We start from the raw sequence: 276365 nt of genomic DNA, 5'->3' as shown, positions 1-276365 counted from the left end.
CATTTAAGATGACAGAATATCCAACCATGAGAAGGAGTACTGGACTACACATACCAGTGTTAAATACTAACATATCACCAAAATATATAAATTGGTGATCATGAATGTGATTGAACATTTCTAAGGCTAGGTTCACATATGTTCTGCACCACCCACACAGAAGAATGTGGACCCGTGGGTGCCATTAATTCTAGCTTCGAGGTTCTCATGCGGACTGCATTTTCAGAAGAAGTGCAGGGACTTCTTCCCTGCATGTCCCGGGGCATGGAAGTCCATTCAAATTAATGGGCTCTCCTGCCTGTGCAAAACACAGACTGCAGGAACGCACATATGTGAACCAGGGCTAAACGATATCACCAGCATCTCCATACTCAATACTCAATTACTAAAATTGGAGAGTTCAAAATCTGGTACAACTCTGCATAGAAACCAATCATTTTCCAGATTTTATTGCCAAAGCTTAATTGAACAAGCTGAAGTTAGAAGCTGATTGGCTACCATGCACATCTACACCAGATTCTGAGTGCACCAGTTTTAGAAAATCTCCTCCTATTGTTCTGAACCAAGATGGACTGGAGACTAGTAACTGTTGAGGTCTCATATAAAATAATCACATGGTAAGAGGGTCTGCTGACATATTGACCAGTTACTGTGTCAAAATAAATATCTTGTCCATCAAAGCATTGCAAATGACTCTGACTCTGCATAAGTGCACATGGACTACAATATGTCACCCACTTAACATAAAGGAAAATGCTCCCCTGGCAGCTGTCCAGTGTTGCTTGGAAAATGTTTTATAAAAAAATAAATAAATAAAACCAGCCCCTACAAAAGAAGACTATCCATATTACCTTGATCCCTCCATGCTGCATTTTCTTCTGTTTAGTAAAACCGCTTTTAACAGGCTTTCTGTACTGTCTGCAGCTTAAGTCTCAGTAAAATAAACCCACAATTTCTATATTGTAAACCAATGTGAAATAACTGAGGGAAGTAGTGGCATGCTGCTACATATTACATTATATTATGGCAGGTTTGCAATAGTTCTCTGCACTTCCTGGCCATTACACAAAAAATGTGAAAACGTTTTTGTTAAAATGAGTTAGGTAATATTTCTACATTGAATATCCTTACACTTCCTTGGCATATTTTTTGTTTGCTGTCTGTGTCCCTCCATAGTGAAGGGAAGCCCCATTTAAAGATTACAGATCACTTCTTGGCTTGATGGCCACTGCAAAGTTTTGGATTTCCTATTATTTTATGCCCCGGTCACAGCAGTCACTAGAAAAAGATGGGAAATCCCCCCAGTTGAAAGACAGGAAGCTTTCTAAGAAATGATTTCTATTCACGTTTGAGAGTTTACTTTCATTTCCTGTAAAAACTGATAAAGGTTTACATCCTTTCCTACTCCCATACATAGTCCTCAGAACATCTGTGTACTGGACACTTCCAAGGTTGCCATGTTGCATAGAATTTTACAGTAAATTAGCACTGCCGATTGGAAATTTTTAATAACAATAAATTGAAATGTGACTCGTTTTGCAATTGTATATGCTATATTATTTTTTTTTTTGCAATATTTTTTCTAATGAAATTGGAGTTACCCTTTAAGCAATAGAGACTGGCCCATGGCTCACCCCAGTTTGCGGATTGGCCAGTGAAGGAGCAGCAGCAACCTCATGAAATATGTTATCTTTGAACTGTTCCATACTGTAAGCATACTCAAAATGCTAGATGGACAGCAGCATTCAACAGAGCCTGTCTGCTTCAGAATGTAGGCCGCTTTTTCACAGTATGATTTTTGACAGTGCATGGACTTACAAAACTAATAAAATTAACCAGTGTGTAGTGACTAGGTTGTTGGGTATGACAGCTCAAGAGTACCTAGTTTAGTTGTTAAACTTTGTGCAATAGCTCGCACCCATCAATACTAATACAACCTAAACACTTAAAACAGTTTCTGAATTAGCAGATCGCATTAGTCACGTTGAATATTGATAGGGCAGATTTTGTAGCAGATTAATATATGCTGCTCAAAAAAATTAAAGGAACACTTTGAAAACACATCAGATCTCAATGGGGAAAAATTTTATGCTGGATATCTATACTGATATGGACTGGGTAATGTGTTAGGAATGTAAGGATGCCCCATCGTTTGATTGAAATGAAAATTATCAACCTACAGAGGACTGAATTCAAAGACACCCTGAAAATCAAAGTGAAAAAATGATGCAGCAGGCTAGTCCATTTTGCTGAAATTTCATTGCAGCAACTCAAAATGGTATTCAGTAGTTTGTATGGCCCCCACGTGCTTGTATGCATGCCTGACAACATTGGGGCATGCTCCTAATGAGATGAGGGATGGTGTCCTGTGGTATTTCCTCCCAGATCTGGACCAGGGCATCATTGAGCTCCTGGACAGTCTGAGGTTCAACTTGGTGGTGTTGGATGGACCAAAACATCATATCTCAGAAGTGTTCTATTGGATTTACAGTTGCAAGAAAATGTATGTGAACCCCTTGGGATTACGTGGAGTTTTGCATGAATTGGGCATAAAATGTGCTCTGAATGTCATCTAAGTCACAACAATAGAAGAACACAGTCTGCTGAACATAATACTACACAAACATTAGATGATGCCATGGTTTAATTGCACATAACATGTAAACATTCACAGTGCAGGGAGGAAAACGTATGTGAACCTTTGGACTTAATAACTGGTTGACCCTCCTTTGGCAGCAATAACCTCAACCAAACGTTTCCTGTAGTTGCAGGAAAACGAAACTGTTTCAGTGTAGCAATATTCTTGGGTCTGGTGTGAATCGCTCTCTTAAGGTCATGCCACAGCATTTCAATCGGGTTGAGGTCAGGACTCTGACTGGGCCACTCCAGAAGGCGTATTCTGTGCTGTTGCAGCCATTGCTTTGTTGAATTACTTGTATGCTTTGCATCATTGTCCTGTTGCATCACCCATCCTCTGCGGAGCTTCAGTTGGCGGACAGATGGTCGTACGTTTTCCTGCAAAATGTCTTGATAAACTCTGGAATTCATTTTCCCATCAATGACAACAATCCGTCCAGGCCCTGAGGCAGCAAAGCAGCCCCAAACCATGATGCTCCCTCCGCCATGTTTTACAGTGGGGATGAGGTTTTGATGTTGGTGTGCTGTGCCTTTTTTTCTCCACACATAGTGTTGTGTGTTCTTCCCAAACAACTCAATCTTGGTTTCATCTGTCCACAGTATATTTTGCCAGTAGTGCTGTGGAACATCCAGGTGCTCTTTTGCAGACTTCAAACGTGCTGCAATATTCTTTTTGGACAGCAATGGCTTCCTCCGTGGTGTCCTCCCATGTACTCCATTCTTGTTTAATGTTTTCCTTATTGTAGATGTGTCAACAAAAATGTTAGCATGTGCCAGAGATTTCTGTAGGTCTTTAGCTGACACTCTGGGATTCTTCTTTACCTCATGCAGCATTTTGTGCTGTGCTCTTGCAGTCATTTTTACAGGACAACCACGCCTAGGGAGAGTAGCAACAGTGCTAAACTTTCTCCATTTGTAGACAGTCTGTCTTACCATGGATACATGAACATCAAGGCTTTTGGAGATACTTTTGTAACCCTTTCCAGCTTCATGCAAGTCAACAATTCTTGATCGTAGGTCTTCTGAGAGCTCTTTTCTGCGAGGCATGGTTCACATCAGACAGTGCTTCTTGAAACCAGTAAACCCAAAATAGGTGTGTGTTTTTTAAGGGCAGGACAGCTGTCAGCAACACATCCAATATCATCACACTGATTGGAGTCAAGGTTGGCTCACTCCTGGCTCCAATTAGCTCTGGGAGAAGTCATTAAGCTAGGGCCTCACATACTTTTTCCTCCCTGCACTGTGAATGTTTACATGTTATGTGCAATTAAACCATGGCAACATCTAATGTTTGTGTAGTATTATGTTCAGTAGACTGTGTTCTTCTATTGTTGTGACTTAGATGACGTTCTGAGCACATTTTATGCCCAATTCATGCAAAACTCCACGTAATCCCAAGGGGTTCACATACTTTTTCTTGCAACTGTAGGTCAGGAGAGCATGGGGGCCATTCAATGGTATCAATTCCTTCATCCTCCAAGAACTGCCAGCATGCTCTCGCCACATGAAGCCAGGCATTGTCGTGCACCAGGAGGAACCCAGGACCCACAGCACCAGCGTAGAGTCTGACAATGTGTCCAATGATTTCATACCTAATGGGAGTAATGGTGCCAATGTCTTGCCTGTAGAGATCTGTGCATCCCTCCATGGACATGCCTCCCCAGACCATCACTGACCCACTATCAAAACGGTTGTGCTGAACCATCTTACGAGCAGCATAACGTTCTCCGCAGCTTCTCCAGACCCTTTCACGTTGGTCACATGTGCTCAGGGTGAACCTGCTCTCTTGAAAAGCACAGGGCGCCAGTGGCAGACCTGCCAATTCTGGTGTTCAATGGCAAATGCCTATCGAGCTGTATGGTGAGAACAGGGCCCATTAGAGCACGTCAGGCCCTCAGGCCACCCTCATGAAGTCTCTTTCTGATTGTTTGGTCATAGACATTCACACCAGCGGCCTGCTGGAAGTCATTTTGTAGGTCTCTGGCAGTGCTCATCCTGTTCCTCCTTGCACAAAGGAGCAGGTACTTGCTGATGAGCCCTGTCCAGCTCTCCTAGAGTAACTGCCTGTCTCCTGGAATCTTCTCTATGCTGTTGAGACTGTACTGGGAGACACAGCAAACCTTCTGGTAATGACACGTATTGATGTGCCATCCTGGAGGAGTTGGACTGCCTGTGCAACCTCTGTAGGGTCCAGGTATCGCCTCATGCTACCAGTAGTGATACTGACCCTAGCCAAATGCAAAACTAGTGAAAAACAGTCAGAAAAGATGAGTAGGAAGAAAAATGTGGCCTCCACCTGTAAAACTATTCCTGTTTTGGGGGTCTCCTCATTGTTGCCCATCTAGTGCACCTGTTGTTAATTTAATTAACACCAAAGCAGCTGAAACTGATTAACAACCCCCCTATGCTACTTAATTCACCAGATCAATATCCTAGGAGTTTAATTGACTTGATACTATACTCTGTGTTCCTTTAATTTTTTTTGAGTAATGTAATTGTAGATGTGCCACAATGAGCCTGACATCTAACGGCAATCTATCTGTCTGATACGTTTATGAGCAACAATACAGTTTTGGCTCCATGCATGCTAGCATTTTTTTAAGCTCCTAGAAGCTGTTATTAGCATTTTTCTGCTCCTAGAAGCTAAAGAGTGTTTGCCTATGCGTTCATGCACACTTTTTTAGGCTAGCAGTGTTTTTTGAGCTTTAGCATCTATGAGCAGAAAAAAAATTGTTTTTGTAGAGATTTTGGAGCGTATTTCCAGCACAGAAAAACGCTAAATGCTCCTAAACACTCCCAAATGCTCCTAAAATACCCATAACAGTTTTTTTTCTACATGTACTATAAAAACAATAATAAAACACTAACGCTTCTAAAATGCTACTAAATCACTACTAAAATGCTACTAACAATGCTATTACTAGTGGTTTTTAACAAGTGTTTTCCAGCATTTGTTGAGCCTAAAAAACACTAGTGTGCATGGAGCCTTATGCTTACAAAAATATACATTTTCTGTAAAGCTTTACAGATTGGATAATTTTTCTGATGTCCAAAATATTTTCTCTTTGTTTTTTGCTGGGCAGGAATTGTGTATGCATCCCTTTTTTCTGCTTTGATGCATATCACTGATAAAATCACAAATGAACTGTATTTGTATTAGTATACTTCACTTCATACTCTGGTGGTGCAAGGCATGGTGTAATGCCTCCAAAACCTAAGCTTAAGGTGGGATAGTGAGACAGTTTATGCCAAGGAAAATGGTTCAACTACTTTGTGTAGCCAGGTGCTTGGCTGAGAATGAGAGTAAGAGAAACACTGGCTGCAGCTGCTCTCTTTAGCTGCTACCCAGGGGTGCTGAATGGGTTAACAGCTATTTCAGCAGGGAACTACTGAGCAGGAAGAAGTCAATAGAGTGAGTCAAGCAGCGCTGCACTGTGGGAACTGTAGTCCTAAGGAGAGAATCTGCTGCGTAATCAAGAGCTTTTGAACAACATTGTTCAGGGAGAGATTGCTAGGACAAGGAAAAAGAACTTAATTTTCTCCGGTTGTACAGGACACATCTTCCTCTTGCCGTGACGGAGACCAGAGAGTACACATCACTGTCCAGTGTGCATCACCACTGTTGCATATTGGTGGCCTGAGTGGGATCTGGAGTGCTGAGTTTGGGGGTACCAACAAAGTCATCTGGTTGCAAATAGTAGACAAACTATTGTGTGTGACTGGATGGTGGCATGCAGTATCACTGGGACTGGTGAGTTGCTGCTGTGGTAATTTACTATCTGCTGCTAGAGAGACTGAGCCCTTTAGAAACTGACCATACAACCAGCTAGTAGCCTTACTACTGCCTGCAGGCTTGACTAGGACTATTTTCATGTGCACTAATAGTACAACTGGGCCCCAACACTAACTTGCTGATTCAAAGTTACCATCGCATAGTGATTATACTGTCTAGTGGACTGTGTCCAAACCTGCTATCTGTGTGTTCATTTATGCTCAAATCACCAATTATTCTAGCCCATACTAATTGAGTTAATTTACTATTAAGCAGTCTTGTGTCTATTTCCTGATGCTAATTAACAGCTGAGTTAAAGATATCTATACTCATGTTCTTATGAGTGCTTGCAGTAACATATAACCAGGTGTGTCAGAAATGTTGAGGTTGTTCGAGGTGCAGAACAGAGAACCCAAATTACCAAGCAGCTCCGGGGGGGCAGCGTTACATCTGCATCAACACACCTTAAAACGGGAACACTAGTTGGATGGGAGCAGACATTTTTATTTGGACACCCAACTCTCTATGCTCTGCAAGTAGCGTAGTTCTGGGTATTATAGGAATATATTATCTCTGAGACAATGCTAGTCAAATATTATCTCTGAGACAATGCTGCCAAACATTCTGGAATAGCCACACAGATAGTTGGAAAACCTGGGGGGCGGAATGTAGGTGATGGAGAAATTGCATATTACATATTTCCTTATTAATGTTGGCCTCACAAATATCTAATAACCTTAAATGACTTCAGGCCATAGGAATTTCATTGTAAACTGACCATATGGACAAGCCAGCCCACTAATCTCTTTTCAGGAATGCGTGATTACAAACTGACCAAGTCCTTACAAGATCATAAAGTTGCTTATGAGGGGAGTTAGATGTGGGCTGTCCATAGTCTATATACTACAGTTGTAGCTTGAAACATTCAGTCTCGACCCAGAGCTTGCAATCATGCATGCATCTGTGATTACCTCTGCCATGCTGCACACACAGATGGGACTCTGTGGTGAAACAGCATCTTCAGTTAAGTATGCTTGTTATGTTTTCTTTATCTGTATCTGCTGTTACTTTTAATAAATGTTATACTTAAAAGCTTTTGTGTGATCTCTCTCTGCACATATCGAATACAACCCTAAAAAAAGTAACAATACACATGGTACCCAAAGTGAGGTTTGATCTGCGTAAACTAGAGATACAAATAATGATGCAGAATTGTGCTAGATTGTTTCTCCTGAGTTTAATGTTGTGTTTTTGTTTTGTAAGCCATAGTACATTCAGAAAGCGTAGAAAATGTATAAAATACTTAGCTGGCTTTATTGAGATGCCTGCAGGTGATCAGGTGCGAGCCCATTCCTGTGTTGGGTGGAATTCCATTGAGCTCACAATCTTTACCAATCGGTGAAGATATTGTTTTAGTTTGATAGATTGAGTGAGAGACTGATGGTTGTTTATAAGGAAGCTTTAATCTGTGATAGTAAAAGAATTGGACTCTGGACTGTAAGCAAGTTTCAGAACTATTTTGCTTTTTTAGGTTTGGAAACAATGAGCTGGTGCTCAGATTTTGATTGCTGCAGTAATGTAAGAGATGTTTGAATGTCTGAATCTGAATGTGTTTTGCATGTAGCTAGCTAATGTTGAGGACATGGTACTTGTATGAAGACATGATGAATGCATGTTGTTTTGTCTAAGGTAAATGTGACAATGTTGTCTGAATTAAGATAGAAAGGTAATGCTAAGTATGACTGATTTGTAAAATACGTTTTGCTACTTATGTTTGAGGGTCTATGTAAGAAAGTAATCAAACTAAGGCGAAAGTTATGTAAAGTTGTATATGAGAAAAGTGAGAGCTTTTGAAATAATTTGTAGCAGAGATGGCTGAAGGTTTGGGATGTCTGTGTGTATGTGATCCCTCCATTGCTCCTCGATGGACAATTGACATATCATGTTGTGAAAGCAGTTTCCAGCTCTCCCCTCAACCCCCCTAATAGAAAGTCTGTCTATGATGACTAGTATAACATGTTATGTTAAAATGTGGGTGATATGCAAGGCAAAGGGAAATGTTTAATTATGTTGCATAAATGACATCATAGTTGAAATTGTTAGTCTTTATTATGTAACTCTAGGATTATTTGAAACAAAAAAAAGAAAATGGCTGATTGTGGTCGACACCATTTTGCTGATTGTGGCCAACACCCTTTAAATTCCTAAAAGCAGCCATGATTTTTATAATTATTTAACTGTTTACCTCTCTATGCTAGCCTACTGGACGTGGAAAGGGAGAAGGATCCACCCACCAATAAAACCTTGTTGTAGTTTTTTAATGGCACTCATTTGCACAAGTTAGACGACTAGTAAAGTGCCTTTAACTTGTTATATTTGTGACCAAAACCATTGTACGCCCCTTGAGGGTTAGGGACTGATGTGAATGTGCAATATATGTATGTAAAGAGCTGCATAAATTGATGGCGCTATATAAGTAACTGAAATAAATAAATAAATACAAAGGATGCAATTTATCCTTAAGGATGAGTTGTTCTTGTATATACACACTGTTATATCTGACACTCAAAGATCCTATGGTCACCACTAGAGATGAGCGAATCGAAATAGGCGAAGTGGAATTCGTTTCGAATATTAGGAAAATTTCGATTCGCGCCGAATCGAAATTTTTCCTAAAATGGCGGCGACATGTGCGGCGACGGAGCGGGGATGTCTGGGAAGGCGCGCAGACAAGGCGCGCTGACCCATAATGCATTCATTCATGACACGTGATCGCATTAGCCAATCAGCAGCCAGCCAGCCAGCACTGTGTAATGGTCGAGCTATAAATGGCGGCCATTTTAGAAATTCTCCATTTGCCTCCAGTCATTCAACAGAGGCAGACCTGGCTATATTCAGGGAGAGAGTTAGGGACAGAGAAACGTTACTTAGGGACACAGAAACGTTAGTTAGGGCCACAGAATCGTTACTTAGGGCCAGAGAAACGTTACTTAGGGCCACAGAAACGTTACTTAGGGCCACAGAATCGTTAGTTAGGGCCACAGAAACGTTACTTAGGGCCACAGAATTGTTACTTAGGGACAGACACAGAATTGTTACTGAGGGACACAGATTTGATACTGAGGGCCACAGAATCGTTACTTAGGGCCACAGAAACGTTACTTAGGGCCACAGAAACGTTACTTAGGGCCACAGAATTGTTACTTAGGGACAGACACAGAATTGTTATTGAGGGACACAGAATTGTTACTGAGGGCCACAGAACCGTTACTTAGGGCCACAGAAACGTTACTTAGGGCCACAGAATTGTTACTTAGGGACAGACACAGAATTGTTACTGAGGGACACAGATTTGTTACTGAGGGCCACAGAAACGTTACTTAGGGCCACAGAAATGTTACTTAGGGCCACAGAATCGTTACTTAGGGCCACAGAAACGTTACTTAGGGACACAGAATTGTTACTCAGGGACAGACAGAATTGTTACTGAGGGATACAGAATTGTTACTGAGGGCCACAGAATCGTTACTTAGGGCCACAGAAACGTTACTTAGGGCCACAGAAACGTTACTTAGGGCCACAGAATTGTTACTTAGGGACAGACACAGAATTGTTATTGAGGGACACAGAATTGTTACTGAGGGCCACAGAACCGTTACTTAGGGCCACAGAAACGTTACTTAGGGCCACAGAATTGTTAGTTAGGGCCACAGAAACGTTACTTAGGGCCACAGAATTGTTACTTAGGGACAGACACAGAATTGTTACTGAGGGACACAGATTTGTTACTGAGGGCCACAGAATCGTTACTTAGGGCCACAGAAACGTTACTTAGGGCCACAGAAACGTTACTTAGGGCCACAGAATTGTTACTTAGGGACAGACACAGAATTGTTATTGAGGGACACAGAATTGTTACTGAGGGCCACAGAACCGTTACTTAGGGCCACAGAAACTTTACTTAGGGCCACAGAATTGTTACTTAGGGACAGACACAGAATTGTTACTGAGGGACACAGATTTGTTACTGAGGGCCACAGAATTGTTACTTAGGGCCACAGAAACGTTACTTAGGGACACAGAATTGTTACTCAGGGACAGACAGAATTGTTACTGAGGGATACAGAATTGTTACTGAGGGCCACAGAATCGTTACTTAGGGCCACAGAAACGTTACTTAGGGCCACAGAATTGTTACTTAGGGACAGACACAGAATTGTTACTGAGGGACACAGATTTGTTACTGAGGGCCACAGAATCGTTACTTAGGGCCACAGAAACGTTACTTAGGGCCACAGAATTGTTACTTAGGGCCAGAGAATTGTTACTTAGGGACAGACACAGAATTGTTATTGAGGGACACAGAATTGTTACTGAGGGCCACAGAACCGTTACTTAGGGCCACAGAAACGTTACTTAGGGCCACAGAATTGTTACTTAGGGACAGACACAGAATTGTTACTGAGGGACACAGATTTGTTACTGAGGGCCACAGAAACGTTACTTAGGGCCACAGAGTCGTTACTTAGAGCCACAGAAACGTTACTTAGGGCCACAGAATTGTTACTTAGGGACAGACACAGAATTGTTATTGAGGGACACAGAATTGTTACTGAGGGCCACAGAACCGTTACTTAGGGCCACAGAAACGTTACTTAGGGCCACAGAATTGTTACTTAGGGACAGACACAGAATTGTTACTGAGGGACACAGATTTGTTACTGAGGGCCACAGAAACGTTACTTAGGGCCACAGAATTGTTACTTAGGGCCACAGAATCGTTACTTAGGGCCACAGAAACGTTACTTAGGGCCACGGAAACGTTACTTAGGGCCACAGAATTGTTACTTAGGGACAGACACAGAATTGTTACTGAGGGACACAGAATTGTTACTGAGGGCCACAGAACCGTTACTTAGGGCCACAGAAACGTTACTTAGGGACACAGAATTGTTACTCAGGGACAGACACAGAATTGTTACTGAGGGATACAGAATTGTTACTGAGGGACACAGAACCGTTACTTAGGGCCACAGAAACGTTACTTAGGGCCACAGAAACGTTACTTAGGGCCACAGAATTGTTACTTAGGGACAGACACAGAATTGTTACTGAGGGACACAGATTTGTTACTGAGGGCCACAGAAACGTTACTTAGGGCCACAGAAACGTTACTTAGGGCCACAGAAACGTTACTTAGGGCCACAGAAACTTTACTTAGGGCCACAGAATTGTTACTTAGGGACAGACACAGAATTGTTACTGAGGGACACAGAATTGTTACTGAGGGACACAGAATTGTTACTGAGGGACACAGAATTGTTACTGAGGGCCACAGAACCGTTACTTAGAGCCACAGAAACGTTACTTAGGGACACAGAATTGTTACTCAGGGACAGACACAGAATTGTTATTGAGGGACACAGAATTGTTACTGAGGGCCACAGAACCGTTACTTAGGGCCACAGAAACTTTACTTAGGGCCACAGAATTGTTACTTAGGGACAGACACAGAATTGTTACTCAGGGACACAGATTTGTTACTGAGGGCCACAGAAACGTTACTTAGGGCCACAGAAACGTTACTTAGGGCCACAGAATTGTTACTTAGGGCCACAGAAACGTTACTTAGGGCCACAGAATTGTTACTCAGGGACAGACAGAATTGTTACTGAGGGATACAGAATTGTTACTGAGGGCCACAGAATCGTTACTTAGGGCCACAGAAACGTTACTTAGGGCCACAGAATTGTTACTTAGGGACAGACACAGAATTGTTACTGAGGGACACAGATTTGTTACTGAGGGCCACAGAATCGTTACTTAGGGCCACAGAAACGTTACTTAGGGCCACAGAATTGTTACTTAGGGACAGACACAGAATTGTTATTGAGGGACACAGAATTGTTACTGAGGGCCACAGAACCGTTACTTAGGGCCACAGAAACGTTACTTAGGGCCACAGAATTGTTACTTAGGGACAGACACAGAATTGTTACTGAGGGACACAGATTTGTTACTGAGGGCCACAGAAACGTTACTTAGGGCCACAGAAACGTTACTTAGGGCCACAGAATCGTTACTTAGAGCCACAGAAACGTTACTTAGGGCCACAGAATTGTTACTTAGGGACAGACACAGAATTGTTATTGAGGGACACAGAATTGTTACTGAGGGCCACAGAACCGTTACTTAGGGCCACAGAAACGTTACTTAGGGCCATAGAATTGTTACTTAGGGACAGACAGAATTGTTACTGAGGAACACAGATTTGTTACTGAGGGCCACAGAAACGTTACTTAGGGCCACAGAATTGTTACTTAGGGCCACAGAATCGTTAGGGCCACAGAAACGTTACTTAGGGCCACAGAAACGTTACTTAGGGCCACAGAATTGTTACTTAGGGACAGACACAGAATTGTTACTGAGGGACACAGAATTGTTACTGAGGGCCACAGAACCGTTACTTAGGGCCACAGAAACGTTACTTAGGGACACAGAATTGTTACTCAGGGACAGACACAGAATTGTTACTGAGGGATACAGAATTGTTACTGAGGGACACAGAACCGTTACTTAGGGCCACAGAAACGTTACTTAGGGCCACAGAAACGTTACTTAGGGCCACAGAATTGTTACTTAGGGACAGACACAGAATTGTTACTGAGGGACACAGATTTGTTACTGAGGGCCACAGAAACGTTACTTAGGGCCACAGAAACGTTACTTAGGGCCACAGAAACTTTACTTAGGGCCACAGAATTGTTACTTAGGGACAGACACAGAATTGTTACTGAGGGACACAGAATTGTTACTGAGGGACACAGAATTGTTACTGAGGGCCACAGAACCGTTACTTAGAGCCACAGAAACGTTACTTAGGGACACAGAATTGTTACTCAGGGACAGACACAGAATTGTTACTGAGGGATACAGAATTGTTACTGAGGGACACAGAACCGTTACTTAGGGCCACAGAAACGTTACTTAGGGCCACAGAAACGTTACTTAGGGCTACAGAAACGTTACTTAGGGCCACAGAAACGTTACTTAGGGCTACAGAAACGTTACTTAGGGCCACAGAATCGTTACTTAGGGCCACAGAATCGTTACTTAGGGACACAGAAACGTTACTTAGGGCCACAGAAACTTTACTTAGGGCCACAGAATTGTTACTTAGGGACAGACACAGAATTGTTACTGAGGGACACAGAATTGTTACTGAGGGCCACAGAACCGTTACTTAGGGCCACAGAAACGTTACTTAGGGCCACAGAATTGTTACTCAGGGACAGACACAGAAGTGTTACTGAGGGATACAGAATTGTTACTGAGGGACACAGAAACGTTACTTAGGGCCACAGAAACGTTACTTAGGGCCACAGAAACGTTACTTAGGGCCACAGAATTGTTACTTAGGGACAGACACAGAATTGTTACTGAGGGACACAGAATTGTTACTGAGGGCCACAGAACCGTTACTTAGGGCCACAGAAACGTTACTTAGGGACACAGAATTGTTACTCAGGGACAGACACAGAATTGTTACTGAGGGATACAGAATTGTTACTTAGGGACACAGAAACGTTACTTAGGGCCACAGAAACTATACTTAGGGCCACAGAATTGTTACTTAGGGACAGACACAGAATTGTTACTGAGGGACACAGAATTGTTACTGAGGGCCACAGAACCGTTACTTAGGGCCACAGAAACGTTACTTAGGGCCACAGAATTGTTACTCAGGGACAGACACAGAATTGTTACTGAGGGATACAGAATTGTTACTGAGGGACACAGAAACGTTACTTAGGGCCACAGAAACGTTACTTAGGGCCACAGAAACGTTACTTAGGGCCACAGAATTGTTACTTAGGGACAGACACAGAATTGTTACTGAGGGAAACAGAATTGTTACTGAGGGCCACAGAACCGTTACTTAGGGCCACAGAAACGTTACTTAGGGACACAGAATTGTTACTCAGGGACAGATACAGAATTGTTACTGAGGGATACAGAATTGTTACTGAGGGACACAGAACCGTTACTTAGGGCCACAGAAACGTTACTTAGGGCCACAGAAACGTTACTTAGGGCCACAGAAACGTTACTTAGGGCCACAGAAACGTTACTTAGGGCTACAGAAATGTTACTTAGGGCCACAGAATCGTTACTTAGGGCCACAGAATCGTTACTTAGGGACACAGAAACGTTACTTAGGGCCACAGAAACTTTACTTAGGGCCACAGAATTGTTACTTAGGGACAGACACAGAATTGTTATTGAGGGACACAGAATTGTTACTGAGGGCCACAGAACCGTTACTTAGGGCCACAGAAACGTTACTTAGGGCCACAGAATTGTTACTCAGGGACAGACACAGAATTGTTACTGAGGGATACCAAATTGTTACTGAGGGCCAAAGAACCGTTACTTAGGGCCACAGAATCGTTACTTAGGGCCACAGAAACGTTACTTAGGGCTACAGAAACGTTACTTAGGGCCACAGAAACGTTACTTAGGGCTACAGAAATGTTACTTAGGGCCACAGAATCGTTACTTAGGGCCACAGAATCGTTACTTAGAGACACAGAAACGTTACTTAGGGCCACAGAAACGTTACTTAGGGCCACAGAATTGTTACTTAGGGACAGACACAGAATTGTTACTGAGGGACACAGATTTGTTACTGAGGGCCACAGAATCGTTACTTAGGGCCACAGAAACGTTACTTAGGGCCACAGAAACGTTACTTAGGGCCACAGAATTGTTACTTAGGGACAGACACAGAATTGTTATTGAGGGACACAGAATTGTTACTGAGGGCCACAGAACCGTTACTTAGGGCCACAGAAACGTTACTTAGGGCCACAGAATTGTTACTTAGGGACAGACACAGAATTGTTACTGAGGGACACAGATTTGTTACTGAGGGCCACAGAAACGTTACTTAGGGCCACAGAAACGTTACTTAGGGCCACAGAATCGTTACTTAGAGCCACAGAAACGTTACTTAGGGCCACAGAATTGTTACTTAGGGACAGACACAGAATTGTTATTGAGGGACACAGAATTGTTACTGAGGGCCACAGAACCGTTACTTAGGGCCACAGAAACGTTACTTAGGGCCACAGAATTGTTACTTAGGGACAGACACAGAATTGTTACTGAGGGACACAGATTTGTTACTGAGGGCCACAGAAACGTTACTTAGGGCCACAGAATTGTTACTTAGGGCCACAGAATCGTTACTTAGGGCCACAGAAACGTTACTTAGGGCCACAGAAACGTTACTTAGGGCCACAGAATTGTTACTTAGGGACAGACACAGAATTGTTACTGAGGGACACAGAATTGTTACTGAGGGCCACAGAACCGTTACTTAGGGCCACAGAAACGTTACTTAGGGACACAGAATTGTTACTCAGGGACAGACACAGAATTGTTACTGAGGGATACAGAATTGTTACTGAGGGACACAGAACCGTTACTTAGGGCCACAGAAACGTTACTTAGGGCCACAGAAACGTTACTTAGGGCCACAGAATTGTTACTTAGGGACAGACACAGAATTGTTACTGAGGGACACAGATTTGTTACTGAGGGCCACAGAAACGTTACTTAGGGCCACAGAAACGTTACTTAGGGCCACAGAAACGTTACTTAGGGCCACAGAATTGTTACTTAGGGACAGACAAAGAATTGTTACTGAGGGACACAGAATTGTTACTGAGGGACACAGAATTGTTACTGAGGGCCACAGAACCGTTACTTAGAGCCACAGAAACGTTACTTAGGGACACAGAATTGTTACTCAGGGACAGACACAGAATTGTTACTGAGGGATACAGAATTGTTACTGAGGGACACAGAACCGTTACTTAGGGCCACAGAAACGTTACTTAGGGCCACAGAAATGTTACTTAGGGCTACAGAAACGTTACTTAGGGCCACAGAAATGTTACTTGGGGCTACAGAAACGTTACTTAGGGCCACAGAATCGTTACTTAGGGCCACAGAATCGTTACTTAGGGACACAGAAACGTTACTTAGGGCCACAGAAACTTTACTTAGGGCCACAGAATTGTTACTTAGGGACAGACACAGAATTGTTACTGAGGGACACAGAATTGTTACTGAGGGCCACAGAACCGTTACTTAGGGCCACAGAAACGTTACTTAGGGCCACAGAATTGTTACTCAGGGACAGACACAGAATTGTTACTGAGGGATACAGAATTGTTACTGAGGGACACAGAAACGTTACTTAGGGCCACAGAAACGTTACTTAGGGCCACAGAAACGTTACTTAGGGCCACAGAATTGTTACTTAGGGACAGACACAGAATTGTTACTGAGGGACACAGAATTGTTACTGAGGGCCACAGAACCGTTACTTAGGGCCACAGAAACGTTACTTAGGGACACAGAATTGTTACTCAGGGACAGACACAGAATTGTTACTGAGGGATACAGAATTGTTACTTAGGGACACAGAAACATTACTTAGGGCCACAGAAACTTTACTTAGGGCCACAGAATTGTTACTTAGGGACAGACACAGAATTGTTACTGAGGGACACAGAATTGTTACTGAGGGCCACAGAACCGTTACTTAGGGCCACAGAAACGTTACTTAGGGCCACAGAATTGTTACTCAGGGACAGACACAGAATTGTTACTGAGGGATACAGAATTGTTACTGAGGGACACAGAAACGTTACTTAGGGCCACAGAAACGTTACTTAGGGCCACAGAAACGTTACTTAGGGCCACAGAATTGTTACTTAGGGACAGACACAGAATTGTTACTGAGGGAAATAGAATTGTTACTGAGGGCCACAGAACCGTTACTTAGGGCCACAGAAACGTTACTTAGGGACACAGAATTGTTACTCAGGGACAGACACAGAATTGTTACTGAGGGATACAGAATTGTTACTGAGGGACACAGAACCGTTACTTAGGGCCACAGAAACGTTACTTAGGGCCACAGAAACGTTACTTAGGGCTACAGAAACGTTACTTAGGGCCACAGAAACGTTACTTAGGGCTACAGAAATGTTACTTAGGGCCACAGAATCGTTACTTAGGGCCACAGAATCGTTACTTAGGGACACAGAAACGTTACTTAGGGCCACAGAAACTTTACTTAGGGCCACAGAATTGTTACTTAGGGACAGACACAGAATTGTTATTGAGGGACACAGAATTGTTACTGAGGGCCACAGAACCGTTACTTAGGGCCACAGAAACGTTACTTAGGGCCACAGAATTGTTACTCAGGGACAGACACAGAATTGTTACTGAGGGATACCGAATTGTTACTGAGGGACAAAGAACCGTTACTTAGGGCCACAGAAATGTTACTTAGGGCCACAGAAACGTTACTTAGGGCTACAGAAATGTTACTTAGGGCCACAGAAATGTTACTTAGGGCTACAGAAACGTTACTTAGGGCCACAGAATTGTTACTTAGGGCCACAGAATCGTTACTTAGGGACACAGAAACGTTATTTAGGGACACAGAAACGTTACTTAGGGAAACAGAATTGTTACTCAGGGACAGACACAGAATTGTTACTGAGGGCAACAGAATTGTTACTGAGGGCCACAGAACTGTTACTGAGGGCCACAGAACTGTTACTTAGGGCCACAGAATCGTTACTTAGGGCCACAGAAACGTTACTTAGGGCCACAGAAACGTTACTTAGGGACACAGAATTGTTACTCAGGGACAGACACAGAATTGTTACTGAGGGACACAGATTTGTTACTGAGGGCCACAGAACCGTTACTTAGGGCCACAGAAACATTACTCAGGGACACAGAATTGTTACTGAGGGACACAGAATTGTTACTGACGGCCACAGAACTGTTACTTAGGGCCACAGAAACGTTACTCAGGGACACAGAATTGTTACTCAGGGACAGACACAGAATTGTTACTCAGGGACACAGAATCGTTTAATTAAAGATTATGTCAGACAACATGCAGAGGAGTGGCAGAGGAGGCAATGTTTTAGGAGCGAGCAGACGTGGCAGCAGAGGAAGGGGTCGAGGCAGCACTATTCGCAGCCAGAGGCCAGTGCTCCCGGTGTCATCCAGCGGTCGTGTCTCCACCGACAACCCTGCCGTCATCGATTGGTTGGCTCGGTCGTCTTCCTCTTCCCAGGTCACCTCTGACACCTACAGCCAACGGTCGGTGGGTACGTCAGACACAACCGTTAGTTGGCATGGCCCGGGAGCAAGCCCACTGAAATCACGTGTCCTCTACCTGCCCCTGTCCTTTGGTGTTCCCTCACCAAGCGAAGTATCGCATGCTGTGGGCTCAGCCCCACTGTACAGTGAGGAAGAGCTAACAGAGGGCGGTCAGGAACGGGGGGAGACATCCGCCTCTTCAGCAGCCAGGCGAAGAAGTAGTGGCGAGGAGAGTGGCTCGGTAGCCGGTCTAGAGACAGGTCTGTCTCCTGACCCACACGCAGCCGAGGGGGCTAGTAGTGAGGCGGAGACCCTAATTGATGATGATGAGGCTGATCGCACTTGGCAGCCTCGTCGTCATCAGGCTATTGCTTCCGCATCATCAGGAGAAGAGGGTGGCAGCTTGGCAGCGAGCAAAACAGTCGGTGGGTTGCCCAGGAGGCAGCAGGGTCGCAGCAGTGTCAGTGGAGGCAAACGGCCACGGAGTACAGCACCAGCTCCACTGCAGCCTACCACCACGGCCAGTAGTGGTGCCGGTGTGCACGGAGGAAGCAGCAGTCAGCCAGTGAGGAGTATCGGGGGCAAAGTTTCCTACTCGGCGGTGTGGCAATTTTTCGTCAAGCCGCCCGAGGAAGTAAACGTAGACGTATGTCGACTATGTGGCCAGAAAGTCAAGCGTGGTCAGGGGGCCCATGTTGGGACTACATGTTGTCAAGCGGTTCCTAAAATCCACCATCCCACTGCAAGACATCCTTAAAATGTCACGTAAACTTTGCATGCATTTCAGCCATTCCTACACCGCAAAGCACACCCTCCTTGAGCTGCAGCGGCAGAACGGAATTCCACAGCATCGCCTGATCTGCGACGTTGCAACAAGGTGGAATTCAACCCTACACATGTTAGACCGCCTTTACGAACAGCGAAAGGCCATCACCGATTTCCTGATGTTACAAGCGGATAAAGGCACTCCCCTGTGTAACTTCGATGTCAGCCATTGGCAGCTCATGCGTGACACCTGCCGCTTGCTCAGGCCCTTTGAGGAGGCCACGCTATTCGTGAGTCGGCAGGACTATGGGATGAACGACGTCATTCCTCTGTTGCACGTCCTGGAACAAATGCTGTTAACAATGGCTGGTCAGGGTGCGGTAGACGTGGCGCACAGATCTCAACGCCACATGACCCCTGTGGGGGCAGGACAGGAAGAAGAGGAGGAGGTAGAGGAGGACATTTGTGCTCAGGAATTATTGAGTGAAATGGGTGGTTTTTCCACTCAGTGGACAGGAGTGGAGGAGCAGGAGCATCTGGTAGAGGAGGAGGAGGAGGAGACAGAGGACCCAGACGCACCGTGGCAATATGCTGTGGAGATGGAGGCAGGGAGTCCCTCGCATTCCTTGGCACAAATGGCCCATAGCATGCTCGGTTGCTTGCGTAGCGACAGCTGAATAATAACCATCAGACAGAGGGATGACTTTTGGCTGTCCACCTTGTTGGACCCTCGCTAGCGTTCAAAAATGGTGGCCTTTTTCACACCTGCTGAGAGGGAGGCCAAAATAACGTACTATAAAAACCACCTATGTAGTCAGTTGGTCTCTGCCTTTGTGCGCCAACGTCCATCCTCAGACACCGTGGGCCCTGTGCGCTCGCGTTCCGCTGCCATGGCAGCAGGGGAGGGGTGGGGTGGTAGGAGCAGTGGCAGCTCCACCAGCAGCGGCTGCCTCAGTCTGCAGTCGATGATGAGTAGCTTTCTTCACCAGCGCAGTGAGGAAACTACTAACCAGCCGCAGCAGCATCAGGTGGACCTGGAGCAGGACCTCAAACAACAGGCTTGGGCCTACTTGGACAGCACCCTGCCAACCGAGGTAGACAATCCCCTTGACTACTGGGCAACGAAACTTGACCTTTGGCCCCAACTAGCTGAATTTGCCCTTGAAAGGCTGTCATGCCCGGCCAGTAGCGTGGCATCGGAGCGCGTGTTTAGTGCGGCAGGAGGTATTGTAACTCCGCGGAGGACACGACTGTCCACCCAAAGTGTGGAGAGACTCACATTTGTGAAAATGAATCAGGCGTGGATTAGTCTGGATTTCAAACCACCAGTTCCTGACACAACTGACTAAATCCGCCATGAATCATGCCCCAAACATGTGCCACTTTCAGGTCTCCTCACACTGCTGTTGTGTTCCATTTTTTGTCATAGGGTGCTGGCAGATTACGGGCCTCCCATAGCTGCTGCCAGGCCCCTAATCTGCCATGGGCCCCTATACCGCCTCCTCATGCTGCTGCCAAGTCCAGAGTCTCTCATGGGTCCCTGTACGGCCTCCCATTGCTGCTGTCTCCATCGCCACACTCTGCCATGTGCCACTTTCAGGTCTCCTCACACACTGCTGGTGTGTTCAATTTTTTGACATAGGGTGCTGGCAGATTACGGGCCTCCCATAGCTGCTGCCAGGCCCCTAATCTGCCATGGGCCCCTGTACTGCCTCCTCATGCTGCTGCCAGGTCCACAGTGTCTCATGCCATGTGCCACTTTCAGGTCTCCTCACACTGCTGTTGTGTTCCATTTTTTGTCATAGGGTGCTGGCAGATTACGGGCCTCCCATTGCTGCTGCCAGGCCCGTAATCTGCCATGGGCCCCTGTACCGCCTCCTCATGCTGCTGCCAGGTCCAGAGTCTCTCATGGGTCCCTGTATGGCCTCCCATTGCTGCTGTCTCCATCGCCACACTCTGCCATGTGCCACTTTCAGGTCTCCTCACACTGCTGGTGTGTTCAATTTTTTGTCATAGGGTGCTGGCAGATTACGGGCCTCCCATAGCTGCTGCCAGGCCCCTAATCTGCCATGGGCCCCTGTACCGCCTCCTCATGCTGCTGCCAGGTCCACAGTCTCTCATGCCATGTGCCACTTTCAGGTCTCCTCACACTGCTGGTGTGTTCAATTTTTTGTCATAGGGTGCTGGCAGATTACGGGCCTCCCATAGCTGCTGCCAGGCCCGTAATCTGCCATGGGCCCCTGTACCGCCTCCTCATGCTGCTGCCAGGTCCAGAGTCTCTCATGGGTCCCTGTACGGCCTCCCATTGCTGCTGTCTCCATCGCCACACTCTGCCATGTGCCACTTTCAGGTCTCCTCACACACTGCTGGTGTGTTCAATTTTTTGTCATAGGGTGCTGGCAGATTACGGGCCTCCCATAGCTGCTGCCAGGCCCCTAATCTGCCATGGGCCCCTGTACCGCCTCCTCATGCTTCTGCCAGGTCCAGAGTCTCTCATGGGTCCCTGTACGGCCTCCCATTGCTGCTGTCTCCATCGCCACACTCTGCCATGTGCCACTTTCAGGTCTCCTCACACACTGCTGGTGTGTTCAATTTATTGACATAGGGTGCTGGCAGATTACGGGCCTCCCATAGCTGCTGCCAGGCCCATAATCTGCCATGGGCCCCTGTACCGCCTCCTCATGCTGCTGCCAGGTCCACAGTGTCTCATGCCATATGCCACTTTCAGGTCTCCTCACACTGCTGGTGTGTTCAATTTTTTGACATAGGGTGCTGGCAGATTACGGGCCTCCCATAGCTGCTGCCAGGCCCCTAATCTGCCATGGGCCCCTGTACCGCCTCCTCATGCTGCTGCCAGGTCCACAGTCTCTCATGCCATGTGCCACTTTCAGGTCTCCTCACACTGCTGGTGTGTTAAATTTTTTGTCATAGGGTGCTGGCAGATTACGGGCCTCCCATAGCTGCTGCCAGGCCCCTAATCTGCCATGGGCCCCTATACCGCCTCCTAATGCTGCTGCCAGGTCCAGAGTGTCTCATGGGTCCCTGTACGGCCTCCCATTGCTGCTGTCTCCATCGCCACACTCTGCCATGTGCCACTTTCAGGTCTCCTCACACACTGCTGGTGTGTTCAATTTTTTGACATAGGGTGCTGGCAGATTACGGGCCTCCCATAGCTGCTGCCAGGCCCCTAATCTGCCATGGGCCCCTGTACCGCCTCCTCATGCTTCTGCCAGGTCCAGAGTCTCTCATGGGTCCCTGTACGGCCTCCCATTGCTGCTGTCTCCATCGCCACACTCTGCCATGTGCCACTTTCAGGTCTCCTCACACACTGCTGGTGTGTTCAATTTTTTGACATAGGGTGCTGGCAGATTACGGGCCTCCCATAGCTGCTGCCAGGCCCCTAATCTGCCATGGGCCCCTGTACCGCCTCCTCATGCTGCTGCCAGGTCCACAGTGTCTCATGCCATGTGCCACTTTCAGGTCTCCTCACACTGCTGGTGTGTTCAATTTTTTGACATAGGGTGCTGGCAGATTACGGGCCTCCCATAGCTGCTGCCAGGCCCCTAATCTGCCATGGGCCCCTGTACCGCCTCCTCATGCTGCTGCCAGGTCCACAGTCTCTCATGCCATGTGCCACTTTCAGGTCTCCTCACACTGCTGGTGTGTTAAATTTTTTGTCATAGGGTGCTGGCAGATTACGGGCCTCCCATAGCTGCTGCCAGGCCCCTAATCTGCCATGGGCCCCTATACCGCCTCCTAATGCTGCTGCCAGGTCCAGAGTGTCTCATGGGTCCCTGTACGGCCTCCCATTGCTGCTGTCTCCATCGCCACACTCTGCCATGTGCCACTTTCAGGTCTCCTCACACACTGCTGGTGTGTTCAATTTTTTGACATAGGGTGCTGGCAGATTACGGGCCTCCCATAGCTGCTGCCAGGCCCCTAATCTGCCATGGGCCCCTGTACCGCCTCCTCATGCTGCTGCCAGGTCCACAGTCTCTCATGCCATGTGCCACTTTCAGGTCTCCTCACACTGCTGGTGTGTTCAATTTTTTGTCATAGGGTGCTGGCAGATTACGGGCCTCCCATAGCTGCTGCCAGGCCCCTAATCTGCCATGGGCCCCTATACCGCCTCCTCATGCTGCTGCCAAGTCCAGAGTCTCTCATGGGTCCCTGTACGGCCTCCCATTGCTGCTGTCTCCATCACCACACTCTGCCATGTGCCACTTTCAGATCTCTTCACACTGCTGGTGTGTTACATTTTTTGTCATAGGGTGCTGGCAGATTACGGGCCTCCCATTGCTGCTGCCAGGCCCGTAATCTGCCATGGGCCCCCGTACCGACTCCTCATGCTGTGACGTTGCAACAAGGTGGAATTCAACCCTACATATGTTAGACCGCCTTTACGAACAGCAAAAGGCCATCACAGATTTCCTGATGTTACAAGCGGATAAAGGTACTCCCCTGTGTAACTTAGATGTCAGCCATTGGCAGCTCATGCGTGACACTTGCGCTTGCTTAGGCCCTTTGAGGAGGCCACGCTATTCGTGAGTTGGCAGGACTATGGGATGAACGACGTCATTCCTCTGTTGCACGTCCTGGAACAAATGCTGTTAACAATGGCTGGTCAGGGTGCGGTAGACGTGGCGCACAGATCTCAACGCCACATGACCCCTGTGGGGGCAGGACAGGAAGAAGAGGAGGAGGTAGAGGAGGACATTGGTGCTCAGGAATTATTGAGTGAAATGGGTGGTTTTTCCACTCAGCGGACAGGAGTGGAGGAGCAGGAGCATCTGGTAGAGGAGGAGGAGGAGGAGACAGAGGACCCAGACGCACCGTGGCAGTATGCTGTGGAGATGGAGGCAGGGAGTCCCTCGCATTCCTTGGCACAAATGGCCCATAGCATGCTCGGTTGCTTGCGTAGCGACAGCCGAATAATAACCATCAGACAGAGGGATGACTTTTGGCTGTCCACCTTGTTGGACCCTCGCTAGCGTTCAAAAATGGTGGCCTTTTTCACACCTGCTGAGAGGGAGGCCAAAATAACGTACTATAAAAACCACCTATGTAGTCAGCTGGTCTCTGCCTTTCTGCGCCAACGTCCATCCTCAGACACTGTGGGCCCTGTGCGCTCGCGTTCCGCTGCCATGGCAGCAGGGGAGGGGTGGGGTGGTAGGAGCAGTGGCAGCTCCACCAGCAGTGGCTGCCTCAGTCTGCAGTCGATGATGAGTAGCTTTCTTCACCAGCGCAGTGAGGAAACTACTAACCAGCCGCAGCAGCAGCAGCAGCATCAGGTGGACCTGGAGCAGGACCTCAAACAACAGGCTTAGGCCTACTTGGACAGCACCCTGCCAACCGAGGTAGACAATCCCCTTGACTACTGGGCAACGAAACTTGACCTTTGGCCCCAACTAGCTGAATTTGCCCTTGAAAGGCTGTCATGCCTGGCCAGTAGCGTGGCATCGGAGCGCGTGTTTAGTGCGGCAGGAGGTATTGTAACTTCTGCCATGTGCCACTTTCAGGTCTCCTCACACTGCTGGTGGTTTCCATTTTTGTCATAGGGTGCTGTATGGCCTCCCATTGCTGCTGCCTCCACCGCCACACTGTGGCTCCACACTCTGGTTTTGGCCCCGTGACTGCCCAAATGAGTGAAGTGTGTGGTGATTCTAAGATTGACGGCACTCATCTGCATGTCATACTGACTGTCAGTATTATTTCTCTTCCCCAGCAGACTCCAAGGGCATTTAAATTAAAGGTACAGTGTTCTGCACTAATATAAAGGCTCTCTGAAACCTAGAAACACCCTTTTATAAGTTAAATTCGCAGCGAATATATTCGACTCGAATCGAAATTTTTCCACGAATTCGCCGAATCAGTCGAATCGAATTTTTGAATACTTCGCTCATCTCTAGTCACCACATTTGATACACTTGTGTAACACCCTCCTAGTTACACTAAGTGGAGTTAGATCCCTAATGGTTAGACAGGAGCAGGGGCGGACTGACAATTCGAGCACCGGGGTCAGTAGGGGCCCCATGAGATGCCCCTGGTACCTTTCATAGGCTTTTTTGGGTGTAGTTTGAGTGTGGGCAAGGACACAGGGGCCCCATGATCCCCTATTGCCCAGGGGCCCCATGAGTTGTCAGTCCGCCCCTGGACAAAGAGCTGAATAGCAGCTCAGATGCAATAGCCAGAGGGGTCAAATTGGGGTCAGGGCTGAGAGACTCTTCAGGCAAGACCTTCTGGAATTTCCCACCACTCTGTGGCTTTCGGAGGAGGGCCTTGGAGGCAGTGGGAAGATCTGAGGAGTGGTTGGCTGCACTTTTGAGGGACCAATCCCTAATAGGAGGCTTGGCAAGGGGCTGGACTCCTTTAAGAGGTGTTAGAGTCTGCTCAGTAGCAGAAGTTGGAGTGTGATGGTGGGAGAGGAGTGTTGAGTCAGGAAAATGTGTGGCTGGAGGAAGAAGGATGCTAGGAGGCCTCCTGGGATGGGGCCCGATTGCGAGCCTGGAGCCGGAAAGGAGGATCCCTCAGGACTCACTAGTCCACCTGTGTAGCAAGGAAGGAGCAGCCCAGCTCATAGGCCTGGTAGCAGTAGCCATTTCACAAGCTGTACAGGAGAGGATCTGAGTGAGTACACCTACACCCCCTTTGCAGATAGGGGAAACCAGATTAGCTATCTGCTAGTGACTGTGTACCTTTCTTAAGAGAACAGGAGCCAAATCCCCTGCTCAGGAAGAAAACCTTCAGATTGCTTGAGAGGAGTTCATCCAGAGTCTGGAGTAATACAACTGGAGCTGCTGGCTAGCACTCCAACAAAGACTGTGTCAGAGAGAAGAAGCTGTGAATAGTTCAGGAAGCTGCCCTCAGATTTCAGTTCCCTTGGGCATCCTATACACCCCATATACCCTATCCAAGTTTAATCCCCTCAATAAAACAAGAAAACCAATGCTCAAGGCCTCTGTCTGTGGATGAAAGCTATGTGGAAAATGCTAAATGACTGGCTGTGCAGGACTATAGGGGGACCCAAAATTTAACAGCAACCCCTAAGGGGGTAGTGCTACTCTTAGTTGAGTTTTTCTTTTAGTTTGCTTGGTAAAACATAATGAAATAGGTTCCCAGGTTTTTCCTCAACCCCTCTCCGATTGCTTGGGATTAAAACTTGCATGCAGAGTGTGATAACACATATGTATGGGTAATATGTACACACATACTGGGGTTGGTGTAGACAAGAGCCAGTTAGTCTGCCAGAATGTCTTTAGTGTTAGGTCACTAGGGATCATGGATTTACCTGTTCAGAAATCTATAATGGGCTATATGGACATTGTTTTCAGTTATGGAGTGTTGGACTGACAGTCTTGGTAACACCTGCCTTGACATCAACCAGAAGCATGCTGGAGAAAGGAGACAAACAGCTGCAACTCTCTATAAAGACTTTGCCACTTATCAGCAGCTGAACCAAACAGTTCCACTTGCTATGATGATCAAGTACCTGAACTGTTCTATCTTTTCTGATGGTCAAGTACCTGAACTTTCTGTACAAATAAGCAAAAGTTCCATCTACCATGGTAGTCAAGTGTCTGCACATCTGATTTGTGAACTGTAATAGTCCGGAGGATAAAATGGACTTTGTACTCTACAGTTTTTTGAATTCTACAGCATTACAATTGCTGTGCTGCAGCTGCGATCTGATCATCAGATGGCTAAGATTCTGCTGTCCAGATATGGAGGAATGACAAGCTTCTACGTTTCTAAAGTCTTGGAAAGGAAAGTCTGATGTTCATATCTACTCCTGTTCTTTCGAATTCTTGAAAGTAAAAGTTTGGTGTTCTTTCATTAGTCCAACATGTTTTTTTTTTTAAATACTTTTTATGTTTTCCAGCCCTAACATAGCCAAATGAGATTTCATGCGTATGTATATTAGATAGGGAAAGTAGGTACCTACACTCTAGATAGATATACTTTAGATCACCTGTTTTTCATCTAAGGTAAACTGGCGGGGGGGTTGTAGGAGAATACATTAATTATTCTTTTTGTTTACAATTATCAGGTGCTTTCCTTCCAAATCTGATATGTTGCCTTTATGTACAGTTGGAGGTATTACTGTACAATATTTGCAGGCCAGGGGTTGGAGTGATGGGGAAAGTGCATATTACATATTTCCTTATTAATGACGGCCTTACAAATATCTTATTACCTTAAATGACTTTAAGTGAGTGAGGATTTTCACTCTAGAACAGGAAGTGTATTGCTAGCTGTATCACCAAAGGAAAAATCCTGAAAAATAAACTTAATGTAGGCACTAGTTTTGGCCTTGGGTTCAGTCCCATGTGGCCATATTAGGTGCAAACCTAATGTCACAGGCAGGGAATCTCCTGTCTACAGCTACTTGGCCAAGCAATGACAGCTAACTTCTGAGTTTGCACCAAATATGGTTGAAACCAAATTCAAGGTTATCTCTAGCAGCCACCACATCTAAGGACCAGTAAGTTGCCACATATTAAATATCTGTTTTATCGTTAAAAACTATTTTAAGGATAAATTGCACACTGTCTTAAAATATATGTGAACCATCAACCTTGTATAACAGCCCATTCAGTTACAATATAAATGAAAGACAAAGTGATCACACACCCTCTGTTCTCAGCTGCATAAGTATCCCAGAGAGCTGGGGAAAGAGAATCAGCAGCACATTGGTCTTCCCAGTGAATGGCTTTGTGGGGGCAGAACAAGTCCGATCATTGAAGAAGAGCAGGCTGAGTTCTCAGCACAGTTAGAGAGCTGACTATGCTGTGTGATCATGCCTAGTGTGGTCAGTTTTAATAGGAAAGTGCAGGAACTGACAGGAAAACCAGGGAATTCATACAAAGGAAGCAATACAAAGAGAACAGGATGCATTTTCATTCAAGTACACGTTACAGCAGGCACATATCAGGAATATGAAACACTAAGTTTATATATTCTTTTAATAGGAAAAAGATGAGGTGGGTTTGTGCACATGGCAGTCAATGAGGACAGATTATATACCATCATAAGCATCACTATAACTGTTGTTCATTTAAAAAACTGAACACAAACAAAGCTTTCATCCTTCAAAAAAAATAATCAAATACTGAAATAAGCACCTTAGTCAAATTCATTGTAATAATCAGTTACATAAACAGCCATATGCACTTATGTCCCTGAACTGATTCTAGGCATACGCCTTGCTTAATGTATTAACAGGCTTTCTCAAGCTTTAAAGGAGCCATAAAGATTTATGGCAGAAACATTGCACCACACATTGTAAGGTCCCGTTTTCTCCTAAGACTGTCCTAATTTTCAGAATTCTTTTCAGCACATCAAAGAACTTCAGCTGGCTTGATAAAAAGCAATACAAGATTTCAGGCAATGACTGTAGGTATGTTTCATTAAACATACAATAGTTAGGAGAATACTAGAAAGCTTACCTTCTCCGATGCATTGGTATGAAACTGTATAGATATTTGGTTCAAGACAACTTTTTTTTTCAGTGGAAATAAACACGTCATCGCCTTTCCTTCCTGCTCAGCCAGTGCGACCCTGGGGGACCTCATTAGCTGCACTCATAATGAAGTCACAACAAGCAATAAGGAGTCTTATCACATAGAAAACTATCAGCACAACCGTAGAAATGGCAACAGTTTTGCTGATTTTCAGAGTCAAGTAAAAATCAATGCTCTACAGCTAATCCCTCAAAACACAGTCTCTGTATTAATGTAAATGTCTTATGTTTGTGTAAATAATGAGCCCAGGCAAAAACCACAGCTTTGTGTACTGGCAGTTACCCTATATACTAACACACGGAAAGTTTTGTTCAAACCAAGACCACATAAGACGAGTTGTTTCTTAATCTCCCTAGCGGTATGGTTATGTCAATATTTCTGTGCTCAAAGTGGTACATTTTTTTGCATGGAAATATGTCGTTTTTTATTGTAAATTCTTAGGAATAACTCACTGAAATCTGTCCGAACAAGAGTCTAGTAAACATCCCAGGTATGTTAAAATTTGAAACACGAAATCATAAATTATAATTTAATAAATAATCATAAAAAATAATAATATAATAATAATAAATTTAATTTAATAATATAATCAAACTAAAAACACTGAAATTTGAAATATGTAGTAAAGGGTATTTAGTGAGTGCTACCTTAAAACAAAAATGAAAGTATATATATATATATATATATATATATATATATACACAACAATGTTAATAAGCTGCTGATACACCGAAAAAGGTAACCAAGAAAAACCTCCAATAATACATGTATATCCAGATAAAATGGTGCAGCGCTAAATGATAATACTCATATAGAGATCACAATTCCAGGTGAGTGGACGTCCTGATCCGGGAGTGATAATTGGGGCAAACCACACAAATGGGTGAAAAACGCACTCTCCAGATGTGTGTTTAAGATACGCAATATATAATCCTGCGTCACCAGGCCATAGATCGGTCATCAGATCTCGGATCGGGTTACCCACAGATCACCATCCAGGTTCCACAGAAACAAGGTCACCAGAAACCGCTACCAGGTATCATCACCACCAGGGTCATGATTCCTCCAGATAGGCACTGCGAATGATAGCACTCACACAGAGTGCCCAATAAGAGACCACATAGCGTGATACTGCTTAAGGTACCTTTATTCAAGGATGGTGGGTGAATATCTTTTTATGTACTATACACCCACCAATAAAGGTACCTTAAGCAGTATCACGCTATGTGGTCTCTTATTGGGCACTCTGTGTGAGTGCTATCATTTGCAGTGCCCATCTGGAGGAATCATGACCCTGGTGGTGATACCTGGTAGCGCTTTCTGGTGACCTTGTTTCTGTGGAACCTGGATGGTGATCTGTGGGTAACCCAATCCGAGATCTGATGACCGATCTATGGCCTGGTGACGCAGGATTATATATTGCGTATCTTAAACGCACATCTGGTGAGTGAGTTTTTCACCCATTTGTGTGGTTTGCACCAATTATCACTTCCGGATCAGGACGTCCACTCACCTGGAATTGTGATCTCTATATGATCCACATCATCACATTGAACTACTTTAAATATTCAATGGTCACCTTCAGAGTGACATCACGTATTTGCATAAGTTTGAAATAGCATATATTGTGTGTAATAATCGTGTATTATCATTTAGCGCTGCACCATTTTATCTGGATATACATGAAATTTGAAATATAGCACCAAGTTCACACATCACTGATCTTAGTCGCAAAATCGTTTTCAGTGTCTGATGACGAAATTCCCCATGAATCATTATCACTCAATTCTGCAAGTGGTTCTCATTTACTATCGCTGTTCTCTAGCTGGTCTAAAACCACTTTTGACCTAAAGGGACGCCTTTTGGACGCCATGGACGTTTCTCAGTTTCCAGGCAGAAAGAACAGTAAAAATGCAGGCAGGGCACAGGACAAAGCAGTAGGGATAAAATGTATGTGAATTGCTTTGATACAGTAATGTTTTACTATGTGATTTTAGTGTATTGAGTGAATGTCACTTTTTAAAAATTTTAAATTTCCCTCCAGTTACGTCCCCGTATGTCCCGACGTCGCAGGAAATGGAACCCGGAAGACAGATGCCGGCATCGGCCGGAGATGGCCGGGGACGCTGCAGGAGGGACATCGATCCTGGAGCAACACTGCAGGGTATTCCCGAGTGTAGCTGGGGGTTACTGCTTGTGGTGCTGAAACTTTACCCCGAGCTACACTCGAGAATACCTCCAGGGAGGTTAAAGGACACAAAATCAGATATGATATATTTATTAAATTTTTTCCACATCTGGTACCACATTGTAAATTAAACATTTTTTCTACCTATGCTGATGATGGAGTTCACTAGTTTTAGTAGATCAAGCAGATTGTTGTTCATTATACACTGCTCAAAAAAATTAAAGGAACACTTTTTAATTAGAGTATAGCATCAAGTCAACTAAACTTCTGGGATATTGACTTGGCCAGTTAAGTAGCAGAGGGGGTGTCAGGAAAGGGCTCACCACTGGTGGTGCTGTGGCTCACCTGCTCTGTGGGCTGCAGTACCTGCTCCTACCAGAGAGTGCCGTCCAGCAGTTAGGATCTCACCTCCTGCAATCAAGCTACCACCTGAGGCTGATTGCAGGAGGTGTATTTAAACAGCAACCAGGCCTGCGATCAGTGCCTTGGTGTTTTCCTTGTGCTCCTGTTACCTGCTCTGTGTCCCTGCTTCCCATGGTTGATCTCCCGTGTATGACCCCAGCTGGCCTGACTACTCTTGTTGCTGTTTGTGTTTGTATTGTGTGTAGGGTTTGTATTGAGTTGTTGTTGTTTGTACTGTGCGTTGTTACTGTGTCTCACAATAAATGGTATTTTCATTACTCCTGAAGCCTGGTGTTCCCTACGTTAGTCCACACATCTCTGGTCATAGCCAGTTTTCTGACATAACACCAAGGCCAATCCTGACCAGAAGTGGCTGCACAGGGAAGCCATCTTGGCTTGTTGTTTGTGAAGGATGCATCCTGAGGAGGTTGTGTACTTGTCTCTGCTAGCAATAGAAGACAGAGAATACTGCTATAAGATTCTGAAGGAGTGGGCCAGGGATCAGCTGCTACAGTGCATGCAGGTTGCTCATTCTCTAGTAGATCAGGGTATGGTGTTTTCTGAGGTGCAGCCATTGATTCAGGCTTGTGCTGAATTGGCTCTGTCCAGTACCCCTGTAACCAGGGATGACTTTTCTCCGCCATTCAGTACAGATCAAGTAGAGTCAATGGTATGGTTGTTGGAGGATGATCCGGATTATTTCTTTGAGCATTATTCAGCATGTTCACAACATGTGCTTGTTGATTGTATAAACACAGTGCAGTCTTTGGTCAGACAGGCTAGGTGTAAGCTGAGCTTTGTTCAACCAGTACTACAGACATGGTCAGATTTTTTACACCCAGCCTCAGTCAGCTTGCAAGAACTCAGTCCCGCTTCTAATCCATTTTCTCAAAGCTCTATTCCTGCATTCCTGACAGCACCCCCAGTTACAGCCCTGTATACCCTGCTATCAACCACATGTCAGTACGCTGTTCCCACTCGCTTCACCTACCCTGCCTTTAACCCCGTCAAGAAGTCCTCTGTAGCAACTGCTCCCTTCTCTGTTCCATCCTTCACCTCTTCTCTGTCTTCAGCTGCTCCCTCCGTTTACAGCCCCGCATTCACTTGCAGTGCTCCAGTATCCAAACCCAAGAAGAAGTGAAAATTCTTTCCAACCAGTACCATCCAGCCAGTATCCAAATCGGCCAACCTGGTGTCTGAGAACCTGCCTTCTGTTATCCAGGCTGATGCCTTGATGTCCGTTATCCAGCCTGATGCCTTGATGTCTGCTATCCAGCCCAGAGGACCCGGTGCCCGCTGCCCAGCCTGAGGACCCGGTGCCTGCTGCCCAGCCTAAGGACCCGGTGCCCGCTGTCCAGCCTGAGGACCCGGTGCCCGCTGTCCAGCCTGGGGAACCGATAACTGCCATCCGGCCTGAGGACCCATTGCCCAGCCTGATGACCCGGTGCCCACTGCCCAGCCTGATGACCCGGTGCCCGCTGTCGAGCCTGACGACCTGGTGCCCGCTATCCAGCCTGACGACCTGGTGCCCACTGCCCAGCCTGAGGAACCGATCACTGCCATCTGGCCTGATGACCCGGTGCCCACTGCTCAGCCTGATGACCCGGTGCCCGCTGCCCAGCCTGATGACCCGGTGCTCTCTATCCAGCCTGATGACCCGGTTCCTGCTATCCAGCCTGATGACCCGGTGCCTGCTATCCAGCCTGATGACCCGGTGCCTGCTGTCCAGCCTGATGACCCGGTGCCTGCTTTCCAGCCTGATGACCCAGTGCCTGTTGTCCAGCCTGATGACTCGGTGCTCTATATCCAGCCTGATGGCCTGGTGTCGAGCCAGATGACCTGGTGCCTGATGACCCAGTGCCCACTATCCAGCCTGATGATCCTATCCTGCCAGATGACCCGGTGCCCGCTGTCGGGCCAGATGACCCGGTGCCCGCTGTCGGGCCAGATGACCTGGTGCCCACTGTCCTGCCAGATGACCCGTGCCCGCTATCCAGCTTGATGATCCTATCCTGCCAGATGACCCAGTGCCCACTGTCGAGCCAGATGACCCAGTGCCCGCTGTTGAGCCAGATGACCCGGTGCCCATTATCCAGCCTGATGATCCTATCCTGCCAGATGACCCGGTGCCCGCTGTCCTGCCAGAAGACCCGGTGCCCACTGTCCTGCCAGATGACCTGGTGCCCGCTGTCCTGCCAGATGACCCGGTGCCCGCTGTCCTGCCAGATGACCCGGTGCCTGTTGACCCGGTGCCCGCTATTCAGCCTGATGATCCTATCCTGCCAGATGACCCGGTGCCCGCTGTCGAGCCACATAACCCGGTGCCCGCTGTTGAGCCAGATGACCCGGTGCCTGCTGTCGAGCCTGATGACCCGGTGCTCTCTATCCAGCCTGATGGCCCGGTGTCGAGCCAGATGACCCAGTGCCTGATGAACCAGTGCCCGCTATCCAGCCTGATGATCCTATCCTGTCAGATGACCCGGTGCCCGCTGTCGGGCCAGATGACCTGGTGCCCACTGTCCTGCCAGATGACCCGTGCCCGCTATCCAGCTTGATGATCCTATTCTGCCAGATGACCCGGTGCCCACTGTCGAGCCAGATGACCCGGTGCCCACTGTCGAGCCAGATGACCCGGTGCCCATTATCCAGCCTGATGATCCTATCCTGCCAGATGACCCGGTGCCCGCTGTCCTGCCATAAGACCCGGTGCCCGCTGTCCTGTCAGATGACCTGGTGCCCACTGTCCAGCCTGACGACCCGGTGCCCGATATCCAGCCTGACGACCCGGTGCCCACTGCCCAGCCTGAGGAACCGATCACTGCCATCTGGCCTGATGATCTGGTACCCGCTGCCCAGCCTGATGACCCGGTGCTCTCTATCCAGCCTGATGACCCGGTGCCTGCTATCCAGCCTGATGACCCGGTGCCTTCTATCCAGCCTAATGACCCGATGCCTGCTGTCCAGCCTGATGACCCGGTGCCTGCTGTCCAGCCTGATGACTCGGTGCCTGTTGTCCAGCCTGATGACCCGGTGCTCTATATCCAGCCTGATGGCCTGGTGTCGAGCCAGATGACCCGGTGCCTGATGACCCAGTGCCCACTATCCAGCCTGATGATCCTATCCTGCCAGATGACCCGGTGCCCGCTGTCGGGCCAGATGACCCGGTGCCCGCTGTCGGGCCAGATGACCTGGTGCCCACTGTCCTGTCAGATGACCCGTGCCCGCTATCCAGCTTGATGATCCTATCCTGCCAGATGACCCGGTGCCCGCTGTCGAGCCAGATGACCCGGTGCCCGCTGTTGAGCCAGATGACCCGGTGCCCATTATCCAGCCTGATGATCCTATCCTGCCAGATGACCCGGTGCCTGCTGTCCTGCCAGAAGACCCGGTGCCCACTGTCCTGCCAGATGACCTGGTGCCCGCTGTCCTGCCAGATGACCCGGTGCCCGCTGTCCTGCCAGATGACCCGGTGCCTGTTGACCCGGTGCCCGCTATTCAGTCTGATGATCCTATCCTGCCAGATGACCCGGTGCCCGCTGTCGAGCCACATAACCCGGTGCCCGCTGTCGAGCCAGATGACCCGGTGCCTGCTGTCGAGCCTGATGACCCGGTGCTCTCTATCCAGCCTGATGGCCCGGTGTCGAGCCAGATGACCCGGTGCCTGATGACCCAGTGCCCGCTATCCAGCCTGATGATCCTATCCTGTCAGATGACCCGGTGCCCGCTGTCGGGCCAGATGACCGGTGCCCGCTGTCGAGCCAGATGACCCGATGCCCACTGTCGAGCCAGATGACCCGGTGCCCATTATCCAGCCTGATGATCCTATCCTGCCAGATGACCCGGTGCTCGCTGTCCTGCCATAAGACCCGGTGCCCACTGTCCTGCCAGATGACCCGGTGCCTGTTGACCCGGTGCCCACTATTCAGCCTGATGATCCTATCCTGCCAGATGACCCAGTGCCCACTGTCAAGACAGATGACCCGGTGCCCGCTTTCGAGCCACATAACCCGGTGCCCGCTGCCCCGCCGGATGACCCGATGCCCGCTGCCCCGCCGGATGAACCGGTGCCTGCTGCCCAGCCTGATTTGCCAGCCCCTGATGTCCAGCTAAGCTGGCCGATACCTGATTTCCAGCCTGCTTCTGGAGATCCTGTGTCCTGCAGCCTGCCTTCCTGTGTTCTCATGCATGGAGATGGGTCTGTGGGAAACCAGCCAGTCGCTTGGCTCTGACAATGGGATGTCCAGCCAGTTGCCTGGCCCGGGCGGTTGAACATTTTGCCTGTTGAGGACTGTTTGGAGCGTCCTGAGGCTGCTCCTTAAAGGGGGGGGGGGGGTACTGTCAGGAAAGGGCTCACCACTGGTGGTGCTGTGGCTCACCTGCTCTGTGGGCTGCAGTACCAGCTCCTACCAGAGAGTGCCGTTCAGCAGCCAGGATCTCACCTCCTGCAATCAAGCTATCACCTGAGGCTGATTGCAGGAGGTGTATTTAAACAGCAACCAGGCCTGCGATCAGTGCCTTGGTGTTTTCCTTGTGCCCCTGTTACCTGCTTCCTGCTAAACCTGCTACCTGCTCTGTGTCCCGGCTTCCCCTGCTTCCCATGGTTGATCTCCCGTGTATGACCCCGGCTGGCCTGACTACTCTTGTTGCTGTTTGTGTTTGTATTGGGTGTAGGGTTTGTATTGAGTTGTTGTTTGCACTGTGCGTTGTTACTGTGTCTCACAATAAATGGTATTTTCATTACTCCTGAAGCCTGGTGTTCCCTATGTTAGTCCACACGTCTCTGGTCATAGCCAGTTTTCTGACAGGGGGTTGTTAATCAGTTTCAGCTGCTTTGGTGTTAAAGAAATTAACAACAGGTGCAGTAGATTGGCAATAATGAGATGACCCCCAAAAAATGAATACAGGTGGAGGCCACTGACATTTTTTTTTCCTACTCATCTTTTCTGACTATTTTTTTCACTAGTTTTGCATTTGGCTAGGGTCAGTGTCACTACTGGTAGCATGAGGCAATACCTGGACCTTACAGAGGTTGCACAGACAGGTCACCTCCTCAATACGTGCCATTGCCAGAAGGTTTGCTGTGTCTCCCAGCACAATCTCAAGAGCATGGAGGAGATTCCAGGAGACAGGCAGTTGCGCTAGGAGAGTTGGACAGGGCTGTAGAAGGTCCTTAACCCATCAGCAGGACCGGTATCTGCTTCTTTGTGCATGGAGGAACAGGATGAACATCAGCAGTCCTAGCAACCAATCATGTGCTTGTAAACCCCCCCGCCCCCACGCCCTGACATCCAGAGAAGGTGCAGGGCAAGGACGGAACCTCCTTCAGACCTACCCAGACATCACTGTAGGATTGAACCTGGCTCTACACAGACTTTTTAGGCTGACCAGGGACTCAGGTGAATATTCTGCTGCCTGTAAATGTGTCTTCTCACCTCACCCCCCCCCCCCCCCCACCACCACCTCAACTAACCCACATACTGCCTCACTTACCCCCATACCTCCTCACGTCCCTCCATACCGTCTCATTTCCCCAGATACCGCCCCCCTATCCTACCTCACCTACCCCATACCACCTCACCTACCCACCATCACTACTGCCTCACCTCGACCCCTATAGTGCCTCGCTTACCTCCCATACTACTACTGCCCCACCTACCTACAGTAGACAGAGAAAGAGAAAGGAGAAAAACAGGAGACAGAGAGAGAAAGAAAGTAGAGAATAAAAGAAGGGGAGAGAGGATACACACGGATGGTGAGGAATACAGAGGAGGAGAGGGCAAGAGGAGAAGGGGCAGACCCAGCTTTCTCTCTCCTCACCCCTGTGGTGGGGGTGAAACTGTCAGCACTGGGGACAGAATATGCTGACAGATCCCCCGCAGTGCTGAAGGAGATGGGGGGGAGCATGCAGGAGATGGATAGGAGAGGCGGCTAGGCAGAACATAGAGGAACTGAGAAATACACGGTCCTTTATGTGCTGCTCGGCCACCTCTCCTATCCAGGCGGCCTCGGCCCACCAGGCAAATGCCTGGTCTGCCCTATGGCCAGTCTGGGCCTGCTTCCCCCCATACTGCCTCACCTACACTGCCTCACTTACCTCTCGCCACCACTACCTCACCTCCCCCTCATACCACCACACCTCCCCCCTATACCGCCTCACCTACCCCCCCATATCGCTTTACCTCCGTCTATACTGCCACACCTCCTCCCCATACCCCATTGCCTCCTCAAATACCGCACAGCACAGCCATCCAAAGCAGTGTGCTTACAGTGAAGCACACAGACACCGCCCCATAGTAAAACACACCCAACACACAGTTAACCCTTTGCCTCTCATGTTAACCCCTTCCTGCCCAGTGCCACTAGTACAGTGCCAGTTTTTTTTTAGCACTGATTGCTGTATTGGTGTCACTGGGGATGTCAGTGACACCAAGTCAGTTCCCCCCAGTGTCAGAATGTCCGCCACAGTCCCGTTATAAGTAGCTGATCACCGCCATTACTAGTAAAAATAAAAAAATTTGGAAAAATCCCAGTATATATACCGCCATTTGTGAAAGCTATAACTTTTTAGTAAACCAATTAATTAACATGTATTGGGATTTTTTTTAGCAAAGACATGTAGAAGAATACATTTTGGCGTACATTTATGTTTAATAGCAAAAAGGTCAAAAATATTGGTTTTTTTTCTCAAAATTGTCAGGTTTTTTTTTTATAGTGAAAAATATAAAAAACACACAATTGATCACATACCACCAAAAGAAAGCTCAATTCATGGGAAAAAAGGACGTAAATTTCATTTGGGTGCAGCAATGCATGACTGCGCAATTTTCAGTTAAAGTAACGTAGCGCTGTAACACAAAAAATGGCCTGGTCAGGAAGGGGAGTAAATTCTCAGGAGGACAAGTGGTATTTCTGCCTAACCAAAACTATTCTAAAAAATGCCCCCCCCCCCCACATACACACACACTTACTACTGACCCCTGAACTCAGTGTCCATCTAAGCCACGGCCAATGTTCAGCATAATGAGAACCACCGCGGTATGCTGCACAAGGCCGCACTTTCTTTTTTACAGCCAGGAGACTTGTGATTTTGCACACAGGCCCACGGCTTTCAGAAAACACCCCTGTAGCAAACCTTACTGAGCAGTGCAAGAGGCACCATCTTGTGTTGCTTGTACCAGATCAACATGTAAGCAGTAAGGCCTTTTACCTTCCCCCATGAGTGGGGGGGGGAGGCTTGTAGCATTGGAAGGACTTTATGCATTTTCTGGGACTGTTGTATTCCCCTGTTTTGGCTGCCAGACTCTAGGACACACCTCCTGTGACCTTCTCATGTCTCTCCTCTCATGCCACATCTCTCTGAGCTATGCTGGACTATTTGTAATTAAAGCTGTGAGTCGCCACCTTGAAGCTTGGATTAGCTTGGAAGTATTTTAATATCTCTGCTTCTATGGATTCACTAAGCAGTTCAAAGGAGTTCCTGTTGTGGACTCCTCCTTCTCCTAACATCTATATGGCAAAATTGCCTGGCAATGAAACTTGTGCCCAAGGGGAAAAAGCAGGATCTGTTAAAAAAAATGGTTTGCATTTTCTCAATGAATACAAGGCATTTACTGACTGGATGAGGCAGAGAATGTGACATCACTGCCCCTGCCTGCCCCAAGCTCATCCCAAACAAACTATTTTAAGTGAAAGTAAACATGGAGTTAGACTTTATTGGTTTGTTTATTCTACTTTATGGAGAATCCAAGAGGGGAGTGTAATGCCATGTTTTGCTTTTGTAGCAGTTGGAAGGAATGGCTAATGCTGGTAGGGATATCTCATAATTGGCATCTTTGCTAGATAAAACTAATCTGTATTTGATTTAACTGCCAATTACCATAGCAAATATCAGTCATGGATGGTGACGGTCTTAAAGTTAATCATAAACACAACAGCTTAGAAATGTTTTCATCTAGCTGAAACCATACAAAATAGCAAATTTGACATCTGATAAGTGCACATTATAGTTTATCTTATACTGACTGTCTTATAAATGCAATGTCATGTCTTGTTGATGACAATCAGTCTTCCTTCCTTAAAAAAGTACAGGATGCTGAATATAAATTGCACTATATTTTTATGTTTTTTATATGAATTCAATAGATTTGAGAATGTTTTCAATACATAATGCACAGTGTACAGTAACCGTAAGCAGACTTTCCTACACAGCCAGGATAACCAAGGAGTGGCTCCATAAGAAGCATATCAAGGTTCTGGAGTGGCCTAGCCAGTTTCCAGACCTAAATCCAATAGAACATCTTTGGAGGGAGCTGAAACTCCGTGTTGCTCAGTGACAGCCCTGAAACCTGACAGATCTAGAGGAGATCTGTGTAGAGAAGTGGGCCAAAATCCCTGTTGCAGTGTGTGCAAACCTGGTCAAGAACTACAGGAAACGTTTGACCTCTGTAATTGCAAACAAAGGCTTCTGTACCAAATATTAACACTGATTTTCTCAAGTGTTCAAATACTTATGTTCAGCAGTGCAAGACAAAATCTTTAAAAAATCATACAATGTGATTTCCTGAATTTTTTTTTTTATTCTGTCTCTCAGAGTGGGAACGCACCTACAATGTGAATTTCAGACCCCTCCATAATTTGGAGAACTTGCAGAATCGCAGGGTGTTCAAATACTTCTGTTCCTCACTGTATATGGACATTATTGTACCTTCATTCTGTGTTTTGGATCCATAGTGTTCTACTTTTCTGCAACCTGAGCCCCTCAAAACAGTACACACTAATTTTGGGGATTCCATATCAATACACTATCAAAGAAAAGATATGCATCCAGACTTGTTCAGCAATCCAGAGCTAATTACTCTAAATTATCACCAAATATAGTCAACAATCTCACCATTATCCCAGACTTTGTGTTTACATTAACACAGAGCAGGAAAATTGTCATATAGTGAGTGGTGGTTCTTAATAGTAATTCAGTACTACTGTAATGTACCCCAGTACTCATTTGCAAAAAATCAGAGGTGAAAGGGAGCGTTTGTCCCTCAACATTGCTATAAGACCAAGTTCACCTTTAAGGCATTCCCAAGCATGTCATTTAAAGGATTTGTGTATTTTCAATGTTGCCCTTTAAGCTGCATAAAAAGACCTTGTCCTTACTGTGTATTGTCATCTCTGCCTTCTAACCAGCTCAGGACAACCCTTTGCAAATCCTTCAGAAAATAACACAAAGCCCCCTCTTCCTTACCTCTGTATTCTTTTCTCTGTTTCACTCAGGACAAGTAGAATTAAAGGCTACCTCTACCTTTTGCAACATGTTACATATTACATCAACCCTCACCCCGACACCCCCTCTGTGACAGCGAGCTGGGGGTTCTTCCTTGTGAATCAATAAACTATAAGTCCTTTCTGTCATGGAGGAGATGGATTTGTAGTTCTCAATGGACTATGAGTGTGTTGGTCAGTGAACTTGTAGTCCATTGATACTTCCTGCAGCTCAGTAGCTGAAAGCTCATACTGAGTCATTGCACCTGCAATTCACTGATCATGGGTGCAAAACTTTACAGGCTCTTGTGTAAAAAATAATAAATTGTCACATACCTTTGTTGATGGCCAGATTGATGAGAGGGCGTCCCTTGCAGCTTTGGTCCAAGCAATGTGGTGACAGAGGTACAAGGCCTAAAGAAGCACCAGTAGCTTTACTGCAGGTGAATGCCATGGTCAGGGACGTAGTCAAGGTGAGCCAGGGTCATACACGGTGAGACAGCAGCATGGTCAGGAAGCAGGCCAAGATCAGTACCAGGGAAGTAAGAGCAAGGTTCAAATAGCAAGCTGAGGTCAGCACCAGGAGATCAGGCAGAGAATAGGCAGAGGCAATCCGAGGTCAGAATCCAGAATCCACAGAGTAAGGTCTGGAACAAACTGGATGAGCAACGGAAGATCAGTCAGCAAAAGCAGGAACACAGAAACATGGATCATTGGTTGCTGAAGAACATCCAGCAATTAGCACACAGCAGGATCTCCTTTAAACAGGCATCTTGGCGCCAATGCGGAAGGATGTGCGCAATGATGCGCCTACATGTCAGTGCACGCTGGATAATAGCCCAAGCTCATCTGTGTGCTGGTGCATGTGCATGAGCATTAGCTGCACGAAAATGAGCAATAGCTGTATTCGTTTCCTGACATAAATGCACAGATTTTTTTACCTGCAAAAACTACTGACATGAGTTCACCATTACCTGAAGACTGGTGCCAGTAGGGAATATATAAATTCTGGAAGTATGGCCTTTCATTTAACAGGTGACTGCAGAGAGTATTCACCAATATAGTGAGTTAAATAAGTCAATCTCTGCTTAAACAGCTGATCCTGAGCCTTCAATTTTGCAGAGAGAGAAATCAAGAGTGTATACTGATTCTAGAGCCTTGCCAACCTTATCCTGGTGTGATTTCCAGGGAAAGTAGTCAAAATTCGTAATAAATAATAGGCAGCACTCCAAAAAGCTAGCTTTTCAAATTTCCTATATTTATGAGAGGAAGCATCATATAAAGACATAACAATAAATTGCAGTACATTCACAAGATCCCCCCACAGTTCCCTTATCTAGACAAAAGCAAACTGTCAGCTACAAGCATCATATACATTTTCATTAGAACAGGGAGGAGATCCAGGCACAAAGTACAGCAAGTAACAAGCATCAATACACACAGAGATACCAGACAAAAACTTCAGCTGTCATGCGTACACCCAGGATCAGGTGGAGGTGGGAATCACATTTCGGAGTAAGGACCTCTTTCTCAAAGTGAGATCCACCTGTCTGCATATGGCAACTAAACCATTTAAATGTGCTAAAATGGCTTTAAAGTTCCTTAGCCCCACCTCTTCTCCCAGGTTGGAGTGATATCATATCCAGAACAGGAACTCGCAGGTTGATGACATCACAAATCTTTAGTAATATCTCATCTAGATTATGCAGTTCAGTTTTTGGCACCAGTTCACAAAAAAAGGTACTGGAGAACTGGAGAAAGTGCAGAAAAGGGCAGCCAGACTGATAAGTGTTATGGAGGAGCTCAGCTATGAGGAAAGATTACCCGAGGAACTGAATTTATTCTGTCTTGAGAGGAGGAGATTAAGGGGATATTATCAACATGCATAAATACATCAGTGGTTCATATAGTAGACTTGGTGTAGAGTTATTCACTTTAAGGTCACAGAGGACAAGGGGCACTCTTTACATCAGGAAAAAGAGATTTAACCTTCAAATACAGAAAAAGGCTTCTTCACAATAAGAGCTGTGAAAATGTGCAATAGACTTCCTCAAGAGCTGGTTCTGGCCAGCTCAGTTGATAAAAAAATTATTCTTTCCTAAATGTAGAAAATATAACCGGATACTAATATTTATGGGTAGTTGATCCAGGGAATATCTGATTGCCTCTTAGGGGATCATGAGGGATTTTTTTTTCTTTCTGGAGCAATTTGGATCATGCTCATTGGAGGTTTTGTCTTCCTCTGGATCAACTGTGGGTTTAGGATTGTGTATATGAAGGTTTTCTGTGTGTGTGTTTTTGTGGGTTGAACTGGACTTGTGCCTATGTACGAGGGGCGTGCAAATCAAACCAGGACTAATTAATTTAACAAGTATAAAAAGGGATGCTAGCATGGTGGTAATACACGCTACATGGTACTACACACAGTAGTAAGTGGCAAGTGTCTCCTATTACTTATAGGCGGCGCACATGTCATGGGCCAGTCCAGAGGCTGTTAATTACTTGCCAACCACAGATAGCTGAATGATGGCTACACTGCGGCCGGCCAGTTCTGGGAGGGCGTCATATGACGTCCTCCCAGAACGTGCTCTCCTGCGTGCCCCCGGGGGTGCGCACTTGGCAGCTGATCACGTGATGTGGTAAAAGGCCAATCACAGCGGCCTTTTACCACGTGATCAGCTGTGTCCAATGACACGCTGATCATCGGGAAATGCAATTGCCGGTTCTCGGCTGCACTTTCCTCACTATGTCAGACCGCGAGGAAAGTACTGCCGAGAACCTGCAGCTGTCAGAGCAGGATCAGCACCGATTATCAGGGCACGGATCATCAGTGCCCTGATGATCGGTGCCCAGCAGTGCCACCCACCAGTTCCGCCCACCTGTGCCCAGCAGTGCCACCCAGAAGTGCCACCTACCTGTGCCCAGAAGTGCCACCTACCTGTGCCCACCAATGCCACCCACCTGTGCCCACCAGTGCCACCCACCTGTGTCCACCAGTGACCATCAATGCAGTGCTGCCAGTCAGTGCCACCAGTCAGTGCCCAGCAGTTGTGCCAGTCAATGCCTAGCAGTGCCGTCAGTCAGTGCCCAGCAGTGATGCCAGTCAGTGCCATCTATCAGTGCTGTCTATCAGAAACCATCATCAGTGCCGCCTATCAGTGCCACCTATCAGTGCCGCCTATCCGTGCCGCCTATTCGTGCCACCTATCCGTGCCACCTCATTAGTGCTGCCTATCAGTGCCCATCAGTGCTGCCTCTTCAACGCACATCAGTGAAGGAGAAAAATTACCTGTTTGAAAATTTTTATAATAGAAACAAAGAAAAATCATTTTTTTTCACATTTTTTGCAATTTTTTTGTTTATAGCACAAAAAGTAAAGCTCCCAATGGCGATTAAATACCACCGAAAGAAAGCTCTATTTGTCAGAAAAAAATTATAAAAATTTCATATGGGTACAGTGTTGCATGACCGCGCAATTGTCAATCAAAGTGTGAAAGCGCTGAAAGCTGAAAATTGGCCTGGTAAAGAAGGGGGTATAAGTGCCCGGTAGGCAAGTGGTTAATCAAGATGGCAGACAACAGTGTTATTGTGTGTTTGGAACAGTGTGTGGTGATGAAGTTTCTTGAATGAAGGTGTAAAGCCCACGGATATCTACAGAAGACATCAAGCACAGTGATTATGACAGTAAGACATTTGATTGGTGTAAACACTTTGAAAATGGCCGTACATCTGTCAGTGATGATCCTAGCCGTGGTGGTTCCTAGCCCAAAGTAGTCATTCCTGTGAACATTCAGTGCGTGAAACGTCTGATCCTAGATAATCAGAGCAAAACTTGTCATGAAATTGGACCCTTTAAAGAGTTCCTCGGAGGTCAGCATTTCAGCACTAATGACGATGAGAAGCAGGCTATCCTAGGATGGTTCAGGCGTACTGACAAATCTTTCTATGTTGATGCTTACTAGGCATTAATTAAATGCTGGGATAAATGTTTAGATGTAGCAGGGGAGTATGTCATTCCTTGAAATTTTTTCATATATTATATATACTCAAAAGTCCCGGTTTGACGTGAATGCCCCTCGTAACTTCTATTTCACAGCCTCTCAGATGCAGCTTTCAAGCCTCCATAGATATAATCAAACAGGGGAGGGGGGGCAGTCCCATACCAAACATTTGTATAAACAACAGTAAAGTATGTAAGCAAATCTATGTACCGATGTTGTGATCTAAGTGTACATTATCCTATTTTGGTTTTACTAATGAAGTAGTCCAAATTCACCATCAAAAATTCAGCAAAATTGCTTAGAAGATGTTGAAACAGTTCAGAGGGTCATTGCTCCTCTAAACCAGGGGTCTCTTAAAATAAAGGGTCAGTTAACTGCCTTTCAAACTTTGGAGGGGCTATCCCACTATCAGTGGGAGTAAACAATGTGGATTTGTTACAAAAAATGTTGTAAGTTAACTGGGAAATCCTTGTGGGAGGCATATGACCCCTTGTTATAAGTTATGGATGTGTAATTGTTTGACTCTTCTTCAGCTTGGTCCTTCTATGCCTCCTGTGATCACTTTTTGGACCTGAAACCTCTGCCATCAATTGTACAATCATCTTTACACTTGTTTTTGAGACATTTTGGGTAAGCTTGGCAGACAAAAGGTAGAAGATAAAAAATTTAAAAAACTACATGTATTAGCATGTTTATTGCTTTGATTATATACGTATGTCTTGTTATTTCTTTGTATACTTCTGTATGTAGCTCTGGAATAAGCAGTGTGCCAAAGGGTGGAACATCATCACAAGGGGGCAGTTGGAGCTGAGACCGTTGGAGTTGCCCCGGCCGGGATACCTAAATGCTATTGTGACCTATCTCAAGTGCACAGTGGAGAATTGCCCCAGCTGACAAAGAAACGCTTTCTCCGACGGGAAGGAGCACTATTTGTAAACAAAACAGTTCTCCCTGTCAGCTCATGCACACAGACACAGCACTATGTAAAACAGCACACAGTTAACTGTTTGATAGCCCCAAATGTTAACCCTTTCCTGCCCAGTGTCATTAGTACAGTGTCAATGGTTTTTTTTTAGTACTGATCACTGTATTGGTGTCACTGGGGATGTCAGTGACACCAAGTCAGTTCTGCTATAAGTCGGTGATCGACGCCATTACTAGTAAAAATTAAAAAATCCCATTATATATACTGCCATTTGTAAATGCTATAATTTTCACATAAACCAATTAATTTACACGTATTGGGATTTTTTTTTAGCAAAGACGTAGCAGAAGACATTTTGGCCTAAATTTATGATGAAATTAGATTTTTTTACTGGACATGTTTAATAGCAAAAAGTCAAAAATATAGTTTTTTCTCACAATTGTCGGTCTTTATTTTTATAGTGCAAAAAATTAAAAATGCATAGGCGATCAAATACCACCGAAAGAAAGCTCAGTTCATGGGAAAAAAACTTAAATTTCATTTGGGTGCAGCGTTGCATGACTGTGCAATTGCCAGTTAAATGCCTTGGTCAGAAAGGGGGGTAAATCCTCAGGAGGACAAGTGGTTAAAAAAACAAAACAAAAACCAAAAACAAAACTGGGGCACTTAGAGTGCATTTATCCCAGTGCTTTAGGGTGCTCAGGAAGGACAGATGCAGCATCCAGCCCCACTGCAAGCAGCCTTTCAAAGTCTATGGTAGGCTTTGGCTGGATAGGGCTAATTGCTGTACCAAGTGGTACAAAGAGAAGACCTGTACCATTCCTTACCATTGTGCAAACAGGGTACAATGCTGGTACCATTCTGTAAAGAGTTCAGCTCTGTCCAGATGCAAATATATTCCCCCTTTATGAGTTTGCTTATCTCATGGACCCCTTGACATGTAGATAATATATCATGTGTGCAGTATACTTCAGCGCAATTAATCATAACCTTTTTATCTCACACCATATGATATATTGCTGCTGACACCATATGCGTTCCCACATATACTACAGTTGAATCTAAGTGAAGTGCCGCACACTGTGATGCTCCTGCGATGCAAATAATAAACAGTATTACCATCCACTATTTTATATACGTTATATTGCCAATATGTGAAGTCCAACATAAAAAAAACTGTGCTTGTAAATAATATATAAAAATCCTTCTTATTACATGTGGTGATCCTCCACTCCACTACTGTGTGCTGTGTGCTCAGCTGGCTCGTTGTGTTTGTCGGTGCGGTGGAATAGGGGGGTCTCCTCAGTACACCCCTAATCCAGAGACCTGTTGGAGCAGAATCCCACCAGCCCTGACCTGCAGAGGAATTTGGATGTTGGTTTGAGTGGTTTTTGACCTGTTATTTATAGGTCAACATTTTGAGATTATTATTATTATTATTATTACACAGTATTTATATAGCGCCAACAGTTCGCTGTACATTACAATGGGAGACAATACACGAGACAGTACAATAACAATACAATGCGATACACAAGGGGTTTGAGGGCCCTGCTCCTTAGAGCTTACAATCTAGGAGGGAGGGGATAGTGGTACGGGAGGGATAGCTGTGGGGGATGGAGTGGTAGGAAGAGTGGAGGAGATCGGCAATTAGCTGAGGGTCGGGTAGGCTTCCCTGAAGAGTTGGGTTTTCAGGGTGCACCTAAAGGAGAGGAGAGTAGGTGAAAGTCTGATGGATTGGGGTAGGGAGTTCCAGAGGATGGGGGAAGCCCTGGAGAAGTACTGGTGGCAGGCATGGGAACTAGAGAGAAGGAGGTCTTGTGAGGAGCAGAGAGTACGTTTTGGGTGGTATTTGGATATCAGGTCGGTGATGTAGTTTAGGGCAGTGTTATGGACAGCTTTGTATGTCAGTGTTAGCATTTTGAATTTGATCCGTTGGGCAATCGGAAGCCAGTGGAGGGATTGGCAGAGGGTGGTGGCAGATACGGAGCGGTTGGTAAGGTGGATGAGTCTGGACGCAGTATTCAGGATCGACTGAAGCGGGGATAGCCTGTGGTGAGGTAGGCCGGGGAGGAGGGAGTTACAGTAGTCAAGTCGTGATATGATAACGGAGTGAATGAGTTGCTTAGTAGTTTCCAGGGTTAGGAACGGACATATTTTGGAGATGTTGCAGAGGTGGAGTCTACATGAGTTTGTCAGCGATTGGACCTGGGGCTGGAAGGACAGATTGGAGTCTAGGATGACACCAAGTACTCTGGCTTGCGGGGTGGAACTGATGGTGGCATTGTTGGTGATAATGGAGAAGTCGGGGGGGGGGGCATGGGCAGTGGGGAAAACTAGGAGCTCAGTTTTGGAAAGGTTCAGTTTGAGGAAGTGGAGTGACATCCAATCCGATATGTCGTTCAGTAGGCTAGTGATTCAGGCGGAGACTGAAGGGGTGAGGCGAGGGGTAGAGAGATAGATTTGTGTGTCATCAGCATAGAAATGGTAGTTGAAGCCGTGAGAGTGTATCAGTTGGCCAAGGGAGGAGGTGTAGATGGAGAAAAGAAGGGGCCCGAGGACAGAGCCTTGAGGGACTCCAACAGAGAAGGGGAGTGATGGGGAGGTGGCAGCGTTATAGGTAACACTGAAGGAGCGTTGGGATAGATAGGAGGAGAGCCAGGAGAGAGCAGAGTCTCTGAGGCCAAGAGAGTGTAGTTTTTTGAGGAGGAGGGGGTGGTCGACTATGTCGAAAGCCGCAGAGAGGTCGAGGAGTAGGAGCACTGAATAGTGGCCATTAGCTTTGGCGGTTAGCAGGTCGTTGGTGAGTTTGAGTAGGGCGGTTTCGGTGGAGTGTAGGGGACGGAAGCTAGACTGTAGGGGATCAAGGAGGTTGTTGTCATTGAGGTGGGAGCTTAGGCGATTATAGACTAAGCGCTCAAGGAGTTTGGATGTAAATGGCAGCAGGGAGATGGGTGTAAGGTTGTTCAGGTCGGTGGGATCCAGGGAGGGTTTTTTAAGTATGGGAGTGATGTGTGTGTGCTTCAGAGGGGAGGGGAATGCACCAGTAGAGAGGGAGAGATTAAAGATGTGGGTGAGGAAGCATAAGATGGAGGAAGAGGGAGATCGTAGGAGTTGTGAGGGGACAGGGTCGAGGGGGCAGGTGGTGAGGTGGGCTTCTGAGAAGACCTTAGTGACCTCTTCAGTGGTAGCAAGGTTGAAGGAGTGGAGTGTTGAGGGGGGTTCAGTGTGAGGGATGTTAGGTGGGGTGGAGGTCTGGACAGTGGTGAGGTCAAGGGAGAGGGGTGTTGAGGGGGTTTCCGTGTGAGGGGTGCTAGGTGGGGTGGAAGTCTGAACAGCGGCGATGTCCCTACGAATTGCGTCAATCTTGTTTTTGAAGTGATTGGCAATCTCGTGGGCGGTGAGTGAGGTAATGGGTGGAGGTGGGGGCGGAGAGAGTAGAGAGTTGAAAGTAGAGAAGAGCTGGCGAGGACTGGAGGAGAGGGTATTGATGAGGGTTACAAAGTAGGCTTGCTTGGCAGCGTGGAGGGAGGACGTGTAGGTGAGGAAGGCAGATTTATATCGGGTGAACGTTTGTTGGGATCTGGGAGATGATTTACTATGTCATCTTAGGTAAAAGTAATCCAGGGTCAACCACAGAAGCCTGTTGTTAAAACGTAGATATATCATATGTGATTCCAGAGGATGAATCTGGATTGATGTAAACCAGGGATTGGACGCTCGAGAGTGCAGGAAGCTATACCTACCCAGGTTAAAGGGAAAAAGCACTATTTGGCCTGAATAGAGTATATATGTAAGGGCTCATGTACACGGGGCATTTGGAAAACTCTTCTGAACGATGGAAACCGACTGCTGGAAAACGTAGGTTAAAAACGCCAGTTTAACTGCGTTTGCATACAGCGTTTATGCACGTTTATGTGCGTTTGCGTTTAGAAGCGTTTTTAAAAGATAACCTCAGGAGACCTTCCCAAATGCCCAGAATGCACTGAAAAATAGTAAAAAATGAACTATTTCAGATATTTTGAGAGGAATGGATAGATCAGAAGCAGAGAGAGCAGTATCTGTTGAGATTACCTGTCTTTTCTGGTTGTATTCACTATGGATCCCATCATGAGCATAATTCAGCACGTTCTACCATTTTTCCGTCACAAGAAACCTGGAACTGACTGCGCTGGTGTACTAGTTCCTTTTGAATATATGGAAAATGCTTTGCATGCATTTCTGATGATGAAAAAAGGCTCTGGAGAGCATCTGGACATGGAACAGTTAAAAAACGCTTCTAAACGCAAACGCTTATAAACGCAGTTAACCATGTTTACAAGCATTTACAAGTGTTTGGCGTTTGAAACACCAGTAAAATCTACTCCTGAATGCAAGTTTGGTGCGTTCAAAAAAAAAACTGTAAACTCAACTGCCTGTAAACGACTGTAAACGACTATGTGTACATGGAAACATAGGAAAACATTAGGGAGAGTTCAGGGGCTGCTGAAAAAGACGCTGAACAGCTCCTGAATGTCAGTTTATCAGCTGCATTATACATGAGCCCCAAGTCGGTGGAGGAACGCACACATGAGGGTGTTCATGAACACACAGTAGTGGAGTGGAGGATCACCACAAATAATGAGAAGGATCTTTCTATATTATTTACAAGGCCAATTTTTTTGATGTTGGACTTCACATAATGGCTATACAACGTTACATAATATATATATATATATATATATATATATAGTGTATGGTAATACTGTTTATTATTTGCATCGCGGGGGCATCACCACTTCATTTAGATTAGACAATATATATATGCATCCTTTAATTGCAAAACTGTTATCTATGCAATCTCTTGTGGTTTTTAAATAACTAAATTACTTCCCAAAACCTGTTACTTCTTTACTTTCTCAAATATCACGCTAATATTTGGACTTCATTATAAAAGGCAACAGTGCAATCTATATCATTACCTAGATCAGAGTTACCTATATTATTGATTAAACCCTATGCACTACTAGGTAATATGTCATTCCTTACAGGACCTCTGGGACAATTACACTTTCATGTACTTGATTAAATGGATGTCATTCCAATACAGGAGAGAGGTGAATAGGTGAGTTTGTTGTGCTTGCTATGGAGAAGGAGGTTCCCAGGGAGACACTCAAACAAGCCATCTGTGCTTTGAAACAGCTAATATTAATGTCTGTTTCTTTCAGCCTTGGATTTATAATCTGAAACAATGTAACTATAATTTAAGCAATTTACTATTACATTTTGTTGTACAATGTTTATTTTTGCACTGTTGGCAGTTAGTATGATATTGTCTATAACTATGTGCTCAGATGACTGATTACATGATTACATTTTAAAGTAAATAGTAAAAAAACAAAAACCTCACAAAACTATTGAGGCGTATTTATGAAGATGTGAATGTGACATTCACCAAATATTCACTGGTGGTAAATCAATCATTGCCATTCAAAACACATGCACCAGGAAGATTCACCAGCTGCAAATATCAGATTCACTGCTTTATACATATGTACCATGTGGCAAGTCAACATATACATAGGCAAGGACACATGTTTAAAGTATAAGTTTATCTTTGGTAACATGTTACATGTCACACCCGTATTCAGGGTGTAACATGTTAATAAAGAGTACTTGCCTGTGCCCCTACGATCCCCTGCTGTGACAGCGGGCAGGGTATCTTCTAACCGCACCTGCTCTTAATTTAAAAGCGCAGGGCTCTACCCACATGGCCGCATCATTCATCCACAGCAATCTGTGGAGGAATGAACTACAAGTACTGTCTATCACTGCGGCAGATGGCTTGTAGGTTTCAATAGTTTTGAAGATGCAGGGGAGCACTCTCGTAGTTCATTGATCTTTCTAATCTCCAGTAACTACCTGCCCATATGTGAGGTACAGGCAGACAGCTATCCTGAGATTCTGCAGGAGACTGACAACACGATCTGCTGATAATGGATGCAATGGTCTACAGGCTCCAAAAAAAATAATAAATGCACATTTTTACCTGCAAATGTATTACTTTTTTTAAGTGAACTTATCCTTTAAAGCCGAACTCCATCTTTTGTTCCACTTAAGGGCTCGTTCACACTTGACTTTATTTCTAACTCTTGCCAAATGCCCCTATAGCGTTTGACAGGCGTTAGACAGGCATTCACGAAGCGTTTTTAATGCTCCTGAAACACTCCCCAAATGCTCCCCAAACACCCTATGCGCAAACGCCTATAATGAAGTTAAATGGTATTAACGCTCCGGAACTGCCTTGCAACTGCACAGCAAATGCTTGGCAGGCGTTTGCAGAGTGGCACCATAGACTTGAATGGGAGGCTTTAACTCCTCCTGACTGGACATGAGGCGTCAATTTTGCCACGTCGCTAACGCTTCAGTGTGAACAGCACTGTGTGCTGCCATGTGCAGAATTTTAATAGGCATTTAAGAAGCGTTAAAAACGCTTCCCAAACGCCTGTCTGATGCCTGCTGACAAAGCTAATATGAACTAAGCCTTACATAGTTGGCTTGGTTCAAACAAACTATATCAATCACTAACATCTGAGGTTGCTGCATGTGCGGTATACACTGTGTAGCGGAGGCTACATACACTATACAGTACTATGTTCCAGTTGGAGCCGAGACACAATAGAGTCTGCTGGAGTGGCAACCAGCCATTCAAAGAAAGAGATGTACTCTATCAATGAATACAAAGCTTGCTCTGATTGGCTGAGTCAGGGATTGTGACATCATGAGCCCATCTCTCTGGCTCAACTAATCAGAGGAAGCGTTGTGTATTTTTTCACGGGTCTGAGAAAGAAAGGTCTCAGTTTGGACCAGGACACAGTGTTATATGCTGTATGTAGCCTCCACTACATACAGTTTATACAGCACATGCAGTGGCCTCAGATGTTAGTGAGGGACATACTGTAGATTGTTGGGCCAGCTTGGCCCAAATTAACTATGTAAAGGGGGCAAAAGATGAAGTTCAGCTTTAAGGAAGTAGTAAACCGCATAAAAAAACACCCCCTGCAAGACAATGGCATAATGTGCTAGCATGCATTGCACACGGTGCGGACTGACCATTTGGAAACTAGGGCTCTGCCCGAGGGCCCGGGGTCAGTAGGGGGTCCCATGAGATGCCGCTGGTACCTTTTTCATAGGCTTTTTTGAGTTTGGGCAAGGACACAGGGGCCCCATGATCCCCTATCGCCTGGGGGCCCCATGAGTTGTCAGTCCGCCCCTGCTTGCACACTATTATTATTATTATACAGGATTTATATAGCGCCAATAGTTTGCTCAGCGCTTTACGATATAACGGGAGACAATACAGCAACAGTACAGTTCAATACAAGAGGGTTAGAAGTGTCCTGCTCCATGGAGCTTACAATCTAAGAGGGAGGGGCTAGTGGTACAAAAGGTAATAACTGTGGGGGATAGACTGGTAGAAGGAATAGAAGATTCCATTATTAGCTGAGGGCAGGATAGGCTTCTCTTTTCAGAGATTGCCTAAACGTGGGAAGAGTAGGCAATAGTCTGATAAATTGGGGTAGAGATCAAGAGGATGGGGGAAGCTCTGAAGAAGTCCTGGAGATGAGAATGGGAGGAGGAGACAAGGGAGCTAGAGAGCAGGAGGTTGTGCGAGGAGCGAAGAGTACAGTTTGGGTGATATTTTGGATACAAGATCGGTGATGTAATTATGTGAAAATTACCTTAAAACAAAGCCCTCCAGCAGCGTGCTGTCACCAATGTTAAGGCTTCCATCTTAACCCAGTTTTCCATCCGGGTTCGCAAGCTCCGGCCATCTGATTGGCTGAGCTGTGATGACATCACTCTGCGCACGTGAGTCGCGTGCTATGGCACACAGCTCTGAAGGAACGGCAGGGGTATACCGTTCCTTCAGAGCACATGTGCCAACTAAAAATAAAAACCAATATCTCCTAAATGGTACACGTTTAGGAGATATTCATTTTACCGAAAGGTAAGCTTTATTATAAGCTTTCCTGTAGGTAAAAATGAACAAAGTGGGTTTACTACAACTTTAAACCCCAAAACAGAAGTGTAATATATTGCAGTTTACCAATCGTCAAATGTGATGGCTGCTTTAATTCTATTTATTCTTAAGGTTTTTTTCCCTTTATTTTCACTTGGTGATCCTGCCAGTAACACAATTCCAGTCTTAGGGTGTCTTCACTGGAAGAGCAACAAAGGCACCCTTGGACAGCAACATTGGCACTTTTTAAGCAGTTACAGCAACAGTTTTGTGCCTTTCAGGGTAAAGTACATAAATTGATAAAACACTGACCATTGGAAGCAATGCTGTCAGGGTTGAAGGATAATTTCACAGTTCATAACATATTACATGTTACACCCATATTCATGTAAGATGTTACATGTTATGATCAGACCGGCCCCCGCTCCCCCGCTTTTACAACTAGCAGGTGATCTTCTCCACCCTCCGCCTCCCCGGCTGCATCACTTACTCACTGTGTTCTGTGAATGAGAAACTACAAGTCCCGACAGCTTTAGAGGCTCTTGGCCTGTAGTTCTCAATGAACTACAACGTTGCTGTGGAGTACCATGGTAGTTCATTGAGTCTTCCTGTTAGTATATCTGCTTGCATGCACCAGGGGCGGACTGACTATTTGGAAACTCGGCACTGCCTGAGGGCCCGGGGTCAGTAGGGGGCCCCATGAGATGCCCCTGGTACCTTTTTCATAGGCTTTTTTGAGTTTGGGCAAGGGCACAGGGGCCCCCCTGATCCCCTATTGCCCGGGGGCCCCATGAGTTGCCAGTCTGCCCCTGGCATGTACATCCCGTATGGGCAAACAGATATACTGACAGATCTGCAGGAGACCTGCATGGCACCAGGATGATCACTGGTGCAATGGTTTACAGGCTCCTACAACCAAAAATAATAAATGCACATTTTTTGTGGGGGAGTCCAGATGCAACTGCAGAAGGAATAAAACAAGAGTGCGCTGGCCTAGAGCATTATCCCACATAACTGTTTATTAAAACATGGATAAAATATTATACTCACAAAAGTGGTGACAGATCACATATAGATAGTTAGAAGATGCATTAATCCACAAGGAGCCCAAGACCCTGATGTCAATGGAATGCCATCTAGGGACCAGATCCTCTTCCTTTGTGTCTGCCCCCATGGGGGCAGGCGTGTGGGCTTGTTCCTGAGCTGGACTGTGTGCGTCTTTAGACACACACAGCCCAGCTCGGCCCCACCCTCCTTCTTCCTCCTTGCAGGATTTCCAAGAACCAATGGCCCCACTATTGCTTCTGTGCCTGAGAAGAGAGAAAGAGTGCAGTGCTGCTGCAGATGGACACAGTGCTGTCTTGAAAGGGGAGTCAGGTAAGTACACACGGATGGGTCTGACAGGAGCTGATACTGGAAGGTTTTTTACCTTAATGAAGAGAATGCATCAAGATAGTTCTTTAGAACTACTTTAACCACTTGCCTACCGGGCACTTATACCCCCTTCCTGCCCAAGCCAATTTTCAGCTTTATCCTTTTTATAATTTTTTCACACAAATAGAGATTTCTTTTGGTGGTATTTAATCACTGCTGGGGTTTTTATGTTTTGCACTGTAAATGAAAAAATAGCAAAGAATTTGAAAATATAAAGTTTTTCTTTGTTTCTATTATATAATTTTGCAAACAAATAGTTTTTCTCCTTCACTGATGTGCTTTGATGAGGCAGCACTGATAGGCAGCACTGATTGGCGACACTGCTGGGCACTAATGGGTGGCACTGCTGGGCACTGTTGGTCATCAGGAGGAGCGTTCTGGGAGGACGTCCATGGATGCCCTCCCAGAACTGGACAACTGCGCTGTATCTGTCTTTCGGTTATAGCACAATTGGGAAGCGGTAAACAACCAGTGATAGGTGAGGAGGGGAAAGAGAACAACTCACTGCTACATAACGTATAGCGACAGGCACTCTGCCTGTCTCTGTGTGCCAACTTACATTTTGTCTTAAAATGTTACTAAACCTAGGCCCCTGCATTCACTATATCTGGTCTCCCACAGTACACAGAACATGGAAATGAAATTATTCTAGTAAATCTAAACTGCTAAATACCTTTTCTCGTCAGCAGTGTATAGCAGTCTTGTGACTTCTAACAGTGTCCAGCAGAGCACTGGTTACAGCTTGTAGGAGAAGTTTTCATTCTGCTCTGACTGTCTTATGAGGCTGCATAACCCCGGACCCTCTGTCTGGATAGCATTGATTGGCCCTGTGCTGATCACATGCACTCTCCCAAGAAATAAAAAACTCTAGCAATACACACCAAACTGAGCATGTGCAGCTTGCCCCCAAGGCTCTATTCTATCAGCAGATGGATTGGGGATCAGAGAAGACAGGATCAAACAGCCTTTTTACACAATGTGGAGAATTAACCCCTTTAGGTTCCACAGTGAGTATAACAACCATGCTTTACTGCATTTACAGACTGGTTTTACTGTTGTGGGTTTAGTAACACTTTAATTACCTCCAGTGTTTTTATCAGTGAAATAGGTGATTTTTTAACTTGATGTATCCATAGCACCACTTAGCAGATCAGTAAAACAGCCAAAATCGGCGACAGGGTTTTTTTAATCCAAGGCAGGGCCTTTTAAAGGGGAAAAGTGGGGCAAATGCTTTATTGAATGCCTGTGTGTCACTCTGCCAGGTATTTATTTATTTCAGGTACTTGTGTAGCGCCGTCAATTTACACAGCACTTTACATACAGTCCGGTCCATAAATATTGGGACATCGACACAATTCTAACATTTTTGGCTCTATACACCACCACAATGGATTACAAGTAGGAGATACAAGTGTTTGCATATGTGCCTCCCACTTGTTAAGGGACCAAAAGTAATGGGACAGAATAATAATCCTAAATCAAACTTTCACTTTTTAATACTTGGTTGCAAATCCTTTGCAGTCAATTACAGCCTGGAGTCTGGAACGCATAGAGATTACCAGACGCTGGGTTTCATCCCTGGTGATGCTCTGCCAGGCCTCTACTGCAACTGTCTTCAGTTCCCGCTTGCTCTTGGGGCATTTTCCCTTCAGTTTTGTCTTCAGCAAGTGAAATGCATGCTCAATCGGATTCAGGTCAGGTGATTGACTTGGCCATTGCAGAACATTCCACTTCTTTCCCTTAAAAAACTCTTTGGTTGCTTTTGCAGTATGCTTTGGATCATTGTCCATCTGCACTGTGAAGCGGTGTCCAATGAGTTCTGAAGCATTTGGCTGAATATGAGCAGATAATATTGCCCGAAACACTTCAGAATTCATCCTGCTGCTTCTTTCAGCAGTCACATCATCAATAAATACAAGAGAACCAGTTCCATTGGCAGCCATACATGCCCACGCCATGACACTACCACCACCATGCTTCACTGATTAGGTGGTATGCTTAGGATCATGAGCAGTTCCTTTCCTTCTCCATACTCTTCTCTTCCCATCACTCTGGTACAAGTTGATCTTGGTCTCATCTGTCCATAGGATGTTGTTCCAGAACTGTGAAGGCTTTTTTAGATGTCGTTTGACAAACTCTAATCTGGCCTTCCTGTTTTTGAGGCTCACCAATGGTTTACATCTTGTGGTGAACCCTCTGTATTCACTCTGGTGAAGTCTTCTCTTGATTGGTGACTTTGACACACATACACCTACCTCCTGGAGAGTGTTCTTGATCTGGCCAACTGTTGTGAAGGGTGTTTTCTTCACCAGGGAAAGAATTCTTTGGTCATCCACCACAGTTGTTTTCCGTGGTCTTCCGGGTCTTTTGGTGTTGCTGAGCTCACCGGTGCATTCCTTCTTTTTAAGAATGTTCCAAACAGTTGTTTTGGCCACGCCTAATGTTTTTGCTATCTCTCTGATGGGTTTGTTTTGTTTTTTCAGCCTAATGATGGCTTGCTTCACTGATAGTGACAGCTCTTTGGATCTCATCTTGAGAGTTCACAGCAACAGATTCCAAATGCAAATAGCACACTTGAAATGAACTCTGGACCTTTTATCTGCTCATTGTAATTGGGATAATGAGGGAATAACACACACCTGGCCATGGAACAGCTGAGAAGCCAATTGTCCCATTACTTTTGGTCCCTTAACAAGTGGGAGGCACATATGAAAACTGTTGTAATTCCTACACCGTTCACCTGATTTGGATGTAAATACCCTCAAATTAAAGCTGACAGTCTGCAGTTAAAGCACATCTTGTTCCTTTCATTTCAAATCCATTGTGGTGGTGTATAGAGCCAACAATGTTAGAATTGTGTCGATGTCCCAATATTTATGGACCTGACTGTATATATTCGACATTCACATTGGACCCTAACCCTCAAGGGGCGTACAATCTAAGGTCCCTAACTCACATTCACATACTAGGACCAATTTAGACAGGAACCAATTCACCTAGTAGCATGTCTTTGGAGTGTGTGAGGAAACCCACGCAGGCACAGGGAGAACATGCAAACTCAAAGCAGGTGGCACTGTGCTTCGGATTCAAACCAACAACCCTAGTACTGCCAGGCGGAAGTGATAACCATTTAGCCACTGTGACATGAGGTGATCAAATACCATCAAAATAAAGCTCTATTTGTGTGGGGAAAGGACATAAATTTCATTTGGGCGTTGCATGACTGTGCAATTGTCAAAGTAATGCAGCGCCACAAAAAAAAATGGCCTGGTCAGGAAAGGGGGGGGGGGGGGTAAAAAAAAGTGGTTAAAGAATTATCAGCCCTTTCTCAAGTGCAATTCCATGAACGTGAGCCCATTACAATAGGAACTACTGTCTCAGTTGGGGGCACCATCTATCAGGTGGGAGTGGCCGTCCACTTACTGCTCGCACTTCGGGGAAGACTAGCAAGACAATGCGCACAGCATCATGGGAGAGCTCATAGTCAACACAAGGGACAGCCCATCACCCACATTAGTGACAACACACTGCTGAGAGGTGAAGGAAGACTTCCACAACTGAACACCCTCCTCCCTGCCTCAGCTAGTCACAGGACAACGCCGCATAGAGGATGTCACGTGACGGGTGAGGGACGCTTTGGGCGTGGCTCCCTGCGCGTCTGTGGCAACCGGCGGTAGGCGGGGCGGCCAGTGTTCTCGAGCTGCCGGTGTGTGCGCGCGCAGGGTGGTCGGTGAGTGGTCGCTGCAGGAAAGATGGACGATTTTCAGACGGCAGAAGAGGTGAGAGGGATCCCGGGGAGGTAGTGTGTAGTCTGGGGGGAATGAAAGGCACCTTGTGTAACTTCTCCATGTGTATCCCTCCTCCCCCCCCAGGCCTGTATGTGTGACCCCCTGACAGCAGAGCTGACAGCCCCTTCCTCAGCCATTGTCTCCCATCACTGTACATGTGGCAGCGTCAGGTCACATTGCCGCAGGATCCGGCACTGCAGAATCTTCTGTGTAGTGTGCTCCTTCTGTGGGACTGATTCATGAAGCCTGCAACAAAGACAGAGCACAGCTCTTCTCCAGAAGAACTTTTATTAGCTGCTTGACTTATCAACAAACATGGCTCACATCAAAGCCGATTTTGAAATGGTGCGACTTACAGCGAAGTCGCACCATTTCAAAATCAGGTGACCTGCCGATTTCATGGTGATTTGTAAGACATCTGAGACAGATGTCTATGCAAATCGCAGCAAAAGTAGTGCATGCACTACTTTAGAAATTGGTGCGACTTCGACTAAGTTGGAACCGCGCCGATATGACCGCTGTAATAGCGGACAATAGGGTGTGACGATTTGCAAGTCACACCCGATGTGACTGGGGGCTTAGGGTGGAGTATAGATCTGGGGTACACAAGTGTTAGGGATGAGCTCAGGTGTGCTTGGATTTAAGTCTGAATCCATCTGAGCGATCTCGCCAGGAAGCCGTCACTGTATTGGGCCAATCATAAGCGGCTGAGGCATTCCTTGCCCATATACACTTTCCTTGTATACGTGGGGCAGAGAATGCCCCGGCTGCTTATGATTGGCCTCACATATACATGCATTGGGGGCAATGTGCCCTCTTGGGTGTCACATTGGGGGCAGTAGCTCTGTCCCAATTGAAAGTAATCATGCAGCCAGCACAGAGATGCCCAGCACACTTATGTAGATTAAAAAAAACACCAATTCTCCTGTGCTTGAGAGTGTGCCCAAAGATGACAGCTACATTCACATCCTGGCTTTCTTGGATAGCTCTTGCCGTGCTGCTCTCATAAGATTGGGGAAGTCTGGGAACACTGTAACCATAAAACAAAACCGAGGTCACACTAGCCTAGTGCATTATCCTTAACCACTTGCCGTCTGCCCTATAGCTGGGAGGACCTTCTGTGCAAAATCACATATATAAACATGGTTTTGCACTTCCACCACTGGGAGGTGCACGTCTACCACAGGAGCACTGCTGTGATTGGACACATCAGAAGCCGATCAACAGGTGCCAGCCAATGGATAAGCGCCGGCACCTGTTGATCGTAGAGGAGACTGACATAACACAGCTCTCCTAATGTAAACAAGGCAAAGCTGTGTTATGTCAACGGGAATCTGCTAGATTTTATTCAGGGATTAAAATCTAGCAGATTGCCTAGTAAAAACAGCACACACAGCGCACAGAAACACTGGCTAGGCACACAAATATCCCTGTAGTCACCCTAGATGTTTAACCCCTCCCAGCCAGTGTCAATAATACAGTGACTGTATATTTTTAGCACTGATCACTGTATTAGTGTCACTGGTTCCCACACAGTGTCAGACAGTCCATTGCAATATCGCAGTCTCACTATAAGTCGCTGATCGCCACCATTACTAGTCTAAAAAAATAAATTACAGTGTATATATACCTCCATTTGTAGATGCTATAATTTTGCTCAGGCCAATCAATATACACTTATTGGGATTTTGTTTACTAAAAGTATGTAGCAGAATACATTTTGGTCTAAATTTATGAAGAAATCTTTTTGAAATTTTTCTATTGGATATGTTTTATAGCAGAAAGTAAAAAATATTGTTTTTTGGGTTTTTTTTTAAATGTTGGCATTTTTTCATTTATAGCACAAAAAATAGGAATCCCAGAAGTGATCAAATACCACTAAAAGAAAGCTCTATTTGTGGTGGGAAAAATTACACAAATTTAATTCATGTACAGCATTGCATGACTGCGCAATTGTCAGTTAAAGTAACGCAGTGTCGTATCGCAAAAAATGGCCTGGTCATGAAGGGGGGTAAATCTTCCGGAGGTCAAGTGGTTAAAACATACTTTTATTTATATAAAAGTGGTAAGTATTATACTCACAAATTGGCAAATACATCAAAAGCTCATCATATAGAAACAGCACAGTCCGGTCCACGATTTGTCATATCACGACAGGGCAATAGGACATCCAACCGGCCAACGTGTTTCGAAGGACTAGCCTCTTCCTCAGAGCCAACAAGACTGTTTCCTGCAACCTCACTGAAATAATATTATTTAATATTATAATTGTATTATTATATAAACACCCGTGGTTGCAGGATAGAAAATCACATAGTCTATGACTGGCTTAAGACCTATGGCCAGTAGGCATAGGAGGGCTACCTCTCATCTTTTTCTTCAGTTGGTATTTGCATATTCTGTGACCTTTGGATTTGGAGCTTCCTGGAAACTCCTGAAGATGTTGATAGATACATACACCTGAGGGTACCCATTATTTCTTTAGACTTCCACTTTACCTGCTGGTGGGGATGGCATGGGTTACATTTATGTGCAGTAACCAAATGAAACCAGTAAGGCCCCTTTTACACGGGTGTCATCCGTTCTGTCACTTTTTTTTGTTGAGAAAAAAACTGATGAAAACAGATTCAGATTATATCAGTTAACATCAGTTTGCACATCCATCTTCAATTCAATTTAAATCAATGTACCTCTGTCTACATCCGTTTTTGCATCCTTGTTTTAGTTGTTGCAGAAACCAAACAGAAGAGACAACAAAACATTTCTTACCTAAAAACAAACATAAATGGGATGCATATAAACAGATGGCATCCGTTTACATACATTTACATCTGTTCTGTTTCAGCCGATCTGGGCATTGGCTGTATGGGCCCCTTTCATGAGGGGAGGGCTCCACCTGCGATCTGCTTGCTCAGCAGGGGATCTGTCCTCTGATGCTGGCTGAGCAGGCTGACTACAGGTCCGTGCATTAGCATAGTGGAGCTAGACACAACCTGCTCTCCTCTATGGGTGGTAGGATGTAACGGACCTCCTGTTCTTTTACACCTGACTGCCATCCCATCCTGTCTGCCCAGACGGATTATAACGGATCCCCGTCAGTTTGTTTTTATCGAATCCGACTGGATGTGAGCGGGTGTAAACATACACATGTCCATTTACACCCGTCGCTCCATAGAGGAAAATGGAGAGTCCTATTGGGCCCACCTGAAAAACGGACAGGCGGACCTGATTGAAATGTTTGTGTGAAATGGGCCTTCTGCTTTAAAAAATAACTGAACAGACGCAGATGTAAATGTATGATCATCCACCTACATTTGTTTGGCCATAAATATGAATTGCTGTTTGTTTTTGATCCATCAATAGACAGATGAAAAACCGACAGATGGAACACTTGTATGGAAGAAGTCTAAGAGTTGCATCTTCTGCAATCAGACCACTGCAAAATGGATTCTCTTTTGTTTCCCCTACAGTGGTAGTAAACACTCAATGTTTATTTTTACCTACAGGTGAACTTATAATAACACTTACCTGTAGGTAAAGGAATATCTTCTAAACGTACACCGTTTATGAGATATTCTAGCGGGCAGTAGCCAATAAGTCACCAGAGCATGCACTCTCAAGGAACGGCATACTCGTGTCATTCCTTCAGAGCTGTGTGCTGTGGCTGAGACTCCTGCGCGCATGTGTGGGAGTGACGTCATCACAGTTTAGTCATTCAAGCAGCCGCAGCCCACAATCCCAGAATGAAGATCGGGTGAGAATGGAAGCCTCTGCAACTGTGACAGTGCGCTGCTGGAGGGCTTCGTTTTAAGGCAAGTCCTTCATAATGTGCTAGTATGCAATGCTATGCCTTTGCCTTGCAGGTGGAAACTTTTTTTATTTTTTCAAAGAGTTTACTACCGCTTTAACAAATATCTACAGTTTAGTTATTTTACTGATAATCTATACCAGGGGTAGGCAACCTTTGAGAAGTGAAGATCTACCTGAACAACATGAAAGAGGTCACTGAGGTTCAGCGCCATTTTTTTTTTTCAAGAAATAATTAGCAAGGCCTAACTAACTAGTAAGGAAAACCTAAAATGATATAATAAAACAAATGTTACGGTAAAAATATAAACTTACCCTACCTTACAAGTGGACAGTGTCAGTAGGGCAGTGAACGGTGTGTGGAAAGTGTCAGCAGTTTTTTTTTTTTCTTTCAAGGAACAAGGACAGGAGGAGCAGTGGGGAGGTATTTACTGGAACCGATCCCCTGGATTTTCCTCCTGCAGCAACTGTATGTTGGTGGGAGGGAGAAGTGGAGAAGCTGGCTTTCAGCTGCTGTAAGAGGAAAATACAGGGGATTGTTAGAAGACAAAAAAAAATGATTTCCCAGCAAGTGATTGAAGATTCAGTTTTTACCAAGCACCCCCCTCCTTCCCCCAGTCCCCAAGGTGGCTGCCCTAAGCAGTTTTATGCTGGTGCCAGCCCTGCCCATAGGAGTGTCCTCTGCCCCCTTCAAATCTTCCACTCCCCCACAGTAGTGACCTCTCCCCCCCCCCCCCCCCTCATAGCGGTGTCCTCTACTGCCCTTCTAAAGGAGGTCAGCTGTGGCAGTCTGTCTTTCTGTTCACACGCGTTTCCTTTAAGGCTGGGTTCAGCCTTGTTCTCTGTAAAAACACTTCTTACTATGCGTTACAATAATGTACAATGTGCGTTCCTGTGCCATTCGTTTTGTACTGCTCTCTAACGAAACTAGGAGGTACACTACAGTGATCTGTGCACTGCATTGGAAAAATGCTGCAGGTGAGTTACAGGATGGGTTTGGAGCAGTATTCAAACTGAATGGGCTGCTTTACTGCAATGTACATTCAGCTTTTGAACTATAAGAACACCTGCGCTAGGAGAAATCTGGAGGCTGGAATTGCCAAGAATAGTAGTTGCCTAACTTATTGTCTTACTGGCTTCAATGCATTCAAGTTAAAAAGTCAGAACATCTAACATGCATGCTTGTTCCAAGTGTGTGCCTCTGAAAGTACTGAAGCTGTTGGACTAGCAAGACAGCCAGGAAACTAGTATTTTAAAACAAAGTCAGCTCTGGCAGTCTCCATATTCTTTCAGCACCGGTTTTTCTATCCCTTCATGACCAGAGGTCATTAAAGTCTAGACACTGAGACCAAATTTAGCAGTGCCCATGGGTTCCTATCTCTTCGCTGTGATTGATACACAGAACATTATAGGAATGTACCTGTTAAACAGTGGAAGGCACAAAAGTGCCTTATCATTGTGATAAATATGGAGAGAAGCCCCAAGAGTTAGGAAGTCTGCATTTTACACCTCATCAGGCATAACTGCAGGATTGCTTATGTTGAAAGCAGGAATCTTCAAACTATCGTAACAAAGGGCCAGTTTAGAAGGTCAGACTGTGGCCATTGGGAGCAGAAAATGCTCCAATGGATATGACCCTGAGCACATGCACTCAACCTCTTTGGTTGACCATGGCAAGGCCTGTTCTGAGTGGGACCTGCCCTGTTAAACTGCTGTATGAGCTCAGCTCAGTTTCAGGATCTTGGCAATTTTCTTATAACCTAGGCCATCTTTATGTAGAGCAACAATTCTTTCTTTCAGATCCTCAGAGAGTTCTTTGCCATGAGGTGCCATGTTGAACTTCCAGTGACCAGTATGAGAGAGTGAGAGCGATAACACCAAATTTAACACACCTGCTCCCCATTCACACCTGAGACCTTGTAACACTAACAAGTCACTTGGGAGGGAAAATGGCTAATTGGGCCCAATTTGAACATTTTCACTTAGGGGTGTACTTGCTTTTGTTGCCAGCGGTTTAGATATTAATGGCTGTGTGTTGCTATTTTGAGGGGGCAGAAAATTTGCACTGTTATATAAGCTGTACACTCACTATTTTATATTATAGCAAAGTGTCATTTCTTCAGTGTTGTCACATGAAAAGATATAATATATTTACAAAAATGTGAGGGGTGAGATACTATATATATATATTTTTAAGCAGAGACCCTGGAGAATAAAATGATGGGTGTTGCAATTTTTTATTTTCTTTGGAATACATACCTTAATTAGTTTTAATGCACAAAAACACAAAATAATACCCAATTGTTTGGTACAATATAAAGGTGCATCTCAGTAAATTAGAATATCATCAAAAAGTTCATTTATTTCAGTAATTCAATTCAAAAAGTGAAACTCGTATATTATATAGATTCATTACACACAGAGTGATATATTTCCAATACCGATACCTGGTTTAATGATCATGGTATCACTGTGCTTTATTGGCCAGCAAATGCGCCTGACCTACACCCCATAGAGAATCTGTGGGGTATTATCAAGAGGAAGATGAGACACAAGACCCAACAATGCAGATGAGCTTAAGGCCACCATCAAAGCAACCTGGGCTTCCATAACACCTCAGCAGTGCCAAAGGCTGATCGCCTCCATGCCACGCCGCATTGATGCAATAATTCATGCAAAAGGAGCCCCAACCAAGTATTGAGTGTATACTATACTGTACATGGACATTCTTTTCAGTAAGCCATCATTTCTATATTAAAAAGTCTTTTTTTTTTTTTTTTAATTGGTTTTATGTAATATTCTAATTTTCTGAGATACTGAATTCTGGGTTTTCATTAGCTGTAAGCCATAATCATCAAAATTAACAGAAACAAAATGCTTGAAATATATCACTCTGTGTGTCATGAATATATATATATTATTATTATTATACAGTATTTATAAAGCGCCAATAGTTCGCTCAGCGCTGTACATTACAAAGGGGGACAGAACATGTGACAGAACAACAACAATACAATGCAAAACATGAGGGGATCGAGGGCCCTGCACTTTCGAGCTTACAATCTAGGAGATATATATATATATATATATACACAGTCAGGTCCATAAATATTGGGACATCTACACAATTCTAACATTTTTGGCTCTATACACCACCACAATGGATTTGAAATGAAACAAACAAGATGTGCTTTAACTGCAGACTGTCAGCTTTAATTTGAGGGTATTTACATCCAAATCAGGTGAACGGTGTAGGAATTACAACAGTTTGCATCTGTGCCTCTCACTTGTTAAGGGACCAAAAGTAATGGAACAATTGGCTTCTCAGCTGTTCCATGGCCAGGTGTGTGTTATTCCCTCATTTTCCCAATTACAATGAGCAGATAAATGCTATTTGCATTTGGAATCTGTTGCTGTCAACTCTCAAGATGCGATCCAAAGAGCTGCCACTATCAGTGAAGCAAGCCATCTTTAGGCTGAAAAAACAAAACAAACCCATCAGAGAGATAGCAAAAACATTAGGCGTGGCCAAAACAACTGTTTGGAACATCCTTAAAAAGAAGGAATGCACCGGTGAGCTCAGCAACACCAAAAAACCCGGAAGACCATGGAAAACAACTGTGGTGGATGACCGAAGAATACTTTCCCTGGTGAAGAAAACACCCTTCACAACAGTTGGCCAGATCAAGAACACTCTCCAGGAGGTAGGTGTATGTGTGTCAAAGTTAACAATCTAGAGAAGACTTCACCAGAGTGAATACAGAGGGTTCACCACAAGATGTAAACCATTGGTGAGCCTCAAAAACAGGAAGGTCAGATTAGAGTTTGCCAAACGACATCTAAAAAAGCCTTCACAGTTCTGGAACAACATCCTATGGACAGATGAGACCAAGATCAACTTGTACCAGAGTGATTGGAAGAGAAGAGTATGGAGAAGGAAAGGAACTGCTCATGATCCTAAGCATACCACCTCATCAGTGAAGCATGGTGGTGGTAGTGTCATGGCGTGGGCATGTATGGCTACCAATGGAACTGGTTCTCTTGTATTTATTGATGATGTGGCTGCTGACAAAAGCAGAAGGATGAATTCTGAAGTGTTTTGGGCAATATTATCTGCTCATATTCAGCCAAATGCTTCAGAACTCATTGGACGCCGCTTCACAGTGCAGATAGTCAATGACCCAAAGCATACTGCAAAAGCAACCAAAGAGTTTTTTAAGGGAAAGAAGTGGAATGTTATGCAATGGCCAAGTCAATCACCCGACCTGAATCCGATTGAGCATGCATTTCACTTGCTGAAGACAAAACTGAAGGGAAAATGCCCCAAGAACAAGCAGGAACTGAAGACAGTTGCAGTAGAGGCCTGGCAGAGCATCACCAGGGATGACACCCAGCGTCTGGTGATGTCTATGCGTTCCAGAATTCAGGCTGTAATTGACTGCAAAGGATTTGAAACCAAGTATTAAAAAGTGAAAGTTTGATTTATGATTATTATTCTGCCCCATTACTTTTGGTCCCTTAACAAGTGGGAGGCACATATGCAAACTGTTGTAATTCCTACATCGTTCTCCTGATTTGGATGTAAATACACTCAAATTAAAGCTGACAGTCTGCATTTAAAGCACATCTTGTTCGTTTCATTTCAAATCCATTGTGGTGGTGTATAGAGCCAAAAATGTTAGAATTGTGTCGATGTCCATTATTTATGGACCTGACTGTGTATATGTATATATATATGTATATATATATATATATATATATATATATGTATATATGTGTATATATATATATATATATATATATGTATATATGTGTATATATATATATATATATATATATGTATATGTATATATATATATATATATATATATATATATAGGGGCAAAAAAGTATTTAGTCAGCCACCAATTGTGCAAGTTCTCCCACTTAAAAAGATGAGAGAGGCCTGTAATTGGCATCATAGGTAGACCTCAACTATGAGAGACAAAATGAGAAAAAAAATCCAGACAATCACATTGGCTGATTTGGAAATAATTTATTTGCAAATTATGGTGGAAAATAAGTATTTGGTCAATATCAAAAGTTCATCTCAATACTTTGTTATATATCCTTTTGCTGGCAATGACAGAGTTCAAACGTTTCCTGTAAGTCTTCACAAGTTTGGCACACACTGTTGCTGGTATGTTGGCCCATTCCTCCATGCAGATCTCCTCTAGAGCAGTGATGTTTTGGGGCTGTCGCTGGGCAACACGGACTTTCAACTCCCTCCAAAGGTTTTCTATGGGGTTGAGATCTGGAGACTGGCTAGGCCACTCCAGGACCTTGAAATGCTTCTTACAAAGCCACTTCTTCGTTGCCCGGGCGGTATGTTTGGGATCATTGTCATGTTGGAAGACCCAGCCACGTTTTATCTTCAATGCCCTTGCTGATGGAAGGAGGTTTACACTCAAAATCTCACGATACATGTCCCCATTCATTCTGTCCTGTACATGGATCAGTCGTCCTGGTCCCTTTGCGGAGAAACCGCCCCAAAGCATGATGTTGCCACCCCCATGCTTCACAGTAGGTATGGTGTTCTCTGGATGCAACGCAGCATTCTCTCTCCTCCAAACAGGACGAGTTGTGTTTCTACCAAACAGTTCTATTTTGGTTTCATCTGACCATATGACATTCTCCCAATCCTCTTCTGGATCAGCCAGATGCTCTCTAGCAAACTTTAGACAGGCCGGACATGTACTGGCTTAAGCAGGGGGACACGTCTGGCACTGCAGGATCTGAGTCCCTGGCGGCATAGTGTGTTACTGACGGTAGCCTCTGATACGTTGGTCCCAGCTCTCTGCAGATCATTCACTAGGTCCCCCCGTGTGGTCCTGGGATTTTTGCTCACCGTTCTTGTGATCATTTTGACCCCATGGGGTGAGATCTTGCATGGAGCCCCAGATCGAGGGAAATTATCAGTGGTCTTGTATGTCTTCCATTTTCTAATTATTGCTCCCACAGTTGATTTGTTCCCACCAAGCTGCTTGCCTATTGCAGATTCAGTCTTCCCAGCCTGGTGCAGGTCTACAATTTTGTTTCTGGTGTCCTTCGACAGCTCTTTGGTCTTCACCATAGTAGAGATTGGAGTGTGACTGTTTGAGGTTGTGGACAAGTGTCTTTTATACTGATAACAAGTTCAAACAGGTGCCATTGATACAGGTAATGCGTGCAGGACAGAGGAGCCTCTTAAAGAAGAAGGTACAGGTCTGTGAGAGCCAGAAATCTTGCTTGTTTGTAGGTGACCAAATACTTATTTTCCACCATAATTTGCAAATAAATTCTTTCCACATCAGCCAATGTGATTGTCTGGATTTTTTTTCTCATTTTGTCTCTCATAGTTGAGGTCTACCTATTATGCTAATTACAGGCCTCTCTCATCTTTTTAAGTGGGAGAACTTGCACAATTGGTGGCTGACTAAATACTTTTGCCCCACTGTGTGTGTGTGTATGTGTGTATATATATATATATATATATATATATATATGCAGCACAGTGGCTAGATGGTTAGCACTTCTGCCTGTCATTACTAGAGTTGTGGGTTTGAATCCCAACCAAAGCACCACCTGCCTGGTGTTTGCCTGTGCCTACGTGGGTTTCCTCCCACACTCCAAAGACAAGCTGGTAGGGTTATTAGATCTTGTCTAAATTGGCCCTAGTAGGTGTATGTATGAATGTGAGTTAGGGACCTTAGATTGTACGCTCCTTGAGGGTTAGGGACTGATGTGAATGTACAATATATATGTAAAGCGCTGCGTAAATTGACGGCGTTATATAAGTAATAAATAAAAAAATATATATATAATATGAATTGAATTGCTGAAATAAATTTACCTTTTTGATCTAATTTATTGAGATGCACCTGTAAAAGATGTTACTCTGAGTATATAGATATCTAACTTGTCTTGCTGTAAAATTGCATACGCCTGTGGAATGGCGCAAATGATAGTTAAAAATCTCTTTAGGCAACAATTTAAACCACTTTACAGGTTATCAGTTTAGAGTTACACAGGAGGTGTGATACTAGAATTTTTGCTCTCGATACAATGTTTGTACTGATACCTCATGTAGTGTGATCACTGTTCACAAATGCACGTAGGACCTATGTGCACTTTCGCCTTTGCGCACAAGCACGGGGTGCTTTAAAAACATTTTTTATTATTGTTTTATTTTTTACACTATCTCTTTTTTTATTGACTTTATTGGTATCACAATGGATGAACAACTTTCTTTGTGATAGCATAGGTCATGACAGGTCCTCTTTACTGAGACATCTGAGACCTCTCCTCTGACCTGAAAAGCATCTGATCAAACTGAGATCCGTTTGATCAGATGCTTTCACAGGCTAATAACGACAAAACCACTTGTTGCTTCCGGATTCTTAGGCCATGGGGATAATCAGGGAAGTTCCGGTCTTTGGTCATCTCTATGGTAAGCTAACTGAACCTCTGGCTTCAGTCCCAGGCTCTCCCACACCAGCTGAAAAAAAAAAGTAGATACCAAGGTCCAGGCTGCAGCTGCAGCCATGGCCCCAGTATAACCACTTCAATCCAAGGACATATAGGTATGTCCTATGAGTGGGAAGCGGTTAAATCTGAGAATTTATTTCACTTTAAAGCCAAACTCCAGTATATAGAAAAACAAGACAAGTTGGGGAAAAAAAATTAAAGCATTAGATGCATTTTAATAAAGCAGCACTCGGTAGAATGCCAGCACTTTATACGCACCATAATACACACTGTGGTATGAAGATCTCCTTTCACTTGCTGTTGTCTCTAGGACAGGGAGTAAAGAGAAATCTTTTTATTGGGAGACCCGAAAATGCCAGATTTTAATTATTCCCTGTATCCAGAACGCATAAAGGAATTGTTTCCTAGGCAATTGTTCCTGAATGCATAGGTCTACTCCATCCATGTGCAATTTTGAATTTGGAATTGTGATCGTATCCTACATTTTTTTTTTTTTTTTTTTTTTAAACGTTACAATACCTCTTCTTTATTTAAGAAAAAATATTTAACTTTAGTGTCCCATTAGTGAATAGGGAAGTTTGCCCATGTGAAAAAATATCAAACTAGGCTTGGCCAACTGTAGTTAGAAAGTATAAGCAGGAAGGTTTTATTAAAAAGCAGGGTACCATTTTTAAAATAAGCAGCAACTGAAATAATAATCATAATATACAATTATTAAATCATTTAAATCAGTGTAAGGGCTGTTAATAGGTCATTCCTCAAAATCCTCACAAGCATGGTTGTAACTATGGTTACTCCTTTCACTGCATTGTACTAATTAGCATCACAACTTGTACCTTGACAACAAATGTCGTACTATAATGGGGATTGTATTTATGTATTTATGGCCATTTCAAACAGAACTTCACCCTCTCCGTCAACACTGCTGCTAGTAGTTGTAAATAGGAAAGTATATCAGATTTACTTGCTTTAAACTTTTTTTTTTTTTTTACATTTCTTCATTTACTTCCATGCCTAGGCAAATGTCATACATCCCAGGAGCCTTCAGGAAGGTAGGAGGTGTTTTTGGTTTTTTTTAGCTAAACACCTTCCTGCCTACATTCATGAACTAAGGACAGATAAATACCAGGAAGTAAATGCTATACATGCATGCTCTTAGTCATGATGGCCATGGCCAGAAATGCTAGGGGGTGTTTTTCAAAGTGAGAAATAAAGCATGGAGACATAGGTGAATGGGGGAGTTTGCTTTGGATATTAAAAATGAATTAAACGGTGTTTTTTGTTTGTGCTCAGATGCAGTGAAGTTCCACTTTAAATAAGAAAAGCAGTGGTTTTTTTTTTTTGCGTTCCTACAGAATGAGCTTCGTGGGTGTGCTTTTTTCTGCCTGCATTATTTGTGGGGGTTTCTTTTTACCTACTGCTTGGTGGGTGTTACCTGCACCGTTACCTGCTTGTATGAAAAACATCCAAGAACACCCCCTCTGCTAGCTTCCTCTCCTAGCAGTGTACATACACAGCTACCTCACGCTAGTAACTGGTGGACTGGTTTTATTTCCATGTGGGCACACTTCTTTTTGGAGCTTTGCATATACAGGTGAAACTCAAAAAATTTGAATATCGTGCAAAAGTTCACTTATTTCAGTAATGCAACTTAAAAGGTGAAACTAATATATGAGATAGACTCATTACATGCAAAGCAAGATAGTTCAAGCCGAGATTTGTGATAATTGTGATGATTATGGCTTACAGCTCATGAAAACCCCAAATCCACAATCTCAGAAAATTAGAATATTGTGAAAAGGTGCAATATTCTAGGCTCAAAGTGTCCCACTCTAATCAGCTAATTAAGCCATAACACCTGCAAAGGGTTCCTGAGCCTTTAAATGGTCTCTCAGTCTGGTTCAGTAGGAATCACAATCATGGGAAAGACTGACCTGACAGTTGTGCGGAAAACCATCATTGACACCCTCCATAAGGAGGGAAAGCCTCAAAAGGTAATTGCAAAAGAAGTTGGATGTTCCCAAAGTGCTGTATCAAAGCACATTAATAGAAGGTTATGTGGAAGGGAAAAGCGTGGAAGAAAAAGGTGCACAAGCAGCAGGGATGACAGCAGCCTGGAGAGGATTGTCAGGAAAAGGCCATTCAAAAGTGTTGGGGACTTTCACAAGGAGTGGACTGAGCCTGGAGTCAGTGCATCAAGAGCCACCACACACAAACGGATCCTGGACATGGGCTTCAAATGTCGTATTCCTCTTGTCAAGCTGCTCCTGAACAACAAACAACGTCAGAAGCGTATTACCTGGGCTAAAGAAAACCGGACCTGGACTGTTGCTCAGTGGTCCAAAGTCCTCTTTTCTGATGAGAGCAACTTTGGGTCCTTGGTTTCCAAATGAGATGCAAGAGTATGGAGGAAGAATGGAGAGGCACACACTGCAAGATGCTTGAAGTCCAGTGTGAAGTTTCCACAGTCTGTGTTGATTTGGGGAGCCATGTCATCTGCTGGTGTCGGTCCACTGTGCTTCATTAAGTCCAGGGTCAACGCAGCCGTCTGCCAGGAGATTTTGGAGCACTTCATGCTTCATTCCGCAGACGAGCTTTATGGGGATGCCGACTTCATTTTCCAGCAGGTCTTGGCACCTGCCCACACTGCCAAAAGCACCAAAACCTGGTTCAATGACCGTGGGATTACTGTGCTTGATTGGCCAGCAAACTCACCTGACCTGAACCCCAAAGAGAATCTATGGGGCATTGCTAAGAAAAAGATGAGACATGAGACCGAACAATGCAGAAGAGCTGTAGGCCTCTATTGAAGCATCCTGGTCTTCCATAACACCTCAGCAGTGCCACAGGCTGATAGCTTCCATGCCACGCTGCATTGAGGCAGTAATTGCTGCAAAAGGGGCCCAAACCAAGTACTGAGTACATATGCATGCTTATACTTTTCAGAGGTCTGATATTGTTCTATGTACAATCCTTGTTTTATTGATTGCATGTAATATTCTAATTTTCTGAGATTGTGGATTTGGGGTTTTCATGAGCTGTAAGCCATAATCATCACAATTATGACAAATCACGGCTTGAACTATCTTGCTTTGCATGTATTAGTTTCACCTTTTAAGTTGCATTACTGAAATAAATTAACTTTTGCACGATATTCAAATTTTTCGAGTTTCACCTGTATGTTCTAATACTTTTTATACCTATTATGCATTTGACAGCTGCAGGGTGCTGCTGCAGATCATACTTGTGGGAGATGATTTTTGGCTGAGGCATATAGCTTGGGTTTTCCTGAACTGTGAAGTAACTACTGATTTACAACCGAGCCATTCATATGGCTAATTGAACACTATCAGACTTGAAAGAGAAGTATGGACTTTATTTCCCCATTTATACACTGACATTTTTTTCCCTTACTCTTTTCTGGCTGTTTTTAACTAGTTTTGCATTTGGCTAGGGTCAGTGTCACTACTGGTAGCATGAGACAATACCTGGACCCTACAGAGGTTGCATAGGCAGTCCAACTCCTCCAAGATGGCACATCAATACGTGCCATTGCCAGAAGGTTTCCTGTGTCTCCCTGCACAGTCTCAAGAGCATGGAGGAGATTCCAGGAGACAGGCAGTTACTCTAGGAGAGCTGGACAGGGCCGTAGAAAGTCCTTAACCCATCAGCAGGACTGGTATCTGCTCCTTTGTGTAAGGAGGAACAGGATGAGCACTACCAGAGCTACACAAAATGACCTCCAGCAGGCCACTGGTGTTAATGGCTCTGACGAAACAGGAACAGACTTCCTGAGGGTGGCCTGAGGGCCAATCATCCTCTAGTGGACCCTATGCTCACTGCCGACACCATAGAGCTCAATTGGCATTTGCCATTGAATAACGAGAATGGAAGGTCCACCACTGACGCCCTGTGCTTTTCACAGATGAGAGCAGGTTCACCCTGAGCATATATAACAGACGTGAAAGGGTCTAGAGAAGCCATGGACAACGTTATACTGCCTGTAACATCGTTCAGCATGGCCATTTTGGTGGTGGGTCAGTGATGGTCTCGGTAGGCATATCCATGGATGGATGCACAGACCTCTACAGGCTAGAAAATTTCACCCTGACTGCCATTTGGTATCCAGATGAAATCCTTGGACCCATTGTGAGACTGTATGCTGGCGCAGTGGGTCCTGGGTTCCTCCTTGTGCAGGACAATGCCGGTCTCGTGGCAAGAGTATGCAGTTCCTGGAGGATAAAGAAATTGATACCATTGAATGGCCCCCATGCTTGCCTGACCTAAATCCAATAGAACACCTCTGGGATATCATGTTTTGGTTCATCCAATACCGCCAGGTTGTACCTCAGACTGTCCAGGCACTCAGTGATGCCCTGGTCCAGATCTGGGAGGAAATACCCCAGGACACCATCTGTCGTCTCATCACGACGCTGTCAGGCATGCATACAAGCACGTGGGGGCCATACAAACTACTGAGTACCATTTTTAGTTGCTGCAGCAAAATGGACTAGCCTGGTGCATCATTTTTTCACTTTGATTTTAGGGGTGTCTTTGAACTCAGTCCTCTGTAGGTTGATAATTATAATTTCCATCAAACGATGGGGCACCCTTACGTTCCTAACACATTACCCAGTCCATATCAATATAGATATCCAGCATGATATTTTTCACCATTGAGATCAGATGTGTTTTAAAGTGTTCCTTCAATTCCTTAACAACCGATCACCCATTCAGCTGTTAGCGGGGTTCCCGCAAAACAGTTGTCGGCAAGTATCCATAATTGGTATCGGCGAGTATATTAAAAAAAAAAAAGTATTGCTACTCATACTAGCTGTTAAAAAAATTAATATGGTATCTGTGCATCCCTAATAGACTTGGAAATAATACTGAACCTTCATACCGTGTGTAAGACAGAACAGCTACTTGCTCCCATCTTGATGTCAGCCTTACCTATCTCATATATAGGTGTGCTCAATAAAGTCATCAGTGATATTTGTTCAAATGAGATTCCAAATATAGGTTTATGGGTGACCCATGAGAAGAAAGGGAAAAAGAAAGTTATTTTTCACTAGTGTGGCTTTTAGGATTTTTTTTTCTTCTCTGGGTAAATGGCTCTTTTACATCTCCTCTTTTTCACCCAAAGCACTTTCATGTTTTATCCTTGTGATTGGTATAGATCCCTTTTGGCTCATCCTCTCTGTCATATGCCAGGTAAGCCCAGTTGGATGTGAGTTTGCCCCTGGGTTGTGTCTGCATCTGGGTCTGGGGTGGACGAGCATTGTGTTGGCAGCATTATTTCTGCAACAATCTGTATTCAACTATTATTTATATTTTGTTGATCTACTATGCAAGCACAGCATGGACTATGTAATATGACAGCATGTTGATACTATATGGGTACACTTCATACTCCTGCTTTTTCCCCTGCAGTAGGAGGTTTCCCAAAACACGTTGGGTTTTGTCCTGATTTTACTAAAATCTAAGATATATATATATATATATATATATATATATATATATATATATATGTTTTAATACCTTCTATCCATGTGTATGTGGCAATATTGATACAGTATTTTGTATATGTAATCTATTTGTATACTCTGTGGATATTTTGTAATAAACCTGGCACAATAGCTTTTATTGAAATATACACGATTGTCATATCTGTCTCAAAAGGGGGTTTTGTATGATTTGTTTCAGGTAGGCATCTACAGCACACCTAAACGTTTATCACAGAAGCTTTTGGCATGACTTAAAATTTCATAAATCAATGGTTGTGGGAGAAAGTGGGCACCACAAAGGCCTGTTTATAAAATTGGGTAACAAAATATGAGTTGTTGGTCATATTGAACTGTATGTTGCTGTATTGTCTCCCGTTATATTGTAAAGCGCTGAGCAAACTTGGCACTTTATAAATCCTGTATAATAATAATAATGCCTAATTATGTTTTATACTTCATTTTTGTGGCCAATAACTCTGCATTTGTTCCCCAGGTTTGATGATAGCTGAATAAATGCTCCAGATTGTCTGTCTATATTATCAAATGTAATTTTCCTTTTCTTTTTTTTTTCCTTTTCAGTCATCATTTGTTGTAGATGAAGTAAGCAACATAATCAAAGAGGTAAGAGTAGTAGTATTAAAAAAAAAAAAAAAAAAAATGTAGCATTTGTTTTTCTTTTGGAAAGGTAAAAGGCTGTGCATATGCATTTTATTCAAAATAAATAAAGGTGCAGCTCTAAACCATAAATGGATCAATATCATGTATATAAACGTATGAATGCACAAATCACATGATAGGTGGTTAATAAAGTGACAAAGTGCAAATATAAAACATACGCATCAAGGTGCTAATAAAGTGACAATCGTGAGCACTTGATAGAGCTGAATGTCTAATTCAAATAATCATGGGAACGTCCATAAAGTGCTACTCGTGAGGATCCTTCCAAAAGGATCACAGGTAAGTGCTCCATATATTATCCAGGTGGTGTGCCGTGAATATGTTAAGATTACGCACTCACCAGATGCGTAATCATAGTACGCATTTGTATATATAATTTTGTCTGCAGGAGGTCCCCTTAAGGATGTAAACAGCCTGGTCTGATCAGAGTGTGATATCCCCTTCCCCTGGGTAGTCTGCAGCACCTCAAGCTGTCCTCCAGAATGGGCTCGAAAGAGTTGAGGTTCTGGATAGGGGACATGCGATATTATTACAAGCACCAAGTGCAGAGGAAATGTCTGGCGGCGGCCGCGAATGGCGTGGAGCAGAGAGAGAGCGGAGTCCGGCGAGCTGGACAGAGTTGCTGTCCTGGGACGATAGGAGCTCACGAGAGATACCAGTGGAGTCACCTGCGCAGGAAAAGCTGACGTTAAAGGCCTCCTTCACCAATTTCTCACTAGGCCTACCAGAGCCTAAGCCTGGTGAAGGAGGCTCAGGCTCTGGTAGGCCTAGTGAGAAGTTGGTGAAGGAGGCCTTTAAACGTCTCTCGTTAGCTCCTATCATCCTGGGACAGCAACTCCGTCCAGCCCGCCGGAATCTGCTCCACACCATTCGCGGCCGCCGCCAGACATTTCCTCTGCACTTGGTGCTTGTAATAATATCGCATGTCCTCTATCCAGAACCTCAACTCTTTTAAGCCCATTCTGGAGGACAGCTTGAGGTGCTGCAGACTACCCAGGTGAAGGGGATATCTCTCTCTGACCAGACCAGGCTGTTTACATCCTTAAGGGGACCTCTGGCAGACAACATTATATATACAAATGCGTACTATGATTACGCATCTGGTGAGTGCGTAATCTTAACATATTCACGGCACACCACCTGGATAATATACGGAGCACTTACCTGTTATCATTTTTGGATTGATCCTCACGAGTAGCACTTTATGGACATTCCCATGATTATTTGAATTTGACATTCAGCACTATAAAGTGCTCACGATTGTCATTTTATTAGCACCTTGATGTGTATGTTTTATATTTGCACTTTGTCACTTTATTAACCACCTATCATGTGATTTGTGCATTCATACGTTTATGTACATGATATTGATCCATTTATGGTTTAGCGCTGCACCTTTATTTTGATTATCTTGGAGGTTGTTTTTGGTTGCCTTTTTGGTGCATTAGCTGCTTTAGCGCTCACTTGTTCTTCTTTACATTTTATTGACTTAAAGTTTTTTTTAAACAATTTCTTATTGAAAAAGTAAGCGTATTAGATGCATAATTCCATTATTTAAAAAAATATATATTTTTATGGTTTTGTGACTTTCCTTTCATGTTGTTGTGTGTTTGTTTTTATTTCAGTCAATAGAAAGTGCTATTGGTGGTAATGCTTATCAGCACAACAAAGTCAACCAGTGGACAACAAATGTGGTGGAGCAAACACTGAGCCAACTGACAAAACTTGGCAAACCATTCAAGTACATTGGTATGTGTCTTTTTATCTGTGTTTATTAAAGGACAACTTCTCATATTTTTTTTTTCTTATGCATGATGGAGCCCATAGACTATTGCATTGTTATTATTATAAGTATTTATATAGTGCCAACAATGTATGTAACAATTTTACATATATATTGTACATTCACATCACTATTTGCCCTCAAGGAGCTTACAATCTAAGTTCCCTAACTCACATTCATACATAGACATATTAGGGCCAATTTTGACAGGAGCGAGTAAACCTACCAGCATGTCTTTTGGAGTGTGGAGTACCCGGAGAAAACCCACATAGACACATGGAGAACATGCATGAATTGAGTGTATGTAGTTTTACTGTAGTTTAACCGCTTAAGGACCGTCCTATAGCAGATATACTGCTACAGGGCGGCCCCTGTGCGCAAAATCACGTATATAAATGTAATTTTGGATTTGCAGGTAGGGGGCGCACGCCCTACCCACGCCGCCATTCGCGGCCTCGGATGTCAATCACTGAGTCCCGCCCGGTGATTACCGGCGATCACCAACAGGGAGGAGGGCTGCTTTGTTTACCAACAGTCTTCTTCCCTGTCAGTTTTGGCACACTGCTCTGGACGGCTGCACAGCCATCCAGAGCAGTGTGCTTTTAGTAAAGAACACCGCTTCCGCCCCCTAGTAAAACACTCCAATCACACAGTTAACCCTTTGATTGCCCCTCATGTTAACCCATTCCTGCTCAGTGCCATTTAGTACAGTGTCAGTGCTTTTTTTTTTTTTTTTTTTTTTTTAGCACTGATCACTGTAGTGGTGTCACTGGGGGGAATGTCAGTGACACCAAGTCAGTCCCCCCCCAGTGTCAGAATGCCCGCCACAGTCCTGCCAAAAGTCGCTGATCACCACCATTATTAGTATTTAAAAAAAAAATTCCAGTATCTATACCGCCATTTGTAAACGCTGTAACTTTCATGTAAACCAATTAATTTACACGTATTGGGATTTTTTTTTAGCAAAGACATGTACCAGAATATATTTTGGCCTAAATTTATGACGAAATTAGATTTTAAAATTTTTTTACTGGACATGTTTAATAGCAAAAAGTCCAAAATATTGTCCAAAAAGAACGTAAATTTAATTTGGGTGCAGTGTTGCATGACCGCGCAATTGTCAGTTAAAGTAACGCAGCATCGTAACGCAAACCACTTCCTGACCGCCCTATAGCAGAAATACTGTTACAGGGCGGCACGGGTGCGCAAAATCACATATATATACATACATGATTCGCGCTCCTGTAGTTTTCATGCCCCTCCCAGATAGCGTCAGATTTCCCGTCAGTACACCAGTAACCACATTTAACCCCTTGATTGCCAGGAACATGCTCATACACAATAAACCTCCATTGCTAGTATAGTGTGTGAACGGATCAATATCTTTGATCAGATCAGCACTATACCAGCGTTCACATTAGTATAGTGTCCTCAAAAACACATTGTTAGCAGGTTCAGCCCCGGCACCTAACAACACCTGCGTTTAGCCCCTATCTTACCCCCTCCACCCCTTTTCTCCCCCAGCAAGTGCAGTGTCACTAGGTCACTGTCACTTGATACATTGCACACAAAACCGCAGTGTTCGCAGAATCAGGCCTGATCTCTGCTAACTCTTGCCGGTACATTTTGATGACTCTCATATGCAGCAGAGTGCCAGTACTAGTGCAGCTTTACCTTTTTGGTGAACTGGCCAGCACCAGCGGCCTAGTACATTCTGGTCTTTCACATACCAGCAGCGCAGTATCACTTGGTGATGTGGCGTGTCCCATAAGTGCAGTACAAGCTGGTGCGGTGGCAAGCACAAGAATTTGCACACAGGCCCGTAGAGCCCTTAGTATCCTTCCGGATGTGCTTGCAAATCCTGATTGGCAGGCCACAAATTCTGCAGCACCCATACTTCTCCCATTCACTGCCCAACCCGGAATTCAGGTGGAAACAGCAAATTTAAACTACTCCCCTTGATTTTTTGGAGCTGTTTTTCATGGAAGATCTGTATGCATTGATTGTGGACCAAAGCAATGGGTTTCATCCCTGGTGATGCTCTGCCAGGCCTCTACTGCAACTGTCTTCAGTTCCTGCTTGTTCTTGGGGCATTTTCCCTTCAGTTTTGTCTTCAGCAAGTGAAATGCATGCGCACTCGGATTCAGGTCAGGTGATTGACTTGGCCATTGCATAACATTCCACTTCTTTCCCTTAAAAAACTCTTTGGTTGCTTTTGCAGTATGCTTTGGGTCATTGTCCATCTGCACTGTGAAGCGCCGTGCAATGAGGTCTGAAGCATTTGGCTGAATATGAGCAGATAATATTGCCTGAAACACTTCAGATTTCATCCTGCTGCTTTTGTCAGCAGTCACATCATCAATAAATACAAGAGAACCAGTTCCATTGGCAGCCATACATGCCCACGCCATGACACTACCACCACCATGCTTCACTGATGAGGTGGTATGCTTAGGATCATGAGCAGTTCCTTTCCTTCTCCATACTCTTCTCTTCCCATCACTCTGGTACAAGTTGATCTTGGTCTCATCTGTCCATAGGATGTTGTTCCAGAACTGTGAAGGCTTTTTTAGATGTCGTTTGGCAAATTCTAATCTGGCCTTCCTGTTTTTGAGGCTCACCAATGGTTTACATCTTGTGGTGAACGCTCTGTATTCACTCTGGTGAAGTCTTCTTGATTGTTGACTTTGACACACATACACCTACCTCCTGGAGAGTGTTCTTGATCTGGCCAACTGTTGTGAAGGGTGTTTTCTTCACCAGGGAAAGAATTCTTCGGTCATCCACCACAGCTGTTTTCCGTGGTCTTCCGGGTCTTTTGGTGTTGCTGAGCTCACCGGTGCATTCCTACTTTTTAAGAATGTTCCAAACAGTTGTTCTGGCCACGCCTAATGTTTTTGCTATCTCTCTGATGGGTTTGTTTTGTTTTTTCAGCCTTATGATGGCTTGCTTCACTGATAGGGACAGAATTGTTAGAATTGTGTCGATGTCCCAATATTTATGGACCTGACTGTAGATACCCAACATGCCAAACCTTAAATTTGTGTGTACCTATGAAGTGACTAATGCAGGACCCTGCATCCACTATATCTGATCTCTCTGATCTGACTTCAGCTGAGCACTGGTTAAAGCTTATAGGAGCAGATTTCTTTCTGCTCTAGGAGGATGCAAAACCCCTGAACCCTGTTTGGACAGTGCTGATTGGCCCTGTGCTGATCACATGCAAAGAAAAAAAAAAAACCCTCTCTAGCAATACACACTAAACTGAGCATGTGCAGAAGGGCTATAGGTTCAGTCTGTCTTATCAGCGTGGACATTTGAACAAGAGGAGGAGCAGAGAAGTCAGGATCCAACAGCCTTTTTTACACAGTGCAGAGGATTAACCCCTTAGGTTCCACAGTGAGTATAGCAAGCATTCTTTACTGCATATACAGACTGTTGTGTTTTTAGTGACACTTTAACTTTTGTTTTTTATTCATCACATAGGAGACTCAAGGTCCCCTATGTGATGAGTTTTAGGTGACAGGTTCTCGTTATTGGGCTCCACTCAAGCAATACATTGCTTCTCGGCTGTGCTAGCCTGGAGTAACCCAGAAGTGACTTCACACACGCCGCCTTCCAGGTCACAGAAAGGAGGGGAGCAGAGTGGATGTTTATCCGGGCTCCTCTCTCCCCTCCATTCGCTGTCACCCGCCATGGTGCTCCCCAGGTCCTCAGATGGGCAAGCAGGGCCCTGATACATGGCAGGAGCGCTCACAGGGGCACACCGGTACTGGGGGCTGTGGAAGCAATCAGGTGGCAGCGGAGCAGCCGAACTGCTTCCACCTAACAGGCAGGAGTCTGTCTGTCAGTTTTATACACCAGCCCGGTGGCTGGTCCATATGATGTATGGACCTGGCAGCAAAACAGTTAATGAAAAAAATGTAAGTTAAAAAAAAAAATTCAAGCGCCCCCCTCTCCCCCTGCTCACATGCAAATTCACACTTAGGTCCCGCACGCATAGGTAATCAATGCAAACATCATAGTGAGAGCCGTGATCCTAGTGGCAAAGCTCACATTTAACTCTAAACGGGTAGCCTGCAAAGTGTTGCCTATGGACAATTTTAGGTACTGAAGTTTGTCACCGTTTCACAGGTGTGCACAGCTTTGAATGTTGACATGTTTGGGATTTTATTTACTTTCCACAACATAATCTTTTATATTTTTCAAAACAGTTTGGTATTATATTTTGTGCATTAAAATTCATTAAAATTTATTTTTTTTCCTGAAAATTTGCATTTAAAAAATGGCTGCACAAATATGGTGCGACATAGAATTTGCATTTTATTTTACAGGGCCTCTGCTTCCAGAAAATATATGATGTTTGGGGGTTTTAAAGGATAATTTCACCTTTGGGAACATGTTACATGTTCCACCTGTTTTTAGGGTGGAACATGTAACATGTTCCCATAGCTGCAGCCTCCCCCCCTCCCTTTTTTCAGATAGTATGGGGAGAAGTTTCCCCATACTATTTGTCAGATTTTAAAACAGTGCGACCATGTGGGACTCATTCACAGAGTTCTTTGAATGAGTGCCTACAGGTCCCGGCAGCCTTAGCGGCTGTCTGCTTCCTGTCAGAATATCTGCTTGCTCGTACATCCATCGTACAGCAAGCAGATATTCTGACAGCTCTGCAGGAGACCTGCTTGGCATCAGCGATCTACTGATGGCTGGTGTGATGCTTTCCAGGCTCCTGCAGACAAAATAATAAATGTACATTTTCTACTTGCACAAAAATGTGTATTTATATTTTTTGTCAAAATCAGTTTTTTTAAAAAAAATTACTTAAAAGGGTAAGTTCACCTTTTAACATGTGAAATATCAAAATTTGGCCTGTGCAGCAAGTGGTTAAAAACACACCTTTACTAACTTGTCTAATCATTTCTTTGTGTTGGACTTGCAGAAAAAAAAAATGCGAAGCAATTAAAACAATGTCTTTGCACACTTCTGTCTTTTTAAATATGCGCAGGCATTTTAAAGTGAACCTAATTTGGCCTAAAACGTGTCTAAAGTAACAGCAGTGCTGAAGTGAAGGCATCTTGTGGTACTTACACGTGTCTATGTTGGTTTTCAAAGCGATCCCTCCATGGAGCCAGGTTAAATGTCAACTTCCTCTGACTTCCTTTTAACCACTTCCAGTCCAGACACTTTTACCACCTTCCTGTACAGGCCAATTTTCAGTTTTCAGTGCTATCACACTTTGAATGACAATTGCGCGGTCATGCAACACTGTACCCATATACATTTTTTAGCATTTTTTTTGAGACAGATAAAACTTTATTTTGGTGGTGTTTATTCACCACTGGGATTCTAATTTTTTTTGCTATGTAAATTAAAAAGTCCAAAAATTTTGAAAAAAAGTGTTTCTTATAAAATTTTGCAAATAAATAGTATTTCATCATAAATCTTGGCCAAAATGTATTGTGTTATATTTTTAGTAAAATCAAAAAACCCCAAATTTAGTTTATAACCAAAAATTATAATTTTTAAACTTTTGTTTTATATTTTTTATTTTTATTTTTTTACATATCATGGTGACCCTGTACTACTTGTGGGGGGTGATGATTTTTTTTTTTTTTACACTAATTGCTTTTACACCCATAAAGGATGTAAAAGCAATCATTTCTCCTTCTCTCTAGCTGCATTCTTGCAGCCATTGAGAACTACTGAGTGAGCTGTGATTGGTCACAGCGTGTCACATGGTACAAGGCTGTTGTGAATAGCCTTTTACCATGTGACCTCTGTGATCATTCACAGATTTCACACGTAGTAAGCAAGGATGTCACAAGTACTTGCTTACTACTCTGCATATGATCACTGATTGGCCAATCAGTGATCACATGATCGGGACCTCGTACAGAGGTCCCGTCCGACGATCGGTGTTCCACTGTGTCCGGAGGACACAGCGGGCACCGGATCGCGGTGCTGCGCAGTCCCAGGGAGCGTGCACAAGCAGGGTGCGGGGAGGCCGTTTATAAATGGCCACCCGATCCTGCACTACCACCGTCTGGCCGTTTATATACAATGGCAGGACGGGAGGTGGTTAAATTGAACAACCATTTGGCTAATCATGTTAAGTCCTGGACATTTTTACAGCGGCTGTTATTGGCTTTTGAAGTTTTTTTTTACAGCCAGTAAACTCCCCAGCATGTTATTTTATGTGTCCATGCACACATAGACTGTAATCAGCATTTCTTGGCAGATGCATCTTTTGGCTGAAAAAAAAAAAAACACAGAACTAGTGGGTTTCTAGAGGAGTTTTTAGCTGTAAAAGCGCTCTAATGCGGTAAATCGCAGCAAACCGGCATTTTTAGGATGTTTTTTTTTTTTGTTTGTTTTTTTTTTAGCAAGAAAGTTTTTCCGTTTTTTTTTTTTGGGTAAAAAAAACACTAAAAACACAAACGTGACAACGCTAAAAAACTCCAGTTTTTAATGTGACTTTACACAGCTAACATTACTAGCATTATTAAAACGCCCAGTGTGCATGGAGCCTAAATGTTTGGAATTCTTCCTCTTTTTCATCAGTAGTGGGCTGTCTTCAATTCTGCAGAGAGCAGCACTCACATTTTGATGTCAATGCACCTCACTGCCCTATTGTGCTGTGAATTGGGACTGACGTAATGACACAACCCTAGCTGGGCTCACATTAATGGATGCATGCACTGAGAAACATCAAGTTGAAGTTGATGATTCCTAAATAAAACAAACAGGAAAAATGTCAGTATGATTGAAAACCTTATAAAAGCATAGTCATAAAGACCCTGAATGAATTAGTAAATTCATATACAGTATACATAAACATTCATTGCTCAGAATATTGGCAAGATGCCCTCCTAAATAATTTATGTATTGTAATCCTTAAATCCCTGAAGTAATTAATATGTTTTTGTATAGATCTGTTTAAATTTTATCCAGGTTATATCTTGATCACATATGTTCAGGTAATATTTAAATAGCTTATTTTGCTGTAAACGCTTGTGAGAGTGTGATAGTATCCTCTGGAAAGGAGCTCTAGGGCTAATTCATGAGCATAATTTACTGTGCTTTGCAGGAGGGACTGCAGGTCTCAGTATTTATTTCTAATAGTGCAAATTATGACTAGCTCTTGTAAATATAATTAAAAATGATAAAAAAAAGTATATATTTTCTACAATTATTGTTTCTCTGTAAATAATTGATCCACTGAATTCATTTTATTGACAGTTACTTGCGTAATCATGCAGAAGAATGGTGCAGGACTTCACACAGCAAGCTCTTGTTTCTGGGACAACTCCACAGATGGTAAGGATTTTTTCTTTTTTGAGGGCTCCTTTACACTAAGTGCTGCGTGGATCCACATTGATTAATGCATTCTCAAAACAAGGACACTAAAACAATTGATGTTTATATGCCCCATTCACACCACACTAGTGCACTTAGTGTGCATTAAAGAAAAATGCAGGCACGCTACATTTTTTTTTCAGTGGAACTCATAAAAACACATGCCAGCACATGAGGCTTATTAAAATACAAAAACTTAGGTTAGTATTTTTTCCCTTGATCTGCCCTGTACCTAAAAACACATCAGTGTGCAGTAAAATAAAAAAAAAACCCATGTTATGCATTATCTGTTCATTTTTATTTGCATTGTGTTTTGAACGAGCCTTGAATCCTGTACAAACTCCCCTTGTTCTTTACTCTTGTGTAAAAGTCCAGTGGTTGGTAATGTCTGCTTGTATTTTAGTCCGTAAATAAGACTTACTCAGTTCAGATTCATTATGGTGTATGTATATGAATGTTTGAATTCACTCTAGACCCTGCTGCACAGAATCGGCTAAATCTACTATGTCCATGTTGTAGCAACATATTTTTTTATAGGTTGTTGGGCTGTAAAAAAAAAAACAAAAAAGAAAAAACCCCAAAACATTTATAAAGATTATCACAAATGTTGTGGGGAGTAGATAAGGCTACATTCACATGGGTTCATATCTGCAGTTGGTTTGTCAGCTAAATGCTGTTTCTGGATGGATGCACCAACCCCCTGTGCTTTGACTGCATGCAAACGAGCTAATTTAGCTCCAAGCAGTATGTGCCAAAACTGCAGAAATGCCAATTCCGGATGCACACTGTGTCCAGAGTCAGTCAGAGGCTCTCTTAACATGTAACGTCTCGGATGAGTGGTTACATGGAAACAGCTGCCACTGGTTGTACACAGTATGCACAAGGCCGTAAGGCAGTTTTGGATGATTCCCATCATCTTCTGGTCCTCAAACGTATGATTCTGTGATGCACATCACTGGATGGATTCAGGGATTCTTCTAAAAATCACTGTCTGTGACCACATTTTGCTTGCCATCCATCCAAAAATGCAACTTAAAGGGCTGCTACAAAAAGAATTTGCCATATCTGAACACGATCCAGAAATCGCACCATCTTCATTTGGCTAAAGCTCATTTGAAACGGTCTGTTGCAAAGTGGAAAACTGAGATTCTTTTTGGCAACCATGGGCGCCGTGTCCTCTGGACTACAGAGGAGAAGGACCTTCCAGCTTATTATCAGCATTTAGTTCAAAAGCCTGCCTCTCTGATGGTATAGATGCGCATTAGTGAGTATGGAATGGGCAGCTTGTACATCTGGAAAGGCACCATCAGTGCCGAAAGATATATCCGGGTTTTAGAACAGCATATTCTCCCATCCAGTCAATGTCTTTTTCAGGAAAGGCCCTGCATATATCAGCAGGGCAATGCTAAACTGCTTAGTGCATCTGACAACAGCATGGCTTCGTAGTAGAAGAGAACTGGTGATTAAGTGGCTTGCCTGCAATGCACACTTTTCACCAATTGAAAATATTTGGCACATCTTGAAACAAAAAATACAACAAAGATGACCCTGGACTCTTTAGCAGTTAGAATCCTATATCAAACAAAAATAGGACAACATTCCTCTCCCAAAACCTCCTCTGGTGCCACGTTTACAGAGTTTTGTTAAAAGAAGAGGGGATGCTACATGTCCCAATTTTTTGAGACCTGTTGCTGACAATAATTTCAAAATTTACCTTTTTTTTTCTTAAAATGGTCCGTTTTCTCAGTTTAAACATCTGATATGTTTTCTATTGTGAATAAAATATGGGTTTTTGAGGCTTGCAAATCAATGCATTCTGTTTTTATGTAGATTTTACACAGTGCCCCAACTTCTTTGGAATTGGAGTTGTATCATGCTTGCATGACTTTACATTTAAACAATGGAAATATTCCAGTATTCTGGAAGTTCCTTCAATATCTCCAGAACATTTTTCATCATGGATTTTTGAGGCATGTTTAAAATGCTGATTTTTTTTTTCAGCATCTCTGTAGTCATTATTGCTATGTCGTAAACAGAATGCATGCATAGCCGTTTGTAATAAATATGTTAACCGTATGAGATACTCATGTAACTTCACCTTTTTCCTGTTTTCTCTCTGCAGGAAGCTGCACTGTAAGATGGGAGAACAAGACTATGTACTGTATAGTCAGTGCCTTTGGACTTGCAATATAGTTTTTTTTTTTTTCTTTGCTGCTCAGAATGACTTTCTGTTCTATCATTATACCTTATCATTCTTTTGTACACGCCTTTCAGCACCTCAAGTTGAATACTTTTCTTTGTAATTTACCTCAGAAAAATCTCCTGCACTACATAAGTGGTAACACAGTCTTCTTCTTTTGCAAGCTTTTGAGCCTATATATAATTCAAGGTGCTGTAACCTGCAAGTGCCACTATAAAACTTACTCTTCAGTTAGCACGTTTGATACACTGATCTCTTTTCATATTTTAACAGGAACTAAATAAATTATTGTTGGAAACATTTTATATTTTTTCTTTTTGTTTTTCTTTGCCACTTTTGCTTGCAGTAAAGTTGCAGTAGTCATGTTTTGCTTTTTTTTTTTTTTTTTTTTGTCTGTTCAAAAGACATGTCTTAATTACCATTTTTTATAATTGCTGTGCAAAATTTAAGTACAGTAACAGTTTACTGTAAATCCTTGCAATCTCTTTGAAATAAGATACTGTACTACAGGTACTATTGGGGCAAATGAGATAAAAGTCCATTTGCCAGACCTGAGTGTCATCAAGTAATTTTACTTTCTTCTACTACTAATCTATCGTTTTTAGGAGGGGTCTTCCTTTCTGCAAAATATTTTCCACTTGGGCACATAAAGGGAAAATTGATCATAATTTGTAAAACTTTTCATTCCGACTGATGTGTCTTAGGCTTGGTTCACACTGTGCGTTCTGGTTGTGGGTGTGGGAATCGCATTGGTTCCCACAACCACCCGCAGCCGGATTGCACTGCTCTTAGGAGGAACGCGGGGCTGCCATTCACACCTACACATCTCAGCCCGCAATGCAATTGCTGGTACCAGAAGCGCAGGGAAAACGCACAGTCATAAAGACCATGCGGTTTCCCTGGGGCCATGTTTTCAAAAAGTTGCATGCACCCTTTTTTTCTTTTTTTTTTGTGCGGAACCGCTCAAATGAATGGGGTGCCATTCCCGAGCAAACGTGGAAAGCACAGAATGCAATAGTGTGAGCCAGGGCTTAAAGTCAGACAGAGTATTTGGCACAGCTATAGTTTGTGGCGAGACAGTTAATATTCACTCAGACAAAGCAAAGCTGTATTTAATGCTGCCTTACTCAGCAGCACATGCCCACCCTCCTTTGCTCCACTGTCATGCCATGTAGACGCTGAAAGCAAATACCTGGTACTGCTGAGTACTCTCTGTCTGGAGTGAAGTGAAGCTTACACAGGGCTTCCTTTCCTTGCTTGTAGTGACTCAATGGAGCAGTAAGGGAACAAATAAAGAGTAAAGTAAAACCTGTTACTTTTTGTCTCATAAGTAAACCACAGGTTCAATTTGAACCTGTTTTCTTAATGAATTTTAAAGTAACATAAAAAAAGATAAATGGGCATATTTAAAGGATAAGTTCACCTTTAAATTAAAATAAGAATTGCACATTTTTTTGAAAGTAAAAAAATGTGCATTTACTATTATTTATTTTGTAGGAGCCTGGAAAGCATTGTACTGTGATCAGCAGTTTGTGGCTGCAATCCAGGGCTTCTGCAGATTGACAATGTAAGCTGTCTGCTCATACTGCATATGGGCAGGCAGTTACACAATGACCGGAAGAATCAATGAGCTACCTAGACTGCTAATCAGCGCCCTGGTATTTCATTAAGAACTACAAGCCAACAGCCGCAAAGGCTGTTAATACCTGTGGCTCATTCACTCAGAACTCTGAATGAATGACATAACTGTGTGGGCTAAGCCCCGCACGGCAGCACTCTTTTCAAAAAGTGACAGCAGGTGCGGGGAGAAGATCCCCGTCCTGCTATCAAAGGGAGTCACGATCAGGAAGCGGCTGCAGGAATGGGAACATGTTACATTTTCCACCCTAAAAACAGATGGAATATGTAACATGTTCCCAAAGGTGAACTTCTCCTTTGAGGCACTTATAGATGGCCTTTTAAGGTGTCACCTGAGCCCTGCCTACATTGGGCTGTTGCCTCTGTTTTCTGAATAGGTCGTGTTCTTATACTGATGCTTTATTCCACCTAGGCAATATAGCCAAGCACACTGCGTAACCATTTTTTCAAATGGTGACATACATGGCTCAAATTTTGGTCAGTTCATACTGAATTAACTTAAATTTGAGCTGTAGGTGCCCCTGCTGGCACCTCCCAGGTCAACAAATAGTAGATTGTTCAGAAGCTGAGTGGCAAATTGTCAGCTGAACTTGCATAGCTCCTGGAGCTGACTGAGAGAATACAATAGTCAGCAGAGGAAATGTGTACATTAATGCTGTTTAGCAGGCTTAATGACAAAAACAGGTATATGGCCAGGTTTAGCATTCAAAGAGCCTGTAAGTACTGGAAGGATTGGGTAGCCATCTACATGTGCCCTTAATAGTTTTATGCAAACTCAGTGCTTATTAGCATAGTGCAGTGACAAATCTAATTTCAGAATTTTAAAGAAGTACGAACAATGAAAGGTTTGGTTTCTATAGTTTACTAATTCGGTATTGCATAAAAACCTATATTGCAGAACAGGCTGAAGGACCTTGTGTCTCAGGCACAAAATAGAAATCTGTTAAAGTGACGGATGAGATGTGACCAGATTACTGAAGAAGATAAAACCATCTTTGTGGATTTCAGTTGTCAAGTGGTGCATTTTATCAATATTGACCTGAGTGGAACTTTAGCAAATACGTGAAAAATCCACCTTTTAGTTTCAATAGATTTTTTTTTTTTTGTAGAAATAGTTTATATACAAGTGGTGTTTAATACAGTAAGTGCCAAAGGTACATAGAGATATCCAAATGTGGGTCACGTAAAAACAAAAGTGATTGTAAATGTTGGTGCTATCTAAAAGCCTTATAACTGACAATATGAAAAAGCATTAAGCAATTTTATTGTGACATAAACACAGGTAATAAGTTGGAAGCATCCAGTAGTCATGGTTTGCAGTTTATACAACTATAATTGAGGCTAGAGAAGATTAGTATGTAATATAAAGTTTATTATGGTTTCCAGAGCTCCTACCTCTCGGTTTTGCATTTGGGGTATAAGGGTTAATGTCACCATAAAGAAATGAGGGGGGGGGATGAAAGAAGAGTTAATGATGAAAGACAAAAGGAAGGGTGATCAACTTTCATTTTTTTCCTCTGGCATGTGGAAAACTGGAAGCTGACTTCTGAGCAGGGACCACCATCAGAGGTCATATAATTGTACTTTTGTATTGTATGATGTTGTTCTACTGATTTTGGGAGTTAGAAATATCACAGTTATTGAAGCACTGTATACAAGTTATTACAACATTATACAACAAGTTGTATTTTTTTCACCTACAAACGCATCATTTGGAAGTTTTAAATCACTCTACAAATAGCATGCGTGTCCACTCTTCTGTCAAATTTATTTGATGGTTCTAGCATGTAGCATTTGTTTTTTCTGTAGCTGTACGTGACTGAAACCTGACGACCATTTATTGCATTGTTATGCAATTTAGAAATACGGAAGCATTGGGAGATCACTGTATCACCGATCACCATAATAATATACTGGCATGCGTTCGACAAAGTGCATGTTGCAACACTATAGATTGGCCAAGGGCTTTCCCTTTTTATTACACTTACACACAAATGCTGCAGCTCACGGAAAATGCAAAATGTGTTTTTTTTAATCAACTAATATTGGTTTTAAAAGAAAAATGCATGCACAGCAATAGTGAAAACCACCTAACAACTTGCTAAACACTTAAAAGAATTTCACTTGTATGCCAAAGTTGAAAATAAAAGTTTTTGTTGCTTTATCAAAAACAGAACATAATTTTTTTGTTATACATGCTGTTTACTTTTGTTTTCAGTTGTAGCTTTGTTTAATCTTGGGCTAGACCCTCTTATATGACAGTCTCAAATTGTAAGACCTGCTGGCTTATTTTAATAAAGTTGTGTAGTGTGACGCTGGCCATAGATGGATTGTTTTTTTTTGTTTTTTTTTTTTCATCCAGCCAGCGGGATGAAAGGGGAAAAAAATGGATTATTCCATCCACATGAGCAACTCTCTCTGCTATCCGAATACACTGACCAGTGGCTGCAGCTGCTGAGCAACAAACGTTTTCTGGCTTTTCCATTCAACAGAAGTGGATCTAATGAGCAACTTCTGTCAAACAAAGGTGACCATACATATAACGAAATATGGCTTGTGTCTGCTCAGTTTCAATGTAGCTATGGCCAGCTTAAGATTCTACAGTAGCCAGTTGCAAAGCAGTAAGTGGCAAGAGATAATACAGGTGCATCTCAATAAATTATAATATCATCAAAAATGTATTTATTTCAGTAATTCAATTCAAAAAGTGAAACTCCTATAGATTCATTACACATAGAGTGATATATTCCATGCATTTATTTCTTTTAATTTTGATGATTATAGCTTACAGCTAATGAAACCCCAAAATTCAGTAACTCGAAAAATTAGAATATTACATCAGACCAAAAAAAAAAGATTTAAAATACAGAAATACTGGCTTGCTGAAAAGTATGTCCATGTATAGTATGCACTCAATACTTGGTCGGGGCTCCTTTTGCATTAATTACTGTATCAATGAGGCGTGGCATGGAGGCAATCAGCCTTCGGTACTGTTGAGGTGTTATGTAAGCCCAGGTTGCTCTGATAGCGGCCTTCAGCTTGTTTGCATTGTTGGGTCTGGTGTCTCTCATCTTGACTGCTGTAGAACTTCCAGGTAGAGGGCTGTGCTGACTTTGGACTTGGGGGGGGGGGGGGGGGGAGAGACCAACACAGGCAGATGACATGGCTCCCCAAATCATCACTGACTATGGAAACTTCACACTGAACCTCATTCTGTGCCTCTCCACTCCTCCTCCAAATTCTGGGACCTTGATTTTTAAATGAAATGCAAAATTTACTTTCATCCAAAAAAGGGACTTGGGACCACTGAGCAACAGTCCAGTCCTTTTTCTCCTTCGCCCAGGTAAGATGCTTCTGGTGTTATCTCTGGATCAGGAGTGGCTTGACACAAGGAATGTGACAGTTGTAGCCCATGTCCTGGAAACGTCTGTGTGTGGTGGCTCTTGAAGCACTGGCACCAGCTGTAGTCCACTCCTTGTAAATCTCCCCCACATTCTTGAATGGCCTTTGCTTCACAATCCTCTCAAGGATGCGGTTATCCCTGTTGCTTGTGCACCTTTTTCTACCACACTTTTTCCTTCCACTCAGCTTTCCTTTAATATGCTTGGATACAGCACTCTGTGAACAGCTGGCTTCTTTAGCAATGGCATTGTGTGACTTACCCCCCTTGTGGAGGGTGTCAATGACTGTCTTCAACAACTGTCAAGTCAGCAGTCTTCCCCATGATTGTGTAACTTACTGAACCAGACTGAGAGACCATTTAAAGGGTCAGGAAACTTTTACAGGTGTTTTGAGTTAATTAGCTGATTAGAGTGTGTCACCATAAGTCTACAATATTGAACTTTTTCACAATATTATAATTTTTCTGAGATACTGAATTTTGGGTTTTCACTAGCTGTAAGCCATAATTCTCAATTAAAAGAAAGAGAAATGCTTGAAATTTTGTATATCACTCTGTGTAATGAATCTTTGAGTTTCACTTTTTGAATTGAACTACTGAAATAAATTAACTTTTTGATGATATTCTAATTTATTGAGATACACCTGTATATGTTTTCTTAGTTTCACTGATGGCATAAAGACGACTCCTTTATAAGGCAGTCCCCTTTTCGGACTAAAGTAAATTTTGCATTTCATTTGGAAATCCAGGTCCCAGAGTCTGGAGGAAGAGTGGAGAGGCACTGAATTCAAGTTGCATGAGGTCCAGTATGAAGTTTCGACAGTCAGTGATGATTTGGGGTGCTGGTGTTGGTCATTTTTTTTTTTACCCAATTTCAAAGACAGGGCAGTCATCTACCAGGAAATTCCAGAGCACTTTGTGCTTCCCTCTGCTGACCAGCTTTATGGATAAGTAAATTTCATTTTCCAGCAGGACCTGGCCCCTGCCCACACTGCCAAAAGTACCAATACCTGGTTAAACGATCATGGTATCACTGTGCTTGATTGGCCAGCAAACTCACCTGACCTAAACCCCATAGAGAATCTGTGGGGTATTGTCAAGGAGCCTTGACCAAGTATTGAGTGCATACTATACTGTACATGGACATACTTTTCAGAAAGCCAACATTTCTGTATTAATTTTTTTTTTTATTGGTCTTACGTAATTTTCTGAATTACTGAATTGTGGGTTTTCACTAGCTGTAAGCTATAATCATCAAAATGAAAAGAAAGAAATGCTTGGAATATATCACTCTGTGTGTAATGAATCCTATATGAGTTTCACTTTTTGCATTGAACTACTGAAATATATTAACTTTTTGATGATATTCTAATTTATTGAGATGCACCTGACTAGGTTTTCTCTTAGTTTCATTGATGGCATAAAGATGATTCCTTTATAAAGCAGTTTTTCCTTCAACAAGTTTGTAGTTGAGCGTTATGGATAGTTGGCCATGCTACAGTACACATTCATCAGCTTTCTGACTCCTGAAGCAGTAAGGACAAAGACCTGAAATTCAGCATCGACCTAGTTTTCGTTTGTTGTATATTATATGGTGACCAATTTCTGGAATTTACATGTTTAGAGTGGTGCCATAAATCCTAAAAAGTACATATGTGCTTTGCTCACACTGGGCAAAGAAACTGGTTCACCCTTCCGACTGACCTTAAAAATGTTGGTACTTACCTTATCAGTACTTTCCTACAGCCCCCCAACACACTAGCAATACTTTTTACTTCTGAGTATAAGACAAGTTCTCTTAAAGGCTAAGTCCACCTTTAAAAAAAAAAAGAAAAAGCATTGCACCCCTGGATCACTGAATCGATGCAATGCCAGGCTGCTGCAGAGACTTCCTACTGCTTCCTGTGACTAGCAAGGTACGGCTGTCACAATCGCAAGATCGCCCCCACCAAGATGCGACAATCCCACGATTGTGACCACCCAGGGGCGGACTGACAACTCATAGGGCCCCTGGGCAATAGGGGGATCATGGGGCCCCTGTGTCCATGCCCAAACTCAAAAAGGCCTATGAAAAAGGTACCAGGGGCATCTCATGGGGCCCCCTACTGACCCCGGGGCCCTCGGGCAGTTTCCAAATGGTCAGTCCGCCCCTGCGACCACCAATATGTCACAATCGCAGCGTCAGACCCCAGACCTTCTCACCCAAACTCGTGACCGAAGGACTAGCCAATCTAAAACCGTGATGTGACGGGCGTAACAATGCCTCACCCAGCTGCACCCTGCACAATGATTTTCCAGCTAACGGACCACAATCGATGTACCGGCAGCCTGGGCGATTGTTACTGGGTCAGGTTAATTACGCAATTAACCCTTCACACTGCCACCACCTCCTTTTTGCACAGAGAAAGAGGAAACTCAGCCTTATCAGCTATAACACTATAATGATTGAAATAATCGACTGCATAACACGGTCATAACACAGGCCTGTTATACAGAGGCTTAAACAAACAGTAGCGTTCTTTTTAGAGGCAGGGATTCGTAAATTGCAATACAGAGCTATAGAAACAGTTCAACACTTTCTGAAAGAAAGATTTATTACTAAAAGGTCAAACGGGTGCAATAAAAATATTTACAGAAAAAAGATGTAACTAAGATATATATATATATATATATATATATATATAAATATACAGAGAATAGCAGCACAGCAAAGAGATAACAGAGAGAGGTTAAAGAGTTAAGGTACAGTGGGGATCGAAAGTTTGGGCACCCCAGCTAAAAATTTGTATTAATGTGCATAAAGAAGCCAAGGAAAGATGGAAAAATCTCCAAAAGTCATCAAATTACAGATTAGACATTCTTATAATATGTCAATAAAAGTTAGATTTTATTTCCATCATTTACACTTTCAAAATAACAGAAAACAAAAAAATGGCGTCTGCAAAAGTTTGGGCACCCTGCAGAATTTATAGCATGCACTGCCCCCTTTGCAAAGCTGAGACCTGCCAGTGTCATGGATTGTTCTCAATCATCGTCTGGGAAGACCAGATGATGTCAATCTCAAAGGTTTTAAATGCCCAGACTCATCTGACCTTGCCCCAACAATCAGCACCATGGGTTCTTCTAAGCAGTTGTCTAGAAAACTGAAACTGAAAATAGTTGAAAGCTGGAGAAGGCTATAAGAAGATAGCAAAGCGTTTTCAGTTGTCAATATCCTCTGTTCGGAATGTAATTAAGAAATAGCAGTCATCAGGAACAGCGGAAGTTAAAGTAAGATCTGGAAGACCAAGAAAAATATCAGACAGAACAGCTCGCAGGATTGTGAGAAAAACAATTCAAAACCCACGTTTGACTGCACGATCCCTCCAGAAAGATCTGGCAGACACTGGAGTTGTGGTACACTATTCCACTATAAAGAGATACTTGTACAAATATGGTCTTCATGGAAGAGTCATCAGAAGAAAACCTCTTCTACGTCCTCAACACAAAAATCATCGTTTGAACTTTGCAAATGAACATATAGACAAGCCTGATGCATTTTGGAAACAAGTTCTGTGGACCGATGAGGTTAAAATTTAACTTTTTGGCAGGAATGAGCAAAGGTACGTTTGGAGAAGAAGGGGCACAGAATTTAATGAAAAGAACCTCTGTCCAACTGTTAAGCATGGGGTTGGATCAATCATGCTTTGCTGTTGTGTTGCAGCCAGTGGCACAGGGAACATCTCACGAGTAGAAGGAAAAATGGATTCAATAAAATTTCAGCAAATTTTGAATGGTAACTTGATGCCATCTGTGAAAAAGCTGAAGTTAAAGAGAGGATGGCTTCTACAAATGGATAATGATCCTAAACACACCTCGAAATCCACGGGGGATTACATCAAGAGGCGTAAACTGAAGGTTTTGCCATGGCCTTCACAATCTCCTGACCTCAACATAATTGAAAATCTATGGATAGACCTTAAAAGAGCAGTGCGTGACAGACAGCCCAGAAATCTCAAAGAACTGGAAGACTTTTGTAAGGAAGAATGGGCAAAGATACCTCAAACAAGAATTGAAAGACTCTTGGCTGGCTATAAAAAGCATTTACAAGCTGTGATACTTGCCAAAGGGGGCAGTACAAGATATTAACTCTGCAGGGTGCCCAAACTTTTGCAGACGACATTTTTTTGTTTTGTGTTATTTTGAAAGTGTAAATGATGGAAATAAAATCTAACTTTTGTTGACATATTATAAGAATGTCTAATCTGTAATTTGATGCCTTTTGGAGATTTTTCCATCTTTCCTTGGCTTCTTTATGCACATTAATACAAATTTTTAGCTGGGGTGCCCAAACTTTCGATCCCGACTGTACTTGCCATTAAGCCTTGGATGTAAGCAGATCAGGTTTCTGAGCAGAAGGGACACGGGTCTCCCCCAGGTAGTATTGATGTTAAAATGGGAGACGTCTTCAACGTCTCTCCTAGGCCTGACAGCCTATATTTGTAGTTCCCCTGCAGGGGGTGTCTCTGACGCCATGGACCAATACCCCGTGTAGGCATGGAGGTCTGGGTGTCGACCTAAACTAGAGCCAAAATCTTGTGTAGTTCATATCTGGGCTCATAACTTTTCCTATGCACAATTGACATTCCACCCGCAGGTAGATTATTATGCAGACAAGTCTGAGGATTGATTAGAGATGAAATATGTAATTCTATACTAAACGGTTCTCGAGATCTATTTTTCTGCTTTCCTATGTGTCCGAGACAAGGTGAGTGACCCATCAAACTGTTCGGCTCCTCTTAGCCAATCTGACGGTATGTCTCGTTTTTATGTAAGTTTCTCATATTCCAAGATATAGGAAATAGGGGAAAAATGGACCTTTTAAAAATGTTATCTGGTTTGTGCTTCTTGGGAATGCCTTGAACTCCTGGGAAGACTCTGTTATCTTTTTACGAGGTGTGAAATGGTACAGCTTTCCGAGACAGCTAGGCACCTAGCTCAGAGATGCCTTGGCCTGCCAGTTACCCACAACCAGCACACACGCACACGCTGGCCAAATATCTCCTCTCGGAGGGGGAGGGGGAGGGAAGAATAAGGGAGAAATGGATACTCTTAACAAAATGGAGTCTGCGTCTTTCACTGTGTGTTGCGCACGTTTGCGACAATGGCTTTAAGTTGGAGCACTGGAAGAAGTGTCAATGGTCTATGAGTGGGGTCTGTGGTGGCAGATTGGACTTGTAGTTCATTCACAGATTCCTGAGAATGCATGAGGCAGCTGTATGGGTGGAGCTCTGCACAGATGCACCTATTTCAACAGAGACCGTGGCTGCAGGGGAGAAGAACCACTTGCATGCTGTCACAGGTTGGTGGGGGGTTCTCCTTGGCACCATGTTGGACCCGAAGTTAAAGTGTAACATAACATGGTGTAAAATATGGGGTTAGCCTTTAACCTCCTTGGCGGTATTCCCGAGTGTAGCTCGGGGTAACATTTCAGTACCAAAAGCGGTAACCCCGAGCTACACTCGGGAATACCATGCGGCACTGCTCCGGCATTTGTGCTTCACTTACCTTACCCTGCGCTCCCGCGATGTGTCCCCTGCAGCGTCCCCAGCCATCTCCTCCGGCCGATGCCGGCATCCGGCTTCTGTGTCCTGTCCCTGTGACGTCGGGACGTACGGGCGCTGGCGGCGGCGGGAAATTTAAAAATTTTAAAAAATGTCATTTTTTTTTTTTTACATTTTACATAGTAAAACATTGCTGTCTCAACCAATTTCACATACATTTTGTCCCGAGTGCTTTGTCCAGCGCCCTGCCTGCATTTTGTCTGTTCTTTCTGCCTGGAAACTGAGAAATGTCCATGGCGTCCAAAAAGTGTCCCTTTAGGTCAAAAGCGGTTTTATACCAGCTAGAGAACAGCGATAGTAAATCAGAACCACTTGCAGAATTGAGTGATAATGATTCGTGGGGAAATTCATCATCAGACACTGAAAACGATTCTGCGACTGAGCTCAGTGATGTGCGAACTTGGCGCTATATTTCAAATTTCAGTGTTTTTGGTTTGATTATATTATTGAATTAAATTTTTTATTATTTTTATATTATTTTTATGATTATTTATTAAATTATAATTTATGATTTTGTGTTTCAAATTTTATCATACCTGGGATGTTTACTAGACTCTTGTTTGGACAGATTTCAGTGAGTTATTCCTAAAAATTACAGGCCTACAATTAAAAAAATACATATTTCCATGCAAAAAAATGGTACCGCTTTCAGCACCAAAAATCTGAAATAATCATACCGCCAGGGAGGTTAAAGGGCTTTTTACGTTTTTTTTTGTTTTCCTTTCCAAGTAGAGCTTTGCTTACAATTTTTAACTCCTATTAAATGTACACTGAAAGCAGGATGAGAATATCAGTTTGTGAAAAATCAGGCCAATCTGTGATCCTTCTGGTCATTTGTTTGCTCTCTATGGTGGCTCTCCCGCCCACAACTGCAGTCACTATGAAATATCTGCTGTAGTTTTGTCAGGGAGAGGTCATGTTCCTGCAGACCTGCTTTGGATTTTTTACATCAGGGCCACATTTCTTTCCAAACCTTTTCTGGTAGCGGAGGACAGAGGCAGATGGCAATACTCCCAATACAAGTCTGTATCATGTACTGACTTGGTTTGGCTGTTTTACCTACACTTTGAAAATACATAGTTGGACAGTAATTGCAGTGCATGACGTAAGTGTTCTGTTGTTTTGATTACACCATATTGAAAAAAAGTTTCTTTGCTGCATAGATATTACCTTGCCATAATCTGAAATATGGCCCATTAACTAAAGCAGGTCAAGTGCTCCAGACCTAACACCCTGAGATTGATTTACCAAAGGAAAATAGATTGTGCACTTTGCAAGTGCAGTTGCACTCTACAAGGGAATCTGCTCCAGAGCTTAGTAAATGAGGGGAAGCTCTGCTGACTTTTATCATCCAATCATGTACAAGCAAAATGTTTTTTTTCAATTTACCTTGCATGTGATTGTGTATTCTTTGCAAAGTGAAGATTCACCTTATTTACTAAACTCTGGAACAATTTCCCTTAGAGAGTGCACCTGCAAAGTGCACAGTCCATTTGTCTTTAGTAAATCAACTCCCTTGATTAGTAGCTGGGAGGACACCTGCATATCCTCAAATTAGGAGTGATTCTTTATAATCTTTAGTTGACGAATCTCCGTATGCAATAGCATCTTATAAGAAAAGAATATTTTGATTGCCCCTCAAAAGCAAAGGAGGAATAGTTCTAAAACCTGGTTGTGACCAGCAACTGGAAAGGTGCCATATTTATCTACTATAAACCCTGTGGTACTTTGATAATAAGTTTTCCTGGGTCTCCTCATGATGGCATACATCGAGTCAGCTCTGCCCCTCTGGCCGCAGGAGGACCACCTTAGTAACAAATAAAAATAATTTGTCCCTTACCCAGCGTTCTTTTTGCCATCCTTGCTCCAAATCCAACTAATTTGCCTTTACTTCTATCTGCCGTTTTTCCCACTCTGGTTTGGCCTCTCCAGGTGGCAGACATTTATGTGATTTGGTAAACCATATTAGAAGTACCCGAGGGTTCCGGGTCCTAAGGTAGGGTGGTATAAATTACTCTGGGAAGGAAGAGCTCTCAAGAGAGATTACAGAGTTATGTGCCTCCTCTCTCTTCTTCCATGTTGTTCCTCCAGCCTGCTGCAGTCCGTGAAGCTTCTGTCAGGGCAGGAGCCGGGGAACGGACAGGCAGGCCTAACAATGTAACGCACTGGCTGACGACAACCACCACCCACAGACCGAAGTCCCTCAGGGCGCGGAGTCTAAGTCCCAGGCTGCCCTTCACCAGGGCCCCTGATGGTGGGGATGGACTTGACGCAGCCAGGAACCAGGTCGCGGCCCCCGAGACACCTCAGCTGCGGTAATGGCCGCCGCCAATGGCGTGTAGCTGGTGGAAGAAACAAAAGAGTAGTCAGACAAGCCGGGGTCAACAACAACAGGACAAAACAGTACAGGACAGCAGACGAGAATCACAGGTCACAAGCCGGGTTCAGCAACAGAGGGTCAGATCAAAGGAGAATACAAAGAATAGTCAAGTCACAAGCCGAATCAGAATACCAGGAGAGTCACGAGAGTCAGAACAGAGTAATAGTAACACAAAGACACAAGTGCAAAGAGCATGTGCGGACCACAGGCTTATATGTCATCAGCCACGCCCCTCTGGGGGGTGGACCTCGGAGACCTGAAGGCATAAAAAGGATTCCCATCATGCACAGCAGAATCCAAGATGGACGCCAGCACATGGAGTAACATAACCTCAGGGAAAAGGTAGGACCTTGACAGTACCTCCTCCTCAAGGGCCCCTCCCCCTCCGCGGCTCAACAAAAGGTTTCTGAGGAAAGCGGGTATGAAAAGCGCGGAGGAGGGCAGGAGCATGGACATCCGCGGAAGGAACCCAGGAACGCTCCTCAGGACCATAATCGCGCCAATGAACCAGGAACTGTAATCGACCGCGCACCAATCGAGAGTCAAGGATCCGGCTCACCTCATACTCCTCATGACCGTCAACCCGGACAGGACGGGGCCGAGGCAGAGAGGTAGTGAAGCAATTGCAGATCAGAGGTTTCAACAGGGAAACATGAAAGATATTGGAGATCCGCATCCCAGACGGAAGGGCAAGGGCATAGGCCACCGGATTCACTTTGCGGAGAATGCGGAAAGGACCGACAAAACGGGGAGCTAGTTTGGGTGTGGGCACCCGAAGATTGAGGTTGCGAGTAGACAACCACACCCGATCGCCGACCTGGTATGAAGGAGCGGGCAACCGTCTGCGATCAGCCTGGAACTTTTGGCGCTGAGCTGAGTCCCTCAAGACCCATGAAGGGCGACATCCCGGAGGAGGAGTTGACCGCCAAGTTCCTTGCAAACTCTGCCCAAGGCAGGAGATCGGCCCAATCGTCCTGATGGTCTGAAATATAACATCGAAGGAATTGTTCTAAGGCCTGATTGGAACGCTCCGCAGCCCCATTGGACTGCGGGTGGTAGGCTGAGGAAAAGCAGAGACTAATACCCAACTGGGAGCAGAAGGCGTGCCAGAATCTGGACACGAACTGACTCCCGCGGTCCGAGACAATCACCTTAGGCAACCCATGCAGGCGAAAAATCTCCCTGGAAAAGACCGTGGCCAGTTCTTGCGCTGTTGGTAATTTCCTGAGTGGAATGCAATGGCACATCTTGGAAAACCGATCGACGATCATGAGGATGACCGTATGACCCCGAGACACCGGGAGGTCTACAATAAAGTCCATACCTAGGTGTGACCAAGGACGCTCCCCATTGGGAATGGGTTGCAGAAGACCCAAAGGGAGATGCCGTGGAGACTTATTCTGGGCACAGATCGAACATGCCGCTACATAAGAGGCAATGTCGGCACGGAGGGTTGGCCACCAGAATAAGCGAGAGACGACCCAACCCAGCTGGTTCTTCCCCGGATGCCCGGCAGTTTTGGCGTTATGGTAGGTACGCAGCAGGCGGGTGCGCAATCCCTCGGGTACAAAACATCTACCCTCCGGCTTCCCAGGGGGAGCATCAGATTGAGCCGCCAAAATCTGCTCCCCAAGAGGAGAGGTCAGACTGGTGCGAATGGCAGCCAGGATCTGATCTGGAGGAATAACCGAGATTGGCTCAGAGTCTTCCCTGGACAACTCAGAGTATTGCCGTGATAACGCATCAGCCCTGACATTCTTGGAACCAGGCAAATATGAAACTACATAGTTGAAGCGTGACAAGAACAGAGCCCATCTGGCCTGGCGGGGTGTCAATCTTTTGGCCTCCGAAAGATAAGTCAGGTTCTTATGATCGGTAAGAATGAGGACCGGAACCGCGGAGCCCTCGAGCAGGTGCCTCCATTCCTTGAGAGCCAGAATGATTGCCAACAACTCCCTATCTCCAATCTGGTAGTTGCACTCTGCAGAGGAAAGCTTCCTGGAGTAGAACCCACAGGGAAGTAGGGGTCAATCGGGCGACCGACGTTGAGACAGGAGAGCGCCTACTCCCGTCTCGGATGCATCAACCTCAAGGACGAAGGGCAATCCAGGATTGGGATGAGACAGTATCGGAGCCGACGCGAAGGCGGATTTCAGAGCCTCGAACGCTACGATGGCCTCGGGTGGCCACTCGTGAGGATTACTGCCCTTCTTGGTTAGGTCTGAGAGAGGCTTTGCCAGCGTGGAGAAGTTCCGGATGAACTTCCGATAGTAGTTGGCAAAACCCAAAAAGCGCTGAATGGGCCGAAGACCATTGGGACGAGGCCACTGCAGAACCGCCGAAACCGTCTGAGGGTCCATGGAGAATCCCTCTGCAGAAATGATGTAGCCTAAAAAGGCAACTTGGGATCGATGGAATTCGCACTTCTCAAGTTTACAAAAAATTTCGTTCTCACGTAAACGTTGCAGCACCTGCTTGACATCCTGGATATGGGACTCCATGGAAGCAGAGTAAACCAGGATGTCATCCAAGTAAACTACCACGCACTGCTGCAACAAGTCACGAAGGACATCATTTATAAATTCCTGAAAAACTGCGGGCGCGTTACACAACCCGAAGGGCATCACCAGGTATTCGTAGTGACCGGTTCTGGTGTTAAACGCGGTCTTCCACTCATCCCCCTGTTTGATCCGTACGAGGTTGTACGCCGCCCTAAGGTCAAGTTTGGTAAAGACTGTTGCCCCCTTAAGGCGGTCGAATAACTCAGTAATCAAGGGAATCGGGTAGGCATTCTTAGTGGTGATTCGATTAAGACAAGGCCTCAATTCACCACCCCTCCTCTTTACAAAGAAAAAGCCCGCTCCTGCTGGGGAAGTAGACTTACGAATGTGCCCCCGGGAAAGCGCATCCGCAACGTATTCCTCCATGGCCTTATTCTCCGCAACCGAGAGAGGATACACCCTGCCACGCGGAGGAGTGGCACTGGGTTGCAAGGATATGGCGCAGTCGTAAGGACGATGAGCAGGTAAGGCACCAGCGCGTACCTTATCAAACACGTCCTGGTACTCCCCATAATCAGAGGGCAACGCAGAGTCCGAGGAGGCACACAACACCTTAACCGGCCCACGGATGCACCCGGCCCCACACTGTGGAGACCACGAGAGAATCTCGGCTGTTTGCCAATTGAAGGTTGGATTGTGCATCTGGAGCCAGGGATACCCCAAAACCACTGAATAGTGCGGAGAAGAAATCACCTGGAAACAGGCCAACTCCTTGTGAACAGCCCCAATAGCTACTTCCACTGGCACAGTCTCGTGGGTAACCTGCGGTGGTTGCAGGGGCCTGCCATCTATCGCCTCGAGAACCAATGGGGTAACTCGAGCCTGCAGGGGAATGGAGTGCTGGGCAGCAAACCAGCTGTCCATAAACAACCCGCTGGCCCCAGAATCTACCAACGCCTGGGCCGTCACCGAGCCCTCCGCCCAAGAGAGGACAACGGTGATCAGTGGCTTATCTCTGCGGAACGCCGGGGACGAGGAGACTCCACCCAAGATCTGTCCCCGACAGGATCTCAGGTGCGAGCGTTTCCCGGACGGACTGGACAGGACTGCCGAAAGTGCCCACCAAGACCACAGTACAGGCAGCGACCCTCCCGACGCCGAGCGGCCCGCTCCCCCTCGGAAAGGTGAGCAAACCTCAGCTGCATGGGCTCACCACCAGACAATCCATCCCCAGGAGGCGTGGGAGGAGAGGGAGGAACGGGTGGGACAGAAAACGAAGGTGCCAGTCGATTGGAAGGCCTCCGCAGGCGTTCCTTGAGTGAAGGCCTCTCCCTGAGCCTGGTGTCAATCAGGATCAGGAAAGAGATGAGCTCCTCCAACACCACAGGCAGTTCCTTAGCTGCAATCTCGTCCTTCAGTGTGTCAGAAAGACCATGGGAAAACGCAGCCACCAGAGCCTCATTGTTCCAACCGACCTCTGCCGCCAGGGTACGAAACTCTATGGCGTACTCGGCCACGGTCCGTGAACCCTGATGCATGGTCATGAGCAGCTTGGCCGCCGAGGCGGAACGAGCCGGTACATCGAATACCCTACGGAAGGCATCGACAAAACCGGAAAAATCTTGAATCACCGGGTCGTTCCTCTCCCATAAGGGATTTGCCCAGGCCAAGGCCTTGTCTGAGAGTAGTGAAATTAGGAACCCAACCTTTGACCTCTCAGACGGGAAGGCGTGGGGTATTAATTCAAAATAAATACCCACCTGGTTGAGGAACCCACGACACTGACTCGGCTCACCCCCAAAGCGCTGTGGAAGAGGGGCAGAGCCAGTCATACCTCTGGGTGCCGCTGATGCAGCCACCGAGGTGGTGGACACAATAGGTGGAGAAGCAGCGGGAGAGACCACCGGAGTGACTACCGGCCTAATAGCACCAGGAGCAAGGTGTGCAGTGCGTGCAAGCAGAGTTTGCAACGCCTGAGCGAACTGATCCAACAGATGATCCTGTTGATCGAGTCTGGCGACTAGCGTTGGGAGCGAAGGCGTGCCTGCACCGTCAGGGTTCATGGCACTTGTGTAATGTCAGGGCAGGAGCCGGGGAACGGACAGGCAGGCCTAACAATGTAACGCACTGGCTGACGACAACCACCACCCACAGACCGAAGTCCCTCAGGGCGCGGAGTCTAAGTCCCAGGCTGCCCTTCACCAGGGCCCCTGATGGTGGGGATGGACTTGACGCAGCCAGGAACCAGGTCGCGGCCCCCGAGACACCTCAGCTGCGGTAATGGCCGCCGCCAATGGCGTGTAGCTGGTGGAAGAAACAAAAGAGTAGTCAGACAAGCCGGGGTCAACAACAACAGGACAAAACAGTACAGGACAGCAGACGAGAATCACAGGTCACAAGCCGGGTTCAGCAACAGAGGGTCAGATCAAAGGAGAATACAAAGAATAGTCAAGTCACAAGCCGAATCAGAATACCAGGAGAGTCACGAGAGTCAGAACAGAGTAATAGTAACACAAAGACACAAGTGCAAAGAGCATGTGCGGACCACAGGCTTATATGTCATCAGCCACGCCCCTCTGGGGGGTGGACCTCGGAGACCTGAAGGCATAAAAAGGATTCCCATCATGCACAGCAGAATCCAAGATGGACGCCAGCACATGGAGTAACATAACCTCAGGGAAAAGGTAGGACCTTGACAGCTTCCTAGGGCTCAAGTGCACTTCTCAGCTCTCTTATGCCTCCCCTTCTGGGTTTGAGGCCTGAGGCATGATGTCAGGGATCACGGCCCATGGAGCCGCGATCGCGGCTCCGTCCCTCGCGCATGCGCGGTGGCGGCAGATCGCGCCGGGACACAGGCACCAGGGCCCGGCGAGCCGCGGCTGACAGGACGCCGCGCATGCGCAGTAGGAGCCGCGGGCGCGCCTCAGGCGTCCAATGACAGCCGGGGGCGCGTCCTAGCCGGCCAATGACAGTGCAGGGCGCACTATTTAAAGATGCCCTGCACTGTCACAAGTTGCCGCAAGGTTTTCCTGTGATCCTGAAGTTCCTGTACCTGCCTGAGACCCTGATTGACCCTGACTACGCTGCCTGCCCCTGTGATTGACCCGGATTGACCCTGACTATTCTGCCTGCCCCTGCGTTTTGACCTGGATTGACCCTGACTATTCTGCCTGCTCCTGCGTTTGACCCGGATTGCCCTGACCATTCTACGGATTGATACCCCCTGCTGACCCTGCGTGTGACCCGACTACTCTTGGCCTACCGATTCTGTACCCCGCTTACCCTCACGGGCTCACGATCAGTTGTTACCCTGCTAGGGCCGTTAGCCACTTCACATCTGGCTCTCCCGGTACCTGTCCCCAAAGGTCTCCTCGGCCACTGGGGGGCCTGCTCGGAGGTCGTGACCTGGCCCGGGACTGTTTTAAGTCCATCCCCACCATCAGGGGCCCTGGTGAAAGCACAGCCCGGGCTTAGACCCCACGCTCTGAGTAGGTCCGCCAGTTGGCAGCCTGAGGCACCACCGGCGGATCATAACAGTACCTTGCGGCCATGACAGAGCCAGGAAGTGTACCGGCGTCCCTAGAGGATATTTGTCAGCACCTGGCAACCTTGACCCAAGCTTTCCAGAACTTCCACAGTCGCTGCGCCCGACTGGAGGACCGCATGGATTCATTAGCTCCCCTGACTCCCCCTGCTCAGAGTCCTCCACCTGCAGAACCTCCCGCTAACCCGGGATCCGGAGCGGTTGCCACACCCCTAGCTCCCGAACCCCGCGTTCCCCTGCCAGAGCGATTCCGTGGTGACCGGAACCGCTTCCGAGCCTTCCGAAGTGCGTGTACCCTGTACTTTGACTTACAGCCCCGCACGTTCACCACCGAGTCCATCAAGGTGGGGTTTATAGTCTCTCTCCTGCAGGATGAGCCCCAGGATTGGGCTCATCGTCTGATGGAGGGGCACGACCCACATCTTGACTCCGTGACCGAGTTCTTTCGGGCCATGGCCGTCTTGTATGACGACCCTCAGCGGGCTGCATCCGCAGAGACTACCCTATACTCACTGCGGCAGGGCCGCCGGGCAGCCGAGGAATATGCGGCCGACTTTAGACGTTGCATGGGAGACACCAGATGGAACGATGCGGCCTTATGTCACCAGTTCCGCATCGGGCTGTCTGAGTCTCTCAAAGACGAACTCGCACGAGTAGGTCTACCTGACACCCTGGAAAAACTGATCGAATTGGCCATACAAATTGACCGTAGACTAAGGGAACGTCGGCTGGAAAGGAGCAGCCAGGGTCAAAGGGTGGCATGGATTCCGTCCAGAGATACAGCTCCAACCCCAGGGAACCATCCGCGAAGCACGGAAACAGGGGACAACCCGGAACCCATGCAACTGGGATTGGCCCGTTCCCACTTATCGGTCGAGGAACGTCAGAGGAGACTATCACGGAACCTATGTCTGTACTGCGGGGAAGCTGGTCATCAGGTGCGCTCGTGTCCTGCTAAAATGAGTAAGTCCACGCCCGTTTCTCTTACTTTACCTGCAGGAAGGGATGATCAGTCGAGTTACCTGGCCATTCCTGTGTCTTTGCAGCTCCCCGGAGGAACATTGTCGGTGACCGCAATCGTTGACTCAGGAGCCTGTAGTTGCTTCATCGACCTGACCTTTGCCCACCGGCAAAAGATCCCACTCCAGACCAAAGAAAGGGGGTTCAACATCTTCTTGGCAGATGGGTCCCGTATAAAATCAGGGGTGGTGGACCAGGAGACACCACCCATTTTCACCACAATGGCAGACCATCACCAGGAGTTCCTCCGCCTGGATGCCATCGCATCCCCCCTTTTTCCAGTCATTCTGGGGCTCCCTTGGCTGAGGGCCCATAACCCCCAGATTGACTGGGAAAGGGGGACAATTCAATTCCGCTCCCCTTATTGTTTGAGTCACTGCCACGTCACAGGACCCATGGTGCCCCGGTTCCTCCTGTGCTTGGATGGCGACACCAATCTATCCCAGGTTATTCCTCCGGCCTACCACGACTTCTTAGACGTCTTTAGTAAGCGAGGAGCAGATGTTCTCCCTCCGCACCGTTCCTACGACTGCCCCATAGACCTCCTACCCGGATCTGAAATCTCATTCGGCCGTATCTTCCCCTTGTCCGAAACAGAATCGGGTGTGCTGAGGGATTATATTGACGAAAACCTACGGAAGGGATTTATTCGTCCATCCACATCCCCAGCCGGGGCCGGATTATTCTTCGTAGAGAAGAAAGACAAATCGTTACGGCCTTGCATTGACTACCGTGACCTGAACAAAATAACAGTAAAAAATCGTTATCCTTTGCCCCTAGTCCCCGAGCTCCTCCAGAGATTGAGATCCGCAACGATATTTACTAAATTAGACCTGCGGGGGGCCTATAACCTAGTCCGTATCAGGGAAGGGGATGAGTGGAAGACGGCATTCCGTACGAGATTCGGCCACTATGAATATTTGGTGATGCCGTTCGGGCTCTGTAATGCTCCGGCGACCTTTCAGCACTTTATCAACGATGTTTTTCGTGATTTTCTCGACATTTTCGTGGTGGTCTACTTGGATGACATCCTAATTTTTTCCCCCTCACGGGAGGTTCATCGGGGTCACGTAATACGGGTACTAGAACGGTTGCGTCTACACGGGCTATACGCGAAGGCAGAAAAATGCTGTTTTGAACAGCACGAGATAACGTTCTTGGGACTGGTTCTCTCTTCCGCGGGGGTCGCGATGGATCCCCAGAAGGTCACGGCGATCTTGGATTGGCCAATACCCGCCGACAAAAAAGGGGTACAGCGCTTCATTGGGTTCTCTAACTTTTACAGGAAGTTTATTAGGAACTTCTCCGGTCTGGTCTCCCCAATCACACAACTGACGAAACTAGGGGTCCGCTTTAAGTGGACTCCCGAAGCGCAGACGGCATTTGAAAGACTCAAAGAATTGTTCACCTCTGCTCCCATTCTCTGCCATCCAGATTCTTCCCTCCCATATGTTTTGGAAGTGGACGCCTCCGAAAATGCGGTAGGAGCGGTGTTATCCCAAAGGAATGGTACCAAGGAACTACTGCACCCCGTGGCGTTCTTCTCCAGGAAGTTGACACCAGCGGAACGTAACTATGACATTGGAGATCGGGAGCTTCTGGCCATAAAAACTGCTCTTGAAGAATGGAGGTATTTATTGGAGGGAGCCACGCACCCAATTCTAATATTCACAGATCACAAAAACCTTGAATATTTAAGAACGGCGAAACGACTGAGACCTCGCCAAGCAAGATGGGCCCTTTTCTTTTCTCGATTCTCATTCCATATAACGTACCGACCCGGGTCTAAGAACACTAAACCAGACGCTCTGTCCCGCATGTTCGAGGACCCCGACGACGCTGTGCTGCCGGACACCATCTTGCCTTCTGGGAGTTTCCTCGCTCTACAAACGGAACTTCGCTCCCGGCTTCTCGATGCTTCCGTAGGATTACCAGTTCCGTCTGGGTCACCCCTCCAGAGCCAGGGGGGGCTGTTTTGGAAGGAAAACCGGATCATGGTCCCAGAAGAAGTGCGAACCTTGGTCCTGGGGCACTGCCACGACCATCCAATGGCGGGCCACTTCGGGGTAACGAAAACTCTGGATCTATTACGGCGCTCGTTCTGGTGGCCAGACATGATCAAGGATTGTGAGCATTACGTCCGAACTTGTCCCACCTGTCAAAGGAACAAGCCCTCCAGAACTAGGGCATGGGGACTGTTACGTCCATTGCCCATACCCAAGCGGTCCTGGCAGATGATAGCCATGGATTTCGTGGTCGAACTTCCGCCATCCCAGGGCTACACTGCAATAATGGTGGTCGTCGACCGCTTTTCAAAGATGGCACATTTCGTGCCCTTGGAGAAGACCCCATCAGCACCAGAAACGGCACGGATCTTCATCAAGGAAGTGGTGAGGCTTCATGGGGTTCCCGAAGATATAGTGTCCGATCGGGGGGTCCAATTCACCTCCAGATTCTGGAAAGCCTTATGTAAATCGCTGGGAATCAAGCTATCGCTTTCATCCGCCTACCATCCACAGACCAACGGCCAAACTGAGAGGACCAACCAGACGATGGAACAATACTTGCGGTGCTACACGTCTTACCTCCAGGATGACTGGCTGTCGTTGCTGCCTTCCGCGGAATTCTCGTACAATAACTCGAGTCATTCAGCTACGGGTCAATCCCCGTTCTATGCCAATTACGGGTATCATCCCACATTCCTCCCTGACCTTATGCCTGAGAATCCGGTACCGGCATCTCAAGACATCTTGGAATTCCTTTCAGTCAATAACAAGACAATTCAGGAAGCCATCGCTAAAGCCCAAGAGGACAGTAAACGAGCATTCGACGGTAAGAGAAGAGGAGAATTACTGCTTCGACCAGGAGATCGGGTTTGGCTAGCAACAACCAATTTGAAGATGCTGTGCCCTTCAAGGAAGCTGGGACCCAAGTACATTGGCCCGTTTCCTGTAAAACGAGTCATCAACAGGGTGGCCTACGAGCTCGAGCTTCCGCAGACACTCAGGATACATCCTGTGTTCCATGTGTCCCTCCTGAAGCCATCTAGACCGGATCCCTTCCCGGACCGTGAATCTAGACCTCCCGAGGCAGTCACCATAGGTGACCAGGAGGAATATGAAGTGGAGACTGTCCTCAGTTGCCGAAGGAGGGGAGGCCAGACGCAGTTCCTGATAAAATGGAAGGGGTATGGTCCTGAGGAGAACTCATGGGAACCCGCCCGGAACGTTCACGCGCCCAGGCTCATCCGGGAGTTTTTTCGTGCTCACCCGCGGTGGAGAGATCAGTGGGGCTCCCGGAGGGTGCCCATTGGGGGGGGGCAATGTCAGGGATCACGGCCCATGGAGCCGCGATCGCGGCTCCGTCCCTCGCGCATGCGCGGTGGCGGCAGATCGCGCCGGGACACAGGCACCAGGGCCCGGCGAGCCGCGGCTGACAGGACGCCGCGCATGCGCAGTAGGAGCCGCGGGCGCGCCTCAGGCGTCCAATGACAGCCGGGGGCGCGTCCTAGCCGGCCAATGACAGTGCAGGGCGCACTATTTAAAGATGCCCTGCACTGTCACAAGTTGCCGCAAGGTCTTCCTGTGATCCTGAAGTTCCTGTACCTGCCTGAGACCCTGATTGACCCTGACTACGCTGCCTGCCCCTGTGATTGACCCGGATTGACCCTGACTATTCTGCCTGCCCCTGCGTTTTGACCTGGATTGACCCTGACTATTCTGCCTGCTCCTGCGTTTGACCCGGATTGCCCTGACCATTCTACGGATTGATACCCCCTGCTGACCCTGCGTGTGACCCGACTACTCTTGGCCTACCGATTCTGTACCCCGCTTACCCTCACGGGCTCACGATCAGTTGTTACCCTGCTAGGGCCGTTAGCCACTTCACATCTGGCTCTCCCGGTACCTGTCCCCAAAGGTCTCCTCGGCCACTGGGGGGCCTGCTCGGAGGTCGTGACCTGGCCCGGGACTGTTTTAAGTCCATCCCCACCATCAGGGGCCCTGGTGAAAGCACAGCCCGGGCTTAGACCCCACGCTCTGAGTAGGTCCGCCAGTTGGCAGCCTGAGGCACCACCGGCGGATCATAACACATGATTACCGCGGTGCGTATGTGCAGGCAGCAGCTCCTGTCAGGGTTTGGATCTTACTGGAGAGGGGTGGGGCTGATGTATGACATTGCCTGGGAAGATTCAAAAGCCACCCACTTGTGAAGCAATGGCAGACCTAGCTGGCTTACTTGCTTCCCTGGTCTCCATGTACATGTATCTATACATGTACAGTTAGGTCCATATATACAGTCAGGTCCATAAATATTGGGACATCGACACAATTCTAACATTTTTGGCTCTATACACCACCACAATGGATTTGAAATGAAACGAACAAGATGTGTTTTAACTGAAGACTGTCAGCTTTAATTTGAGGGTATTTACATCCAAATCAGGTGAACAGTGTAGGAATTACAACAGTTTGCATATGTGCCTCCCACTTGTTAAGGGACCAAAATTAATGGGACAATTGGCTTCTCAGCTATTCCATGGCCAGGTGTGTGGACCTTTTATCTGCTCATTGTAATTGGGATAATGAGGGAATAACAGAGTTCATTTCAAGTGTGCTATTTGCATTTGCATTTGGAATCTGTTGCTGTTAAAGAGTTTTTTAAGAGAAAGAAGTGGAATTTTATGCAATGGCCAAGTCAATCACCTGACCTGAATCCGATTGAGCATGCATTTCACTTGCTGAAGACAAAACTGAAGGGAAAATGCCCCAAGAACAAGCAGGAACTGAAGACAGTTGCAGTAGAGGCCTGGCAGAGCATCACCAGGGATGAAACCCAACGTAATTACCTTTGGTCCCTTGAAAAAGGTGGCTGGCTACTCTTAAGAGCTGTAATTCCTAAATCCTTCCTCCAATTTGGATGTACATTCCCTCAAATTAAACCTGAGAGTGTGCACTTCCAGCCCATATGCATTATATAACTGTAGTTTGACTATGTTATGGTAAATACCTGACAAAAACTAAAATTGTGCCTGTGCCCAAATGTATATAGACCTAACCTTATGTATGTATCTACAGGTATGTTTGGCCAGGAGCTCCCCCTGGTGGTTCCCTTTGGAAGTACAACTGTAAAACATTTTTTTTTCTGTTTACTGTATTATCTCTTTTTCTTTTCAGTATGAGCTCTCCTTGTCCCTCTTCAGAAGCAGCAAAAATACAGTAGAGGTACAACGGACTGGCTTTTTTTATTTAACTTTTTATTTTTAAATTTTCTTATTTTATTAAAAAAAAGGTCAAAAATAAAAGACGGGACCAAGATAAAACAGTGCATTATTGGCTTTCTCTTGTTTTTCAGAAATAAAAGTCCTGAGAGAAAGCACAAGAAGAAATCCACATCAGAGAGGACAGGAAGTCCCTCTGCTCATAATGGAATGGGTACTGATTGCCCTTCGGATGGCGTTTGCTTGGTTTGTGGAGCTGCATTTATGGGAAAATTGCTATGTGCAGCCTGCCTGAAGGAGACAGCAAGAGATAAGGAAGCAAAATCTAGAGAAGTTAAGGCCTACATTGACCAAGTTATCATGGATGGTATACAAACGTTTCTACAGACCTTACTAGCAGCGAAAAGGTGTAAAACTCAGGGTGGTCTTCGATGAATTTCCTGGCCCTTCTACAAGGATGTTTCAGGAGGAAGATTCTTTGCAGGAAGGTTCAGAGGAGGCTGTCCTTCACTCCTTTGACTTTTCTTTAGTCTCTCCTTTTGTAGAGGCAGTACCAAAAGCGGTCCAGTAGGAAGATCCAATGCTTCCCAAAAAGGTGAAATAGTACTTCCCTAACCTTAAAACAGAAGTTCCATCTTTACCTTTGATGGAGAAAATTAGAGATCTGGTTCAAAAAGAATGGGAAATTCCTGATAAAAGATTATCAGTAAAAAATCATTTGGCTAAGATCTATCCCTTTCGGTCTTCAGATGCGCAGCTATGGGAAACTTTGCCCAGAGTGGACGCAGCCCTCCAGAGGTTAGCAAGACATCTGACTCTGCCCATGGAGAATGTGGTTGCTTTTAAGGACCCATGGACCGCAAGATAGATGGAGACCTCAAGATAATGTATGTAGCTGCAGGCTTACCCTGTCGCCCTGAAATAGCCCTAACTTCCATCTCCAAGGCCTTAAAATCCTGGACAGAAAATGTGCAGCAAGTGGTTAAATCAGGAGCAGACACTAAAACAATGATCATGGTGTTGGATGAGATTAAATTGACCTCCAATTTTGTTTTTTGGCTGAATCCTTGTAGATATGGTCCAACTCTCAGCCAGAATGTTGGCGCACTCGGTAACATCAAAACGAACCTTGTGGCTTATAAATTGGGCTGCAGACTCTTTCTCTAAACAAGTCCTTTGTTTGGTTCCGTTTAGTGGCAAAAGCTTGTTTGGGAAGTCGCTTGCAGAAGCCATGAGTTGAGTCACTGCGGGTAAGTTGGGTTTCATTCTCCAAGATAAACAGAGATGGCAGCAACAGCCTTTTTGTCCTTACAGAAAGTTTAGAGAAGCATTTTGTGACTCCAGAGCCTTTAGGGAACACAACTTTTCTCGGTCCCAATTGAAATGTACACAGTCTTCTATTTTTGCTGAAAGGCAAGAGCTTCACAGACAGTCAAGCCTGCAGGAAAATCATTGTGAAGAGACAACCACCCAATCACCCCTAGTAGGTGCCAGGCTGTCTCAGTTTCCAGACATTTTGGTGAAGGAAGTTTCACACACTTGGGTGATTTTGACCATAAAAAGAGGCTACAGAATAGTTTTCCTCTTCTCTGCATCAAGATCACATTATAGAGACCTTGGTGCCCAAGGACCCAGAGAAGAAGAGGGTTCTAGAATCTTATGTGAGAGAGGTTTGGGAAGAAAAGGCCATTACACTGGTAACACTAGGAGAAAAAGCCACGGGTTCCTATTCGAAGATATTTCTGGTGAAGAAAGCCTCGGGAGGTTACAGACCAGTTGTTGATCTGAAAAATGTAAACAAATGTATCAACATCAGTCATTTTCATATGGAATCTTTGCAAACAATAATGACTATAGTAAAGGACGACTGGATGATTTCAATAAATCTTTCCAACGCCTATCTCCATGTTCCTATAACTGCCAGTCATCAGAACTTTCTGTGGTTTGTGAGTTCCAGTTAGCATTACCAATTTACCCATCTCCCATTCGGCTTATCCACAGCCCCTCACACTTTTTCAAAGATCTTTCTGTCCGTGATAGCCTGACTGCATCTACTCCATGTTAGAGCATACTGTTATCTGGACAATGTCCTCGTCCTGTCAAGGTCTCTGCAGGGCCACAGAAGACAGGAACTCTTGTGTTACAGAACTTGGCGAGATTTGGCTGGTTGGTCAACTACCAGAAAAGCCAACTGTTTCCTTGGCAGCCAATGGAATACTTGGGCATCATCTACGACACAGTCAGAGAGGTTTTTCTACCTCAACAGAAAATCGCACAATCCAGGACCTTACCAGGATGTTCATCGAAGGAGCACTGCATGGTATTTCTGGGTATGATGATGGCTGCTGCCCCAGTGGTCCCATGGGCCCTATGGCATAATAGATGTCTTTAGGTCTGTTTTCTTCAGCAGTGGGACCAATCGTTCCTGGATCAGGGGATTCTAATTCCCCACCTTCTTCACCAAGATCTGGCCTGGAGGTCACAAGAGAAGTTGACCTAGGGAGCACCTCTCACCCCTGGAGATTGGACTACTGTTACTTCGGATGCCAGTCTCCTGGGGTGGGGGGCGCATTTCCTGGGATATCAAGTGCAGGGGCAATGTCCCTTCTTCCTTAATTCAACTTGCTGGAACTCATGCCGGCATCTCAGGTACTAATATTCTCAAGCTTCTGAACAGGGCCTGTGTCAAACTCCTAATTTTGCCATGAAGACCAGCCATGCCCTCCTCGCAGGCTTCAGCAAAGCCATGCTGTAGAGCACCCAGCATCTACTGGGGCTTCAGAAGTGGAGTCCTGGCAACAGCAGGCTACTTTGCAGCAAGGTAATTTAACCCCTTCTGCTCTCCCAATTCCTGCCTGTTTATCCCAGCTGCCTTTGTTCTCTGAGGGTTCCCTTCCTCTACTTGATTCCCTGGTGCCTTCCTTTTCCAAAATAGCAGAGGAAGTGGTTTCTCAGAATTTTATGTCTACCCCCTCTGTTCCCCCTTCACAGGTGTGGGCTTCCGTTGGTAATGTTTCTATTCCATTGGTGTTTCCTAGTTCTCACTTGTTAACTAACATTTCTTCTTTTCTTTTTCTTTTGATTTAATGAATCACTCTGTTCCTGAAACTTCGGTTAGAGAAGTATTACCCTGTAAAATATAACTGGCCTCATGCCTTTTTTATTTTTTCCAGCGTTATGGGTGAGAAATTTCTTGAACACTGTAATGGTATCTTTCAGCACTTAGAAATCATCCTGGAAGCTTATAAAAATTCTAGAGGCTTAGGTTGGTTCTCTTATGATGAATATTTTTGGCAGAAGTTGGCTGTTAACCAGAACCTTAAAGTGGGAATGAAGTATGTTGGCTTCTGGCTTAACTTAAATGTTCCCCAGAAGCCTTTTCCTTCTGACTGATTGCCTTCTACTACTAACACAATCCCCTTACTGGAAAGGGTCCTTATTATGCTCTTAATTAGGGCCAGTGTAAGTGGAATGCATCTTGTCGCTACAAGCATGAATGCTGCTTTAGTTCTGGCCCTTGTCCCTTGTTTAGAAGTTTTAAAAAAACCACTTCTAACACTATGCGGAAAGATATTTTACCCAAAGGTCTGCACTCCTGTGAGGTTGGAAAAAATGCTGTATTGGTTGTTAATTTTCCCAGACAAGTAAAAGGCCAACATATTATTAAAGGATTTACTCATGGTCTTCCTTTACCAGAATTTTCTGGTACTCATTTTTCTTTGGTATTTGTCAAGAAATTTAGTGACATATTCAGGGAAAAAATATTAAAGGGTTGAAGGAAGGACAAGTGGTCAGTCCCTTCCTTTCTATACCTTTTGGTAATTTCTGTGTCTCTCCTTTAGGTATTGTACCCAAAAAAGAACCCAACTCATTTAGATTAATACACCATTTATCTTTTCCCAAAGGAAATTCCTTGAATGATGACATTGATGCTTCTCTCTCCTCAGTCTCCTATTTGACCTTTGAGGATGCCATCCATATTATAAAGAATGTTGGTAAAGGTGCTCTTCTTTCTAAGGCGGATATTAAATCTGCTTTTAGATTAAATATAACAAAACAGTGTAGCGCTATAGATAAATATATAATATAAAATGATAGAGTGAGTATATCCAAACCCCCCCCCCCCCCCGTGCACACAGGGGGTAAAATATATAAAGTGCAATACGTTAATTCCCTATGGGAGTAGATTAGTGCAGATGTGACCAGTGTCCTATCTGGCACTCGTGAATGACACTCAGTACACACCAATAAATTAAAGAAACATAAATAAAACCAACATAATCATATATGAATCCACACAAAATAAAATAAAATGTCCAATAATAGTGCTCAAAATTGAATGCTCATGCAAGTGATGGTATGTGTTCACTCCGTGCGAATCCTTAGTGGCCAAAATGCCCCCTCACCTCCTTATATCGACCCTACAGGGTCAGCTCGCTCTGAGTATTACACCGCTCTGAGTAGTACCAGGATACCTTTCAGGTCCACTTCAAAGTAATAAGAGCTCCAATCCTTCCATATATTGCACAGCCAACAATATTCTCTCCGGATCATAGATAAACAAGAAAAGACTCCATAGTGTAATCAGTTTAATGGTGTATAAACAATATACAAAATGCCCACTCACATGCTCCTTTGCATCTGACACTGCTCATTCACTTCATTCTAGAGGTGTACTGCATGGGTATTCTATACAGAAGTTTCAATATGGCCCCCACGCCGGAAGGGACGTCACCGCGCACCCGGAAATGCCTCCTTGCGTACTGACGCGTTGCGTCACGCTGGTCACGTGACTTCTTCAGGGTAATTCAGGGGATTGTTACCTATATCTTCTTTCTTTCAACTCTCTTGGTTTTTGTTTTGTTGGCCTTTATTTACACTGGGTTGTTTCTTTTGAATCTGGTTTTGACAGTATTGTACATTATTTAGAGGATTTTCTGTTTGTAGGCCCTTTTGCCACTGTCTCTTAAAACTTTTTGGAAGCATCACTGATTAACCTGACATCCCTCTTCCGGTTGAAAAAAATAATTTTGCCATCTGTTTCTCTTGATTTCTTCGGTATCACCATTGACACCTTCGTTTTGGAATTCGGACTTCCTGATTCCAAAATTGCTAGGTTGAAATCATCTATTTCAATCTTGCTTCACAGGCATAAAGTGTTATTAAAAGAGCTTAAATCTTTACTCTTGGCTTTTGCTTCCAGAGTCATGCCTGAAAAAAATGTTCCCGTTGTTTGTCTATTGCAACAGCCAGTCTCAAATTCCCTTTCTCGCATATTCATTTATCTAAAGATCTTAAAGAGGATCTGTTAATTTAGTTCCATTTTTTTAAATAATACAGTAGTAGATCAATTTTTCAGGAATACTTTGTCTTTGCCGCAGATTTAGAATTATTCACTAACGCTGCTGGCTCTACGCGGTTTGCAGCCATCTAGCACTCCCATACACTCTGTGGTTCTTGGCCTGATTCTTATGAGGAGAGGTGTATGTACCTTATTATAGGAGAGGTAAGTGACAGGAGGAGAGGGGTGTACCCCGGACATTATGAGCAGAGGTAAGTGATATGAGGTTTGTGTATCCCGGATATTATGAGGCGAGGTAAATGATATGGGGAGAAGGGTGTACCTCAGACATTATGAGGTAAGTTATGTGGTTACCCTGGATATCAGAGTTGGCTCTGGGTGGAGTCCAGCCATCCCATGTAGAGGAGATATTCCTGGGCTGAGGGTGAAGCTGCTGTAGCCTCTATGAGGGTAGAACTGACAGATATTGCTCCTCTGGTGATTGCAGTCAAAGAGGAAGCAGCTGAGGCCCCATTTATGAAAAAAAAAAAAAATTGTGAAAAAATGGGTCCCTCTCAGGAGCTCACTGCATTCAAGCGTGGTACCGTGATAGGTGGCCACCTGTGCAATAAGTCCATCTGTGAAATTTCCTTGCTACTAAATATTCCACGGTCAACTGTTAGTGGTATTATAACAAAGTGGAAGCAACTGGGAACAAAAGAAACTCAGCCACAAAGTGGTAGGCCACATAAAATGACAGAGCGGGATCAGCGCATGTTTAAGTGCACAGAAGTCGCCAGCTGCCTGCAGAGTCAATAGCTAAAGACCTCCAAACTTCGTGTGGTCTTCAGATTAGCACAACAGTGTGTCGAGAGCTTCATGGAATGGGTTTCCATGGCAGAGCATCTGCATCCAAGCCTTACATCACCAAGTGCAATGCAATGTGTAGGATGCAGTGGTGTTAAGCATGCCGCCACTGGACTCTAGAGCAGTGGAGATATATTCTCCGGAGTGATGAATCATGCTTCTCTGTCTGGCAATCCAATGAAAGTGTCTGGGTTTAGTGGGCACCAGGAGAACAGTACTTGTCTGACTGCATTGTGCCAAGTGTAAATTTTGGTGGAGGGGGGATTATGGTGTGGGGTTGTTTTTCACGGGTTGGGCTTTGCCCCTTATTTCCAGTGAAGGGAACTCTTAAGGCATCAGCATACCAAGACATTTTGGACAACTTCATGCTCCCAACTTTGTGGGAACAGTTTGGGGATGGCCCTTTCCTGTTCCAACGTGACTGCGCACCAGTGCACAAAGCAAGGTCCATACAGACATAGATGAGAGTTTGGGGTGGAGGAACTTGACTGGTCCTGACCTCAACCCAATAGAACATCTTTGGGATGAATTATTATGCAGAGACTGCAAAGCCAGGCCTTCTCATCCAACATCAGTGCCTGATCTCACAAATACACTTCTGGAAGAATGGTCAAACATTCCCATAGACACTCCTAAACCTTGCGGACAGCCTTCCCAGAAGAGTTGAAGCTGTTATAGCTGCAATGGGTGGGCCAACTCAATATTGAACCCTACAGACTAAGACTAGGATGCCATTAAAGTTCATGTGCATGTAAAGGCAGGCGTCCAAACACTTTTGACAATATACTGTATATGATGTTGTGGGGGTTCTAAGTAATTTTCCAGCAAAACAAAGTGTTTAAAATGTGTCTACATATCTTGTCTGCCCAAACAGAAATATTAAGTGTCTGTTGTAACTGTCCATACATATAACTGTGTGATGAGCATGGCTCATCTGTCTGTATCCAGGATGGAAGAAATCTAGGATGGCAGCTGTGGTATAATCTGTGTGTACAAGCAACAGATGAGTGGCTGGATGTGATGTCATTGTGTGGAGGGGGATGGGGAGATGTGGGAGCTGTCACTGGTCCAGGGTGCTGATTCCACCTTGTAGGACAGATCCTCCTCTTCTCTCCATCCTCGGGATCCTCAGTGAGGAGAGGCGGGGTGAGGAGCCATGATCTGGCCTCAGGCTGATCCCTACCATCGTGTTCCCAGGACACCATGATCCCCGCACCTCTCATCTAATCACCGGATCGCTCTCCACCCTCAGGCCGGCACCATGTACCCCTTCCCCGGGTACCAGAGCCCGGTGCTGGGGGTCAGGCCTCTGATCTCCTGTATCTACCTGCTCAGCCTGCTCCTGTGCTGTGAGATCGGGGGGTGCAGGAGGGTGTCCCAGGGCTCCCCGGCCCCACAGCTGACCGATCTCCGATCCCAGATCTCCGGGGTGGAGGAACTGCTGGAAGAATTCCGCAAACAGCTCCAACAACAGAGACACAAACAGGAGGAGGAGGAGGGCGGCTGGGCGCAGGAGCGACACAGACACGGCAATAGCCGGGATGGAGATGAGGCCGGGGAAGGCACCGACGAGGAAGAGGAGAGCATGCAGCAACAGCTCCAGGAGGTGGCGGTCCGGCCGGCCGGGGATATGGGGGAGGATCTGTGTAACTTCAACCAGTTGGAGGACTACATCATCCGTACCAAGGACTCCTTGGAGGCCGGAGCCACCTTCCTGAAGGCTCCCGGGGAGGTGTACAGCTGGAGGCGGTGTCTGGAGGTGTGCTGTACGGAGCGGAGCTGCTCGGCGGCCGTGGTGGAGAGGTCGGCCCGGGGCCTCAGCTGCTTCCTCTTCGACTGCATTCACCGGGGGAGGAATGTCTGCCAGTTCTCCCCTCATAGAGACTACAGCAGCTTCACCCTCAGCGCCAGGAATGTCTCCTCTACATGGGATGGCTGGACTCCGCCCAGAGCCAACTCTGATACCAGGGGTAACCACATCACTTACCTCACTTCATACTCCTATGTCCGGGGTACACCCTTCTCCTCATATCACTTACCTCTCCTCATAATGTCAGGAGTACACCCCTCTCCTCATATCACTTACCTCTCCTTATAATGTCCGGGGTACGCCCCTCTCCTCATATCACTTACCTCTCATAATGTCAGGGGTACACCCCTCTCCTCATATCACTTACCTCTCCTCATAATGTCAGGGGTACGCCCCTCTCCTCATATCACTTACCTCTCCTCATAATGTCAGGGGTACGCCCCTCTCCTCATATCACTTACCTGTCATAATGTCAGGGGTACAACCCTCTCCTCATATCACAACCCTCTCCTCATATCACTTACCTCCTCATAATGTCAGGGGTACGCCCCTCTCCTCATATCACTTACCTGTCATAATGTCAGGGGTACACCCCTCTCCTCATATCACTTGCCTCTCCTCATAATGTCCGGGGTACGCCCCTCTCCTCATATCACTTACCTCCTCATAATGTCAGGAGTACGCCCCTCTCCTCATATCACTTACCTGTCATAATGTCAGGGGTACACCCCTCTCCTCATATCACTTACCTCTCCTCATAATGTCCGGGGTACGCCCCTCTCCTCATATCACTTACCTCTCATAATGTCAGGGGTACTCCCCTCTCCTCATATCACTTACCTCTCCTCATAATGTCCGGGGTACGCCCCTCTCCTCATATCACTTACCTCTCCTCATAATGTCCAGGGTACACACTCCTCTCCCCATAATGTTCGGCCGGGGTACACACTCCTCTTCTTGTAATGTCCGAAGTACACACTCCTCTTCACACAATGTCCAGGGTACACACTCCTCTCCCCGTACTGTCTGGAGTACACACTCCTCTCCACGTAATGTCCAGGGTACACACTCCTCTCCCCATAATGTCCAGGGTACACACTCCTCTCCCCATAATGTCCAGGGTACACACTCCTCTCCACGTAATGTCTGGGGTACACACTCCTTTCCACGTAATGTCCAGGGTACACACACCTCTCCCCATAATGTCCGGGGTACACACTCCTCTCCCCGTAATGTCCGGGGTACACACTCCTCTCCCCGTAATGTCCGGGGTACACACTCCTCTCCCCGTAATGTCCGGGGTACACACTCCTCTCCACGTAATGTCCAGGGTACACACTCCTCTCCCCATAATGTCCGGGGTACACACTCCTCTCCACGTAATGTCTGGGGTACACACTCCTCTCCCCATAATGTCCAGGGTACACACTCCTCTCCACGTAATGTCTGGGGTACACACTCCTTTCCACGTAATGTCCAGGGTACACACACCTCTCCCCATAATGTCCGGGGTACACACTCCTCTCCCCGTAATGTCCGGGGTACACACTCCTCTCCCCGTAATGTCCGGGGTACACACTCCTCTCCCCGTAATGTCCGGGGTACACACTCCTCTCCACGTAATGTCCAGGGTACACACTCCTCTCCCCGTAATGTCCGGGGTACACACTCCTCTCCCAGTAATGTCCGGGGTACACACACCTCTCCCCGTATTGTCCGGGGTACACACTCCTCTCCCCATAATGTCCGGGGTACACACACCTCTCCCCGTATTGTCCGGGGTACACACTCCTCTCCCCATAATGTCCGGGGTACACACTCCTCTCCCCATAATGTCCGGGGTACACACACCTCTCCCCGTATTAAAGTGACACTGAACAATATCCTTGTTCTCCCCAATAATCTATACTCATCCACTACTTAATGGCCTTGTTTTATTTATTAATTTTTTGTGAAATTGTATCTTGCTGTGCTTTCCTGCCTCCCTGCAATGTCTGTCGTGAGCTACTGAACCTCACCTTTTCCTGCTCACATCTGTTTGACTGGAACAAGACGTGTGCTTAGCCTGCATTCACACCTGAGCAGAGAGCATTCCGGGTGAATTTCAGGTGTATTACAGGCACATGTATCAAACTTCGGGAGTTTGTTTCCAGGGCTGGGCAAAGGGAAGAGATCAGTTCTATAGGAGGAGAGGAGTTCAGGTGTACAAATGTGTGCAAAAGCATATAGCACACATTTACTCTGCATTCACACTTAGTATTTTGCAATCACATCATGTGATTTCATGCATGTTTATGGCAAGCATGAAAACCACCTGTCATGCTTGTGTTGGCATTTATTGTTAACGGTGCCAAAAACATGGTAAAATATGCGGTTAAAAAATACGGAATACAAATGTTATCACCCTTAATGCCAGTGACTATCAGCGGCGCTTTCATATAAATGCATTAAAACCTATCAACAATCTCTGTGTATATTCATTGCCTTCCTAATTGTTCACACAATGTAAACGTATTAGTATACAAACTATATATAAACCAAATAAATCAGCAAATTATATGTGACAAAAATCTTATATGACATAAATTATAGTGCTCAAAATCAATTATAAGTCCCGTGAAACAATATATACAAATAATAAAATAGTCCAAAAAAAATCTTCCACAACGTGAATCCTCTGTGACCGTTAATCCCAGTGAAAAATGAATAAAGCACGTGCTGTGCCTCTTATGTACCCCCTCTCAGGTGTGCACTCACCAGAACATAGCCTTTGATTACCCTTCTATATAAATTCCAGATACTAGGATCACCAGGACACAGCCTTTGTTCCACCTTACTGTATGGATTCTAAAATGTTGAGACCGGGAGGTTCCTCCAATAATCACCCATGATAAGAATGGTAGCCAGGATCATAATACATACTCCTCTCCATAGTTGCATAGAAAGAGAAAACATTTGCTCCAACAATGTATTACCCAAGGTAAACAACTTTAATATGCCAAAATATTGCACTTACAACATTAACCACCTCCCGCCCACCATATAGTAATATGACGGACGCAAGGCGGTTCTCTCATTCTGGGAGGACATCATATGGCGTCCTCCCATTCTAACCGCGCATGCGCGGCTCCCGGAGCGTGCAGCGCGGCGATCGTCAATGCGCTGTGTCCCTCGGACACAGCGGATTACTGATCAACGGAAAGAGCCAAAGATGTCGGCTCGGTTATGTGATCAGCTGTGTCCAATCACAGCTGATCACATGTAAACAGGGAAATGCCGGTTATCGGCATTTCTCTCCTCTTGAGCTGTCACTCTGACAGCTCGAGAGGAGAGCCGGTAATCGGCATTCCTCGGAGGGGACATGTACACAGATCATCAGAGCACTGATGATCAGTGTGCCCTGATGATCTGTGTAGCCCCAGCAGTGCCAGCTCTCAGTGCTCATCCATGCCACCTGCCAGTGCCACATCAGTGTCCATCAATGCCACATATCAGTTCACATCTGAGCTTCCTTTCAGTGCCACCTATCAATGCCAGTCAGTGCCACCTATCAGTGCTGCCAATCAGTGCCACCTATCAGTGCCAGTCAGTGCCGCCTACCAGTGCCAGTCAGTGCCGCCTATCAGTGTGCATCAGTGCTGCCTATCAGTGCCCGTCAGTGCTGCCTATCAGTGCCAGTCAGTGCCGCCTATCAGTGCCAGTCAGTGCCACCTATCAGTGCCATATATGAGTGCTGCCTTTCAGTGCCCATCAGTGATGCCTGTCAATGCCCATCAGTGCCACCTACCAGTGCCCCCTCATCAGTGCCCATCAGTGCCACCTATCAGTGTCCATCAGTGCAGCCTATCAGTGCCCATCACTGCAGCCTCATTAGCGCACATCAGTGAAGGAGAAAAATCACTTAATTACAAAATTTTATAACAAAAACTAAGAAAAAACGTTTTTTTTTCAACATTTTCAGTGGTTTTTGGTTTAAGAAAAAATAAAAAACCCAGAGGTGATTAAATACCACCAAAATAAAGCTCTATCTGTCACAAAAAAAATATACAAATTTCATATGGGTACAGTGTTGCATGACCGCGCAATTGTCATTCAAAGTGCAACAGCGCTGAAAGCTGGAAATTGGCCTGGGCAGGAAGGGGGTATAAGTGTCCTGTAGGCAAGTGGTTAAAAAACTAGTTAAGCCTTTTAAAATTAGCATTCCAGTGAGACAGATACCGCTGGTGCTCTCACCACCCCCGGATCTGCTGGACAGAACACCGTCACGTCACTGCTGGTTCCAGGACTGCGTCACTTCCGTTCCGCTGCACCGTCACACCCTGACATGTTTCGTCGTATTCAGACTTGATCTCTATAATTTATGTCACATATGATTTTGTCACATATAATTTGCTGATTTTTTTGGTTTATATATAGTTTGTATACTAATACGTTTACATTCTGTGAACAATTAAGATTGTTGATTTTAATGCATTCATATGAAAGTGTCGCTGATTGTCACTGATATTGGGTGTGATAACATTTGTAATAAGTTTTGACATAGCATTTAAAGTGGCAGCTAATTGGTTATAATAATATTTAAAAATCATCGTTTAGCGCGATTAAGTGATTATTTGGATATCTATTGGGTCACTCTATCAATTAAAAAATACGTAATGCTCAAAAGGTGCATTAGCCATGTTACTGCATTCTGATGCATGTAGGGCAGCTCATTAAACTGAATGGCCTGACCTGAGCATGCGGCCCAGAAATGCACATATGTGCGTGTAATTTTGCAAACTTCTCAAAACACCAAACGTGAATACAGGCTTAAGGCACTCCCATTGAAGTATATGGGGCTAAAAACGCCTGAATGCAATAAAAAGCCCTCATACTTTCATACTTTCTTTGAGCGTAGGGAAGCTGTGTGTACAAGTGTGAACTGGGACAACACGAAGGAACGGGATTCTGAAATGTTGAGCTTAGTCAGGAGTAGGGGAACAAGCTGAAAAAATGGCCAAATGTGAAAGGAGGTTGCGGTCATGTGCACTGCTCTAAGGACGCTACAAATCCCATAATCCATTTTGGGAGTAACCAAGAGATGGTGGCTATGTTCTTACATACAGTGAGACCATATACAGTTGCAAGAAAAAGTATGTGAACCCCTTGGGATTACGTGGAGTTTTGCATGAATTGGGCATAAAATGTGCTCTGAACGTCATCTAAGTCACAACAATAGAAGAACACAGTCTGCTGAACATAATACTACACAAACATTAGATGTTGCCATGGTTTAGTTGCACATAACATGTAAACATTCACAGTGCAGGGAGGAAAAAGTATGTGAATCTTTGAACTTAATAACTTGTTGACCCTCCTTTGGCAGCAATAACCTCAACCAAATGTTTCCTGTAGTTGCAGATCAGACCTGCACAACGATCTGGAGTAATTTTGGACCACTCCTCTTCACACAACTGTTTCAGTGTAGCAATATTCTTGGGATGTCTGGTGTGAATCGCTCTCTTAAGGTCATGCCACAGCATTTCAATCGGGTTGAGGTCAGGACTCTGACTGGGCCACTCCAGAAGGCGTATTCTGTGCTGTTGCAGCCATTGTTTTGTTGAATTACTTGTATGCTTTGGGTCATTGTCCTGTTGCATCACCCATCCTCTGCGGAGCTTCAGATGGCGGACAGATGGTCGTACGTTTTCCTGCAAAATGTCTTGATAAACTCTGGAATTCATTTTCCCATCAATGACAACAATCCGTCCAGGCCCTCAGGCAGCAAAGCAGCCCCAAACCATGATGCTCCCTCCGCCATGTTTTACAGTGGGGATGAGGTTTTGATGTTGGTGTGCTGTGCCTTTTTTTCTCCACACATAGTGTTGTGTGTTCTTCCCAAACAGCTCAATGTTGGTTTCATCTGTCCACAGTATATTTTGCCAGTAGTGCTGTGGAACATCCAGGTGCTCTTTTGCAAACTTCAAACGTGCTGCAATATTCTTTTTGGACAGCAATGGCTTCCTCCGTGGTGTCCTGCCATGTACTCCATTCTTGTTTAATGTTTTCCTTATTGTAGATGTGTCAACAAAAATGTTAGCATGTGCCAGAGATTTCTGTAGGTCTTTAGCTGACACTCTGGGATTCTTCTTTACCTCATGCAGCATTCTGCGCTGTGCTCTTGCAGTCATTTTTACAGGATGACCACGCCTAGGGAGAGTAGCAACAGTGCTAAACTTTCTCCATTTGTAGACAATCTGTCTTACCGTGGACACATGAACATCAAGGCTTTTGGAGATACTTTTATAACCCTTTCCAGTTTCATGCAAGTCAACAATTCTTGATCGTAGGTCTTCTGAGCGCTCTTTTCTGCGAGGCATGGTTCACATCAGACAGTGCTTCTTGAAACCAGTAAACCCAAAACAGGTGTGTGTTTTTTAAGGGCAGGACAGCTGTCAGCAACACATCCAATATCATGACACTGATTGGAGTCAAGGTTGGCTCACTCCTAGCTCCAATTAGCTCTGGGAGAAGTCATTAAGCTAGGGCCTCACATACTTTTTCCTCCCTGCACTGTGAATGTTTACATGTTATGTGCAATTAAACCATGGCAACATCTAATGTTTGTGTAGTATTATGTTCAGCAGACTGTGTTCTTCTATTGTTGTGACTTAGATGACGTTCAGAGCACATTTTATGCCCAATTCATGCAAAACTCCACGTAATCCCAAGGGGGTCACATACTTTTTCTTGCAACTGTAGAATGAATGTAGCCACCCTCCAACAGGAAGTTGGATCACAACACTTTTTCAGCTAATACATACTTGAATAGAATACTCATTTCTTTAACCAGAGTTAACCACTTGGCTCCCGGAAGATTTTACCCCCTTCATGATTTTTTGCTGTTCAGCACTGTGCTACTTTAACTGGAAATTGCTCAGTCATGCAACATTGTACCCAAAATAAATTTATACCATTTTTACACACAAATAGAGCTTTAATATTTATTCACTACTTTTTTTTTTTTCTATATAAATGAAATAATATCAAATTAAAAAAAACATGTTTTTGTTTTGTTATAACATTTTATAATATTTTGTTATATTATTTAAAAAAAAATGTGAAAATAATCCTTATTCATAAATTTTATCCAAAATGTATTCTGCTACATTTCTTTGGTAAAATATAACCCAAATCAGTGTATATTATTTAGTCTGTGTGAAATTTGTAGAGTCTGCTAACTAGGATACAGTATATTTATTTGAAAGTTGATCAGTCCTGATGATCGTACATGAGATGAGATGGGCTATCTCATCTCATGAAGCCCTAAAATGTTAGGACAGTACAGTACCCCCAAATAACCCTTTTTTGGAAAATACACAGCCCAAGGTATTTAGTAAGAAGCACGGCGAGTTTTTTGAAGATGTAATTTTTTTTTCTTCACAATTTTTTTTATTACTGTCACCAGTGCAGTACCGCACCATCATATGACTGGTGTAGCGGTGATCAGGGTTACCATGCACAGCTGCTCCAGATTATTGTTGCTCTTTTTTTTTTTTTTGCAGAATGAGGGGCTCCAGAATATCAGAGTGGAAAAAGTTGTATTTTAATCTTTCTAAGCAATAGTTTTAATTGTCATGAATGGCTTTCAGTCATGACAGCTTGCTTACTATTGTGATGCTGTGATTGGCTATAGCTAATCACATGGTAAAGGTTGCCAGGTACCATGTTATAGCTGTGGACCAATCACAGCATCACACCTCTCCCCGTAATGTCTGGGGTACACACTCCTCTCCCCATAATGTCCGGGGTACACACACCTCCTCGTAGTTTCCAGGGTACACACACCCCTCCTCATAATGTTCGGGTTACACACTACTCTCCATGCCATGATAGCTTGCTTACTATTGTGATGCTGTGATTGGCTATAGCTAATCACATGGTAAAGGGTGCCAGGTACAACGTGATAGCTGTGGGCCAATCACAGCATCAAAATAGTAAGCAAGCTGTCATGAATGGATGCCATTAATGACAGTTTTGCTTACTGTACATTGTAATCATGTGATTGCTATGGTTGGTCATAGCAATCACATGATACCCCAGGCGCTCACAGCAGCCGGGTACCGAGAACCATGATCCACTGTGTCCACCAGATACAACAGTTCTGGAATTGCACTGCTGCATGTGTCAAGTGAAGTATGGGTACATTGCGGTGCCTGTAGCTGCCACCTGCCCACAGTAAATGTGGTTAAATTAGATTGATTTACCTGAAGTGAATATCTGACTGTTGTCACACTCACTCCTTTAGAAATACGCCTCATACAGTATAGTAGATCTTTTTAGAAAATAATTTCCTGTGAAAGTACTTACTGTACCTGACACACAGAAGAAGCAACAAACACAGGCACAGGAAAATCTCCCTAGCTCTAAGTTAATTATCAATAGTGCCATGATATGCTAGAAATCCCAGATGGCATAGCAGATGGTGATATACCACACACATTACACCATTGTATTATTTGCACACCAAGTCATAACATAAATATGTTTTCAATATGCTTACAGTACTTTACTGGAAAAGCACAAAGCAGCTCTGCAATCTTTTTCTGGTTTCTGTAATAGGACCAAAAAGCAGCTTCCAGTTTTATATAGGATTCATCTGTATCCATTTAGTTTGTCATTGCTGGTGTTGTGTGCATCCACGTGCTGACTTCCCATTGTTGTCTATTGGAACATGCGGGGCAAGGACAAAAATGCTATGTCCCAATATGACATGCGGGTGCCAATCCCCAAACTGATCCTGTGTCCTTGCATGTCATATTGGGACACAGTGGCTGTATCCGTACAACCGCTCATCCCAATAGACAATAATGTAACACTGGCAAGGGAATGCAGGGCAACATCTGTGCATCCCTGTGCTGGAAAATGATGACCCTGCATGGGGCATGGAGCTGACTGCTCCATGTGAATTGGGCCTAGCATCCCCAAAAGGCCTCACTCAAGCAAAAGTGGATACTCTGTTCCTCTAAGATGGTGGTTGGCCATGGGGCTTTTAACTGGAAAATCAGTTGGACCATTTATTTGTATCAAACAAGGAACATGCCCTAAGTATAGGGATAATACCCAGGATTTTACTGGATTTGCACTTGTTTGCAAAGAAATTAACATATAACTGAACTTTGTTTTGTTTTAGATAGAGTGGAGAGTACTGTGATCACCAGAAAAGTAATAGAGGGGAAATCTTCCAATGAGAACACTAGTTCTGGTGACCTGGGAGTCCCCAAGGAATTCCCTTAACTTACAGGGATTTCCTCTGACTTCTGGTTTGGCTATGAGACAAGAGGTGAAGGGAAATCTCCGCAATGGGAAACAGATGGTGAAAGAAAATCTGACGGGGTTATTATTATTATACAGTGTTTATATAGCGCCAAAGGGTTTGCTCAGCGCTGTACATTAGTGAGGGGGACAGAACATGAGACAATACAGTACAATACAATACACGAGGGGTTCGAGGGCCCTGCTCGAAATAACTCTATCCACTACTCTATCCAAAATGGAAAAAAAAAAGGCTTTGCCTATAGTTCTACTTAATCTTTGGGGCTGAGAAATGAAATTATACAAGTTTCACACATGTACAAAATACCTTATTTGCATAGATTAAAGTAAAAATAAAAAAAAATGCTTCTTGCTAGTACAATTTTCTTTTGTTTATGTTTTATGTTGGGTGTCCATTTTGGCTGGGAATGTTACTGTTTTGTACTCTGCAGTTTATTTTGCATTTTTACTTTAAAATGGAACTGAACTGAAAAACTGAATGTTTGCTATATAGTTATATAGTTAGTCTGGCTGAAAGAAGACAAAAGTCCATTTAGTTCAACCATAAAAAAAAAAGTTGTAATCCTAAACCCACAGTTGATCCAGAGGAATGCAAAAAAACCCAGCAAAGCATGATCCAATTTGCTCCTACGGGGAAAAAATTCCTTCCTGATTCCCCAAGAGGCAATTGGATATTCCCTGGATCCACTTTACCTATAAATGTTAGTATCCAGTTATATTATGTGTATCTACGATACAGTCCAGGCCTTTTTTAAAGAAATCCACTGAGCTGGCCAGAACCAACTCTTGAGGGAGTCTATTCCACATTTTCACAGCTCTTACTGTGAAGAAACCTTTCCGTATTTGGAGATTAAATCTCTTTTCCTCCAGACGTAAAGAGTGCCCCCTTGTCCTCTGTGATGACCTCAGGGTGAATAGCTCTACACTGAGTTCACTATACGAACCACTGATGTATTTATACATGTTGATCATATCCCCCTTAATCTCCTCTTCTCAAGAGAGAATAAATTCAATTCCTCTAATCTTTCCTCATAGCTGGGCTCCTCCATGCCTCTTATCAGTTTGGTTGCCCTTTTCTGAACTTTCTCCAGTTCCCCAGTGTTCTTTTTGTGAATTAAGCTTGTGATCTATCAGAACACCCAGATCCTTCTCCACCATGTTATAGGGAACATCTAGAAGTGTTAATTATTCCTGAGTATTACCCTGAAAAATATGAGTGTGCTAGGCACTTCTGTTCCTACAGGCTCATAGCCGTATAGCTGCAGTATGAGATCTAAGGCACTGCAGCCCATGACTGCTAATCTCAGGAAATTTGAGTAAGATTTTCTGTGGTGCTCATAACTCTCCTTTCATGGAAGCTCTGACATGAGGAAGGCAAACCCCGCCTCTACCAAGATGGTCATCACAATGCAGAACAAGGCATGGTAAGTCAGTGGTGGGAAAAGATAAGCTGTAGGAAGTTCCCTTGTAGTACTGAAGACTATTTCTTTGCCATCCACTTGCCTTGTTTTGCGCACAGGTTCAGTTCCTCTTTGAAGAAGTTCAGCTTGATGACAATTTGTTATTTTTCAATAAAAATAACGTTAACATTTCCATGTTGTTATAATTACATTCATAGCAGAGAATGACAAGCCACCTACCAGCAATGCAGGACAAGATGTGGTGCTCCAGCTGCCTGTTGACTGGGTCATACTGGATGGACGAGAAAGCACTGATGACCATGCCATAGTTCGCTATGAATGGACACTACTCCGAGGAGACCCATTAGTTGACATGAAGGTACTTTGACTGGTTTGACATTTTTTACAGGACACAGAAAATATCTGTGAAACACATATTAGTCCAACAGAATGCCCAATACAAAAGGTATTTCAGTTATTTGCTGCCTGATGTTATCTCTTTCAATATATTTTTATTGAAACGTTTTAAGAAATATAGTGTGTGACTGCGATCAGATATACAGATAGAGATATAAAATCAATGACTTGCAAGTCAACTGCAGTTGTACATTAAGCAGAGAAATTGTAGCAAATAACAAAACATTTAGCATATCAAAGAACACATTATTCATGCCATAACAAAGGAGAACTGCCTGATAATGTTTTAGTGTCTTTGGTGGTAATAATGTGGTTTCATAATTATGCTTATAGGCTATACGGCATGCTACTCTCACATTGCAATGTCTGTCCAGTATATATATGGTACACAAAGTTCTTTATGATGGACTGAACATATCAGGGTATACGTACGGGGGTTATTAAAAATGTATGGAAACATTAGGCTGGATTCACATCTATATGTGTTTACTTTTGTGTGCTTTAAGTGCATTTTTTAAAATGCGTTGTAGTGCATTTTACTTTTGTGTTTTTACTATACTGTTGGGCACAGAAAGATGTGAAGCAGGCCTTATAAAGGAAGAGTTAAACTCTGAAGTAACTAAATCACAGTTAAAGATTAATAAAAATAGGTAAATTGAAGTGGGACTTTGACTATTCCCCCAGGATTCACAAAGATTGTAGAAATAGAAAATAAATTATATTTAAAATTACAAAATGTATTGAATTTACTTATAAAAAGATTCACCTATAAGTGCAAGCATCTTTCCTAAGTATAAAATTGGTCTTATTACATAGTTCAATGCATTTCACAATTACCCTCGCTTCAGGACCCGAGAATATTTTACTTGGAAGTACACATAATTCAAAATATAAATATAAGAGAGAGAAAAAAAAAAACACACAAGCGCTCAAGTCAGTGAGCATCCTGGGACCACAGTAACAGTCACTTGCTGAGGTGCAGCCCTCTAAAGATCAGGGAATCTTGATAATACTGGAAGAAAGCAAAGAAGGGGCCCACTCTCCTCGTGCATTACCGTGATACAAAGGAGTTTATTTAAAAATGACAAAAGTGTATACTCACAAACCAGGAAGAAGGGAGTACGTCTCCCGAAATGCCTTAGATACCCTGTTGCCAGACTACCGGTTGCTCGGACTGTCACATTGGTTCCTAGCTTATTTCATGAATCTTGGTTTGTGAGTATACACTTTTGTTATTTTTAAATAAACTCCTTTTTATCACGGTAATGCACAAGGAGAGTTTGCCCCTTCTTTGCTTTCTTCCAATATATAAAAAAATGAAATATATTCATATATTGAATTAAGTGTACTTCCAAGTAAATGATTCTCAGGTCCTGAAGAAGCGGAGGTACCACAAAACACGTTGACATATGTCACAAGACACATTTTATACTTAGGAAAGATGCTTGTACTTATAGATGAACCTTTTTATAAGTAATTTCAATAAATTTGTAATTTTATATATAATTTCTTTCTGTTTGTACAATCTTTGTGAACCCTGGGGGCATACTCAAAGTGCCACTTCAAATTACCTATTTTTATTGATCTATATATATGGGATGATACCCTGGGAGTTTCAATTCTATGTTTTACTGTATATACCACTCCTTCTACCATATATTTGTATAAATCACAGTTAGAAACACAGATGCAGAAATGAGCCATATTAACTTGACTGTGAGTGATAAGTCTACATTCACACTTGCCTCCTGTGTTGAAACGTGTAAATGCAGGTACATTTAGAATATCAAATCTGCCCCCTGGACACATACATTTCTATTTTCTGTATATGCAAGTAACCAGAATGCATCTAAATGCAGGAAAACACATAGTGTGAATTATACAATTAAAATCATTACATGCATTTACTGTATATGCCTTTAGAAATGTCCTAGAAATACGTGTGTCACTGATATTGTGAGTGAGATGTGTACAAGAAGCAAACTTGTCAATGCCCGGGGCACAGGTGCGTCAGTAAAAAAATTTCTGAAGAATAATATATCCACTTCGCCTCTCACACCTGTTCACCCCCTATGGACCTCAGCAGTTTTTACATTTCTGCTATAGACCTGTTTATTTGGCAATAACATTGTCATTACTTAGGATAATAGGGTAATACATATATTGTTTTTTAAGAACAAACATGGCTTTCTTTTCATGATATTCTTCCAACAATTATTTTTTTTTACAATCCTTAGACAATAAAATGCAACAAAAATAAACAAGCACTTTAATTGAGCAGTGTTAGTTTAAAAATAAATAGTGTTACTGCAGATAAAAAGTACACATTTTGTTCTATAATTTGTCCTGATTAAAATAACACTAAAATTATGATTCTGGTACAAAACATTGCTAAATTATTAACACATGACATAAAGTGTTTTTTTGGTTTTTTTTTTTCAATTTTCAATTTTTTAAAATGGGAAATTAATAAATATGTGGAAAATATTAACAAACAAAACAAAAATAGTTTAAATATTAATAGTTAATAAAACAGAAATGAAAAAAAAAAATTCAGCAGGAAAATAATAGTTGAAGGGAGAAGGAGCAGAGATGATTTAATTAGCGCTGATTAGAGTAAACTAAGGTTTAATAAGGAATTAAATATTGGATAATTTTTTTATAAAGGAAAATAAATCCTTTTTTAAAAAATGTTAGGTTGATTTAACCAACATCATCTGCAGATCTAAGTTCATTCCTTTGATCTGCAGATAAATGAACAGAATGATACATAAGTAACCTTATGTTAATTTGTATCTTCCAATGAGCCTCTGAGCAGTGTTGTTAGTGAAAACACTGATTCAGACTGTTTTTTTGACAGCTGAATCTGCTGATACATTCTTTGAGTAGGGCTCTGATTAATCAAAGTTGACAATTCCTGTATACTGGAAGGGGGGTCCCAGAAGCAGGGCAAAGAGACAGGACATGCTTCACATGTTCTGTGTACAATGATGACAATTTTGTTGGGCACGCCAAAGGCTGGAATTAGTGAAAGCAGAACTCCAGCTAAACACAAAGATTCAGTACATACTGTATAAGGGAGCATGTTTTACCTGCTAAACAATTTTTTATTTTTCTCCACCCAGTTCTTAGATCTACCCAACCCTACCACATGGTACGGCTAGGTTGTAGGTTTTCTCTACTCCACTGAAAGTCTAAGTTCACCTTTCTGCAGTTAAGGGGCCCCAGTAGTTTAAAATACACCATGCTGTTTGTAAAATATTGTTTATTGCAAATTCCATACCCATGGACTTTTTCTGTCACCGACGGCTACATTCCTATATCCTGGGTTATTGGGCACTCACTCTCAGCATCTCAGGAACAAGTGTGCTTCCTTATCCAAATATTACAGATGCGTCTCTCCTTCCCTGTACCAGCAACACAGAATTCAGCCACTACTAGGTAAGGGGGAGAGAGAGCGCACACTAGACGTGCAGCTTTTGAGTCAGGAAGTGCACTTGCTTCTGTTATGCTGGAGGCTCGCTCCCAACGTCTGCTGTGTCCTGGATGTAGAAATGTAAACATCGGGAGCCAGATGTCATGGTTGATAGAAAAGGCCTATGGGTATAGTTATTCCATTAAACAGCATTTTTAAAAATGACAATTGAACTTTGAACTACCAGGACCGCTTGTCTGCCCAGGCCAGTTTACATAAAAGGTAAACTAAGCCTTTAAAGAGATTCTGTAATTAAAATGCACATTCTTGCATGACATTGACAGAACTTGCTTGGTTGGTGTTTTGACTTTTCTTTTTCTGCATACAAAACAGTTGTATCAGCCTTCATCACAAATAGCTGGACAATCTCTGACTGTGTTTGACAACTGAAGGTGCTTTATTATCACTCACTATCAGATAACATGATTATTGCAAGTAATAGCTTTAAAGCTGAACTCTAACCAAAAATAACAAGGCACAAATAAACAGCTAAACATAAAAAAAACAAAATCAGCAATATTCACCATCAGTTCAGAGATTTTCCCTGTAGAATTTTTTCCCACTGTATCCTAATTCTGTTGGCCAGCGCCATTCAGCCCAATTCCTCTGAGCCCAGGTCTTCATGGACCCACTCCAGCTTGTAACTGGGCAGTGAAAAGAGAAGCAGGGCTCATCTCTCTGTCACTACTTTCTCATCCTAATAGCATGCTTCTTGCCAGCACAAACTGATTGGTTCTTTTGTGCTGCTTCTTCCTCCTTGTTTTTAAAAAATGCAATTAGGAAGTCTTGATGACTACAGAGTTACATTAATTTGTGTTTTATATTTGTTCAGCTTTATTACAGTGCAGCTGTATTTTTCTTTTTAGTAAAAATAGAACTGTCAGTGTCTTCCACTGCTTCTGTTATAATAAATAACCACAGATGTTGGTAGCAGCAATATTTATTAGTCTACCTGTGGTCACATGGCAACCATAAGCACTGCTACTGTGTTTGTGAGAAGCAACAACAGTAGGTAGAGTGAAGAGTCAATCCAGCAACTGAAATAAAAAGGGCATGTTTATAAAGCAGTAGGCGAGCTGCAGATAAATCAATTTTCTTGATTCCCCCATCAGCACAGTCAGTGTTGATGGGGGAATGACTCCCTCAGCACTATTGTGTTCTGCTTGAGGGGAGCCATCCCGGCCAGCAGAATACAATAATTACTGCTTACAGCTCTTGCTGCTGTCAGTAATCGCATGCTAAAAATCCGACAGGCTTGTTCTACCCCAAATTGGACGATGGCTCAACTTGGGTACAATTAGACTCATAGATGGATCGAATCTTGGCCGGTCCCTGCTGAACTGGCCTGAGATTCAATCCATCTATGGCCAGATTTACATTCCGCAAACATTAACAGCAGGTGAATCTTCCAGGTGCATTTGTTTTTAAAAAACAGTAAATGATTCACCACTAGAGAATGTTCGATGAAAGCTACTTTCACTGCTTTATAAACTCCTTAGTGTTCCCAAGTGGCTGCTGGGAGTTCTGTAAGGGCTCGTTCACATTACCCTTTACAGTAAAATCCGGCATTTTTCTGTGCAGGTTACTGTCTGTGTGAGATCTGGCAGGGAACAGCACAGTTCAGTTCATTGTACTGTTTATTCTTATTTAAAAGTGGTTGTAAAGGCTGAACGTTATTTACCTTCATACATTCTATGCATGAAGTTAAAAAACCTTCTGTGTGCAGCCCCCCTAATATACACCTGAGCCTCTTCTCAATCCAGCAATGTGCATGGGAGCCTCAGCTGTCCCGGATCTCTCTCTCCTCATTGACTGAGACAGCAGCAGCAGCCATTGGCTCCCGCTGCTGTCAATCACAGCCAGTGAGCCAATGAGGAGAGAGCGGGGGAGCCACGTCTCTTTGGGGGAGATTTACTAAAGCTGGTTCACTCAGAATCTGGTGCATCTGTGCATGGTAGCCAATCAACTTCTAACCTCAGCTTGTTCAATTAAGCTTTAGCAATAAAAACTGTAAGCTGATTGGTTTGCATGCAGAAGTGCATGAGATTCTGAGTGACGCAGCTTTAGTAAATAAACCCCTATGTGTCTTATGGACGATAGAGCAGGAGCTCAGGAGCGAGTTTGCAACAGTGCCCCCATAGCAAGCAGCCTGCTATTGGGGGCATTGGTCAAGGGGGAGGAGCCAGGTACACCAGCTGGGGAACCGAGAAGAAGAGGGTCTGGGCTGCTGTGTGAAAAACCACTGCACAGAGCAGGTAAGTATGACACTCTTGTTATGTAAAAAAATAAACCCAAACCTTTAATATCACTTTAACTTTATTTGATGTTTCACAAAGTGACACTTCATTCATGTCTCCACAAAGCATCATGATGCTTTGCTGCAGTGCAGGAAAATGCCACACTCTTAAAATCAGATGTTGACTTTTACTGGTTTAGCACCTGTGCTGAATTCTTAATAAAGCATTAGTAAAGCATTTTTATATAAGATATATTTATTTATTTCTTTTTGTAATGTTTGATTTTTAGAGGGCTTTGTCTTTTTTATTTAATAGTATAATAAAGCACTGGTCTTATTATAGAAACATGATCCATGCTAGCTTAGCAAACATGGGAAGAATTTACGGACATATCTAATTGGTGAGCCAGTCATGTCTGCATGTATTGAATTACCCAGGTTAACAGCAGAGAAACAGATGATCACATACTAGAGTTGCTGAACCATGAAAAGGCAAAGCTTTAATGTCTCCCAGTGAAATCACTCTAAGAATCACAACAATGGTTCCTTGTTTTGTACCCATGGACACCATCCAAACATTAAGAGGACTTTTTCTTATAAAATTATTCACCCAAATGGGTAGTAATAATGAAGTCTACACCAACACAACTAATTTTCAGTATATATCATGCTTTTTGTTTCATATAAGTGTCTGTAGGGAGTTTAAAGGATAACTGCCATGAGAGATATATGTAGGTAGGTTATGAGTAGTAATGAGTGGAATATGTAGTAGGTATTAGAAATTTGAGTAGGTTGCTGTTGCAGAACCCCTCTCTGAAATTCTAGATGCCTGGATTTGTTTAATTTCAATATTTTCTATGTTGCTAACCAGGTACAAATATGGAGATATTCACCAGCTGTGGGGGGAGCTTCATAGTGAAGTCAGAACACCTGATCTGCATACTTGTTGTAGTCAGTTATTCAGACGTTATTCAGAAAGTATTGAAGCTAATAGGTCAACATGAAAGCCAGGCACTTAGTATTTTCATAAGAAACCATTTGAAATAATTTCTAATGGTTTCTAAGGGTGGCAGGGTTGCATAGGTTTCCATTAATAACTCTGGAAAAGACTTAAAGCAAACCTGTATTTTGTCCATGCATGGAAAAACAAAAATAGAATTTAAGGCTGATGGCACACAGGTAATTCGGCTGCTAGCTAAAAATGTTGCCTGTGTATTGTGTATCTATGGAATCGCTCCCTCTGTAGCTAGATGTTTCTCTGTTGTTGTTCCAAACGCTGCTCAATTCCCATCACTAGCGATGGCAGCAAAAATCTCGTTGCCTCAGCTACACTTTGGGATCCTGATGCTGCTGATTCTGACATATTGTAAGGGGCAGGATTACTTTCGGCAGGCTATACCAGCCATTCTCAACAATGGTTCCTCGGTAGGTTGCTAGGGGTTCTATGACCTTTGGTTGATTGAATTCCCATTTGATGGCGCTGGCATAGTTCTGGAGTCAGTGCCATTTTGCAAAGCCAGCTGCATGGCAACAATAATCTTTTTAGCTATCCTTAGGAGTGGTATTCTGTTTAGCACTGTAGGGAGGGTTTTCTTCGCATTGACCACCAATGTAAGGGGAATTTTCCCACTGATCACCAATTAATAGTTTTTAATCAAGGGTTTCCCAAGACCCAAAAAGTATTTTAAAGGTTCCTTTGGGGTAAAATGGTTGAGAAAGGCCTATACTTACCTTCCCATCACTGTCCTGCTATCCTGTTTGCCTGAGGGAATGAGAAGAAGAAGCCCTGTGTAAGGGGGGAGCTTTGGCATTGCACACATTTGAGGACATCTTTCCCCCATGAGACATTGCTTTTTGTCTGGGTGGTCAGTCTCCAAATACCAGTGCTGTCATAGAGGAGAATAATTGGCCCTGTGTGTGCTCATAACTGTTTGTTTTTTTTTACTCAGTCCTATGGGAGTGAAGTGGCAGGGGAGCAAAAGTAAGCAGGTGCAAGGGCCAGCACTGAATTTAAACTATTTCTTTCCCCTGCATTGGTCCTTACATGTTGACTTTAGGTTTAGTGTAAAATTTTCAGGGGAGGGTTACATATACTATGGGGGTGATTTACTAAAACTGGAGAGTGCAAAATCTGGTGCAGCTGTGTATGGGAGCCAATCAGCTTCTAAGGGCTCTTTCACACGGGTGTTCCGTATGACTGTTTTTCTTCTGTCCGTTTACAGATGAAAAAAGGAAACCCATGTATTTCTATGGACTAGTGGATGTAAACGGATGACAGATAACGGAAAACCCTTATTTTTCTTCAGTAAAAAAAACAAAATAGACAAAAAATGGATGTAACAGACGAAAACAGATGTACATGGACATACGGTCCATTTTTGCATTGGTAAAGAATGTGAAAAAACGGATGTGAACTGATGAAAAATGGATGTGAACTGATGAAAAACTGATGTGAACTGATCTATTTTTTCTTGGCAAAAACGTGACTGAACTGATGAAAAAAACTGAACGCCCATGTGAAAGGACCCTAACTGCAGCTTGTTCAATTAAGCTTTGACAAAAACAACATAGAAGCTGATTGGTTTCTATCCAGTTTTAGTACATCAACCTCTATATATCTACCAGGCAATATTTGTGGTGTGTTACTCTTCCTAGCAGTCCATTCTAATATCATTCAGCTTTGTTACCTTATCTTTGTATATACTGCCACCTTCACTCTTATTGCAGGTGACAATTCATGTGAAAGGATTCATCAAGGCAGACTAAAGATTTCAAAAAATATTTATTTACACACGTACACAACAAATGTTATTATCTAATGTCTGCACTTTTAACAGCTGTAGTCACATAAACATAGCTATACCAATTGGCTACGTTTGGGATAGCTACATTCTAAAGACTTAGATGGTGGGCTTCAGATTGTAAGATTTTGGGTTATGTGTTTGGGTGGGTGGACTAGATTTTCATTTGACGGTCACATCTCCCATCTAATTAATACTGACAAATGTGAGACCCATTTTTGCCTCATTCTAAAGGATACTGTCTGTGATGGCACTAACTAAGATCTTAAAGCAAAAGTTTAGCTAAAAAAAAAATGTTTTCTCACCAACTTTAGTCATATCACATCATCACAGCTGTAGTGAAATATGTCACATGATGTTACAAGCTGGATCCTGTAGAAATATTCACCACAGGGCTGCCGGTCTTCTTCCTGGTGCTGAACGTCTGGTGCTGTGGGGGTTAATAGCTTTGAGTTTCCAGGCTCTGCTGCACTAAAGATGATCTGAAGGAGACAAGCCCCCCCCCCCCCCCCCCTTTCTCCAGCTCTATTGAGAAAAGTACCCTGGCTTTAACATGGGCTGTGAATGGAGGAGAGAATCCTGTGAATGATCAGACTCCCTCCACCCCCCCCCCCCAAATCATTTTACAGGCAGTGTAATCAGTGAAATAACTTTTCCAATGGAGGAGAGTGCAGGAAGGGGCACAATCATCTTTAGTGCAGCCGAGCCTGGAGACCTGAAGCTTTTAACACACACAGTGCCAGAAGATCAGCAGCAGGAAGAGTACAGGGCAGACCTGCGGTGAAGAATCCAGCAGCCTGGAAATAATGGACATGCTTTATTACAGGTAGGTAGTGTAAGTAAATTTGTAGAAAAATGAATGTTTTTTGGCTAAGCTTCAGACTTAAATTACCTAGTCTGCAATTCTAATTGTTCCAGTAATTTCCAAAAAAGAACATTTACAGTTCTAATAAGGGTGAGCATACAAGTTGAAGAGGATAGTGGAATGTAAAATGTTTACAAATAATATTGTCCATCCCCTATTTTTTTCTTTTTATTTTGGATAGAGAAGGGAGGGATAAGAATTTTTGTCAGGTTTTATTACTAGCAGTGCCTGTATTGGAGAGATTTCTTGCCATTTCCGCTTCCTGGCAGCAGGTCATTGGAAAGATTTCCTGTCTTTTTCTTGTCCCTGTGAAAAGCTGACCTTAGAACAGAAAGTGAATGGAAATCTCTTCAGACAGACACAGACAGCAGCACAAATCTGACTAAAGTGTGCCATACACTGTAGGATTCTTCTTGTTCAGGCCCAAGGGCTAAACTGTGTGGATGGATGTATCTCTTTTTCTGGTACATCACAAGCAGCTGTCAAAATACTCAAACAGTGGCTGCAGATAATTGGATGCAGCCACTGTACAGCTGACATGTTTCTGACTGGCTCCTTCAAATTGCAGGTCAAAGGATGTCGGTCAGGAGGATGCCAGTTGGGCCACCCATAGCATGAAATTCACTCAGTGTGTAGTCACCTTAGGGTTCTAACTGTTCCTCACAATGTAAAAAAAAACAGTTTTACTGAAGTTGTGCTTTAACAATACCTAGAACATATCTAAATATTGTATTTAATAGATATATTTTAATGGCTATATTATCAGGTCGTGCAACCAGGGACGCTGAAACTCTCCCACTTGCAAGAAGGAGTTTATACTCTACAGTTGACTGTGACTGACACTTCTGGACAGAAGAGCTCTGACAATGTCTCCGTCAGTGTTCTCCCTGCTGAACATCATGTATCAGGTAGGTCACAAATGATCTGTTTTACTTATAAAACAGTACTTTTACAAAGACTTTATATTATATATCTATTATAAGATCAGTGATGTTCAGTAATTCATAATAGCCAAACATTTCAGTGACCACACAGATAGCTATAATAGCCCTATATCCTGTTAGTTTTGTGTTCAAGCTTCACCTTTGAGCTTGTATTATCTGAAATTAATAATTGATGCATGTAAAATAAAAGAAGCTTATTAAAGCCCAACTTTGGGCGGATAAAAAATAGCTTGTTTTGTCTAGGGTAGAGAAGAAACATTTTTCCTTACCTGATCCTGTACTCCCACAGTAGGCGGTGCTCCCCCGCAAGCAGTGGGCTGTACGTTGGTGTCCTCATGTCCAGAGCAGGACTATGGACCCTGCTCTAGTCTTGATGACGTCAGGACTATAGACTGCTAGACCGCAGGGGGTGCAGAAGCTATGGGGACTGGTTTAGCTGTGGGGATGTGCGGAGGTATATCTCCTTTTCTTGTTCCCTTAGACATAAACAAGCAAATTATCCCTTGCTGTGAGGCTGTGCCTATACTGAAAGGGTTGTTTTTTTTATTTGCCTGGAGTTGGTGCAAGAAATATTCTAATGTATCTTCTCACAATTTGAGGCATAAGATACAGAGCCAAGATGCCACAAGAATGAATGATCCATCTTTGTCAAAAGGATCTATTAGCTTTCATTATTTCTTGAGTGACTGACCTAGAAACGTATGCATATCAGGCGTTCTGACTTCACTAGCTGCTTACTTATTTTGGGTCAGCAGCTCAGAAGGTACTGGAGCCAGAGAAAATCAAGCATTTAGCAATGGAATGCTACATGTTCCACACAGCACAGGTTTCCTTTGAACAAACCAGGTTATATTCAAATGTTCTTAACTTGGCAAAGTTGATAAAAAAAAAAAAAGATTCCTTAAGTTTGACAACACTGCCATCTAGTGCTCGCAAATCAACGCTAGCGGAATGAATCTAAAACTACTAAAGACCTATAAGACTTGTGCATTAGGATTTTACTTGCACATGATTGAAGGATTGAGGTCAGCCAGCACAGCTTTATCTCATTTACTCAGCTAAGTAAAAATTCACTTTCATAAGGCCTTGTGTACACTTGCCTTGCCCTCTGAAGAGCGATCTGCATTTGATTGCTTCTTAGAAGGCAGTGGAAAAGCAGTGAGCAGTTATATTGTCTCCTCACCACCTGTTTTAACCCCTTATAACCCCACACCAGTGCTTTGTGACCACATGCATTGCTATGCAGTTTTGGAGTGGTTGCGGGGCACCCCCATTCAGTTGAATGAGTGGATAATTTTTGCCGTACCTACATACATACACCCCCATTTGCTGCCTTTGCAGCTTAAGCAGAAGCGGTTGGGGAAAACTGCAAAAACACGGCTGAAAGCCTAAAGCGGCATAATAATAGGAGAAAGCATAATGACAGAGAGGTGATCTTAAGGGCTCTTGCACAAAGGCACCAAAAATGCCACATTTTTCAGGCATTTTTTATTTACTGATCTGAATGCAGCCCAGTGGCCTGTGCACACAGATTATTATTATTATACAGGATTTATATAGCGCCAACAGTTTGCTCAGCGCTTTACATTATGGTGGGACAGTATACAAGACAGTACAGTAACAATACAATTCAATACAAGAGGGGTTCGAGGGCCCTGCTCCTTGGAGCTTACATTCTAGGAGGGAGGGGATAGTGGTACAAGAGGTAATAACTGTGGGGGATGGAGTGGTTGGAAGAGTAGAGGTTTTCAGTATTAGCTGAGGGCGGGGTAGGCTTCCCTAAAGAGATTTCAGAGTGCGCCTAAAAGTGAGCAGAGTTGGCGATAGTCTGATGGATTGGGGTAGGGAGTTCCAGAGGATGGGGGAAGCCCTGGAGAAGTCCTGGAGATGAGCATGGGAGGAGGAGACAAGGGAGCTAGCGAGTAGGAGGTCTTGTATAAATGTACAGATGTATAAATAACAGTAAATTAGCACTGTCTTTAGATCAGTATAAAGAATTCAAACATCTGTGTTAGTGGTCAGTATTTTATGTGCGTACGTGCATAAATTACACATCCCCCTTGAATAGTAGATGATATTATTTGAATATTTGGCATTCGTTGAGTTAGCAGAATTGTTACACGTGTTTACACTTATACACGTGTAAGTGGGCCTCACTGAGTTATTTTTCACAGGAACTTTCTCCCAGGAAGATACATCAGTACTGTGTGCAAGGACCCTATCAGTGTTCTGTTTCTACTTTCATTGTCCAGTCACAGGGTGGATAGGAGACCTGCAATTTAAAGTAAAATTCTAACAGAAAGCTCAGGTTTCCTTCTCTGCCAGACGGGACAGTGTTGTGTATAAATCCCAGGACAGGACAAAAATCAAATGCTTTGGCTGGTATACCTCTCAATTATATATATTCTGTCTCTATATTTAGCTGTTTGCCAGGCGTTCAGCAAGATCATAAATTAAAAGAAACCCAAAATAATAAAAACACTTTTCTTTGATAAATATTTACTTGTACTGAGAGAAATATGGAGACCACCATTGAGTATGGATGGGGGGACTGACCTCACATGACTTCTACTGACTTAGAAGGCAAGATTGTGACATCACACTAAATCAAAAAAACATTGGTTAATGTTTAAAACTGTTTAATTATATATTTTGTATTTACTGTAGTCAGTAAATGCACTCACTTCTTTAAAGCAGAATTAAACTCAAAAGCAAACATTTTAGTACATTTATTATATTGCAGCTTACCATTTGATGCAGTGGCTGCATTCGTTTTTCTTTTATGTGCTTTCTTTCCTTTTATTTTCACCTGTGATCGAGCCAGAAAGTTTGTTCTTTTTCAACAGAATAAGCTGTCCCTCAAATGTAGCAGTTAGAGTGTTGAGACAAACCATTTACCACTGACCAGGGTGCTTACAGCTTTTATTTATTCATGTAAATACTTTATCCCCCCAAAAGAACTGTGTGAAGTAACTGCAGTTTGAGCTGGAGATTGGCTTCAATTAGTTAGCATCTAAATTTGCTTGTACATCTAACACTCTGTTTCCCCCTGACTGACAATGTTGCCATCCAAATCTGCTCCCTCTGCACCTTCATCCAGAGTGGGGGCACTCTAATACAGGAGGTGTGTTACTGGCCAGATCACCAGGTGAAAATAGAAGGAAAAAAAGCCTAAATAAAGAAACTAATGCAGCCACCACATCTAAGGATTAGTAATCTGCACTATATTACATTTTTGGCTTTGGGTTTAATACTACTTTAATTAAAGATGACATATTGGAATACATTGCAATTATTGAAAAAAAGCCCTTTGGGAAAATGGTAGTCATTAGAGATCAAATCAATGCACCTATCTGATATATTTTGCCCATTTGTGGTCTGTAAGTGTGACATGAATTGTGTCGCTGTTTATCTGTTTGGTACAGTTCCCCCTTATGAACACATTTAAACCAAACCTCGCACTAAAAATGAAAGGTCTGCTTATTTATTTGCCCCCCCCACATGCCAAAATGCTACAGTAAAATAGAAAAAAACTATAGAGAAAAATGTTAGTAAATGTGCCTATTTTACCACCAGTTTCTGCCTGTGAGATGCTAGGGAATGTTGATTTAGCTCGGATTTCACAAGATTAGCACAGGAATGTCTTTTTAAGAAATGTCAAATATTCAATGCTCCCATGATATTGTCCCTACAGTGCAGGGGGTGAGGTATTTTATTATCCTACATATGTTTTCAATTCCACTGCAGTTTTTCTGCATGTTGGAGGCAAGCCTGGATAAATTAGCAGACCTTGCTTTGTAGTGCAAGGTCCGCTTTAATCCAGTGAGAGTCCATACATATTTAAGATTACTGTAAAATGTTTACATATTGTATATTTGTTTGTGTGTCTTCAAATGACTATAACCTAGATCTATTAAGCATCAGTTGCTGTTAAGGTTGGGCGAAGATGCCAAACAGCGCCCCCTTCCCAAATGTATGGGTATTGTGTGTCAGCAAAAATCCCCTCCCCCTCACAAAAAAATAAAATTCAAGTACTAATATTCACACCCACCTCAGCAAAAATTCCCTTTGCAAGTCCAAATTTTCCCTATGCAAAAAAATAAACCCTCTTGCAGTACAAATCTCCCCTCCCAGCTCAAATACACTCTCTCCCCAAATCTCCCCTCCTAGCATAAAACCTCTCCCTCTTCCAAATCCCCCCTTTCCCAGCACAAATCCCTACAAATCCCCTCTCCTAGCACAAACCCTGCCCCTAATTTCCCCTCCTAGCACATATCCCCCAGCCATCCCCACTATCACAAATTACCCCCCCCCCCAATTTCCTCTCCTTAACACAGATTTCCCTCCAAATCACCCCTCCTAGAACAACCCTCCAAATCCTCAACCACACTCAGGGCAGCCGCTTGCCCACCCCTTGTCCTCACCCTGGTTGTTACATATAATATATATTTTTTTATTATTGAATCTATTTGTTAAAAACCATCCCATCCCCCCCCCCCTCCTTCTGCCAGGTGCACTTTACTCATCATAATTTTACTGCAGTAACTGTACATAAAAGGTTTTATTAATAAAAAAGTAGTAACGTATTGAAATAAAAATAACATTTATTGTACACAGTATTATCTTTTGCTCTGCCATCACTCCAACCTTTTCCCAGAAATGTCTTCTTGTTAAGCGACCCCTTTCATGCTTTGTACTTGTGTAAAGAAAATAAAGAAATGATTCATCATTTCTTTCCACTTTAGTTCCTCTATAATACCAGAAATATGGAATTTAAAGTGGACCTGAACCCAGAATGTGGGGATTTGTGATCTTGCAGGGAGCATTTACAAATGGTAATTGTGTCTAAGCAGTATCGTGAAAAATATGCATTTGTCTTTAATTCTTCCTAAAAAATAGCAGTTCATTTCCTGTCAAAGCACTCCTGTTCCTTGAACCTTATAGCTGTGTGTCTGCAGTGTGAGATCATGTAAGGCACCGTGAGGTTGATTTACTAAAGGCAAATAGACTGTGCACTTTCCAAAGTGCAGTTGCACTCTGCAAGTGTTGTTGCTCCAGAGCTTAGTAAATGAGCAAAAGCTCTGCTGACTTCCTTTGTCCAATCATGTGCAAGCAAAAATGCTGTTTTTTTAAATTTCCCCTGCATGTGATTGGATATTCTTTGCAAAGTGAAGCTTTCCCTCATTTACTAAGCTCTGAAGCAACTGCACTTTGAAAAGTGCACAGTCTATTTGCCTTAAGGAAAACAACCCCTGTGCCTATGACTACTAGTCTCAAGGGATTTGGTTCTCCTTGCTAGAGAGGAAGCTGCTTCATTCATTTTGTGGATATGGGGTTCCTCCACTTCTCTGGCTGCTTCTTGAATATTCCCGCACTAGTTATCATATTACTAATCATTAAGGAAGCAGCTCTGACTTGAAAAAGCAAAATCCTGATACTCTACCAAGATGGCTGCCCCCACAAAGAGAAACCGTTCAGAACAAGGCATAATGATAAGTCAGTATTTGGAAAATGATCAGATTAAGGGAGCCTACTATTCCTAGTCCTTTGCCCTCTGCTTTTTTAGGCACACCTCCTACAGTTCTGGTCCGCCTAACCACTTTTGGACCTTGGATGTACAAGGTACATCCAAAAAGATCTTTTATCTTAATAACATGAGCATTCATCATATGCCCTGGATTACCTCTTCAACCACTACCTGTATAACAGGCATAATCACCAGAACCAGCTGTCACTTTGACAGCTCACTCCCAGTCTGCTGCCGAATGAAGACAGAATGGCTGTTTAAATAAGCCAACAAGCAATGTTTTCCAGTTTCATCAATAAATGTGTTTTCACTGTGGATTTAGGCTTGCTATTTTATGCACAGAGAGTTGTTATTTGATCTGTAATGTCAAAGAAGAACTTAGGTCTAAGAAAAAATAATCTGCTGTATAAAATTGGAGAATTCCTTAGATCTGTAAATATACAGTATTTTGTCTGTGTCTGCCTTTTGTCATTGACAGCACTGACATTATGGAGAGAGTGGCTTCTGTGTTTGTTTTTTAATTCTCTCTCGTGGGTATGACAGTAGGGAATAAGTAAGACATATTTTCATAGAAGACATTTCTGGTTTGAATCTGCATCTGTCTTATTTCTTATTTTTATTATTTCTTAATTCTCCCCATCTTAAAATGCAAGTCTCGTGTTCTTATTACTATTTTTTTTTTGTAGCATAACAGGCTTCGCCTATTACTAAAGTACCACCTTTGGGTGAAATTACCCTATACGTGACTTGTATTCTGAACAAAATAACCTTTTCTTCATTAATAATGCAAGCTAGTAATCCATATTTCTTTTCCCTTTTTTGTGCCACAGCTTCCACAACCTGCAGTGGAGCCTGCAGCCGCTACCAGTTTATCTGTGACGATGGGTGTTGTATAGATATTACTTTAGCATGCGACAGAGTGGTGCAATGTCCGGATGGCTCTGATGAAGCTTTTTGCCAGAACTGTGAGTAATAGCAAATCACAATGTAGTTATGTGAAAAAAAAAGGATTCTGTTCATGAATAGTTTAAAACGGAAGGGGGAAAGTTATGACTCTTTACAAGAGATGCTTGCAGACTTTACTGTAGCAGTATGGACTTAGGCAAAAAGCAAGGTGCAAGAATTATAACAAACAATGAACACCTGTCAATACTCATAAACATAGGATGTTGTGGATCAGCCAGCTCCAGTGATATCATGATGTAACAGGAAACACCAATCATATTTGTACTGCATTAATAAATAATACACAAGTTACTGGTTTAATTGATTTATAGATGATTTTAGTGAAGACAAGGCAACAGAGAAAAACACATCCTGTTGTTTTTCTCTGTTTTTTCTACACTTCATTGGTTGCTGGTTTTTATTTCCCGCAGCAATGATTGCAGTTATTGATTTAAATTCCATGTAATGTGGGGATAAGAATGTGAGACAGGAACCAAGATGAAACACTATTTAAAATGTATGAGCCATCAAAGTTGATATGAAATAATTGTATTTAATGTAATTTGAGATTTTTTCTTGATTAATGTACACTACATGCTACAGCTAATTGATGTGATTTATATCTTTTTTTTTTTAGTTAGCTCTGGTCGAAAAACTGTGATTCACATCACTGAAAAAACAGAAAGCCATTCAAATACTGGAAAAATGACTGAAACAGAAAACAATCCAGCACTAGAAAAATCAAGGCTCACTGGAAAGATTTTTGTATCCATGGATAAGGAAAAGAATCAGTCACTCCATCAGGAATCTCCTTACAATCGTATGCTCAGCACAGGTGGGTGTAGCATCTCTTGGTTGCTGTAAACTGCACTCACACTTAGGCTAGCCATACACTATACAACCTAATTTTTCAATCTCTGTTCAACAACTTTTAAGCCTCATTCACATGGGGGGATTTGATCAGTGCCCTATGTAGGGCCATGTTTACCCGCAAGATGATGCACAGGTGTTCCATGTATCCCCATGCAGGCAATCCCATTCATGTCTATTAGGACATAGCAACAGCTTCCAATATGACATCTGTAAACTCACCATGGGTGTGTTCGAGGCCGTACACCCACATGGATGCCACATTGGGAACCTTGAAGCAGATGGGCTAGAGCAGCAGAAGACCACACTGGGTGCCAGTGTACCCATCTTCTGATGGCTACTTCCAGCAGGATAATGCACCATGTCACAAAGCTCAAATTATCTCAAACTGGTTTCTTTAACATGACAATGAGTTCACTGTACTCCAGTGGCCTGCAAAGTTACCAGCTCTCAATCCAATAGAGCACCTTTGGGATGTGCTGCAATGGAAGAATCGCATCATGGATGTGCAGCCGACAAATCTGCAGCAACTGCGTGAAGCTATCATGTCCATATTGACCAAAATCTCTGAGGAATGTTTCCAACACCTTGTTGAATTAAGGTAGTTCTGAAGACAAAAGGGGCTCCTACCTGGTACTAGCAAAGTGTACCTAATAAAGTGGCTGACGAGTGTATGATATATACATGTATGACTTCTAGAAACATTATAAAAAGTGAGTTATGCACAGTTGATATACTTATTTATTAATCAGTGAATGTTACATTCATCAAACATTCATTGATAGTTGCGTCTTCCCACCAACGTAGCGCATATATGTGGCCTCTCAGCAGGTGGGCTTTAGCACTGAGCGACTGCATATATGTGTCTATTGGTAAACAGTTTACTGTGCTGATAGTGCGCTCACTGCACGCTCCTAGCACAGCAACTAACATGTACCAGAAAGCTTCCGATGCATGCTTGCGATTGGGATCTTTCCCTTCATGTGACTGCTGTGACAGCCAGAAATTCTGAAGGACCCTCTGCACACTGGTATATACCCTTTCAAGCAAACTGTGCAACAAATAGGGATATTTGGTTCACACATATTGCAATACATGTTTAAGCCAATCACAGCAGTCACATGATCTGAATGCCCACCTCCGCTTCCTGACATTTTGATCCAGCTAAAGGGTCAGGAGGTGGCGACGGGAAGGGGTTAATGATTCCCTGTAATTTAAAATACGCACCAGGAAGACTCACCTGCAATCTCCTTATTTCACTTTTTTTTGCGACTTACATTTTCAATGTTTTGTTTATAATGTTTATTTAAATTGAGTGCAGCACAGAATTTTTAAAAAAATATAATATGTATATCTAAACCCAAGAACAAAATTGTACAATATTGTAGCATTCAAGGCCTTAGATGTGGTGACTGCATTTGTTTACTTTTTCCTTTTTATTCGGTAAAATGCATTTTCAAGCAATGTTTTTTTATGTGTTGAAACAAAGACAGAAGAGAGGGCGCACAAACCGCGTGCATTGCAATAAAAGCATTTTATTTCAAATGTAAAAACTTCTCCAATAGACTCACAAAAGTCAATGACTGCAATGATATGGCTGCAGTCATTGGCGTTTGTAAGTATATTGGAGTTTTCACATTTGAAATAAAATGGTCTTGTGGTAATGCACAAGGCTGATGCGCCCTCTTTTTTGTCTTTCAGCCTTTGGTCTAAGGATCTCACCTGTTTAAAGTGGGCAGCAAGGCCTATGCATTGCAGGCTTCCTGATGGTTGGTTTCTTCTTGTTCAGTCAGATCGGAAGAGAAATACAACCTAGGACTGTCTCTATACACTCATACCTTTTTGAGGTTTTTATTTGTGTTGTAATGTTTTTAGCTCTACCTAGTTCTCTTCTGTCAACACCTCCCTCTGGAGTTGGTAATGGTGATGAGGACAGGAGGAGAAAAGTGTTTGTAGACCAAATTAGGAGAACAGCCTAGGGTGACAATACTGCTTCTCCATAGATACAATACAATGCATGTGTTACTATCTAGGATAGGAAGAGTGTTACTGGCAGGATCAATATCATAAATAAAGGGGAACAAACTTGTAAAAAGAATAACATGGCCATCACATCCAAGGACTGATAAGCTGCAATATATTACATGATCATTCTTGGGTTTAGATATACTATACATATTAAAAACTCATCAGATACTGAGATATTGCCTGATTTAACACTTTAAATACTCCAGGAAAGATCACATAATATGTCATAGTGAGCTTTATGGGATAGTAGAGGAAGTAGTCTGTTTAAGGAAGGCCATAAGAAAGGGGTTGGCATGCCAGCTCCTACCCTTTGAGAGCTAAAGTGCTGAGCAGGGATAATAAACTTGATTGGGGATCCTATTCCTTAGCAATATCATATATTATTGCTTTGCTGGGAACTTGGAAGGAGATTGTACAGAGCAGTGCCCCAAATGAGTACTTTCCTTGTTTTCTATCAGCTGCCAAACAGTTGATCCAAGTGCTGTAGTAATACAACTGTATTGCACATGTGTGGGAGTTCCATTCATGTTGCCTCCCAGTGGTCCATTAAGGATGGTTCAGGGTGTGGAAGATGAATCAGAGATGACAAGTGATGATGGATAAATTAGAACACCCTTAACATCCATAACTATTGCAAAGTTTAAAGCACCAGTATTTACAGAGAGAGGAAAAAAAAGATAGGCAGCCTTTCCACTATTTGCATTGTGTTACAATAAATGAAGCGTGACACATGTACACCATTTGTTGCCTCCTAATACACTAGATTGCCAAAAGTATTGGGATGCCTGCCTTTACACGCACATGAACTTTAATGGCATCCTAGTCTTTGTCCGTAGGGTTCAATATTGAGTTGGCTCACTCTTTGCAGCTATAACAGCTTCAACTCTTCTGGGAAGGCTGTCCACAAGGTTTAGGAGTGTGTCTATGGGAATGTTTGGCCATTCTTTCAGAAGTGCATTTGTGGCGAGGTCAGGCACTGATGTCGGACAAGAAGGCCTGGCTCGCAGTCTCTGCTCTAATTCATCCTAAAGGAGTTCTGTCGGGTTGGGGTCAGGGCTTTGTGCAGGTCAGTCAAGTTCCTTCACCACAAACTCGCTCATCCATGTGTTTATGAGCCTTGCTTTGTGCACTGGTGTGCAGTCATGTTAGAACAGGAAGGGGCCATCTCCAAACTGTTCCCACAAAGTTGGGAGCATGAAATTGTCCAAAATGTCTTGGTATGCTGATGCCTTAAGAGTTCTCGTCACAGGAACTAAGGGGCCAAGTCCATCCCCTGAAAACAACCCCACACCATAATCCCCCTCCAGCAAACTTTACACATGGCACAATGCAGTCAGGCAAGTACTTTTCTCCTGGCAACCACCGAACCCAGACACGTCCATCGGATTGCCAGACAGAGAAGCATGATTTGTTACTCCAGAGAACATGTCCCCACTGCTCTAGAGTTCAGTGGTGGCGTGCTTTACACCACTACATCCGACGCTTTGCATTGCACTTGGTCTTGTAAGGCTTGGATGCAGCTGCTTGGCCATGAAAACCCATTTCATGAAGCTCTGTATGCATTGTTGTTGTGCTAATCTGAAGGCCATGAAACGTTTGGAGATCTTTAGCTATTGACTCTGTAAGTAGTTGGCTACTTCTGTGCACTGTGCACTTCAGCATGCGCTGACCCCGCTCTGTCATTTTACATGGCCTACCACTTCATGGCAGAGTTGCTGTTGTTCCCAGTTGCTTCCAATTTGTTATAATACCACTAACAGTTGACCATGGAATATTTAGTAGGAAGGACATTTCACGGATGGACTTATTGCACAGGTAGCAACCTATAACGATACCACGCTTGAATTCACTGAGCTCCTGAGGGCGATCCATTCTTTCATAAAGGTTTGTAGAAGCAGTGTGCATGCCTTGATTTTATACACCTGTGGCCATGCAGGTGATTGGAACGCTTGAATCCAATAATTTGGAGGGGTGTACAAATACTTTGGCAATATAGTGTATGTTTGAATAGAGCACAAATAAACCTATTATTTAATCTCTTAAAGGATACATGTTATGCGCTAACTAAATAAAGCAGTTATTCAACTTTCTTACAATTTCAGGAGTGTTGAATACCTGTTCCACCTGCCTAATGTTGTGTTTTCTCCTGCTGCCTTGTAAGTCCTGTAGTATTCTATGAGTTGGTAAGAAAAATCACGGCATGAGCGGAAGGAGTAGGTATTCATTCTGAAATGTGGAATACATTGCAAAGGGGCCAGCAAAGCAGTGGCATTTGAAGACATGAGCCACTTGGAAAGTAGGTATACATGCTTTTCTTTTACAATCCAGGCTTCTTTTACAGGTGACATCTTCAGCACTCAATAGGTGGTACTTAGTAGATGTTAAAGAAGTTGCTATTGACATTTAGAAGAATTGTCAGTATTAACCATTGAAATATTAAACATTAGGTTTGATTTAATAAAACCAGTGCAGCTGTGCATAATAGTCAATCGGCTTCTAACCTCAAATTGTTCATTGAAGCCTTGACAGTAAAACCTGGAAGATGATTGGTTACTATGCACATCTGCAACAGATTCTGTGTGCACCAGTTTTAGTGAATCTTCCCTACTGTTGTCAGCCAAATTACCAGCAGAAGAAGAAACTCCCGATGGGGATTCAGCAAATGTATTTATCTGGCAAACTGACAAGTAGGACAACAATAAGTCATACAGTGTCATTAAGGATAAATGTTTATGTAGAGTATAAACTATCAGCATAGCTACTCTAGACTCTGGGTGAGCACAGTAGTCTATCTACTAACACATACTTTGTAGCATTATATGGGGATTTTGTTGCTAAACGACAACAGCAGCTGCCACAATATTGTATATATAGTAACTCTATTCAAAAGGTTACATCCTTCAGAGCTCCACACACATTGGATGCTTCTTTGCAAGTGCCACTTTAAAAGCTATACGGACCTTTCTTGTCACTGCAACATGCAAAGATGTAAGAAAAGTTATGAAGGGGTTATTTATGGAGAGGGAATGTAAAATCCAAGAGGCATGAAAAACAAAGATCTAGCTGCTTATTGATACTCCACTATGTGGGGCTTTTCTGGGGAGGGAGTCAATTGATTGTGTCAGTAGCCCTATGTGTTGTAGTTAAGCAAAGTCCTCTTGATGTCACCTTGTCACAAAAAAGCAGAGGGCGTACTGATGTAACAGAATATCTCTGGTAAAAATATTAACATCCTTATCTTCTGTACTAAATATAGAGTCTCCCATTTCCATTATATGTTGTAAATGGCAACCCTTATTCTTCCAAGAGTCAAATATACTGTTGCCACTTTTTTTAGCCATTTTCAACTTTTGGATTTCTGTATAATTGAAAAACTGTGATTATCCCAATGTGCTCCTTACATGTCCAAAGGGCAGCACAGTGGCATCCAGGGGCGGACTGACCAGTTGGAAACTTGGGCACTGCCCGAGGGCCCGGGGTCAGTAGGGGGCCCAATGAGATGCCCCTGGTACCTTTTTCATAGGCTTTTTTTGAGTTTGGGCAAGAACACAGGGGCCTCATAATCCCCTATTGCCCGGGGGCCCCATGAGTTGTCAGTCTGCCCCTGGTGGCATCTATACTGAAACGTACTGTAGATAGCACCTGAATACACAGAAAAATCCCAGAAGTACAGTTTTCTAAAGTCAGCAAATCCCAATGCATAGATGGCTCATATCTGTGTACTGAGGTGTACAAAAAGATGCAGGTGTGTTGTGTATGCAAATTGTGGTGCCATTCAAAATGAATGTCACTGTAATGCATTACATTTTAACACACGCTAGTGCAACTCACTAACCTGAAAAAGCCCTAATACAGAAAGTTGTTTAGGCCAGTTTTACAAACACGCATTGTGGACAAATGGTGGTGCAGTATGTTGTGGTGCCTTTAATGTAAATTACACTCCAGTGCATCTGCGTTACAGCTAACCACAAAGTACAAAAGGGAAAAAAAAGTTTGTTTCTCCCCCAGCTTCCATCAGTATACAGAAACTCATGGCAGCCTTGCAGACACAAGCTTTCAACAGCCTAATTTTAAAAATAATTTTTATTAAAAATAATAAAAATTGCTTAGGACTAGTTGTCATTAGTTATCATATTCAATGGCTTGTTGCAAGTTAATAAATAAGTGTATTAATAAAGTGGTGATAGATAAAGTGCATAATTGGTTTGTTAATCCAGCTGATGGTTGAGAAAAATCATTTAAATGGATTTGTCATTTTAAAAGCATACATTTTTTCAGAAACGCACAAATGAAATTTTAGGTTGGGGGCAGCCAGAATGTGCTGTTGCAAATTATGGCCTCATGCACACAGATATTTATTAGCTGAAAACTCCTCCAGTGCAAAATCCACACCACTTTCCAGCATCTATGGAGCCACAGGTTCCTGTACAGCCGCCAATACAAGTGAATGACTATACACCCTGTACTTGTGTAAATGCCAGTAGTTTGTGCATCAGGATCTACCCACACACGTGCATGCAGCGTACTTCTTTACACTATCATGTTTGAGGAAATATGCACAGGTAAATGCCTGGAGGGTTTTTCAGCAAACATGCATGAGGCCTATTGGACAACAAATGTTTCCCCAAATAGTTAACCACTTCAGCTTTTACACCTGTATACCTCTTATGGACTAGAGCAAATTTTACATTTCTGCTATAAGTCAAAAATTTTGACTCAACTCAATTTGCTTTGTCATTCTTGCTGTAGGAAGTGACATTTACAAAGAAAAAAACATTATACAGTTAAAATTGCCGGCAAATGAAACTTCATCACAACTTCTTTAACAGAAAAATAAAGTACAGAAACAGACCCCTTGGGTCTGCTCTGTGTTTTGGGGAACCTTTGAGGTTTGTGTGCCAGAAGGGAGATATCACTTGCTTCCAATTTAAAACTTTTTTTTTGCTTTGTAAATATCAGTGCTTTAAAAATTCACATGCTTCGGGCTGAATCGAATTAACCCCCCTTGCAATTTTTTTGACACCTCTTGCCTATTAGCCCCCGGTCACATTGGCTGCAATTTGGCATGCTATTTGCATGCCAGGCGACTTGCAAATTGTATGTAAAGTCGCACCCTATTGTCCGCTATTAGAGCAGTCATATCGGTGCTGTTCCGACTTGGTTGGAGCCGCACCGATTTCTAAAGTAGTGCATGCACTACTTTTGTTATGATTTGCATAGACTTTTGTGTCAGATGTCTTGCAAATCGCAATGAAATCGGCAGGTCACCTTATTTTGAAATCATGCAACTTCACTGTAAGTCGCACGATTTCAAAATTGGCTTTGATGTGACCGGGGTGTTAGTCCAGAAAATTAAAATGGTCATTTTTAGTTTAACATATTCAACTGCCACTGATTTCAGTTGATTTTGGGATTATGCTGGCCATGGATGGGTCGAAAACTGGCCGTTTAAAAAACAAAAATGAAAAATCGGTCGTTCAATAGGCCGACGTTACTACCAATGGTAAAAAAGAATCGGCCGATTTTCGTCCTGTCTACGGCCGGCATTTAATTACTTCTGTCCCTGCAGAGAGCCCCGCTATTATAGTTGACATGAAAAAGTATTGCGGTTGCAACAATGTATCCATTTGTATGCATTTCGGATACAGATGGTTTTATTCGGATACAAATAGATACATTGTTACAACCGCAATACTTTTTCATGTCAAATATAATAGCGGACTGGAATTCTTCTTCTTTTTCTTTTTCTTTCAGGTCATGGCTCATGCGCAGATTTTTATCGGTAAAACGAAAAAAGGTTTGCCCATCATTGCCGGGAAAATCAGCCGATCGGCAAAATCGGCCGATTTGTTTCCAACTTTACAAATAAAAAAAATGTGCCAAAACCCTGAAAAACGGCTGACCAATAAACCCACTAACGGTGCGAAAATCGGACGATTTTTTCTTTCAGCCGAAAAATCGGCCGATTTTTGACCCATCTATGGCCTGCATTAGCATCCAAACTTCTTTGAGGTTTGGCAAGCCCTGCTCGACTCGAATCCAGGGCAGTTAAGCTCATCACTCGTCAGCATTGTCACTTCTGATTCACAAGCCTGTAGATTATCATTCAGCACCTAGCCGCACTTAGACCTGCCTACGGCATGCCCAAATAAAGTGGTTAAACACTATAATATACATTACACTAAACATATGTATTCTATGATATTTTTTCATGTTTTAATACAGGAACAATGGTACGTCCCACAACAGCAGATCCTAGAGGACATCGTAAAGTGGTTCCAGGTGACTTTTTATTTTAATTAGGGCTTTAAACTCAACTCCAACCACAACATTTTATTAGTTTAAATAGAGGGTTAGAGTTAGACCCTCTGCCAGGTTTTTGTTCCTCTGTTTCTATTGGAAATATTCCTTCTAATTTCCTATCCCTGTGCCAGGGTTTCACAAAAATTGGGAGTGATAAGAAATCTGACCAGTGGGGAAAGATAGATAAACAAAAACACTCCTTTAAAAAAAAAAAAGGATTAGAACCTCTGTCGTTTTAGTATTGTCTGTGTCTTCCTACCCAGGTGACACCTTATCATCATGAGTGTGCTAATATACATTGCAATTGGTAAGACTGCAAAACAGAATTAAAGAGTCATTAAAGATTGGAGTAATTAGAAATATTTGAATTATGAAGATATGTAAGGTTTCTAAAATTCTAACTTGTGCTTAAACTATGTGTCAGATCAAAAACGTTTTTTTTGCCCAGTTTTGGATGGAGTGGGAATAATTAGATCCCCTGTCAAATGTTACTGCTAACCAGGACTCCTTTAGAGAGGTTTCCTCTCACTTTCTTCTGACAATGGTTTTCCCCAGGCAGGAAGTGAGGGAAAATCTGCAACAGGGACAGTAATTAAAATCTGACAGGGGTTCTATCTTTCACCTACTCTGCTAAGAATAGTATTTTTTCTGCCTCTGTTGCAGTTGGGGTGTTCCCCTCATTTCCTTTCTGGTAAAATGTTGTCAGCATGACAGGAAGCGAGGTTAAAATGAATGGAGCTCTGGATTGCAGTAAAAAACAAACACTGGTTCTAAACCTTCTCCACTCTACTCAAAACTAAGAAAAAAAAGTTTTAGTGAGCATACACTTTAACCAGCAGAGCTGCTCTCCTGCACCAGATCACATATCTAGTACATGATCCGGCTCTTCTGGGTAGAGGAAGAGCGCACCTTGATTGACTGCTGGGACCCGCTGATCAACAAATAGGAAGACAGTACAGAGCTCTGTGAATGTCATCGAGGATTTGCTGGTTTTTGTTTCCCTGCAAAGCAAGAAATGAAAACCGACACATCCCTTAGTAAAAACATCACACAGTGACAGCACAAAGCACTGTTAGACACAGGGTTACCCTTTGATTGCCCCTAGATGTTAACCCTTTCCCAGCCAGTGTCATTAATACAGTGTCATTGTATAACATTAGCACTGTATTAGTGTCACTGGTTCCCACAAAGTGTCAAAAGTGTCAGATTGCCCGTCATACTATCACAGTCCTGCTGTTAGTTGCTGATCACCCCAATTACTAGTATAAAAAAAAATCTAGTTTATATACCATAGTTTGTAGACACTATAATTTTTGTGAAACTAATCAGTAGTGAATATACTAATCAATATACACTTATATTTACTAAAAATATATAGAAGAATGCATTTTGGCCTAAGTTTATGAAGAAATTAGATTTTTAAAAAATTTTTGTTATTGGATATGTTTTATAACAAAAAGTAAAAAATAGTTGTTTTTTTGTTTTTTCATTTTCATTTTTTTTAAATTTTATATAATAAAAAACCCAGTGGTGATCAAATACCACAAAAAAGCTCTATTTGTGTGAAAACATTATTTAAATTTCATTTGGGTACAGTGTTGATCGCACATTTGTCAGTTAAAGTAACACAGTGCCAAATAACAATAAATGGCATTGCCATGATGGAGGTAAAATCTTCCAGAGGGCAAGTGGGTAAAGTGATTCTGTTGCTAAGATTAACAAACTAAAACAGAAGCTGTTTAACTGCTTTAGCTCTGCCCCATAGCAGAAATACTGTTACAAGGCGGCAGCTGTGCGCAAAATCACGTGTGTGTGTGTGTATATATATATATATATATATATATATATATATATATATATATATATACGTGATTTAGCATTTCTGGATAGGGGGTGCACACGTGCCCTACCCACGCCGCCATTCTCACTGTCAATCACCAGGTCCACAAAATTTATGTCCTTTCTTTCACACAAATAGAGCTTTCTTTCGGTGGTATATGATCACCTGTGTGCTTTTTATTTTTTGTGCTATAAACAAAAAAAAGTCCAAAAAGTTTGAAAAAAACTATATTTTTTACGTTCGGCTATAAAAAAATATATAGTAAACTCAAAGTTAGTAAAAAATTTAGGCCAAAATGTATTCTGTTACATGTCTTTGGAAAAGAAATTCCAATAAGTGTATATTGATTGCTTTGTGTGAAAGTTATAGCATCTACAGACTATGGTATAGATAACAGAATTTACACAACTTTTACTTTCTGACTGCCTATCACATTTCTTGAGGTGCTAAAATACCAGGACAGTACAAACACCCCTAAATGACCCCTTTTCAGAAAGTAGACACCCTAAGCTATCTGCTGAGAGGCAAATTGAGTCCATGGAAGATTTATTTTTTTTTCCACAAGTTTTTGGAAAATGACAAAAACATGTTTTTATTTTTGTTTTATTTTTTACACAAAGTTGTCACTTAAATGATATATTGTTCACACAAGCCATAGGTATATGTGGAATTACACCCCAAAATACATTCTGCTACTTCTACTGAGTATGGGGATACCACATGTGTGAGATTTTTTGTGAGCCTAGCCACATATAGGAGCCTGAAATCCAATGACCACTTTGAAAGCCCGAAGGTGCGTAAATTCCTCATTTCACTTCCTCACTACCTATCACAGTTTCGGAGGCCCTGTAATGCCAGGATAGCACCAACCCCCCTCCCCAATGACCCCTTTTTGGAAAGCAGACACCCCAAGGAATTTATAAAGAGGCATGGTGAGTATTTTGAAGATCTCATTTTTTCCTACAAGGTTTTTGAAATATAAGAAAAGAAAAAAATATGTTTTTGTTTTCTTTCTTCATTTTCCAAAAACTTGTGGCAACAAACGAGATCTGCAAAATAGTCACCATGCTTCTTTGCTTCTTTGGGGTGTCTACTTTCCAAAATAGGGTCATTGGGGGGAGTTTGGTGCTATCTTGGCATTTCAGGGCCTCCAAAACTGTGATAGGTAGTGAGGAAGTGTAATTAGGAAATAAAGCCCTTTAAAAGCCTGAAGGAGCTTATTGGATTTTGGGGTCCTGTACTTGGCTAGACTGCCAAAATATCTCTCGCATGTGGTATCTCCATACTCGGGAGAAGTAGCAGAATGTATTTTGGGGAGTAATTCCATATATACCCATGGCATGTGTGAGCATTAAATCATTTAAGTTTTTTTTTTCATTTTCCAAAAACTTGTGGTAAAAAAACAAATTCTTCTCTTGACTCAACATGCCTTTCCAAAAAGGGGTAATTTTGGGGGCCCATGATAACCGTGGGAATGCGAATCACGTATATATATGTGATTCTGCGCACCCGTGACGCCATATAGCAGTATATATATTATATTATATAAGTGGTTAATAGCAAAATGTCAAAAATATTGGGTTTTTTTTCTCAAAATTGTCGGTCTTTTTTTTTATAGCGCAAAAATTAAAAATGCATAGGCAATCAAACTCCACCAAAAGAAAGCTCTATTCATGGGAAAAAAAGGCCGTAAATTTCATTTGGGTGCAGCGTTGCATGACCACGCAGTTGTCAGTTAAATTCATGCAGCGCCGTAATGCAAAAAATGGCCTGGTCAGGAGGGGGTGGGGGGGGGGGGGGTAAATCCTCTGGAAGGCAAGTGGGTAAGGGTGGCTTCATACTGCCCCGGTGCTGCGCCTTGTGCTTTGGGCAAAGCCAAGCTATCCCGCAGTTTTTGTGCAGTTTAACTGCGCTTTCCCATAGACTTCTATGAGGGCCTGCGGTTTTGGTGCGGTTTCAGTAAGTGCACCAAAGATGCAGCATGCTGGAGTTTTGGTGCACTTTCGGAAACCGTACCAAAACTGCAGGCCATCATAGAAGCCTATGGGAAAGCGCAGCTAACCTGTGGTTTTGTGCGCTTTAGCAAAAGTGCACCAGGGATGTGTAAAGCCGTTCTATTACTTCTCCAGTATTTGCTCCCTTAGTGACATGGTTGGGAGGAACCACAGTCTGCAGTGGAGGACATGCTATCCAACACACCTTGAAATGTCATAAAGTAGTGGCACCCAGAGCCACTAAAGAGCAAAGTCTTTGCCTCATGTAAGAAAAGTATTAAACTTTTTTTTCCAGGGTGCTTCTGATTTACTTTATCCTAGAAAAAGGAGTACTTTATGTGTTGCTAAACTCAAAGCTGAAATGATAGGTCTCTCTGCAAATAGAAAAGGAAATACCTCTCCTGCTGCTAGCTCTGATAAAGAGAATTTGCCCCTTGAATTCAGAAACCATCATTTCCAGGATCATCAATTTTTGGTGTCCCCTGCAGCACTCATTGGTTCCTCTCACTTACCTCTAGACTGGTACAGGAGACAGTAGTGATGTAGGAGTTGGTGTGAGGAACCTGAAGACTGTCCGACAGGAGATTGACAGGTCCTGCAAGTGTCAGAAGAGACTGTGGTGATGATTGTTTTTAAATCATAGTGCCGTTTAGTAGCGTAGGCAGTAGGAGGGGTAAATATTTCTATTTTTCTTTGCTTTTAGACCTTTTATGCCATTTTAAAGCAGTATTAAACCCAAAAGCAAACAATTATTATATTGCAACTTACCAAATCTTAGATGTGATGGCTGTATTAGTTTCCTTTTAGGTTTTCTATCTTCTATTTCCATCTGGTGATCCAACCAGTAAATCTGTTGTTTTTCAACAGAAAAGCCCTATTGCAGTAGCAGAAATAAGACAGACCATTTAACATTGACAGGTGTGCTTAAAATAACCAGCTTGTATTTATTCATGTCAAGCCTGTAGCCCAAAAAGGAAAAAAAACTGTTTCCTGTAACTGATTAAGTGTTATCTGGAGTTCAGCTTCAATTTGTTAGTGTATTTAAATCTGCTAGTACTTCTAACACTCCCTTCCCCCAGACTGACAGCTTTAAAAAAGAAATCTAATCTGGCCACTACAACTATGATTGGTAAGCTGCAGTATATATCATTTGTTACAGGTACTTATATAGCGTTGTTAATTCTATGCAGCGCTTTACATATATATTGTACATTCACATCAGTGCCTAACCCTCAAGGGGTGTAAAATCTAAGGTCCCTAACTCACATTCATACATACACATACTAGGGCCAATTTAGACAGAAGCCAATTAACCTACCAGCATGTTTTTGGAGTGTGGGAGGAAACTGGAGTAAATGGAGGAAACCTACACAGGCACAGAAAGAACATGCAAACTCCAGGCAGGTGGTGCTGTGCTTGGGATTTGAACCAACGGCCCTAGTACTGCCAGGAGGAAATGCTAACCATTTACCCACTGTGCTGCATATATATATATATACACTTCTATGTAAGCCCTACCCCTCACTCTCTTCACTCTCAGTACAAGCCTTTGGGTCAGGTCTGATCTGACTGAAAACAGACTCACTGTATTTCTAAGGCTGGACATAGAGGGCCAGATATCTCCTTGAGGTTGATGGGTGTGGAGATCATCTGCCTGTCATTGCATAGGTTGCAATAAGTGCTGCAATGCACACCAAGGGTGATAAAAGCACACACAAGCTTTTTTAATCCTTTCCTATACACACTTGCAGGGAGATTTGTTTTTTTTTTTACTTTGTTGTGTGTTTTCTGCAGTACTTTTATGGCCTTAAGTACACCTGATACTGCCCTTAATTGCAAAAGATGCTAAAAACTGTGAGCATTGCTTGGTCATATTAAAGCGTTACTAAACCCACAACAGTAAAATCAGTCTGTATATGCTGTACAGCATGCTTGTTACACTCACTGTGGAACCTAAGGGGTTAATCCTCCGCATTGTGTAAAAAGGCTTTTTGATCCTGTCTTCTCTGATCCTCCCCTTCTTCTACTGTCCCCAATATATCTGCTGATAGAACAGAACCTTGGGGGCAAGCTGCACATGCTCAGTTTGGTGTGTATTGCTAGAGGGTTTTTTTTTTGGGGGGGGGAGTGCATGTGATCAGCGCAGGTCCAATCAGTGCTGTCCAGACAGAGGGTCAGGGGGTATGCAGCCTCATAGGACAATCGGGGGAGAATGAAAACTCCTCCTACAAGCTTTAACCAGTTCTCTGCAGGGCACTGATAGAAGTCACAAGACTGCTGTAACTGCTGAGAAAAGGTATTTAGCAGTTTATATTTACTAAAATAATTGCATTTCCATGTTCTGTATACTGTGGGAGACCAGATATAGTGAATACAGGGTCCTGGGTTTAGTAACACTTTAACCCCTTCGCGCCGGTGCCTCCCGGCCCTTTAAGGGTTTCAGAAGCTGGGAGGCAGGGCGGGGTTTAGGGTCATGTGACTGCCGTGACACGCCATCACGGCAGTCACATGATTGGGAAAGGTCCCGATCGAAAGAGGAGATCGGGACCTTTCCGTGAGTACCGAACATGTGTGCTGGGAGCGCGCAGGGCGCGCGCTCTCAGCACATATGTCTTTTTTTAATAGAATGCAAATGTGCGGCTGCTCGGCGTCTAGGCCCAGACGCTGGGAGGCCGCACATTTGCGTTAGGCCAGTGTGAAGAGGTTAAGCCTTGCTGAGTGTATTTTTCATTAAAGTGGATATGCACCCGACCCACCCCCTGGTTTTTTTTTTTTCAGCCCCACTCACCTTAAGGTGGTATCTGCAGATGTCAGATACTCATCCATCCAGCGTTGTCCCACTGAGGTCCTCTCATGCCTGGCCACAGCCCTGTCATTCTGACATCATCGATAGGCCTGCCAGCTCTTCCTGGTTCAGTGGGCAGGCCTCCTGATGACGCACCAATAGGCCTGCCCCCTCCTCTTTTCCTCTATGGAAGGCTATGCCTCCTGGGATATGTCTCATCCATATCTCAGGAGGCACATCGGGCAGTGTGCACAACCTGGGAGAGGTGGGGCCGGACTTGTTTTACTAAAAAAAAAAATAAAAGAAAAAAAAAAGTGTGATACCTGTTGAATGGAGGGAAGTAGTGGAAGGGGGCAAAGGTCCGCTTTAAAGTGTATGTTTAGCCAAAACTTTTTTTTCTTCTTTTGTTTTTGGTTTCGGATGGGAAGGAAAGGGCTTCTGTCGGGGCTTTATTAATGTTCAACCCCATTGGAGGCATTCACATTCTCTATGTGTCCTATCTAGGATGGGATTCCCTTACTTGGAAAGATTTTGTTACTTCTTGTTTTGTCTGTGGGACAGAACTGGAGGTAATTCTCTCAAATTGGACAAAGGCAGCAAGAAGTCATACTGTATTTCTGTAGAAAGTAATATCGTCCTGTAAAAGCTCTGATATCGTCAGAAGCAATGTGACTTGATATTTATTATGGTATTTTGTTTAGCGCTCATATTTTGATGAGGAGTATATTAATTTTTTCTAACATGCTAAACAGAAGTCCTTTTTACAGGCACTGTTTCATCAAACACTGACAAGGATATAGAGGAATCAAATTTGTTTATTTCAAAAGACATCCCACAGGGAAGTGGACACCCAGCGCCTGAGACAGGTATTTATGTATACTTGGTAGTTCAGGTATTTGAAATACACTGAGTTTTACACTGTTCCTTTTGTCAAATGTTCCTCTCCATTCAGATCTGTCCATTGCAGTGTGTTGCAATACCACACGACAATGTAGCATGCACATGCTTGGAAGCACACAATACACGGTAACACACTACCATGTGTTTTTGTATGTTGTTGTGTCAAAACAAATGATGCATGTCCAATTTTGGTTAGCTTTGTTGCTTTGGGAGTCCATTCAAATGAATGCGCTACCTTGATGGAATGCACATTAATGTAGCTGCAACAGACTGGAAAAATCCAGTGAGCCAAAAGTTCATAAAGGTGGGCATTTTTGTCAAATGCAGCCTTTCTGTTGGAATGCAGCACTGCTCAAATACATGCAGACAAATGTAAAACGCATCACTTGTTGCAGTATTTCTTTGCCTGCAGTTCAAATGCACTTCAACAGGCCGTGCTGCATCTTAAGGGCTCTTTCACACGGGATGTACCCGTTTAGCGGATCCGTTTGCTCAACGGGTGATCTCTCCGCTGATCCCCGCTGAGCAAGCGGGTGAGAGCTCTGTGTCCCCTTTGCTGCTGCAGAGAAGACACAGAGCTGCTCGCTCTCCTCAATGGAGGGTCAGAGGAAAACGAACTGCCTGTTGGTTTTCATCTGATCCGACGGAGGAAGGGGAATTGGATTCCTATTCCCCAGCCGCTCCATAGAGGAGAATGGAGGTTCCAATCGGGTCTGAATGAAAAACAGGCAGGCGGACCCGATCGGAACATTGGTGTGAAAGAGCCCTTAGGCTACTTTCACACTGAGGAGTTTTTTAAGTGTTTTTGTGTTAAAAAAAGCACCTGAAAAGCTCAAGAAAAATGATTCCCTGTGTATGTGAATGTATATCTATGTATGTTTTCACACTGAGGCATTGCGCTTGCGATGTGGTATAAAAACTCCTGCTTGCAGCATCTTTGGGGCATGTTTGGTGAGTTAAAAAATGCCCAAAAATTCCCATTGAAAGAAATGGAAACCGCCTGAAAAGCGCCTCAGAAACGCCTCTGAGAAGCATTTTTGGTGCAGTTTTTAAAGTCACGTGTCCTTTAAAACCGCTCAGAAAGCGAAGCAAAAACACCTGTGTGTTTTTGCGGTGGATCGGTGTGAAAGTAGCTTAACCCCTTCACGCCTAAGGGTAAAACAAATCTAAATGCCTAAGCACAATTCTGCAACGTTAACATGTGATAGTAAAACCGTACATATCATCACAACTACTTTGTACATCCAGGTGGATTATACCTTGATTTTTTTCAGGACAAATTGGGCTTTCATTTGGTGGTAAATGGTAATGGATAGCTCCTAATTTTTTTTTTATTATCAAAGGAAAACTGGCCCAAAATTTAAAAAAAACATAAAAAACCTTTTTCTTTTAATTTAGCTGTGTGTTTCTTGTTACGACCATAACCTGCCACCAAAGAACAACCCAAAATAAATTCTCCAGCTCTTGTCGATCGCAGCGATACCATATATGTGTATGTTATTTGTTGTTTGTACCCTTAGTACAGCCCAGAAACAATAGTGCGCATTTTGTTTTTGTCTTTTTTTTTTACCTAAAACACACTGATACTGACATTAACACTAACTGACACCAATTTTTTTTTAAATCCTGACCTTGACCCAAACGCTAACCCTGGCACTGAACTAGATCAAAACTTGATCTAGGTATTTTTCTTTATTTTTTTTTTTTTATTATTTATTTATCTTCCTTTTTTTTTTACAAATATTTTTTTTCTCTCTATGCCAGGAGTTAGATACAATGTATCTCTCTTCTCCATTCATAGAGAGAGAGAAAAAACAAGGGGGCTGGGCTGCACAGTGACTGATCACTGTGATAGCCAATCAGAGGCTATCACAGCGATCACGTGACCCCAGAATTGGGAATCCCGAGTCCCGATCGTTAGAACGGGACCTGATGCTCTCAGTGACACTGCGGTCTCTATGCTGGAACGCTCCCAGCACAAAGACAGGTACGAAAACATGCGGCCCCACGGAAAAACCCCAGTTCCGTGAAGCCGCATATTTGTGTGACGTCGATGTCAAGGGGTTAAGAAATGCAATGCAACACAAAGCCAGTAAAATGCAGCCTCTAAACTGCCATCTACCCTATTTCATTGCAGTCAGTGGGAATGCATGAGCCTCTAAAGTATAGGTGACACACAGCACCTATAAAAGCATTCAGTTCAAAGAAGGCCTTCATACTTATTGTCATAGAACAGTGGTCTCCAAACTGCTGCCCTTTGCTGGCTTTTATCTGGCCCTAAAGGCATTATTCCTCCCACTGCAAGCAACAGTGTGGAATAGTTTCTCCCACTGACATTGACAATGGGGCACTATTCCTCTTAATGACAACAATGATGGGGCACTATTTCCCCATTCATACCAACGATGGGGCACTATTCCTCCCACTGACACCAACGATGGGGCACTATTCTTCCCACTGACACCAATGATGGGGCACTATTTATCCTATTGAAACCAGTGATGGGGCACTATTCCCCCATTGATACCAACGATGGGGCACTAATCCTATCATTGATACTAATGATGGGGAACTATTCCTCCCATTGATACGAACAATGTGGCACTATTACTCCCCTAATACCAATGATGGGGTATTGTTTACTCCCATTGACTCCAGGACATTTTCTTCTCCCACTGGTCACAATCCGGCCCCCTTAAAGTTTGAAGGACTGCAAACCGGCCCTTTGATTAGAAAGTTTGGAGACCCCATCATATAATATTGAATCATAGCGGACAAATTCACTGACTGCATAGATATACATCCCCTTCAAGTAGTATTTTGTAGATGTAGCTTTGGCAGAAATTACCGCCCAAGCCAGTATGAATAGGTCTCAGCTTTACACATCTAAACATTGCATTTTTTCCTCATTGCTCTGCAAAATTGCTTCAGCTCTGTCAGATTGTATGGGGATCTTGATTGAATTTCCAGCCATGTAGTTTCTTTGGATTAAGAAATGGACCCCGACTGGGATATTTCAAGCATATCCAATGTAGTTTTGTATTATACTTGGGGTCATTGTCTTGCTGGATGACACATCTCATTCAAGGGCTCAGACTGTTTCTTGCAGACTGCATCACAATTTCCTCCAAGTTTGTATGTGTTTTTCAATCTTCTGCCTATGTGCCTTCCAGGGCTTGCTGCAGAGAATATCACCATAACAAGATCCTGCCACCACCAAGCTTCTGGGTGGGGATGGTGTGCTTTTGATGATAGCTTTTGTTAGCATTAGACAAAAACCTAACAATTTAGTCTCATAAAACTGTAGAACCTTCTTTTAGGTGACTTCAGAGCCTTCTGACAAACTAAAGCCAAGATTTCTTTTTCTTAGCCACTCTCCTATAAAGCTGATTGTTGAAGCACCCAAGCAAGTTTTGTATGCATAGTATCTCCAGTCTCAGTCATTGAGACACGCAACTCCTTCAACCATAGATCTTTTCCAAACCTTCCTTACTAATCTCCTTACTGCATGTTCATGGCTTGATTACACCATAGGACATCTGTTAGCATGGGCAGAACATGCAAAGGAATGCATTTTGTAAACTGTGTTATTTCAGTGCGTTTTTGACACATATTGTAGTGCATTTTTATTTTCTTTTACTATGTGCTGCTAGTTTGTCAAAAATGCAACGTGTCCTATTTATTCCTTCAGCGCACACCAACTTTACTGGTGTGAATGAGGCCTCCTTATTTTTGGTGGAAAGCCTGGTCACAGCACATTTACAGCTGTGCTATATTTTCTTAATTACTGATTTACTGATTTTAGATGGTTTTTATGGTACCTTATTTAAGATTTAAATATAGAGCAAATGTAAAAAGTTGAGTTTATTAACTCTTTATATGAGAGTATTTCTGTTGATCAGTAGAAAAAGAGTGATTTTTTTTTTTTTTACATACCTGTAAATTCCTTACGTTGGTGTACAGTACAGGACTTGTATTCATAGGACATGGGTATAAGCACGCTACCATCAGGTAATTGGACGATGGCAAAACAAATTGCTGGGGCCACATCTAAGGGATGCTCCTATAACCACACCCACTCTGTGAGATTCCATTTTTTAGCAAAAAAGACCGCATGTGTGAGGGTGAGCAGATCTTTTTTGCTACAGTGGGAGGGCTGTACAGGGGGAGACAGGGTGGAGCCATACCCATTCATTTAAATCCAAAAAACGAAGCTTAGTGCAAAACAAATTCACCAAATACTGTGTACAGCAGCACTCAAAAAACATCAAGATACAGATGCAAAATACATTTAAAAAAAGTTTCACTGTTAGTTTAAATAAAGTAAGTAAAAGTAATGTGAATCCTATATAAACACCCAGAAGTGCTATAATCAAAAGTCCATTCCATAACAATAAGTGATGCTGCAAATCTTCTGTGGCACCCTCTGAGTTGCACCACCAGGAATAACAGCTGCTTACCGACATGTAGACCCCACATTATAAAAAGTTTGTAGCAGTTGTTATATGTTAAGGAACCTCTCAAAGCCACCATATGTAAAGCCAAAAACCACATGAACATTCAACAGGGTCCACATCTAATCTTCAACTCCTCTCTGCCAATGACATCTATTACAATAAAGCACAAACACAAAGCTTCATGTGTAGAGGGTGTAAAACTTCTACATTTTATTGTTTCACAATAAAAAGACATTTGCATTAAATCAAAGCATGTAAGACCAGAAACCACAAACACTCCACTAGGTCTGGCGGACATCATGATTATAGGGCGAAGTCTGCCTTTTTTTTTTTTTTGTGTCAAATACCTTTGCGAGGATGAGAGATAATTTTCTAACAACACTTTATTGAAGACTTTTGCATTCATGGGAGTATTTTAATAACTTCTGGATAATAATCAATATTATATCACTGCTACTGTACATTTTAGCACTGAAAGTTTGTACTTCTTGGTGTGTAGTCTATGTTTATACAATAAGGAGGGTTAATGGACTCATCTGTCAATTATTTGTCATTTCAATGAAATACAGTACAACAGGGTGATCTTTTTATAGTGCTTACAAGTGTAATTGTATGCTTTTCTCATTTTCAGGAGCAGTCTTGCCACTGGCTCTTGGTTTGGCAATAACATCATTACTGCTCTTGATGGTAATTTGTCGTCTCCGGCTGGTAAGACACAAGCTGAAGAATGCTCGCCCATTAACGTCAGAGGAGTCAGACTATCTCATTAACGGCATGTACCTGTAATACAATATGAAGCAACGTCCTGTCTTTTCCATTAAATTACTGTCCATGTAAAATAAAATCAGAAACCACCCAAGAAATTAAATGTTTCCATCTCAGATTGGTAGTAGCCTACTGTTTAAAAAAAAAAAAAACATAAAAAATCTCCTCAGTTTAGGAGACTTCCATAACAGATACTTCTGGAAATGTAAATCTGCTGTCTATCCTGCTGTGCTCAGTGGTTTCTCCCACGAACCTCCACGTCACTACTGTGCCTGGAAGATCCACTGAGCACAGGGGTAGACTCGCATGACATAGAAATCAAGTTTACGAAGACACATTGTGGACACCAAATACAGCATTTAAAGAAGAAAAATGACCTGAGGTCTAAAGGTCTGAGACAGCTGTGTGAGGAATTACTTGGCCTTATTGGAATAAAATCTCTTTTAAATAGAAATCAGCTACCTGCATATTAAAGTGGAACTATACTCTCACAATCAACACTGACTATTTTTAATCCTTATGCTGCTAGCATTAGTAAATTGATAGGAAAGTAGAATATATTCACTTTTTTTGTGTTATATATCTTCAGTTACCTTTTGGGTTTCAGGCCTAGGAAAATATTGGCATACATCACAGGCATCTTCTGAGGGTCTTTCTCAGCTAAGCATACCCTCCTGCATGCCTGAACTAAGGGTAGATGAATTACAGGAAGTAAATGCTACATTAATCATCTGACCTTACTCAAGATGGCCAGAAATGCTAGGTAGTGTTTTTCAAAGTGATTTCTCAACAAAATAAAGCATGGATAGATGGGCGAGTTTGCTTTGGATATTAAAATGAATTAAAGAAGTATAGCCAAAGCTTTTGTGGTTAGATTTCTCCTGGGGATTACAGGAGTGCAGGGCCGACTTTAACGTGGGGCAAAAGGGGCAGCTGCCCAGGGCCCAGTCATTGTTGTGGGGTCCAAAGAAGCTGCTCCCTGAGCCCGCGCTGCCCCCAAGGTTTTTCCTTCAGCCTTAATTCCGCCACCTCCAGCACTGCTCACTTCTGTCACTTGTAAATACAGAAGCACTACTTCTGTATTTACAAGTGACAGCGCTCCGGAGGCCACTCAGAACCCTCCCTGCTTTACACATCAATCTCTATAGGAGAGCAGAGGAAGGAGGGGGCGGGAAATCCACACAGGCAAAAGCTCCTCCTTACCAGCAGCCTGCACAGACACGCTGTAAGTATTCCTCTGCAGCCCCACTGTGAAAATGTGTGTCTGTGAATATCTGTGTGCACACCCCTCAACCCTGCACTCCCTACATAGCGTACCCCTTAACCCTGCACTCCATAAAATGTAACCCTGAACTCCATACACAGCGCACCCCTCAACTCTGCACCTCATAAAAAGTGCACCCATCAACCCTGCAGTTTGTACATAGTGCCTCCTTCAAGCCTGCACTCTTTATGTACCCTGGCAGCCCATCCTCGGAGATGCTGCTCACATTGGGCTCTGTTCCTACCTGCACTCAGTCAAACTTCATAGTTGTGTGTTCTCTGATATGCTCATTGCTAATAACAAGTTCAAGAATTTTCTGTCTATTGGTGGGTCTTGTCCCCTCTGCAGTCTGTGGTGTGCAGGAAGGGAGGAGATTGTGTGCTGTAACCTCTAGCAACCAATTAGCAGTAATAATGTGCAGTAACCTCTAGCAACCAATCAGTGACCAGTAATGATCTGTTGTAATCTCTCAACCAATCAGTGAGCAATAATAATGTGCAGTAACCTCTAGCAACCAATCGGTGTGCAGTAACCTCTAGCAACCAATCAGTGAGTGGTAATGAGGTGCAGTAACCGCTAAGAAGCAATGGGTGAGCGGTAAGGATGTGCAGTACCTTCTAGCAATTAATCAGTGAGCAGTGATGATGTGCAGTAACCTCTTAACAACCAATCAGCAAATAGAAATTATGTGTTGTACGCTCTAGCAACTGATCAGTGAACCAAACTATGAACTAGTCAGTGAGCAGTAATGATATGCTGTAACTTCTTGCAACCAATCGCTGCCTGATCTGCTGCAGTAAACTGATTTTGAGTCTAGCTGCTATTTGTTGTATGTCTCAGAGTGGGGGGCTGGCGGCTAGGTGGTCCCAAAAAATAAAGTTTGCCCAGGGTCCAATCAATATTAAAGATGGCCCTGCAGCAGTGAAGTTTATTTTGCACTACTGTGATGTCACAGAGCCAATACAGGCTTTGAAAAGTTCCCAAACATATGGTTGGGATCAACCCAGAAGCCTGGACTGGCATCTGGCTCAGCCTCTCAGCGATCTGCCTGGAGCGCCAGCGAGTGCTGGAGGGGCAGAGCAGAGAGACGGAGACTGACAGTCACAGAATACTGATAACTGAGCGATCAGCAGCATTTATTTTAATTTAACCCATACTTCTCTTTTAAATAGTGTTTTATGTTTGTGGTGCTCAGATGCAGTGTAGTTTCGTTTTAACCACTTGTCCTCTGGAAGATTTACTCCCCTTAATAACCAGGCCATTTTCTGCTGTTCAGCAGTGCGCTATTTCAACTGGGAATTGTGCGGCCATGCAGCGCTGTACCCAAACTAAATTTATGTCCTTTTTTTTCCCCATACAAAAAGAAAGCTTTTTGTGGTATTTGATCACCACTGGGTTTTTATTTTATTGTGATATAGATGAATAAAGACCGGAAAGTTTGGCGCGCACCCCCCCCCCCCCCAATATTTTCTACTTTGTTATAAGAAAAATGTCCAATAAACTCAAAGTTAGTCATACATTTAGGCCAAAAGCATTCTGCTACATGCCTTTGGCAAAAAAAAATCCAAGCAAGCGAATATTAATTGGTTTGTGTAAAAGTTAGTGTCTACAATCTAGGTATATATATTGGAATTTATGCAGCTTTTACTCTGACTGCCCATCATATTGCTTGAGGTTCTAAAATGCCAGGGCAGTACAAAAACCCCATTTTTAAAAGCAGACACCCTAAGAAATTTGCTGAGAGGCATGTTGAGTTCATGGAAGATTTTATATTTTGCTACAAAGTTTTGGAAAATGACAAAAAACAAAAGAAAAACTTTTGTTTGGAGCAATACCTCACATGCATGGTGAACTCTGTTTACATACCAACACAGGACCACCGCTTGCGTTTACGTGCGAGCATGGGGGGTGAGGATGACTTTAATTTACTTTTGTTTTTTTGCACTGTCCCTTTCATATTTTTTCTGTGGATAACTTTTATTGTTATCACAGGGAATGTAAATTACATTATATATATATATATATATATATATATATACACATATACATACATACATACATACATACATACATACATACACACACACACACAGTCAGGTCCATAAATATTGGGACATCGACACAATTCTAAACACTTTTGGCTCTATACACCACCACAATGGATTTGAAATGAAATGAACAAGATGAGCTTTAAATGCAGACTGTCCGCTTTAATTTGAGGGCATTTGCATCCAAATCAGGTGAACGGTGTAGGAATTACAACAGTTTGCATATGTGCCTCCCACTTGTTAAGGGACCAAAAGTAATGGGACAGAATAATAATCGTAAATCAAACTTTCACTTTTTAATACTTGGTTGCAAATCCTTTGCAGCCAATTACAGCCTGAAGTCTGGAACGCATAGACATCACCAGACGCTGGGTTTCATCCCTGGTGATGCTCTGCCAGGCCTCTACTGCAACTGTCTTCAGTTCCTGCTTGTTCTTGGGGCATTTTCCCTTCAGTTTTGTCTTCAGCAAGTGAAATGCATGCTCAAATCGGATTCAGGTCAGGTGATTGACTTGGCCATTGCATAACATTCCACTTCTTTCCCTTAAAAAACTCTTTGGTTGCTTTTGCAGTCTGCTTTGGGTCATTGTCCATCTGCACTGTGAAGCGGCGTCCAATGAGTTGTGAAGCATTTGGCTGAATATGAGCAGATATCGCACTTCAGAATTCATCCTGCTAGTTTTGTCAGCAGTCACATCATCAATAAATACAAGAGAACCAGTTCCATTGGCAGCCATACAAGCCCACGCCATGACACTACCACCACCATGCTTCACTGATGAGATGGTATGCTTCGGATCATGAGCAGTTCCTTTCCTTCTCCATACTCTTCTCTTCCCATCACTCTGGTACAAGTTGATCTTGGTCTCATAGGATGTTGTTCCAGAACTGTGAAGGATTTTTTAGATGTCGTTTGGCAAACTCTAATCTGGCCTTCCTGTTTTTGAGGCTCACCAATGGTTTACATCTTGTGGTGAACCCTCTGTATTCACTCTGGTGAAGTCTTCTATTGATTGTTGACTTTGACACACATACACCTACCTCCTGGAGAGTGTTCTTGATCTGGCCAACTGTTGTGAAGGGTGTTTTCTTCACCAGGAAAAGAATTATTCGGTCATCCACCACAGTTGTTTTCCGTGGTCTTCCGGGTCTTTTGGTGTTTCTGAGCTCACCGATACGTTCCTTCTTTTTAAGAATGTTCCAAACAGTTGTTTTGGCCACGCCTAATGTTTTTGCTATCTCTCTGATGGGTTTGTTTTGTTTTTTCAGCCTAATGATGGCTTGCTTCACTGATAGTGACAGCTTTTTGGATCTCATCTTGAGAGTTGACAGCAACAGATTCCAAATGCAAATAGCACACTTGAAATTAACTCTGGACCTTTTATCTGCTCATTGTAATTGGGATAATGAGGGAACACACACCTGGCCATGGAACAGCTGAGAAGCCAATTGTCCCATTACTTTTGGTCCCTTAACAAGTGGGAGGCACATATGCAAACTGTTGAAATTCCTACACCGTTCACCTGATTTGGATGTAAATACCCTCAAATTAAAGCGGACATATATATATATATTATAGTGATAGGTACTCTTTTTCTGAGAAATCTGGAGTCTATTAGACTCTAGATCTCTCCTCTGCCCTGTAAACATCTGACCACACCAAGATTGGTGCGATCAGATGCTTTCCCAATGTTAAAATGGTGCTGTTTAAATCCGGCGAAACGGAAATGATCGTAGTTTCCATTCTCTTAGACCAGGGGTCTCCAAACTATGGCCCTCCAGCTGTTGAAGTACTACAAGTCCCATGATGCCTCTGGGAGTCTTGCCTGTGGCTGTTAGATTCTTGCAAGGTCTCATGGGACTTCCAGTTCCTCAACACCTGGAGGGCCATAGTTTGGAGACCCCTGTCTTAGACAATAGAAATGATTGGAGGCATCTCAGTCTCCAATCAGCCAGCGAAAGTGTTGGCTGCATTCTCTGGTTCCCCGGTCAGACGGGAGAGCAAAGAAAACCTTGGAAGGCAGCGGGGGGGGGGGGGGGGGGGGGGGTGTTAACGTGTTGGTTCATACAGGTATGTCACTAGTGCTGTAGCTGCTGTCTGATCGCAGTACATTGTGGGCGGGCAGAAAGTGGTTACAGCAAATACTGACCAGTGTGACTGTAACTTAGTCTGTTCATTTCCAGAGAAACTACAGGTTTGGTAAGGCAATGGGCTGGTATATTACATCTGTAACGCTCACTATTGCTATTATTTTGATGCTGGGATGCTAAATATATGTTCTTGCCGCAAAGTAATCGCACACATAAGGGTTTTACAAAGGTCTCTGCTGATTTATTTCATTTGCCAAGGTCATGCAGCGTTAGCGTTCTTGCCATCTGTTCAAAGACATCACTGATTACAAAACAAAGTAAAAATTAGCAACTTGTATGCCACTGTTCCCGGAATGACAGAAAGCAAAAATCCTTCAGATCCATTATTACACAGTCAGCCTGTAAATCTTTTCATTCATGTCAATTCAAAGTAATAACAAATGACACCACACAAAAGAACTACCTCAGGAGTGTTCCATTGTTTTGTACTTTATTTGGCAAAGCATAACTGCATAAACTGTTCAACTGCAAGAACATGGCTTACACAGCACGTGTTGTACACAGCAGTGAACTATAAACTGCATCAACAGGAAAAAAGCTTAGATGTAACATAGGCTGCCAATTATTTCTTTATCTGAAAACGATGAAAACTATTTGTGTGTTCAGACTGAACAGAATTGTTTAAGGTGACTACAGCTCTCGAACTGAAGGTACCAGGTCAATGTGCTCAAGCACCTGTGGGGTAGCAAGAAACACACATCTTGGTAGTTAAGTGAAGTTGCTTACTGCATTCACATGCTACTCTAGCACACCACACCAAAAAGAAGAAAAAAAAAAAGCTCTGAGAAGGAAGCTCGGTTCTAAATGTTTAGCAGCATTTAGCAGAAACGTGAAATTGTGCATGTAGTGTCATTTTGCTAATTAATTTACCATTGATGCTGAATGATGCAGTTTTAATGTTTCCAGATAATAAACAATATATATGCAATTTTAAATAGTTCACAATGTGGTGCATTTGCACTGGGTCGAACACTGGCATTTTAAAAATGCATAAAATGAGGGGCAACAAAAGCTCAAATTAAATCTCAAATTAAATTTGCACAGTTTACATTTTTCTTAAAAGCCAAAAGGGAAAAAAGAAACCTCCATGCCATTTTCACAGGGAAACAAAATCCAAAACAAGCTGCACCGATGAGGAGTCTGGGGGGGAAAAAAAAAGCCTTCAAGAGCGCAGTAGAATCACCACGCCATAATACTATGTTTGGATTGGAGTGACGAAGCCATTACAATTCATCCCTGCAGAAAAAGAGAATAGGAAATTAATGGTTACTGGTTAAAGAGCATAAAACATCCAGTTATACAAGGCAAATGCAAAGCAAAAAGCAAGATAAAAATTGCATCAGTCATAAATACACACAAGCATGTATATTTATGCACTTTAAGTACAGTGCACACATTTTAGTTTGTGAGTAGATAAAAGGTATATAAAAAAAAAAAAGGACACACACACACACCCCTCTATTAACTATACCAACCAATTTCTGAATGCAGCACATTCCAAAGAAATTAAAAAGGTGTAACTCTAGATATACAGTTGTGTTCAAAATAATAGCAGTCAGACATCACTAACCTGATCAATCACTGTTTTTGGTAGAAATGATGTTTCTACATGGCAAATAATTTACTAGCAGGTGTAGTAGAGTAATAGAAATCCAACAGACCCAACAGTCATGACATGCATGCTGCTGATTCTGTGTAATTGAATCACTAATTGAAAGGGGCATGTTCAAAATAATAGCAGTGTGGAGTTCTATTAGTGAGGTCATTCATTCTTTGAAAAACAGGTGGCAATTATTGCCCTTATTTAAGGAAGGAAGGCAGCAAATGTTGTACATGCTGGTTACAGTGCATTTCTCTCTGAAATTCTGAGGAAAATGGGTCGTTCCAGACATTGTTCAGAAGAACAGCGTACCTTGATTAAAAAGTTGATTGGAGAGGGGAAAACATAAAGAAGTGCAGAAAATGATAGGCTGCTCAGCTAAAATGATGGCAAATGCTTTAAAATGGCAACCAAAACCTGAAAGACGTGGAAGAAAGCCAAAAACTACCCTTCGAATGGATAGAAGAATAGCCAAAATGGCAAGGACTCAGCCAACAATCAGCTCCAGGAAGATCAAAGAAGGTCTAAAGTTACCTGTGAGTACTGTTAGAATTAGATGGCTATGTGAAGCCAAGCTATCTGCAAGAAGCCCCCGCAAAGTCCCACTGTTGAAAAAAAAAAAAAAAGGACATGTGCTGAAGAGGTTACAATTTGCCAAAGAGCACATTGACTGGCCTAAAGAGAAATGGCGCAACATTTTGTGGACTGATGAAAGTAAGATTGTTCTTTTTGGGTCTAGTGGCCGGAGACCGTTTGTCAGACGACCCCAAACACTGAATTCCAGCCAAAGTACACTGTGAAGACAGTGAAGCATGGTTGCGCAAGCATCATGATATGGGGATCGCATACCAGGGATCATGGATCACTTTGAATACATCAGAATACTTGAAGAGGTCATGCTGCGTTATGCTGAAGAGGAAATGCCCTTGAAATGGGTGTTCCAACAAGACAACGACCCCAAACACACCAGTAAACGTGCAACATCTTGGTTGCAGACCAACAAGATTGATGTTATGGAGTGGCCAGCCCAATCCCCGGATCTTAATCCAATAGAAAACTTGTGGGGTGACATCAAAAATGCAGTTTCTGAGGCAAAACCAAGAAATAGAGAAGAACTGTGAAATGTAGTCCAATCATCCTGGGCTGGAATACCTGTTCACGGGTGCTAGAAGTTGGTTGACTCCATGCAACACAGATGTACAGCAGTTCTCAGAAACAGTGCTTATACAACTAAATATTAATTAAGTGATTCAAAGGAAAGCAAAATCTTCAAACATTTTTCAGTTTATATAGTGAATGTTTGAGTTTGTAAAGAAGAATACAAACAAAATTTTTTTGAACCGTCTAATATTCACTTTTCTTCAATTTTTTTTTTAGAGGAACAACACAAATTTGATCTATTTTTCTTCATGTTTTGATTTGGAATAGAATGTGTAGTGTTCCCAATGCATTTGTGTGTATGGAAATAAAAGCTATTAGAAGGATTTTGAGATTTATTCACTTTTTTCAACACACTGCTATTATTTTGAACACAACTGTAGTTAGTCCATGGGCAAAACATGGCTGCATTAATATTTCAAATGTATATATTTTTTTATTTCTATCACTGGGATATATTCTAGATATATATATATCCCCTCGATAGGAATGGACAAGATTCCCAAGTGGAGAGTCTGCAGTGGCAGCTGTGAAGCTCCCCATGGACCACAGACTGTGTACAGGGGTGTATAAGACATTAGAGGGGCTGCTGTGGCGGGTTTAACGTAAAGGAAAATTTTAGTATTTGTATATTTCATGGGAGTGTCATATATAAATGCTATAGAAAATCTGAGTGCTATTGTTTTTTTTTTTGGATACCAATATCTTGGAACCCTACAACTCAAAATCAGCCCATTGTGGTTGTCTTTCTATCCTTACATAATGTTAAAAGGTCTCTGCATCATTAAAAACTTACATTTTACTTATTTCTTGATGGGGGGGGGGTCTAATGAATTTTTGTATCATAAAGAACACAGTGGGAATACAAAAATTCTAGGCGGGCAGTTAAAGAAATCAAAAGATAAATATAAAAAAAGTGGGTGACAAAATATAACGTTCACAGATAAATACATGGCTCCCTGTATGAAAGCACCTGCTGACCTCTACATGGAAATGCTAGTTGCCTGGTAGCGTCTGGGCTCCTGTACCAAGTCAAGTCAGAAATTTCAACATGCATATTTGTAAAGCTTTCCTTTAAACAGCAAAAATAACTGCAAAGGACTATATATGCCTTGCAACTGAAAGCGCAAGTTTAGGTTAGTATACCCTAACATAATAAAACTTTTTTTTTTTGAACCGTTATATTAGAGAATGCAGTTTTGCATGGACCAAAAACACTATTACTGCATACCATTATCTTAAAACAAGGGAACCTCAAAAATCCTTCAGCTTTGAGTTTGGTTAACAGCAGACCTTCTTGGGCAGGAAACACTATTTCACAAATAACTGTAAAATAGAATAACCTATGTTTGCAGTTAAAAGTCCCTGTAATTACAGTAAAGCAACTCAAAAGAATGAAAAATGCAAAGGGATTTGAAATGGCAAGCTGACTCTTTCCATGCTTACACTTCTGTACCAGAAGTCATGCACAGAGGTAACGTGGGATGAATTACTTCTGAAATCACCATCGCAGCATGCCAGGGTTTACTTTGTTAAGCCAGTGTTAATGGTATGGAAGTAGCAGAAAGCAGTGACAGCAGCAAATGCAGTCATTACATTTATCTGCTAAAATCCAAACCTTTCACCTTGTTTGTGTTTGGAAGAAGAAAGAGTGGGACAGAAAATCACTTCCACCTTGACCATTGCTTTTCTTTGTCTGTTAAAGGCACATAGATCACCCCCATCAGAGGTTTCATTTTGACACTTCCATCTTCTAATTTATCATACTGCTCCAACATCTGGTTTCCTCCAGCTGGCCCAACAGGTAGTATTAATCTTCCTCCAGGTGTAAGTTGATCTATAAGCTGTAAAAGCAAAACATAGCATTTCAAGCACCATTGTATTTTGCAGTTGGAGTCAAACATGTTTCTGATACTGAGCCAAAGCAGAAAAAAAGAAAGAAAAAGTTCCTCACACGCTATTTCATACTCTCAACACTTCGGATTCCTTTCAGTCACTTTGTAATAGATAAGCACACCTCACTTCTATATTGAAGTGTGTTCATTTGCTAAACAGTGCAAACTATATATTGTATATTCCACATTTCTAGCACTGAATGAAAAAAAAAACAAAAAACGAACAAGTGAAGTAGTTGTGCGCTGGCAAATGGAGTAAATTAATTCAAAGAATGTTTTAATGCATGCTGTGTTAGTACTGGGACTGTAATGCAGCACATTCCTGTCAGTCCAAGAAGGTGTGCAGGATATGTGCGTCAACATGGGAGTGCAATGAACAAAACTACATACTGTGATCTTGAATATGTACAGAAAGAAGTGAGACACCGCTGGAGATGTTGGGATTGGTTTTAGAGAGATTAGAAAGCTGCCCACAGGGATTTAAAGGGACAGGAATTTAACTCCAAAATTTTCAGGAATGACAAGGCAATGTCCATGTGGCTGAAAATGTTGATGCAAAATGTTTCCTGGTAAATTGACACTTAAGTATGCATATGACTTCATATTTGTGCACAAACCAAATAATGATATAGACTGACAATATCCAATCATCAATGACTATCAAACAAAGTGACATACTAGTGAGTGGATAGCCTGATTTCTGTTATGGCGATATATGGGGGAAAAAAAAAAAAAAAAAAAAAGGGATTGTTGGACTGCCACCTACAGGAGGATTGGACTCTGCTAAACAAAAAACTGTAGGTCAAATCCTTGGGTATAATCCCTCCTACTGCCATCATGGTTCCGTGTTATAGTAAAGCAGTATCAAGTTCATAATCATAAACACATAGGGGTGGGACCAATGTCAACAGACTCCAAGAAAAGGATTTTCTAATCCAGGCTATAACCCCTTCTTATACCAGCATACATTTGTTTTGTATCAAAGTATTACAAAGAGCTCAATAATAGACACAAATGGTTGGGATCTATCTCCTTCAACAGATTTCAATGACAGGAGAAGACCATGACTCTGAATGATGGTTGGTCTATCTGAGCCACTTAGAATTGGTGGATCAAGAAGCAGGGGAACACTTACTGGACCCATGTAAGATGACAAAAAAAGGAATCAATCCCTCAGTTTATCTTTGAACCAAGCAGAAGTTAAAAGAAACACACAGCATGAACCACATCCATACAATGGAAGGAATTTTCCTTTTGGTGAACTGGAGCCAGACAGAGGGATGGAAGGACTGTGTCCTGGTTAAGTTGGAAGACAGAGACCACCTTAGGAAAATCTCCTGCACAAAGGTCTTAAGAGTGTGGAAAGCCAATGGTCTCTGAAACAGAATAGAAAAAGCAGAGATCTGACCCTTGATGATGCCAAATACCTGATGGCACGAACATGAAAATTCTGCCAAGAACAGGATTTGCTCTACCTCTCTTGCCGCAGTGAGACTTCTTGTTCCTCTCTGATGGCTGAATGTACAGTACCACCACTAACTGGATCGGAATTGGATGACCCTCTCCAACAGTTTGTTCTAATGCTGAAAAGCTGAGTAGAGGGTTGAAATTTGTGGGCTAAGGAGACGCAGGCAGGTGTGAAGTAAGAAAACCAAGGAAGGGGCAGAGAAGGAAACTGGAAGCTTGTCATCTTGGGATCCCACCTCTTGTAGCCAGACAACAGGGATGCAAGACATCTGGGTGGGTGCAAAGGGCAACAGACAAACGCCCACTCTGGAAAAAGGAGGGCACACATTCATGTCAAAGAGGGATTTTCGCTGCAGTTGGCAGCTTTGGAGTACCAGATCTTGCAGCTGGGTGGAGAGCCATCAATGTAGAAGGAAATCTCCTGGCAGGAAATGACTTGGCCTGTTACTTAAGTTCCTTCCACTGAAGAACAGGAGTGCTTTTGCCCCTAGTAGCATTCTAGATGAATCCAGAGCCAACCAAGAAACAACCCTAGAAGTATATGCAGATCCTTATGAGAAAGCTCTGCAGATCAGTGCCTAAGGTTAAATAGTCCTATGAATGGGTACTGTGAGAAAAAAGCCAAGAACCTTCTAACAGGCTATCAAAGCTAACTTTTAATGTCAGACATTAAAATGCCAGCAGTGGGTAGATCCATTTTAAGGGATTTGGACCAATCAGACATGGTTTGGCAAAGCAAAATGAAAGTCAAAATTGGGTGTAGGGCAGGGCCCACCAATAAGAACAGTTCTAGGAAGGCACCCTGGCCGCTCCTCAGTTGGTTCCTAAATAGAGGAACATCCTCCACCAGTATGGTAGTTGTGTTAAAACAAGAAATGGCCAGATCCACAACATAAATGGACCACTTTTGAAAATCATCACTAAGCAAGTACAGAGACAGCAACTGCTTAGGGGGGGAGCAAAGAGCTTATCAATCCAGAAATAACAGGCAAAAAGAGAGAGTGCAAACAGAAAGTCTTTGCAGCCTTAGCAGTCCTATACAACCCAAAGCCAGAAACAGCACTAGGAGATCCTCTAGCTTCAGAGTGGTATGCACTGCATCAATAAGGTCTCCTTTTAACCTGGGAACAGTAGCAATGGGCTGCAACTTCATAGGAGAAGACTCATTTATGATAGACACTAATGATTCAGAAACTCTGTAGCAGATGGCTCAGAAACCATCAGGTAAATCAATTAAAGAATCTGCTAGTCAGAAAATGCTCCCAGCAACCAAACAAAATTGAGGGGTCTAGCCTGAATGGCTTACCCACTAAGCGAGTCTTCACAAACAAGGGGAGAGAGAGGCAATGGCAATGGTTGCAGCTCTTGACCTGGAAAGTGTGCCACAGCAAGGGTCACTTCCTGGATCAAGCCGCAATATCCAATCCAGTGGGGTCCTGATGCAGTACAAGCAAAAAAGTCATGCCAAGGAGAACTGCACAGGATAGCTGCAAGTCAGAGAAACCATCAGTAACTGTGTAAAAAGGAGTCTTGATTGAAGAAAAAAAAAGTTGCTAGAAAATTAGATAGGTCTTTAAAACGCAGAGCTGATGTCCATCCTCCTAGGACACTAGAAAAAAAACTAAGACATGATGATAGTTGGAGAGGCTACACTCGGTTTTTAATTATGCTTTAATGATTTATTCTTTATAACTTTATGATAAACATATTTTTTTCTGAAACAAAATCAAAATTAACAGCCTAAAAGCTGTGTAAGTCAATAGTGAAGATCTCCCTAAGAATTTTTTTTTATTTTATTTCAAAACAAAATTGTTACATACTGTACTTGGTCATTTGTGAGCTTTAAATCTAATAGGAATTAATTAAAGTATATAAAAATCATAAAAGCAGCTATATTAGTCTTCCCCACACCTCTTATACGTCAGTCTTCTACATGAAGCACCTTGGCAATTTTTGATATTATATGTCCTTTCACTGGCCATAGCCTGAACTTTCACTGTAACTACTTGTAAAATTAAAGTGCTTTTATGATGCTGAAACTTTGGAGTGCTCTTCTATTCTATTTGATGCAGTGAACATTACTGCTGAAATGGATCTCACCAAGTGGACTCATCACCTTTTGTGAAGGTAGAAGTGGTTTGATGTGTTATCAGTCTCCAAGAGTGCTACTCAAGTGCAATGTTTTTTTTCTTCTATATACAATTCAACATTTGTAAATTTATTTGGTAACATTGTACATTAAAAGAAAAATTATACTTTTATATTATTTCACTGCACATTAGCAACAATAAATGTATAATTAATACATACAGCTTGTGGTACAACAGGTGCTGCTGCCCCAACGTGAATAGCATCGTAAGGTGCCTCTTCAGGATGGCCCATTCGTCCATCGCCAACTGATATATACACATTAAAGAAAAAAAAAGAAAAAGAAAAAAAGGTCACATTTTATATGTATACTGGATTCATGCACCATAGTGAAACAGGTCTTTAAAGGGAATTGTTATTTTTCCCATATAGTTTTAAGACATGTACTTTAAAGTGGCTAACTTAATCTCATCAATTTAATGCATTTAAAAACCTGTATTTGTGAATAATTTGCAATTCTATATGTACATGGGTGCAGCCATTTTAAATATTAGGCATCCATTTTCGGTTTGTTGCTTAGTAGCTTTTATTACAATTAACATTTCACTTGTCACAGTAAAATGTAGGTGGTTTATTCAGTAACCGTTTAGTTGTCACTCATCAAGGGCCATGACTGCAAGGTATAAAGCACACCTACAGATCTGTCTATGAACCATCAGGACAGTACAGACTAGCAAAGTAGTAAAAGCCATCAAAAGCTAAATTTAGGCAAAGCGCATGTCAAACTGAAAACTTTTTTTTAATCTTTAAATGACGTGGGAAAAGAAAATTATTTTTACTGTTAATGGAGATAGAGAGAGGTTTTAATTCTTTCCCACTGTATGCAAAAATAATAAAAACATTTTAGTTGGACATACACTTTTATACAACCTTAACAGAGAAGTATGGGCTTTAGAAAAAACAAAACAAAAACACAACAGTATACTCTCCTAGGTGGATGCAGCATCAATCTGAAGCTGTATCTGCCCCCTGACAGTTCTGCACAGAGAACAGAGTGACCAAACACTGCATTTGTTCAGTTCTCCCCTCTGCTTTGAGCAGAGAGTGGTGAATGTCAGTCACGGACTCTGCTCTGCCCCTCCAGCGCTCACTGAAGCACTGGGCTGTGGAGGGAGCAGGAGAGGCTGGCTCAAGCTTTCAGCGGCTCTATGGGAGGCTGAGCCAGCTGCCGACCCAGGTTTATGGGCGGATTCCGACCACATGGTTGGGATATTTTTAGATCCTGGACCGGCTCTGAGACTTCAGCCCGTTGTTGGATGAAAACAGGTCACAGGAGTGCAGAACTAACTGCATTTCTGTGATCTATAGAAGTACAGCCAAAAATAAAAAAAGAGCTTTGGCTATACTTCTCCTTTTAAAAGTTTATTTAAAAACATTAAACAAGCAAGAGTGTGCATAAACACTACATGATATCAATTATGACATTTATAGAGTACTTCTGAGCTCTGAAATTGTCCCAGTACAAAGGCTGTTATTACTGTTCTACCCTTTTGGAAATGTCAGTTTCCTGGCTACCATGCTGATCCAATGGCCTTGCTACTTTTTCAGTGACTTACCCTGAACTCTTAGCGGACCTTCCTAATCTGCATGATTGCTTCAGATCAGTGACTGAACGTATTAAAGTCAGTAGTTGACATGTCATCCAAGCACCTTGAAGTTTCAGAAGGAAGTCAGCAATGGAAGCTGATCAATCCTCTCATGGCAGGTTTATTTTAAGACCAGTTAGTGTATGCATATATACAGATGGAGAGGGTAAACTTGAGGAAAAAGTAAGGAGTACCTTACTTTTTCTACCATCCTGAGAAGATGGCAGAAAGTAAAAAAAAAAAGCTTGCTTCGCTTTTAGCCATTTGTCTTTCTTCCAAGTGTCAACGCAGGCCACACAAAATGGTGGAAGAAAACACTACTAAAAAGAAAAATATGAGTCATCAAACCTTCCCAGCATCTATTTCTTAGCAATGTGTTAGCTCCTATCTAAACGAAGGATTTTTTTAATAACCTGTACAATCCTTCTCTTGGAGTACAGTACAGGACAATGGCTTCTTTAAGTTATGTTGTTAGGGCAGCCCATGGGGGTTTGGGGGGGTCCTGTACCGTACTTTAAGAGAACTGCCAACAGACCCAACACTAGGGAATCAAGTTCCCAACTCAAAAATGGCTTGAAGCCAAAGATGTTGTCAGCAGAGGCTTGAACAGTCTCCTGGTAAAACAAATGTGTGAACAGAAGTCCAGGTGGCAGGCCTTAAAAATCTGAAGCTAGCCATTTAGTAGTAGATTTTTAAACAAAGCGTACAAATATTTGTATGGAAATTCACTTCGGTACATAACATATACAGTTCAAAAGTATTTATTTTAAAATGATCTTAGCCACCCCTAACAAATGGAATGAGTGACCAACAGTCTCTGAAAGAGAATGGCCAATGCCAAGGCTTTACCCTTCAGGGTGCTGAAGGCCAAAATGTTGCTTCGCTGCAGATTAAAGAAAGGACAGATATATCCCACAGAATATCATCTAGGACAGGGGTGCTCAACCTTTTTAAGAGTGAGGGCTACTTAAATAATTTGGTAACTGGTTGCAGGCCACAATTAAATGAAATGGTTCAGAATTTCAAATGTTTTATTTTGAATAGCATAACGAACATTTTCCTCCTGCAGCCGCTGAATGCCAGCAGAAGGGAGAGGAGAAGCCAGCTTTCAAGTTGTTGCAGGAGGGAAATGGAGAGGATTAGTTCCTGTATATGCCACCCCTCCTGTCCAAGTGTAAAACAGAATGCAACAGGGAGACCGCATGGGCCCCCTGGAGGATGAGGCAGTGTCACAATTGCAACTCCTGACGCTACACCAGTGGTTGGTCGGTGCTTTGAGCAAGAGGCAGGATTGTGTCCCTTCTACAGAGGGAGGGACTATGCATACAGAATGGGCCATTGCCTGAATGTGCCACAGGATATGCGCCAAAATTACTTGCAATGTGAAAAGTGGTGAATGCGATGCTATTGGCCAGGAAAAACTACTTAAAAGTGGCACACGCTAGGCCATGGCAAACTATTTCAAACTTGTGCAGAAGCTCTGGAAGACACTGCTCCTTGCCTATTGTACCCTTGCAGCCCACCCAATTATACCCAAGGCAGGAGCCAGGTCTTCAGGGATTACCCCAAGGCTGGGAGAGAGAGGGTTGAGAGGGGCCCACAGTGGAAGGGGCAAAGCTGATGACTCGCCACACCAGGGAACAGGAACCTTACCAGAGGATAGACCACTAGGTGAAAATTCCCTGCTTTGGGCACTTTGGAAGGGCACACCCTCTCCTCCATGGCAGAAAGCCTTCAGGGACTATCACTACCAGAATTTTGATTACTGTGGATCTCTACAGCATTCTGCAGTTAACTACACTGCATTGCTGTTTTGAGGGTAAGCATCACAGGCCAGCCTCTTGTTTTCCATGGATCAGGGTCCAGATATGGTTCCTCAAGGCACTGCCAAGGGGCAACTGATTGCAGTTCTATTACTTCACTGTCATCAATGCAGCTAAGTGGAGAAAGCACTTCTTGTGAAGAACCAAGCAAAAGCCTCAATTTTCTAGTATTGGAACCGTAGGCTAGAAGCCTTCTCTCAGTGGAAAGAGGTTGCCAAAGGAGACTAGCACAATACTGAGGATTGCAGGGAGTGGGAGGGGTTATATTGGCTGTCCTAAAAACTTTGTTTGCTAGTGTCCTCACCTGAAGATAGTGTCAGTATAAGCCATGGTCAAGACTTAAAAGGGCCTGTATTCTACTACACAATTAAGGATTATGTAGGATTTTTATAATAATTACATTAAAAAAAAAAACTTATACTCAATGTAAAAATTTTGTCCTCTGCATTCATTGGACGACACAGCTTAGCTTTACATAATCACCAACTGGTTATATCACCACCTGCAGGAGTAGGACACTAGGTGCAGCTAAAAATAAGAAAAGGTGATCCCTGATGGTGACCAAAACTCCTCCCACAGCTGTGGACAACTAAGTCACAAAAGGTGGCAGGGAAAACACAATGGAAAATATATCAACACACTGAATGACAAACAACAGAACGGAGAAATAGACTGTCTTAAAAGAAAAATGATGCAGACCAGTAATACTGCTGTCTGCAAAGCTTTCCACCCAAAACTGGTATCAGCTGATGCATGGAAGACTGCTACATGAAAGTTTAATGAATGTACAAACTGGTGATCAAGTGGTGGCCTTACAAACCTGAAAAATTGATGCCTGACGGCAAAAGCCTGAGGTGCACTTACCACCCTCACAGAGTGTATTGTAACTGGATACAGTGGTTCTCTGTGTATACTGGCACATGCTTGGATTGAATGGTTTGCCGAATCCAGTGTGAGACAGCAACATTTGATGCTGCAAAGCCATTACATGTAGCTGACCCACCCACCTTTGGGAGGAAAATAAAAGAATGACATTATCCTTAAGAAGGATCAAAAATAGAGGCTTGCAGGAAAACACTACTAGTTCAGAGACCCTGCATGTGGCGGTAATGGCCACTAAAATGCCACTTTCTGAAATAATGTTAGCAGCAGAATCTCCCTTGCATTCTTGAAAGGCTGTTTCTGCAACACCAACAAAAACTAAAAGGTCCCACAGTGATAATGGTAACCTAACCCCCTTAATTAAGCTTAACTCATTGTCTACCAAGATACATTTATAAACGTCCTGGTATGCAAGGGGTTAAAAAGTTATTGGCAGCTACTGCAGCTGTGTGCTTGGTATTTTTTTTCTTTTTAAGTCGGCGATCAGCTTTCATGTAAAAGTGATCCAGGTGGCGAGGGAGGGAGGGAGGGAGGGAGAGGGAGAGAGAGGGAGAGAGAGAGAGAGAGAGAGAGAGAGAGAGAGAGAGAGAGAGAGAGAGAGAGAGAGAGAGAGAGAGAGAGAGAGAGAGAGAGAGAGAGACAGACACACAGTTACAGTACAGAGAAAGTCCTACTGCTGGGTAAGAATATATCAGAGTATAGCAACCCACAGAGCTACCAAGGCCTCCGCAGTATCTGCCCAAGGGTCTTTTGCTCTTACTACATAGCTGATCCACCTTTCGATTGAGACGTGATCAACTTCTGGTTCCCCATTGCTTTCAGATTTCTGCAAGACATTCAGGTGAATGACCCACTCTCCCTGATCTAGTTTTTGGGCTGAAGTGTGCCTGCTGGTTTTCTACCCCTGAATGGACCAGGGACCTAGTACTCTTCTCCAGCCATGCAGGCTGGTGTTTGTTGTTATCCATCATGGAAAGGGAGAATGACTTAGTCAAACTAAAGGTTTTGTCTGGTGACTTACATGGATCTTTCAGTCCAGCACACAGTAGGCATACATGAAGTTGAGGTTCCTGCAGTTTTTATGAGGGAAGGAACACCTTGACCTGCTTGATATCCAGGATTATCCCCAAACATTCAAGATGTAGTAACATAAATCAAGAAGAAATCTTTAAGGTTTAACAGCCATTTGAAATCTCCAGAGCCTGAATAAAAATGGACAGGTTGGACAGTTTCAGCAGCTAACACTGGTGCCAACGTCTTGTTGGACAACAGAAGAGCCATGGTTAGTTTGGAAGACCAGGAATAATAGTGCTCCTCCCCTACTTCAAAGTGCAAGAACAGCTGGTGCCCCTGGTAAATGAACACATGGAAGCAGGGGCGGACTGACCATTTGGAAACTCGGGCACTGCCCGAGGTCAGTAGAGGGCCCCATGTGATGACCCTGGTACCTTTTTCATAGGCTTTTTTGAGTTTGGGCAAGGACACAGGGGCCCCATGATCCCCATGAGTTGTCAGTCCGCCCCTGCATGGAAGTATGAAAACTTGGTGTCTATGGATGCTAGAAAGTCCCCCTGATGCAGGGATGCCACCGATGAACCAACTCCACCTTGAACTTTTAGATTTTGAGGTAAACATTCAAGGCTTTGAGATTCAAGATAAGATGAACTTCAGGGTTTCTTAGGCACCATTAAGATGGTTAAGTAAAAACCTTTGAATCTTTTGGCTGCTGGAAGCGGGATCACCAATCCCTGGATCAGTTGAACAATCAGATGCAAGTCCGCTAATTGCTGAAGAGATAGGCATGGGTTGGAGGTGAAAAACCTCTGTAGACGGGGTGTTTGAAATTCTATTTTGTTATTTGAGGCTATCAGTTCATAAACCCATTTGTCCAAGACTTGGGATTAGCCAACTGTCTGCTAATGCGAAAAGCCAACCCCTGCCCCCTAGAGCTGGACAGGGGCTGCCCCAATACAAGGCTTACATCAATGGCAGCAGCATTTACACAGCAGCAGCTAGGAGTGTGTGTGTAGGTGTATTTGTCAAGTCGATTGATGGCTTTCTGGTGGAACACTTCCACAGGGACTGGAACATACCACCAACCCAACTGCCTTGCCATGTATCCAGGCTCCAGTGTTCCACCTGTGAGCCCCATATGGGCATGGCAAGTATTGCCGAGTAGAGCCTCCCTCTCCGTGTATATCATTTTCTGGTTCAGAGCAATCATTCCCTGGCTGCTGTGGCCGGGGAAGCAGCATAATGTGTGCTACATTAGCATCGGTGAAGTGCAGGGGAGACATCAGGGGTCTATCAGACATTAAAGAGAACCTGTCACTGCAGATATATCACATGGAGGCTACTGGTCCTACAGCAGTAGTTAGGTGGGGAAAGAAGTTTAAACAAAGTCATCAAAAATTATATGTTAAATACCTACTTACTTGACTCAACACCAATTTATATTTACCAAAAAATTGGGAAATATATTACATTTGTGTGCACTAAAATTAATTTTAGTGCATTTTGTTCTTAAAATTTGTATTTGATAAACTATTGTGCCAATGTTGTGTGCCATAAAAAATTGCAACTACCACCCTGTCATTGTCCAGGGTCCCTGCTTTCAGAAATACAATGTTATGAGATTTTAGAGAATCTTCAGGGCTAAAAAGTGCATTTTGACAGGTGTGCAAAAAATGCAAAATAGCTTTGGCTTTGAAGAGTTTCAGGGAAGGACCATCCACCACTGAAATAATAAATGGCCTTGTTTAAAAAGGAAGCAGGATGATCTAAAGCAGGTGAAGGTGCCTCTTTTTATTCACCTTCTCCTCACAGGTATAACAAACCAAAAAGCATTATGGCAAAACAAATAGCCAGGATAGTTACCTCCACTCTTTATAGATAAAATAAGAAAAAGAGTAGTAGGGAAGGGTATATATTTGGCTTATGTATCCTGAACTATAAAGGCGCATGAGATGCCAAAGGAGGGGGATCTACAATTTGAACTGTATCACTGACTAACTTAATTAACACCATCGTTAAGGCCTGCTCTTGCAGAAAGGCTAAGAGAGACTGTTCTTCATTGCTTCTGAGGTTAAGGGAGACTGTTCTTCATTTCTCCTGAGGATGCAGAGACCCTAAAATTGGGCTCCTTGTCCAATACTGAAACTGCTGTCTGAGGAGACTCAGACTTGGAATCCTTCGATGGCACTCAGAGGGAGGGGGTGGGCATTTCGTACTTATGGCTGAACACATGCATGTTCTACCCAAAAAGGAAGCCTTTCAAAATATGTGCCAGATAGTCACAGGATGGGGATGGCGTTGGCATACCCGACGCTGGGAGAGGAGAACCAGGGAATAAGAGGGAAACCAGTAGCAACAGTATACAAACCGGACAAGATAAAATCTCCGTAGACCCCTGAATTTCCATACCACAGTTGGGGAAGAGTAGAAATTCTGTCCTGCAGGCGGCCCATGGAGGCCTGCCCCCCCAACACGTCACTCTCTCCATGCCACTGACCCATAACAGTGTACCTCCCAGAATGGGTACACTCACAGCCCTGAAGGCCCATGGTCCTAGTCCCAGCAGTTGGCAACCGCCCCGCAGGAGTGAAACTAGTATATAGCCTACTTTCTAAGTCTGCAACATTCTATGTGAAGACTGACCGGGAAGGTTGCATGCATCCATGCTAGTGACTTGAAGCAGACTGTGCACTGATCACCTTTTCCCTGTCAGGCTTCGCAACTCAGAACTTAGGGCAGAAGTTCTGTACAAACATGACAGCAGTGGCTTCCACTACTTCGTAAGCCGTGGTCTTCAAGGTAACCATCTCTGGCACAAAGGGCATTTTGGCCATCAACATGCACTAAATTTAAAGACTCGGCCTCAACACCTCTCTCTTCAGTTGTCTCCTAGTCAGACACCTCAAAAGTACAGTAACCTCTAACCTCAGCAGTAGCCCCGATAGCATGAAATCTGGAGCCTTTAAAAACAAACATTCATCTTACCCCCCCAGTGCATCAAAATAGAGAAAATGAGGGAGCAGTGAGACATGAAAGGGTGGGGGCAGACAGACACCATGATGACTGCAGACCATGACCGACTGAAGCCAAGGTACTCAAGACTATTAAGTAGGATACTGTAACTGCCCATCAGGCTGGCTTGCAAACACCCCACAGACTGCCTACAAGAACACTGCACTGGGCCATTACAGTCAAACCTACATGCAGCATGGAACTACGTGCATTTGATGGCTGCAACTAGGGAGACTACCAGGATCTATATTATCTGGCTTGTCACTTAGCCAGCAACTTGCTTGAAGGAAAAGCCAAGGTCATATAATTTTCCTCTTGTAAATCCTAACTCCTAGACACTAGGCTAAAAAAGCACATCAGTAGAGGGGGTTTTGACCTCCAGCAGGGGCCAGCCCTTGGGCAGTCTTGTTATTTAATTGAACGTCATGTCCTACTCCAGCAGGACACAATATACCCAGTTAGTGATTATCTAAACCTGAGCTGTGTCCGCCAATGAATGCAAGAAAAATCTATATTTGTAATAAATATTTGCTTGATTCATATTTTTAATATACTAAGTAATCAGAAACTTATTTCTTCCATGGTACTAGAGTCCATGAAGGACCATGGCCTCCCATTTAGCTTTTTTTAGCATTTATTTACAGATGATTAATTCTAGAATCCTTGCATTATTGGCACCAGGTTTTGGACAGGGCAGCTATTAGGCCAGAAAATAAAAATTAATAAACAGATATTAGATGTAGCTGTACTACAACGGAGAAGAGCTGCTGAAGAAAATGGGAAGGGAGATATGACAGCAGGCCTTACATCTGAGCTGGTAAAGCCAAGGAGAGAATGGAGAAAAGCAAGAACTCTCAAAAAAAAGTGGAGTGTGAAATAGGTAGGCTGTTTTCCCTTTGTACCCTTTCCTTAGCACACTTTCCACCACAATTCAAGTTTCACATACAAGATAATTTCTCGTGTTTACCAGGATGTGGCCCGGGGCTTCGGGTGAGGTAGCTGCCATAAAAAGTAAAAATTCAAAGAGCTAAAGAAGCAGGAATACTAGAATCTAGTAACTGAATGCAAAAGGGTGGACATACAGTTGTGTTCAAAATAATAGCAGTCAGACATCACTAACCTGATCAATCACTGTTTTTGGCGGAAATTATATTTCTACATGGCAAATAATTTACTAGCAGGTGTAGTAGAGTAATAGAAATCCAACAGACCCAACAGTCATGACATGCATTCTGCTGATTCTGTGTAATTGAATCACTAATTGAAAGGGGCATGTTCAAAATAATAGCAGTGTGGAGTTCTATTAGTGAGGTCATTCATTCTTTGAAAAACAGGTGGCAATTATTGCCCTTATTTAAGGAAGGAAGGCAGCAAATGTTGTACATGCTGGTTACAGTGCATTTCTCTCTGAAATTCTGAGGAAAATGGGTCGTTCCAGACATTGTTCAGAAGAACAGCGTACCTTGATTAAAAAGTTGATTGGAGAGGGGAAAACATATAAAGAAGTGCAGAAAATGATAGGCTGCTCAGCTAAAATGAACGCAAATGCTTTAAAATGACAACCAAAACCTGAAAGATGTGGAAAAAAGCGAAAATCTACCATTCAAATGGATAGAAGAATAGCCAAAATGGCAAGGACTCAGCCAACAATCAGCTCCAGGAAGATCAAAGAAGGTCTAAAGTTACCTGTGAGTACTGTTACAATTAAAAGACGCCTATGTGAAGCCAAGCTATCTGCAAGAAGCCCCCGCAAAGTCCCACTGTTGAAAAAAAAAAGACATGTGCTGAAGAGGTTACAATTTGCCAAACAGCACACTGACTGGCCTAAAGAGAAATGGCGCAACATTTTGTGGACTGATGAAAGATTGTTCTTTTTGGGTCTAGTGGCCGGAGACAGTTTGTCAGACGACCCCCAAACACTGAATTCAAGCCACAGTACACTGTGAAGATAGTGAAGCATGGTTGCGCAAGCATCATGATATGGGGATGTTTCTCATACTACAGTGTTGGGCCTATTTATCGCATACCAGGGATCATGGATCAGATTGAATACATCGGAATACTTGAAGAGGTCATGCTGCCTTATGCTGAAGAGGAAATGCCCTTGAAATGAGTGTTCCAACAAGACAACGACCCCAAACACACCAGTAAACGTGCAACATCTTGGTTCCAGACCAACAAGATTGACGTTATGGAGTGGCCAGCCCAATCCCCGGATCTTAATCCAATAGAAAACTTGTGGGGTGACATCAAAAATGCAGTTTCTGAGGCAAAACCAAGAAAGAGAGAAGAACTGTGGAATGTAGTCCAATCATCCTGGGCTGGAATACCTGTTCACAGGTGCCAGAAGTTGGTTGACTCCATGCAACCCAGATGTACAGCGGTTCTCAGAAACAGTGCTTATACAACTAAATATTCATTAAGTGATTCAAAGGAAAGCAAAATCTTCAAACATTTTTCAGTTTATATAGTGAAGGTTTGAGTTTGTAAAGAAGAATACAAACACTGCTATTTTTTGAACAGTCTAATATTCACTTTTCTTCAATTTTTTTTTAGAGGAACAACACAAATTTGATATATTTTTCTTCATGTTTTGATTTGGAATAGAATGTGTAGTGTTCCCAATGCATTTGTGTGTATGGAAATAAAAGCTATTAGAAGAATTTTGAGCTTCATTCACTTTTTTCAACACACTGCTATTATTTTGAACACAACTGTACAGTGGATATAGAAAATAAATCACCCCTATTAAAACAATAACATTTTGTTGCTTTGCAGCCTGTATTTCCAAGTTTAAGATATAACCCCAACATGTCAGAAAAAAATTAAATTCCTAAAAAAAAAAAGTCCTAAAATGAAATCAGGTGTAGCTAATCACCTGCTCAATAACACACAAAGTCATTTGACTTTGAACTGTGATCAGCTGTGGTCATTTTGATTAGCTCAGCATGAAAAGAGCTTTCCTGGAGCATTTCAATTCCTGGTAGTGCAACTGAAGCAAACAATCAACTGTGGGTGGCAAGTCACGGTCAAAATATCTCCGGGATAGTTGTGGACAGGCACAAGTCAAGAGATGGATACAAAAAAATGTATCAATGCCTAGGAGCACAGTGAAGTCTATTATTAAGAAGTCGCTCCAAACTGGATGAAAGAGCCAGGAGGAAACTGGTCAGAGAGGCTACCAAGAGGTCTACAGCAACTCTGAAGCAGTTGCAGGAATTTATGACAAAGAGTGGTCATTGTGTGCATGTGACAACAATATCACGAATTCTCCACAAATGTGGTTTGTATGGGAGGGTTGCAAGAAAAAAAAGCCACTCCTCAAGAAAGGCCACATGCAATCACGACTGACCTTTGCTAAGATGCACCTTGAAGATTCTGAGGCCACATGGAAAAAGGTGTTATGATCGGATGAGACTAAAATTAAATTATTTGGCCTCAACACTAAACGATATGTTTGGTAGAAATCCAATACACCTCACCATCCAAATAGCACCATTCAAACAGCAAAGCATGGAGGTGGTAATATCCAGTTATGTAGGTGTTTATCTGCAGTAGGAAAAATGGACAGGGCAAAATACTGTAAAATTATTAAGGAAAAACTGCTGACCTCTGCCAGAAAGTTGTCAATGTGAAGAAGGTTTACCTTCCAAAATGACAATGACCCAAAGCATACAGCAAAAATGACCACACAGCGGTTGAAGGGGGGAAAGGTGAATGTCCTTGCATCGCCTAGTCAGAGCCTAGACTCAAACCCCCATGAAAATCTGTGGAATGACTTGAACACTGCAGTCCACAAATGGTCACCATCAAATTTACCTGAACTTGAGCAGTTCTGCAAAGAAGAGTGGGCAAATATTGGAAAGTCTAGGTGTTCAAAGTTAGTAGTGACATATCCCGACAGACTAAAGGCTGCAATTACAGTAAAGGGTGATTCAACAAAAAACTGGCACAAGGGGGAGATACTTTTTCCAACTCTGCGATTCTATTTTTGATGGGGTTTTTTTTTTCCGACATGCTGGTGTTATTTTTTACTTAGATGTTGTAAGTCGCACTGAGTAAATATAGCTGGACAAAAAACAGTGTCTCTGTCTTCATGTCAGACTGCAATGTACTACAGATGGGCAGCAGCTACAGCCAAAGCGATGTACAGGTACGTCGCTCTTTCAGTGCTAACACAGGGGGGCAGCGCTCCCCACCCGTGACCGCTGTGTCCAAGGGACACAGTGGAATGAAGATCTTGGTTAACGGGACCCGGTGATCATGTAACCGCTATGCATACTATGGTAACATTGCACTACTTTGATAAAAGTATTTAAAAAATAAATTAAAATCGTAAAAAAAAAAACTTCAGAATTTTATTATTTTGAGGGTTTTATTTTTTAACCACCTGCCGACCGCCTGCTTGCATTGTGTGGTAGAGCAGCGGCTCTGGGCAAAGCGATTTAATACTACGTCGCTTTCTATTTCGTATTGCGAACATGCCTGCGCCCCCCCATTGATCCAGGGAGAGAAGAGAGAACACCGCACTGTGAGTAAGAACACTACATTTTACATGCACATGTTAGATTAGCACATTTAACCCTTTGATCGCCCCTATTAACCCTTTGATCACCCTGTCACCGAGCCAGTGCCATTAGTACAGTGTTCGTATATAGAATTTTTCACTGATCATTGTAGAGTTTAGCCTCTCTGCTGTTTTTCACTGAAGATTTGTATCAATTTGTGGGCCAAAGCAATTTATACACACAATACATCCCTGCCCACCCAAATTCAGCTCTTGCCAGACAATTCACAAGGAAACTTATCACGGTTTCTGAATTTAAAACTTTTTTGGGCCTAACCCTCAACATGGGCATTACAAAAAAGAATGAACTGCGGTTATATTGGTCCACAGACCCGATTCATTATATCCCCATGTTCTCTGCTCTTACATATATGCCCAACAAGGACCAGCAACATATTGGTACATTGCTGGACTTTGAGTGGTTATACTGGGATGATGCCTGCAGTTACAGGCATCATCCTGATATTTTTTTTCAGCTGGTGATTGGGCTTTCATGTAAATAGTAGCTTAGTGGCTAATTAGCTGCCGGATCACTTTTACAAGCAGCAGGAAGGGACCTTACCCTCCCGCCACCTTCCATGGCTTTCTTGGGCTCTCCCATCCTACAGGGAAATCCGAGAATGCAGCCGACAGTTCCGCCAGCTGACCATAGAGCTGAGCGCAGACTAGAATGGCTCCAATCATCTCTATGGTCTAAGAAACCAAAAGCTACGAGCATTTCATCATTTCCATTTCGCCGGATATTAACAGCTCCATTTTTAAATTGGGAAAGCATCTGATCACACCAATCAGTGATCAGATGCTTTAAGGGCAGAGGAGAGACCCAATATTTCTCAGAAAAAAATACCTGTCATTGCCAATTGCTATCACAGGGGACTTCTGCACACCATGCGCTTCAGCATGTGCTGACCCCGCTCTGTCATTTTGCTTGGCCTACCACTTTGCGGCTGAGTTGCTATTGGTCATAGTTGCTTCCAGTTTGTTATAATACCACTAACAGTTGACCGTGGAATATTTAGTAGCAAGGAAATTTCACGGATGGACTTATTGTGGCAACCTATCACAGTACCACGCTTGCATTCACTGAACTACTGAGAGCAACCCATTCTTTCACAAATGTTTGTAGAAGCAGTCTGCATACCTATGTGCTTGATTTTATACACCTGTGGCCATGGAGGTGATTGGAACAGCTGAATCCAATGATTTGGAGGGGTGTCCCAATACCTTTGGTAATATAGTGTATATCCAGAACAAATATACATTAAGGAACCAAATGGCACATCTTTAACTGCTTGCGAAATTTGCAATTTAGAACCACACTTTTTTTTTATTATCTGCTTGTAAGAAATTTGCACAGGGTAATACAAAGACATAACTTTAAGGTGAGAGTTGCCATTGACTTACAAAATGAACAAATAAAGTTTAAATATATCAGGTGGCTACAATGGTCTCCTTCACATAGAGACGTGGTAGAGAAGACGATAACTCTTTCTTTGTAACCAATAGTAGCTTCAGTAAGTCAGCAAAGCATGAACATCATATGTTATGTGAATACTCCACTCCTTTGTACAGATACACAAAGATCATTGGCAAATAATTAAACGTTAAACAGTTCTGGGCTAGAGTATAACCTTTATGGTGTTTCATATTGTAGTTCCTATGTAAAGCCTTGACAAGAAAAGAAGACTAACATCACCTAGGTCGGGTGTCGGCAACCCGCGGCTCCGGAGCCGCATGCGGCTCTTTTTCACCTTTCCTGCGGCTCCGGAGCACACTGCCCACCAGGTGACAGGCAATAGGGTCGGCAAGCCGCGGCTCTTTTAATGCAGCTCTTCTATGTGCCGGGCGCCCGCTCCCCTCCCTCCTCCAAACATTGGCTGTCAGGATGTAGGCGGGGCAGCGTGACGAACTCCTCTCCTCTCACAGTCCGCCCTGAAGACCAGAACGGCGCGGGAACACAGCTAGAGGAACGCGCGGAGCAAATGTAAGTGAATTGACACAGGGGGAATGAATTACTATAGGGGGGATGAATTACTATGGGGGATGAATTACTATATGGGGGATGTATTACTATATGGGGGATGTATTACTATATGGGGGATGTATTACTATATGGGGGATGAATTACTATATGGGGGATGAATTACTATAGGGGGGATGAATTACTATAGGGGGGATGAATTACTATGGGGGATGAATTACTATGGGGGATGAATTAATTACTATATGGGGGATGAATTACTATATGGGGGATGAATTACTATATGGGGGATGAATTACTATGGGGGATGAATTACTATATGGGGGATGAATTACTATATGGGGGATGAATTACTATAGGGGATGAATTACTATAGGGGGGATGAATTACTATAGGGGGGATGAATTACTATAGGGGGGATGAATTACTATAGGGGGGATGAATTACTATAGGGGGGTGAATTACTATATGGGGGATGAATTGCTATATGGGGGATGAATTACTATGGGGGGATGAATTACTATATGGGGGATGAATTACTATGGGGGATGAATTACTATATGGGGGGATGTATTTTCAGTTTTAAAAATGTTTCTCTCAAAATAAATTTCAATCGTGGTTTTGGCGAGATTTGGCTCAGTTGAAAAAAAAGGTTGCCCACCACTGACCTAAGGCTATGATTGTGATTATGACGATACACTGTGGCCCTGGTTAACCCTTTGCTTACTGGGCCCTTAAACCCCCTTCATGACCAGAGCGCTTTTCGCAATATATGCAGTGTCGGATTTGTTTTAAATGTTGCAATGGTTTTGCGGCTCCCAGTCTTTTTTTCCCTCTCGGAAACGGGTCCAAGTGGCTCTTTATGTCTTAAAGGTTGCAGACCCCTGACCTAGGTAATAAGTATATGGATGGAGCGTAAAGAATATGTTGTATTTGGGGATCTCTGAGGAGAAGAAAGGATTTCCCTCACCAAGACAAGGGATGAGTGGATTTTAGAAAAATTCTAGGGCACCCAGTATTCCATTCAAATTTTCAGTGTTATACCAAGATTATATTGGAGAAGAATAAGGTTACCACATCTTAGAGTTGTGATAAGGTTAAAGTACAAGTCAAATGTGGGGCCCATGTGTTGAGGAATTTTTGAGAGGATTCTGTTGACTGGAAGCTTCCATTTTATCAAAGAAAATTAACTTATATATCATTTTTGCAAGAGCCATGATACATATTTGTTTGAATGAGATTAATGAGGGTCTGCTCCGTTTTTTGAGGAGAGACTTATGGCAATTCAAACAAGGCTGAGAGAGGCCAAAGTCAGCCTGCAATTGCAGCCATGTAGGAAAGTGTTTGGCATCATAATGATTGAATTAGTGGCATGGCCACGGTAAATGATTTCAACCTAGTCTGGCTAAGTGACATTTATGGCAACTTGTAAGCTAATTGGTACATGTTGGTTGTTTGGTGGGCAGGTCGAAGATATAGTAAGCTTTCCGAAATATATCTTTAGTCATATTTCTTCCCAACCTTCATTGGGGTAGCTCAGCTTTAATAATTGGTCAGTTTCCTCCTCTGTATGGTTAGGACATGGGCCCATTTCAAGATAGATTTGGTAGTCATCTGGTGTTCCTTAAGAAGGTTGTTAGGTTCAGAGATTGATTTCCTAGTTCTGAAGGGGTCAAAATGGTCTCCTTTAAATGGAAAACTATCAGGCCTTAGATATATGATTTTGCTTTGGAGACATGCTTGAAATTGCATGTAGAGAAGAAAAATTGCTGGATGGAAGAGGTATTTGGCTCGAATAATGGGGAACAGGTTAGTTTATTATCTGGATCAAGCAGAGATTTCATTGATGTGGTAAATGATACTCGTGAGCCAAAATGAGATACTCCCCTTAACGTGATGAATAATAAACTGGGACCATATATAGCTACTGGTGCATCAGCACTTTACACACTGCTCATTATCTGTGTTAAACCTTAAACATAAAACAAGATATGTATCTATTTATACATATACGTGCCGCGCTCCAAATTAAACTAAATAACACATATACAAGTGATAGTTCAAATAATACCGTGAACAACAAGACTGTGCTTCAAAACAGGTGCAACATATAGTGCATATGTGAAAGAATATTTGATATTCTGCCGATTGTGTGAACAGTCCTCTTTATACTTCTATAGTATTTCAGTGACAGGTGAGATATATAGTGCCACACTTCCCGTGCTCTGTGGATAGGTGTGCGCTCACCTCCTTGTTAGCCAGACAAGCTGGCTAAACACACTTTTTTGTCCTCACTGGACAAGGTAGGGATCTTTACTTTATATGCGTGCCTCCATCCAATTCTGGGTTGCCTTATTTCTGCCACCAGGGGTCTCCCTCCTTCCACACTTAAATCTCAATGGATTTCTTATATTCCCCCTGATGAAGCCACGTGACCCTGTGGCGTAACGCGTAGGGGAGGGGCTCTGACGTCACGACGCCGCGGTGGACGAGCGGCGCTAGCAAACAGGATCTGAATACATGTCAGCTGGAAACTGCATTGACGGAAGCTATGTGAGTGGAATTTTCCTACTAATAAATAGGCTCTGGCCTCACAAAAGATAAGGCACCATTTGTGGTTTCTTGTTTTACATGGTGCAATTGAGAGGAGGAAAAATCATCTTTACCACCCCTATAAGAAATCCATTGAGATTTAAGTGTGGAAGGAGGGAGACCCCTGGTGGCAGAAATAAGGCAACCCAGAATTGGATGGAGGCACGCATATAAAGTAAAGATCCCTACCTTGTCCAGTGAGGACAAAAAAGTGTGTTTAGCCAGCTTGTCTGGCTAACAAGGAGGTGAGCGCACACCTATCCACAGAGCACGGGAAGTGTGGCACTATATATCTCACCTGTCACTGAAATACTATAGAAGTATAAAGAGGACTGTTCACACAATCGGCAGAATATCAAATATTCTTTCACATATGCACTATATGTTGCACCTGTTTTGAAGCACAGTCTTGTTGTTCACGGTATTATTTGAACTATCACTTGTATATGTGTTATTTAGTTTAATTTGGAGCGCGGCACGTATATGTATAAATAGATACATATCTTGTTTTATGTTAGAGATTTCATTGAATCAACATATTTATCTGTCCAAAGAATGTATAATTTTTCCATGTTACCAGGGGTGAAAGCAGAAGTGGTGTGAATTGGGACAAGGGGAGAGTAGAGATCATGTGTTTCTGTCCAGGTAATACGGTTGTCTCCAAGTAGAATATTTGGCCTAAAGGATATGTTCACCTTTTGACAAAAAATTATAAAAGCACATTTCTTTGCAGGTAAAAAATATGGGTATTTATTTATTTTTTTTGTAGAAGCCTGTAAAGTATTGCACCAGCGATGAGCAGATCGTTGGTGACATGCAGGTCTCCTGCAGACCTGTCAGTACATCTGCTTACCTGTACAGGATGTACAGGCAAGCAGATATACTGACAGGAAGAATCGGTAAACTACCACAGCGCTCCACAATGTAACGCCTAGCTATGTGTTTTGTGTATGCAGTAATGTGTTTTTACTAGGCAATCTGCTAGATTTTATTTCCTGGACATTACAGGCACAGAAAGACAAAAGTATGTAAAATACAAATCAGCTTAATACATAGCTAAAAACACTGAACCCCGTGAAAAGGATTTTGAACAAAAACACCCTTTGTATATACTAGCTCAAGTTATTGAGCAGTCTGGCTTTCAATATAACATTTCTCCTTCAATTTAACAGATCGACAAGTTTAGAGGAGAACCACTTCTTCAGGAGATTCTTTGGGTGCTGAGTCACTTAAAAACCATGAAAACTCATGCATCTGTGGAAAGGCATATATTGCATACCCACCCTCAACGTAAGGCATAAGATCAAACTGGGTATCACGTTAAGGTAGTCCTAATAGAGCCTACACTAGGAGCTTAATCCACAACAAAAGGTTAACGTGCCTTGTGTCCAGAAAGTGATATAGGTAGGTAACAATCACTTCACATTGTAGTTGACCATAAGGAGTCTCCTAGGATCCTTAACTTATCCACTTATAGAGACTTCAATTCCAAAGATACATTGCAAGGGCCCTTTTAACCACTTGCCCTCCGGAGGATTTACCCCACTTCCTGATCAGGCCATTTCTTGCGATACAGCGCTGTGTTACTTTGACAATTGCACGGTCATGTAACGCTGAACCCAAATTAAATTTACGTTAGTTGTTTCCCACAAATAGAGCTTTCTTTCGGTGGTATTTGATTGCCTTTGTGGTTTTAATTTTTTGCGCTATAAAAAAAACCTGACAATTTTGAGAAAAAAAAAAAAAAACAGTATTATTGACTTTTTGCTATTAACCACCTTCCGCCCGCCCTAAAGTACAATGACGGGCGCAAGGTGGTTCTCTCGTTCTGATAGGACGTCATATGACGTCCTACCATTCTCACTGCGCATGCGTGGCTCAAGTCCCTCAGACACAGCGGATCATGGAAACAGCCGAAGATGTCAGCTCGCTCATGTGATCAGCTGTGTCCAATCACAGCTGATCACATGTAAACACGGAAATGCCGTTTATCGGCATTTCTCTCCTCTCGAGCTGTCACACTGACAGCTCGAGAGGAGAGGAGAGCCGGTAATCGGCTTTCCGCAGAGGGGACATGTACACTGATCATCAGGGCACTGATGATCAGTGTGCCCTGATGATCAGTGTAGCCCCAGAAGTGCCACCTGCCAGTGCTCATCAATGCCATGTGCCAGTGCCCATCAGTGCCACGTGCCAGTGCCCATCAGTAGTGCATACCAGTGCACATCAATGCCACAAGTCAGTGCCCATCTGAGCTGCCTTTCAATGTCACCCATCAGTGCCAGTCAGTGCCGCCTATCAGTGTCATGTATCAGTGATGCCTGTCAATGCCCATCAGTGCAACCTACCACTGCCTCCTCATCAGTGCCACCTATCAGTGTCCATCAGTGCAGCCTATCAGTGCCCATCACTGCAGCCTCATTAGCGCACATCAGTGAAGGAGAAAAATCACTTATTTACAAAATTGTATAACAAAAACTAAGAAAAAAACATTTTTTTTTCCAAATTTTCAGTGGTTTTTGGTTTAAGAAAAAATAAAAATCCCAGAGGTGATTAAATACCACCAAAAGAAAGCTCTATCTGTCTCAAAAAAATGATAAAAATGTCATATGGGTAAACATAATTGGTGTCAGTGGGAGGAATAGTGTCCCATCATTGGTATCAGTGGGAGGAATAGTGCCCCATCATTGGTATCAGTGGGAGGAATAGTGTCCCATCATTGGTGTCAGTGGGAGGAATAGTGCCTCATCATTGGTGTCAGTGGGAGGAATAGTGCCCCATCATTGGTGTCAGTGGGAGGAATAGCGCCCCATCATTGGTGTCAGTGGGAGGAATAGCGCCCCATCATTGGTGTCAGTGGGAGGAATAGCACCCCATCATTGGTGTCAGTGGGAGGAATAGCACCCCATCATTGGTGTCAGTGAGAGGAATCGTGCCCCATCATTGGTATCAGTGGGGGGAATAGTGCCCCGTCAGTAGTATCAGTGGGGGGAATAGTGCCCCGTCATTTGTGTCAGTGGGAGGAATAGTGCCCCGTCATTAGTATCATTGGGAGGAATAGTGCCCCATCATTAGTATCAGTGGGAGGAATAGTGCCCCATCATTGGTATCAGTGGGAGGAATAGTGCCCCATCATTGGTGTCAGTGGGAGGAATAGTGCCCCATCATTGGTGTCAGTGGGAGGAATAGTGCCCCATCATTGGTGTCAGTGGGAGGAATAGTGCCCCATCATTGGTGTCAGTGGGAGGAATAGTGCCCCATCATTGGTGTCAGTGGGAGGAATAGTGCCCCATCATTGGTGTCAGTGGGAGGAATAGCTCCCCATCATTGGTCTCAGTGGGAGGAATAGTGCCCCATCATTGGTGTCAGTGGGAGGAATAGCACCCCATCATTGGTGTCAGTGAGAGGAATCGTGCCTCATCATTGGTATCAGTGGCAGGAATAGTGCCCTATCAGTAGTATCAGTGGGGGGAATAGTGCCCCGTCATTTGTGTCAGTGGAAGGAATAGTGCCCCATCATTGGTGTCAGTGGGGGGTGGAATAGTGCCCCATCATTGGTGTCAGTTGGGGGGGGGGGGGGGGGAGGGAGGAATAGTGCCCCATCGTTGGTGTCAGTGGGAGGAATAGTGCTCCATCATTGGTATCAGGGACACCAATGATGGGGCACTATTCCTCCCACTGACACCAATTACACTTGCTGACCTCTGTTCTAGTATGGTGCTGCTGCAGCCAGCATATGTGGTTGCAGCAGCACCTCTACACTGCACACTTACCGGCCGCTCCTTCACTCGATTTTCGCGGGGCCGCTCGGCTCCGCCCCCTTGTCGGTGATTGGCCGCCTGTGTGCCTTTCCTGAGCTACAGTTCTCGCGGCCAATCACCGGTGAGGAGGCAGAGCCGAGCAGCCGCGCGAACATCCAGTGGCCAAACATCCAGTGGCCCCCTAAAAAGTGTCAGTATGCCGTATACCGGCGTATAAGACGACCCCCGACTTTTGGGAAGATTTTCAAGGGGTAAAAAGTCGTCTTATACGCCGGAAAATACTGTACTACTTTTGCAAAAATTCAAACGCTGTCCATTTTTTCTACCCACCTTTGTCAGCGTCCAGATGGCTGTCCAAAATGTTTCTCAATTACTTCTGCCTTACTTCAGGGAGAGGCTTTGGGTCATGACACAGGAAGGAGTTGACCAGCTGATCTCATCAGCACACACCCTGTATCACCTACCCTCCTACCTCCCACCCACTTCCAGATGCACGACTATTAAATGAAATGTAATTAGTGGTCACTGTTCTCACTAAATTAAAAAAAAAAAAAAAAATAAAGAACAAAAAGGTGAACTTATCCTTTAATTGATATTCAAGATATAAATGAATATAGTAACTGAGTAACTGGAGAAAACCTAAGCTATATAAGGGGGTGCAGATTTCAAATTCTCCTGTGCATAGGTTATTCAAGTTATGTGGTGTGAGGAACGTCGGCCATGAACAAGACTGGCCAAGAGTCGCCAGCATCATTCCTATTTTTGTAAGATTACATCATATATAAAGTCTAAAAAAACTCCCTTTAAATTTTCATGGCAATAAAACATTTCATAACTTTGTCAGGTTTTTATTGCTGTCTACTGTCACTGGGACTGGAAATTCAGGAAATCCCATCTTTGAGATGTCAAAAGTGGTAAAGGAGGGCAATTTTTCCCAATGGCAATGCTTTTCATGGAGATTTTCCTCACTTTAGAGACTCTTACTTACTGCTGTGTCTACAGAAAGTGAGTGAAGTAAAAACGTAAAGAAAATTTCATACTTGCCTATTAGTTTTACACGACCTGAAGACAGTAATGCTGGATCATCTTTTTTCACATTATTTACAGAATCATCTACTAATTCCTTGATATGGTCAATTCCCACTACTTGTCCCTTGGGTCCAACCTTGAAAACAGAAAATTATTTTTTCAATTATTTTTTATTAAGACAGTGATCTTATTTGAAAGATATCTTTAAGTGAGCAAAATATGGCAGTGTAAATAACAATGTAGAGCACAAATGAAATAAACCATAAAAACAGATCCATTTACCGATATCAAAAATTCATTCTAATTGTTTGCTAATATTTATTACACACTATTCTCAGTTACATTAATACACATTCAGCTGATTACTATAAGACTAATCCAATTTAAATTCAAATTGTTTGGGTGCTAAACATCATCAGATTGGTGTAGTACAAACTACATTCCCTGAGCAAGGGCAAACTGATAAGGCCGGGAATGTGATATCACCAAACATTTACAAGTGATTTAACCACTTAAACGCCACCCTATAGCAGTTATACTGCTACAGGATGGGCTGTATACATACACACACACACACATATATATATATATATACACACATACACACACCCACACATACACACACACACACACACACACGTGATCCACGCTACTGCTGTGCTCACAGGCAGGGGGGTGCGCAGCTGCTGGCCCAGCAGTGCTGTGATTCGGTACAGCACTGATCACTCAGCAGATTCAGGCCAATTCAGGGCCTGGATCTGCTGATCGGCTGTACCAAATCAGATCTCAGCCTGTGCTTACATTACACAGGCACAGGAAATGATGCAATCTTCTCTCCCTGGAGCACATTCCGTGACTGAACTGTCACCAGTGTCATTAGCACAGTATACTTTTTTTTTTGTTATACTGATCACTGTATTAGTGTCACAGGCGACTTAAGATATCATTAGCATCACTCCCACATAGCGTCAGATTTCCCGCCACTATATCAGTCATTACATTTAACCCATTGATTAACAGGAACACACTCACATACATAATAAACCTCCATTGCTAGTATAGGGTCTGAACGGATCAATATCTTTGATCAGATCAGCACTATACCAGCGTTCACAATATTACAGTGTCCCCAAAAAATGCAGCTTTAGCAAGATCAGCCCCAGCACCTGCGTTTAGTCCTTATGCTTAACAACCCCCCACCCTTCTGCCCCAGCAAGTGCAGTGTCAGTAGGTCACTGTCACAAAACTCCAGGGATATCAAGATCTGGCCTTATCTCTGCTAGCACTAGCAGGTAAATTTTGTTGTAGCAGTTCAAGCAGTCCCTGACAGCCAGGTGCTCTTTTTCCCTGGGAGTCGTACTAGGTACCTATAAATTTAGTAGCAAAAATGTCCAACGAAAGGTACTCTAGTGAAGAGGCCTACAGGATTCTGAGCATGTCAGATGAGAGAGAAGGAAAAGCCTCACTGACAGAATACGCCTCAGAATACAAACCTGTAGAGAGCAGCGGCAACCTGACAGATAGCTCAAACGATGGAGTAGAGGTCCCTACTAAGGTCAGGCATACCCGACTCTATTCTCAGGTTGCTGAGTGTTACAATTCCGTGATGATTCTCATATGCAGCAGAGTGTCAGTACTAGTGCACTCTACCTTTTGACGAGCACAAGCGACCTAGTTTTTTTTTAACCTTTCGGTCTTTGTTTATAGCGCAAACACCCCCCCAAAACACAGAGGTGATCAAATACCACCAAAAGAAAGCTCTATTTGTGGGGAAAAAAATGACAAATTTAATTTATGTACAGTATTGCATGACCAAGCAATTGTCAGTTAAATCAGCGCAGCGCCGTGCCGATTAGCAAAGAATGGCATAAATTCCATTATCTATACCATAGTTTATAGACACTAACTTTCACATAAACCAATTAATTTACACTTACTGGGATTTTATTTTTTACCAAAGACATGTAGCAGAATACATTTTAACCCAAAACGTATGACTGAGTGTACTATATATTTTTATAACCAAAAATAAAAAAAGAATTATTTTTTTTTTCAACATTTGCAGTCTTTTTTTGTTTATAGAGCAAAAAAATAACCCATTGGTGATCAAATACCACCAAAGAAAGCTCCATTTTGTGTGAAAAAAGGACAAAATTTAATTTCATGACCGCACGACCATTAGTTGAAATAGCGGAGAGCCAAATAGCAAAAAATGGCCTGGTCAGGAAGTGGAGTAAATCTTCTGGAGGGCAAGTGGTTAAAAACACATGCAACAGGAAAATTCACCTGCAGAGTTTTCAAAATTAAGTTCTCAATAAAAGCCTGAAACTAAAATTGCACATGTACAGTTGGCAGCATAAGTTAGAAGACTGCATATCAGAAAACCCCTTTAAACCATCAGAGCACACTTTAAATACCATGACTTCCAGAGAAATGCAATCTCCCTCCAATGAACCAATTAGAGCCCCATGATCCTGCGTGAACACTGGTATGTTCAGGTGGGTGGATGAGAGCCAAGAGAATGTGAACCTTTAGAAAGCTTATATTTGCAAAAGATCTTTGGACCTCAAGAGGAATTTCTTTTGGTGGCCATGATTGAACATATTGCTAATGCGTAGACAGATTACAAACAGCCATCTTGTTTCCCATTTAGAAACAACTTTAGATGTGGAGAGGCAGTTAACATGCACTAAATTAAACATGTGTCATAAGATGAGCAACTGAAATAGGATGTCTAGGGTCTGCAGTGATCTTTTCTGCAGGTTTCCAGACTCTGGAACGAGTTCTGGATTGCAGTCAGGTCAGCGTCAATTTTTTCTGTAGTTGTTTCTTCCTATCCTTTCTGAAGGCCAAACCAAACAGTGTGAAAGTGCAAAGAACAGACTTGTTAACTGCAGTGTAAAATTGTATCAGCAGAGATTGGGGCTGGTTTAACCTCCTGAGCAGGTGCAGGAAGTACAATCTTTGCTGGGCCTTTGTGAGGCTTGTGTCCATGTTGGATATCCACTTCAGGCCCTAGGAAATTAAACATCCCAAAAGGTCTGAGATTGACAGTACTCTTGAGCATGAAGCATTAAAAAGGTGCAATCATTGTTATAGACAGAAAATAGTGGTGAAAACACACATCCTTGAGGAGTGCCAATATTGACTGACTAGGTGCTGGATATGACTTTACCAAGCCTCGCCTGCTGCTTCCTTTCAGGAACTTGGTAATTCACTGGCAGGCAGAGGTGGGCACAGCAAGTTAGGTGAATATGGAAAAGAACATTTCTGCAATGATCGTGCTGTATGTCAAACTGAAATCCACGAACATGATTTGTGCATACATTCCTGAGGAGTCAAGATGTTGCAAGATGTTGTACAGCCCAACATTGTGAGCATCCTCCACTGACCTGTGCTATCCAGACAAAATGCAGAGGGTCCAGTTGGGGCGGTCCGTGACGTCCTTCAGGTCAGTCAACTCTAGTCTCTCGACAGACGTCATGACTACTGATGTAGGGTCAACAGGTTTGTGGACATTTAGTCCTGTGATGGTGTGTTCATTAAGGGCAGGAATGGTTGTGGAGTGTTTGAAGAAGGAAGGAACTCCACAATGCTCCAGTAATGCTCCAGTAATTTGTTAAGGATCTGCCAGCTGATTAGCAAAGATAATCAGGCAGGAGGGTGTTATTTGTCTGTGCCGATGCCTTTCTTATATTTGGTCTCTGGAGAACCTGAAAAACATCGTTCTCCCAGACCCTCAGTGGAGGGGAGACATGATGTTTGAGCTGGAGTTAGTGGGCAATGTAAATGTGGAATTATCAATCCTGGAATAAAAACACATTCAGGTCATTAGACAGATGACGGTTCTCTGCAGTGTGGGGGGATGGTTTCCTGTAGCTTGTAATATGCTGCTGCTCCCTCCATACTGACTCTGGATCATTGTTAGAAAACAGTCTTTAGTTTGGCAGAGCAGCTTCTCTTTGCTTCTCTGATCTCTTGTCAGCATGTTTCTGGTCTGAATATGCAGGGTGCTGTCCCCACTTCTGGAGACATAAGTTTTTGGAGGATGTAAATGCGGAGATATTAAAACCTTGAATAAAAGCACATTCAAGTCATTAGCAAGTTGATGGGTCTCTGCAATGTGGGAGATGGTTTGTAATGCGTGAAATGTTCTGCCGACCTATCCATACGGACTCTGAAATCTTTGACAGATAACAGTCTTCAGTTCGACAGAGTAGTCTGTTCTTGCTACTCATCTCTCTTGTCAGCAAATATCTAGTCTGGTGCAGAGTTTTATCCCCACTTCTGTAGGTAGCCACTCTAGCTTACCCAAGCCATTTTAATGTTGCTGTAAACAATGGCTTCTTATTGTTGAATGTCTGGAAAGACTTGGTGGGTGTACACACCCTCGCAAAAGCAGATGTATGATGTCACAATGTCAGTTCATACAGATCTTTAGCTACAGCCTCAAAACATTCCAGTCAATGTGTCAATGCAGTCAAAGTAGGCCTGTAGCTCAAACTTTGTCCACCTCTTCACAGTCTTAACAGTTCCCAGGCAGCATGGGGAACAGAGCAGTAAGCAATCTTTATTTTTATAGTGTAGCAATGGTCCTTGGTCTGGGTTAAACAGTTGGCCTAGAATGATGACTATGTCTATAAACCTTATTTCTCAAAGAATGGGCCACTGGGTATGGTCACCAAATATGCATAAAAGTGCCAGAATCTGGGCATCGATGAAAGCACATGAAGGAGTATCCCAGGTAAAATGTATCAAATCTCGATGAGACTAGATATCATATTGAGAGGTTTGAAGGCATTCTCTAATGATAGGGCATTTTGTGCAAAAGATTTGGTGATAGCCCATATTTTTGACCATAGTTCAATTCCTAATAGGGTACCCAGGTCTGCTTTCCATTTCTTGACATATGTCTGTGGTGGTGGTGTTTGATGGAGATCAGTAATGATTGGTAAAACAAGAAGATGGGGTCTAAACTGTGTGAGCCATCACAACCTTTCAACCCCAACTATATGAAGGTGTCACATGCAATTTGTATGTCAGCAGTGTTTTGAATAAAATTCCTAATCTGAAGTTACTGAAACAATTCTGTATAAGAAGCTCAGATTTGTCTTGGAAAAACTGGAAAGGTTTAATGCCGTCTAAGGAATAAAATTTAAATAGATGAGTACTATTCATAAGAACTCAAGGGCTGAATGACACTGAGGAATCCACAAGGCGTCATTTAGGAAAGACCATAAAGGAGAATAAGGCAACCGGATACTTAGTGGAGTCAGTACACGTGAGCTATAATAGGGTTGTGCAAATAACAAAAAATATTGTGATGAAGCGCTCAGCTTATATAGTGTATAAAAACAATTCATTAAATCCCCTCTAAACTATTAATAAATACCGTGATTACAATACATTTGTGCTCAAATAAATATAAAATATACAAAAACACTAATGATCTATTACATGAATTGTGCCAGATCACACTCATATAGGGCCACCTAGTGGCTAACTAAAACAAGCGAAATATAAATTAAAGTGATACCACTTGTTTTGTGCAAAGTGACAGGTGTATCAAATAAAGTAAAAAACAGTCCAAATTACATGTAATACCAAACTGTGCAAATAATAAGTGTTCAATACACAGCGATTCACAACTTCATTCGATGCTGCAAACGTGCTCCTAGTGACACTGTGATGCGACTCCCCTGGATTAGCCAAAATGCCTCCTCACCTTCCAAATTCGACCCTTGCGGGTCACAAACCCTTATGTATAAAGGATCTCAACCTGGTTATGTTATTCCACTGACTCCACCGACTTAACTAATGCCCCCCTCCGGGTAACGAGTTCCTCTCAGTCAACTCTCCTCGCAATATGGACTCATATATACAGGGCATATATGTTGAGAAAAGAACAGACCTCTATAGTGCAACACTGTTTTAATGAACTTAAAAGCTCCAAAAAATGAACACTCACATGTTTTCCAATTCACCAACACAGTTTCCCATGTGATATGGATGTACTAAAGATAGGTGTACCAAAATGGAGTCCGAACCCGGAACCACGTCACCACTAAACCAGAAATGCGTTGCGTCACGATCACGTGGCTTCTTCAGGTGGCCCTATAGGAGTGTGATCTGGCACAATTCATGTAATAGATCATTAGTGTTTTTGTATATTTTATATTTATTTGAGCACAAATTTATTGTTGTAAGCATGGTATTTATTAATAGTTTAGAGGGGATTTAATGAAGTTTTATACACAATATAATCTGAGTGCTTCATCACAATATTTTTTGTTATTTGCACATATCCTATGGTATAGGGAAAAGGTGACAGCAGCTGGCTTGGGTTAAGGATTCCGTGGAGCGCAGGGGGACCTCTGTATATTTATAATAGGGTTGTGTATTCTAGGTCTATCTTTTGGGAGAAGCCACAAAATATTTTCATCAATTCAAAGCTCACCACAAGGGGGTTTCAATAGTGGAATGATATTTTGTCAGCTGACTAATCTGGGCAGCCAAACAGCAGTTCGAGAAATTTGGGATGCCTAAACCGCCATTAAATTCGAGGAAGGTATGAAGTGTAGGTGGGAGTACAAGATTTGCTTTGACTCTAAATAAATTGGCGAACAAGGGTTTGAAAGATAATTATGTGAGGCAGGACATGGACTGAGACCAAAAAAAGGTAGAGGATATTGTATGGGATGGCAATTTTGACAGCCACAAAGCAATATGAACTATGAGAGATTATATTCATCCCAAACAGCAAAGAGTGCTTTTATCTTGCTAAGTATAGCTGGGTAGTTTGCAGCATTGTTCACCCTACTCTCTCCTTTAACATTCAGCTAAGGGTTCTTTCCCACCTCTCCATTTACATTTTTTGATGAAAGGGCTTTCACATCCATGGATGACTCTTTAAAAGATTAATTTGTCTATCCGATTAACATACGGTCTTATCCTAGCCATCCCTCTGCTTGAAGACAAGGGTCTGGAGTATTCAACCTAAACATATGGCTTTTCTCTGAACAAGTTCCGTCTGACCAAGCATCCTTTTCTTGCAGTAAAGGGTTAGGTAAGCTTTAGCTTTTCCTGACTTTTGTTGACCACTTTAGTTGTTGGATCTAGTTTTTACTCCCCTCGGGTAGCACTTTCCTTCCCTTAGCGGTAGTTATCTGATCAGGTCTGATCTTTGGTGTTCTGCCTTTGCCAGTTTCCAAATTGTTTACCCCTTGTTATCAAGCCTTCAAGTGTTACTAAAGTCAACTTTTTTTTTTTTTAAATGAAAACAAACATGCTCAGTGGTCTTGTAGAGGATTTATCCTTAAACAGCAAATCTTGCCATGTGTACAGTTAAAAACAGAGGGTGAAAGTGAAAAAAAATCCCAAACAACAGAAGGTCAAACAATCTCTCAATCTTCATTCTAAAATGAAGAAAAAAAAAATAGCCTTAAGTTCTACCTAAAGCTAAACTCTGTTTTAATAGTTTCTCTACTGTAACCATGACGGTTCCAAACACAGTTGAACATAAATAGCAACTTCTGGGTACAGTGCGATACATCAGGAATTGCTGTCAGCTGATGCCTGCATTCATTCCTGTAATCCTTTCACTGCAAGACTACAGCCAACACCTAGTATCAAGCATTTCACCTCACAAACATAAACCTATAGTTGTCATAGTGAAAGACTTCAGCTGGTGCCATGTGGCTACTTTTCAAAGCTCTCCAGGTACCATTTTCTTTCCTCATGCCTCCAACTGAAAGACGTGTTGTTTAGCATTCTGGCACATTTAGCTGCGAATTACAATAGTTACATCTAGGTTTCATTTTTCTGTTTTAATAAACGTGTGATTTTGCAGAGTTGTAGAAGAACAACGTTCACATGGTAGGAAGTGGCGTTATGTCTAGCACCTCATTTAACTTACTCAGTAAACCTGTAAATGTGAGCCTGTGAAGTGAGGTCTATGAAGAAGTTGATTATGCGTGATAATGTAATGTGGCAAACAAGGTAAAAAAAAAAAAAAAGCCTAAAAAAGGAGATAAAAACAGATAGGAAAGGTCAGTGGGTAGGAGTAGGGGTAAGGATCAGGAAGGAGAACCAGGAGGTGAATCCATGTCAGCTTTTGACACATCACAGGTCAACTGTGGGGTTGAACTATGAAATGGCCAGCAAGAACCAGTCAGGATCTCCAAAGGAGAAGTAGTGTTCAACCCATGCAGACCAGCTTTGCTCAAAATTTTCTAGGTTTTGTTTTAAAATAAGAAGAGAACATAAATATGTTGTTCCGGAAACGATTTTTGGTTTACCATACGCATCAATAGGCTCAACACAAAATATCTGTTTCCTCCTTCCCACAATTTTAGTTCTTCAGTGAAAAATAATGCAGTGCTAGTCTTAAGGTGACATTAAACCCATATAACCACCTCCCACCCGCCATATAGTAATATGACGGACGCAAGGTGGTTCTCTCGTTCTGGGAGGACGACATATGAGATCCTCCCATTCTAACCGCGTATGCGCGGCTCCCAGAGCGAGGCGTTCGGCGGTGCACTGTGTCCCTCGGACACAGCGGATCACCGATCCATGGAAAGAGCTGAAGATGTCAGCTCGATCATGTGATCAGCGGTGTCCAATCACAGCTGATCACATGTAAACAGGGAAATGCCGGTTATCGGCATTTCTCCCCTCTCGAGCTGTCACGCTGACAGCTCGAGAGGAGAGCCGGTAATCGGCATTCTGCGGAGGGGACATGTACACTGATCATCAGAGTACGGATGATCAGTGTGCCTTGATGATCAGTGTAGCACCAGCAGTGCCACATCTCAGTGTCTGGCTAGGACCTCTGCAAAGAAGGTGTGAATACTCTGGGAATGCCACAGCTCACTCAGGGCTCCTTCAGAATTTAGCAGCAATTTGCGACAATGAAATGGACAAGGAAATAAATTTGAAATGAACATTCCCAATGCGGATTTAGATGAATCTCACGCTGCCTTGTTGGTAAAATGTGATGTTATGCTTCAAAAAAGCACTCCAGTCAACCTACAAGCAGATCACTGACAAGATCCTTTGGGGGATCTGTGATCAGGAACAGAAAAAAAAAAAACGGGTAGGGACTGTCAAATAACTTGAGTCATTAAGTAAAAAAAAAAAAAAAAAAAAGCTGTTATGTGTCATGAATCGATCTGGCAGGACCACTCAGGGTCGGGGTCTCCCAGAACATACCACAGATCAGCAGTCTATGCTCACAGCCTTTTTTCCAGGCCTGGAACGCGATCACCCTATTGAACATCAGGAAATAAATACAGCGTGTGTTCAGGGCACTTGTGGCGCAACTCTCAGGTACCCCAGAGGTGTTATTGTAAAGCTGTTTTATCATTGTTCAAAGCTGCATCACCTTCAAGCTGCTAGGGATAATGCTCCCTTGTCCTTCTAGGATGTGATATACAAGTATTCTTTGCTAACAGATTAGCTGTAAAACTACACCTGTGAACACTCACCAAATATATAGATGAGGATACCCTTTCCATCTGCTTTTGACATATCATTAGCACATGCATTCCTATACCACACCAGAAGACACTCCAGATGAGCTAAAAACACTGGCTCACTATGTGGACAAGGATACATGTTTCATCACCGAAATAACATATTTCACCACCGAAAGACAAGAGAGGTCTACAGTAAATTGTTGATGCTATAACTGTACCCTATGACAAATAAAATAGTTATAACTTATTGAACTAAGTTGTAAGAGTTGAAGGTTATACACTTTGTGTCCATAAGGCTCTTTTCTTCTGCATAAATCTAATAATCTGGGAAAAAGGAAGGTGAGCTGTTCAGGCAGATTATAAATATGCACTTCTTCAAAAATCATCTAATCCTAACCCTTCTGGCTACGGGGCATAGAAGCGTGTGAATCACATAAATGTCTAAATATTACGAAAAATGTTACGCTGATTCATATACCAAAAAAACAACAAACCAAATTGTGCTACATATAAATGTGTATAATTATGCTCCCAAATCACCATATAACATTCATTCATAAATATGTTTGTGAATAAAGTTGTGATAATATCCACCAATTGGGATTAAATTCGGTTAGAACAAATTGCATGATAGCAGACACCTCCACCAATCCCCCTTTGGGCACGTGTTAATGCACTTTTAATCTCTTCCCGCCAGGCCTATAACAGAATGATGGCCAAGTGGGAGCACTGCCATCCTGGGTCTACATAATGTGATGTCCTCCCAGGATTGGGTAGCACTGCAGTGCGGTCTGTCACCCGCTGTGTCCACCGGACAAAGCAGATGACAAATCAGTGTACCAGGTCGCCATCTGGTACCGTGTGATTGCTGCAACCAGTCACAGCAGATCACATGGCAATTGTGCACAATGAATGGCTTCCAATCATAACTATTCATTGTGTACTATTGTTTTAATCTCCAATTGGTCACAGTGATCACATGGTATGGACATGGCCAATCACAGTGCATCTGTACTATGTGATAGCTGTGGCTAATCACAGCTTCACAATAGTACACACTGGATGCCAGTCATATAGGCAAATGGTTACCTATAACAGTGGTTAACATTATTATAAGCAATCAGTGAGTAAAAAATCCTGATCATCTCCCCAAAGTTGTAGTGTCACAATGATAACACTAGAATGCTCAGGTCACAGTATGTATCCAGTACTGAACTAGTAAGGTAAATATACTGTGAAGAGTATAAAGACAACTCGGAACCCCAGCACTTATCTCTCAAAGGTTGCCTAGGCCATGCATTTTGGTCTCCAGCCTTCTGACCTACAAATCCAATCCATAAGCATCATCTAGCAGGACCAGGCAGCCTGTGACCGTTACAAGCTGTGAATATAGTTTTTTTTGTATATATTTTTTCTTCACAATGTAGGATTTTTTTTCCCCCCAATTTAATGCATTTTTAGCTATATTGTGCAGTCAATGATTTGTATAACATTCAATACTTAGAAGCCTCTATATGAAACAAAAACTCAAATTTACCATTCTTGCAAAGCAGGCAGTTAGAATTCCACTTCCAGATCCTACATCTAGAGCTTTGGCACCTTCATGTAACTGATCATGGAGGAGTTCTAATGCATATGCATGCTACAATAAAGAAAAGATTACAATGTCAGACATGCAGAGAGATTTAAGTAACTTATGCCAGTGACATTTCTCTTCATAAAAACAGTTCCTTAAATATAATGTGAAAAACACATCACATAACTTATTCAGCCTTTCAATTCAGCTTATGTGTTTTTTTTTTTTACTCAACTGGCATTTTTGCATGCATTTCTCCCTCCATTTGAATTCTGATTCCCAAAGCAGAATCTCCTTACTCGTGGACATTCAATAAGTAATTGAATCAGGCCTTTCAATTGTAAGTATACTTACTATGACGGTTTACCCCAACCCCAGGTAAACCACTCTTCCCTAACTTCCCTACCTAGCATACTTACCTAAATATTGCATCCTCAGTCTGCAGCACTGTTTACAATGCCACTGGACCTTTGTTTTCAGAATTTGTCTCAGAAGACCCTCAGTTAAATGTACAGGAACCGACTGTGTAGGAGTACTTAAAGTGGTTGTAAAGGATGAAGGTGTTTGTTACCTTCATGCATTCTATAAATGAAGGTTTAAAAAAAAAAAAAAAAAAAAAAAAATGCCTTCTGTGTGCGGCTCTCCCCCACAGCCCCCCAATAATTACCTTAGCCCAACCTCGATCCAGTGCTGTGCATAGGAGCCTCATTGGCTGGGATACAGCAGCAGGAGCCATTGGCTCCCACTGTTGTCAATCACAGCCAGTAAAAAGTGGGAGGGGGCAGGGCTGAGCCACGCCCTGTGATTCTTAAAAACATAGAGTGGGGCTTGGGAGAGAGCATGCACAAGTGCCCCCAGAGCAGGTGGCTTGCTCTGGGATACTCAGCAAGGGGGAAGGGGCCAGGAGCGCGGAGCGCCGGCAAGGTCCCGAGAAGAGAAAGACTGGGGCTACTCTGGGCAAAACCATTGCACAAAGCAGGTAAGTTTGTTAAAATAAAAATAAAAAAATACATGAGCCTTTCATATCACTTTAAGTTCAGGAAAGGCAAAGGGAATAAGTGCACTTAAGATTTAAATGAATAAGGGCCAGTGTCTTATAATCCATGGGTGCAATATGTGCGGTGCTTAGAGGACAGTGCTTACAAGTGCTTAGAGGACAGTCACCTCCAAGTGCTTTTGGGACATTTGGTTTCAGGTTCGCTTTTTTCACCACTCCTGGTGATTCTCCAGTGAAGCAGCTGGGGACTAGCAGCCACTATAGACCCGAGTCATTCTAAAGATATCTCACTGTCTAGCCTTAATGCCTACATTATGATATATGTTACTGTGTGCTCTGACACACACTGCACCCCTAGATGAGGCTGGGTAAGTCAGAGGTGCTTCAGCCACGCCAGCTATTGCCCTCTGTACAGCTCCTGTCACTGCCTCTTGTGTGGTTCCACCTCTGGGTACTATCGGCTGTGCAGCTCCTGTTATAGAGGATACTGTGTAACTCAACTTGCGGTCACACACAGATCCTATTGCTGGAGTTGTGGGCGGCTTGGGCATTTCTGGTGGGGGTGGGTCACTGATGTCACTTGGAGCCTGGGAAAAAGCAAATCTTCCATGCCGGTCTGCCTGACATGAGGTCTGTGAATTTGAGGGTGGAGGGGATGATTGTACAGTACAACCTCCCAGATTTGTCTGTACCCCAGTAGAACCCCTCCACAGGCTAGTCTGTACCCAGTACAATCCCCCTAGGTCAGATTAGCCTGGGAAAATGGTGGATTGTGGTATTATACTGCAGTTTTGTACTGGAGGAAAGATTAATCTGGGGGGATTGTACTGGAAGACAGACAAATAGGGGTAGGGGGGAGGAATGTACTGGTGGACAGACAGACCTTTGGGAGGATTGAAATGGGGGACAGGCCTACATGTTCCAGTGGGAGGGATTCCTCCATCCACCTAATTTGTGTAGATAGAGAAATCTGTTTAGGCAGGTTTGAAAAAAATGCTTTAAAAAGCACGTATCAAACACAAGGCCTGCCAGGCCATTTCATGTGGCCCTTGAACCTCTCCTGTAGCTATGGCACCCCCCTCATTTCCGCCCCCACCGTGTCTCAGAAGTCCGCATCATAGAGAAAGACAGAAGAGGTGCACTGAGATGTAAGGGAGGATGGGGGATTCTTGACTTTGGATGGTGGGGGGGGGGGGATCATGACATCTGATGTAAGGGGGATGGGGTGCTCTGGACATCTAGTTTTACAGATACAAACGGCCTGTGATAAAATGGAGTCCGACACCCCTGAATGATTTAAAAATATATATATTTTAACTGTTTATTTACAAAATTCAAAGTGAGCAAACAGAAGAAACATCTAAATCAAATCAATATTTGATATGACTAGCCTTTGATTTCAAAACAGCATCAATTCTTACAGTCAGGGATTTGGTAGGATTAGAGTCAAGTGTATGAATAACCAAGTATACGAAGCAGGTGCTAAAAATCATCATATGTAGGTTGAAACAAAAACCAGAAATAACAGTTATGCGGAAGGCCTAAAACTGGGTGAGGAACAGCCAAACTCTGCTACTAAAGTGAGGTTGCAGAGGACAGATTCATGTTACAGGTCATACACAATTACAAGACTGAGCAAAGCAACAAGACACAAGGTACAGTAGTTATACTGCATTAGCAAGGTCTCTCCCAGGCAAAGATTTCAAAAGCAGACTGGGGTTGTTGTTGGGTGCTGTTTAAGCACTTTTGAAAAAGCAAAAAGAAACGGGCAATGTTGAAGACCGCAGACACAGTGATCAGCCAAGTAAACTTAATGCAGCAGTTGAAAGACACATCATGCTTACTTCCCTTTGACATCAAAAGATGTCCAGCAGTACCATCAGCACAAAAATGGCAGAAACCAGTGGGATCAAGGTACACCCATGTACCATCCAGAGAAGTCTGGCCAAAAGTGATCTTCATGGAAGAATTGCGGCAAGAAAGCCATACCCCTGATGTGAAAACAAGGCTAAGCCACCCAACTATGCACGAAAACATAGGAACTGAAGTGCAGAAAAATGGTGCAGGTGCTCTGGACTGAGGAGTCAAATTTTTTAATATTTGGCTGTATCAGGAGGCAGTTTGTTCACTGAAGGGCAGTAGAATGGTACAATGAGTGTTTGCAGGCAACAGTGAAGCATAGTGGAACATCTTTGCAAGTTTGGGGCTGCTTTTCTGCAAATGGAGTTGGGAGATTTTGTCAGGATTAAATGGTGTCCTCAATGCTAAGAAATACAAGCAAATACTTATCCATCATACCATACCATACCACCAGGGAGGTATGTAATTGGTCCCAAATTTATTCTGCAGCAGGGCAATGACCACGAACTTACAGCCAATGTCATTAACAACTATCTTTAATGTAAAGAACAAGGAGTCCTGGAAGTGATGGTTTGGCCCTCACAGAGCCCTGATGTCACCATCAGAGTCTGTCTGGGAACACGTGAAGAGACCAAAGGATTGGAGGCAGCCTACATCGACAGAAGATCTGCTGTTAGTTCTCCAAGATATCTGGAACAACCTGCTGAGTTCCTTCAAAACCTGTGCGCAAGTTTACCTTGAAGAATAAATGCTGTTTTAAGGTCACACCAAATATTGATTTGATTTTCTCTTCTGTTCATTTACTTTCCATTTTGGTATTTGATAAAAATAAACTAACACCACAGTAATAATATCATGAAAATCTCTTTTGGAGTATCCAAGAAATGTAAGCAGCCAATAGCAGACTTAGCCCAGCAGGCTCTACAATAAACTGTCAAATTTTAAATTGACTTACCCTCTAAAATAGTAGATTTTAAAATATTACAACAAACATTTTAACATGCATAATAAATGCAGAACACTTACCATGTGTGGAGCACTAATTGTTGCTTGATAACCTATTAGGAAAAGACAAACATGAAAATTGCTCGCTCAAAAATGTTTTATAACCAAGATAATAAATTAATCTCTTTTAAAGGGAATACTGATCAACAAATTTCAATGTGGGTATCAATAACAAACTGCCCATTGACTTTTACGAGGTACAGCACCAACAAAGTAGATTTAAAAAAAAAATTAGTATACAAAAAGATTTTAAAAATCTCACAACAAACGTAGAAGATATTTAAAAATAGAGAAGGCCGATTTAACTGTTTTCAATCTATTTAACAGATTCTTAGTAAGGGCTCATTTACACTGCAAAAAAAGTATAGCGTTCATAAACGCCTTTAAAGTGTTGTGATGCGTCAGCAAGCATTTAGGAAGTGTCTGCCACAAACGCAGTCCAGACGCTCCTTCTAAGCTGTATTGGGAAGTGCATAGGAAGTGATGTCGGTTTGGTTAGAATCTGCTGGTTTCTTTGCTTCCTGTGCATTGCATTCTCAATGGATTCCTGTACAATCCTCTCACTAATGCTTGCCTTGAGTCAGCTGAAATTACGGTAATCATTGACCAACTGGCCCAGCGGAAAATGAAGAACCCTCTTCTAGAGTATTATATTGCATTATGAGAGATGGTGGTGCATCACCGTATCGGATCACAATATATATGTTTTAGGTATCAAAAACAAACACTCCAAAGATTTCAATATCTGAGGGATGGCACCAACATTTCTGATAAGAAAAATGCTATGAAAGATTTAACAGAGAGGTCTCAAGTACACTGAGCGTGTTTTGTGTAATAATTGGGCAAATGAACATTTATATCTGCTTAGAGACATCAGACACATGAAAAGCCTGTTGTGACTGTGGACTGTAAAAGGGAAAAATCTGTGACCAACACTGGTATAACATGGATGCAAATGCATTTGTATATAAACAGTGGCTGTACCAAATTACAGTTTTTTGTTTTTTTTTAATATAGACACTTGTGATGAGAAATGACAATGCTCTGGAAAAGCAGATATTCATGCAGAACACACACCATAAACATGTAACGTTTGTAAAAATGTCATGAAAAGATGTATTTGGATAATCATTAAAAACACAGTGCTACTAAGTGTGCAGACAAAAAGGGAACAAATGAAATCCTAAACCAAAACACTGCCTTAATGTACTGCACCACTGGATACTGTATGCAATGTAAGTATTATGAAGAAAACAGGAAAATGCTAAAAGTTTGTAAGAGTGTGTGTGAGTCTCTTTATAATAAAGCATAATGGGGTTTTTTTTTTTTTGACTGGACATTGTGGACATGTACAAGACGTGAAAGGCACTACGTTTAAAAAAGCCTATAGTAAATGTGTACTATATCAGTAAAAATATACCGTATTTTTCGCTCCATAAGACGCACTTTTTTCCCTCCAAAAAAGGGGGGAAAATGTCAGTGCGTCTTATGGAGCGAATATAAAGCGGCCGGTCCGGTATTTCTGCCGCCACCATGTCAGAATACCGGGCCGGCCGCTCAGCTATTCTCTCTTGCAGGGCCTTACCTGTTCCTTGCTCCAGCGCTGTACAGTCTTCCCGCGCTGGCTTCTGTGACAGCCGGGTGCCCACTGCGCATGCGCTTCGCGAATGGTCCGGTATCTTCTGGGACACATGACAGGTCCCAGAAGGCGCCGGGCCATTCTCAAAGCGCAGCGCTTCTCGCACATGCGCAGTGGGCACCCGGCTGTCACAGAAGCCGGCGCGGGAAGAAGAGAAGACAACTCCGCAGAAGTGGGAGTGGGTACCTGTCAAATTCAGGTACCCGCTCCCCCTCCCTCCCCAAAGGTCAGCAGTCTCTGGTCATCCCCTGCACTGTCTGCAGTCTCTGGTCATCTGTACTGTGTCCCTGGTATTTTCCCTGTACTATGTCCGCAGTCTCTGGTCATCCCCTGTACTGTGTCCGCAGTCTCTGGTCATCTCCTGTACCGTGTCCGCAGTCTCTGGTCATCTCCTGTACCGTGTCCACAGTCTCTGGTCATCTCCTGTACCGTGTCCGCAGTCTCTGGTCATCTCCTGTACCGTGTCCGCAGTCTCTGGTCATCTCCTGTACCGTGTCCGCAGTCTCTGGTCATCTCCTGTACCGTGTCCGCAGTCTCTGGTCATCTCCTGTACCGTGTCCGCAGTCTCTGGTCATCTCCTGTACCGTGTCCGCAGTCTCTGGTCATCTCCTGTACTATGTCCGCAGTCTCTGGTCATCTCCTGTACCGTGTCTGCAGTCTCTGGTCATCTCCTGTACCGTGTCTGCAGTCTCTGGTCATCTCCTGTACCGTGTCCGCAGTCTCTGGTCATCCCCTGTACTGTGTCCGCAGTCTCTGGTCATCCCCTGTACTGTGTCCTCAGTCTCTGGTCATCTCCTGTACTGTGTCCTCACTCTCTGGTCATCTCCTGTACTATGTCTGCAGTCCATTGGTTCAGAATTTTTTTTTTCCTGTTTTTCGCCTCTAAAACCTAGGTGCGTCTTATGGAGCGAAAAATACGGTAATTGATTTTTCATACTAGCTGATCTTTAATATCTTAAATTACTTTAACAAATAAAAATGATGAGATTTATACATACAAGATAGCTTTTACAATTTAATTCACTCAAACTCCAATTAACATTCTACCTCCTTGTATATTTTATTACACAATGCTGATTTAGAGAAGATGGCTATTTGAATATTCACTAGGTTGTCTATTTTAGCTACAGTTACTGCATTTGTGCCCACATTTACAATGTTTATACCAATGGGTTGTACTTCAGCATGTTATTACGAAAAAAAAAAAAAAAGTAACAGTAACAGGGATGTTGGATTCCTCTCGTCAGACACCCTGGAACTGTAGTTCCGGGCGCCGGGCAGGTACCTTTTTTCTACCTTTAGCCCATCGCAGCACTGCTAGCGATTGCTTCCACATAGTGCCAGCCTCTACGCATCTCCCCCCCTTTTGGAAGGTTTCCCAGGCTCCGCTTGCCGTCGGATAGAGGGGAGGGAGAAGAGTGGACAAGTCCGCTCCCCTCCCCTTCTTGTGTTGACCCGGAAGGGACATTACGAAATCCCTTCCTGGTCCCCATTGAGAGATTGTAATACAATCCCCGGAAAATAATGTAATATGGTGCGATGTGCACCACATTACATTCAGTGAGCAGAGGGGAGACATGCAGGGTCTTTTAGACCTTGGGTGTCTCAAAGGGAACCTGTCACCAAAAATCATCAGATAGGGGACTTTGTCCCCTATGTGATAAAAAAAAAAAAAAAAAAAAGTAAAAAATAAAAAATACACCCAAGCATATACCATCGCCCCCCCCCCCCAAAAAAAAACAAAGCACACGCTGAACCGTTGATTGCGATGCACATGTCACATATCGCCTTGCACACCAGAATGAGAGCAATAATTCTAGCACCAGACCACCTCCGTAACACTAAAAAGGTGACCTATAAGAAGCTTTAAAAGTGTCGACCTATAGAAAATATAGGGTACTGAAGTTCGTCCCCATTTCACGAGCGCACACAAATTTACGGTTTGACAAGTTGGATATCTATTTACTCGCTGCAACCTCATCTTTTATATTTTACAAAAAGATAGGGTAATTTATTGCTTTTTTGTGCTCTAAAATTAACTTGTATTTTTTACTGAAATTTTGCGGTAATATCATGCAACATGAAAAATTGGACCTACCACTATTTTATTCTCTAGGGTCTCTGCTTTCAGAAAATATATAATGTTTGGGAGGTTTATGTAATCTTTAGGCCTAAAATGATTTTTTTGAAAACGTGTGCAAAAAACGCAAAAACGGCTCTGTCAGCGAAAGGGATAAAGTACTGACCCACCCTTTTCTGATGAGCAGCCAATCGTCGTTCATCACACTGAAAGGTCTCCTCCTTGCAGGAGGAGATAAACAGCACAATGTTAAAAATATTGCCTGGTTAAGTCGCCATAAAGCCTCCTTTGTTTTTAAAAGCCCTAAAATCACTTCCGATTTAAATACAGTTTTGGTTAAAAAAATTTTTATCTGGACAAGTAGATTGTCATGAGGGACAAGTAGATTGGGGTCCCAATTTAGTCCCTGGACAAGTAAAATTTCCACACCCCTGAGTAATATGTGCTATATTTGGGTGCACTGCCCTCTACAATTTGCTATGAAGGTCAATTTACACAAAGTCTTTTCAAAAGATGACATGCATTAAACGCAAGCCCCCCATTTTGAATTCCCAACAGGTACATTCACTATGAAAATGATATGTACAAACTAACAATCTAATGTAGGTAAGATACAAAATAAACACGTTTACCATATCTTTTTCTGGTCAATCTAGGCTGTCGGAATCATTACCCTAAAAGGCTTATTCTCAAATTTATCTTGTTACTTTAAAGAATGTTCGATTCATTTGTAACCTTAAAAAATTAGTTTTTTTTTGTTTGTTTTTTTATAAAAACAGACAGACAACATACCTACATGCTGCAGCTGTCCCCTACCAGCTCTGAGTGTGAAAATTGAGAAATCACATCACTGCTGATCACTGAGTTCTAGGTCATCTTTGAACTATCAGTCACTGCTCTGCTCCTCCAGTGCTCATTGGAGCACTGGACACAGAGAGGGGGCGGGCAAAGATATGAATCGGGTAGCTGAGTGGATCCCAACAAAATAGTTGGAATCTTTCCAAAGCCTGGAGTGGTTCTGTGACGTCAGCAGACTGTGGGCTTTACCCACTGGTGGCTGATTCTGGGGCACAGGAAAGCACAGTGTACTCCTGTTGCCCACAAGAGCAGTATTAAAAAGTACTGGGAATATGTCTCTTTAAATACTTGCCCTCCGGAATATTTACCGCCCCTTCATGACCAGACCATTTTTTGCTGTTTGGCACTGTGCAATTTGAACTGGTAATTGTGCGGTCGTGCAATGTTGCACCCAAATGAAATTTATGTCCTTTTTTCCACACAAATAGAGATTTCTTTTGGTGGTATTTGATCACCTCTGCGGTTTTTACTTTTTGCTTCATAAACAAAAAAATAGACCAAACATTTTGAAAAAAAATCCCAATATTTTTCACTTTGGTTATTAAAAATATCCAATAAACTCAAAGTTAGTCGTAAATCTATGCCAAAATTCTGCTACGTCTTTAGTTAAAAAAAAAAAATCCCAATACTATTAATGAAAAGTTGTGCGTCTACAAACTATATATAAATTTCCACAGCTTTTACTTTCTGACTAAGGTGTTAAATGCCAGGGCAGTACAACCCCCTCTTGCCCCCCCAAACAACCCCTTTTTGGAAAGTAGATACCTCAAGGATTTTGCAGAGAGGCATGTTGAGTCCCTGGAACATTGTATTTTTTGCCACAAATTTTTCGAATATGACAAATTGTTTTTTCTTTTGTTCTTACACAAAGTTGTCATTTAAATGATATATTGCTCAAGCATGTCATGGGTATATGTGGAATAACACCGCAAAATGCATTCTCCTACTTCTCCCAAATATGGGGATACCACATGTGAGAGGCTTTTTGGCAGCCTAGCAACATACAGGCCCCCTAAATACAATGACCACCTCCAGGCTTTCAAAGGGCATATTTCCACATATCACTCCCCAACTACCTATCACAGTTTCGGAGGCCCTAAAATGCCAGAATAGTACAAACGTCCCCCCCCCAAATGACCCCTTTTTAGAAAGTAGACACCACAAGGAATTTGATAAGAGGCATGGTAAGTATTTTACAGATATCATTTTTGTCACAGGATTTTGAAAAAAGAAAAAAAGTTAAAATTTGTGTTTTCTTTCTTTGTTTTCCAAAAACATGTGGCAACAAATGAGATCTGCAACATACTCAGCACACCTCTTAGAAAATACCTTGGAGTGTCTACTTTTCAAAAAAGGTATCATTTGAAGGGGTTGCTTCTACTATCCAGGGCCAACATTAGAAGCGTATGCCACATATCACCCACTCTTGAAGACCAAGACTTTACTGACACTTTTTGTTCACATGAAAAAAATGTTTTGTTTGCTAGAAAATTACTTTGAATCCCCAAACATATATTTTTTTTTAAAGCAGAGGCCCTAGAGAATAAAACGGTGGGTGTTGACATTTTAACGTCACATAGTATTTGTGCAGCAATTTTTCAAACGTAAATCCTTTGGGAAAGATACCCTCGTTAGAATTTTAATGCACAAAATACACAATAGATTGCCCAATTGTTTGGTATCTATTTACTCGGTGTAACATCATCTTTTATATTTTATCAAACATGACATTCTTTAAAACGGTGCACGCCCGTGCAATGGCGACAAACTACATACATTTTTAATATCGATTGGCGATGCTTTAAAAGCCTTTACAGGACACCAATTTATATTTACACAGGAGGTCTAGTGCAAGAATTACTGCCTTCGATCTGATTTTCACGGTGATACCTCACATGCATGGTGCAACCGCTGTTTACATACTGGCACAAGATCAACACTTGCGCATGTATGTGCATGCGCTTTTTTTTAAATTATTTTTCCACTGTCCCTTTCATTTTTTTTTTTAATCACTTTTATTGCTATCACAGGGAATGTAAATATCCCTTGACTGCAATAGGCATTGACAGGTAATCTGGGGTCTATTAGAGTCCGGCGAAACGGAAATTATGAAATGCTCGTAGCTTCCGGTCTTTTAGACCATAGCGATGATTGGAGCCATTCTGGTCTCTGATCAGCTCTATAGTCAGTCAGCGGAACTGCCAGCTGCGTTCTTGGGTTGCCCTGTGGGACAGGAGAGCCCAAGAAATCTATGGAAGGTGGCAGGAGGGGGGGTGTTATGTCCCGTCCCACTGCTTGTAAAAACAATTCATCAGCTAATTGGCCACTAGGATTGCTTTTACATGAAAGCCGACTGCCAGCTGAAAAAACTGATACCAGGACGATGCCTGCAACAGGCATCATCATCCCGGTATAACCGCTCAAAGTACATTGCTGGTCCATGCTGGGCATATATGTAACAGCAGAGAACACAGGCATATGATGAATCAGGTCTGTGGACCAATATGACGGCAATTCATTCTTTTTTGTAATGCCCATGCTGAGGGTTAGGCCCAAAAAAGTTTTAAATTCAGAAACCGTAATAGGTTTCCATGCGGAGTGTCTGGCAATGGCTGTTTTTGAGTGGGCGGCGATGTATTGTTGTGCGTATAAATTGCTTTGGCCCACAATCAAATGGTATAAATCTTCTGTGAAAAACAATGAAGGGGCTAAACGCTAGTGTTGGCAGCGAATGGATCTGATCGTGCTAACACTGCATTTTTGGGGACACTATACTAATAGTACTAGTACTACTGTTTGTGATCAATATATTGATCCGTACAAACACTATACTAGTAATGATGGTGGTCAGCAACCTATAGAGTGAGTGAGATAGTGTGCGGGCAATCATACATTAGCTGACCCTGGCAGGGAGAGGAACTAACTGACCCTGACGCTATTTAATGTCGCTAGTGGCAGTAATACAGTGATCAGTGAAAAATTCAATATACTGACACTGTACTGGGTGACGGGACGATTAAAGGGTTAAATATGCTAGTTTAACTTGTGTGTGTGTAAAATGTAGTGTTTTTACTTGGTGTGCTCTCTCTTCTCTCCCTGGACTGACGGGGGGGGTGTTACAGCAGGGGGCACGTTCACACCCCAGAATAGAAAAATTACATAACTTTGCCCAGAGCCGCTATTTGCCCGCAAAATGCAGGTAAGCAATCCGCAAGCAGTTAAAAAAAAAAAAAACCCTTACATTTTTTTTTTAATTCTCAATAAAGGTATTTTTTTTAATTTAATTTTTTTTAAATACCTTTATCAGAATAGTACAATGTTACCATAGTAACGTTGTACTACTGCAGGGGGTGATCAGGGATTTTTTTTTATTTTTACACTTTGCTTTGCAGGAGAAATTTCTCCTGCAATGCAAAGCTTGCTGTAATGAACTGACATGAATGAGTTAGGTTTTTGACAGCTCAAGATAGTGATCAGTGAGTGGCTGGAGCTGGTCACATGGTGCTGTGATTGGTCCCATGTATCATGTGACAGCTGTGGGCCAATCACAGCTCATTAGGAAGAGAAACAGAGTGGTTATGAATTAAATTGAATCATAACAGCTTTGCTTACAATGTGATCACATGATCACCAGGTCCCATTTACCGGGGTTGTCATTCTGCTGTGTCCGCCAGACACAGTGGAGTGGGGGTTAGCGCTGCGTGCCCTGGTGGGGGGTATGGGTGCTGGGCATGAAGCGGTTAAATACATTGCGGGCGGAAAGCGGGTAAAGATTGGATCAATTCAATAAGAGTTAAAGAACGACTGAAAAAATGCGGTAAAATAACGCATGCAATAATTTTTTGCAAATGTGAAAGTCGCTAAGAATTGTGCGGTAAATAACCCATGCGGTAAAATATCATTACTATGGTAATAGTTTCATACAGTAATTTATCGCATGGTAGTTGGTTAAGGAAGCCAGCTGATGCTTCCTTAACAATGGATAACTCATCAGCTGTCAGCGGATGTCCCACTGACAGGTGAATGTAAACAAAGCATGCCAGCAATAACCTGATTATGATGAAAAAAACTGTGTGTGGCTTCCCCCCCCCCCCATATATACCAGGCACTTTGGGTCTGGTATGGCTATTAAGGAAAAACCCGCACCAAAATTGAAAAAACAGACAAAAAAAAAAAACAGACCCTTAGGTCTGGTATAGATTTTGGGGGAACCCAACAACAAAATGAGAAAAAATATGGCATGCGGAGGGACCCCACGTCGTTTCTTTAAATTTTAGCGCGTGGTTCCCCTTCGTAACCATACCAGACCCCTATGGGTTGGGGGGGGACCCCCCCCGCTGCATATGATAAAATACTGCATGCGATACCGCCAGCGAAACCCAGGTGGATAAATACCTTTTGTTACTTTCTGTTCTGTTTGTGAATTGGACTTAAACAGCTTGCCGCATGGGGTTTTTTTGCGGCATTTATCAACATTTTTAATTTTGTGTTAAATACCGCAGAATCGTTAATTTTTTCTTGTGAACTGGACATCTTATCACGTGATAATTTATGCAAATCAGTCCCGTGATAGTGTTATCGCATGCAGTAACCTTTAGTGAATTGACCCCAAAACATTTCACTTACAAATTTCCTTATATTGAATTAATCTGTCATTGTTATTTTACTGTGGTTGCTAATTTATACAGGTCTGTAAAAATGCATAAAATACTATTTTGGCAAATGTCACATATAGCATGTCATATTTAACTGTACTCAGAGGTCTGATTCTTTGGGCTTGATGAAGGGCTGAAACGGTCACTGTTAGCTTGTACACATTGGAATGGTCATACTTATAAATAAACCTATGTCTTATATGCTGTATAGCCCTGTTGGGTCAGCCCTCGTTATGTGCACTAGACTTGAGGGTTCCGATGCACTGTACCCATCAGTCACAGGCAGTTAATGGGTGCATTGCATCCCCTGAATGCAGAGTGGGACAGCCAACCAAAGGGTTTCTTCACTGTCCCCTGCCAGCCTCTCCATCCAAGGTGCTTGTGCTTGTACATCACATGGGATGGACAGGAGGGGAGGAGGGGCTGGCAGGGAACAGCCATGCTCTGCATATGAAGGAGACCAGTACTGTAATGTGCTGTGCCCCATAATGTGCCCTGCCCTCATGTAATGTGCCCTGCTGCCCCCCTGTAACCTGATGTGCTGCCCCTCTTGTACACTGTATTGTTTTTCTATTTTAATGAGCAATTGTTGTTTATATCATATGATAGGACATTTTTGTGCAACAAGGATTGATTTTTAGGGTAATCTACTTACTAGGGTAACAGAATGTAAATACATTGTATGTATTCAATACTTGCACTTTTTGAATGCTTGAATTACTTCGTGAAATTTTTGGAATATTTTGTACTGCTGAGGGAATCCCATGTCCGTTTGGTGGAAAACTCCAAAGGTTTTCACAGGTAAGACATTTTTTATATACACCTTTGTTTTCATGTTTACATACCCCTGGTACCGCTTGTAAGATGTGGGCCATTTTTAACTGCTTCCCGACCGCCCTATAGCAGAAATACTGCTACAGGGGGGCACAGGTGCACAAAACCACATATAAGCGATTTGCGCTCCCGCAATTTACACGGGCCGAGGGGGCGCGTGCACCCCCGCCAACCCGCGAGTGCCGTGATTTGATCCCCAGTGATGGTCAGCCTAAGTCAGATGATCAATCCCTGCCCTATCAGAGATCTTCCTGTACCTGTTTTTACAGTCAGGAAGGGGGTCAGGAAGGGGGGTAAATCCTCAGGAGGGCAAGTGGTTAGGAAAACAAAAGTGGTTAGACCAAAACACATTGTTTATTTTTAATGTGATTCAATTAAAATTGCTAGATATAACAGAATAACGCAAACAAACAAATGGAAGACAACAAAAAGCCTTTTTCAAAAATGTGCATAACCTTAGTTCTTTATATAGCGCATTGCCCCTTTGGCATAAATGATGGTAGGGTTTTCTTTTTTTTTTTGGTAGTTGCAAATGATGTCATTATTTTCTCATGTGGTAAATTTTCCCATTCTTCTTGCCAAAAAGCCTTCAGATCCCGTAAATATGGCGATTCAATGAAGGTGAGGTCAATAGGTAAAGAGCCACTCAAGAACTTTTTTTTTTCCCGCTTCAGCTACTGAAGGATCTATTTTAGCTTGTTGTCGTGTAGGAAAGTGCAATATAAAATTGCAGCTTCTGGGATGACTAAATACATTTTTTTTTTTCCAACATTTTTTGATCATATGCAACATTCATCCAGCCTTTATTCTGACTAAATCTCCTATGCAGACAGTGCACACATGCATCCAAACCAGCAGAGATGCGTCACATACTATACTGTAGGAATTATGTACTTCTCTTCAATGGACTTGTTGACTCTTTAAACAGAAGTTGTACTGTATCTGTCGCACACCTTACAGGCTCGCCCACTGTTCGCAGAAGGTGCTGTAGTGAATGGGTGGATGACGCCACTATGAAATCATAGGAAAATAAGGATCTTCACCAGCACACCTTGGTATATTGATAATCTTGTCCTTTAGTAACAAAGCAATAGGCATCACAGGCTGATGTTTCATAACCTTGCTGAATACCTTTTTAAAGACAGAATGATATCACTTCTCTTGAGAAGAGGAGATTAAGGGGGGATATAATCAACATGTATAAATACATCAGTGGTTCATATAGTGAATTCAGTGTAGAGTTATTCACCCTTAAGTCATCACAGAGGACAAGGGGGCATGCCTTATGGCTGGAGGAAAAGAATCTCCAAATACAGAAAGGTTTCTTCACAGTAAGAGCTGTGAAAAAGTAGAATAGACTCCCTCAAGAGTTGGTTATGGCCAGCTCGGTGGATTTTGTTAAAAAAGGCCTAGATTCTTTCCTAGATACACATAATATAACTGGATACTAACATTTATAGGTAAAGTCGATCCAGGGAATATCCGATTGCCTCTTGAGGAATTAAGAAGGAATTTTTCCCCTGTAGGAGCAAATTGGATCATGCTTTGTTGGGGTTTTTTTTGCATTCCTCTGGATCATCTGTGGGTATAAGATTATAACTTTTTTTTTTTTTTTTTTTTTTAATTGGATGGACTTTTGTCTTTTTTTCAGCCAGACTAACTATGTAGGTCTCAAGTTGCATTGCCATCTCTGCCCATGTTTGCTTCAACTTTGTAGGGATGACCTTACAATGGAAAAAAATATAAATTACAGCAAAATAAATTGATGTAAGCTAAGGATGTTTTTAATGATAAAATCCACACTTTAGGCTTTACAGACCTTGTTTTTTAATCAAGGGGTTGCTTACACATAATGGCAGGTATGGGGGGGGAGGTGTTTTTTAGTATGCACAACTGTACGACAGAGGTAAGCAGTGGCATGCAGCCCACTAGTAATGAAACTTGTGTTTGTTTGAAACTAGGTTAGGGTCTGAACCCAGAGGCCAGCTATCATTCCTGAGCCTGAGAGCTGAGCTGGAGTGGGGAATTCCCTGCCTAGTAGCTGACATAGGGGCAGGAATTCTCCTGAGATCATTGACCTAATATGGTTACATGACCATATCAGGCTAATGTCATTACTTTGATATCTAAATCAGACAAATAATAGTGGTTATTGTTTTATATCTCTTACATCTATAATCTCTATAGAAAGATTCTAAGCTGTGCCTTGATAAATAGAAGAGGCAAGGACAGTTACATTATTAACCACGTCAAGTCCGGACACTTTTACCCCCTTCCTGTCCAGGCCAATTTTCAGCTTTCAGAGCGATCACACTTTGAATGACAATTGCATCTGTCATGCAATACTGTACCCATATGAATTTTTTAGCATTTTTTGAGACAGATAAAGCTTTATTTTGGTGGTATTTATTCACCACTGGGATTTTTATTTTTTTTGCTATATAAATGAATGAAAAATTCCAAAAATTTTGAAAAAAAGGTTTCTTCACAGTAAGAGCTGTGGAAAAGTGGAATAGAGTCCCTCAAGAGTTGGGTTCTGGCCAGCTCAGTGGATTGCTTTAAAAAAGGCCTGGCTTCTTTCCTAGATACACAGAACATAACTGGATACTAACATTTATAGGTAAAGTTGATCCAGGAAATATCAGATTGCCTCTAGGGTGATCAGGAACAAATTTTTTTTCCCCTGCAGGAGAAAATTGGATCATGCATTGCTGGGATTTGTTTTTTTTTTTTGCTTCCTCTGGATCAACTGTGGGTATAGGATAACTTGTTTTGATTTTTTTTTTTTTTTGTGGTTGAACTGGATGGACTTTTGTCTTTTTTTTCAACCAGACTAACAATGTAATGATGAAAAAGGGAACCTGTGAGGTCCTACAAAAGTCGGCGTGTGATGCCTGTTGCCTTATGCGAATAAAGGACAAGAGTATCATTATACCAACGTGTAGTGGTGAAGATCCTCTCCAACATAACGTTTATGGTTGCCAAGTTCAAATTTAGTGTCATGATTCCAAAATAATTTGTTTGAAACATTTTGAAGCTTCTCTAGGAGTTATCTGTACTGTTAAGAAGGCAAGTTTGCAGCAAAAATGCTAACATTTTGCAAAGTCTGTCAAGGACTTATGTATGTATGAACAGGAGCCAGGCGCTGTGTAGTTTTGTGATAGAAATAATACACCTTGTATGGAGGTGTGCCTTTAATAAGTCATATGGTAAAACAATAATAAATAACCAGCCTGTGGCTTTAGGAAGCCAGGTTCCAAGATGGACGGCCCGTCCGCTGAGAGGGAAGCAGTGGAGTAGAATGCCTGTCAGTGCAGGGACCACGTTTACCCGACGTCCCAGCGTCCTGGATGACGTCACCACGATGTGGAGAGACGGAGGGGGGGGGGGGGGGGAACTCTTGCTGGAGCCGCAGCTTTAGAAGGAAGAGGCCGGTTGCTGGGACAACATGTTTCGCGCGCATGCGCTTTGTCAAGTCTGTGAAAAGTCCAGCAATCGGCCATTTTATAGGAGACCTGCACGGCAGAAGGGGCCGGCTTAACAACCAAGGGGATAATCAAAGGGATAATCAAGAGCAGACGGCTCGTCTCACAACAGGATCAGATTGCAATTGAAATATGAAAACACATTATAAGGACAGGAACAAAGTGTGATTAAAACCTAAATATGACCATATTAAAAACCTTTTGGGCTTAATTGTGTCAAAATGGCATGTGCAAGATTATCAAGGGGAAAAAAAAAAAAAAATGGGGGGGGGGGGGGGAAGGCTGCTTAATGAAGCTTCATTAGCCAGCTGGATGAGTTCACATCTCAAAAACATTGCTGACAGCAATAAAACACAGGAATGGTGGGAAAGATTGTCAATAATCCTATTCATATCTATTATAGTGAATAGGAAAATTATCATTATATTGGTGCTAATAATATTCATAAATATAATAAAACTACATACATATTTTATAAAACAAACTTGCATAGGTATATATAATAAAACAATATAATGAAAAAATAAAATATACATACATATATACATACATACACACATATATATATATATATATATATATATATATTAAAAAAATATATATATATATATGTGGTAATAAACAGGAAAAAAAAAATTATAAATACATTTCAGTAATTACTCTTATGGACCGAATAAACAGAGTGGTATTAGATATATAAAATATGAAAAATAATGTATAAAATATCAAAGATAATAATCATGTAATAATAGTGATGTGTGTTTTATTATAGAATATATTGAGAACCCTAAGTTACCACTTAGATGATACTATGTACTTCAAGGTCCTCATTAAGGCCATTCTGTACCATAGATCCAAATTTATAGATCCAAAAGGTTTCCCTTTTACATAGGAGGGCTAACCTCTCATTGTCAGTAAGGGTTCCTTTGGGAATGTGTTCTATGGCCATCACTTCTAGGACACTAAAATTCTTGTTGTGATGGCAAAGAAAATGCCTAGGGACACTGTATTTGTCACATCCATCTTTTATGAGCCTTCTATGTTCTCCAATGCGTTTGCGTAGAGGACGTATTGTGCGGCCCACATATATCAATTTACAGGGACATGCGAGCACATAAACCACATGATCTGTGGCACAAGTAATAAAATGTCGAATGTCATAAGAGATCCCTTTCGGATCAGTAATTTCTGATTTACCATGGGTGATAAATTGGCATGTCAAGCAACCTTTCTTTTTACATCTGTAAATACCAACTTTCGTACTGCATTGTAATTCCAACAAGTTTGGTTTATCATTCACTCACGTGTTTGATCTTATTAGTATAATTTTTTTAGACTTAGTTTTATCATTTGAGGGTGACACTATTCATACCACAAATCACACCAAACCCACCAGTGGTAACTCATATCTTCACTATTCAAGCTGTCACCACCCGGCATGGAAAAACAACATTCCGAGTGGCCAATTCCAGCGACTTAAAAGAAATTGTTCTAAACTCAATGATTATAAGGAATTGGGCACCGAATTGTCTGCCAAATTCTGTGAAAAAGGTTACCCCCCTACACTCATTAATGAGGCTTTCACCAAACATGGCAAAAACTCAGCCACTACAAAAAACACGTGCCCATGACCAGTCAAACTCCGTTAGGTTTGTAACTGGTTATGATACGGCATATCGTAAGATTACCAAGATTATACGAAAACATTGGCACATTTTGCGACTTGATCCCCGTCTGGCACCCAGTCTTCCATCTGCTCCCCAGGTCACATTCAGAAAAGCCCGTACGCTCAAAAATATTCTAGCTCCCAGTAAACTGTCCATGTCCTCTCAAAACAAAACAGGACATTTGTTCCTTTTTCGATAACAGAGTTGGTATTTACAAATGTAAAAAGAAAGGTTGCTTGACATGCCAATTTATCACCCATGGTGAATCAGAAATTACTGATCCGAAAGGGATCTCTTATGACATTCGACATTTTATTACTTGTGCCACAGATCATGTGGTTTATGTGCTCACATGTCCCTGTAAATTGATATATGTGGGCCGCACAATACGTCCTCTACGCAAACGCATTGGAGAACATAGAAGGCTCATAAAAGATGGATGTGACAAATACAGTGTCCCTAGGCATTTTCTTTGCCATCACAACAAGAATTTTAGTGTCCTAGAAGTGATGGCCATAGAACACATTCCCAAAGGAACCCTTACTGACAATGAGAGGTTAGCCCTCCTATGTAAAAGGGAAACCTTTTGGATCTATAAATTTGGATCTATGGTACTGAATGGCCTTAATGAGGACCTTGAAGTACATAGTATCATCTAAGTGGTAACTTAGGGTTCTCAATATATTCTATAATAAAACACACATCACTATTATTACATGATTATTATCTTTGATATTTTATACATTATTTTTCATATTTTATATATCTAATACCACTCTGTTTATTCGGTCCATAAGAGTAATTACTGAAATCTATTTATAATTTTTTTTTTCCTGTTTATTACCACATATATATATTTTTTTTATATATATATATATATATATATATATATATATATATATATATATATATATATATATATATATATATATATTTTTTTTTTTTTTTTTTTTTTCATTATATTGTTTTATTATATATACCTATGCAAGTTTGTTTTATAAAATATGTATGTAGTTTTATTATATTTATGAATATTATTAGCACCAATATAATGATAATTTTCCTATTCACTATTATAGATATGAATAGGATTATTGACAATCTTTCCCACCATTCCTGTGTTTTATTGCTGTCAGCAATGTTTTTGAGATGTGAACTCATCCAGCTGGCTAATGAAGCTTCATTAAGCAGCCTTCCCCCGCCCCCCCCCCATTTTTTTTTTTCCCCTTGATAATCTTGCACATGCAAGAGGAGCTAGAAGAGAGATTGGAATGCTCTTGGCCTCGATCCTTTGAAAGACAAGCTAAAAGTTTAAGCAGAAGAAATGCAATAGATCAAGGTGTACTGATCCCACAGCGTCACCAGGACATCTGATGCATGTGCAGTTGGGTACTCTGTCCTGGGAACATAATTGTACAGCATCTTGTACCAAGATGATAGTAAATCTGAATGTGGAGACCCCCAACGCAGACATACCGTATATCCAAGAACACCTCTGAATGGGGAGACCATTCTCCCAGGTCCAGACATTGTTAGCGTAGACAATCTGTCTGCCATTTTTTTCATCCCAGGAATGTGTACCACAGAAAATTCTCGAACATGAAAACAGCCCAAGATGGGTTAGAACAGAAGTCTCCAAACTTTCTAAACAAAGCATCAGTTTACTGTTCTTCAGACTTTAAAAAGGGGCTGGACTGTGGCCAATGGGAATATAAAATGTCCTGGTGGCAATAAACAAGGCCTCAACTTTGGTATTAGGGGAAGGAATATTGGCTCATCATTGGTGTCAGTGTAGGATATGTATTCTGTACGTGTAGTACAATTTATTAAGCTTAATAGAGTTGGCAGACTCTTCCTATGTTATTTTCAAAACTGTTACTGTAATGAGTAAAACATTCGTTGAATGGGCTATTGCTTATGGTCATAAGCAACAAGGGTTGTAAACACTATAGTGGACCTAATTGTTATTTCCATCCCTACAGGCAAGCATGGAGGTGGAAAAATTATGCTATGGGGCTGTTTCTCTGCTAAAGGTACAGGCCGACTTTGCAGCATTAAGGGGTCAATGGATGGGGCCATGCATTGTAAAATCGTGGATAAGAACCTTCTTCCCTCAGCCAGAACACTGAAGATGGGTCATGGATGGGTCTTCCAGCATGCCAATGACCCAAAATATACCAGCAAGACAACAAAGGAGTGGATCAAGAGGAAGCACATTAAGGTCATGGAGTGGCCTAGCCAGTCTCCAGACATTAATCCTATAGAAAATTTAAGGAGGGAGCTGAAACTTCGAGTTACCAAGCAACAGCCAAGAAACCTTAAGGATTTAGAGAAGATCTGTAAAAAATCCCTCCTGAGATGGAGGATGGGTATGTAAACCTGGTAACCAACTACAAGAAACGTCTTACCTCTGTGCTTGCCAACAAGGGTTTCTCCACCAAGTAATAAGTCATGTTTTGCTTGGGGATCAAATACCTTTTACTCACTGAACTGCAATTCAATTTATAACATTTGTATTATGTGCTTTTGGTGGATTTTTGGGATTTCTGTCTCGATCATTTAAAATACATCTATGATAAAAATTCTAGACTTTTCCCTTCTTTGTAAGTGGGCAAACTTACAAAATCTGCAGGGAATCAAATAATTATTTTCCCCACTGTATGTTAATCATAGCAGCGCCAGTTTTGAGAACATTATTACCCAAGTGCAAACCGTGCATAAATATTATACCAATAATTACTAAATCAAAAGATTAAAAAAAAAAAAAAAAAAAAAAAAAAAACACACAAAAAAAAAAACCACATAAGTTTAAACAGTGTATATGTATTATATCAATCAACACCACTAGGGGGTTAATTCACTAAGAGTTATATAATGACTGAATGAACTCGGTAAAGTAGTGAAAAAAAATAGAAAAAAGTAAAAAATAGTTTGTTTTTCCTCTCAAAATGGTGGTTTATTTTTGGTTTTTTTTTTTTAATAGCGCAAAAAATAAATGCACAGGCAATGAAATACCACCGACAGAAAGCACAATTTCTGCGAAAAAAAGGACATAAATTTCATTTGGGTGCAGCATTGCATGACCGCGCAATTGTCAGTTAAACTAACGCAGCGCCATACCGGATAAAATGGCCTTGTCAGGAAGGGGGGGTAAATCCTCAGGAGGGCAAGTGGTAAAGGAAGCCGGCCGCCCAGCCCTTAACAAGAGATGACTCATCAGCTGTCAGTGGGTTACCCATCCATTCCAAGCCCTGTGGGTCTGGCATGGATTTTGAGGGGAACCCCCACGCCAAAATGTCATGGGGGCCCCTCCCCAAAGTCCATACCAGGCCCTTATCTGAGCATGCAGCCTGGCAGGTTAGGAAAGGGGGCCGGGGGTTGGGGAGGGCATGTGGCCTGAAGCATACCAGGCCACATGCCCTCAACACGGGGGGGTGCTTTTGCCTCAAAGTACCTTGCCCCCATGTTGATGGGAACAAGGGCCTCTTCTCCACAACCTTGGCCGGTGGTTGTGGAAGTCTTTGGGTGGGGGGGGGGTTTATCAGAATCTGGAAGCCCCCTTTACCAAGGGGGTCCCCAGATCCCAGCCTCCCAAATGAATGAGTATGGTACCACTACTTATTCACAGAAGGAAAAAAAACAAAAGAGTGTCAATCCAATGCCTGCTGTCGTCAACATTGCACTCACATTTGTAGGTGCCTCAGCGCTGCTCCACCAGCTGTAAATAGAGCTGAAGTGTGTTCCACCCTGGTGAGAACGGAGCCCCATGGACAGGAAATTATGTCAGTACCAGCAGGACCCGCCTCAGCACGTGTTTTGCCAACGGGCATCCTCAGGTCTCCTGAGAATGCTCATTGGCAAAACACATGTTGAGGAGGTACTGCCATCATTTCTGGTCCACGGGCCTCTGTTCTAAATAGGGTGGAACAAACTTTGTCTCTCTTTATAGTTGGTGGAGCGGCAGTGATCTACCAAGAGTGATTATGACAAGTATATGTGCAAAACTGTTAAAGTACCTACAAAATGTGAGTGCAAGATTTTATTTAATAAAGAAGAGTTTAGCATTTTACACGAGTCCTCCTTTCTGTCCTCCCTTTTTTATAAGCGAAGTATATCAAAGTTTCTTCATATGAGCCATGTGCACCTGAATCTGGAGGACTTAAGATAAAAAAAAGGCACAGTCCCTCTTTTGAAAGCACTCGTTGACCTGTTCTTTAACAAAGGTCCATCTGTTCTGGCGAGTCCAGGCTGTCTAAAAGGAGAGTGCACTGGGTGGTAGATTTCATTTCAGCTGAATAAGCAGAGCACTTTTAAAACGTGGAACGCATTTATGAACGGTTATTTTGTTTTTGTGGGCTTTGCTCTATCTCTATAGTGTTATTTATTGATACAATACATTTACATGGTTTAAAAACTTATGCAATATTTTTTTTAAATCTTGTTTTAGTATTTATTGGTATAATATTTATGCACTGCTTGCACTTATGTAATAATTTTTCTCAAAACTAGTGCAGCTTTAACATATATATTGCACCTGGTGGACACACTTGGTTTATCAGTAGCAGCTAGTTTTGGTTATGTTCTCCTTTTCTTTCACTTTACGGAATTTTTAATCAATGAACCTAGAATATATGTATGTGCTACTGATTAGCATAAAGTCTGTAGTTTGTGGTTGTTTCTATGTACTTTGTTATTATCTGTTCTGTGTGTGAATTTTTGTATTAATAAGGAAATGAAGATTATATTAAAAAAAAAAAGTTACATTTTTTAATTTTTTTACAACACATTTGTGGGGCTTGGGTGAAATATCAGGACTGTAAACAGACACCTGACATCTCACCTTTGAAACCGAGAAAGAAATTGAATAATCTGTCCTCAATTCTTTTCTCTGCAACCTCAGCTGCACTGAAGATGAATGAACAGGAGACAGATGTTCGTATTCATTCATAAACTGAAACACATAGTTTACTATGCCTCATTTAAGAAAAAGGACACTGGAGCGACTGGTACCAATCACTCACTGTGTTCATTCACTATAGAAAGAGGCTGGTAAATGACATTTACTGCCCTTCTTCTGCTGCTTTCCATCCTGAACATTCCTCTGTGTACCCACAGCAGCCAGTGGAAGAGGGAAGTCAGCGCATGGAGGGGGGAATCAGATGTGGGCAGGACAGGGAGGGGGATCAGTGCAGTGGCGGAGGGGAGGTGCAATTACAGGAACAATGCCCTATGTGTCTCTCCCTGCAGCAGCTGACAGGAGGGCCAGTGGTACCTCCTTATCATAGCCCTGCACTTTGGGCCAAAGCAAGGCCAAAAGGGAAGGACCACAAGACTGATAGTAGTCAACAATCAAAGCAAAGAAATCACTCAGACCTGCAAAAGATGGGAACGTACATATATGAATTCTTTATTTCGATGGATGCTAAGCCTCCACAAAAATGGGAAGCAATAAATGATCATATAGATTCCATCTAAAATCTTGAAGATGTATGAAGGCATTGAGAGCCTTTAAATCCAAAACAAAATTAAAGTGATACTAAAACTAAAAACGTTTTTTTTTTTTTTTTTTTTTTACCTTAATGCATTCCTTGCATCAAGGTAAAAAACAAACATTTTCTATTTCCCTGTCCACCCCCTTCCCTGTCAATCAAATGCAGTGAGGAGGAAGTGGGGGCAGGGCTAAGACCCGATGTGCAAGTCTATGGAGTGTAGCTCCATAGACACACAGTTCGGGAGCGCGCAGACACAACAGCTTGCTATGGGGACACACAAAAAAAGAAAAGGAACCGGCAGGGGACCCAAGAAGAGGAGGATCAGGGCTGCTCTGTGCAATACCACTGCACAAAGCAGGTAAGTATAACAAGTTTGTGATTTTAAATTATTTTATTTTTTTACTTTAGGAACACTTTAAATGCTTTGGATTTCAGAACCTTGACATTTTTCACCTGGAAGAATGGCAGTAAGTTCCTAGTTTAACATGTCCTGAATAGGCGAAATAGGCTTTTACCAACTCTACTGAGAAAACAGGATAATGTGAAACAAAAAACAGGGTGGAAATGAACTGATCTACACTCAAATCAAAGTAGTATACACAGAGTTAAAGAGTAGCTCCACTTTTGTTTAGAAAAAAAACATTCTCCTCTGGGTGATCTATGTACATTGAAGGGAGTTAAACTTTGTTGCAGATTCCTACCTTTTGCTATTCTGAAGGAATAGCTGTCTGGTTGTCTGTGTCCATGTTCTAAGTGAATATGAATGACTTTATAAAATCAGCTGCTGCACTTTCAGGGTTCCAATGAGGAAAGTGGCAGGGTCTGCCTCCCTTTAGACAGGATTTCCCTTTGGGAGTATCTCACTAAAAATTAATTTTGTTGCAGCAGATGCTCAAAATTTGATTTCTATCTTGAGCCAATATCAGTGAGCCAATCACTGATAGCAGGAAATGACATTTCAGGAGGGACAGTCTATACACCATCTGTATACAGAGCACCTCCAGGTTGCCATATTGCATAGCATTTTACAGAAATTTACAGCGCTTCAGATTGAAAAGGAAGGTTCATTTTAATAACAAACATTCAATTGCAATATTGAGGTAAATGTGTTAATTAACCATATACCAGGTATCTATATGGAAATAAGAAAATAGCAAAACTAAACAAATAAAAAGTAAGCTAGAATCTGGTGTTACCAGCAAAGAATGGCAATTACCTATTGATTGTGGAGAATCCATATATGGATTGCACTTTGCATAATGCCTTCGGTCAGTTCCTAGCATTACTTCAAATACTTTGTCTGACTTGATTATCCCGTTTTCTGAAAAAGATTGGAGAAAAATAGTTAAATATTATTAATTTGGCTATACAGATTATTTTTACATTCTTGGTTGTGAATATTTGCACAAATGAAAGGCTGACAGCTGCTACATGGCACTCTGAGCAGTATGTTTAGGGGAGTATGCGCCCAACGACAAATGCCCGGAAAGTAGTCTTTGTGCTTGGTGCACTGCCCATCCTGATCTGACCACAGTATCTCTCAGCCTTTCATAAGAGTTTGACAGGCTACCTGAAGTGGGTCTGGAGGGCGCTCCTGTGCCCTCTGCCCATGGCTAAACTCCAAAGCCCCATGCACCAGGGCTAAAAATCCAGTGTAAATGGAGCCTAAGAATTCCATAGTATCTTCAAACATAACAGGACAGAAGCAAGCTCTGACACAAATAGAAGTTGAGTTTTTTTTTGTTGTTTTTTATGGCAACAAATTTGCTTTACTCAAATGTAACAGAAAACATCTGGGTCTTCTAGTCAAGAGCTAGGCAGTTGCTATTGTGTGTTTAATAGCAATACTCAAATTATTGACAATATGGCAGAAAATACAATTATGGATACATTTTGAAACACAAATGAATATTTAAAAAACTATTTACAGTTTAGCTGTGTGTCCTTGTGCATGGCCTCTCGGCAAAACATTTATTCTGAGATTTTCATATCACTTTGTGAAAGTAGAGATGGTCATGAAAATATTACCTATGCTTGGAGTGTCATTGTATGCTATAAATAGGATAGCCCAGGCCCTTGGGATCCAGTTATTGCTATGCTACCTGTGAACTTTACAACTGCACCATCACTATCTGCAATGTACTTCTACTACCCAATGCTTATACTTTTCTGTAATCTAATTTTTTTCTTTCTAAGCCTACCTCTGCCTTATGTGTTTAACGGATATCCTGTTTATATCTATTATATTGACTGAATATCAACACCAATGTCCCACATGTCAACCAAATCCTTCAACTATTGCAACATCATGGTGTTCTGACTAGTGCGAGTACATAGAATTCTGCTTTAAATTCTGGGTAAACAGTTGGCAATGATTTCATAATTAGTGGTGCACCGAAATGTAAATTCTGGTGCCGAAACCGAAAATTTCAAATGCACTTGGCCAAAAACCGAAATGCGCCGTTTTTAAAAATAAATATATATTTTTGTGAAAAAAATGCACCGATTTAAAAAAAAAACAAAAAAAACAAGCAAACCAATATATACCCCAATTGTTTTGTAAAATATGAAAGCCAATGTTACGGTGAGTAAATAGATACCCAACATGTCACGCTTTAAAATTGTGCACGCTCGTGGAATGGCGTGAAACTGCGGTGCTTAAAAATCTCCATGGGTGGTGCTTTAAAAATTTCTACAGTTTAGCAGTGTCAAGTTACAGAGGAGAGCTAGTGCGAGAATTATTGCTCCTGTTCCGACGTTTGTGGCGATACCTCACGTGTGGTTTGAACACCATTTACATATGTGGGCATGGCCTACGTATGCGTTCACCACTATGTGCGAGCATGGGGGGACGGGGCAATTTAAACTTTTTGAAAAAAAAATGTATTTTTTTTTTTTTGTACGGTTCCTTTTAAAAAAAAATTGTAATCACTTATTCTTATCACAAGAAATGCATGCAACCTCTTCATGGAGAGATATGGGGTCAATAAGACAATGTAATGCATTGGATAAAAAAAAAAAAAAAAAAAGCATTGATCTAGTGCTTTAAAACAAATGTAAAAAAAACCCAAATGGCTGGAACCGGACATCGCTCCAGTCCTCCAAGGGCATAGAGATGTGTGGCAGCCATCTTTCCTTCACTCATCTCTATGCCCAGAGCCGGGATCGATGGTTTCTCAGATAAGACTGAACTACCGGGCGATGGTGGACGGCCAGCATTGAGGGGCGGGGTTATTTTGGCACCTGTATCGATGCTTTTTTTCATTTAAGCCAACAGCCGAAAGGGGTGTTTTCGGCCAAAACGCTTCGGCCACCGGAATTTCAGTGCATCCCTAGTCACAATAGAATTGACTTTAGTGCAACTGTGAAAATGTATTAACCCTAAAATCCTTTTCTCTGTGTTCACTGAAGGGCACAGAGTGGAGATACTCAATCACTGACTATTGGTAGCTAGAAGAAAAGAAAGTTCCAAAAATCCTATTTCCTCTCCATTCACATGAAATGGATGTAAAGTCTGAAGGTTTTTACTTTCATGCATTCTATGTATGAAGGTAAAAAACCTTCAGTGAGTTGCTCCCCCTACAGCCCCCCTAATACTTACTGGAGCCCAATACAGCACTGTGCCTGGAAGCCTCGGCTCTACTGGGACTCTCTCTCTTCACTGGCTGTCAATCACATTGAGTGAGGAGCAAGCAGGAGGCAAGGCTGAGCAGTGCGATCTGTGTGTCTTATAGACACAGGAGGAAGCTTGGGAGAAAGCACATGAGTGCTGCCAGAGCAAGTTGCTTGTTCTGGGGGCACTCAGCAGGGTGGAGGGGCCAGAAGCACCAGCATGGTGCCCAAGAAGAGGAGGATCTGGGCTGCTCTGTGCATAGCCATTACACAGAGCAGGTAAAAATAACATGTTTGGTTTAAAAAAATAAATGAGCCTTTAATATCACTTCAAGGACACATAGGAGATCTTCATTCCCTGACCATGGGAGACCAAAGCAGTGTCTAGCAAGGGGCAAAAAAAACAAAACAACTCCCCTAAGGCCGGAACAATACACACTCACTGGAAAGACTGTGAACAGGATACCACATCTCCCCATATGCAAGGCTCCCTGACTAAGGAGCAAGGGCTGGGTTCAACAGAATAAATGACCAAGCGAAACAGGAAACCCCTTATAAGAGGGTCTTTCTACCGGAAATAAAGATTGTGAGGTGGATTCACACCTACACAGTGAAGAAAAGGCTTAGGGATCCACTCAGGCTAGACAGAAAGACAGGACGTTCTAGCTTAGGTAAGCACATGAAAACCATCCTAGGAAGGGAGGAGGCTCAGGCCTCAATACCACTGATTTCTATATAGAGCCAGAAGGAATGCTTACAGGACGTGGCTGTCAGGCAGAACATGTCTCGTAGACGTAAAGGCAGCAGGTAACCATTAGTACAAGGGTAAAAAATGGCTGATAGGTTCCAAATACAGTCTTTGAAGTCCAGAGAGAATCAGACAATACCAAATACAGAAATAGGAGGTTGTACAGGAAAGGAACCTCCATAATGACACTCGGTTCAAAAATCTTAGTCAAAAAAATGGAAGGCTAGTGGTCTCCAATAAAAATGTTATTGCCAAGGTGTAGCCCTTTGATGATACTGAGGGCCAAACCTGCCTGCAAGACCAATGTCTACCCATGGAATATAACCAAGGGAACGCTTCATCCCTCACACCAGAGAAGGCATGAATTCCGAGCTTTTAACAGCTGGGAAACACAGATTTAGAGAGCCCTGTCCTGAGACCTAGGCTTGAAAAGCCAAGCCATTAAAAACTATTGCTGAGTAGCAGGATGGAAAGTCAATTCTTGCCACTAAAGATCTAGATCACGGGTGTCAAACTGGCAGCCCTCCAGCTGTTGCCAAACTACAAGCCCCATGAGGCATTGCAAGATTGAAAGTTAGAAGCATGACTGCCAAAAGGCAAAGGCGTGATGGGACTTGTAGTTTCGCAGTTGCTGGAGGGCCGCCAGTTTGACAAACCTGATCTAGATGGTCTGGGAGAGACCACAAAACATCTGCCAGGAGTCCAATTAAAGCAGAGTATCAAATGTGCCTGGGTCACAGTGCAAGTAATACTAGAATGCCTTCCATCCAAAACTAGTGGAGTAGACAAGGAATGAGAGTGCCAAAGAAGGAAAGATATAGACCAGACTGAAACAATCCAATGGAGAAACTAGAGCAGGGGTCTCCAAACTGTGGCTCGTGGGCCGGATGTGGTCTTTGCTTGCCTTTATCTGGCCCTTGGGCCACTATTTCTTCCACTGATACAAGGCACTATTCCTTTCAGTGACACCAAAGATGGGTCACTATTCTTCCACTGATACCACTGATGAGGCACTATCCCTCCCACTGACACCAATGATGTAATTTTACTCCCACTGACCACCAAGCCTATGGCACTGTTTACCACCACTGATTTTCTACTCCCACGGGCTACAGTCCAGCCTAACCTCCCTAAAGTTTGAAGGGCAGTAAATTGGCCCATTGTTTTGAAAATCTGGAGACCCCTGAACTACAGCATCAGGCAAAAACAGTCCATGATGTTTTTGAATGGAGAAGTGAGGTCTACGTCTAACGTCTCCAACTTGTAACAAATGTCCTGTTCACCTCCACGGGTAGAACTCAACCCCAAATTCAGGCACTAACACTAGCGTTACTATGGGTCCATAGTCTTAGTGAAGATACTGACAGATTGAAGGACAAGGAACTGAGAAGGGGGCAGAGAATGAACCTTCAGCTTGTAGCTCCTGGAGCCATGACCCCCTGCCCAGGCTTCTGAAATGCTACCTGAGCATTTATAATGGCCAACAGATGTCCCTCCTCACTTTGGGCACTCCTCTATGCCGAAGGGTCTGCAGGCCTGGAGGATTAGCAGGGGACAACATTTTAAGCTGCTGGTGTCAGATCCTTGAAAGAAAGCACTGCAGATAGATACAAAGGCAGAGATGTTCGTGAAACCATAAACCATTAACTTGTAAATGGGTAAGGCCCAAAAAAAGTTCCTATGAAAGTTCCCGGGGGTGGGAGGCATCCAGCCCCATTAGTTGCACCAGGCAACAAATAGAGGATAACTTAGTGATGTAAGCAGCAAAGGTCTGCCTCAAAAGACACATAACCAGGTGTTGCCACAACCAGAGGTGGGGAGGTAGCGTCAACCACCTTGGATCCAGAACATGCACTGAATTCTTTGCACACCCCAAGAGACCCCAGGAGTCTTCATGCTAGTGCACCTGTGACACTGAGATCCTCAGTCACAATTAGCAACACCTGTCACCACTGGGAAGTGAGACACTGGTGTACCTGGCACTCCTGGAATTGCGATCCCATGAACTATTATATTCAGGAGCACCAGAGAAGCTGAAAAAACAGCCCTTCAAAACTCAGCAGGAGATGGGACTGAAAAGGAGTGCTGCCTCCTCCCACCTACATGAGGAAGCCATTAGAAAGACATGTGATAATGGAAGGGTGTCGAGAGTAACACCACACAGCTTCCACTCATAGCGCTAAGAGGCACAAGTATATGGTGGAAGTGGTTAGAAAACCGCAGACTGCCTAGGGAAAGACAAACCCCACACAAGCAAGAAGTGTATCGAACTAAGCACAACCCAGACACACAGCACAGGGGCACAGAGGACCAAAGGGTACCCACAAACCATTCCAAGCCTTCCTTAACAGGAGGGGAGGAGGGTGTGTTCTTTGATACTTACCGCAACCCATGGGAAAAAAAAAAAAAAAAAAAAAAAAAAAAAAAAAAAGAGTCCCCTCCCAATGACAGGATGTTTCCCACCAGAATGTGGGCAATGTCTTCCTGGGAAGAAACTGACAGGGCAATCAGGTCACTCAGTAATATGTTTCCTGCGAGATAACTCACAGACTTCCCCAATGATAGGGCCTACGCATTCAAGACCGCATGTAGCAAGATCTGCACGGGCCAGCTGGCTGAGCAGTTGGGACTACGAGGATCCTGATTATCTGCCTGTTACCAAGGTCAACTGTTGAGTGAGGCTCTTGAGGGACAAAAAAAAAAAGAAAAGAAGATTTCTCCCCCTCCCCAAAAAGACAGGAAACAAATACGCACAGCATGGAGCTTAGGTCCTTACTTACACCTGCCAGTGGCGCTATAAACTCAATGATCAGACCGAAGATCTTCGCTACTTTTTTCAATGAATGGAAGAGAAAATCTCACACAGAGTAAAAGGATGTCAGCACGTCTAAGGGAACCAAGGGAATCAGATAGGCCAGACACACTGAATAGTTAATGGTCATCCATGTAACGTGGGAGTCTGTGTATACTGTAAACTACACAGGGGACTTGAACTTGTAACTCAGAATGCTCAGTCTTTAAAGAGACCTTGTCACCAACTTACAAAAATTGCAAGTAAAAGTGCAGAAAAATAGTTTTGTTTTTTTTTCCTGTCTGCGTCCATTTTAACTGTGGGAAAACAAAGCCCTGGCCAATCTATTCCAGGTATTCAACCTGCTGATCCACCTTGCAAGCTCTGTAAAATCTCACCTGCGCAATAAAGAAAAAGTGCTTCCAGCCCTTTGTGTACATGTTGCCATAGCAGTGGCAAAGGAAGTTCACTGTTCCTTTTATAGTAACTTTACACAAAGGACTGGAAAGCCATATGGTCTCACATGAAACTGATATACAGTATATGGAGGCTCTCTCATCCCTGGATGCACACATGCATCTTCGCCCCTCCCCTGCAATCTCCGCACTCTTCCAGACCTCCTCCATTTACTGGCAACAATTTATTTTTTTAACACAAAAGATAGTAAAAGGAGGGGGAGGCAACTTATACTAAAGAAGCTATTTAAAAAAAAAAAAAAAAAAAAAAAAGACTGAATGCCCGATTTAAAGCAGGCTCCTAAACTCTTGTTGCTGGGTCAACCACAGGACTGTGTATTTCTGTAGTAAACCCTCCACAGTAAGGCACTGCTGATCAAAACACTTAGGAGGGGCTTTTCAAGGTGAGGACAGTCACTGTGAAAAACAGGCTCTAACAGTAAATAGATTGAGAAGGTTTCTGGGCAATTTTAGGAAGCACATGCTGGAGAACATGGGGTGAGCTGACTATATAGAAGTACACTAAACAAGAGTGTACTGCATCAGTGTAGCAATGGTATTCTTAAAAGCTTTGTTGTGATCACAGCCAAAAGCTGTCTCATCCTGATCAAACTCCTACAAATTAAAAAGGGGGCAGAGACCTCTTCTTCTGTCTCCTCATCAGCCACAAGAACAAGATCAGAATCACAGACTAATTCAGCAGGGGAGACCAAAAGGATCTAGTTTGTGACCCAGGCAATCTGTGAAAAATGCCGCCTCTCTATATATAGATAGGAGGAAGGCTGTGTGGCCGAAAAGCCAGCAGGATTCCCACAGGGAATCAGGTTTTGGGCAGCTTTTTTAACTCTCTTCTCCCCCCCCATTTGATGCCATGAACAAATCTGAGCTAGGCCAGCGAGGTAATCTGACCTCTTGCCCCTCACAACCACAGCTGCTGCTAAGAGGGAAGGGTGTTATGTGCCAGGTGCTACAGACTGCTGAAGCTGGTAAGCGTGAAGAGATCAATGCGCTGTGGGGTCAGAAGACCAGGTGCCAAACAAGTGAGAGCACCAGAGGAAGCAAAAAGTGTGCATGAGCGTGCTGACTTCACCCTCCATGATCTGCATACACCTGAAGGAGTCATTAGGGACAGGGTTCCAGTGCTGGCAATGGATTTGGACCTGTATCTGTAGCACCGTACGGTTAATACAATGACCACGTGCCAAGGTGAGGACGCACCCAGGATCCAGTGTGCAAATCAGCATTACATTCTAGCCCCGCATCTTCTCCCAACATGGTCTGGTTCCCAAATGTTCAACTGAGGAGGCAACCTATCCAAAATGTGCAAAAATAAACCACAGTTGCTATGGTGCAGCCAGGAAGCTTGACAAATATCTCAATGAAAATTCTGCGCATAAGAGGTAAGCTAGCAAAAAAAAAACCAGACTAGTAGGAAGCAGAAGGGTTTATATAGGCCTGCAGCTTTCAAAGTTTTGCCAGTGTCCAACCAGCTTAAGGTAGCTGCAGATACCCCATAGTTATAGATTTGTAGTCTGTGTCCTGTAAGATCAAGAAATTAGTTTTTATAGGTTCCATAAACACTTTTTATTCATTCGCCTTTGAACCTGCTTACAAATTTGCCATTTTCTCTGTGGCAGTTAACAGGTCTTGTCCCTACCCCAACCTGTAACTGGACAGCGAAAGGAGAAGCTGTTTGACCAAGGAGCTCATTTGATTGACACTCTGCTTTCTCTCTCTCTGCTCTCGCATTGTTAGCACATGAGAACTGCAGCAAAACTGACCAGAACCACGTACTGTCCTTTCCTCATTCTAAGATCTGCTGTACAATAATTACAAAGTGCTGATAGTAGGTCAAACCGAGGCATTTATATTGCTTGCTTTTGTACATTAATGACAGATTTGTGTCTATATCTGGGAGGAGGTCAACTTTGACATTTCTTGTTCTTGACAAACTGCCAAATCTAGGAGCAGCTCGAAATATACCAAAATGTACAGAAATTAAAGTCCACTACAAAATCATACCTTCTGAGATAATTCGCTATACAGGTGCATCTCGATAAATTAGAATATCCTCAAAAAGTTAATTTATTTCAGTGTATCGATTCTAATATGAAACTCATATTAAAGGTGAAACTCGAAAAATTAGAATATCGTGCAAAAGTTCATTTATTTCAGTAATGCAACTTAAAAGGTGAAATATATGAGATAGACTCATTACATGCAAAGCAAGATAGTTGAAGCCGTGATTTGTCATAGTTGTGATGATAATGGCTTACAGCTCATGAAAACCCCAAATCCACAATCTCAGAAAATTAGAATATTACATGCAATCAATAAAACAAGGATTGTACATAGAACAATATCGGACCTCTGAAAAGTATAAGCATGCATATGTACTCAGTACTTGGTTTGGGCCCCTTTTGCAGCAGTTACTGCCTCAATGCAGCATGGCATGGAAGCTATCAGCCTGTGGCACTGCTGAGGTGTTATGGAAGACCAGGATGCTTCAATAGCGGCCTTCAGCTCTTCTGCATTGTTCGGTCTCATGTCTCTCATCTTTCACTTGGCAATGCCCCATAGATTCTCCATGGGGTTCAGGTCAAGCGAGTTTGCTGGCCAATTAAGCACAGTAATCCCACGGTCACTGAACCAGGTTTTGGTGCTTTTGGCAGTGTGGGCAGGTGCTAAGTCCTGCTGGGAAATGAAGTCAGCATCCCCATAAAGCTCATCTGCGGAAGGAAGCGCTCCAAAATCTCCTGGTAGACGGCTGCATTGACCCTGGACTTAATGAAGCACAGTGGATCAACACCAGCAGATGACATGGCTCCCCAAATCAACACAGACTGTGGAAACTTCACACTGGACTTCAAGCATCTTGCAGTGTGTGCCTCTCCATTCTTCCTCCATACTCTGGGTCCTTGGTTTCCAAATGAGATGCAAAAGTTGCTCTCATCAGAAAAGAGGACTTTGGACCACTGAGCAACAGACCAGGTCTGTTTTTCTTTAGCCCAGGAAAGACGCTTCTGTTGTTGTTTGTTGTTCAGGAGCAGCTTGACAAGAGGAATACGACATTTGAAGCCCATGTCCAGGATCCGTCTGTGTGTGGTGGCTCTTGATGCACTGACTCCAGCCTCAGTCCACTCCTTGTGAAAGTCCCCAACACTTTTGAATGGCCTTTTCCTGACAATCCTCTCCAGGCTGCGGTCATCCCTGCTGCTTGTGCACCTTTTTCTTCCACACTTTTCCCTTCCACATAACTTTCTATTAATGTGCTTTGATACAGCACTTTGGGAACATCCAACTTCTTTTGCAATTACCTTTTGAGGCTTTCCCTCCTTATGGAGGGTGTCAATGATGGTTTTCTGCACAACTGTCAGGTCAGCAGTCTTTCCCATGATTGTAATTCCTACTGAACCAGACTGAGAGACCATTTAAAGGCTCAGGAACCCTTTGCAGGTGTTATGGCTTAATTAACTGATTAGAATGGGACACTTTGAGCCTAGAATATTACACCTTTGCACAATATTCTAATTTTCTGACATTGTGGATTTGGGGTTTTCATGAGCTGTACGCCATCATCATTACAATTATGAAAAATCACGGCTTGAACTATCTTGCTTTGCATGTAATGAGTATCTCATATATTAGTTTCACCTTTTAAGTTGAATTACAGAAATAAATGAACTTTTGCACGATATTCTAATTTTTTGAGTTTCACCTGTATATAGATTCATCATACACAGAGTGATATATTTCAAGCATTTCTTTTAATTTTGAGGATTATGGCTTACAGCTGATGAATCTCAGAACAATAGAATATTGTGAAAAAGTTCAATATTGTAGACTCATGGTGTCACACTGAAATCAGCTAATTTAATTCAAAACACCTGCAAATGTTTCCTGAGCCTTCAAATGGTCTCTCAGTCTGGTTCAGTAGGTTACACAATGATGGGGAAGACTGCTGACTTCACAGTTGTCCAGAAGACAGTCATTGACACCCTCCACAAGGGGGGAGGGGGGTAAGTCACAAAAGGTAATTACTAAAGGAACTGGCTGTTCACACAGTGCTGTATCCAACCATAATAATGGAAAGTTGAGTGGAAGGAAAAAAAAATGTTGTAGAAAAAGGTGAACAAGCAACAGGGATAACCGCAGCCTTGCGAGAATTGTGAAGGAAAGGCTATTCAAGAATTTGGGGGCGATTCACAAGGAGTGGACTACAGCTGGCATCAGTGCTTCAAGAGCCAACACACACACACACACACACACACACACACATCCAGGACATGGGCTGCAACTGTCGCATTTCTTGTGTCAAGATACTCCTGAACCAGAGACAACGTCAGAAAAGTCTTAGCTGGGCTAAGGAGAAAAACAAAAAAATAAAAAAGGGAGGACTGGACTGTTGCTCAGTGGTCCAAAGTCCTCTTTTCGTATGAAAAGTAAATTTTGCATTTCATTTGGAAATCAAGATTCTAGAGTCTGGAGGAAGTGAAGAGGCAGAGAATCCAAGTTGAGTGAGGTCCAGTGTGAAGTTTCCATAGTCAGTGGTGATTTGGGGGAGCCATATCATCTGCCTGTGTTGGGCCATTGTGTTTATCAACTAAAATGTCAGCGCAGTCCTATACCAGGAAATTATACAGCACTTCATACTTCTTTCTGCTGACCAGCTTTATGGATGCTGATTTCATTTTCCAGCAAGACTTGGCACCTGCCCACAGTGCCAAAAGTACCAATACCTGATTTAATGATCATGGTATCACTGTGCTTGATTGGCCAGCAAACTTGCCTGATCTAAAATCCATAGAGAATCTATGGGGTATTGTCAAGAGGAAAACGAGACACCAGACCCAACAATGCAGATGAGCTGAAGGCTGCTATCAAAGCAACCTGGGCTTCCATAACACCTCAGCAGTGCCACAGGCTGATCGCCTCCACGCCGCATTGATGCAGTCATTCATGCAAAAGGAGCCCCGAACTCCTCAAGTATTGAGCGCATACTATACTGTACATACTTTTCAGTAAGCCCATTTCTGCATTTTTTTTTGTTTTTGTTTTTTATTGGTCTTATGTAATATAATTTTCAGTGTTACTGAATTTTGGGTTTTCAATAGCTGTAAGAAATCATAAAAAAAAAAAAGAAAAATGCTTGAAATATATCACTCTTTATGTAATGGATCTATATAACCTAGGAGATTAACTTTTTGAACTGAATTACTGAAATAAACTTTTTGATGACATTCTAATTTATTGAGATGCACCTGTACTTGCATGTCTGGTATGTATGCAGATTTGTAGAATTTATGCATGTGCAGCTAATAGGGAAGAAACCAGTCACTTAAAAACTAAAAGTCCAAGAGTTTCATGGAAAGGCTAATTAACTGAAAAAGCATGTGCAGTTTGAGTACCCTCACTTTAAGCTGTTTAAAAGCATAAAATCAGAAGTGATGACTTTTCACTATCAAATAGTAGGAATGATATATAGCGAATATACCACAGATTATAAAAACGAGTAAACTGCTTGCTTCATATAATGTTATATTAGAGGTGTTCCAATAAGAGAACAGGACTTCTCTGTGTTTTGACATATATGAGTGGGCATCTGGAATAACACAAGCTTTCATAAAACAGAGTTAGTCAACTACTGAACGTGATGTTTTGAAATGCAGATGGAATTCGCACAGTAAGCTAGTTCTCAACTGTGTTATCCAGCAATGTCAGAAACTGAAGAAAACTATGATCAGAAGCTTCAGTACAAAAGTGGTCAAACAAATATTTTATTAAATTGGTAGAAAAGGCAAGTAGGTTTACATATACAGTCGCAAGAAAAAGTATGTGAACCCCTTGGGCTTACGTGGAGTTTTGCATGAATTGGGCAAAAAATGTGCTCTGAACGTCATCTAAGTCACAACAATAGAAGAACACAGTCTGCTGAACATAATACTACACAAACATTAGATGTTGCCATGGTTTCATTGCACATAACATGTAAACATTCACAGTGTAGAGAGGAAAAAGTATGTGAACCTTTGGACTTAATAACTGGTTGACCCTTCTTTGGCAGCAATAACCTCAACCAAACGTTTCCTGTAGTTGCAGATCAGACCTGCACAACGATCTGGAGTCATTTTGGACCACTCCTCTTCACAAAACTGTTTCAGTGTAGCAATATTCTTGGGATGTCTGGTGTGAATCGCTCTCTTAAGGTCATGCCACAGCATTTCAATGGGGTTGAGGTCAGGACTCTGACTGGGCCACTCCAGAAGGCATATTCTGTGCTGTTGCAGCCATTGTTTTGTTGAATGACTTGTATGCTTTGGGTCATTGTCCTGTTGCATCACCCATCCTCTGCAGAGCTTCAGTTGGCGGACAGATGGTCGTACGTTTTCCTGCAAAATGTCTTGATAAACTCTGGAATTCATTTTCCCATCAATGACAATCCGTCCAGCCCTGAGGCAGCAAAGCAGCCCCAAACCATGATGCTGCCTCCGCCATGTTTCACAGTGGGGATGAGGTTTTGATGTTGGTGTGCTGTGCCTTTTTTTCTCCACACATAGTGTGTGTTCTTCCCAAACAACTCAATCTTGGTTTCATCTGTCCACAGTATATTCTGCCAGTAGTGCTGTGGAACATCCAGGTGCTCTTTTGCAAACTTCAAACGTGCTGCAATCTTCTTTTTGGACAGCAATGGCTTCCTCCGTGGTGTCCTCCCATGTACTCCATTCTTGTTTAATGTTTTCCTTATTGTAGATGTGTCAACAAAAATGTTAGCATGTGCCAGGGATTTCTGTAGGTCTTTAGCTGACACTCTGGGATTCTTCTTTACCTCATGCAGCATTCTGCGCTGTGCTCTTGCAGTCATTTTTACAGGACGACCACGCCTAGGGAGAGTAGCAACAGTGCTAAACTTTCTCCATTTGTAGACAGTCTGTCTTACCGTGGACACATGAACATCAAGGCTCAAGGAGATACTTTTGTAACCCTTTCCAGCTTCATGCAAGTCAACAATTCTTGATCGTAGGTCTTCTGAGAGCTCTTTTCTGCGAGGCATGGTTCACATCAGACAGTGCTTCTTGAAACCAGTAAACCCAAAACAGGTGTCAGCAACACATCCAATATCATCACACTGATTGGAGTCAAGGTTGGCTCACTCCTGGCTCCAATTAGCTCTGGGAGAAGTCATTAAGCTAGGGCCTCACATACTTTTTCCTCCTTGCACTGTGAATGTTTACATGTTATGTGCAATGAAACCATGGCAACATCTAATGTTTGTGTAGTATTATGTTCAGCAGACTGTGTTCTTCTAGTGTTGTGACTTAGATGACGTTCAGAGCACATTTTATGCCCAATTCATGCAAAACTCCACGTAATCCCAAGGGGTTCACATACTTTTTCTTGCAACTGTATACTTCTGTCAAGAGCCTATGCAGCTGCATCAGTCTTATATCCTTACCATGGCCTATTTGACAATTGATCTTTATTGGGGGCTATGAATTTTACCCTATGCACTTGTTATGCAAGCAATAGCTACAACCATACAAAAAAAACTTTAGAATAGTAAAAACACCAAAATCGTTCTATCTGGATAATCATCCAATATATGACTATAATCCTAAAGCCTAGAACACGAGAACATCGGACGACTGATCATCTGCTTTTTATTTTTTTGCATGCTAGTCTCAGATTGAAAAATCAGTTACTAGAGTTACTAAAGTTCTGTGAAGACCAAATACAACTTCCTGCGATGATGTAATGTTTTCTTTAATTTCCGAGCATGTGTGGTCTTGGTCACTCAATTTTTTACAGATCAATTACACAAAAATTGTTTGTTCCGTTATCTTATGAGAAACATTTTCAAGCTTGTCCCTTCTGATAATTTCACGAGCGGTTGTGATCTGCTCTTGAAAGCTGTGTACTAACGATCAGATTATCAATCTCTCCAAAAACATTTTTTTTTTCATCCAATTTTCTCATGTGTGTACTAGACTTAATGCCAGTATGAAAGTGGACTTATCAGATGTTTTTGTATATGCTTAGTGTGTGCATGCTGAGTAATGTGTATAACACCTGCAGGCATTTATATCCTTTCAAAGTGATTATAGTAGTCCTTTTGCCACTGGCTTATAGTGATTGTAAACCTTGATATTTACATAAATAAAAATAAAAAAAAAAACATTTACCTGCTCTGTGTAATGGTTTTGCACAGAGCAGCCCTGATCCTCCTCTTCTGGGGTTCCCTACCAACATGCCCTGGCTCTTTTTTGGTGTGCCACCATAGGAAGCTGCTTCCTATCATGGCACACCTGCGTGCTCACTCCCAAGCCAACTCTGTGTGTCATGCCTTCACAATCACTTTTATATTCCTTCATTCTCAGGATGGCCAGCACAATCTTTGTTTAGACTTTATCCAAAAACAGCACTTTTTTTTTTTTTTTCATTGGTCCAAGATGCTGACACAGATGATGAAATCAATAAAATTCTTGTGTGTTTCTATCTGCAGGTTTACATATTTTACATAGATCAGCTCTGACCTTGTGAGCAGTCACAAAGCTACAAGCTTTACGAGATAGGGAAATGTTTCAGAAACTTTCCAAGATTTGATTTTTTTTTTAAATGTATATCACATTAGAAAATGTAACAGAGGCCTTATTCATATTAATAAACTACATGCAGAGAAGCAGGTTGAAAAGTAAATGTCAAACTATGGCCAGGTCTTCAGAGAAAACTGGAACAGTGTATTGCTAATTAGCACCAATGAGCAAAGGAGCATCCACATTGCATACATTGTTTGCTCCCCTCTAGCATCATATCCATAATCAGAAAGGAGCACATTGTACTAAGACTTACAGTAATGGATAGCTACCATAGTTTATAATTAAGTACTGCACAAGTTGCAAACTAGTAAACTATAACTTTTCATTGATCTGCAATATTTATATACTACATCTTTTATAGTTTACCAAAACATTGCATGTAATATGTTGCATGTGTGTGCACTGAAATCAACTTTAATGTCATTTTTTCTGAAAATGTTTTCGTTTGATAAACATGTGCACGAATATCTTGTGATATAAATTGCAACTACCACCATTTTATTCTCCAAAGCCTGATTTCAGAAAATATATATTGCATTTTAACGTGTGTGCACAAACAAACCATGGCTCTGGTAGTGAAGTAGTTAATGTAAGATATAAAGAACAACGGTAACAAAAGATATATATCTCTATCTATGTTGGGAAACAGTTAAATAGATATTCAAAACTTTTTTATTTTTATTAAAATAAAAAATGTTAAGCTCACCTGCCCTGTGCAAAGGAATTGTACAGAGCAGTCCCTTGCCTCTTGTTTGGTGGTCCCCCACCAGTGCTGTCCGCTGCTGCTTCTTCCAAGTCCCCTCTCAGCAAGCTTTGTGCTATGGTGGCACCTAAGCTGTGTGCATCCATAGACACCCACACAGTAGTGGGGGCTACTCCCTCCTCACAGGATTTGACTGACAGCAGCAGGAAACTATTGCTTCCATGGCTCTCAATGAAGCCTGTGAATCCACAAAAGGGAGGAAAGTGGATCTGCCGGTGGAAAAGCGTTGGATGGTGTGTGGTATCAGGTGCTCAGAGAACATGCAGAGCTAAAGATACCACTCACAGGCTGTGTGCTGGAACTTTCCTCTCCCGTCACCCAACTCTTGGCTGTGAGAAGTGACTTATGCCAATAGCAGAGGAATGAGGCAGCAAGAGGAAACACATTACTGCTTCGGATAGAGACAAGTATACAATATAGGACATGCTTTCTTCATATTTCGTGTCCAAGGTTTGCATTCACTTTATGGTAAAAAAACATTTGGTCTTTATAACCACTTTAAATCCATGGAGTTACTTCTGCTTTGATACGCACAACGAAAGTATTCAGTATATAATTTTTTTTTTCAAATTTACAGGACTCTATATTTTTCTTCACCTTTACATGCAAGTCAAGTAATCCATCAAAAGTGACAGTTGGGACTGACTACTATACTTACGTGGGTTCTTACAATGGTCAACTTTTGTTCATAGGCCAAATGTTATCCTTGCTCATTATTACCCTATCCTTGCTCATTATTACCCTATCCTTGCTCATTATTACCCTATCCTTGCTGCTCTAAATGCTTAGCTAGAGTAGGGCTTTATTTTGTTACTTATTGAAGTCCAGGCAGACATGAAAGGTACAAATTAATGCAGATTTGTATGAGTTAATTTTTTTTTTTTTAATGTAAACATTGTTCTTGAATTTGACTTATCAGCTTCTCAACATCTACTGTATAGTTTAAATCAGAGAGATGCAGGAGGGAAAAGCAGCACATGGAGCCAAACAGGTGAGCTACAACGCAATAAATATGCTCATAGAAGAGAACAGAGTGACAGAGATAAAAATCAATGTGCTGCTTATTGCCTAGCCAAAGGGTGCGAATTTGAAGGATGCCAAAAGTAAAAAAAATAAAAAAAAAAAAAAGTTATATTCCCCTGTGCTATGGGACAGAGCTACAGCAGATAAAATGAGTATTGCATATATTTCTAAAAAGGTACTATTGACATGAATTTTCACGTCGGTAACAACCCATGCAATCCTACCTAAACAACCCATGCAATCCATACCTACAAAGAAACTAAAACAAATAGGTTTAGAAAATAAAGCTATGTGTAATAAAATGGAATGACACAGGGAAAAAGTATTGCACACGCTAATTGAAATTTAATACTTTGTACAAAATCCTTTGTTGGCAATGACAGCTTTGAGATGCCTCCTGTATGGAGAAGATAGTTGCATGCATTGCTGAGTTGTGATTTTGGCCCATTCTTCCAATCTTCAAATCTTGAAGGTTCCATGGACCTCTTCTATGAAATCTTTAGTTCTTTCCATATATCTTCTATTTGATTCAAGTCAGGTGATTGGCTGGACCATTTTAGCAACTTTATTCTCTTTCTTTGCAACCAACTGAGAGTTTCCTTGGCTTTGTGTTTGGGATCGTCTTGCTGAAATGTCCATCCTCGTTTCATCTTCATCATCCTGGTAGATAGATTTTTTTTTTTTTTTACTCAAAAATGTCTTGGTACATTTTTCCATCCATCCTTCCTTCAATGATACGTTTGCCAGTACATTATGCCAAAAACCAGCCCCACACCATGATCTCACCTCCAAACGTCACTATTAGTATGGTGTTTTTGGGGTGATGTGCGGTGCCCTTTGACCTCCAAACATGGTGTGTATTGTGGCATCTAAAGAGTTCAATTTTGGTCTCATCTCACCAGACTATATTCTCCCAGTATTTCACAGGCTTGTCTATGTGTTGTGCAGCAAACTTTAAATGAGCTTCAACATGCTTTTTCTTCAGCAATGGAGTCTTGCACAGTAAGCGTGCATACAGGCCATGACGGTTGAGTGCATTACTTATTGTTTTATTTGAACCAATTGTACCTGCTAATTCCAGGTCTTTCTGAATCGCTCTATAAGTGGTCCTTGGCTCTTGAACAACTCTTTTTTCACTCCTCAGTCAGAAATCTTTCAAGGAGCACTTGGTTGTGGCCGGTTTATGGTGAAATGATGTTCTTTCCACTTCTGGATTATGGCCCTGACAGTGCTCACTGGAACATTCAGACGTTTAGAAATCCTTCCATAACCAATGCCATCAGTATGTTTTGCAACAATAAGGTTGCGAAGGTCTTGAGAGAGCCCTTTACTTTTACCCATCATGAGATGTTTCTTGTGTGACACCTTGATAATGAGACACCTTTTTATAGGCCCTCAGTTAAGACTGAAGCAGCGTATATCAATTTGCACTGACAAGGGGCAGGAATGCTTTCTAATTAGAGATAGATTTCATAGTGTCTTGGCTTTCCATGCCTTTTTGCATCTCCCTTTCTTCAGGTGTTTAAGTACCTTTTCCCTGTTTAATTCCATTGTATTAGACCTAACTTAATTTCTGAACTTGTTTTGGTTTCTTTGTTTGTGGATTGCATGGGTTGTTATGTTATTAATGTTATGGGTTGTTAACCAACAAGTGGTAAAATTTCATGTGAAGGCAATTGGTTCCACTAGATTTTAGTTAGGAGCAGAGTAAAGGTGGCTGAATACAAATGCATGCTACACTTTTTCAGATATTTGTAAAAATGTTGAAACCCTTTTATCATTTTCCTTCCACTTCACAATTACATGCCGCTTTGTGTTAGTCTATCACATCTAAATAAAATACATTTACAATTTGGTTGTAACATGACAAAAATGTGGATAATTTCAAGGGGTATGATTACTTTTTCAAGGAACTGTATATTTACTGAGAAAAATGGTGACGTGTTCAATACTTAATTTACCCACCATATGTAAATCTCAGGATTGGATAGGCAGATGTACAAATCCTTTGCCATGTAAAACAGCTACCTTATATGCTTTTTATTATGTTTATTTAGCCATTTGCCTGCAGTTGAGCATTTAAGTCCATCTAAACTACACGCCCATTTTAGACAACCCTATCAGAAGTGTGACACAACTGCATTGATTTTATTGCAAAACGAACAGCACTGTCACCCTAATAAAGGAAGCGGAAAATCAAAGGATCAAGTGGAAAAATCTACAGGCAGAATCAAGTTAAAATCTGTTATGGGAGCCATTCATGTTTAAGTCCACTTGGGGTATAGATAAACCAGACACAGTTGGACTGTGCTGGGCAACCATTTCAGAGCAGTCCCACCACATGACAAGGCAAAATGCTTCGACTCCAGTGTGCCCGGTTCACAGTACTGCACTGCGGTGGTGTACGGGCAGGGCAGTGTGCACTGAAAAAGTATCTTCAGTATTTTACTTAATTAAATGTCTCTGTGACATTTCAATAAAGTTCATTAACCTCCTTAGCGGTTTTCCCGAGTGTAGCTCAGGGTAAAATTTCAATACCAAGAGTGGTAACCCTGAGCTACACTCAGGCTTACCATGCGGCGTTGCTCAGGGGGTCCCTGCAGCACTTACCTTGTCCTTTGCTTCCGCGATGTGTCCCCTGCAGCGTCCCCGGCCATCTCCTCCGGCCGATGCCAGCATTCGGCTTCCGTGTTCTGGTCCCTGTGACGTCGGGACATACGGGCGCCGGAACCGGCAGGAAATTTGAAATTTTTTAAAAATGTCATTGCTGTTTTAATGCATTTCACATATATTTTGTCCCTACTGCTTTGTCCTGTGCCCTGCCTGCATGTTGAATGTTCTTTCTGCCTGGAAATTTAGAAAAGTCCATGGCGTCCAAAATGGGTCCCTTTACATCAAAAGTGGTTTTAGACCAGCTAGAGAACAGCGATAGTAAATCAAAACCACTTGCAGAATTGAGTGATAATGATTTGTGGGGAAATTCGTCAGACACTGAAAACGATTTTGCGACTTTGCTCAGCGATGTGCGAATTTGCCTCTGTATTTCAAATTTCTGTGTTTTTGGTTTGATTATAATATTGAATTAAAATTATTATTATATTATTTTTTCTGATTATTTATTAAATTATAATTTCGTGTTTCAAGTTTTATCATATCCGGAATGTTTACTAGACTCTTGTTCGGACAGATTTCAGTGAGTTATTCCTAAAAATTACAGCCTACAATAAAAAACTACATATTTCCATGCAAAAAAATGGAACCGCTTTTAGCACAAAAAAAAAAAAATTGGAAAGAATCATACCGCCGAGGAGGTTAAAGGAGAAAAAAAAAAAAAAAAAAAAAAAAAGTATGATTGACAAAGATTGGCACTAAAGCAATATCACTGGAACTTACCGCACACGAGCCCTGCATTAGAACACAGCGGCTGGTGTAAATTCATCCTTAAAGTACAACTAAAGCAGGCTAATGAATCAAAGCTAGTTAAGATGCAATATGCAAGTACCATAAGATAAACAAAACAACTACCCTACTTGACTGAGCGAAATCCTTCTTTCATTTATTTCTCACATTCTTCCCAGACATTGCAGCTCACAGTGCGAGGGTTTCAGCAACAAAAGGCAGTGTTGTCAATCTAAGAGGCAGTGGACAAGACAAGGTGTATTCAGGTGCTGACTGACAAGCTCCAAGCTTGTGAATCAGTAATGACAATGCTGATAGCCATTCCTCCTTGCCTATATGACGCCGACAACTCTTCTCTAAATTCAGGAGCAGTGCAGCTACCCTGTCACAGGCAGCTGCATTAAAGCTGTTCCAGCTGTTTTTGTGTTTATTAAAAGTCAGTAGCTACAGGTTTGTAGCTGCTGACTTTTAATAAACACACACTTACCTGTCCCAGAGTCCAGCGATGTTCTCACCCGCACAGTCGTCCTCCCCTCCATCCCTCAACTGTGGGCACCAGGCTGTGACAGCTTGCGGCTTCACAGCCCGGTGCCCACTGCGCATGCACGAGTTGTGCTGCACCTCCTAATTGGTCCGGCAGTCTCCTGCAACCTGTGAAAGTTCCCAGGAGATTGTGGGAGGGGGCCGAACGAAGTTGAGCCAATAATTGGGCAAACAAGTGGAGCTTCCACTTGAGTGGAACTCCGCTTTAAGTGGACTTCACTGGCAGAATAGGTATTTTGTTTGACTTTGCAGGGGAACTAAGGGAAAACACCACTTTTTAATGGGAGGACAGTATATTTTAGTATAACCTCTATTTTATTCAGAAGATTTATTGCCAAGAACAGATTTTAACGAAAAGAATGACCAAAATTCCTTATGCTACAGCTCAACACAAAAGTTGTTTTACCATTTTTGACTGGACCCCTAATTCTTTGTTTAATGTTTTTGCATTTCACAAGGTGTACTCCTTAACCATTTCAAAACCAGTCCCTTTTACTCCCATCTTGCCCAGGCCAATTTTCAGCTTTCAGCGCCGTTGCACTTTGAATGACAATTGCGTGGTCATGCAACACTGTACGCATAAAAAACTTTTATCATTTTTTTCATGCAAATAGAGTTTTATTTTGGTGGTATTTAATCACTACTTCAGTTTTTTATTTTTGCTAAATAAACAAACACCCCCCCCCCCCAAAAAAAAAAAAAAAAATCACAACACTGTTTTCTTCTTTTGTTAAAACATTTTGCAAATGAACAGTTCTTCATAAATTTAGGTCAAAATATATTCTGCTACATTTCTTTAGTGAAAATAATCAAAAATCAGTGTATATTATTTAGTCTGTAGGAAAGTTATAGAGTCCGCAAACTATGGTATATAAATCTGACAATCAATCCTTATGTACTGACAGCCAATCTAATTTCTGGAGGTCCGAAATGCCAGTAGACAGTACAAGGTATTTAGTAGGAGACAGGGGGAGTTTTTTGAAGTTGTAATTTGTTGTCACATTTTTTTGTAAAATGAAGAAAATTTTAAATAAATAAAAAATTACATTCACACCTTTTTTTTTCTACATATTGTCACCAGTCCAGTGCTATAATATAACTGGTGCAGTGGTGATCAGGGAGCCTGATTGGTGACAGTACGTAAAACAAAATGAAATAAGATTATTTAATCTCTATTTGTTCAATTTTTTTTTTTAAGACACTGTGACCAGAGCAATACAATGTTACCATAGTAACATTGTACTACTCTGGGCAAATGAACAAGATATTTATTTTTAAACATTACCATTGCTAATACCAATGTATTTGATATTAGCAACCATTTTTACTGAAAGAAACTGATTTAGTCTGTTGTGATTAGCTGTGATTGGACAAAGCTTATCACATAGTACATATGGGCTGTGATCAGGGTGGATAAAAAAATCAATGATTTAAAAAAAAAAAAAAAAAAAAGATTTTTTTTATTTAAAATCGGATTTTTTAAAATCAAATGCTTTTTGAGGAAAATATATTACCATCCAAAGGTTATTCCATCATGAAATAAAGATTCGTTTTTTAATTATGTAGAATAAAGGCTGTATATGTTTAATTTTTTTGGTAAATAAATTCCATTAATCCATTCACAATGTCATGCTCTTCCAGAGGTTTTTGTAAGATTATTGGGCAGTTTCTCTGCCTACAAGATATTATCACAGATGCTTGGTTTACTTTTGCAGTTCTCAAAACTGAATTTGACTCAGCGGAGATCACATGCCTCTTCTTCACAGCAAAAATGTTATAACAGTTAAGAAAAAGACCTTAATCCTAACTTCTACAAACCTATGAATACAGAATCAACCCCTTCAGTGCTAAGTTTCAAGAAGTTCAGTGAATAGAAACAATATTTTTCTGATTGTTTGGAGTGGAATAGATCTGCACAAGAAGAAAGTGAAACTAAGTGTGAGGAAGAAGGGGCTGAGTCTACGTTTTTTAAAATATATATATTTTGTTTAGCCAAATTAGTTAAACATGGATGTTTGTTTAAGCAAATAACATATGCTGGAATGTTATTGTTTCAGTTGAATAAATCTATTTAAATTGTTATTAAGGTAATGATTATTTTTCTCCTTCCTAAGTACAACAGAAAAGTTGTCCAAATATGAATGATTAACCTATTAAACTGGGGATAAAAAAAACTAATATGAAAAGTTGTTATTCTAAAAATCTTCATCTACATGCATATTAACATTATACCAGCAAGAATTAGTCTTTATGTAGAAAACTATGATTTAAATCAAGCCCACCCTGGCTGTGATTGGCCCCATCTATACCATATGACCAATCACTTCTAACAACACATATGTATACAAGGATAGAATGAAAGCAAGCCATCCATTGTATACAATTGTCATGTGATTTGCTGTGATTGCTCACAGCGGTCACATGTCACTGGCAGCACACCAGTGTCGTGATCTGTCACAGCCAGTGACAGATTACGCCGCTGCATGGCCCCAGAAGGGGCACCTTCTGACAGGACATCATATGACGCCCACTCAGGAGTGTCCCGCCCAACATACAGTGAGGAACAGAAGTATTTGAACACCCTGCGATTTTGCAAGTTCTCCCACTTAGAAATCATGGAGGGGTCTGAAATTCACATTGTAGGTGCATTCCCACTCTGAGAGACTCTGAGAGAATTAAAAAAAAATTCAGGAAATCACATTGTATGATCTTTAAAGAATTTATTTGTCTTGCACTGCTGAACATAAGTATTTGAACACCTGAGAAAATCAGTGTTAATATTTGGTACAGAAGCCTTTGTTTGCAATTACAGAGGTCAAACGTTTCCTGTAGTTCTTGACCGGGTTTGCACACACTGCAACAGATATATTGGCCCACTCCTCCACACAGATCTCCTCTATATCTGTCAGGTTTCGGGGCTGTCACTGAGCAACACAGAGTTTCAGCTCCCTCCAAAGATGTTCTATTGGATTTAAGTCTGGAGACTGGCTAGGCCACTCCAGAACCTTGATATGCTTCTTACGGAGCCACTCCTTGGTAATCCTGGCTGTGTGCTTCGGGTTGTTGTCATGTTGGAAGACCCAGCCACGACCCATCTTCAATGCTCTGACTGAGGGATGGAGGTTGTTGCTCAAAATCTCACAATAAATGGCCCCATTCATCCTCTCCTTAATACAGTGCAGTCATCCTGTCCCCTTCACAGAAAAGCACCCCCAAAGCATGATGTTACCACCCCCATGCTTCACAAGTAGGGATGGTGTTCTTGGAATGCAACTCATCCTTTTTTCTCCAAACACGACGAGTGAAGTTTAGACCAAAAAGTTCTACTTTGGTCTCATCTGACCACATGACTTTCTCCCATGCCTCCTCTGGATCATCCAGATGGTCATTGGCAAACTTCAGACGGGCCTGGACATGTGATGACTTGAGCAGGGGAACCTTCTGTGCAATGCATGATTTGAAACCATGACGGCGTAGTGTTCTACCGACAGTGACCTTTGAAACTGTGGTCCCAGCTCTCTTCATGTCATTGACCAGCTCCTCCCTTGTAGTTCTGGGCTGATTCCTCACCTTTCTTATCAGTGATACCCCACGAGGTGAGATCTTCCATGGAGCCCCAGTCCGAGGGAGACTGACAGTCATCTTTAACCTCTTCCATTTTCTAACAATTGCTCCAACAGTTGATCTATTTTCACCAAGCTGCTTGGCAATTGCCCCCGTAACCCTTTCCAGCCTTGTGGAGGTCCACAATTTTGTCTCTGATGTCTTTAGATAGCTCTTTGGTCTTGCCCATGGTAGTAGTTGGCGTCTGACTGTGGGGTGGACAGATGTCTTTAAAGAGCTCAGACAAGTGCTACTAAGTTAGATTAATGAGTGGAGTAGAGGTGGACTTTTTAAAGGCACAGTAACAGGTCTTTGAGAGCCAGAATTCTTGCTGTTTCTTAGGTGTTCAAATACTTATGTTCAGCAGTGCAAGACAAATAAATTCTTTAAAAATCATACAATGTGATTTCCTAAATTTTTTTTTTTAATTCTGTCTCTCAGAGTGGGAATGCACCTACAATGTGATTTTCAGACCCCTCCATGATTTCTAAGTGGGAGAACTTGCAAAATCGCAGGGTGTACAAATACTTCTGTTCCTCACTGTATAGCAGATTGACTGCTGGGACACTCATTCTGAGATGTTAAAGTAAAACTAAAAGGCAAAACTCCCACCCCATTTTTGGATAGAGTAAGGGTCCATTCACACCAGTGGGTGTGCGCTTCAATGCAGATCCTGACGCATCACACTTTTCACTTACTTTTTTTTAACCAATTGCAGAACGGGCCTATTCTGACACTTTTTGTTTACATGTAAAAATCTGTCTTTTTATTTTGCTAGAAAATTGCTTAGAACCCCCCAAAAATTATATATATTTTAAAGGAGAGGCCCTACAGAATATAATGGTGGGTTTTGCAAATTTTTTTATGTCACACGGTATTTGTGCAGATGTTTTTCAAATGCTTTTTGGGGGGGGGGGGGGGGGGAAATACACTAATGCACAAAAACACAATATAAGGCGCCGAACAAAACAGATGATATCTAACTTGTCACAATTTTAAATTACACAAACCCATGGAATAGCTCCGAACTATGGTAATTAAAAATCTCCATATGTAAAGGCTTAAAAGCCTTTTCAAGTTACCAGTTTAGAGTTACACAGGAGGCCTGGGGCTAAAATTATTGATCTCGCTCCGACGTTAAAAGGCGATACCTCATGTGTGGTGCAATTGCCGCTTTTGCACTGATGTGGGACTGACGCATGTGAGCACAGTGACTTTAAACTTTGAGTTTTTATATTTTGACATAGTCTCTAAAGTTTTCTCTTTGATCCTTTTTTAATTACTATCACAAGGCCTTGCGATAACATGGGTGGAGACAGGTACTCTTTATTGAGATATCTGGGGTCTATTAGACCCCAGATCTCTCCTCTGACCTTAAAAGCATCTGATCATACCAAGATCGGTCAGATGCTTTTTACAAGTCATACTGTAAATGACTTGTTTATATGCTGGGGGAACTGAAAGCAACAGAATACTTGTTGCCTCCGGTTTCTAATACCGTAGAGATGATTGAGGAAAAAACTGGTCCCTGATCACCTCTATGGTAGGCCAGAGGAACCAGCAGTTTCAGTCCTGGGCTCCTAGGTGGGACGGGAGAGTCTTGAGAGGCAGCAGAGAGCAGTGGGACCCCCTTCTGCCACCTGTAGAAGCAATTGATCGACTAATTAATCATGATAACTGCTATCACTAAAAAAAAAAAAATAGGCTGGTGAAAAAAAAAAAAAAAAAGATAGCAAGATAATGTCTGTAGCTGCAGGCAGGTATAACAACTTTAAGCTGGTGGTTAAAACAAACATAAAGTTCTATCAGCCAGAACTGTGGTGACCGTGCCACACTACAACAAGATTGCACACATCGTAGGAATAGCAGCCCAATGCAGTCCCACCGAACCTGGTGTGAATGTACCCTAATGGAAAGTTTTTTGCCATTTGTATCCTTTGGGAATATTTCCCTTCACCTCATGTTCCATAGCCAAAACAGGAAGGGAGAGGAAATTCCTGGTTATCACCAATACTAGTGCCCTCCATTGGAAGATTTCTCCTCTATTAGTGTTCAGGGGACAACTCAAAATTTGGGAGTTTCTTTAACTCTTGGTGAGAACGGTCACCATAACAATCTGAGATCAAAAATCTTTCTAACAGGGACACAGACAATAAACCTGACAGGTGTTCTATTCCTTTCCATTCTGGCAACCACCACCACAAACTATCCTTAATAATACTTTATAAAATTAACTATCTTAGGCTACGTTCACACTAGCGTTGTGTGCAGGTGGCAGAGAGGCGTTTGGGAAGCGTTTTTACGGCTTCCCAAACGCCTCTGACAATTCTGCACATTGCAGCACAGGGTGCTGTTCTAATGGGAGCGTTAGCGTCGCGGCAAAACGGACACCTCTGGTCAAGTCAGGAGGCACTGAAGCCCTCTAGTCTATGGTGCCGCTCCGCAAATGCCCGGCTGGCGTTTGCGGTGCGACGCGGTTGCGGGGCGTTTGCAGAGTGGTAACACCATTTAAACTTCATTATAGGCGTTTGTGGGGCGTTTTTAACGCTCAGCAAACGCTTAGCAACCGCCGCTAAACCGTGCATGCGGCGTTTGCCGAGCATTAAAAACGCTCTGCAAACGCCAGACCAATGCTTGCCAAACGCAATAGGGGCGTTTGGCAAGCATTGGGTTTTAGGGCTCGTTCACACTTGACTGTTTTACCAAGATTCCACTTGCACTTCTGATTAACAGATTGTGCACCTAGGATCTACACCCTACACCAGGGGCATGTAACCCTAGCACTCCCACTGTGGTGACACTACAAATTCCATCATGTCCGTAGCTATTAAGAGTCTTGCAATGCCTCATGGGAACTCCCCTGAACTCACCTCTATCCAAACTTCATAGTCACGCGGTTTGAGTCCAATCAACTGCAGGCTGCATTATTAAAGTATATGTGAAGCCTCACCTTGTATAACAATCCACACGGTTTAAAATAAAAATGTTCTTTTTCACAGGTGATCACATGATCTCTGTACTCAGCTGCATAAGGGGCTTAGAGAACTAGGGGTGGGGAACCAGCAGTACACTGATCCTCCTAGTAAATGGCTGTGTAGGGAATTGTCAGCACAAGTCTGACCACTGGAGGACAGGCAGACTGTGATCCCAGCACAGCCAGAAAACTGATCATGCTTGGAAGGATTTGCTTCTATGAAAAGGAAGAAATACCAAGAGAATAGGATCCTTTTTAGGCCTCATGCACCCTGGACATTTTTGAAACTGCTCTTAGGGGCATCTAACTGCCCCTGCATGTTAGTTCATGGACACAGATATTTAGAAGAAGAAAAAAAAAAGACCCCACTGCCAGAGCATCTTAGAGCCTCCGACGGGGCGGGAGAACTGTTAGTAAACAAAACAATTCTCCTCCCAGTCATCTAGTTCACACTGCGTTGAATGGCTGTGCACAGCCCCACTGATGCACACTGTCACAGCCCCATAGTAATACACACCCAGCACACCGTTAACCCTTTGATTGCCCCAGATGTTAACTCCTTCCTGCCCAATGCCATTAGTACAGTGTCAGTGCTTTTTATTAGCACTAATCACTGTATTGTGTCACTGGGGATGTCAGTGACACCAAATCAGTTCCCCCCAGTGTCAGAATGCCCACCGCAGTGCTACTATAAGTCACAGATCTCCGCCATTACTAGTAAAACGTTAAGAAAACAAAATCCCAGTATATATACCGCCATTTGTAAAAGCTAAAACTTTCGTGTAAACCAATTAACTTACATGTATTGGGAATTTTTTTTTTAGCAAAGACATGTAGCAGAATACATTTTGGCCTAAACATAGAACAAATTTGATTTTTAAAATTTTTTTACTGGACATGTTTAAATTGTTTTTTTCTCAAAATTGTCTGCCTTTTTTTTTTTTTATAGCGCAAAAAAAAAAAAAAAAAAACAAAAACACAGGCGATCAAATACCACGAAAGAAAGCTCTGTTCGTGGGAAAAAAAAAAAAAAAAAAGGGACATAAATTTCATTTGGGTGCAGTGTTGCATTACCACACAATTGTCAGTTAAATTAACGTAGCGCCGTAACGCAAAAAATGGCCTTGTCAGGAAGAGGAGGGGTAAATCCTCAGGAGGGCAAGTGGTTAATGTAGACACACATCCACATGGGCATGTGTCCATACAAGGACACTGACATCAGCAACATCCCACCCCTTTGTTTACATGTGCTGCAGAATGGTGAATGGTTCAGCATGCAGCTGACTGGACAAAACGAGAAAAAAAAAAAAAGGAAGTGCACATATTTGTGGATAGAAAGGAGTTTGGAGGACACCCACACTTATCCCTAAACCATGAATGCAGGTTACCTACATGCATGCTGTCCGAGGTTTCAGGCTTGCTTCACACCAATGCACTTTGCTTTTGATCCGTTTTTGCATTTTGCTCTGCGTTGTGTTTTTCCACAAGTGGTTTGCATTTTTTTCTCTTTTGAAGGGGAAATGTTTTTGTTACTGGACAGAATAAAAATGCAACAAAAACCACACTACATGTGTTTCAGCAGCATCTCCATTTAACTCTATACTCCTAGATTGTAAGCTCAAAAGAGCAGGGCCCTCGAACCCCTCGTGTATTGTATTGTTTCTGGCTTGTCTCATGTTCTGTCCCCCTTGCTATTGTACAGCGCTGAGCAAACCCTTTGGCGCTATATAAATACTGTATAATAATAATAGCAAAAAAAGCTACTTTTCTTGTTTAAAAAAATTTCCTTGATCCTTCCTAAAAATGCAGCAGCTGAAAAACGCATAGATAACTTGTCCCATAGGAAGCCATGTTAAATGGACCGTAGTGCGTTTCTGCAAAACCCACTGGTGTGAACCAGGCCTTGTACCAGGCTCACACTAATGTGATGCAGGACACTGCATGTAATATGCACAATAATCGTACTGCATTCCTGTGCGAATTACAAGCAGTGCGATTTGAGCCACACAGTTATAATGGCTCAAATTGCATCGCATCCGCACCAAAAAGGTGCAGGACCCGTTGCATGGGTGTTCTCACTTATGCGATTTCTGGCAATCGCATCACCTTTTGTGATCTGTTCTTGTGTGTCAATTTAACTGACATCTGCACCAGATTGCATGAATGCAATGCGTTGCGGTAAACGCTCAGGATTCGTAGTGTTCCCACATCACATCAGTGTGCACCGGGTCTTTATATGATCTGCATGGGTCACAAGTGCATATTGTCCAAACTCCAGATTTTCTCAGATCAGTGTGTTTTGTCTAACCAAATGTCAAATGAAAAAAAATAAATAGAATACATAAAATTAACTGCTTCCCGTCCACCCTATAGCAGATATACTGCTACAGGGTGGCACAGGTGCACAAAATAACATACATATATGTGATTTTGCATTTCCGGGTAGGGGCACAGGCACCCTATCCATGCCGCCATTCGCAGCTGTGGCTGTCAATCACCGGGTCCCAGCCGGTGATTACTATCCGGTGATTGCCGATGATCTCCGACGGGGCAGGTAAACAAAACAGTTCTCCTCCCTGTCAGCTCGTGCACATTGCTTTGAATGGCTGTGCACAGCCATGCAAAGCAGTATGCTTACTAGGGATGCACCGAAATTCCGGTGACCGAAACATTTCAGCCGAAAACACCCCTTCCGGCTGTTGGCCGAAATGAAAAAAAAGGCACCAATACAGGTCCCGAAAAAACCCTGCCCCTCACAGCCGCCCGCCGCCGCCGCTCAGTAATTCAGTCTTACCTGAGAAACCACTGATCCCGGCGCTGGGCATAGAGATAGGTGAAGGAAAGATGGCTGCCACACATCTCTATGCCCTTGGAGGACCGGAGCGATGTCACTTCTGGTTACGACCATTTTTTTTTTAAAGCTCTAGATCAATGCTTTTTTTTGATCCAATGCTTTACATTGCAGAAGAGAGATGTGGGGTCTTATTGACCCCATATCTCTCCATAAAGAGGACCTGTCACTAATTATTTCTATCACAAGGGATGCAGATATTTCTTGTGATAAGAATAAAATTGATTACAATATTTTTTTTTTTTTTTTTAAAAAGGAACAGTGCAAAAAATAAATAAAACATTAAATACATTTTTTTTGCCCCTGTCCCCCAGTAGTGGTGAATACATACGTAGGCCATACCCACATATGTAAAATGGTGTTCAAACCACACGTGAGTTATCGCCACGATTGTCGGAGCAAGAGCAATAATTCTTGTACTAGACCTCCTCTGTAACATTACACTAACCTGTGTACATTTTTAAAGCATCACCCATGGAGATTTTTAAGTACCACAGTTTCATGCCATTCCACAAGCATGCACAATTTTAAAGCATGAGCACGTTGGGTATCTATTTACTCGCCGTAACATTCTCTTGCATATTTTACAAAACAATTGGGGTATAAGTATTGTATTTTGTATACTTTGTTTTATCTATGTTACCCCTCCCTACGAACAAAATAAAAATTTTGAACAAGAAAACAATTGGGGTAGATATTTTTTTTTTTTGATCAAAGTATTTTTTTCCAAAAAATATATATTAGTTTTTAAAACAGGCGCATTTCAGTTTCAGTACCAGAATTTCCATTTCGGTGCACCACTAGTGCTTGCAGTGAAGCACAGACACAGCCCCTAGTAAAACACACCCAGCGCACAGTTAACCCTTTGATCCCCCCAGATGTTAACCCCTTCCTGCCCAGTGCCATTAGTACAGTGTCAGTGCTTTTTATTAGCACTGATCACTGTATTGGTGTCACTGGGGATGTCAGTGACACAGAGTCAGTTCCCCCCTGTGTCAGAACGCCCACCGCAGTCCTAGTATAAGTCGCTGACCGCCACCATTATTAGTAAAAAAAAAAACAAAATTCCAGTATACAGACCACCAATTAAAAACGCTATAAAACTTTCATGTAAACCAATTAATTTGCAGGTATTGGGCTTTTTTTTTTTTTTTTAGCAGACATGTCGCAGAATACATTTTGACCTAAATGAATATTTGGTTATAAACTAGATTTTTTTTAATTTTTTACAGGACATGTTTAATAGCAAAAAGTCCAAAATATAGTTTTTCTCAAAATTGTTGTTTTTTTTTAATAGCGCAAAAAATTTAAAAACACACAGGCGATCAAATACCACGGAAAGAAAGCTCAATTCATGGGAAAAAAATTTCATTTGGGTGCAGCGTCGCATGACTGCACAATTGTCAAAGTAACGCAGCGCCATAATGCAAAAAATGGCCTGGTCAGGAAGGGGGGGGGGGAAATCCTCTGGAGGGCAAGCGGTTAAAAATGAAGCATTAGTAAACAATGTCCTGTGATCTCCAGCACACAGTGGCCTACAGGTCACGTCCTAGGACAGGGCTCAGAATAACACCTCACAGGCCAAGCTAGTGCACGGCTACCTGTCCAGCCAGAACAGAAAGTTAAGCCAGCCCCAGCATACACATAAGCAATCATTGTGTACAGTAAACACGTCCACTCTCCACATCACATACAGTACGACAACCTGTAGTCATTCCATACAATGTTCATGCACGCTCCAACACGACGTGCCTGCCCCTCATACACCTCTACACAGGTAGCCCGTCCTGTCACTGCGCCTATGGATGTGATACGACACAGCTTGTGCTGTTCTCCTGTCCAATGATGTCACTGCTCCTCTCACACTCACTGCGCAGGTTGCTGACCAGCTCGGAATGGCTGGCTCCCCCTGACTTCCAGGCCATGACTGCACACAGCGCACGGAGCAGGTACTCTGCTGCTTTCAGCGCGGCGACTGCGCCCAGCAGCTTGCCCAGGAAGCCCAGCACCCCCAGCCAGGAGACGTCATCCGGGGGCCCGCTGGAGGAGAGGGCGGGGCTACGCACATGCTCAGGGCCGTGTGAGAGGCGAACGGCTACGCCCAGTTCAGTCGCACACGACGCATTTTCTGCCACGCCCAGCGATGGCATTGGTGCACGTGATGCGGTGTCGGGCGCGCGCTAGGCGGTGACGGCTGAATGGGGGTTTTAGTTGGCGGCTGGAGCTTGGAAGGCCGCAGCCTATGTTCATGTCGTCTCCGGCTGTCAGAAACCGGGCGATAGTGACATAGTGCACGTCTTCTGTCTTCGGGCACAGCGCGCTGCTAGAATCCAATACGAGCGTGCGGCGTGACGTGCTGCAGTGCGAAGTGTACTGTGCATGTTCAAAATAAGGGTGACAAGGCCACGCCCTCCAGTGGTGGGCCGGCCTGCCAATGGTACGTGCTGCAGCTGAGGAAGCTTAAAGAGACCCTGTCACCATATCCTGCCCTAATAAAGGATAAGGTCACCTTTTAGGAAAAAAAATAATAAATGCACATTT

At 42.8% G+C, this 276365-nt stretch overlaps 3 protein-coding genes across 6 annotated transcripts; 2 read left to right on the top strand and 1 right to left on the bottom strand.

Moving 5' to 3' along the window:
- The first annotated feature begins 58635 nt into the window (after window positions 1–58635).
- DYNLT1 (dynein light chain Tctex-type 1) lies at window positions 58636–88039 on the top strand. The gene is made up of 5 exons (XM_089676282.1): window positions 58636–58885; window positions 76294–76335; window positions 78018–78141; window positions 85418–85495; window positions 87657–88039. The coding sequence occupies exons 1-5, from the start codon at window positions 58859–58861 to the stop codon at window positions 87725–87727; spliced, it is 342 nt and encodes a 113-aa protein (XP_089532408.1). The 5' UTR covers window positions 58636–58858; the 3' UTR covers window positions 87728–88039.
- Window positions 88040–120225: 32186 nt separating this feature from the next.
- LRP11 (LDL receptor related protein 11) lies at window positions 120226–170979 on the top strand. 3 transcript variants are annotated; one of them, XM_089676280.1, is made up of 8 exons: window positions 120227–121156; window positions 131933–132090; window positions 142272–142413; window positions 148807–148941; window positions 149559–149756; window positions 158045–158101; window positions 165509–165607; window positions 170730–170979. In XM_089676280.1, the coding sequence occupies exons 1-8, from the start codon at window positions 120448–120450 to the stop codon at window positions 170882–170884; spliced, it is 1653 nt and encodes a 550-aa protein (XP_089532406.1). In that variant the 5' UTR covers window positions 120227–120447; the 3' UTR covers window positions 170885–170979. The 3 variants fall into 3 exon arrangements, with proteins under 3 accessions (XP_089532407.1, XP_089532406.1, XP_089532405.1); XM_089676279.1 differs by having other exon boundaries at window positions 120228–121156; window positions 131930–132090; XM_089676281.1 differs by lacking the exon at window positions 158045–158101 and having other exon boundaries at window positions 120226–121156; window positions 131930–132090.
- Window positions 170980–176739: 5760 nt separating this feature from the next.
- On the bottom strand, window positions 176740–276164 carry PCMT1 (protein-L-isoaspartate (D-aspartate) O-methyltransferase). 2 transcript variants are annotated; one of them, XM_089676277.1, is made up of 8 exons: window positions 275695–276164; window positions 243685–243789; window positions 221780–221811; window positions 217858–217962; window positions 206857–206977; window positions 184757–184842; window positions 180759–180928; window positions 176740–177562 (listed from the first exon to the last, which is right to left on the bottom strand). In XM_089676277.1, the coding sequence occupies exons 1-8, from the start codon at window positions 275972–275974 to the stop codon at window positions 177550–177552; spliced, it is 912 nt and encodes a 303-aa protein (XP_089532403.1). In that variant the 5' UTR covers window positions 275975–276164; the 3' UTR covers window positions 176740–177549. The 2 variants fall into 2 exon arrangements, with proteins under 2 accessions (XP_089532403.1, XP_089532404.1); XM_089676278.1 differs by having other exon boundaries at window positions 180710–180928; window positions 275695–276161.
- Window positions 276165–276365: the final 201 nt, after the last annotated feature.

The sequence above is a fragment of the Staurois parvus genome, unplaced genomic scaffold (genome assembly GCF_062004578.1).
Source record: "Staurois parvus isolate SC_StPar_1 unplaced genomic scaffold, SC_StPar_1.0 ptg000165l, whole genome shotgun sequence".
Lineage (NCBI taxonomy): Eukaryota > Metazoa > Chordata > Amphibia > Anura > Ranidae > Staurois > Staurois parvus.
This window is presented reverse-complemented; position numbering and strand designations above follow the sequence as displayed.

Excerpts from the sequence above, each read along its gene's own strand:
- PCMT1 (XM_089676277.1), bottom strand. The coding sequence starts at position 275,974 with ATGCCATCGCTGGGCGTGGCAGAAAATGCGTCGTGTGCGACTGAACTG. Across the intron at positions 217,963-221,779 it reads CAATTAGTGCTCCACACATG|CATGCATATGCATTAGAACT; the intron begins GTAAGTGTTCTG and ends TCTTTATTGTAG. Across the intron at positions 206,978-217,857 it reads CTGCCTGCTTTGCAAGAATG|GTTGGACCCAAGGGACAAGT; the intron begins GTAAATTTGAGT and ends TCTGTTTTCAAG.
- DYNLT1 (XM_089676282.1), top strand. The coding sequence starts at position 58,859 with ATGGACGATTTTCAGACGGCAGAAGAG. Across the intron at positions 58,886-76,293 it reads ATTTTCAGACGGCAGAAGAG|TCATCATTTGTTGTAGATGA; the intron begins GTGAGAGGGATC and ends TTTCCTTTTCAG. Across the intron at positions 76,336-78,017 it reads TAAGCAACATAATCAAAGAG|TCAATAGAAAGTGCTATTGG; the intron begins GTAAGAGTAGTA and ends TTTTTATTTCAG.
- LRP11 (XM_089676279.1), top strand. The coding sequence starts at position 120,448 with ATGTACCCCTTCCCCGGGTACCAGAGCCCGGTGCTGGGGGTCAGGCCT. Across the intron at positions 132,091-142,271 it reads ACCCATTAGTTGACATGAAG|GTCGTGCAACCAGGGACGCT; the intron begins GTACTTTGACTG and ends CTATATTATCAG. Across the intron at positions 149,757-158,044 it reads CAATCGTATGCTCAGCACAG|GAACAATGGTACGTCCCACA; the intron begins GTGGGTGTAGCA and ends GTTTTAATACAG.